The sequence below is a fragment of the Camelina sativa genome, chromosome 1 (assembly GCF_030686135.1).
Source record: "Camelina sativa cultivar CO46 ecotype springtype chromosome 1, ASM3068613v1".
Lineage (NCBI taxonomy): Eukaryota > Viridiplantae > Streptophyta > Magnoliopsida > Brassicales > Brassicaceae > Camelina > Camelina sativa.
In genome coordinates, this window is record NC_141880.1 from 8,113,820 (window position 1) to 8,352,478 (window position 238,659).

The 238,659-nt window shown below is 36.1% G+C and overlaps 41 protein-coding genes, 6 long non-coding RNA genes, 1 other non-coding gene and 5 pseudogenes across 87 annotated transcripts; 24 read left to right on the forward strand and 29 right to left on the reverse strand.

Annotated features, from left to right (window-relative positions):
* Window positions 1-581: 581 nt before the first annotated feature.
* Window positions 582-1,723, reverse strand: LOC104705496 (protein LATERAL BRANCHING OXIDOREDUCTASE 1 pseudogene; annotated as a pseudogene).
* A 4,821-nt stretch (window positions 1,724-6,544) lies between these two features.
* LOC104705507 (feruloyl CoA ortho-hydroxylase 1) lies at window positions 6,545-6,973 on the reverse strand. Its single transcript, XM_010421524.1, has one exon. It carries the CDS (start codon window positions 6,971-6,973, stop codon window positions 6,545-6,547), a length of 429 nt encoding a protein of 142 aa, XP_010419826.1.
* Window positions 6,974-14,444: 7,471 nt separating this feature from the next.
* LOC104783972 (protein LATERAL BRANCHING OXIDOREDUCTASE 1-like) lies at window positions 14,445-16,212 on the reverse strand. Its single transcript, XM_010509062.3, has 3 exons — window positions 15,562-16,212; window positions 15,014-15,341; window positions 14,445-14,911 (listed from the first exon to the last, which is right to left on the reverse strand). Exons 1-3 carry the CDS (start codon window positions 16,020-16,022, stop codon window positions 14,651-14,653), a joined length of 1,050 nt encoding a protein of 349 aa, XP_010507364.1. The 5' UTR covers window positions 16,023-16,212; the 3' UTR covers window positions 14,445-14,650.
* A 1,498-nt stretch (window positions 16,213-17,710) lies between these two features.
* LOC104705515 (uncharacterized) lies at window positions 17,711-19,920 on the forward strand. The gene is made up of 5 exons (XM_010421534.2): window positions 17,711-18,381; window positions 18,687-18,816; window positions 18,906-19,199; window positions 19,281-19,502; window positions 19,588-19,920. The coding sequence occupies exons 1-5, from the start codon at window positions 17,711-17,713 to the stop codon at window positions 19,918-19,920; spliced, it is 1,650 nt and encodes a 549-aa protein (XP_010419836.2).
* Window positions 19,921-21,724: 1,804 nt separating this feature from the next.
* On the forward strand, window positions 21,725-23,166 carry LOC104783977 (uncharacterized). Of its 2 annotated transcripts, none has more exons than XR_015559622.1 (3): window positions 21,725-21,909; window positions 22,355-22,649; window positions 22,760-23,166. It is a non-coding gene; the product is annotated as an uncharacterized LOC104783977 (long non-coding RNA). The 2 variants fall into 2 exon arrangements; XR_767241.3 differs by lacking the exon at window positions 21,725-21,909 and adding an exon at window positions 21,948-22,236.
* A 451-nt stretch (window positions 23,167-23,617) lies between these two features.
* LOC104783984 (protein LATERAL BRANCHING OXIDOREDUCTASE 1-like) lies at window positions 23,618-25,330 on the reverse strand. 2 transcript variants are annotated; one of them, XM_087454081.1, is made up of 3 exons: window positions 24,773-25,330; window positions 24,129-24,456; window positions 23,618-23,987 (listed from the first exon to the last, which is right to left on the reverse strand). In XM_087454081.1, the coding sequence occupies exons 1-3, from the start codon at window positions 25,231-25,233 to the stop codon at window positions 23,727-23,729; spliced, it is 1,050 nt and encodes a 349-aa protein (XP_087310207.1). In that variant the 5' UTR covers window positions 25,234-25,330; the 3' UTR covers window positions 23,618-23,726. The 2 variants fall into 2 exon arrangements, with proteins under 2 accessions (XP_087310207.1, XP_087310208.1); XM_087454082.1 differs by lacking the exons at window positions 23,618-23,987; window positions 24,129-24,456 and adding an exon at window positions 24,641-24,674 and having other exon boundaries at window positions 24,773-25,324.
* Window positions 25,331-26,150: 820 nt separating this feature from the next.
* On the forward strand, window positions 26,151-27,393 carry LOC147949663 (uncharacterized). The gene is made up of 2 exons (XR_015559628.1): window positions 26,151-26,571; window positions 27,163-27,393. It is a non-coding gene; the product is annotated as an uncharacterized LOC147949663 (long non-coding RNA).
* Window positions 27,394-27,597: 204 nt separating this feature from the next.
* LOC104783993 (uncharacterized) lies at window positions 27,598-30,899 on the reverse strand. Its single transcript, XM_010509078.2, has one exon. It carries the CDS (start codon window positions 30,554-30,556, stop codon window positions 27,833-27,835), a length of 2,724 nt encoding a protein of 907 aa, XP_010507380.1. The 5' UTR covers window positions 30,557-30,899; the 3' UTR covers window positions 27,598-27,832.
* Window positions 30,900-31,373: 474 nt separating this feature from the next.
* LOC147949664 (methyl jasmonate esterase 1-like) lies at window positions 31,374-32,388 on the forward strand (annotated as a pseudogene).
* An 822-nt stretch (window positions 32,389-33,210) lies between these two features.
* LOC109130839 (uncharacterized) lies at window positions 33,211-33,702 on the reverse strand. The gene has a single exon (XM_019240914.2). It carries the CDS (start codon window positions 33,570-33,572, stop codon window positions 33,390-33,392), a length of 183 nt encoding a protein of 60 aa, XP_019096459.1. The 5' UTR covers window positions 33,573-33,702; the 3' UTR covers window positions 33,211-33,389.
* A 2,789-nt stretch (window positions 33,703-36,491) lies between these two features.
* Window positions 36,492-45,811, reverse strand: LOC104705545 (transcription initiation factor TFIID subunit 1b-like). 2 transcript variants are annotated; one of them, XM_087454171.1, is made up of 19 exons: window positions 45,548-45,811; window positions 45,213-45,324; window positions 44,577-44,801; window positions 44,224-44,315; window positions 43,957-44,128; window positions 42,506-43,607; window positions 42,145-42,347; window positions 41,789-42,020; window positions 41,327-41,663; window positions 40,634-40,825; window positions 40,448-40,537; window positions 40,100-40,306; window positions 39,632-39,832; window positions 39,013-39,496; window positions 38,772-38,941; window positions 38,546-38,650; window positions 38,406-38,462; window positions 37,203-38,324; window positions 36,492-36,955 (listed from the first exon to the last, which is right to left on the reverse strand). In XM_087454171.1, exons 2-19 carry the CDS (start codon window positions 45,244-45,246, stop codon window positions 36,590-36,592), a joined length of 5,391 nt encoding a protein of 1,796 aa, XP_087310297.1. In that variant the 5' UTR covers window positions 45,247-45,324; window positions 45,548-45,811; the 3' UTR covers window positions 36,492-36,589. The 2 variants fall into 2 exon arrangements, with proteins under 2 accessions (XP_087310297.1, XP_087310298.1); XM_087454172.1 differs by having other exon boundaries at window positions 38,558-38,650; window positions 45,548-45,709.
* Window positions 45,812-46,210: 399 nt separating this feature from the next.
* LOC104784005 (kinesin-like protein KIN-12D) lies at window positions 46,211-58,725 on the forward strand. 2 transcript variants are annotated; one of them, XR_015559668.1, is made up of 37 exons: window positions 46,211-46,413; window positions 46,561-47,126; window positions 47,308-47,463; window positions 47,555-47,638; window positions 48,007-48,126; window positions 48,219-48,332; window positions 48,408-48,500; window positions 48,573-48,733; window positions 48,802-48,876; window positions 48,974-49,061; window positions 49,147-49,205; window positions 49,301-49,364; window positions 49,455-49,520; window positions 49,601-49,786; window positions 49,885-49,989; window positions 50,063-50,298; window positions 50,383-50,452; window positions 50,539-50,604; window positions 50,711-50,755; window positions 50,847-50,926; window positions 51,032-51,113; window positions 51,231-52,802; window positions 52,889-53,227; window positions 53,381-55,666; window positions 55,748-55,855; window positions 55,938-56,059; window positions 56,143-56,222; window positions 56,313-56,387; window positions 56,471-56,704; window positions 56,796-56,885; window positions 57,096-57,170; window positions 57,263-57,321; window positions 57,427-57,538; window positions 57,639-57,749; window positions 57,849-58,085; window positions 58,198-58,320; window positions 58,480-58,725. XR_015559668.1 is itself a non-coding variant. In XM_087454173.1 (37 exons), the coding sequence occupies exons 2-37, from the start codon at window positions 46,566-46,568 to the stop codon at window positions 58,609-58,611; spliced, it is 8,274 nt and encodes a 2,757-aa protein (XP_087310299.1). In that variant the 5' UTR covers window positions 46,211-46,413; window positions 46,561-46,565; the 3' UTR covers window positions 58,612-58,725. The 2 variants fall into 2 exon arrangements, 1 of the variants encoding a protein (XP_087310299.1); XM_087454173.1 differs by having other exon boundaries at window positions 56,135-56,222.
* Window positions 58,726-59,004: 279 nt separating this feature from the next.
* LOC104784015 (uncharacterized) lies at window positions 59,005-59,838 on the forward strand. Its single transcript, XM_010509099.2, has 4 exons — window positions 59,005-59,115; window positions 59,220-59,365; window positions 59,488-59,593; window positions 59,681-59,838. Exons 1-4 carry the CDS (start codon window positions 59,048-59,050, stop codon window positions 59,703-59,705), a joined length of 345 nt encoding a protein of 114 aa, XP_010507401.1. The 5' UTR covers window positions 59,005-59,047; the 3' UTR covers window positions 59,706-59,838.
* Window positions 59,839-69,157: 9,319 nt separating this feature from the next.
* LOC147949665 (uncharacterized) lies at window positions 69,158-70,206 on the reverse strand. Its single transcript, XR_015595365.1, has 3 exons — window positions 70,070-70,206; window positions 69,734-69,774; window positions 69,158-69,633 (listed from the first exon to the last, which is right to left on the reverse strand). It is a non-coding gene; the product is annotated as an uncharacterized LOC147949665 (long non-coding RNA).
* Window positions 70,207-70,282: 76 nt separating this feature from the next.
* Window positions 70,283-71,386, reverse strand: LOC147949666 (uncharacterized; annotated as a pseudogene). The gene is made up of 2 exons (XR_015595363.1): window positions 71,210-71,386; window positions 70,283-71,088 (listed from the first exon to the last, which is right to left on the reverse strand). The product of XR_015595363.1 is annotated as an uncharacterized LOC147949666 (transcript).
* A 2,440-nt stretch (window positions 71,387-73,826) lies between these two features.
* On the forward strand, window positions 73,827-74,463 carry LOC147949667 (uncharacterized). Its single transcript, XR_015595532.1, has 3 exons — window positions 73,827-73,961; window positions 74,055-74,173; window positions 74,268-74,463. It is a non-coding gene; the product is annotated as an uncharacterized LOC147949667 (long non-coding RNA).
* A 1,369-nt stretch (window positions 74,464-75,832) lies between these two features.
* Window positions 75,833-80,892, forward strand: LOC147949668 (putative pentatricopeptide repeat-containing protein At3g15200 pseudogene; annotated as a pseudogene).
* A 2,897-nt stretch (window positions 80,893-83,789) lies between these two features.
* On the forward strand, window positions 83,790-86,760 carry LOC104705555 (uncharacterized). The gene is given in 11 exon segments (XM_087454183.1): window positions 83,790-84,334; window positions 84,522-84,624; window positions 84,728-84,902; window positions 85,362-85,494; window positions 85,587-85,707; window positions 85,844-86,018; window positions 86,118-86,177; window positions 86,258-86,338; window positions 86,341-86,369; window positions 86,443-86,526; window positions 86,529-86,760. Coding segments are annotated over 11 exon segments (1,341 nt in total). The 5' UTR covers window positions 83,790-84,002; the 3' UTR covers window positions 86,577-86,760.
* Window positions 86,761-86,994: 234 nt separating this feature from the next.
* Window positions 86,995-88,203, forward strand: LOC109133351 (F-box/FBD/LRR-repeat protein At2g26030-like). The gene is made up of 3 exons (XM_087509899.1): window positions 86,995-87,087; window positions 87,551-87,646; window positions 87,694-88,203. Exons 1-3 carry the CDS (start codon window positions 86,995-86,997, stop codon window positions 88,201-88,203), a joined length of 699 nt encoding a protein of 232 aa, XP_087366025.1.
* Window positions 88,204-90,135: 1,932 nt separating this feature from the next.
* Window positions 90,136-92,190, reverse strand: LOC104784029 (uncharacterized). Of its 6 annotated transcripts, none has more exons than XM_087454192.1 (9): window positions 91,990-92,190; window positions 91,736-91,814; window positions 91,375-91,517; window positions 91,259-91,305; window positions 91,084-91,173; window positions 90,843-90,973; window positions 90,659-90,722; window positions 90,527-90,567; window positions 90,136-90,434 (listed from the first exon to the last, which is right to left on the reverse strand). In XM_087454192.1, exons 1-5 carry the CDS (start codon window positions 92,019-92,021, stop codon window positions 91,166-91,168), a joined length of 309 nt encoding a protein of 102 aa, XP_087310318.1. In that variant the 5' UTR covers window positions 92,022-92,190; the 3' UTR covers window positions 90,136-90,434; window positions 90,527-90,567; window positions 90,659-90,722; window positions 90,843-90,973; window positions 91,084-91,165. The 6 variants fall into 6 exon arrangements, with proteins under 6 accessions (XP_087310318.1, XP_087310320.1, XP_087310329.1 ...); XM_087454194.1 differs by having other exon boundaries at window positions 90,843-90,875; window positions 90,975-91,173; XM_087454203.1 differs by lacking the exon at window positions 90,659-90,722.
* Window positions 92,191-95,400: 3,210 nt separating this feature from the next.
* On the forward strand, window positions 95,401-99,189 carry LOC104784047 (la-related protein 6C). Its single transcript, XM_010509125.2, has 10 exons — window positions 95,401-96,057; window positions 97,238-97,319; window positions 97,415-97,509; window positions 97,599-97,670; window positions 97,764-97,843; window positions 97,927-98,005; window positions 98,093-98,140; window positions 98,230-98,298; window positions 98,383-98,508; window positions 98,593-99,189. The coding sequence occupies exons 1-10, from the start codon at window positions 95,608-95,610 to the stop codon at window positions 98,857-98,859; spliced, it is 1,368 nt and encodes a 455-aa protein (XP_010507427.1). The 5' UTR covers window positions 95,401-95,607; the 3' UTR covers window positions 98,860-99,189.
* A 1,687-nt stretch (window positions 99,190-100,876) lies between these two features.
* LOC104784057 (CDPK-related kinase 2) lies at window positions 100,877-104,773 on the forward strand. Its single transcript, XM_087454394.1, has 10 exons — window positions 100,877-101,786; window positions 102,405-102,535; window positions 102,668-102,709; window positions 102,820-102,928; window positions 103,031-103,406; window positions 103,495-103,607; window positions 103,738-103,845; window positions 103,937-103,999; window positions 104,092-104,259; window positions 104,342-104,773. The coding sequence occupies exons 1-10, from the start codon at window positions 101,235-101,237 to the stop codon at window positions 104,483-104,485; spliced, it is 1,806 nt and encodes a 601-aa protein (XP_087310520.1). The 5' UTR covers window positions 100,877-101,234; the 3' UTR covers window positions 104,486-104,773.
* Window positions 104,774-104,973: 200 nt separating this feature from the next.
* On the reverse strand, window positions 104,974-106,837 carry LOC104784065 (protein ALP1-like). Its single transcript, XM_010509140.3, has one exon. It carries the CDS (start codon window positions 106,603-106,605, stop codon window positions 105,265-105,267), a length of 1,341 nt encoding a protein of 446 aa, XP_010507442.1. The 5' UTR covers window positions 106,606-106,837; the 3' UTR covers window positions 104,974-105,264.
* A 16-nt stretch (window positions 106,838-106,853) lies between these two features.
* LOC104784072 (polyadenylate-binding protein RBP47B) lies at window positions 106,854-112,343 on the reverse strand. Of its 4 annotated transcripts, XM_087454429.1 has the most exons (10): window positions 112,192-112,316; window positions 111,833-111,950; window positions 111,238-111,292; window positions 111,001-111,164; window positions 109,166-110,468; window positions 108,226-108,709; window positions 108,025-108,107; window positions 107,814-107,944; window positions 107,606-107,699; window positions 106,854-107,174 (listed from the first exon to the last, which is right to left on the reverse strand). In XM_087454429.1, exons 5-10 carry the CDS (start codon window positions 109,583-109,585, stop codon window positions 107,055-107,057), a joined length of 1,332 nt encoding a protein of 443 aa, XP_087310555.1. In that variant the 5' UTR covers window positions 109,586-110,468; window positions 111,001-111,164; window positions 111,238-111,292; window positions 111,833-111,950; window positions 112,192-112,316; the 3' UTR covers window positions 106,854-107,054. The 4 variants fall into 4 exon arrangements, with proteins under 4 accessions (XP_087310555.1, XP_087310558.1, XP_087310561.1 ...); XM_087454432.1 differs by having other exon boundaries at window positions 111,001-111,292; window positions 112,192-112,343; XM_087454435.1 differs by lacking the exon at window positions 112,192-112,316 and having other exon boundaries at window positions 111,001-111,292; window positions 111,833-112,152.
* A 5,641-nt stretch (window positions 112,344-117,984) lies between these two features.
* Window positions 117,985-119,760, forward strand: LOC104784089 (uncharacterized). 2 transcript variants are annotated; one of them, XR_767249.3, is made up of 3 exons: window positions 117,985-118,269; window positions 118,874-118,980; window positions 119,467-119,760. It is a non-coding gene; the product is annotated as an uncharacterized LOC104784089 (long non-coding RNA). The 2 variants fall into 2 exon arrangements; XR_767250.3 differs by having other exon boundaries at window positions 118,092-118,273.
* A 1,366-nt stretch (window positions 119,761-121,126) lies between these two features.
* Window positions 121,127-122,949, reverse strand: LOC104784101 (cyclin-dependent kinase inhibitor 6). Of its 2 annotated transcripts, XM_010509170.3 has the most exons (4): window positions 122,157-122,949; window positions 121,966-122,036; window positions 121,684-121,866; window positions 121,127-121,411 (listed from the first exon to the last, which is right to left on the reverse strand). In XM_010509170.3, exons 1-4 carry the CDS (start codon window positions 122,481-122,483, stop codon window positions 121,345-121,347), a joined length of 648 nt encoding a protein of 215 aa, XP_010507472.2. In that variant the 5' UTR covers window positions 122,484-122,949; the 3' UTR covers window positions 121,127-121,344. The 2 variants fall into 2 exon arrangements, with proteins under 2 accessions (XP_010507472.2, XP_087310563.1); XM_087454437.1 differs by lacking the exon at window positions 121,127-121,411 and having other exon boundaries at window positions 121,680-121,866; window positions 122,157-122,634.
* A 3,571-nt stretch (window positions 122,950-126,520) lies between these two features.
* LOC104705566 (adenylate isopentenyltransferase 8, chloroplastic-like) lies at window positions 126,521-128,039 on the reverse strand. The gene is made up of 2 exons (XM_010421586.2): window positions 127,429-128,039; window positions 126,521-127,212 (listed from the first exon to the last, which is right to left on the reverse strand). Exons 1-2 carry the CDS (start codon window positions 127,938-127,940, stop codon window positions 126,726-126,728), a joined length of 999 nt encoding a protein of 332 aa, XP_010419888.1. The 5' UTR covers window positions 127,941-128,039; the 3' UTR covers window positions 126,521-126,725.
* A 1,307-nt stretch (window positions 128,040-129,346) lies between these two features.
* Window positions 129,347-136,727, reverse strand: LOC104784109 (presequence protease 1, chloroplastic/mitochondrial). Its single transcript, XM_087454440.1, has 19 exons — window positions 136,010-136,727; window positions 135,554-135,728; window positions 134,998-135,172; window positions 134,747-134,879; window positions 134,547-134,617; window positions 134,062-134,145; window positions 133,856-133,946; window positions 133,229-133,749; window positions 132,989-133,153; window positions 132,695-132,913; window positions 132,476-132,603; window positions 131,813-132,002; window positions 131,106-131,189; window positions 130,913-131,010; window positions 130,445-130,709; window positions 130,183-130,345; window positions 129,908-130,088; window positions 129,750-129,821; window positions 129,347-129,648 (listed from the first exon to the last, which is right to left on the reverse strand). The coding sequence occupies exons 1-19, from the start codon at window positions 136,293-136,295 to the stop codon at window positions 129,507-129,509; spliced, it is 3,243 nt and encodes a 1,080-aa protein (XP_087310566.1). The 5' UTR covers window positions 136,296-136,727; the 3' UTR covers window positions 129,347-129,506.
* Window positions 136,728-137,089: 362 nt separating this feature from the next.
* Window positions 137,090-141,953, forward strand: LOC104784117 (plastid division protein CDP1, chloroplastic). Of its 3 annotated transcripts, none has more exons than XM_010509183.3 (12): window positions 137,090-137,636; window positions 137,970-138,083; window positions 138,185-138,322; window positions 138,562-138,666; window positions 138,763-138,885; window positions 139,089-139,457; window positions 139,560-139,655; window positions 139,793-139,909; window positions 140,354-140,419; window positions 140,508-141,260; window positions 141,359-141,549; window positions 141,628-141,953. In XM_010509183.3, the coding sequence occupies exons 1-12, from the start codon at window positions 137,325-137,327 to the stop codon at window positions 141,710-141,712; spliced, it is 2,469 nt and encodes an 822-aa protein (XP_010507485.2). In that variant the 5' UTR covers window positions 137,090-137,324; the 3' UTR covers window positions 141,713-141,953. The 3 variants fall into 3 exon arrangements, 1 of the variants encoding a protein (XP_010507485.2); XR_015559772.1 differs by having other exon boundaries at window positions 137,099-137,636; window positions 139,736-139,909; XR_015559769.1 differs by having other exon boundaries at window positions 137,099-137,636; window positions 139,788-139,909.
* A 190-nt stretch (window positions 141,954-142,143) lies between these two features.
* LOC104784125 (B3 domain-containing protein At3g19184-like) lies at window positions 142,144-143,936 on the forward strand. The gene is made up of 7 exons (XM_010509193.3): window positions 142,144-142,407; window positions 142,487-142,576; window positions 142,807-142,838; window positions 142,943-143,105; window positions 143,209-143,415; window positions 143,510-143,651; window positions 143,737-143,936. The coding sequence occupies exons 1-7, from the start codon at window positions 142,273-142,275 to the stop codon at window positions 143,745-143,747; spliced, it is 780 nt and encodes a 259-aa protein (XP_010507495.1). The 5' UTR covers window positions 142,144-142,272; the 3' UTR covers window positions 143,748-143,936.
* Window positions 143,937-144,153: 217 nt separating this feature from the next.
* Window positions 144,154-153,285, forward strand: LOC104705573 (autophagy-related protein 2-like). Of its 4 annotated transcripts, none has more exons than XM_087454224.1 (15): window positions 144,154-144,609; window positions 144,996-145,993; window positions 146,175-146,323; window positions 146,591-146,739; window positions 146,822-149,854; window positions 149,947-150,059; window positions 150,605-150,794; window positions 151,083-151,196; window positions 151,275-151,382; window positions 151,478-151,610; window positions 152,073-152,269; window positions 152,344-152,540; window positions 152,635-152,734; window positions 152,860-152,903; window positions 153,036-153,285. In XM_087454224.1, the coding sequence occupies exons 1-13, from the start codon at window positions 144,403-144,405 to the stop codon at window positions 152,714-152,716; spliced, it is 5,670 nt and encodes a 1,889-aa protein (XP_087310350.1). In that variant the 5' UTR covers window positions 144,154-144,402; the 3' UTR covers window positions 152,717-152,734; window positions 152,860-152,903; window positions 153,036-153,285. The 4 variants fall into 4 exon arrangements, with proteins under 4 accessions (XP_087310350.1, XP_087310349.1, XP_087310345.1 ...); XM_087454223.1 differs by having other exon boundaries at window positions 153,053-153,285; XM_087454219.1 differs by having other exon boundaries at window positions 152,635-152,722.
* A 455-nt stretch (window positions 153,286-153,740) lies between these two features.
* On the reverse strand, window positions 153,741-154,651 carry LOC104746305 (uncharacterized). Its single transcript, XM_010467750.3, has 2 exons — window positions 154,104-154,651; window positions 153,741-153,973 (listed from the first exon to the last, which is right to left on the reverse strand). Exons 1-2 carry the CDS (start codon window positions 154,521-154,523, stop codon window positions 153,938-153,940), a joined length of 456 nt encoding a protein of 151 aa, XP_010466052.2. The 5' UTR covers window positions 154,524-154,651; the 3' UTR covers window positions 153,741-153,937.
* Window positions 154,652-157,470: 2,819 nt separating this feature from the next.
* Window positions 157,471-163,710, reverse strand: LOC104784145 (protein CHROMATIN REMODELING 25-like). Its single transcript, XM_010509210.3, has 21 exons — window positions 163,454-163,710; window positions 162,809-163,180; window positions 162,442-162,528; window positions 162,107-162,347; window positions 161,912-162,037; window positions 161,756-161,812; window positions 161,577-161,663; window positions 161,146-161,241; window positions 160,899-160,949; window positions 160,573-160,647; window positions 160,403-160,489; window positions 160,098-160,189; window positions 159,883-160,015; window positions 159,309-159,428; window positions 159,123-159,235; window positions 158,942-159,026; window positions 158,757-158,834; window positions 158,611-158,669; window positions 158,274-158,463; window positions 158,067-158,165; window positions 157,471-157,939 (listed from the first exon to the last, which is right to left on the reverse strand). Exons 1-21 carry the CDS (start codon window positions 163,633-163,635, stop codon window positions 157,631-157,633), a joined length of 2,739 nt encoding a protein of 912 aa, XP_010507512.1. The 5' UTR covers window positions 163,636-163,710; the 3' UTR covers window positions 157,471-157,630.
* A 224-nt stretch (window positions 163,711-163,934) lies between these two features.
* LOC104784154 (protein disulfide-isomerase SCO2) lies at window positions 163,935-165,601 on the forward strand. The gene is made up of 3 exons (XM_010509219.3): window positions 163,935-164,367; window positions 164,915-165,041; window positions 165,179-165,601. Exons 1-3 carry the CDS (start codon window positions 164,002-164,004, stop codon window positions 165,247-165,249), a joined length of 564 nt encoding a protein of 187 aa, XP_010507521.2. The 5' UTR covers window positions 163,935-164,001; the 3' UTR covers window positions 165,250-165,601.
* Window positions 165,554-168,610, reverse strand: LOC104705582 (putative LRR receptor-like protein kinase At1g51890). Its single transcript, XM_087454489.1, has 9 exons — window positions 168,184-168,610; window positions 167,466-168,009; window positions 166,906-167,372; window positions 166,696-166,831; window positions 166,523-166,594; window positions 166,368-166,436; window positions 166,208-166,279; window positions 165,984-166,055; window positions 165,554-165,901 (listed from the first exon to the last, which is right to left on the reverse strand). The coding sequence occupies exons 2-9, from the start codon at window positions 167,546-167,548 to the stop codon at window positions 165,838-165,840; spliced, it is 1,035 nt and encodes a 344-aa protein (XP_087310615.1). The 5' UTR covers window positions 167,549-168,009; window positions 168,184-168,610; the 3' UTR covers window positions 165,554-165,837.
* On the forward strand, window positions 168,440-168,512 carry TRNAR-CCU (transfer RNA arginine (anticodon CCU)). Its single transcript has one exon. It is a non-coding gene; the product is annotated as a tRNA-Arg (tRNA).
* LOC104705592 (protein CYPRO4-like) lies at window positions 168,577-171,140 on the forward strand. The gene is made up of 2 exons (XM_010421620.3): window positions 168,577-170,560; window positions 170,655-171,140. Exons 1-2 carry the CDS (start codon window positions 168,911-168,913, stop codon window positions 170,943-170,945), a joined length of 1,941 nt encoding a protein of 646 aa, XP_010419922.2. The 5' UTR covers window positions 168,577-168,910; the 3' UTR covers window positions 170,946-171,140.
* A 53-nt stretch (window positions 171,141-171,193) lies between these two features.
* Window positions 171,194-172,893, reverse strand: LOC104784172 (UPF0496 protein At3g19250). Of its 5 annotated transcripts, XM_010509257.3 has the most exons (4): window positions 172,558-172,893; window positions 171,980-172,462; window positions 171,539-171,838; window positions 171,194-171,456 (listed from the first exon to the last, which is right to left on the reverse strand). In XM_010509257.3, the coding sequence occupies exons 1-4, from the start codon at window positions 172,634-172,636 to the stop codon at window positions 171,377-171,379; spliced, it is 942 nt and encodes a 313-aa protein (XP_010507559.1). In that variant the 5' UTR covers window positions 172,637-172,893; the 3' UTR covers window positions 171,194-171,376. The 5 variants fall into 5 exon arrangements, with proteins under 5 accessions (XP_010507559.1, XP_087310602.1, XP_010507536.1 ...); XM_087454476.1 differs by having other exon boundaries at window positions 171,539-172,459; XM_010509234.3 differs by having other exon boundaries at window positions 171,539-172,462.
* Window positions 172,894-172,961: 68 nt separating this feature from the next.
* LOC104765789 (ceramide synthase LOH2) lies at window positions 172,962-175,587 on the reverse strand. Its single transcript, XM_010509228.3, has 6 exons — window positions 175,044-175,587; window positions 174,568-174,779; window positions 174,286-174,441; window positions 173,866-174,051; window positions 173,594-173,772; window positions 172,962-173,347 (listed from the first exon to the last, which is right to left on the reverse strand). The coding sequence occupies exons 1-6, from the start codon at window positions 175,191-175,193 to the stop codon at window positions 173,328-173,330; spliced, it is 903 nt and encodes a 300-aa protein (XP_010507530.2). The 5' UTR covers window positions 175,194-175,587; the 3' UTR covers window positions 172,962-173,327.
* Window positions 175,588-179,695: 4,108 nt separating this feature from the next.
* On the reverse strand, window positions 179,696-187,949 carry LOC104784217 (abscisic acid 8'-hydroxylase 4-like). 5 transcript variants are annotated; one of them, XR_015559706.1, is made up of 10 exons: window positions 187,631-187,949; window positions 187,228-187,549; window positions 186,968-187,117; window positions 186,622-186,870; window positions 186,443-186,532; window positions 186,268-186,346; window positions 186,021-186,127; window positions 185,789-185,907; window positions 184,855-185,320; window positions 179,696-179,971 (listed from the first exon to the last, which is right to left on the reverse strand). XR_015559706.1 is itself a non-coding variant. In XM_087454244.1 (10 exons), the coding sequence occupies exons 1-9, from the start codon at window positions 187,825-187,827 to the stop codon at window positions 184,902-184,904; spliced, it is 1,326 nt and encodes a 441-aa protein (XP_087310370.1). In that variant the 5' UTR covers window positions 187,828-187,949; the 3' UTR covers window positions 179,696-179,971; window positions 184,855-184,901. The 5 variants fall into 5 exon arrangements, 4 of the variants coding, with proteins under 4 accessions (XP_087310370.1, XP_010507578.1, XP_087310374.1 ...); XM_087454244.1 differs by having other exon boundaries at window positions 184,855-184,914; XM_087454248.1 differs by lacking the exon at window positions 179,696-179,971 and adding an exon at window positions 184,587-184,622 and having other exon boundaries at window positions 184,855-184,914.
* A 5,383-nt stretch (window positions 187,950-193,332) lies between these two features.
* LOC147949669 (uncharacterized) lies at window positions 193,333-194,322 on the reverse strand. Its single transcript, XM_087509902.1, has 2 exons — window positions 193,887-194,322; window positions 193,333-193,778 (listed from the first exon to the last, which is right to left on the reverse strand). Exons 1-2 carry the CDS (start codon window positions 194,320-194,322, stop codon window positions 193,333-193,335), a joined length of 882 nt encoding a protein of 293 aa, XP_087366028.1.
* Window positions 194,323-194,763: 441 nt separating this feature from the next.
* Window positions 194,764-195,943, reverse strand: LOC147949670 (uncharacterized). The gene is made up of 2 exons (XM_087509905.1): window positions 195,625-195,943; window positions 194,764-195,167 (listed from the first exon to the last, which is right to left on the reverse strand). The coding sequence occupies exons 1-2, from the start codon at window positions 195,941-195,943 to the stop codon at window positions 194,764-194,766; spliced, it is 723 nt and encodes a 240-aa protein (XP_087366031.1).
* A 3,034-nt stretch (window positions 195,944-198,977) lies between these two features.
* On the reverse strand, window positions 198,978-201,585 carry LOC104784225 (glycoprotein 3-alpha-L-fucosyltransferase FUT11-like; annotated as a pseudogene). The gene is made up of 7 exons (XR_015559711.1): window positions 201,126-201,585; window positions 200,639-200,799; window positions 200,296-200,537; window positions 200,115-200,219; window positions 199,781-199,937; window positions 199,466-199,693; window positions 198,978-199,371 (listed from the first exon to the last, which is right to left on the reverse strand). The product of XR_015559711.1 is annotated as a glycoprotein 3-alpha-L-fucosyltransferase FUT11-like (transcript).
* A 1,026-nt stretch (window positions 201,586-202,611) lies between these two features.
* LOC147949671 (uncharacterized) lies at window positions 202,612-205,073 on the reverse strand. Its single transcript, XM_087509908.1, has 3 exons — window positions 204,348-205,073; window positions 203,971-204,145; window positions 202,612-203,555 (listed from the first exon to the last, which is right to left on the reverse strand). The coding sequence occupies exons 1-3, from the start codon at window positions 205,071-205,073 to the stop codon at window positions 202,612-202,614; spliced, it is 1,845 nt and encodes a 614-aa protein (XP_087366034.1).
* Window positions 205,074-206,125: 1,052 nt separating this feature from the next.
* On the reverse strand, window positions 206,126-209,948 carry LOC147949672 (uncharacterized). Its single transcript, XM_087454256.1, has 5 exons — window positions 207,757-209,948; window positions 207,638-207,676; window positions 207,250-207,549; window positions 206,635-207,153; window positions 206,126-206,557 (listed from the first exon to the last, which is right to left on the reverse strand). The coding sequence occupies exons 1-5, from the start codon at window positions 207,895-207,897 to the stop codon at window positions 206,282-206,284; spliced, it is 1,275 nt and encodes a 424-aa protein (XP_087310382.1). The 5' UTR covers window positions 207,898-209,948; the 3' UTR covers window positions 206,126-206,281.
* Window positions 209,949-216,089: 6,141 nt separating this feature from the next.
* On the forward strand, window positions 216,090-219,242 carry LOC104765793 (ABSCISIC ACID-INSENSITIVE 5-like protein 7). Of its 6 annotated transcripts, none has more exons than XM_010509290.3 (5): window positions 216,090-216,334; window positions 217,092-218,311; window positions 218,431-218,502; window positions 218,605-218,634; window positions 218,826-219,242. In XM_010509290.3, exons 2-5 carry the CDS (start codon window positions 217,160-217,162, stop codon window positions 218,901-218,903), a joined length of 1,332 nt encoding a protein of 443 aa, XP_010507592.1. In that variant the 5' UTR covers window positions 216,090-216,334; window positions 217,092-217,159; the 3' UTR covers window positions 218,904-219,242. The 6 variants fall into 6 exon arrangements, with proteins under 6 accessions (XP_010507592.1, XP_087310459.1, XP_087310453.1 ...); XM_087454333.1 differs by having other exon boundaries at window positions 217,095-218,311; window positions 218,829-219,242; XM_087454327.1 differs by having other exon boundaries at window positions 217,098-218,311; window positions 218,829-219,242.
* On the reverse strand, window positions 219,186-222,494 carry LOC104784260 (putative receptor-like protein kinase At1g49730). Its single transcript, XM_010509315.3, has 9 exons — window positions 222,202-222,494; window positions 221,377-221,928; window positions 220,976-221,260; window positions 220,638-220,899; window positions 220,487-220,539; window positions 220,336-220,403; window positions 220,153-220,242; window positions 219,972-220,056; window positions 219,186-219,896 (listed from the first exon to the last, which is right to left on the reverse strand). The coding sequence occupies exons 1-9, from the start codon at window positions 222,290-222,292 to the stop codon at window positions 219,385-219,387; spliced, it is 1,998 nt and encodes a 665-aa protein (XP_010507617.1). The 5' UTR covers window positions 222,293-222,494; the 3' UTR covers window positions 219,186-219,384.
* Window positions 222,495-223,107: 613 nt separating this feature from the next.
* On the forward strand, window positions 223,108-226,547 carry LOC104784282 (PI-PLC X domain-containing protein At5g67130-like). Its single transcript, XM_087454342.1, has 8 exons — window positions 223,108-223,411; window positions 223,559-223,681; window positions 223,780-223,917; window positions 224,084-224,182; window positions 224,270-224,573; window positions 224,656-224,879; window positions 224,972-225,058; window positions 226,268-226,547. Exons 1-8 carry the CDS (start codon window positions 223,220-223,222, stop codon window positions 226,448-226,450), a joined length of 1,350 nt encoding a protein of 449 aa, XP_087310468.1. The 5' UTR covers window positions 223,108-223,219; the 3' UTR covers window positions 226,451-226,547.
* On the reverse strand, window positions 226,514-228,213 carry LOC104784271 (uncharacterized protein At4g06744-like). The gene is made up of 2 exons (XM_010509324.3): window positions 227,322-228,213; window positions 226,514-227,180 (listed from the first exon to the last, which is right to left on the reverse strand). Exons 1-2 carry the CDS (start codon window positions 228,128-228,130, stop codon window positions 226,613-226,615), a joined length of 1,377 nt encoding a protein of 458 aa, XP_010507626.1. The 5' UTR covers window positions 228,131-228,213; the 3' UTR covers window positions 226,514-226,612.
* Window positions 228,214-228,490: 277 nt separating this feature from the next.
* On the forward strand, window positions 228,491-230,344 carry LOC104784310 (polyadenylate-binding protein 8-like). Of its 3 annotated transcripts, XR_015559718.1 has the most exons (5): window positions 228,582-228,804; window positions 229,042-229,160; window positions 229,284-229,931; window positions 230,007-230,077; window positions 230,181-230,344. XR_015559718.1 is itself a non-coding variant. In XM_019226905.2 (4 exons), exons 1-3 carry the CDS (start codon window positions 228,579-228,581, stop codon window positions 229,908-229,910), a joined length of 972 nt encoding a protein of 323 aa, XP_019082450.1. In that variant the 5' UTR covers window positions 228,491-228,578; the 3' UTR covers window positions 229,911-229,931; window positions 230,007-230,344. The 3 variants fall into 3 exon arrangements, 2 of the variants coding, with proteins under 2 accessions (XP_019082450.1, XP_010507660.3); XM_019226905.2 differs by having other exon boundaries at window positions 228,491-228,804; window positions 230,007-230,344; XM_010509358.3 differs by having other exon boundaries at window positions 229,284-230,344.
* A 236-nt stretch (window positions 230,345-230,580) lies between these two features.
* On the forward strand, window positions 230,581-232,216 carry LOC104784300 (UPF0496 protein At3g19330). The gene is given in 3 exon segments (XM_087454294.1): window positions 230,581-231,037; window positions 231,158-231,819; window positions 231,821-232,216. Coding segments are annotated over 3 exon segments (1,137 nt in total). The 5' UTR covers window positions 230,581-230,958.
* A 578-nt stretch (window positions 232,217-232,794) lies between these two features.
* LOC104784291 (uncharacterized) lies at window positions 232,795-236,185 on the reverse strand. Of its 4 annotated transcripts, none has more exons than XM_087454283.1 (15): window positions 236,112-236,185; window positions 235,602-235,873; window positions 235,365-235,459; window positions 235,134-235,247; window positions 234,929-235,033; window positions 234,764-234,835; window positions 234,527-234,639; window positions 234,289-234,423; window positions 234,114-234,182; window positions 233,944-234,031; window positions 233,775-233,846; window positions 233,588-233,688; window positions 233,384-233,501; window positions 233,251-233,310; window positions 232,795-233,162 (listed from the first exon to the last, which is right to left on the reverse strand). In XM_087454283.1, exons 2-15 carry the CDS (start codon window positions 235,699-235,701, stop codon window positions 232,941-232,943), a joined length of 1,464 nt encoding a protein of 487 aa, XP_087310409.1. In that variant the 5' UTR covers window positions 235,702-235,873; window positions 236,112-236,185; the 3' UTR covers window positions 232,795-232,940. The 4 variants fall into 4 exon arrangements, with proteins under 4 accessions (XP_087310409.1, XP_087310392.1, XP_010507643.1 ...); XM_087454266.1 differs by lacking the exon at window positions 236,112-236,185 and adding an exon at window positions 236,012-236,057; XM_010509341.3 differs by lacking the exon at window positions 236,112-236,185 and having other exon boundaries at window positions 235,602-235,990.
* An 812-nt stretch (window positions 236,186-236,997) lies between these two features.
* On the forward strand, window positions 236,998-237,627 carry LOC147949673 (uncharacterized). The gene is made up of 2 exons (XR_015559720.1): window positions 236,998-237,138; window positions 237,245-237,627. It is a non-coding gene; the product is annotated as an uncharacterized LOC147949673 (long non-coding RNA).
* Window positions 237,628-238,659: the final 1,032 nt, after the last annotated feature.

Consider the following 238,659-nt stretch of genomic DNA (forward strand, 5'->3'; position numbering starts at 1 on the left):
AGCAAGAAATAGATATTGAAACTGAGTATGTATAACAATAACTATAATTAGAACACAGGGAATTACAATTTGCAGCGATAGTTAAGTGGTCAAGAGAGGAGGACCACAGGACATTTTAAATATGAATCTGGACGCAGTCTTATGAGTCGAAATTGGAAAACGTAAGTCAAATATAGATTTTTTTTTTTTTTTTTTTAACTGGCCTATCATGACTAGAAGGATGTGCTAATGAGACACTAAATTGTACACACTTGTAAACACTTTTTAATTGCGGTCAGCCATTACTCTTCAAAACAAACGCAATGGATTTGATTGATGATCTCTGAGACTCTGATGACCACGATCATTTTGGTTAGCTAGCGCAATCAATTAAAATAATTTGTTTTAGCGGTTTATTATTATGCACGAATAAATCATCTTTTTATTTTTCTTTCTTGCCAATACATGAGAAGGAAAACGAAACTCAATCACATACAAATCTTGGCACTTCCAATACACAGAAGTTATACACTTTATTGGTTCTGACACACATTATTTGATTAATATGATTGGTAACGATAAAACATTTGACACATTGTCTATTATGTCACAACTTTCAAATCATCGACTTGGATGGTTTTGATATCGAGTTTTTGAAAATTGCTTCTGTTTCTACTGGCGTAGAACTTACCCCATTTATAGCCTTTGTACCTTGGTGGGCTTTCAGGACTCACAAGCTCGTCTAATGGCTTCACTTCAACATCGTGTGAAGGCAACAAGAAGAATGGTATTGAGTATCTTTCTCTTGTTGTGTTCACCACCACTCTATGCTCTGCGCTCCAATAGTTATCATTCGTCCATATCTACATTATCATTTTTATTAATTATATAGTAGTAATACACTATATTCAATAATTAATTAATTATGATAGCTCTAGAATCTTTTAACGTGTTGTATAATATGACATAATTTCAAGGATATTAATTACCTCTATACAGTTTCCTAAATTGATGACAAGAGCATTAGGGACGGGTCTAACGGGAAACCAAACACCGTCTGATCTACGACTCACTTGTAATCGTCCAACTTCATCTTGAGCCAATACAGTTAGAACGACGACGTCTTTGTGTTGACCAACACCTAAAGCTAGGTCAGGTCTTGGACATGGTGGATAACGATTTATCCTTAAAAAACTCATTTGTTCTTTGAAGTAATCATGAAAACGCTCCTTTCGTAAGCCTAAGCTTAATGATATGAGTTCTATAAGCTTGAACGCTAACTTCTCAACGTTTCTTGCATATTCTTTACATGTTTCCTTAATAATAAAATAGAACAAATAAAATAAAGAAAATATTTAGCTTACATAGCAGACAACACAATAAATCATTTAAACCGGATCCGCTTCGTTGTTTCTCGTAAACACAAGTTAATGTACCTAATTAAAAAACATTACCTGAAATCAAAGATGGTAAGTGATTACCACTGTAAAGTCCAAATCCTGAAACCTAATTCTTTCGTTTCTCAAGTTTTTTTTCTGATCAGTTGATCTTGGTTTTTTCTCTTTCGTTTCTCTCTTGTTTGATCGGTTGATCATTGTTTTTTTTCTTTTCTTTTAAGTCTCGTGTGGAGATCTTTTTTTTTTTTCTTTTTTTTAGGTGTTTGGTGTCTCTGTTTTTTTTACTTCGAAGTTATGGCTACACAAGAGACACAATCTCTTACGCAAACCGGAGCTCTCGCCGCCATCGGTTCACCTGGCGGAAAAAAACGGTGATGGCTTCGTACTCTACGTCTTCAACGGACAACCCTGGTGCTATGATTTCAGCTGTTACCTTAACCGGTGACAACTACAATGAATGGGCTTCGGAGATGCTCAACGCTCTTCGTGCAAAGAAGAAGACTGGTTTTATTGACGGTTCCTTGAAGAGACCCGGAGCAGATAGCTCTGATTTAGAATCATGGACTTCAGTCAACTCCATGGTCGTTATTTGGTTACGTACGTCGATTATACCTCATGTACGTTCCACCGTTTCGTATCACACTAGTGCTCGTGATCTTTGGGAGAATTTGCGCAAACGCTTCTCGGTTGGGAATAAAGTTCGTGTTAATCATCTTCGTTCTCAAATAGCTCTTTGTCGCCAAGAGGGAAAATCCGTGATTGATTATTACGGGAAGCTTACCGCTTTGTGGGATGAGCTATACACATACAAACCTCTCCCGGTGTGTTCTTGTGATGGTTGTACTTGTGGCGTTTACAAAACGATTGCCACCGAAAGAGAAGAGGAGAAAGTGAATCAGTTTGTCATGGGTCTTGACGAAACCCGGTTTGCGAATGTGTATCATTCGATTATTAATGCTGATCCTTCTCCAGCTTTGGATCAAGCTTATTCGCGAGTCATCCGTGAAGAGCAGAGGATCTTGGCGGCTCGGTCTCGTGAACAACAGCAAGATGCTGTTGGTTTTATTGCTAGGCGTGATTCTCTTTCCTCTTCCCCGATCAGTGGAGATCAACGTGTGGAATCTTCAGGTCGGGAGCGTAGTTTGCTCTGTTCTCATTGTGGTCGTACTGGCCATGAAATGGCGTTTTGTTGGCAATTGGTTGTCTATCCGGAGTGGTACACCGACCGTAACGTTAGGAACAGCGGTCGTGGTTCTCCTGCAGGTCGAGGTCGTGGCAAAGGAGCTGGGCGTGGACGTGGTCAAGCCGTTGCTGCCTATACTACCAGTCCTAATGTCACTATTTCTGATTTTTCTCCTGAGCATTGGAAAGCTCTTTCCTTGGTTGCTCTTCAAAAGCTGAAAAGCAACCCGATAAGCTCTCTGGTAAGATTCCTGGTGATGTGATCATTGATACAGGAGCCTCTCATCACATGACTGGAAATATTTCCCTTCTTACTGATTTGGTTGACACACCATCTTGCTCGGTTGGGTTTGTTGATGGTAGTGTTACCTTTTCAAATCGTAAAGGCATTCTTCATCTCACGGATAGTGTTTCCTTGTTGGATGTTCTTTATGTTCCCAACTTAAATTGTTCTTTAATATCGGTTTCAAAGATTCTGAAGCAAATGAAGAATTGTTTTGCGTTATTTACCGATACTCTTTGTGTTTTACAGGACCGTTTCACGAGGACTCTGATTGGAGCCGGTGAAGAGCGTGATGGGGTCTACTATTTAACGGATGTGGCAACTACTAATGTGACTCGTGTGGCGGCTTCGGTTGATCCGACTTTATGGCATCAGCGGTTGGGCCATCCGACGTTTTCTGTTCTTTCTTCATTACCCGTTTTTTCTGGTGTTTCAAATTGTGCTAGTCCAAGTCCTTGTGACGTTTGTTATCGGGCTAAGCAAACTCGTGATGTTTTTTATGATAGTATCAATAAGACAACAGAGTGTTTTGAATTAATCCATGTTGATGTTTGGGGACCATACCGTGTTGCTTCTTCTTGTGGAGCCGTTTATTTTCTAACAATCGTTGATGATTTTCCCGCATCTTCTTATTGCCAAGTCTGAAGTACGACGGGTGATAGAAAATTGTTGTGCTTATTCCGAACGACAGTTTGATAAGAAAGTCAAGATGGTGCGTAGTGATAACGGTACATAGTTTATGTGCTTGGGAAAGTTTTTTGCGGATAAAGGGATTCTTCACCAGACCTCTTGCGTTGGTACGCCTCAATAGAATGGTCGTGTTGAGCGTAAACACCGTCACATTCTTAATGTTGCTCGCTCTCTGTTATTTCAAGCTGGTTTGCCGGTTTTATTCTGGGGAGAGGCTATTCTTACTGCTGCATACATTATTAATTGAACTCCTTCGAAAATACATGTGGGACGATCACCCTATGAAGTTTTAATTGGTATCAAACCGGACTATGGTCAGCTGCGAGTATTTGGTTCTTCCTGCTATACACATTTGCGCGCTCGAGATAAGGACAAATTTGGCTCACAGAGTAGTCATTGTATATTCGTTGGTTACCCCTTTGGCAAGAAAGGTTGGCGGGTTTATGACCTGACAACGAATGAATTTTTGGTTTCTCGAGATGTGGTGTTTCACGAGAACGTGTTCCCATATTTACAAAAGCCTGATGTGTCATCATTTATCCCGGAACCACCAACTCTAATCGACGGTGATTGGGATCTCGAACCCGCTTCCGTTGATAGGGGGAGTCGTGGTTCCGTGGCATCGGAATCTTTTCCTCCCGTGACGCAAGATCCTGAAGTAGTTCCTGTCGATGATGTTCATCGTGATACGGTTCCATCTTCTCTGCTTCCGCTACGTGATGACTCTCCTCCTATAACCTCACGGCCCGACTCAACACCGGTCCTTGTTCCTTCCGATGATATTGTTGATGTTGTTCCTGAATCTTCTACACCCGCTGTTGTTGATGCTACTCCGTCAACTGTTGTTGTTGCTGCTTCTACTGATGAGGATGATGACTTAGGCAAAGGGAAAAGAGCAAAATTCCCGTCGACCAGATTAACCGGTTATGTCACATATTCCGCTTGTGTTGGAGAGGATACCCATCACGCTCTCCCCTCTCCTCTCGTTCTCGAGTCCTCGTCTACGAGTTCAGGGAACACAAAGTATCCTCTCACGCACTATATTGCTGATGATTTATTCTCTCCTCCGCATCGTGCTTTTCTTGCAGCCGTGACTACGGGTACCGAACCCTCTTGTTTTAACGATGCTGTACAAGACGACCGGTGGAATAATGCCATGGTTAGTGAAGTCGATGCCCTTGAGCTTAACAATACAATGAGCATTGTCGATTTACCTCCAGGAAAGAAAGCTCTTGGAAATAAATGGGTGTATAAAATCAAGTATCATACGGATGGGTCTATTGAGCGATATAAAGCTCGTCTTGTGGTTCTTGGAAATCGCCAGGTTGCTGGACGTGACTTTGAGGAGACTTTTGCTCCCATTGCTAAAATGTCTACAGTTCGTGGTTTAATGCAAATCATTTCGTCTAAAGGATGGGATGTCCATCAGATGGATGTCCACAATGTGTTTTTTCACGGAGATCTTAAAGAAGAAGTTTATATGCAGGTGCCTATGGGTTTCCACCATACGCATCCAAATAAAGTTTGTCGTTTACATAAATCTTTGTATGGTCTTAAGCAAGCATTGCGGTGCTGGGTTGCTAAGTTAGCGAATGCCTTGTTGGAATATGGTTTTGAGGAATCTTATGCTGATTACTCTTTGTTCATCTTGACCCGCGGTGACGTAGACTTGCGTGTCCTTGTTTACGTCGATGACCTTATTATTGTGGTAATCACTTACCGTCTTTGACCTTGTTTAAGGAGTATTTGAGCAAGTGTTTTCACATGAAGGATCCAGGGAAGCTTAAGTATTTTCTTGGTATTGAAGTTGCTTGTAGTACGGAGGGTATTTTCTTATCTCAACGCAAGTATTTGCTTGATATCGTGGCTGAGTCCGGACTCCAAGCTGCCACGCCCTCTAGGCTTCCTATGGACCAGAATCATAAACTTGGTCTTGATTCAAGTCCTCTACTATCGGATCCCATGCGCTACCGCCGACTATTTGGTCGTCTAATTTATTAAAAGGTTACACGTCCGGAGCTTACTTATCCTATCCATATCTTGTCTCAGTTTATGAAAGCTCCCCGTGAGGCGCATTGGGATGCTGCGTTGCAGGTGGTTCGTTATCTTAAAGGATCGATTGGTCACAGCATTTATATTGCAAGCAGATACAAAGCTTATTCTTACGGCATATTGTGATGCTGATTGGGGTACATGTCCTTTAACCCGTCGCTCTCTTAGTGCGTACTTTATGTTTTTAGGAGGCTGTCCTATTTCGTGGAAAACTCAGAAGCAAAAGGCGGTTTCTCGGTCTCCGGCAGAAGCTGAGTATCGTTCCATGGCCGACGCTTTAAAAGAAATTATTTGGTTGCGTCAGCTTCTTGAAGATTTTGGGTTCCCACAACACGCTCCGACGAGGTTGTTTTGCGACAACAAAGCAGCTTTGCACATTGCGGCAAATCCCGTCAAGGGCGGATGTAGGTGTAATGGAGGTGGGGCAAGTGCCCCATACTCATTCTTAATAATTCTTCAATTTTATCTATTGTGTATAACATATCTTAGCACATTTGGTTAAAAGTGCCACATACTATGTCAAAAGAGGAGGGTTCAATGTCTTTCATCTACAATTTTTTATCACTTTTTATGTTTTGGCTTGTATTAATATTGCTAAAAAAAATTTTGTTAAGGTAAGTATTCATCTGTGCCCCATGTTAATTTTCCTCCTGGATCCGCCACTGAATCCCGTGTTCCACGAACGTACGAATCACATCGAGCGTGATTGTCATTTTGTTCGAGACGCTATTCAAGACGGTGTTATTTCTACATCAAATGTTCGCTCCGAAGATCAGCTGGCCGATATTTTGGCAAAAGCCCTTGGTTTTCAACAGTTTACTCTTCTAATGTCCAAGTTCATGTGTCATATGTGTTTTACCTTGCTCAGCAAGTATTGTGTAGGGATTCCTAGCTATTGAGTCGTGTATATAAACATTGTAACGCCGTTGATAAATAAACATACACACATATTCTCTTTATACTACACAAGCCTTAAACCTTCATCTTCAGGATCAGTGGAAGAATGAATAACCGTTGGATCTTTGATATTAATATCGAACACTTCTTTCCAGTCTTTAATGTTTATCGTGTGCTCTCCATCGTGATACCCTACTTGATTCACCTCGTCTCTCTTCACCTTCAGCTTCTCTTCCATTGGCAAATTGAAAAACATCCTTGCAGTCTTCTCCACACGGTGTCTTGTGTCGCAAGGCACACCATGATTGATCACCTGAAAGAATCCCCATTTCTCACAGGCGTCACCAATCTCTGAGATAACGTTTTGGACATCTTCGGGATCGTCGAGGCGCGAGAGATCGATCACGCGTATCTCTTCGGGTTGGTTAGGGATGAAATTCGAATCTTTTCTATGCTCTGGTGGTTGGATGTAAGTTGGATCAATATCCTCCATTATTACAACTTACGACTAAGAAACGTTTTGAGGCCAATTGAAAGAGCTTTGCATTTATACTGTGTTTGGATGTCTCTAGAACCATAATGTGGCTAACTATCTACCACTACATTTTTCAAGTAAAATAATAGTAATCAAGATATATTAATTTATTTTCCTTTGTTTTGTTGTCCTTTGGTTTTTTACAACGAGCCCATAACTATATCTTTTGGGTCGTTTCTTTACATGCATATGTGTAAATCTATGTCTAACGTAGCATGTAGGTAACTAATCAGGGATCTAGAAACATAATATATTTAACATAGAATTTTTTAATATAAATTAATATATGAACATTTACTAAAAGACATGTAAATGTAGATTTTTTTTATGTGTTAATCATGCATTAATTATAGTTTTTCACTTTTTGTATTAACGTCATTCCTTTACAGAATAACAAAATGGTTTTTTAAAAATGACAAATATGGTAATCACTTATTACTAAAATAGTCAAAAGAGAAAGTGTGTAACTAAAAAGAAGTTAGTAGAGAACATGGTGCACTCAACAAACCAATCTCCATCACAAATTAGTTACGTAAAAACCTTCAAAATTATCAAATCTTATATAGGGCACGTCTCGCAGTACTCAGCCACACATACGTCCCAGGTCCCCCCTATGTATAAGTATAGCTGTGCTTGTCATAGATTCAAACATGCAAGGCAAGGTTACGTACGATAAATAATTCAAAATAGCCAGAACAACCTTAACTAAGCCATTGGTTTCACTCTTATACGATTACTTTTATGAATTTAGCTAGAACATATTAAGGGTACGAATGGTTGTAGCAATTGGGACGCACAAATCCATCTGCAGACTGTACTGCTTTTTATTTATCATTCAGTATTCTGCAGTGGTGCGGTCCAAATAAAACAAAGACAAAATCGCAGCAGACCAACTGCGGACCGCTTTAACATACAAATAGAATTGATTTACAGTGGTCTATAGTCCGCCTTAAAATAGAGCGGCTGAGACGACAGATAAATTTGGCCGTCTAAATTGCAGTTATCATTAAAACTCTAACTATTTAAAAGTTAAAAAGAATATAAACAAAATAATGTGACCCTAAATAATATAAATTTATTTTTCTGGAAAAAAACAAAGAGATGGGGGTATCTAAAAGGGTCCAGAAACACCAAATTCGAGGGGCTGGAGTGAAGATAAGTAGAGTGATCGATGGGACGTATCACCAACCCAAAACACCAAAATTAGCTAATCATAATATGCCACGTGTGTTTATCATGGTTCTCGAAGTTTCTCCTATTTTTTTGGCAATATTATTTTATATTTAATAAAAATTATTATAAAAAGTAATTGATTTTGTGGTAAATAAAAATATAAATAATAACAAAATTTTATATCCGCAGAAAAATTGGTATACCGAATAAAAAAAAAATGGAGAGAAAATTCTAACTTCTTTATAATTCGATCATATATATAAAAATAAAAAATAAGTTATTATATCTGCATAGTGAGAGTGAACTCCACACAAAATAATAAACAAGGAATGATTTTACCTATGAATTTTTTGTGTTGTCTCTTTTATTGACTTTCACAACACTCCTTCTTGGAGACCAGTGTCACTATGTCCCCTTGCGTAATATTTTTTATTGCCTCGTTAAAAACCTTTTTAGGAAAATCCAATGGGAAAAACCTTAGTAAGGTAAAAATAGTACAATCTCGCAAGCTCCCCCTCGACTGATCAGGATCTTATCTTACAAGTCTTGTTGATGACGAATTCCAATGCTATGGACATGTTTCCTGAACATAGTCGTGGGTAATGATTGTGTGAAGAGATCTGTAGAATTCACGGATGATCGAATATATCTTACTTTAATGTCTTTATTCTTGAGTGTATGAAAAGAATTTTGGAGGGATATATTTGGTTTTATCACTTTTGATATACCCTTCCTTTGTTTGAGCAACACATGCAACATTGTTTTCATATAAGTTAGTTGGCTCTATATTATGAAATATTCTGCTACTTGATTTAATGTGTTGACTTGGTTCATGAAAAATTCTCACACTTCTTGGTGTTACTTCTCGAGCATTTCAGCTTCGGTAATTGGCTTACCACAATATTTTAATTGCAATACAATCCTCAGCATAACGGAATTATAATCCTCCACTTTCTCAAAGTCCTGGAATCTCAAGTTTTTTTAGTCTTCTAATGCATGAGGGAGGGTTATTTCTCTCTGGTTGTCAAATCTTGCTTTAAAGCTTGCCACAGCTCTGCTGGGTCTTTTATGTGTGCATAGTCATGCGTCACATTTTCATCGATATGTTTTCTCAAGAATATTATTGTCTTGGCCTTATCTTTGGAAGGCGACATATTTTCCAATTTTATAGTCTCCAAAAATTCTTGTGACTCTAAATAGAGTTCCACATCAGTCGTTTATGCTATGTAGTCTGCTCCAATAATTTTGAGAGCCGTAAACTTAAGCTTCTCAATGTTTGCCATTAGTTATCTAAACACAAAAGCAATAAATATTATTAGTAAGATAATTTTATTTATTTTAGAATGCACCATTTATATTAATAATACAGGCGATTACAAAGAACACAGATGCATAGAAAAGTAAACCAGTGTTAATGGTAAACTCTTAATGGACAAAGAACACAAATGCATACAAAAGTAAACCAATGTTAATGGATAAAATCTCTAACGAAGAGACCATAAATACAAGTAATAATTGCAATTAAACAAATAATTAAAAACAAGCTAATCATTTTTCAAAATGAAAATTTAAATAACTTTCTTTAGAAAATTTTATGAGAAGTGATGCGACTTAAGATGAATGAAATAGTGAAAATATGAGTGTATTGATAGATTGAAAATTACTGTTTATAGCCTTTGAAAAGTGTAATATTTTTTTTTTTAAAAATTTGTGTTAGTCACATTAGCGTCACAAATATGTCGCTAAAAGGTAGCAGAAGAGTGACATATTGACGTAGTCCTACCAGCGTGGCAAATCAGTCGCATATTGTGACGTTTTTAAGACTACCTAATATACATCACAAAATAAAAATCTTGAATTTTACACATTATGAACAAAACTTTTTATATAAATCACTCAGGAGCACTCATAGTAGTAGTATAAAGTACATGTAATAGTAAGATTTAATAAAACATTGTTTTCATCACTTAATTTTAAAATTTTTCTTCATTGCAACACATTCTCATAAAAGAACATGCACTTTAGATAGATTTGGAACTTATGGATGTTTAATTTATAATCATTGAAAATTAAGACTTTGAGAAAGTTATTATTGATAAGGTCGAGCAAAACAAAGCATAAACATAAAACTAAACATGTAAATAATCTCAAATGTGAAATTTCAAATTAAAAATATCTAGAGTGGGTAAACAGTCTTAAAGGAGTAGCTAAATCAGGTGTTAGTCGCAAATTCTTCAAATATTTGTCGCAATCTCGTAGCAAATAATGACCTCTTTGTTACTAAATCAGGGTAAAAATGAAGTTGCAAATAAGTCCTCAATATGCGACGTTTTTGCTACTATCATTACCGACTAATTAACTAGTCACATTGTAGTCACAATTTGTAGCCGTTGTGCGACCTATATATATTCGTCACGAATTAGTCATAATGTTGTCCTAATTTGATACTCTTTTGTGACTTATATCTTTCGTCGTTAATAAGCGACGTTTTTCTCTCCAATTATTATGTAGTCGTTGAATCGTCACAAAGTAGTCTCATAAGAGTCGCTCTATTTTGCGACCAAAAAAATAGTCACAAACTGGAGTCCCAAATTGCAGGTTTTCTTGTAGTGTGTTGGTGAAAAGTATTAAACATAAAATAAATTATAAATTGAACAATCAATTTAAATTTAGCAATTTCAAATATATGTTAATATACCGGTGGCTCAGCCTCCTTATATATTAACCATAATATAAATATAATATAACGGCAATATTATGGTGACAGAGTGATCCACATTATAAGAGTAAATATATTATGACGGAGTCATCTACATTATCGGCGGCTGAGCCGTCCATTGTTATGGTGCGTGAAGCAGCCATTAAAATAATTAATTATAGGAGCAGAATACCACCTATTATAAATAAATAATAGTATTTTGAACAATCACTGATTTTTTTTTTAACGAGGCTACATATCGCCCGGTAGAATAACATATAGAGTATTATATATATATATATATATTATAAATATATAATCATAACCCACCGTAAAGTGCTTGTGCTGATAACGTGTTATAAAAAAGTGTTTGATTTTGTGGTGAGAAAAAATATAAATAATAGTGAGAAATTGATACCCGCAGAAGGATCAGGATACTGAATAAAAGAGAGACGGAGAGAGGGAATTCTAACTTCTTTATAATTGAAGTTTTGTGAATTGTATTCGTGGTTTACAACGATCGAATTCAATCGCTTATATAGAAGTAAAAAAAGTAAGTTACTATGTGTGCATAGTGACGGTAGGCTCCACACAAAATAATAAATAACTAATGATTTTAACCATGAGTTTTTTGAGTTGCCTCTTTTATTGACTTTCACAACACAACATATATTGTTCCATGATATTACAATGTCTTCTTTATCCTAGCATCTTTTGCGAGACCATCAGCTACAACGTTTAAAGAACGTGGAATCTTTACAAAAGTTATAGTCTATTATGAAAGGGCAATGTTCTCAATGTCCTAGTGGGCTGCTAATAAAGACTGATCGCCTTGTTGAAGTTTATGTCCGCCATTGGAGATATGAGATACTTTTTTATATAAAGTTTCCGCATCTCTACAAAACATAACATTGTTATAACCTAGCTTGCTCGCATACAAAACATGCCTCGAAGTATAAATTGTGCGTTTCTGTTGTACATAACCTAACCAATGCCTGCACAATCATTTGGAGAACTCCATGACCCATCAACAAAGCAGCAATAATCTTTGGCTTTTTGTATAATTGGAACTGATGGATGTAATTGCTGCCAAAGACTGATGCTCTTTGTGTCTCAGAGATTGTTGCTTATGTGGAACTTCTTTGCTAGTTTCAGAGCTTTCTTTCCATTGCTGAAAAATAAAACACAGTCTCTCCTACTTTCTTAGTGTTAAGATCAAAGTTTATGTTTTGACTACGTAACAAAATACAAAATTTAAAGTAACCAATAGACAACATACATAATCTCATTACAAAATTCTAACATCTACCGGTCTAGATGGTTTTATCAAAACAAAGTGAAAATTACCTTTTGAAGCTTTCTTTTGTTTTCAAGTGGTCATATTAGTGGGATATATATATGATCGTCAAATTAGCTTTGTGTAAAATGTTTGTATGGTAATTTGGATGCGGAATACGTGTGTTACTATGCATGTAATTAAGATGCATATGATTTCATAATAACTTAGTAGAAACCAAAAACCAAAGAAAATTAAAAGATAAAATTCAAGATCATCTCCATCAGTTATCTTTGAGTAATGTCTACAGATTATTTTATAATTAATTTTAATAATATTTATTAATAAATGTCTTTAAAGTGTCCAAAATATTGTCTTAAATGTCTATTTGGAGACATTTTACTCCTTTTAAAACACTATTCATTAAATAACATCAAAATTAATTATAAAAAAAAACTTAGACCCTCAACAAAAAATGACCAATGAATACGGGGGTGTATTCAACTTGACATTTTAAGTGATTTGTATAAAATTTACAAATTCTATGTTATTCAATCATTAATTTTAAAAAGTCTATTCAAATCCACTGTTATTGAACTAATGATTTAAAAATCTACTTTAAAATTCAATGTTAATCAAAACAGTTTGTGGATTTGGATTTTAATAAGTTTTAGAGATTTGGGAGGATTTGTTTAGTTAAAAATACATAAATATAAATCTCATAGTTTTAGGTAAGATTTAAAAGAATTAACATAAATCATATCAACTTCTATAAAATATATCAAAATTCCAAATTTTCTAAATCCTACAATCCTCCAAAATCATATTTTGAATACACTCAGTAATGAAAGCGGTGAATCATTATTATTCTCTCCCTAGCTTAGATAAAAATATAATATAATTGTAATGGATATGATGATTAGTTGGTGATCTCCAACTACGACTATTTTGGTAGCTAGCAATCGATTAAAACAGTTTGTTTTAGTAGTCCATTATGGACGAATAAATAATTTTTGTTTTTTTTTTCTTTTTTTTCTTGCCATAAACTAAAGAATAAAATTTTTAAATGTTTCCATCTCATATATTTGTTAAATGTCTTAATATTTTCTAATAATTAATTTTATTTTTATTTTGTGATGAGTGTCTTTAGTTTAGATGAAAATTCTTCAAGTAGACATTTAAACATTTAAAAAGATACTTTTACCTCTTTTAAAGACATTTATCATAAAATAACTTTAAAAATAACATTTTTTTAAGACGCTTACAATAAAATGTGGAATTAATGGAGATGGTCTACCACCAAAAACAAACTCAATCACCTAAAAGTCTTGCCACATCCAGTACACAAAACTTAACAAATCTATTGGTTCTGACTTCTGACACAAATTTAGGACCACACACATTACTTGATTAATATGATTGGTAAAAGATAAGAACATCGACACATATAATACGTGTCTATTATGTTACAAAGTCATCGATTTGGAAGTTTTCGGTTTCTAATTTTCCAAAATCGCTTCTGTTCCTACTGACGTAGAACGTAGAAGAAAAAAAACCTTCTTTTAAAAATTAAAATAACCTTTTTAGCGGTTTATTATGCAGGAATAAAACATCCGTGGTCAGGATGGCAAGTTATGGGTGCCTCCGCCTAAGGACTGGTTAAAGTGTAATATAGGTACTTGGTCCAAAAGAAATGAACTGGCTGGTGGTGCTTGGGTCTTGCGAGATCACAATGGTGTTGTCCTACTCCATAGTAGAAGGGCTTTCTCCAAAGTAGCCGACCAAAAAGAAGCTCTGTTTATATCTCTTATTTGGGCTATAGAGAGCATGAGAAGTCACAAAGTTGATAAAGTGATATTTGCTCTTCAGGAAAAGTTCCTGGTTTATGCTATTTTTAGACCACAAGCTTGGCCATCTTTCAGATATCAAGCGATGGAGGCCAGGTTTTTGTTGCAAGTGTTCAAGTCTTGGAGAATTATTTTGGAAAGTTCAATCTCAAACAGAGGAGCCCTTTTAATAGCCCAGAGTGTTACAAGTGAGTGCAGGTTGCAGTCGTATGTTGCCTCAAACCATCCTATATGGCTTCATCAAGTGTTTATGGAGGAAAGACAAACACTCTCTGTTTGATTTTGAGCTTTTTTGGGTAAATTTTTTTGTATGGGTTCACCTGAATCGGGGTTAGGAGTAGCGGTAAGTAGGTTTACTTTATCAAAGGCATATCTGCTACCATATGTGGTTTGTAATCTTTGTAATTACGATCGATATCCAATATATAATTCCAGTTGATCAAAAAAAAAAAAACATCTCTCTTTTTTTTCTTTTTGCCAATACATGATAAGGAAAACGAAACTCAATCACATACAAATCTTGGCACTTCCAGTACACAGAAGTTATACAATTTATTGGTTCTCACACAAATCCACACTCACACACATTATTTGATTAATATGATTGGTAACGAATAAAACATTGACACATATATAGTCCATTATGTCACAACTTTCAAGTCATCGACTTGGAGAGTTTCGATATCCTGGTTTTGAAATTTGCTTCTGTTTCTACTGGCGTAGAACTTACCCCATTTATAGCCTTTGTACCTTGGAGGGTTTTTAGGACTCACAAGCTCTTCTAATGGCTTCACTTCCACATCATGTGAAGGCAACAAGAAGAATGGTATGGAATATCTCTCTCTTGTTGTGTTCACCACCACTCTATGCTCTGCGCTCCAATACTTATCATTCGTCCATAGCTATGTTATCATTTTTATTATATAGTAATACTCATTAGTTATGATAGCTAGAATCTCGTAATGTTGTGTATAATATGACATAATATCAAGGATATAAATTACCTCCATACAGTTGCCTAAATTGATGACAAGAGCATTAGGGACGGGTCTAATGGGAAACCAAACACCGTCCGATCTACGACGCACTTGTAATCCTCCAACCTCATCTTGAGCCAGTAAACCTAACACGTCTGGGTCTTTGTGGTGACCAACACCTAAAGCTAGGTCAGGTCTTGGACATGGTGGATAACGATTTATCCTGAAAAAGCTCATTTGTTCTTTGAAGTAATCATGAAAACGCTCTTTTGGTAAGCCTAAGCTTAATGAAATTAGTTCTAAGAGCTTGAAAGCTAATTTCTCAGCGTGTCTTGCATATTCTTCACATGCTTCCCTAATAATAAAATATAACAAAGATAGAGAAATAAATTAGTTTACATAATTGAATAATAATAATAATAAAAAATCATTTCATCGAACCTTGTGTGTGCTATATATGTGTAAGTAATAAGCTTGTCATACAAAGTGGTGGATGCACCGTTGGGAGGATAGGATTGGAATCCAATTGGTTTGGTAAACATGAGGTTGTGATTATATTTGTTAAAAGAAGTTACCTTAAATCAGAAGGAAACTGAGGCCACTTGTTGTAAACAAGCCTTATACCTTCGTCTTCAGGATCAGTGGAAGAAGGAATAACCACTGGATTTTTGAAATACATATCGAACACTTCTTTCCAATCTCTAACGTTTGTCGTGTGTTCACCATCGTGATACCCTACTTGATTCACCTCGTCTCTCTTCACCTTTATTTTTTCTTCCCTTGGCAAATCGAAAAACGTCTTCACAGTCTTCTCCACACGTTGTCTTGCGTCCAAAGGCACACCATGATTAATGACCTGAAAAAATCCCCATTTCTCACAGGCGTCACCGATCTCTGAGATAACGTTTTGAATATCTTTGGGGTCATCGAGGCGCGAGAGATCTATCACGCGTATTTCTTCGGGTTGGTTAGGGATGGAATTTGAATCTCTTCTATGCTCTGGTGCTTGGATGTAACTTGGATCAAGATCCTTCATTGTTACAAGCAAGAAAAGTTTTGAGCCTAAGTGAAAAAGAGCTTTATGCTGTGTTTGGATGTCTCTTACTTGCAAAACCGAGAGTTCTATTTATACAGATAGACCGTTTGACATATTATTTGCTACCATCGGAATATGCTTCGTTTTGTTGTCCTTTGGGTTTTACAAAGAGCTTCGGGCTTGTTTCTTTACATACGTGTAAATATATGCCTAACGTCGGGATATAGGTGTATATATATATATAAACGTGTATTTATCGTATATTATGCAAACAAAGGCTGTACGTCCGTAAAACTAGTAAGTTAGTAATAATATATAAATTGAAAATTTCAAAATATTATCTATGAACGATTTAGTAGGTAAATAAAAAAATCAATCTAATAATCGAAAGTTGAAATTCTTTTCCTAAAACGTTTTTGTTTGCGGTCTATAATTTGATATATTATTTTTAATATGCAAATCATATAAAGAAAATTGTAACGTATTCGTTTCTATATCTAACTCATGTGGATGTGGGTTAAGTTGAATGGATGCGGATGAACACTTTGATTGAATGGATGCGGATGCTTATTGTCATAGAAATATGTTTTAGGAAATGATCTATCGTGTAGCTATATATATCATATATACACGGTTTGGTTGAATGGATGCGGATGAAAACTTTGCACCAATACACGAAGACAATATGACAATTTGAAGTTGTTTTTTTTTTAATTGAACTAATTTACTAAATCTATTTTTATATTTTTATAACTTACGTGGATACATTACTTGTTAATTCATAAAAATATATATATATATATATATATATATATTTTTTCCAATTCACACACTAGTAATTTTTGATTATATAGTTATGATTTTTGCTACAAAAAAATAATAATAACAAATATTGACTACAATTAGTTATAAATTAGTGACAAATTTTTAATTAATAAAATTTGTAACTAATTAGTTACTAAACGTAGCTATATAATGACATATAGTAACATAGATAAATAGTAACAAAATTGCTATAAATTTAACGACAAAAAATAGCGTAGCACTAGTACACTCAACACAAAACGTCACAAATGGTGATAAAATCATAAAAATAATGTAAAATTTTAAAGAAAAAAAATTATTTTAGAAATTTTAACAAATTAAGTTATTAAAATATTCTCTCGTTCTCTCCTTCAACCCTAATCCCCATTTCCAAACTCAATCCTTCGTTTGGAGAATGAAAACCCAAATTATCTTCTCTCACTACAAGAAAACATGGAATTGGTTACTGTAATTTGTGACTAAAAACACAGTCGCTAAATTTAGCGACTGAATTGTGATTGTTTAGCTACTGAATGGCTACTAAAATAAATCAGTTGCCTAGTAGACGCTAATTGGAGACTGATGCATATTGTCGTAGTGTAGTCACCAATTTGCGACTAATATGGAGACCAGTTTGACAGTCGCTAAAAGATTGCGACTAAAGAGCTACTATTTAGCGAGTGCTTTAATAAATTTGGGCCTTAACAAAATTTGGGCTGTAACAAAATACGAAAACCCATTATTTTTCGTTTTCTTCCCCGAACAAAACCTAATCTAACATTTCTTTTCTCATTTCTTCTTCTTCTTCTTCTTCGAGACGAAACGGCGAAACCTCAAAATCCTAGATCTAAATTCCTCTCACTCGACGAAACCGTAAACCCTTGATGGCTGGAGTAAAGAAAAGAGGCGGAGGAAGAAGAAACCCCTCTAATCGAACCTCTGGAACCTCACAAACGGCGAATCACAGACCCACCAATCTTCCTCCCCAATATACCTTCACGTCGGCGAACCATCGAGTTCCAGAGACTGATTCTCAGGGAACTCCTGTCCCAAACCTCCAGCCTCCAGCGAGACCTACACCTTCTTACCGAGACTATCCACCTCCGACAAATCTGTTCCAGCACTCGAGGAGCTTTCCCGGAACATCCCCTTCCGGCGAAGATCCAACCAGGCGTCCTTTTCCTCAACCTCTCGCCTCCGCGATGAATCCACCAGAATTCTCGAGTCAACTTCGAGAGTCTCCTCAACCGTCAGTCACGAATCATCATCGACAGTCTCCTCATGTCTCAAATCTACCACGAGAGTCTCCTCTACCTCGACAGTCTCATCGACCACTCTCTTCTCAACCTGGTCAACCTCGAGCAGCTTCTGCATCGCTTCACAGTTCTCAAGCGCAAAACTCACATGAGGAAGAAGCTGATTCGGAGGATGACGGTGCAAGGGAATCAAATCTCCCAGCTGATGTGCTCGCTTCTTTACATGACATGCTTGTCCAACCAGGCCGTGAGAAGTATACCACTGTCCTCTCTCCCTCATTAGAGCGTGAAACCACTTGGTAAGAATTTGGATTAGAATTTTGTATTTTGGATTAGAATTTGATTGTGATTGTTTGTTTGGATTAGAATTTGATTGTGTTTGTTTGTTTGTGATTAGAATTTGGATTAGAATTTTGGATTTTGGATTGTTTGTGATTGTTTGTGATTAGAATTATTAGAATTTTGGATTGATTGTGTTTGTATGTGATTAGAATTTTTAGAATTTTGGATTGTTTGTGTTTGTTTGTGATTAGAATTTTACTTGGATTGATCGATTTGTTTGTGTTTGATTGGAATTTGACTACTGATTTGTTTGTGTTTGAAGGTTAGGTAAAGACAAGTCATCACTTACCCGAAAGATTTCAAAAGTGTTTACAAACAAGTTTGATGGTCCATATTACAGTTGGGGTTGTGTTCCGAATGCAAGAAGAGAAGTTTACTTCTTGGAATTCGCGGTAAACTTCTACTCCTTTCAATTTGATTTCTGTATTTATAGCTTTTTTTCTTGGTTTTTTTTATCACTAACACTAGTCTTCTTTTGTAGAAAACACACACCTGGGATCCCTCTCTAACCGGTGTGGTTCAAGCAAAGTTCTATAGCATTTGTCAAAACCGTATGAAAGACATGGTTTCCAAGGCAGCAGCTCAGCGAGAGGAAGTGAAACCGAGGTGGATTGAGAGAACTCTTTGGAAAGAAATGTGTGACTATTGGAACACAGAAGAAGCCATGGCAAAGAGTGCAACCACTCCAGCAGCTCGAATGTCTGACCGTAATGGTCTTGGCCCTCACAAGCATGTATCAGGGCCGAAGGCTTACTTACAAATCGAACAAGAGATGGTGAGTTACATCATAACCTTTTCATTGTTTAATTACTTGACATCAAATGGTTCCTAACCTTTTCATTGTCTAACATTCCAGGAAGTAGAATTGGGAAGACCGCCAACTATTCCTGAAGTTTTTCTCAGGACTCATACCAAAAAATATGGTACTTTTGTGGATAAGAAAGCGCAAGCAGTTCATGAGGCATATAAGAAAAGGAGGGAAGCTAAGTTGGCTGCTCAGGATAATGATGAGTCTTCAGATGGTACTTCACGTCGATCAGAGCTATCTCATGAGGAGGATGATGAGCTCTTTCTTCAGGTAATTTGCTTCTTTCTAATAAGCTATTAAGTTTTTCATTGTTAAGTAATTATAATAACTTTTTCTCTCTGTTTTATGTATGAAGTCTACTTACATAAATGATAGAGGAACATACTTTGGAGTTGGAAGCCTAGGAAGTTACATCATCGGGAAGCGGAAGTACCCTGGAAGCTCTTCTACTTTCACAACCCTGCAACAACAGCTTGAAGACGCTAATCGCAAGATAGAGGAACAAGCAGCTCTACAAGCAGAGCGTGACGCAGAGGCTTCACGGGTTGCAGCTGAGGCTTTGCGGGTTGCATCTGAGCAACAAGCAGAGATCTCACGCTTGGTGAGCTTCCTCAAGACTAACCCAAACAATGTCGCCTTCCTTGAGTCTCAAACCAATGACCTAAACCCTGCTGATTTTCAAAGTTAGGTTCCCTCATGTAATATTTGCAACACTCTTGGATATTTGGATGTTTTTTGGAACTTTTACAACTTTTGTAAAAACATGGTACTTATGTATTTGTTTAATTTCATGTTTGTTATGTTTTAGTACATGTTTTATTAATCAGTTTTGGTATTACAAAATCAAATAATGCATTTTTACCAGAATTTTTTTTTAAAACATGGTAATTAAACAGTCGCAAAACAGTCATCAAAACAGTACCCAAACAATCGCAAATGAGTAACCATATAAGTCGCTAAAGCGTTGCAATTCGGTCACAACTTTAGCGACTGTTTGGCGAGGGAAGAGCGACCCCAATTATCAGTCGCCAATTAGTAGCTCCATAGCGACTTTTTAGCGACGCACTGTTTAGCGACTACGTATGTCAGTCGTGACTAAGTAGTTAGCGACTGTATAGTGACTGTTTTTGCAGTCGGTAAATCCATGTTTTCTTGTAGTGTCTTTCGCCTGGTCCTGGATCCGCTGTTGGTTCAAAAATCACCACCATTAAACCTTAAATTTGTCGTTCCATTCCATCTATGAAAAAGTCTCAAACAGTTTTGAGAACTTAGGTTACTTTTTTTTGTAGTTCCAAATTCAGGCCTCTTTGTCTTCATACGCTGTGTTTCGAAGCCTTAATCTCAAATAAAGGTGAAGCCTTTCCTCTATTCCACTACAAGAAAACATCATGTTTTTCTACGAAATTTTCTACAAAAAATTTGGTACGAAAAAATTCTTACCCAAATCTTACCTTATTTTGACGAAAAGCAACTATCGTAGGAAAAAGGAAAATAATTTCATACGAAAATACTATGAGAATATGGTAGGAAATTTCTTACGAAAATCCTACAATTAATTTGGCCAAAGGAAAAAATTTGTAGGAAAACAGAAACCATATAGGAGGAAAAGACATTGAATGAATTTTGTAGGAATGTTTCTTTTAAATTTCTTTCAAAAAGTTTGTTGAACTAAAGCTCGTAGGAACCCCCAAGGAATATGAAAAGAGAAGACGTAGAATGAATTTGGTAGGAAAAATTTCTTCGAATTTCTTTCTGTAAAATATTAAAAATAAAAATAAAAAAGCTTTGTAGTGAAAATTTGGTAGTAAAATTGGTAAAAACCCTAGATATAGAAACTCTATGCTCCAGCTTCCATCTCATTCCTTTCTATACTTCTTATTCCTTTTTTTATGGGTCAAAAAAATTTCCTCCTCCTTTTTCCTCTTCTTTCTCTTTCTCCTTTGTTCTTCTTAGAAAACCCAACATTTTGTTCTGCTTTCTCTAATCGAAGCAACTGATCTCTTTCTCTACCTCTTCCATCTCTATTGTCTTCTTCATTGGAAAAGAAACCAAGTCATCACCAACAGTTGAATCAATCCATACATCACCAACAATTGATTTAACATACCCAACTTAGAAGCTTTAGACTCTGTCTAATCCGATCTACGCTGGCCGAAATAACCTGAGAATCTCCATCGTTGAAGGCAATGTAGTTCCAGATCTGAAGCTTTGGAGGAGCGTTAAGCATCTCAAGCTAAAACGACAAAACCTATTAATTTTTTATATTTAGTATTTAGTTTGTAAATATTTGTTTATTAGGTTTGTAATTTAGTTTAAAAAATGAATTGTATTTCTAATTAAATTAATAATTTGATTTTATATATTATTCGGATTAATAATTAATAACTTTTTATTAAATTTGAAATTAATAGAAAACAACATTAATTAGTTTTATTTTTTATTAAGTTTGTAGGAAAATTATAAGACCACTTTGGTAGGAAAATAGTAAGAATGAATTTTCTTCTAATATTTCGTAGGAAAATGGACGATGCCGCCCTTCACTTTTCTTTCGCTTTTCCTACGAGACTTCCTTCGAAAGTAGTTTTGAAAGAATTTTGAAAAAAAAATGCCTTCCAAATTCCCACTAATTTCGATTTTCTTCGGACTCTTTCCTCCTTCGTTTTTTCGTAGGAAAACGGTAAGAAACAACCATTTCCTACTAATTTCCTTTAATTTGTGTGGTAGGATATCAAACATTTTCTTGTAGTGTTCCTTGTCTTCGTTTCTACTCCTTTCTTTTTTTTTTTTTTTTTTTATTTGGTCAAAACTACTCGTTTCTTCTAATTAGCGATCTGGGTTGGTGTTTTTTTCGATGAATTTTGGTGGGTTTGTGTTAGATTATCGAGATGTTATGTAAATTTTGGGAATTTCGAATTTGAACTTAAGAGGGTTGCTAAGAGGGTTGAAATTTTGGATTTTGTGTAGCTACGACTTTTGGTTCTGCTCTCTCTCAGAATCTGACCTGGTAAATAAATAATCGTATTGTTGAGGCAAATCTCTTCAATTCCCACCTTATTTCTTTAATCAAGCAAACATGTTACTAATAATGACTATCGATTTCCGCTGAACATTTTGTTTTGCAGGATTTGCTCATCAGCTTAAAGAAGCTAGCCATTCAACGCGACACAATAAGTGGTCATGACCAAGAATTAGCTGACAATTTTGATCTTAAGCTGCTCCTAGCGCATAATATGTATATATGAAATTATAGACTTTTGAAGACCAAGTGTTTCGTTTGACAAAAAAAAAAAAAAAAAAGAAGACCAAGTGTTTCTTGTATAGTGGGGAATCATTGCAAGTCGGATCAACATGATTCTCGGTTTAACTTTGAAATTTACCAAGTCTTTTGCATCCCATTTTGGTAGCTAGGATTTGCAGGTACAAACCAGTTTACTGTATATGAAAGTAAAACAATATACTAGATAGTGATTGAACACAACATTAATATTACATTCTCTTTAACAAAACATTTTTATTTTTGTTTTGAGGTTTGGTCTTGATAACCCTCCACGGCGAGTCCAACTCAAGGTAACAACAGGGAGAACCGAGCTGCCAATCCTAAAGCTGTGACTGAACCTCCACAATGGCTGATGACATCAATCTCAATCATCCCACTAATGTGCCTGATGAGTCTCATGAGCAAGAAGTTTATCCCAATCTCAATCATCCCACTAATGTGCCTGAAGGCTTTGCAACATGTAAGAAATGCTTAACCTTGAAGGAGCTTCTTTAACTAAAGTTTATCACATAGTCGTGCATGTTGTTGTTATCCTTGTATGGTCCAAAATCTTAGGTTATGAACATTAGATATTTAATTGAATGTAATACATGTTATGTATGTTTTGTGTAATGGATATTTTTGATGATTTATGGAATAAAACAAGTTATATATAAATCTGTTTAAATAAATTTTGCAAAACAGGATTTAAATATGCAAAATTATATAAAATTACAATTATGAAGCTTTTTGTTGTAGCCCATAAGTTACAAGTTATTATGTGGGTTTGTATAACAATTTGTCACGACAATACTGAAACCAAATTGATGTAGATAACTGTATCAGTTAGTAGCAAATGGCGACAATTTAAATTGTCTCTAATCTGTAGCAAGTTGCTACGATTTACGATAGAGAAGTCAGTTTGTGACGAGTAAATAATTACTAATTTTTTTTGTAACAAAACTGTAACAATTTACTTTTGGCTATAGAAAACAAATTATTCCTACATATTTTTTTTTGTAACTATACAACAAATTTTTACTAATGACAGAGTAAGGCTGACTACGATCTTCGTTAATATATTGGTAGCTACCTATCAATCAAAATTGTTTGTTTTAGTGGTTCATTATGCACGAACAAATTATCTTTTATTTTTATTTTTGCCAATACATGAGAGAAATTAAAAGAAAAAAAAAAAAAAAAAAAAAAAAAAAAAAAAAAAAAAAAAAACTCAATAATCAACACAGAAAAGTTAAGTCATCAATTTGGATGTTTTTGGTTTCCTGTTTCCGGAAATCACTTCTGTTCCTACTTACGTAGAACTTACCCCATTTATAGCCTTTGTACCTTGGAGGGTTTTCAAGACTCACAAGCTCTTCTAATGGCTTCACTTCCACATCGTGTGAAGGCAACAAGAAGAATGGTATGGAGTATCTCTCTCTAGTTGTGTTCACCACCACTCTATGCTCTGCGCTCCAATACTTATCATTCGTCCATATCTACACATTATCATTATTTTTTATTATGTCATTACGCATTAACTATGAAAGAATACTGTAATGATATGTAGTATGACATAATTTCAAGGATATATATATATATAGATATATATTACCTCCATAAGGATATATATATATTACCTCCATACAGTTGCCTATATTGATGACAAGAGCATTAGGGACGGGTCTAATGGGAAACCAAACACCGTCCGATCTACGACTAACTTGTAATCCTCCAACTTCATCTTGAGACAATACACTTATTACGTCTGCGTCTTTGTGGTGACCAACACCTAAAGCTAGATCAGGTCTTGGACATGGTGGATAACGATTTATCCTTATAAAACTCATTTGTTCTTTGAAGTAATTGTGAAAACGCTCTTTCGGTAAGCCTAAGCTTAATGATATGAGTTCTAAGAGCTTCAACGCTAATTTTTCAGCGTGTCTTGCATATTCTTCGCATGCTTCCCTAATAATAAAATAGAACGAAAAAAAAAATAGCTCACATAATTGAATAATAAAAATAGAAAATCATTTCATCGAATCTTCCTGAATGCTATGTGTAAGTTGTAAGCTGTCATATTCAGTGGTGGATGCAGCGTTGGGACTTGGGAAGATAGGATTCACGTGACTCCACCAATAGATTTGGTAAACATGTGTTAAGGTCTTGCTTTAAGGTCCAATAATCTATAGAGATTTCAGTTTTTAGAGAACTGAAATATCAAACCGGATCCGGTTCGTTGTTTCTCATAAACAGCAATGAATCTACCTAATTAAAAGATTACCTGAAATCAGAAGGAAACTGAGGCCACTTGTTGTAAACAAGCCTTAAACCTTCATCTTCAGGATCAGTGGAAGAAGGTATAACCATTGGATCTTTGAAATAAATATCGAACACTTCTTTCCAATCTCTGACGTTCTTAGTGTGTTCTCCATCGTGATACCCTACTGGATTCACCTCGTCTCTCTTCACCTTTATCTTCTCTTCCATAGGCAAATCGAAAAACGTCTTCACAGTCTTCTCCACTCGTTGCCTTGTGTCACAAGGCACACCGTGATTGATCACCTGAAAAAAACCCCATTTCTCACAGGCGTCACCGATCTCTGAGATGACGTTTTGGACATCTTCGTGGTCGTCGAGGCGCGAGAGATCGATCACGGGTATTTCTTCGGGTTGGTTAGGGATGAAATTCGAATCTGATCTATGTTCTGGTGCTTGGATGTAAATTGGATCAAGATCCTCCATTGTTACAAGTACGAAAAGTTTTGATGCTAAGTCAAAAGAGCTTTATGATGTGTCTCTTTAACCAGAATGTTGTTAACTATATATATATACCACTACTTTCTCAAAAGTACAAAAGAAAAATTCAGGATATATAAATCAATTTTGTTTTGTTTTTATGCGTTTGTTTTTGTTAATGATATTAAGATACTAGCTACTACTACTAAAACTTCAACTTTTTCTCGTTGGATTTATTATTGGTCAGAGGATCTCTCATCGGATCAAGAATTGAAGTAATTAACTCTTTAATCGAAAATATAATAAAATCACTCTGTATTAGGATAATAGTAAATCAATCTTGAAAGTTGGACAAAATCAATAATGTATGGTTGAGTAGTTGAAGTGTTGAACACTATTCTTTATTATAAATTTGTCAGAGGCAGAGTGACAGTGTGTTTTAAATCTTAATCAATTTGATTATGATTGATCAGTAGTAACATTGAAAGTTGAAAATATGATAGTAGTATATAGTTGCCAATAAAGACCATAACTAAAAATAATTTGGTATGCTGAAGAAAAAACGAAAAATAAATCAACGACATAAAAGCCAACCTGAGTTGATATAAATAATCTAAAAGTCTTTTCATTTTTTAAAAAAATGTTTTTCTAAGCTGTCAAACTAAATTTCAAATGGAAAAATATGAATGGGATATAGGAAGGGGGTATTCAACTTGTTTTTTTTTAGGATTTTAAAGTATTGTTAAAATCCTTTATTATTCAATTGAGGTTTTTAAAAAATTTAATGAAATTCTATGTTATTCAACTAAGATTTATATAAAATCATTTAAAATAATCCAGAATCTCTTGTTATTCAATCAATAGTTTATAAAACCAACATAAAATTTTTTATTATTCAAAATATCACAATTTTTTTTAGAATGCTACTTTGAATGATTCTAGGAGACTTTTTTTTTCTTCTTTTTAGTTAAAAAAATACTTTTATCAAAATCATACCCCTTAACATAGAATTTTGAAAGATTTCATCTAACCCAAAACCAGAAAGCTCATTATCTTCTTCTTCTTCGTTCCCAATGTCGAGAGGATCATGTCGTTTAGTACAGGTTGTTTAGCACAATTCGTTGATGCTCAGTCCAATCAAGCTTCTCTTGTCTCCTTTCACTCTTGCCTTTGACATTGTTGGCTCTGCACCTTGTGGCTTTGGCATCCCTGAATTCGTCTCAAAACTTTCTTATCTCTCTGTTTTTGTGAGTTGTTTTCTCTGTTCTTAGCTATTGTAAAGAAACAAACCATCACCATCTCTATTCTCTCTCTTTTCAGCCATAGAAACCATCATCACAATCTGTAAGCTCTCTCTCTTTTCTCCCTCTAATATGAAAAATCTCTCATGTACTGCCATATGCAGTCTGTGCAAGATACTTTTATCTTGTCGCCGTAAAAGCATACCGGATCATAGTATACTTTAATGGGCTTTATCTTGTTTGCTTATTAGGGTTAAACTATTGGTGTATATATATATATGGTATACATCGATCAACAACTTTTTTCTCCCAGCACAATTTAGCTTTCTTCTCCTTGCACAAGGTTCATCTCCGTCAAGGGGAGTATTTAAAAAAACTGATTACTAATTTACTTATTAGAGAAACATGTTCATAATTAGTAGGTACCAACGAAACGTAGTTAGTATTATAAACAAACATGTGGAATGATGCTATGAATATGGGGTCATGATGCAGTACTATACTTTTTTAAAGATTATTTTCATTCACCACACTTTGATTCCTCTGTTTTGGGTTTTGTCACATTCAAGTTTGTTTCTCTTTGTTTCCATTTTTTTATCACATTCATATTTGCTTATCTCTCTCTCAAATTTGCCTCTCTCTATCATGTTTGCTTCTCTCTCTTTCTCCTTACTCTGTTTTTGTTCTTTTCTAGATAGACAGCCTTTGCAGTTAAGTGATTAATTAAGCTAAAAAAAAACATGCTGAAGCTGGAAGGTGGAAGCCATGATGAACGTAAAAGACTCCGGCAACGCAAAAAACAGTGGTCGTGCAGCTTTTTAGCTTAATTACTCTGTTTTTGTTTTTGTTTTTGTTCTGGTCTAGATCAACAGTTCTTCACAAATAAGCGATTAATAAAAATCTAGAGCAAAAGATTTTAAAATCACACAAAGTTTACTATAAAATCTCATAGATCACATTTCATTATCTAAAAGAAAAATAAAAATAAATTTAAAACACAATCAAATCTCCTAAACATCTCCTAAATCTTACAAAATTCTAAAATATTAAAATCTTCCAAAATCCTTAAAACAACAAGTTAAATATTTTGGAGTTTAGACATTAAACAAAAAAATAGCTTGGAGAGAAATTAACACAAAGAATGTGATGAATTTACACTATAAACATAGAATTACAGATATGTTAACTTAACGGTTCATTTTGTAAATAATATTCACTTTCTAAAAATTCATCTACTTACAGATTACAAATGGTCAAATTATAATAAATAAATGTAGATTTTTGCTTATATTTTTTCTTTTGTTACAAATTGGGTTAAACTGGAAAAATGTTGGACCAAAATGTAAATATTAAAAAAGTTTGGTTTAGTAGCCTGGGAACATCGGCGGTGGTGGCGATGCGTATTGGAATCCAATGTTTGGTGGGAGGATGAAATTATCATCGCCGCCGTCGTTGTCTTCCGATGGTGGTGCAGTTACATCTGGTGATGGATTTGAAGACGGTGGTGATGACGAAGGGGTGGCGACCGATTGTTCTGGTGCTTCAACTTCTGGTTGTGAAATTGGAGCCGGGGACTGATTTGGCTCGGAGATTGGCGCCGGAGCAGGACTTGACTTGAACACTGGTGAATAATCTGATTCTGACGGTGCTCCGATGTCCTCAGAGTCTGGAGTCGGAGCTTGAACCGGTGATGAGTCTTCTTCCGTTTCTGATGAAGGTGTTGGCGCGTTTTCTGTTGGCGATGATGCCGGCGGTAGAGGCGTCACTGGTTTTGGTGGTGGTGAGAAAACTGGGGGAGGAGGAGAGTAAATAGGTGATGGTGACGGTGGTGAGTGAACTGGAGGAGGCGGTGAGTGTACTGGTGGAGGCGGTGAGTGAACCGGAGGTGGCGGTGAGTGTACTGGTGGTGGCGGGGGAGAATAAACGGGCGGAGGCGGTGAGTGGACCGGTGGTGGCGGAGGAGGAGAGTATATTGGTGCAGGCGGTGGTGGAGAGAAAACTGGAGGTGGCGGCGGCGGAGAGTGGACCGGAGGAGGAGGTGAGTGTACTGGTGGTGGCGGAGAATGGACTGGGGGAGGGGGAGAGTGAACTGGGGGAGGAGGAGAGTGGACCGGTGGTGGCGGTGGTGAATGGACGGGCGGAGGCGGTGAGTGGACTGGTGGAGGTGGAGGAGGAGAGTATACTGGAGGTGGTGGTGGTGAGTAAACTGGTGGTGGAGGAGAATGCACTGGAGGAGGAGGTGAAAATACAGGTGGCGGTGGCGGAGAGTGTACTGGCGGAGATTGTGGCGAAGGCGTCTCTTCAGTAGACGGTGGTTGAGGACGACGTTTTTTAATAGGAGATGCATCGTAAGGATCATCTGTTACCGGTGGTTCCACTGGAGGTGATCCCATTTTTGGTGTCTCTGTCTTTGGTGGTTCAGGCTTAGGTGACTCCTCTGGTTTTGGCGTCTCCGATTTAGGAGGTTCCGGTTCAGGAGATTCTTCTGGTTTTGGTGGCTCTTGCTTAAGTGACTCTTGTTTTGGTGACTCAGGCTTGGGTTTTGGCTGCTCTGGTTTTGGTGATTCATGTTTTGGTGGTTCTGGTTTTGGAGATTCTTGTTTTGGTGTCTCTGGCTTAGGTTGCTTTGGTTTAGAAGGCTCATGTGATGGTGTCTCAGGCTTTGGACTAGGCTGTTGTGGTTTCGGAGATTCTTCTGGTTTTGGCTTAGTTGGCTCTTCTAATTTTGGTGGGTTAATTTCTTGTTTAGGCTCTGGTGTTTTTGGTGTTGGCTTTGGCTCTGGCTCTGGTGTTTTTGGTGTTGGTTTTGGCTCTGGCTCTGGTGTTTTTGGTGTTGGCTTTGGTGATGGGTTTGAGCCACCGCCACCGCCACCGCCACCTCCACCACCGCCACCGGCACACTTGTCCTTACTGCAATCCACAGGACGACTAACCACCGGCAAACATTCTTTAGCCGACTTTTGTTTTGGTCTGTTCTGTAAGCAATTGCTCGTGTCATCAAATTGTTTCTCTTGGCTCGACCCAGGCACACAACTTTGAGCCTCTCCATTGAAAAAATTGTAAGAAAATGTGAAGTTCGACAATTTGGGCAACTTGCAGATACTGTCTGTGACAATTCCGGTGAGCTTATTGTAAGAGAAATCCATTTGTTCCACGTTGGCTAAGCCCGACAAGGTCGATGGTAAACTTCCAACGAACCCATTGCTGCTAGCATCAAACACGGTCACATTGTTCAACGAACCTATTTCGTTAGGGAAACAACCACTCAAGTTGTTCCCAATAAACACAATCTCGTTGAGGTTCTTCATCTGGCCAATGGTTTTTGGGATGCAACCGCTGAATTTATTGTGTGCGAACGTCACGACGGAAGCTGTTGATTTACCAATTGTCTCTGGGATGGTCGACTCGAATCTATTGTTGTTCAAGAAGATAGCGTCGAGATCTTTATCAAAGATCTCTGCCGGCAATTTCCCTTCAAAATCATTGTATCTTATGTCAAGGAACTTCAAAGACGGCCAAGAAAGAGCAACCGTTGGAAACGAACCAACGAAACGGTTGTTGCTGACATCAAACTCGTACATCAACGTTAGTTTCGAAAAGCTTTTTGGAATAACTCCGCAAAACCTGTTGGAATTAACGTGAAACAAGGCGACATCGGTCAATAAACCTAGCTCAGGCGGCAAGTATCCAGCTATATCCGCATGGTTAAGGTCAATACCCGCCACAACCATTACGCTCGGGTCATCGAGCGCTGGTGCACAGAAAACTCCTTTGTAAGAACACACGTTTGGACCAACCCAATTACCCGCAGTGTTGAATGGATCGGAGTATATTGCCTTTTTCCAAGCTTGGAGGGCAATGTAAGCCCTTTTCAGCCGGTTATTATCGAACTTGAGGTCTAAATGGACTTCGTACTCCATGTCGTCGGGAAGATCTCCGTTTTCTGATAATGCCAAAAGTTGGCGTCTTGTGAGAAACGAAGCTTCCTCATCGGTGAGGGCCGCCGCGGAATAGAAGAAAACGGAAATGATGAAGAAGAAGAGGAGAAGGAAGCAGCCTAAAGGCTTCTCCATTGTTCTTCCGGTCATGGTGATGAAAAACCTTGGAAACGGTTCTATGGCTTGCTTAATAGATGAATGTTGTGGAGAGGAAGCCTATAATGAAACAAAGACAAACAGAAACCATTGGATTGTTTTGCTATTTTGGGGGAAACAAAATTTATATAGACTTAACAATTTAAGGATACGAAAATAGCAAACTATTGTAGCTAATATAGAATAAATGGTCGTTGACAACGTCTTTACAAGTTTTGTTTTTTGTTTTACCATAATTGAAATATGGACGACCGATGTTTTTTACAGTCTAGAAAAAGTAAAAAAGTCTTTGTTAATGTTGTGAACATGTATTTATTTGACGTGTGCGTTTTTGAACTCTTGGAAACATGAAAATAAATAAAAACTTTATTTCATAAAAATTGTTGATACAATTGGATATTTTTCTGTAGTCAGCATGATGGAAACTGTTGCAATTCAAAATAGGATAAAGTAAACTAACCAAATAAATTCTTTATTAGTACTGATAGTAATACAAGAAAATTTCCAAGGATTAAATGAAAAAATGATATGACCGAATAATACTTTGTACATTAACATAAGAATTGGTCATTATGTCAACACCTCATTGTTTAGTTCTACTAAATAATTGTCTTGTAAAGGCCACAAAGGCCACATTCGTTCATCACAATCTCGCAATAACGTGAAAATAAAAATGGTGAATAACAAAACAAACAAATACTTAACCTCAACTCTTGTTATATTGATGAACCTATACTACTACCGCCCTATATCCGCCACGTCACGGCCACCACAACATGGCCAACAGGCCAATCCCATTTTGTGTTGGTTCATGGGGCTTGGTGTTGATTTAAACTTAGCAACGTCCGGGATTGATCTACGACAAGCTGAGACTCTATGGTCGTTCGTGGAGTATATTGGTCCGTTGATGGGACTAATGGAGAGTCTAGGTGAGGATGAGAAGGTGATTCTCGTGGCACATAGTTCGAGCGGGCTTGCTGTTTCCAACTTTCCAAGGCCATGGAGATATCCATGATAAGGTTCATATGGCTTCTTTTGATTTTCTCTTCTTCCATAAAAATTCTAAAACCTTTTGTAAGTTGGTGAGATGGCAAGCTCCACAACTGGACTTGAAGTTTGTATTTGGAGATGGGCCTAGTAAACCTCCAACACTTTCCATTGGAGCCCACTTTTTTCTTTCATTAACCATGTATGATCTTAGTCCTAAAGAGGTAAAAACACTTTCAATTTCTTTTATTTAATTGAAAAATACATAAGTCTTGTGCTTAAGCCATATATTGAGTGTGAATGGTTGCAGTGGTTGGGGCGGACAAGTTCAGTCCAGACGGACTGGATCACTTTTTATTTACCATTCAGCAAATGTAGTCTACAATAGTGCGGTCCAAATAAAGCAGAGACAAAACCGCATCAGACCAACTGTGGACCGCTTTTGCATACAAATAAAGTTGGTCCGCAGCAATCTGTAGTCCACCTTAAAAATGGAGTGGTCCAGACCGCATATGGATTTGGCCGCCCTGACCGCAGTTACCATTCAAACCCATTGTATAATTTTGTAGGACGTGAAATTGGTTGTGTTATTGAGACGGCCACAAAGGTCATTCAACAACGTAGAGATAGACACAAGTCTTGTGCTCACTCCCTAGCGGTTTGGGTCGGTAAATCGGATATTTGACAAGTCACTGGTGAAAGACTTTCAGCTCTGGATGATCAAGAATAACCCTCCTAACTACGTGGAGTATATCCAAATATCTGATCATATGGTCATGATTTATATGCCATTAGATCTTGGTGCCTGTCTTTTGTCTTTGGCTCAGAAGTTTTCTTGAAAAAAAAAAATATATATTTAATATATATATTTCAACATTGTGTTATAAGCAAAACATGTTTTGCAAGTCCAAAGCTGATTTCCAAGTCGATCGATTGAAATGGAAAGAAAAGAAGAAGTTGATTTCCAAGTTATTTAAAATTAGATGGTTGATCAATTATATTCATATGTTTCACGAGCCACTTTGTATATTTTTTATTTTTGTATATACAACTACAACCCATTACTCTGCAGTAGGTTTGACTTTTTCAACTTTAGCTACTACTACTAAATTGCGTCACAAAACTAATCAAACTACAAAACCAAGTAGTTGACCACTATAATTAGCATGCGATTATGGACCCTGTGAAGTATAAAATCTCATAGATCCAAATTTAATTAATATGTAAAAAAATACTCCCTTTTCTATCCAACAGATAACTAAATGAAACCAAAGTTGTTGCGTTGATGTGGTTTTTTTTGTTTTAAGTGTCCATTGAAAGCGAATATACTTTTCCAATTTAGCTTTGGTGAACTTTGTACATGGTTACATATATTACTTGAGTTCGTTTCAAGAGCATCAAATCCAGTTTTAAGAGTTCAACACATGATTTGTTTATTAGAAACCAATTAACATAATTCACACCTCGCGATTCTCAGTATTGGTTAGTTTCGATCCACATAAAAAGTGATATCCTTCTTATTATGTAATAGATGATGATTTTTTTAACAAAAAGTAACGAATGTAGAGTTTTGCAGTTGCAAACTTTTTAAAGATGTGATTTAATTATCTTCAATGGATCTTGAAGAAAGTTAAAACTAGCAGTTAATTAACACACAAAAATTATAGAAACGTTGACGATTTGATTAATTTGTAAACTCTTCATGATCTTTTTTGGTTATACTTTATACACAAATCAACAGCATCCAAAAACGCCACAAGGCAAGAGAACTACTAACTTTTAACGAGGCCAAAACCAAAAACAAAAAGAAAAGAAAAGAACGTCCAAACAAAAAACCTCATTACATGAATCCAACAAGAGGAATGGGAACAGCGGCGTAATTATTCCGACGACCATCGTGAACTGCTGGAAGCGACGGTTGAGGCTTACGGAAAGCTTCTTCTACTGTTTCAGCCACGGTGGTGACGAAAACAACAGCAATTTTCACCAATTCGATGCAAATCTCTAGCTTTTGAGACACCATATTGTTGTTCTTGAATTTTCTTTTTCTTGTTGCCTCTGGGTTAGTGTTTTGCACTTTTGAGGTCTTCTTTTTGTTATCTGTTTGCCGCGTCTTGAGAACTGATCTTTGTCTTTGTGAGTCTTAACTTGCAAAAGCCAGAGTTATATTTATAGAGACAGACATCAAGGGACATCAATCCATATAAAATTGTATGTATTGGATTATGATAAATTTAATAATTGGTTGGTTGACAAGCCATGTGGCATTTCATTCGTTACCAATTATTTCTCGGAAGATGCTTCCTTTTGTTGTCCTTTGGTTTTTACAAAGAGCCAATATATTTTGGGGTCGTTTCTTTTAAATATATATGCGTAAATATATGTCTAACGTCGCATGTGTGTGTATCTGTATGTATAAACTGTGTTTATCGTAGATCCGAGCATGCAAAGAAAGGTTCTACGTACGACTAAACTAGGAGTAAGCTATTTAAATTGGATCAATATTCAAAATAGTAACTAAAAGTCTAAAACCAGGATATACATATCAAAGTTTAGCTAAACTACACCAAATAAAAAAAAAAACTAATAATCGAAAATTAAATATCTTTTTTAGAGATGTTTTTTTACTATTATTTAAATATGCGAATTATATAAAGAATTTATAAGGTATTCGTGTCTATAATCCACGTGGAAACGTATGTTGATTTGTTGTACATATAAATATGTTTTAGGAAATGATCTATCTTAGTTATATCATATACACGGTTTGGTTGAATGGATGAGGATGAAAAATTTGCACCAATAGGACACGAAAGACAATATGACAATTGATGTTGTTTTTTATTGAACTTTTAATAAAACTATTTTGATTAAATAACGTGGATATATTACTTGTTGATTCATATGTTTCCCCTTTGCAGTGTAAGGCTGACTAAGATCTGCGTTAATATATACATACATATACATCAGATGATGTAAGTTGATTACTTTAATTTATAATGAGGAGTCAAATGATTCTCATTTCTCAATATAAAAAAATCAAAAAGTGTTGATCATAAAGTGCATGAGATAATGATTATTAATTACCCTTTATTCTCGAATGATTGATAGTTGTTTATTGCATAAAGTCGAATCTAGATGTCACCATATTTTGCGATATTTGCAAATATGGCTTATTGCTAAACAATTTCTTTTGATCTTCCTTATAATTTATATTCAATCCAATCCAAAACCAAAATACATGAGACTGACCCCAAAAAAAAACTCAAATCAGATCATTTAAAATAATTATAACGATTAATTTCACCCTTATTCGATTTCTTTTTATGGATTTAGCTAGAACAACCTTAACTAAAACTTAAACCAATAAACAAAAAAAGGTGACCCATAATTAATAAGAAACTAATGGATTTTATAAAAAAATAAAAATAAAGGATGGGGGTAAATATCTAATTCTACTTGATTCATGGGATTGAAATAAAAATCAGTAGAGTGATCGGGACGTAGCACCAAACGCAGCAAAATGCACATAATTGAGAAGCACTGCATAGTTTTGTTGCGACTTGCAAGTAGCATGTCAACCATTCTTTCTTTAACCTTAAGCTTATCAAGGCTTAATTAAACAAAACACAAAAATTAGCTAACCATATGTTCTAAGAGCCCATGGAAATTATGCCACGTGCCTTCGTCGTGGTTGTTGAAGTCTCTCCTATATATATTTTTTTTTCGATCAAAGTTTATGTTCTGTCTAGTGGGTGTGATTTTTAAAAAATTTGAGTACAAAAGACAATATTGTAAAGTAACCAATAGACAATATACAGAATCTCATTACGAGATTCTAACATCTACTTGGCGTTATCAAGAAAGTGGGAATTACATATACGTGGAAGTTTTTTTTTTCTTTTTAAGTGGTCAGATTAGTGGGATATAATCGTCAATTAGCCGTGTGTAAGTAACAATGTTTGTTAAGTAACTTGGACAGGCGTCAGGCGTGTTATATTGCATGTAACATGATTTCATATTCCAATAACTTAACAGAAACCCAAAAGAAAAAAAAGAAAAAGAAAAAAAAAGTCTCTTAAAGTTAATAAGTTAGAAGATTACGAAAACGTAAGCAAATCTTATGATGCATGGCGACCTTTAACGACCACATCTTCTTTTATGATTCAGTCTTATCCACTTACTTCCCTAATCTCTCATATAGAGAACTTGTTTTATAAAAAGAGCTCGAAGAATTTAAACTAATTAATGACGACCAGAAATTAAAAGCTGATGACAATCATTTGTATTTTGTATGTTTTAACCTTTTGGTCTGTTCCATTTCAAACTAATTTTCATTGATATCTAATTATCTATATATATACAACAAATTTCAAAAGCAAGCATGCAATTTAAAAACATTATGTAGTGATCAAAACTCAGGACCACCAAAGTCTTTTTTTTTTCTTTCTTCTGAGACTCTATTTCATAAACAATTACAATACTGTATTTGAAAATAAGAAATTGTATGCAAACCATTGTAGATAAAACATTTGATCGAAGATCCAGTATCCAGGTAGCTCTTGCAAATTTAAGTATTTTTTGATCAGATAACCCTGATTAATCATAAGAATACATGACCTCAATTGAATCTTTAAGTATTATGATGAATCTACATTTCTACACTTGCTAGTATAGTATTTCTTACATACCCCAAAGAAAACATAGCCAAACGCAACTGGATAATAGTGATTTGCATTATTGCATACAAAACCTATTTAAATATGAATTATAAGAAACGAGCACGTTTGTAATAATACTATTTACAGAAAATCATGAGACCAATTTTGTTACAGTTTTTTTACATGAGAAAAAATACTTACCATTGATTTTTCTGTATAATGCTATGTTTAACACCGAAATTTTTTTGTTTAACCAAAACTACTTCAATATTCTCGTGTGCTTTCTTTTCTAATTTATGGTTCGCGATTTCTTCCATTAACAAAAATTACTCGTATTTACAAAGTGTCGAATGTTTAGGTAGGGACTTTGCAATGCTAATCAATACGAGTGACTAGAAGCTATACCTTCCTCTGCTTCTGTTAACTCATGTCTATATTCATCCAACAAACGATCGCATTTCGACAGCAACTCATCTGCCAACGGCGGTATTTCCAGGTTACGCCCATCGTTGTAAAGATGAGCATTGTACTTTATCTGCCAGACATCGCGTCTAAATTGCTTTCGGTCACTGTACTCCATCCTCCGTACCTTATCCCGGATTGTCGAGAGATCCATTGGGCGTTCCACAATGTCAAGATAGTTGGGAGCCTCCTTTTTTGAAACCGGTTTCAAAAAGAGGTATGACACGTTTACTTTGGCTCTCAGTGTGTCTACTATGCTTTCCAAGATGTTTGCTAGGCCAACCTGTTGATAAATGAATTAAGAAGAGAAAACAAAGATGAGTTTCACAGAGCTCACAGGATCATGTATCAGATGTTTTTCATTTTCTGGCAAGACACCGTACCAAAAACCTTTATGTGATGTGAATAATTAATTGGGTAAAACTGTGATTTCCAGTGTGATCTCTCAACAACGGTGCAGACAGACATGTAAACACATAAAAGCAAGCAAGTGAACAAAAGTAAAATATGTAAAGCAAAGAGGAATTTACCTCTCCTTTTTTTCTTCGTTTTGGTTGAGGTACATACTCTTCCCCGTTCCTTTCAATGTCAGAGACACACAGGCTACTGATGTTCTGACCTCTTTCTGACAATCTTCTACGAGGGTAATCTTCTATTATTTCACGTTGCAACATATTTTTTTTCGTGGCTTTTTGTCGTTTTCCTTCCTCGTTCTCACTCCATAATACCTCTTCGTATCTTCTGATCTCAGCTATCTCACTGCCTTCTTCTGATACAATGATATCATTGTAATCTATTCTCACATTTCCTTCCTTGTGCCTATCCATACTTATATCTTGTTCTTTCCGGAATATTCTTTCCTCTTTACGTCCCCAGTCTAGAAAGTTCTCTGACAATCTGAGTCTCTGCTGCCTCTGAAAATCTGCCATTCTTTTTGTTGTCCTGGACTCCAACTGTGGAGTGTCTCGAAGACTACCGATGTCATGATCAGTAATCTCTTTTGAACGTTGAATAACAAGTTTCTTCTGCTGATGTTCTCTTTCTGTTGGCGGCCATATAGCGCGATGATGTCTACAAGATTCAGCTTGATCTTTATCCATACTTAACGATAGCTGTGGAACTGAAATAGTGTGCCTACTTAATGTAGCCTGATTTGGCTCTGTACTAGGTAAGAGTTTTTCAGAAACAGAAGAATTGTGAGACTCGCTCTCCCTTCTCTTTCTGCTAAATGCAGGCCTCAATGATTGGGAAGGACTGTCAGATGCAACCTTTAAATCTTTAGGTTTTTCCTTGCTAGATATATTGAGTTTGCTGACTCTAGAAGTCAACTTAGTCCCAGTGTCTATATGAGACACAGCTGCTAGCTCAGAATTTCCTTGAGTTTCTGAACAGCGTTTATCTATCAACCCTCCAGCGGGGAGACCCCAGGTTTTGGAAGTTGAATCACCTATTTTCGCAGCTTCATTTACAGAAAGTTTTGTTGTACTTTTTGGAGCAGTCTTCTTGTTCTCAATAGGTTTCAGCCAGACCTCGCCTGATAGATGTGATGAACTTGGTTTTCCAGCAGACTTCTTCAAATCTATACTTTTCAGATGCGATTCTGTATTTTCTCTGTACTTTGGGCAGTGTCTATTGGTTTTCATGTGTCCATGCTGGCCATGAAGATAAAGGTCAAAAGTTTTTCTCTTTGAAACAAGTTAAGATTTATAATCTAGTATACCAAGCAATAATACCTGACCACATGCTCCACAGACGAAGCTCGCTCTTGCTGTTTTTTCCCCCTTGAATACCTGGTTTGGACCGAGAGAATAGACAACACCTTAGAGTACCCGTAAAAAATATAGTTTACACATGTTGACTTGATTTATCGTACCTTTTGGTTTACCTTCAGTATTTTGAGATTCTTCAGCTTGCCTATAGGGTTGCTGATCTCTTTTACCTGTTTACCTCTAGGGGTCTTCAAAATAGCTTTATCAACCTGCCAATTGAGGAGAATACATGATACAAATTTGTCAACACAATGCGAGAACTGATGAGTTGACGCAGTCATCGAAAAGAAAATAATAAAAGGTTTGTGAAATTCCCAAACTTATACTGACGTTTGTGGTGTCTTTAACGGCGCTCTCATTCACGACTAAGAAAGATGCATCAGGTTGGGTGGCAAGAGATTTCTTGTCAATGACAGGTTCAACAGTGGGCCGTGGAGGAGGAAAAATTCTCATTCCCTCTCCCACAGCTTTCATCTTCTTTTTCTTCTTATGGTTCTCATCTAAATAAGTACCACCAGTCAGTGATTCATTAAGAAGAAAGACTTTAGCTGATAGATTTAAAATCAAGTACCTTGCATCAGCAATCGGCATAACTCTGCATTTTCAGCAGATCCATCTTCAATTTCATCGTCTGTGTCAACTTGAGATAGCCACCGTCTCATCTTGAGGTCGTTCACTCCATCCACCTTTTCATTCTTAGACATATTAGATTCATCCCCCTCCCCACCAATCTCAGCATCAAGTAGAATTTCCAGATCTCCAACAAACGAGTCCAAGTCACTGTTCGCGTCATTTTCACTTTCATTCTCATCATCATCACAAGCTGAAAGGGACAGACGTTGCCTATCCCAAATCTCCTGACACTTTTGTCGGGTCTGCTGTTGAACTTGTGGGAAAGATATTCTCTGGCCACAGGCATACTTACCTATTGTTGTGGGGTCAAACTTACCACCAGATGCAACCTGCTCACTTGATAGCTTGCGTATCATAGCAATACGATGCCGTCGAGATTGCTTGACAATAATCTCATCAGGAATATTGAACTTGAGAAGAACCTATAAACATATCCACCCAAACCATGTTTCACATAGTCAAATATCAGATGGCCTTTACTATGGTATCTAGAAGAAATGGGAATAAAGAGAGTATGTCCTTTTAGGTTCCTAGACATCTAAAATGAAGAAGCGAACCTCTTGAGCTTCTTCCATGCTTAATCTGCGAAGATCAACTTCTGTGCCAGAGAGGACTCCGCAACGGGCTGCTGCCTTTTTCTTCATATGTCCGGCTGCAGCTGGTGCTTTTGATGCTGATCGGACGTAGCTGAATCCTAGACCCCGTCCAGAGGGATCGCCAACTCCAGTAATTTCCAATCGCTCTATATTTGCTCTGCCCTACTCAAACCCAGAGATGAAAACCAGATAAATGAGCATCAACCCGGCCAAGTAACAAATGCAGGATGTATGAGTCTATGACTAATCAGGACCGTCATATCCACTTCTACTGACAGGATTCAATATGACTCTTTACAAAACTAGAGAAGATAGAGATGAAATAGGTTATAGTCTTGCTTGAAGTCATAATATATAGCTCGAGCTAATCTATAAACGAGAACAGATAAGAACTCACTGCATCAAAATTCTCAAATAAGTGATGTTCACCTGAGTTGTACAAATAACAAAATTACGGCTCAGATTCCATGGAGTAGTCTGCAACTCCCTCTCAACACGTGATGCAGCAGCAAGAGTAGTAACTTCATCTGGGAGCTGAGCCAGTGCAGTTGATATGCTAGCAGGCAATGTAAACCGGGTGATCCCTAATTGTTTGAGCCGGTACAGCCCAGCTAGCATACTCTCATAGGAACACACCTAGGCCAGCAAAACATAGAATACCATCTTGAAATATATGTATTCAAAAATAGCCCTCAAAAGCTCACTAACTGCATCTAAATAGTATAAAACAGATGGCTTGTATTTTAAACATGAAACAAATTAGAAAGAGAGACTTACATCCTCTGGGGCCACCAGATTTTTCAACTCAGGTAGAATCTTGTCAAAATCACATTTCTTGGACCAGCAAGGCTTCCCATTTTTATCCCTCTACATTTTTAACGCATGATGATGAAAAACAAAGGGAGAAAGAGTACACATGCAACACTAGATGCCGCTTATGCCAAGTGAGAATTTGACGAGTACCTCCAAGTCTGCACAAACTTTCATGTTCTTCCTGATGACTGCGTCCGATAAGCTTGAAAATAAGAAAGACAGCTCCGATGCAGCAATACGGTTGCGAAGCTTAAACTCTCTATACACATAGACCATCATTCTGTTCACCAAATAAGTCTGTAGTTTCTTTGATGCAGGAGACATTATTTCCATTCGCGGTTCCTACAAAAGTATTTTATCAGCATGCCGGGAATATGACATTTAGGAACGAAAGAAAAAAAAAATGTAAATTGCCACTCATAACTTTGGAACGTGTTCACAAAAAAAAAAAACTTTGGAACGTATAGGTCGACTGAAAGTGTAACTCATAACCGACTCTTTTGACTTAGATATTACTAGCACTTCTCTCTGATTACTGGAGTACCTTTATTATCAACACACATTTATTCTAGATTCTTATGGCTCTTCCTTTACTATATACTCTTCCATTACTTCACCAAAATTTTTGCTAGCACACTGACGCCAAAGTACCAACAAAAGTAGTAATGGAAAATGTGGTAGCGTGAAAGGAAAAGGGAATTTAATTTGGTTAGGCCAGTAAGATCTATTGATACACACCTAAGTCACAAGCATGGAACGTATTGACTCACTCTTCAATATATATAAGCAGTAATAGTTTCCATGGACAGCAATTCTAAGAGAGAAATCTTGTAAAAGGCAAACCTGTTGTCCAACAGCGACTATCTTGTCAATACGCCTTATAGAGAGCTTTCCTTTAGCAGACCGGACCAACAAATAATCTGTTGATTGCAGCCTATGAGGAAAAATAGGTGCTTTGTACATGTTTGTTTCAACAGATGACTGACTGCAACCACTGTGTATTTTCCCAAGGAAAGGGGATTTGTCCCCAGGTTCTAGAATCATCACACTTCCTAAGGTGTCTCTTTGGTTGTGTAGCAAGTTCCCATGTTGATCCTCTGGGGATGACTTCTGATAATACGTGCACAAATTTGCACCCATTCCTACATTGCTGAGCATCAATGGCCTCTCTTCACAATACCTACACAGTTTAATGAAATCTAAAAGGGGAATAATAAACATAGATCAAGATAACCACAAGAGCCATAAAGTAGCAAAAGAAGTTGAAAAGTTGACACGCAAGTCTCGTATAGAAATTTATCTTACTCCATCAAGAAAACATGGCCATCTTGAGTAGATAGGTCAGATTTCTTCTTGAATGCCCCAGGAGGTCTTAAGGATTTATTTTCGCCAGGTAGCTTCCATGGCCACAGATGAACCTTAGTACGTAAAATATGGACCAAGGAATTTGGTTGAACATTTTGTTCAGCAAGAGACTTTTCATCCTTAAGTTCCTTTCCCATATAAAACATCTTCACTGCTTCTGTGTCCTTAAAATCTGCAAAACAATTGTACGAAATGAGCTCTAAGATTTGCCGGTGAAACTGATAGTGCAGCATGTTCTCCAAATAGAATCCATGCCATAAAAGCGGTAGACAAAAATTGAAAGGAATATAAACAACCTAGCTTTCTAGAAGCCTTGGATTTTAATGAAGAGACAGATTCCTCCCTACCAACGTGTAGTAGTGATCCTTTACCCCCCAGACTCTTAACTACTATTTTCATGGATCCTTGGGTGGGTAATTTTCCTTGCTGCTTGATGGCTAGTGCATTGTCATGTGGATACCACAGAGCTTTGGGCCGGTGAAAATTTGCTTTCTCTATACTGAAATGAGTAAATCAAAACTTTTTACCATAAATCACTAAAAGAAGGATGTATTTTCAAACGATATCCAGTGGCAACATTAAGAGCACATAAAACACACAATGTAACAATGAAGCGTACAAATACAAGAAATATAAAAATATGAGTGACTCACTTACTTGCTCAGTTTAATCTTCATCGTCTGCAATTTAATCGCTGGTGATGAATGAAAAACTCTCAAACTGTGTTCGCCATATTTCTTCGCATTTCCTTGCAGCTGAGAGCTTTTCCCATTTGTATAGAAATGGTCATTTGAAATATTGAATTGCCACCCAGAATTTGATTCACAGGATTCTTGAGAGGTTTCATCCTTGGATTTTGAAGATTGGGATACAATCATAGATCGGGAATGAAGTTGAAGATATTTTCTTTCCTCATTATCCGGAACTTCAAAGACCATTTGCTCATCTTGAAGATCAAATATTAGTTTAGACCGGCTTAAATCTGTATCTGATTCCCATATTATGCGATCTAACCATGCCTCATCCCCCATATCCCTATCTTGCAATGCAAATCCAATCAAGCCCCCAAGAACGTCACTATTAAGCCACTTTAGATTTTCCCCTCCAGTATTGTCATTTTCACTTCGATGATCCTCAACCCAGTGGGATTCTAACCTCAGAAGTTGTGGATGATGTCTACGTTTATTAGTGAACTCATATGTAGACAGGGAACCTCTTGAGCCAAAAGACTCCAAGGGATTTACAAGAAAAGGCATGACCGTATCACTGCCAGCTTGAGCTTTCCCTCCAGAGTTCATCACATTTACGCTTTCTTCTTGTTCAGTCTCTGAATTTGTTACCTGAACCAGCATACTTTCTGACTCAATTCCAGATTTGAAGCTCTCACCAGAATTACCACTAAATTCAGGAGAATTTTCCCAGAGTATACGATGTTCCCATTCTTGCTGGTCAAGGGGGAAAATTTCCATTTCTAACTGGGACTGGCAAAGAGATGAATTATCGTTTTTTGAGTCCTGCTTCAACAGTTCATCCATGATACATGAATCGCTTCCTAGCTTGGTAAATTCTCTTGATTCTGGTGTAGTACCCCTGACTGTACCAGCTTTTACCAGCTGTGAACCCTCTCTGATTGGAAAGGGAACATCCAGCTGAATTAGATCAGCTTCTTTCACATGAGTGTCAATCCTGCCATGGCTCTTCAGAAGTACTTCCTCATCGTCTTCGACAAGCTCAGAAATATCCATAGATAGGTACTTGTCTATATGAAAGAAGGCTATGATGTAAGAGTCCCATATGAAGAGATGAACAATAAACAGAAATGAGGAATGCGGAGACAAAAAGAAAGGTACAATTTTTTTTTTTTTTCAGAAAAAGAATGTGTCATTTTAGAAGCACCAAATATAACTATCTAATGTATTCTTGCCAGGAAGAGATTGAGCCACATAAAGAACATCTCATGCTTTCAACACCGAATGGCCTTTAGAATTGAACGGGAGATACTGAAAATTTTGAGAAAACTTATTGTCGTTTCAGAGTTTAGCAAACCAATGGACAACAAACAGTTTTTAGAATAAAAAAAATTAGTAAGACCGGTCCAGATCACATACCTCTATAAGTGATACATCTGAGTTTTCTCTTGTGTCGTTTCTGCCGCGGCTCGTGAATAGAAAATATCTCAGAGAATTGTAAGACGACCATACCATCTTCCAGATACAATGTAGGCAGTGGGGTGACGCTTTTCTCATCCAAAGTACCTTCTGATATGTCATCCACCTCCTCCTGAATGTTTCAATGAGATCACTAACAGAACAAAATCATCCCACAGCAAAAAAAAAATGTTTTCTGAGACACAGAAATCATTCTTGCTGACCGACCTCCTGGACATCTCCTGTGTCCATCTGATCCTCATTTCCCAAGATGCAAGCCTCTTTCTCATACTCCACGGCTTTTTCCTCGTTCAAGACAACTGCAAAACAATAATGTTTTCTGTCTCATGATCACTATCTCACAAGGAATATAAGAAAAATTCCAAGAGTGGTGATCTCAAGGATTTATGACGCACTTGAGTACAACTTTGCAAGAGATTATTTTACCGAGCTCAAAAAGTGTAAGTGTTGGGAGTATAACTAAACTAAGCCAATTGGAGAGTAATGAAATGACAAATTAAAAGTACAGAACACAATGCGCTAATCGTTTTGTTCAAGAAATGGCAATTTCAAAAGCAAACCTGGTTCACTCTCTTCAGAAACAAAAGATTTATCAACTGGCGCGTGTTCCTCCTCTTGTTCTTCTATCTCATCATAATCTTCGTCGTCAAACACAGAAGCTCTGGAATTTAAACTACCGAAAGCAAATGCAGCCGAAAAATACTCCCCTTTTGGCAGTAGATGATCTTCCTCAGTAACTACTTGAACTTCAGGCCCATCATACTCTTCGCCATTGCTCTCATAATCTACAAAACGTATCATCACAAGTCAGTGTCGCGAATGACAACGAGTTGGTAGTCTAAATCTATAGTGTCAGTTTTGTAACTGCTATGGGCAGGGCTTGTAGAGTATATGAACACCTCAGACACAAAAACGTTCTATACATAAATAAGTAGATTATAACTACAGCCAAACTAGGAGAAGACAAGGCACTGATGATAGAAACGTTCACTAGACACTAGTGGATAGAAATTTTCTAGCAGTAAAGTTGGAATAACGGACCCTCACTACAACTTAAAAACATGTCCAGGAACAATTAACGCCGCTCCGTTTCTACTTACTTCAACTAAGTGACAAACGCATAATACGAAAAAAAAAACAATCACTAGTTCTAGTTGGAAGGGAGCGAAATTAAGAAACTTTATATATAATATAACCTGAGGAAGTCTCGTCGTCGTTGGAATCAGACATGTGTAATGCAAGATTGGCGTGAAAACGAACTACTGAAAGAATCAGGAGCAAGAAGAGATCCACGACTCAACAAAAACCCTACAAAGGAACACATACAACCATCATCAAAAATTTCCCGCACACAGTTACAAGAAAGTTGGGAGAACATTACAACAGAAAAATCAAGAAAAGTTCATCAAAAAAGCGTCTCAAATTTTTGTTTTTAGGGGAAAAGAACAAAAACCCTATTTGATATCTACCCCGAGACGAAATTGGGATTGAAACCCTAATTGAGAGCATGTATGTGCAGAATAACACATACCCCTTTGCCCTAGGAAGTGAAGCGGAGCTCTCAATTGGGTGGAGATTGGAAGAGACGACGGAGAGAAGAAATCGTCGAGGGATCAAAGAAGCGGGCGGGGTTAATCATCGGAAGTGTGTTTTATATTGGGAAGTTTATTACCCGACCCGAATAAAATTAGTTGTTTCCGGGTCCTATTCTCAACCCGAATACAATTTACTCAGTTTCCTCCTCCGGTTAAGAAAAGGTTACTAAAGTAAACAAAGTCCATCATGTAGCGCGTTCAATCGGCCTAGTGTTCCAGGATAATAATATATTAAATCATTGCATTTAGTCCAATTCTATGGAAGAAAATGTTATGTATCTTGAATTTGGATATATTGTTTCGAAGCGTTGATGATGTTGAGAAAAAGAAAAAAAAAAAGTCCAAAAAGGCGCTGGGTAAGAGTGTATATAATAATATTTGTTGATTAAACAATGAAATATATTTGAATTATAAATGGGCCCTGGCGTCTTCCTCGTTTTTTTATTTTTCACTGTTTTTTTAGCCGTTGAATTGTTTTTGGGAAAAGAAAATAGGTTGGTTATTGACGAAAATAACCTCATGAAGCCTACTTAATTACGGTGAGAAAGCCCTTTTTCCAAATTCAAATTCAAACAGCGCCTGAAAGTGCAAACAATCTCAGCCGTCCGTTTTCCATCGTCCCTCTTCTTTTAACATTCCTTTCTCCGTCCGGCTTTACTGCTGAAATCATGCGAACCTAGAGATAGAGAGAGAGAGAGAGAGAGAGAGAGAGATAGAGAGACAGAGAGTGAGATTCAGAGAGAGAGAACTCTTCAGAAGCTCGCGAAATTTTGGATTTTGTGGCTCGATTTACATTACACAGGTGAGATATAAAACCCAACGAGCTCTTTAGCTTTTAGCTGTTGGATTCGAAAGTTTCTGACTTTCACATTTCTCCGTGTCAATTTCGTGAATTTTGAACTGGGTTTTTTTTTTCTTTTTCTTTGAAATCTGCTTTTTCTGATTTCAGATTTAATGTCAAGGGAGGTTAAGCACGATGACGAAATCGAGAATGTCCCTGAGAATCTCCGAGCTTCGCTTTTGTCTCAAACCACCAACGATTCATTGACGAACCCAACAAAGGAGTTGGGGAGTAAGATCGATCGAACTCCGTCTAAGCCTAGACCCAAGAACCCAGATCCAGCATTGCCTTTACGGACTCCTGATAAGTATAGATCCAGCATTGCTGCGTTTTCTAAGAATCGGTTTGGTTGGGGAGACAAGTGTGATTCCGTCACGAACGCAAACGTGGGGTTTTTGAATACGACTCCTAAAACTGGTAGAGTTGTCGGGAGAGCTAATTCGGAGACCAATTCGACTCAGAACACGCCTACTAAGAGCGTGTCTAAGCCTCCGGGGTCTTGTTACAGAGGGAAGCTTGATGGGACTGGAGCTGTTAGAGCTGGTGGTTATGCCTCCTTGTATAGAGGGTTGTCTAGTTCTTCTGGGCTAGTTTCAGCAGTTGTTAACACGGTTCAAGTCCCTCACTTTAGCCTTAAGGAGGATCCATCTTTCTGGATGGATCACAATGTACAGGTATCAATTTGTTTACTCTCTTTTCATTTTTGGGGTTTTTCTATTGTATTACTATTCTCAGTGTTCACTGTCCAGTACTCCAGTACACATCTAGGTTTAACAGAAGTGTCTATATTGTTTTCGACTTTTAGAAGTTTTGGTTAGGGGTGGCAGTCATTGATGGTTACTGAATGTATTGCAGATTCTTATACGTGTTCGACCGCTTAATAGCATGGAGAAGGGTACAAATGGGTACAGTAGGTGCTTAAAGCAAGAAAGTTCCCAATGCGTAGCATGGATTGGACCACCTGAAACACGGTTTCAGTTTGATCATGTGGCATGTGAGACAATTGACCAGGTAAGACTCATCATAACGAAAAATGAAAATTTGGTTTCCTTTTATTCGTATATATGAAGTTTTTTTTTTTTGTTGCATCCTAAATTTGTAGGAAACCCTTTTTCGGGTAGCCGGTCTGCCCATGGTGGAAAATTGCTTGTCTGGCTACAACAGCTGTATATTTGCATATGGCCAGGTATATTCTTCTGTCATTCTAGAGATGGATTATGATAGTGATCTACTACCTCTGGGTCAGGCTCAAGCTTTCAACACTAGCAAGTTTATTTCTGTTAAGCCTTATGTTTTCTAGTGACCATGGTTGAGCTGTTTTTGTGATAGAGCTGTAAAGACGTCCTATTTTAGGTATTTTGGTGACCCTATCCTTGTTTAGGGTACTTATGCTGTCCTCTTTAAGAAATCATTTGAAAATCCTTACAAGGTTGCAATGAGATGAGTTATTTAAGTTTTCAGAGTAGGATTGAGTGGGAATAGTTTCCTTCGTTGGAGTTATTTATTATTTTTCTTTGAGTTCCTAACTTGTAATAATTGGTTGGTATTGTGCAGACAGGAAGTGGGAAAACATATACAATGCTCGGGGATGTTGGTGATTTAGAAGTCAAACCAAGTCCCAACAGAGGAATGATGCCTCGGATATTTGAGTTTTTATTTGCAAGAATACAAGCTGTAATTCTCTTATGATATAGCTTTTTTCCATTTCTATTACAGAGATATCTTAACTTTGCTAATTGCATCTTGCTTCGCTGTTCTTGTTGCAGGAGGAAGAGAGCAGAAGAGACGAGAGACTTAAATACAATTGCAAATGCTCTTTCCTTGAGATTTACAATGAACAAATTACAGACCTTCTTGAACCATCTTCTACAAATTTGCAGGTAACTTTATATTTTGTTGGTGAAAGTGCCATACATGCGCAAGGCTTAGTTCACTAATGTGTTTTCACTTTTTAGCTTCGGGAGGACATTAAGAGCGGTGTCTATGTGGAAAATCTGACTGAATGTGAAGTACAAAGTGTTCAAGACATCTTAGGGCTTATCACACAGGTTAGTACTGCCGACTCCCAAACATTTTTGTTTTATGTTAATGTTCCTCAAATCTCATCTGTTGTACGATAGGGTTCTATGAATCGAAAAGTCGGAGCCACAAATATGAACAGAGAGAGTAGCCGATCACATAGTGTATTTACATGCGTGATCGAGAGCAGATGGGAAAAAGACTCAACAGCTAATATGCGTTTTGCAAGACTGAACCTGGTTGATCTCGCCGGATCAGAGAGGTAGCTATGGTGCGTTTTGCTTTGTATTGCCTTAGAAACCTCATCTAACATTGTGCATTCTGTAACAGGCAGAAGACTTCTGGCGCTGAGGGTGACCGCCTAAAAGAAGCTGCTAGTATCAATAAATCACTGTCCACACTAGGGTATAACCAAAGAAATTGTTTAATCCCTTGCATAAGTCGTTTTCTCAACTAGTTGTTATGTTAAATTTTACTATTTGTTGTTATTTATTGATTGCAGACATGTAATTATGGTTCTTGTGGATGTGGCAAATGGTAAACCAAGGCATATTCCATATCGTGATTCCAGGCTGACATTTCTTCTTCAGGTTAAATCTAAATTCATTGCCTTTCTTCACTTAAGTTGGAATCTATCGTTTCATGTCATTATAACGGTAGTTATTTCATCTAAAGGACTCACTGGGTGGAAATTCTAAAACAATGATAATTGCTAATGCCAGTCCTTCCGTCAGGTATTCTGTCAACGCTAGTTTGATATAGTATTACATTAACTCGTACAGTTAGTAAGGAACTTCATCTTATTGCTTCTATCCATTATCACCTGCAGTTGTGCAGCAGAGACGCTAAATACTCTTAAATTTGCTCAGAGAGCAAAGCTAATCCAGAACAATGTAAGTCTGCACTTTAATCCATATTGTAAGCTTTGAGAGAGATGAATCATGAATAACCTTTGGATAACTATTATGGTTCAAATTACTTAGGCTGTGGTCAACGAAGATTCTAACGAGGATGTCCTGGAATTACGCCGTCAAATCCGACTTTTAAAGGTGTAACATTTTAGACTGCCTAAGTGCTTTGTATGTGAAGCTGTAAAAAAGCTAAGACAAATTTTGTGTGTGCGGAATAGGAAGAGCTTTCCCTCCTCAAGCGCCAGAACATCTCCAGGGCGTTGTCATTTGGATCAGCAACAGCCAACTTTGCAGAACTACAAGTCGATTCTCCATCAAGTGAAATGCACGAGCTAGGACATAAGCAGGCTGGTAACTCGCTTGTGTATGAATCTGGAGGCTGTGTAAGGATGTCTAGAAAGCAGGTATACTAGCTTTGAGAAATTATGGTAAGATTTACTGGGACTCATATGCCTTTGCCTTGTGATTCCACTAAAAAATTATATATATTTATTAAAATCAGTTGAAATCTTTGGAGATAACACTTGCTGGCTCATTGAGAAGAGAAAATGTGGCTGATGCTTCAATTAAGAAGCTTGAAGCTGAGATAGAGCATCTAAATCGTCTGGTAATTTTTTCTAACCTACACTGTTCCCACTTATGTTTCAGAAATCGCCTGAATCCATTTATGATATCATTAGGTTCGACAAAGGGAGGAAGATACTAGGAGCACAAAAATGATGCTTAGGTTTCGAGAAGACAAGATACAGAGGCTGGAATCACTTCTTGGCAACCATATATCTGGAGATTCTTTTTTGCTGGAAGAGAATAGCATTTTGTCAGAAGAGATTCAACTGCTTCAAGCTAAAATTGATAAAAATCCAGAATTGACTCGCTTTGCCCTGGAAAACATAAGGCTTCTGGACCAACTTAGAAGGTGATAAATCTTCGGGAAACATCTAACGCTAAAGTTAAAGATAATGTGGGCTTTTTTATATAAAAGAGTTTTGTTATTATGCAGATTTCAAGAGTTTTATGAGGAAGGTGAGAGAGAAATTCTACTGGGCGAAGTCTCAAATCTGCGGAACCAGGTGCCTCTAGTTAGCACAATATCCTGGTAATGCACTCTTGTTTTCGATTGCGATGACATCCTTAACCTTAGCTATTGATTTTGCAGCTCTTCCAGTTTCTTAATGAAAACTCTGACCGGCAAAAACATGTTGATAATGAAATAGAGCCACAGGTTACATATATTCACCTATTTTTATACGTTAAATCTCTTAATATGCAGAATAATTATGCGTCATTGCTTGCTTGTCAATAATCTTGTTGTATCCGCTATGGTACAGGGTGCATTACTTAGGAGTAAAGAAAATTGTTCTTTACAGGAGGAGGTCGATTCACTTTCTTTTTCATAAGTCATTCTCCTATTTTCTTTCTAATCTATATTTTCAATTTCAGTTTCTTAACGTATTTCTATTGCAGTTAAAAACGACCTGTTACGAACTTGAGAAATGTAGAAGTAACCTTGGTTCTTGCTTGGAAGAGAATGCAAAGCTTAGTAGGTTAGCAAATCTGATTTGATAATTCTTTTTTGTTTCCTTTTATATGGCAACTGAGTTCTCATTTTCTCCATACCCCTGACAAGTCTTCTTGCCTTTCTTCTGCAGAGAAATCCAAGATCTACAGGTCATGGTCGACAATATCAGAGCTTGCACACCTGGTGAAAATAACATTGAGAACAAACAAAAGGTCTGCACAATAAGAACAGTGTGGTTTACTAATCTGCACAATCATCTGTGATATTGTCTCTGCAGGTTACCATTGAGCGTTTTCACTAAACAGTTGAATGTTACCTAAAAATTGCAGGTCTTGTTGGAAACTCAAAATGTTGAGCGGAACAAAACACTTGCTGGTCAGCAGGTCAATTATGTAGAAGAAATCATCAAATTGCAGCTTGATTTGGATGTACTAAAAATTATACTCGATGAGGAAAGAACACTACGTGGTGATTCAGAAGCACAGGCAGTTCGCTTGAAATTTGATATTGGAGAGTTGAAGGACCAACTACTTTTGATTAGCAAGCAGCAAGAAAATGTATATAGTGAGCTGGGGGAGACAAAGTCTGTAGTTGAAGCTCTTGAATCGCAAAACATTATATTGATCCAAGAAGCAGTGGAGTTGAGGAGAATAAAGGAGAACTATATTGAGCTTTTACAAAAACAAGAGCTTGACATCCCAGCAATGAAGTCCAAACAGTGCAATGAGTTCAAAGATATTCCTGCAGAGAACAATGCAATTGATACAAAGTTTAGAAAGATGCAAGCATCTCTTGAAAAAGCTAAGAGGTTGAACATGTTGTACAAGAGTGATATTGCTTCTAAGGCATGTGGAGATGAAGAAATGGAAAAAGTTTGCAAGCAAGCTGAAGCTGCAACTGCGGAGGTGATTGTCTGTTTGCAGAATGAGCTTGAAGTTCTTCAGAAGGAGGTCAGTGATTTCCAATCGAAAGAAAACGTCACTGAAAAGCAGGTACAGTTTTTAGAAGCTCAGATGGAGGAGCTGCAGGATAACTTACGAGACACGATTATAGATAACGAGCAGTTGCAAGAAAAGCTCCGAGGCAAAGACATGGAACTACAGATCATCTCAAATGAAATGGAACTTCTCACATCTGAGCTTGAAGAAATTCTGCTGAATGGGAATGAAGGCCTTACAGATGCGTGTTACCAGGCTGATCTTATTTCGGGTTCCCTACCAGATAGAAGGATATGGATATCTGAACAGGTTGGCGGATTAAGAAGAACACTTTCTGAGAGGGAATTAATGATTGAAGATCTTGAAAGTTGTTTGGAGGATGCCAATAAAAAGCAATGTGATATAGAATCCATGTTGACGTCTCTTAGAGGGGCAGCAATAGTAATGAATGAAGCGCACCAGAGAGAGTACGAGGAAAAGGAGACACTCTTGAAATCGCAGTTGTGCACAAAAACAGAGATCATATCAAAGCTTCAAGAGAAGCTCAAAATGGCTGAAAGGTTGATTTGTGAAGCATCACATTGTGCAACAGCTTCTCTAATAATTGTCAACCGCTATTCTGAGGTAACCGAATCCCATACTTTTGAGTTGAAGCAAAAGGATTTTCAGCTTGCGGAATCCGCTGGAACAATTCTTTCTCTGAAGCAACAAGTACAAGATTTGGAAACAACCTGTAAGGAATTTAGAAGCAAACTTGTACAGGAAGAAAAAATTGCTTCTGCTATAGCACAAAAGGTTGAAGAAATTGAGGAAACTGGCATTTCGGCAATGAAAGAGAAGCTTTCTGAGCTCAAGGGTGGCGTGTCTGGACTGAGATCATGCATAAACATGTGTCAAGAGCATGACAAATACACTGAGGCAGAGAATTCATTAGGTTCTCCACCCCACTGTAGTGAAGGACAGGTGAGCTGAAAACTTTCTTAATTAACGATCATGCCTTTATGTATAGTAGTGTGCTTAGTCCTTTACTTGAAATTTTTTTGAAACAGGAACTTGGAAAGAATGTAGTTGTCTCCTCTTGCATAGAGAATACTCCAAACAACAACCATACAGAGTCCATGAGGTTGACCAGCAAGGTGTCAAGTGAGAGGGGTAAAGTGATCATACTGCTAAAGCAAGAAATGGAATCTGCACTTGTAAGCTTGAAGGAGGTTCAAGTTGAGATGGCCAAACTCCAGGGTGAGAAGGAAGAACTAAAGGCATCTGAGAAAAGAAGCTTAAGCAACTTGAACGATCTTGCTGCACAGTTTTGTAACCTTGAAACTGTGATGAATAACATGCAAGAACAATATGAGCACAAGGTGGAAGTCACAGATAATAAACTTAAGGCAAGTAACTGTTTATTTTTGTCCCTTTCAAATTTAATTTTCTCATTCTGATTCATATGGGACTGTGCATTTATGGTTTCACCTATAATTGACATCTCTCAGATGCTATATATTTTCACTCTGTTTTTCTGAAATTCTTATGATATTTTACAGACTTTGGAGCATGAATTAGCTAAGATGAAGATAGATGATGGCCAAGAATATGTAAAAAACTTGTGTGTTCTTAAGAAATTTGAGGAGGCTCACGGGATTATTAAAGATGCAGATATCACAGTCAATGAACTCATAACAGCGAACGAAAAGATGAAATTTGACCTGGAGAAGCAGAAGAAAAGGGAAATCAGCTTGGTTGGAGAGAAAAACGCCTTAGATGACAAGCTGCAGGAGCTGGAATCCATAAGTGTCAAAGATAATGAGAAACTTGCGTACCTTGAGAAACTATTCGGGTCAAGTTTGATGGGAATAGGAAATCTGGTCGAAGAGCTGGAAACTATTGTCAGAAAATTACAAGATGAGTCGTCTGTGGCCTTGACTGGCATGGCCAATGATTTATCTGAGTTGAAGTCTTGGGTTTCAGATACAAACTCAGCTAGATTGTTCCTTGAGGATATCTGGTCAGAAATAATCATGAAGGATTGTGCTCTCTCAGTTCTACACCTATGCCATATGGGGGTTTTGTTAGAAACAGTTACAGGGATCAATACCGAAAATGGTCTGCTTCAACGTGGTCTGTGTGTATCAAACTCTTCCATAGCCGGATTAAGAAATAACAATCTAAGGTTGAGAAGGGAGCTTGAAATGTTTGCAAATCTGAAGGGCAAACTACTGACTGACATAAAGAACGGTTTTGAGAGAATTTCGAGAAATGAAGAAGCAACTAATCTGCTTACTACAAAATTAAGCAGTTTTGATCAGAAAATTTCAGGGCTCCAGTACCAGGAGGAGCTGATGTTGCAAAGATCTAACAGCATGGGGTCTCAGCTTGATATTTTGCTGAAAGAAATAGATTTGAGCAATGGGAACCTTGCAGAAACTCTGTTGGAGCAAGAGCTGCATCTGAATCAGAAAAATGATTTCTTTGACACCGAAGTTCAGCTTTATTTAATGGACCTTTGCTCAAAGGACGTTGAGTCAGTTGTTCTGACGCAAACAGTAAAAGAATATTCTTCTCGTCTAGCAGTTGTAGATAGAGAGCTTCTTGATCATCATGCCATCGTTGATGATCTTAAAGAGAAACTGTTTGTTTCTCAAGTGGAGAGTGAGCTCAAAGACCAATGTCTGGTTGATAACAAATTGGAGACCGTTTCAGTGAAACAAAAGGTGACTGAAGCACAAAGTAAAATCAAGGTTCTCTCATCGGATCTTGATCACAGTGTACAAAAAATCGCTGAAATGGACGAAGTAAACAAGGTGTTTGGAGAAAGAGTCTTATTCTTGGAGTCTCGCATCACTGGGATACAGCAAGAGTTGGCAATGAAAGCTTCTGAACTTTACAGTCTCCAACATTCCCAGTCAGTCGCTGCAGAAGAATTGGATATCAAAGAAAGGGATATACAAGATTATGCTGACGTTGTCAGTTCGTTGAAGAAGGAAAACATCTCCCTTAAGAACAAGGTCATACATTTTGGTGAAGATCAATTTAAAGCACTAGATGTCACGAGGTTAAGCATTGCCAAATGCACACATCTAGCTGAAGATAGCAGGATCCTGGAGAAACTAACCAGAGATGGTCTAGTTATTTCTGATAAAATGTTGCAACTGATATGTGAAAACATCAATAAGGCTTCAGAATTCGCAGATACTGTTCAATCTTTGCAGATTGATGTACAAGACTTGTTGTCTGAGAATCTGAAACTCCACGATGAGCTTTTGAGAAAGGATGATGTTCTAAAGGGGTTGTCTTTTGACCTCAGCCTACTACAAGAATCTGCTTCCAATTCCAGGGACAAGAAAGATGAAACAAAGGAAATCATGGTTCATGTTGAAGTTTTAGAAAAGACACTAGCATTGAAAACCTTTGAACTAGAAGATGCTGTTTCTCACGCCCAAATGCTTGAATTTCGACTGCAAGAGAGCAAGGAAATAATCTGCAACCTTGAAGTGGATACTGAAACGGTAAGGAAGTGTCAACAAAAGATGTCAGCGGAAAATAAAGACATTAGAGCGGAAGCTGAAGCTCTCATGACAGAAAAATGCTCTCTAGAGGAGGAGCTGATCCAGAAAAATATGGTATCGGAGAGCATGGAGATGGAGCTCTTTAATCTAAGAAATGCTCTCGGACAATTGAATGATACAGTTGAGTTTACCCAGAGAAAACTGAATGAGACCATCGATGACAGGGATAATCTCCAAGATGAGGTTTTGTATCTGAAAGAAGAATTCAGGAAGATAAAATATGAGGCTAAAGAAACGGAAGCTAGGTACATAGAAGCTCAACAGGTAGACAACAACACAATTCGACTTGACGCGACACGTCCATTTTCTTAGTCCTTTTTGCAATACTTACTTAACTTCTCACAGATTGCTGAATCAAGAAAGATATATGCCGATGAGAGAGAAGAAGAAGTGAAGCTATTAGAAGGATCAGTTGAGAAACTTGAGTATACTATTAATGTTCTTGAAAACAAGGTTAGAGCTAATCTTTCTTTACTATGTAACAGCTTATTTTAATCGATGTGTTTAATTTTCTGACGGAGACGTTTTTCAATAGGTTAATGCTGTCAAAGGTGAAGCTGAAAGACAGCGTCTGCAAAGGGAGGAGCTAGAAATGGAGCTTCATACCATACGCCAGCAGATGGAAAGTGCTAGAAATTCTGATGGGGAAATAAAAAGGTGAGAAAAGTTTAAGCAACTTAAATTATAGGTATATGTTTAAAGCAACTCATTTCCTATTTTGCATGGTTAAAGAATTTTAGATGAAAAGCATATGGATCTTGAGGAAGCTAAGAAGCATATAGAAGCGCTTGAGAGAAATATGACTGACCAAAAGACCGAGGTAACATAATTTGTTATTTTTAAACAGGGATGGATCGTTAATGATAGTGTCAGTGTTTTTGATGGTATATGTATGTTTACTCTGCAACAGATTTCTCAACTCAGTGCCCATATCTCAGAATTAAATTTGCATGCTGAGGCTCAGGCTAGAGAATACATGCATAAGGTAAAGATGGTTCCTAATTGATTGACTAACCTTAAAAGTTCACCAAAAGACTGGCATTACTACGACTGATCCATTGCAAACAGTTCAAGGATTTGGAAGCAATGGCTGAGCAAGTAAAGCCAGAAATCCATGTTTCTCAAGCTATAGATTCTTCATTGAGTAAAGGTTCAGGGAAACCTCGGGGTTCTGGTTCTCCTTTCAGATGCATAGGGTTGGGAATTGCACAACAAATGAGATCTGAGAAGGATGAGGAGCTTTCTGTTGCAAGGCTACGAATTGAGGAGCTTGAAACTGTAGTTGCAACCCGACAGAAAGAGGTAACTAGTCGAAAATGTTATATTTATGTTATATTGGAACGTTTGGCATCCACATGGTATATATTATCTAATCTCGTATTTCTGTTCCCAGATATTTTTATTGAACTCAAAACTCGCCAAGGTGGATAGCATGACCCATGATATTAATCGAGTTTTGCTGGGAGTCAAACAGAATTGTGCGGTAAGTGGTTATTTAACTTTTTTTTTTCCCCAGTGTTGTGTATAGCTTTAACATGTTTCTGCCTCTGTAATGAAAAAATAAAGAAAGATCTTTAATCTCTGTGGAACCTGGTTACATTAGTCATTGTCTTGTTGTTCCTCTATTGTAGAAACCGCTAAATGGTAACTGAAAGTCAATGACCTTTTTTTCCTTCTTCCGCCTTTTTTGCAGTCATTCTTGGATAGTCAACAAGTATTGAAGATAGCAGAGATGCTTCAACTTAATAGTTCAGATTCACGAGAAAGGGTAATTTTTCTTTGGATACAACTCCAGGAAGAAAGATTAATAAGTTTTTTATAATAATCAAACTTCTTGTGTCTGAAATTTTATGTAAATAGGATCTTGAAGTTTCTCATCTCAAGCAGCAACTCAATGAATACAATGACGAAAGACAAGGGTAAGCAAGTGATGCACTCTGCCAAATCTTCAGTAGCAGAAAACTATGGATTCTGGCCAGTTCCAGATGTTTTATCATAGTTTCTTTTACAATATCTGGATGCAGATGGATAGAGGAAATCGAAGGAAAGCAGACAGATTTAGTTACTGCGCAGATAAAACTCGAGGAACATCGACAGCATGAGCAGCTGCTTAAGAAAGAGAATGAATTACTTAAGGTTGGAAAATTAGGCACCATATTTTTATTTTGACTGTTACACATTATACAAAATAAGTTAGTCATCAGAGAACGTATCTTAATCTTTTTACTTTCAACAGAAGGAGAATGTTAGTCATAAAAGAAAAGTGATAGAACTTGAAGGGGAAATGAAGAAGCTATCTTCCCATCAAAACCCTGAGTGGAGAACTCGTGATGAAGCTCGAATCAAGGCAAGAAATCTCTAACTTGCAATACTTCTGTGTAGAGATATAGTTACTCTTCTTTATTCTGGTACTTATTATCCTTTCCTTTGGTGTCATATGCAATAGGAAGAAAACAGTGTGTTAAAACTTCAGCTTGATGAGCTCAATTTGAAGTTACGGCGAGCAGATGTGAGTGTTTCTCGTGCCAAAGAAGAGCTTGCTTGGTACCGAGCGTCGTCTGGAAAGAACCTACATTCAAACCTTGACAAGACGCATCAGTTAAGTACCAAACTGAAGGAAACTGAAGAGGATAGAATGCGGCTTGCTCAGAAGCTATTAGGTCTCTGCACCAGTATCCTCAAGGTAAGAGGAACAACAGTCATAGTTTCTCGCTGTAATAAGCTCTGCAATTCCAATGATCTAAAACTCCAAAACAGTATTTAAACATCTTTGTGTGGACTCAAAATTCCCTCAGGCAGCCGGTGTAACAGGAGAAGACATTACAGACATAAACCCTGAAGTTGCTGAAGAGGCTCTCGAACAGCTCAAGACAAAACTTGGTTTACTTGAACGTGAACTAGACCACTTTAGATTAAAGGTAAGATATATTTCCATTTTTATCGGATGTCCCCGAAGGGCATTCCTAAATGCCTCGTCTTTTTTTATTCAAAAAAAAAATATATATATATATATATATTTCCATTTGAAGCTTTCTATTCAGTTTTAAGAGAGGCTTGTGAAAAAAATCTTGATGCAGGCAAAAACAAAGAGCAGAAGAAGTAGGAATCCAGAGAGAAAGATGCCTTCAATGCCTTCGCCTCGAAGATCATGGAGCCAGAGTCCAAGAAGTATGTCTCAGGTTCCTTTTTTCTCTTCTTTAGACAGGTGAAAGAATGATATGTTTGTACGAGAACACAGTCATTGTACATTTATGAATGTTCTTATGTAACTGTTATACTTAGATTGGTAAATAATATTAATGTAACCTCCTCGTTCATCCTGATTTGTATTTTCTCTATTATGACGTCGTTTCCAGCAATTCAACGTATATAGTGTGGTGGCCATTTATTTCGTTTTTTTAAAACTTAGATTTTAAGAAAAAAAAACAATATAATATTGAGTGTTTAAGTTTGATATGGTTAGAAAAAGGGGTGGCGCTATAATATAGGATGGGGAGACTTTTCTAGTTGGCGAAAATATTGTTAAACAAATTTATCTACAAAAAAAAATATTAACCTTATAAATATAAAAACAAAAGTAGGGTTTTGGTTTTTTTGTTAACAATAAGAGTACACTCGAGAGACGACAGATCTCTCGTCTTCAAGATGGTGCATTCGTATAATTCATCTGAGATCCAGCAAGTCGATTCAAGAAATTACTCACCCTACTCGAGGTATTATATTTCTAGCTAGGGTTTTTAAATAAAAAAAATTATTTGCTGTTTTTTTTTTAAATATTTTCCTTGCAATCTTCTACAACACTTGCTTGTCCCCCAAGCTACCCTTCACATTCAGTCCCACCGATGAAAGATTGTCGTGAAGTTCTAGAAGAAATCTTCACACTGGAAACAGTTTCAGAACAAATATCCAGAGTTGATGATCGAATAAAGGAACTCGAAGAGCGGATGATGAGACTAGATGCCGGTATATATTTATCTATATATATATATATATATCAATAATATATGTATTAAATTCCTATTTTATGATCACTCTCTTGTTATGATCAATCTTTATAGTGTCTAAGGTTTTTTGTATTCTTGCAGCCAGGGCCAAACTCAAAGAAGAACTGATGGAGGATTTTAGGAAGATCGACGAGGAGGAGGAAAGGAGAAACACAGAGTTGCTTAGGAACATTGAAGCACTTAAAAAGTAAGTTTAACAACTGATTTATTTATAGCAAATAGATAAGATCATTGTTTTTAATACTTTTATTGATTATTCTAACCTACAATATAGGTTACTACTCCACAGCAAGCTTTGAGGATCAAACAAGGGTTTTAAAATAAACGAAATTCTAAGGTTTTTTTTTTTTCTTTTGTAAAAGTTTAGTGATTTACATAAATTATTTTGTCACCTGCAATTATCTTTTTAGTTATTAGAATATTTTACGATGGTATTTTAATTATCCCGATAATTGGAGGATTTTTAAAGTCATTTAACAGTTTAACCCTTGTAACTTATGTGGAAGGGTTATATTGAAAATTATTTAAAGTATTTAACAAATTACTAATTCGGATCTCTCGAATGGGTAAGTTTGCAATTACTTTCTTATCAGTTAGTAAATTACCGAACGTATAAAAGCAATTAAAAGTTCGCTCTCGATCTCTCTTTTTCTCTTGAATCACTCATCATCATCATGTCAGAGTTCGTTCTCAAAAAATCTCAGGTCGAGTTTATCAAAGAACTCGAGAAAACGCCTTCCATGGCAGAAAAAATAGTTAAACTGCAAAGAGAAGAGGTTCATATGAGGAAAGATTGGGAGGAGATCGATAAACGTGTTGACGAGCAGAAGAAAGCCGGTGGCCGATAAGTTGAAAGAATTCGATGAAAAGATTGCTGAACTTAAAACAGGTTTAGTAATGATTCTTCTCTTTCATTCATATCCTCTTAATTTCATTTTCTTGATTTCTTTAAAAAAATAAAACAGAGTATACTCTGTTTCGGAGCGTACGTGAGAAGTTATCTCCACCATCCTCCACACATTCTCTTGCCCCACCGGACTCTCTTGCATTGTCTTTAGGCTCAATGCCCCCGCCGAGACTCCCCCTTCCACCATCTTCATCATACTCTCAACCAGCAACGGCCTCGTCGATGTACTTCGATCCACCACCGCCGGGAACTTTCGTACCGCCGCAGGCATTCCATGTTCCACCACCACCAACGGCTCCGTTCTCCTATCAGACACGGCCTGAATCTTTTATGCCTCCACCGACTTACTCTCTCCCGCCGCCGGGGTTCCCTCCTTCATGTTATCCACCACCAACGGCCCCGTGGTCGTACTCCTCTGGCTTACCTTTCTCTTGGCCACAACCTACATGGAACCCTTTCTATGGCCCATTACCACCGGTTGAAGAAGAACCAGAAGCTGCAGAACCAAGATTCAGATTGCAATGGACAGAGGAGCTCATAAGGTCGTTCGATGAAGCAGTGCATTCACTCAGCGGATTATTTAGTAAATCTTCTTATCACTTTTCTAAAGAAATTGTGCTTTGATTTTCATATTTAGGACATTCTGCTTAGTTTTCTTGTTTTTCCTCTTTCGACAGCCGCTACTCCTAAAGGAGTCAAACAGGCGATGGGCATCGAAGGTATAACTGAACAACAAATCAGCAGAAGACTGCAGGAATCTCGAACCCGGGCCACGGACAAGCGCCCAAGAATTGACGACGACGACGCTGGACCATCATCGAGCAAAAGAAGACATTGAGTCTCGGGAATGAGTATTGTATTAGGGTTTTTTGTTGGGTTTAAAAGTTTAAAAAAAAAAAAAAAAAAAAAAATCATCTTTGGTCATTAGCTACGGGAGTAATGCATTGCATTGATTCTGAGACTGTTCTTGATTTGTTTGCCATGCGCACCCCTCTCTTTCTGCGTCTTTCAAGTGTTGCCCCTTTTTTTTTTAATATACAATCACTAGAATGATTCAGTTGTTTGTCCTTTTTTGCTTGTAAATAACTCTTCTTCACAGTTTATTCACAACATATACGTATACATCGAATCACAGAAGGAAATTTGTGTAGAAGTGAAACATTTTTGAAGCATACACATACAAACTGTGAAGAATACAAAAACTCTTTTAATTTGTCACTTTGTGGACTATATACTGTACATATGTTCGTCTTAATTAAGAATCCTATAATTAAAACAATTTCATCTTTAGCACAGTACGTACGTAGCATCTTAATATTCTTATTACTTCAAACAGCACGTGTAACAGGAGAAGAGCTGGTTACATACATAAACACTGAAGCTTTGAGGATCAAACAAGGGGTCTCAAAATAAATGAATTTTTGGGGTCTTTTTTGGTATCTATTGATGACATTACTTTTATCATCTGCAATTATCTTTTAGTTATTATTGTATTTTTAGTTTATAATCAATTACAAGATGGCGTTCTACGTACACACAAAAAAGGGAGATTTCACGCATGTTTCTGTCGCATCTTGGTGGATGCATTTTTTAAACAAAGAGCAGTGGAGAAATCTATATATAATAGCAAACCTATTTTTTAAGGGTCTGCTGACGTCATAGCAAAATCTAACGGTTTAGATAAAAATAAAGTTGATCTTACGGTTGAAAAAAGTTATTTCTTCTCACCCCTTCGCAGCCAAGGATTGCGTCCACATGTTCACACTGCTTCGTTCAAGCATCACACTCCTTGCTTTCTCATATATTGTGAATTGCTCATCACACTCTTTCCTTCTCTCATATATGGTTAACAAACCCTATTTATTCTTTTTAAAAACTTCATTTTGCATTTAACCGTCATTTGAATGTTTTATTATTTCTGCTATTGTAGTTGTGATTTCCCCTTTTTTGTTCTATCCGAAGTGTTCTTTAGTTTCCAGGTAATTTGTTCAATTTCACGGTTCTCCTCATTTTTAGTGTTGGTCGATAATTGAGTTTCAGAGTCGCAACGTTTAAGTCGTGATGTTTTGGTTTTTGTCGTTTCATGTAAGACTCGCAAGTACAAAGAGACACAACTCGTTATGATGTAGTGTATGTTTGTTTTCTATATACGTCAGTGTTGTTGTTGATGTAAATAACAAGTTTCAGTTAATTCTTGTCTTCTCTAGAAGATAAGAGACAAACGTCTCTTGTTCTGTTACAAAATTCAGGTGAATCATTGATCTAAAGACCTCTCGGTGTTCTTATTTTTCGATTTTGTGGGAAAAATTCTATGATTTAGATTAGAAATAAGTGTTGATCTTTTTCTCCTTGTGATGTTGTTTTTGTAACACTTTCTGGTAGTTTTTCTCACCCGGGATTGGATTTGATTTTAAATGTAATGTAAATTTTTACTTGTTTTGTTTGTCTCCCAATTTCCAGTGAATAAGCTTTTGACAGCAACATGCAAAGTCGTGGGAAAATCCTCTTTAGAGGGGTAACAAGCCATTCCCACGGCGACAACCTCTCGTGGAGGAACTGCAACATAGACTTGTGGTTACGTTGTATTCCACGGTAAAGGGATGTTGAGAAGAGATTATCTTTGGACGGTGAAACCGGAGATCCAGCAAACTCTAATCCGCATTACGCAAATACGTTGGCTTTGTCTTCTGAAGGAGAAAGTAGTAGGGAAGGGGATGGGATCTAAGTTTCATGTTGATCACGAGATTAACTCCAGAATATACCTTTGGAGAGGGGAACTATGGAACCTTGAAGTAGATGCTGTTGTGTATTCGACAAATGAGGGAACGTGTGTTCATGATATTAGCATATCAGAAAAAGATGACGGTATGGTAGTTGATGGTTTAGCTTAGTACTAATATACAATCTTATAATTTAAAGGCTGATTAGAGAGAAGAATTAGTGGAAGAAGTTGGTAGGAAGCCGAATCTGCGACCATCGAAGAAAAAAAAGAAAAGTTTGTCGATTATTGACGAAGATAAGTGAATTCTAGAGTTGATGGGCAACCAACTCTAAACTCGAGACATCACTAAAACATAAGTTACAAACGGAGTTGATAAGTAATAGAGAGAAAACATAGTCGATTCCAATTTTAAATGATCTCCCTTAAAAAAAAATACCACCAAAACGTAAAATAGAAAACGATCGTAGACAAACTTAATTCATCGTGCGTGTTATCTTGTTAGTTGTAAACTCTAAAATAGTTGTAACTTAGGACCCGACCGATGTGCGGATTTATAGTTTTATCAATTAAATTAAATTTAACAAAAATATATTAAAATTTGTTGTATGTTATTTATAAATTTTATTTTTGTTATAATATACTGACTTATATTCATTTACAAATCTCTTATGTAAGTTACTATTAAAAGTTATGTATGTTACTATTAAAAGTGTATCTTTTACATTTAAATATACTCTATGTTACAAATATATTATTTATCACCACCTAGAAAATGTCTATATGAACACATTAAGCCAACTATTTTACTTTCACTCCTGCATAGTTTTTAATTACTAAAATTGTTGGCTCAAAAAACATTTTGAAGAAAAATATATTACATAATATACTAATCAATGATGTATCATCACAATAATGTATGACCACCATGGAGAAAACTTCAACTCCGACCTCATCCCTTATGGAGAGAACCTTGCGTCCAACCTTCTCCACCATGGAGAGAACTTTGGTTTCGCCTTCCTCCCTTGGGGAGATAACCTTACGTCCAACCTCCTTCACCTCCCTTGGGAAGACAACCTTCTGTTCAACCTTCTCCACCATAGAGAGAACCTCGGCTCTGCCCTCTTCCTGTTTGGAGAGAAAATGTTTACATCTTTTTGCTATCTCAAGATGGCTTGCTCCAACAACCAATGAAAGTAAAAACCTTTTTCTAACCTCACAAAATCTTTTGATAGTAACTAATGTTAAATTTTCCAATGTATTTGTGGAAATGTCTCTCTAACACCTCAACCGCCACCTTGCTTAGTGAGCTCATGTCGACTCTCAGTCCATGGGCCCACCTTCCTAAGTGGTTCCTACATCTATCCCCGGCCTGTGGACCCACTCATATTCGATGGCCGGTTTGTTATATTTGGGAAGCTTTAAAAACTTGTTTACCGACCCTACAAATCAACAAATGATATTTCATGTCTTTTGTCCTCACTCGCATAGTTTCGAAAATCACTTCCAAGAAGATCACCCATTATGAAGTTCTCTCAGGACCTTTTACCAAAAAAAATAAGTGCATTTTGATGACATATGTGGCCAAATCAATCTTTGGAACATTACCATAAATCAGGATGTCATAGTCTTTAAGCTTTTATGGATCTATCAACAACGATTTATGTTTTTCCAATCTATCTATCTCTGTTTGTTGTAAGCTTGTGTTTAATTAGCCTAATTTATTCATCTATTAGGTTGATGAGCTTCTACTCGTTATCTCTCTTTGAGATTGAATGAATAATAGTAATAACTATGTTTGCAAAAAAAAAAAGGTTTATGACCAACCAATCAAGGTTGAGAAATTAGAAGAAAATTAATTTGTTATAATTAAAATAAAATAGAAAATTATAAACGCGGTAATATATGAATCCCAACTAATGCAAAGACAAAAATATAAATTAAATAAAACAATCTAAAAATACTATAATCAATTTTAAAAAATAATATTAGGAAAAAAAGACGCATATATTAATCTGTTTTTTGGGTCAACATATTAACATTACCTATTCCCAATTGAAAAAGGAGAAAGTATGAGAAAATTTTGGTTTAAAATAATAAGAAAATTTTATCTTCTCATTAAAAAAAATTCAGTTAAACAAAGTGAAAAGCAGTGTTTTTGAATAAATTATTTAAATATGAAAGGATGTTTACATAGAAGTGAATATTTACAAAATTTAGAATTAATAATTAACTGTATATACTCCTTAATCACTTTTTCTATATACTTTTTTTTGTAGAATTAATAACTTAATATTAAAAATAAATAAATAATATTATAATTTCGAATTTTATGAAATATATATATATAATATCCTTATAATTATATTAAAAATTTTATTTTTTAATAAATTCTGTTATTTTTGATAATTATCTTTTTACATTATTAATATTTTTAAAAACAATTTTTTTTATAATCAAATTTTTCCTATTAAATATTAATTTTTACACATGTCAAAATCTGAAATTGATAACTTGACACATGTCAAAATCTTGTTAATGACTAACTTTGAAAACCTAACTTTATATAATAAGATTTTGATTTTTTGTCTATATTTTAATCGTACTAATTTGGTTGATTTTATATATTCATATCTCATTGAATAATATAGAGCAGTTTGTTAAGTGGACATATGAATAATTTCCTATGTATTGGTACACGACATATTGAAATTTTTTTGACGCTTATATTAACAAAACTAAATTTTCCATGTTTTGATACACAAAATTTTTAACTATCATTGTAAACCTTTTGTTCCTTAAAAGTACTGATCTATTATGTTTTCTCTCCCAAACTTTAATTGAGGAAACTGTTACCATATCATGTTGCTTCCATCATTCATCGTGGGGTAGTATAAAAGATTAAGCATATATGTTGATAGTTTTGTTGTCCGTGTTATGTGTTGTGTTGCGGTCGACTAATAAGTAGGAGTATCTAGATTGTTCTCTGGAAGGGGCATTCGAACAGAGATGAGGGAAGTTGTAATAATCAGATTTTGCTGAATACATATGTGACGCAGAGTGAAAGCTGTGAGGAGAGGTTGGGGAACTGCTGACGAGTTATTCAATTGACTTATACTGTATAGTTAATTATATGGTGTATTAACATAGTAGAGTCTCCTTTAGCTCTTACTATCTTTATACACTTGTATAGAGTATAAATACTCCTTGTATGATACATTAGTTCATTAATGAGAAAATATCCTTTCATCAAAGTTAATATGGTGCAAGCCTCGATGATGGGAGAGTATTAAAGCCAAGGTTTAGCGGCAAAGGGATGTGAGAAAAAAAAGAATGTATCTATTGAAAAAGTGGAAGTAGGTATTATCTTAATCAGCAGATTATTTGAAATTTATACTGATATATTAGTCACGCAAGAGAAGAAAATTATATGGGCAAAAAATACATGTTTAGAGGTGATCTTAGGGATTTCATTTCTGTACCTTTTTCTTCGTTTGTGTTCCTTTAATTTTTTTTCATACACCCACGCCGTCGAGCTATGAGATGTTTACTCTTCAGTCTTCACATCTTACATTCTTCTCAATGTTCTCATAATTAGATAATTAAAACCTTTTGTTCTCACTAAAATGTCACTTTTTCGTTGAGGTGATAAATCCTCTTATAATTGGATATATATCATATGTTGTCCTCTCTTAAATCTTTCAATTTCCCGTTGTGATTATCATTTTTTTGCCACATCGTTAGCATTCAAAATTTGATATATCGGAAAAAACTAAAGCCAAAGAAAATTTTCGGTAATTTTTTTTTTAAAAAGAAAATCTTTAGAAGGTTATCAAGTTTATCTTCTAATATACAAATGGACAATTGAGTTCGGGGAAGATATTTTGGGTTCGAATTTTCTGTCCAGAAACGTAGCGCTCTGGTATATTTAGCTTTCCTGTCAGCTTCGGTTAAACACTCACCGAAATTGGATATTCTTGGATTGTATTCAAAACCTTGAAATATATTTTGGGTTTGCATCAGATTTGGTATACTTTTTTTAATCCGAAACAAAGTAAAAAAAAAAAATCTGAGATCAATCCGAATTCAATGAAGAAAATAAAATCAATTCAAATTATGAAGAACATACCAAACTGAATAAAGTGAATATAATCATTAATAAAAAGAATCAAATCAAACTGAAAACATAAAAAAAAAAAAACCATTGAAAACACTAAAACACTAAGTTCTTTTTTTTTTGAACAAGCACACACTAGGTTCAAGTAGAGTAGAGTTACTATTAGAGAATCAAGTGTTACAAAAGAAAAAAAAAGAGTTTTACAAGTTCAAGGAATCAATGTTAATTATTTAAAGTTTTTACTTTACCATGCGGGAAAACATGATTTATCAATGTTAATTATTTAAAGTTTTCACGCAACCCACGGGTTGACTTCCTAGTTTTAATATAAAAAGAAACTTCCTTTCTAATAGTGCGTGTGTTAACTTATAATTAAGTTTCTTTTGTTAAAGATAAGAAGTACAGTCGAGAGACGACAGATCTCTCGTCCTCAAGATGGTGCATTCGTATAATTCATCTGAGATCCAGCAAGTCGATTCTAGAATTTACTCGAGGTTTTGTATTTCTAGCTAGGATTTTTTTAATTCTTTTTTTTTTTTGCTGTTTATTTATTTTAATTATTTTCGTTGCAATCTTCTACAACACTTGCTTGCCACCCAAGCCACCCTTCACATTTAATCCCACAGATGAAAGAATTTCGTGAATTTCTAGAAGAAATCTTCAAACTCGAATCAGTTCCAGAACAAATATCCAGAAAGATGATCGAATAAAGGAACTCGAAGAGTGGAAGATGAGAGAAGATGCCGGTATATATATGTTTTAAATTTCTATTTTATCATATATTTCTATATATATTTCACTCTCTTGTTATGATTAATCTTTATAGCTAGTGTCTAAGGTTTTTTGTATTCTTGCAGTCAGGGCCAAACTCAAAGAAGAACTGAGGGAAATCACAGAGTTGCGTATGAAAGTCGCGGAAGAGCTTAGGAAGATGGACGAAGAGGAGGAAAGGAGAAACACCGAGTTCCTTAGGAACATTGAAGCGGTTAAAATGTAAGTTTAACAACTGATTCATTTACATCAATAGAAAATATCATCGTTTCTAATACTTTATAGGTAGATTAAAGATTATTTTTGCTACTATAGGTTACTACTCCACAACAAACTTTGAGGATCAAACAAAGGTTTGAAAATAAATGAAATTTTGAGGGTTTTTTTTCTTTTTCTTTGGCATCTAACTATCTATTGATAGTTATTTAAAAATTCAGTGATTTACATTATTTTTGTCATCTTTAGTTATTAGAATATTTTACAATGATTTCTTACTTTATGTTCGAGAAAAGATGTCGTTCTACTTCTACATGTGTATGTAGTAAGTACACAATACAATACATACACACAGAAAAAAGAGAGATTAGTTTCATCACTTCATGTGTACGTACTTCTCATTATAAGAAATATGAGCTTCGGTAGCACACGAATAATGCTACTAAAGAGTTTTTGTAGCGCATTTGAAAACGCTGTATAATGAGCAGTTACAGTAGACTCCCATTTACCATAGCAGTTTTTACGCGCTATGGTAGATTGACCTATTATAGCGCTAATAGTCTACTATTTTATATTATTAACTAGCGCTTAGTTTGTGCTATTATGTTTGTTTTCATAGCAAACATTTCATGCTGTGTAACTTGTAATGATAACACATTATATGTGCTGGTGGATGTTGTTTCCTGACATTATGGTTCTCGAATTTAACACTATAGTAGAACAAAATACTTGCTATGGGAAAGTGTTATATAGCGGTTTCCTTTTGTTATTGTGTAGTTTTTAATGGCTACTATACCTTGCGATACCATCATTTACAATAGCATTTATCAATTGCGGTATAATAATGTATTCCAGCATTTTTCTCGTGCTATAATATAAGATTTCTTGGCTTTTATTTTGTACTATGTAATATTTATCATGACACTGAGAAAATTCTGTTTATATTGCAATTTGGATCTATATTTAACCTATATTGCATATATATTGAGTTGCATAATAATTTGTTATTTGAAACATTGAATTGCACAAAATGCAATTAGCTTTAATTTATGAAACACAATGACTCATAAAATATCATATTACATAAAGTTAACTTAACAAAATGTAAACATCACATGAACTAAAAAAACATGAACTCGCTCTAAGAGTGGTTACCATGCCATTATTATTCAAAGAGTCTTGCGGTTTGAGGGCTCTCCTTTCTCTACTTTTGGGCGTTTCATACCAGTGTTGTTGCGTGTATCCTCCACAATGTTTCTCCAAACTTGCTTGTATAGTGGATCAATGTCTTCTTCCTCTAGTTTGATGTGTATTAAGTAGCCTAGGTGAGCACAAGACCTTCTAAACTCTAGCTTGTTATCTCCTTCAGTTCATCATCCGCATCAGTTTGTTGATCGTTGATTGCTTGTTGTTGTGTATGTTGTCTGAGTGTTGGTACAACATTCTTAGCGGGAAGGCCGCAAATGAGTCCCTTACCTTCCATTTAAGTAATATTTTCTGCAGTACCAGATATGATATTGTTTAGAGATGTTTATTTTTAATCAACAACCACAACAATCAAAAGAAAACAATATAATTCAATATAAAAGAGTACAACCTTTGATTGAATGACGAACCTGTGATATCTAGATCCGAAACCTGAAAATGAATAGATTTGTCAACAAGAATCTGCAAAACACCATAAACAATCTCAACAGTCAAAATATTAACAAGAACCTGTTTTTATATTTCTTAAATCTAATAATAATGACTATCAGTGTTGGATTCTATTGAATATCTGCAAAAAAATCTAATTCCAAATTGAAGCAGTAACTAATATAATGTCGTAATACTCAGATCTACTTCATCAAAAAATAAATGAAAATCCAGATTTCTTTTTGAAACAAAGAATCAGAAGATTCGAGAAACAAGCAATAGAAAGAGAGAATAAAACCTTTAGATTCGGCGATGGTGAAAGAGATGATATGAGTTCTTCTTTAGATTCAATCTGTGTTTTTTTTGGTGTTTGGCAATGGTGAAAGAAGCTTCCAGATTGAGAGTTTATTGGGTTTCCTTGGAGAAAAGTAGATATCGAGATGATGAAAAGTTAATAAAAAGGGCTGATTAATGACGCATTTTTCCATATGTGCTCTTATTACTGAAATGCCACTGTAAGTCTTCCGCTGTGTCCTCTGAACTGAACATCCTCTTGAGACGTGGAATTATCGGAAAGTACCTAAGTACTTTATGTGGAGTACCTTTCTTCACCTCACCAGTTCGCTTGTTAATCTTCCATCACGAAGAATTGCATTTAGGACAACTGTCGAGCTCTTCGTACTGATTTCTAAATAGACAACAGTCATTTACACAAGCGTGTATCTTCTCATAACCCATATCAAAAGATTTGAAGAATTTCTTCACCTCATACAAGGATGTGTGCAATACATTATCCTTGGGTAGCATCTGTTTTAAAGTCTCAAGTAGACTATCAAAACTTCTGTCAGACCAACCACTCTGAGTCTTTAACCTAAAGAGTGAAACAATCGCATATAGTTTGCTATAGTTTGTGCAACCTGGATACAGTGGTGTTTCTGCATCAGCTAGCTTGGCTAAGAACTCATCTTCTACCTTATCATCCCCATCAGCAGCATCAATTAAATCACCCTGACTAACCAGCTCTTCATCCATAAACTCAGCAGCTTTGAACAAATCTAAGATCTCTTCGTTCCACTGGCTTGTGTTCTTCTACATTCAGTCCCTGATTTCACTTCTCCATGATGAAACCAGTCCTCCCTCGACTTGTAACTCCAATCCATTCCCCTTGTTACAAGATGATCAACAACATCAGCGTCTGAGTGGCGATATACGTTGCGACAGTCAATACACGGGCAAATAATCATTGCATTGTCTCTTAAACCTGCAGCCACAAACCTCACAAAATCCCAAGCACCTTTCTCATAACCAGGATCGGTTCTGCAATGAAGTAAAATAAAAGCAAAAAACCAAAAGAAAAAAAACGAATTACAAACTTTAAAAAATCTTTAACATATCAATTAAACCAATAAACTCAACTATAAAAAACGTTTTCACATACCTGTTAAGATGAACCCATGTCTTTTCCATAACCATTTTATGTCCTTACCCATAAAGAAAACAAAACAAACACATAATAATAACACAACCACCAAACAAATACCAAACAAACACCAAACAAACATATTCACACATTCAGCAACAGTTTATTAAAACGAAATATCAAACAACCAATTCATTCAACTCGTAAACAAATGCATCAAATGTCAGTTTCATTGTGAGAACTAGCCTCTGTGTTCTGATGCAAACAGGCAGATGATGTAGGCAGAAGATCCGGCTGATGAGATGATTACCTGACAAAATTTAAATCGGTCGAAAATTAAATCAGAGTACATATAATGGTCAAAAAATAAATCAGAGTACATAGTAAAGAACTGAAATACATCAATTGAATGCCTTATACCATTCAGGTGGATGAGATCAGCTGGGTTCGAATCTACTGAGATCGGCTGAGCTATTGAGACAGAGACAGAGGCGGAGAGAGACTAAGGCGGAGAGAGACTGAGGCAGAGAGAAACTGAGACAGAGAGCGACGGAGACACAGAGAGCGACGGAGATAGAGAGCAACAGAGATAAAGCGATGGATACCGGAAAGAGAGACAGAGATAACAGAGATAGCTACACAGAGACTGTGGGAGATTTTGGTGCTGAGAATCAAGGTCTTGTCAATGAGAATCGAGATTTCATGGAATGGGTATTGAAATTTCAGGATAGGAATCAAAAACTTTGAGATTGAGATAAGAGATCTAAGAAAATTTTAGAGAATCTGAAAAGCTTTTTGTTTTCTGGGTTTTTTTGTTTTTTTGGCTAAGTGTAAAAGACAGTGTTTAATTTTTGGTCATAGTTAGAATCGAGACTTTTTTTTGTTTGGGGGAAAAAACCCAATTATTTTGCATCCAAAATACATCTTCCCGGCTATAATACTGATTTTTATGTTCCCGCTTAATGAAAATATATACTAGCGTTAATATAATGCTACGAAATATTTGGCATCCGATTTTGGTATTTTTAGTAGCAGTTCGTAAATTTGTGCTACAAAGGTCTGCTACCGAAACTCATATTTCTTATAGTGTCTGTATCTCTAGGTGGAAAAAACATTTTTAAATTTTAATACAATGAACAATGGAAACGTATAGGATAAATATAAGGGCTCTCTTCGAAATTTCAAACAATATTTCAGTCGTGGAAGAAAAATTACAAAATTATTTTCACTACATTTAATATGAGATAAAATTTGGGAAATATATTTAACAACAAAAGAAAGACTCGAATAGACTAATTCAGACGTGGGCGGGTTTGGTAATTAAATTATGAGAAATTTTGAAGTCCTTTAACAGTTTAACCCTTTTAACTCATGTGTAAGTTTGCAACTTCTTCTTATCCGTTAGTAATTAGGGACCTTTTTTACCCGAGAGAACGTATAAAAGCAATTGAAAGGATCTCACTTTTTCTCTTCAATCACTCACTCATCATCATCATCAACATGGCAGAGTTTGTTCTCAAGATATCTCAACTAGAAAAAAACACCGTCGATGCCAGAAAAGATAGTTTAACTGGATAAGTTCATCCGAAAATACGAAGAACTGTTTGTAATTCTTCTTTTTCATTCATATGCTCTTATCATCTATGTTTGGAAGATTCTTCTCAATTCATTTTCTTGAGTTTCTTTCAAAAAAAATAGAGATTACTTTGTTCTGCAGCGTCCGTGAGAACTTAACTAGGGTTTCCTGGCTTCCACCATCCTCCAAACATCCTCTCGTCCCGCCAATCGACTCTCTTGCATTATGTTTAGATAAATAGGAAATTAGTACATTTCTAAAACTTATTTGGAAAGTTAGCGAACAGGAGAATTAGTCGTGGGGACAATCTGTAAAATAGAAAAAAGAGTGAAAGAGAGAAGTGATTTGTGTGTGTTAAAGGAGAGAGAAAGCAAAAAAAAAATTATTCTTATTATTTTTTATATATGTCTTCTTATTTAGTTATTCAAATATTTTGTAATATATATTTTTTTCTAAATTTATGTCACATACAAAAAAATCTATATTTTTTCTTTATAATTTGATATACATTTTGTTTTTTTTATTTTAAATATATTTTATATTACAAACTGATATATATGATGGTTTGTACACAACTTATATCAAAAAGTATTAATGGCACAGAACCATGGACAAAAAAATGTAAAGCAATCAACTGATCAGAAAATAATACGTACGAAACCGGCAACCACATTATTATTATTATTATTTTGTCGTCAACATTGTTAATAGTTTCGTCGATCAATTAATTCTCGTTTTTCTATTGTTTCTAAGAATTATCAAAGGAAAGAGAGATCACTAATGGAATCTAAATCGTAATTTGTTTAGATTTTACCAAATATCTTTTTACAAACCAAAAAAACCGCAATAAAGAATATTCGAGATAGATATATAGTTAAATAACAACCTTGGTATTATTATCTTCTTATAAAATATAATATTTAAAAAACGGTATCTTGGCAACGTTGTAATATTATTTGTTAGAATCGGGCGAGTTTTTTTTTTTGGCAACACTAATATTATTTAATCTTTACCCTATATATAATTACAGCGACAAAAGTTGAGAGTTTGTTTGGCGAAAGAGAAGAAGAGACGACATATCTCGTTATGGAGAATGGTGCATGCACAGCCGCATTATTCATTTGAAATCCGACAAGTCCGTTCACGTTTATTCTTAATTCGTCATCCTCGTCCAAGACACTTGAAGAAGATGAGGTAAATTTCGAGGGTTTTTAATGTGTTTTTTTTTCCACTCTGATTCAAAAACCTTTCTTCTCTCCCAAGCTTCTCTTCACTTTCAATCCCCAGGAAGGATTTTGGTGAGTTCCTGGAAGAATTCTCAAAACTCAAATCAGTTCCGGAAATAATATCCAGAATTGACGACTATCTTAAACAATTGAAACAGGAGATCAGGGATCTAGATTTAGGTACTGATTTTGATTTCTCTGTTTGATCATTCTTTCTATTTTATTCTCTATTTTAAATAAACAAATAAACCTTAATGTGTTCATATTCGTGTAGCCAAGGCTATTATCGCCGAGAGGATGAGGATTCGCTCCATAGAAATCGCCGAGTTACGTGCCTTAAAGCAAACTCTACTCCGGAAGAAGAACTGAGGATCAAAAGATTCAAATTAATAAATTTCATTCTATAATGAACGCGGTTAAGGGGTTTTTTGTTTGTGTTTTTTTCTTTAACATATATCTTGTCATATGCATGCCCGTACCTTTTTTAATGTTCTTATAATATTTAGAATGTTTTCCTATATTATATTCGAGAATTTTTGTTTATTTTTTTACAAGAAGAAAAGTTGTAGCAATCGATTCATATATAGTGGAACCGTAACATCCAAGAAAAAAAGATTATGAAATTCAGATGGCGTGTGATTTTATTGTATTGGAAACATGTATTTCCAAAGAATTTTAATACGACGACTGTTTACCTATGTCTATGGGAAGGGTGCTGATCTCATCACCTCCAGAATCATACGAGTATATGACTTAGGACTTCTCTGGTCAGGGAGCATTTAATAACAAACCTTGACATAATGACATGCATGCATATTCTTCTTGAGAGATCGATGTTAATTATCAAACAGAGCGTTCTTGAGCGGTGCTTCCCAACAATTTACATGCATTACCGTATTAGTTGTTTTTTTTTTTTTTTTGTCTGCACGAATTGCCAGAACTATATCATGTACTAAAATTTGTTATTATCATTCAAATCTTAGTTTGGTCAGCAAATTTTTTTAATTGTATAAAGTAAATTCTATTTGTTATTTAGTGAAAATATACCAGTTTGTCACAAATTTGGCAATTAATTGCTAGATTAACACTTCATCCTATCCAATAACTAGAATGATACAATTTTTATGTAAAAAGACTAAAAACCCAGATTTTTTTTTAACTTCTATTTTGAAAAACGAAAAACCCAAAAATTATAGTGTTTAATATTTTGATTTAAAAATATGATTAATTAAAAATATAAAATGATTAAAAAATATGATGTTTATTTTTAATATAATATATATATAAAAAAATATGATTTAAAATGTAATGTATAAAAATAATATTCAAAAATTGTTTTATAAAAATATTATGTATAAAGATGATTTAAAAATATGAAGTTTAAGGTTATATAGTTTAAATAAGTTTTATAAAAAATATAATGTATGAAATTACAACTAAAAAATAATGTATATAAAAAATGTTAAAATAAGATTTATGAAAATATAATCTAATATATATAAATATGATTTTGAATATGATGTTAATTTTTTTAATATGATTTAGGAAAATGAAAATGTATAAAATATGCTTTAAATATATGAGTTTAAAAATATAATTCATAATATGATTTATAAAAAATATAATTAATAAAAATAGGACTGAAAAATATAAAAAATAAATCTGTTGTCACTATATTTACATTTTAAATCTAATAAATCTGTTATTAAATATTTTTGAAAACTGAAAAATTGTAATGTTTAATCATAAACTCGTTAGATTTAATTTAAGAGTTATTTCTTTTTACAATGTTAATTGCAACAATTTGTATATGTTAGTGAATAATGGTTAACTGAAGAGATGGTTCTTCTTCGATCTGATTGGAGACCAGCTTATGTACTTTCCCAATTGATCGTTAAACATTGGAGACCGGCCAGTTTATCTAATCTAGCTCTCCTTGGTGTATAGATTCTCCATGTTCTTGGGAAAATACGGCGCGCTTCGAAGAGTTCCACCAAGTGCTCGACGATATGTCTAAGAGCAATGAATGGATTTGTTAACGAGATCGATCGAAGACATATATGCGGTTTTGCTAAACCGATACGCTGCTGGGCACAAAGTAGATGAAACAGTAAAGAGTAAATATTTGAGAGGAGAAGAGAGTTTGGGATTAGAGGTCAGGATGATCTGGTTGCATTCCATGGGCTTTTGATGTGGTTGTGTAGGTATAAAAGCATGTTGAATTTGCGGAGACCACCTTCTTGTGCTCTCGTAGAAGAGAGTCAATTTGGTTAAAGCCATGCATGAATATTACCTAAGAAGCTAAGAAGATTTGGAAAGATATCATTGCTTCTAAATGTAGGCATGTTGTCAGTGAGAACAAGTGATAGAAGGGTTTTGAGATATTGAACTTTACTTTCCTTATTGATGTTTTGTTCATTACATCAAGGTTGTACTTATACAACAATAGGAACATTCTAGACTCTTACCAAAGCCTAAGGATCTTATGACACTTGTTTGTCATCTACTCACTCTCTAATGATGAGAGACTATCATAACGGCTAGATAGGACGATTGCACAGCTCTCTCCAGCTGGTGGTCCTCGTACCTTCGTCGTCACACTCTTCCTTTGTTTTGTACTTTTGTCATTTTGTTGCAGTGGAGGCAAAGTAGCTTGTTAGGCTAAACTTGCAACTGTTGTTGGGCTTGGACTCTTGTTTATTGGACTTGGACTCTCATCCCCTGCAAACTGATGGTGGGAGGACGCCCAACACTCAGTTTGTACCGAAGCTGTTGAAAAGCTTGACGGGGAAGTGATTTTGTGAGGATATCTGCAAGTTGCAGAGCTGCAAGAACATGTTGAACCTCCAAAAGACCAAGTGCGACCCTTTCTCGAACATAAGGGTAGTCCACCTTAATATGCTTGGATCGGTTATGAAATACTGGATTTGCAGAGAGATGAACTGCAGAGAGATTATCACATCGTAAAACTGCAGGCTTGGACTGAACAACACCCAAATCTCTCAGAACAAATGATATCCAGGTTAGTTCTGAAGCCGCCGTAGCTAGAGCCCTATACTCTGCCTCTGTGGAGGATCGTGACACCGTAGGTTGTCTTTTTGCGGACCAAGAGATCAAGTTCGAACCAAGAAGTGCACAAAAGCCTGTTGTAGAACGTCGAGTATCCTGACAACCAGCATAGTCACCGTCACTATAGGAGACCAAAGACAAGACTCCACTATCAACAACCAAGGATAGATCACTGTTCCGATACATGTGAAGACCCATTGTGGTTGTGCCTCTTAGATACCGTAGGATTCGTTTCAGAAGGTGAAAGTCGGACTCTGTTGGAGCATGCATACGCTGACAAATGAAGTTCACTGCAAATTGTATGTCTGGACGAGTGATTGTAAGATATTGTAGTTTGCCGGCTAAGCTTTGAAAGTAACTCGGTTCAGAGAATAACCGCTCGTCTTTGAAGACATTGTCCAAGCGAATAGGCAGAGGAGTATGAACAGGATTGCATGTTGACATGTTGGCATGATGTAAGATTTCCTCTGCATATTTAGCTTGATTAAGAAACAACCCATTAGGAAATGTTTGTGCTTGAATCCCCAAGAAGTAGTGTAAATTGCCCAAATCCTTCATTGCAAACCTTGTGTTGAGTTCTGCAAGCAATGACTTGAAAAGATCAGAATTAGAACCAGTTAGTAGTATATCATCCACATATAATAGTAGGACCATGGTGTTGCCATTGTGATGATATACAAAGAGAGATGGATCTGCTATACTGCACACAAAACCATACCCAATCAGAAACCTGCTGAACTTATCAAACCAGGCATGTGGGGCTTGTTTTAAGCCGTATAAGGCTTTCTTCAAGGAACAAACATGATTTGGCTTTGCAACATCCTCAAAATCTGGTGGTTGAATCATGAAAACTTGTTCTTGCAGATCCCCATGGAGAAAAGCATTCTTAACATCAAGTTGAGTAACACTCCAGCTCTTTGAAGTAGCTACTGCAAGAACAATCCTTATAGTTGGTGCCTCCACCGGACTTTTCTGATTCAAAGTAGCTGAGGGTAGAAGTTTACTGATAAAATTTGCAGAATAGAAAGCCTCAACCCAAAAACGCAAAGGAACTTTGCTCTGAAACAGCATTGAAAGACCAAGTTATGTTAGGTGCCGATGCTCCCTTTCTGCAATACCATTCTGTTGTGGTGTGAATGGACAAGATAAGAAATGTTTTATACCATGATCCTGCAAATGCTTTCTAAATCTTGTGCTCATAAATTCTCCACCTCCATCACTCTGAAAAATTCTGATCTTCTTACCAAATTGATTTTCAACTTGTTTTTGAAACACTATGAACACATCACAAAACTCAGCCTTCGTTTTCAAAGGAATCAACCAAGAATATCGAGAGAATGCATCAATGAAAACGGCATAGTATATAAATCATTGGACAGATACAACTGGAGATGGTCCCCAAAGATCACAATGGATTCGATCAATGGGTTCCTTGGCACTAAAATCAGAACTAAAAAACGGTAATTGACAACTCGTTCCCATCTGGCAAGGTCCACAAACGAGAGATGTGCTGCTCTTATTAGATGATATCGCCTTGCTGTTCTTGAGATGTTGGAGAATCTGAAGATTTGCGTGTCCTAGACGTTGATGCCAGATCATATCACTAGCAACAGACTGTCGATTTGAGAAGTAAGCCACAAACTCCTTATTCTCCAACATATAAAGGGTCTTACGATGAGGTCCTTTTATCACCACTTTCTGAGTTTGCAGGTCAATTACATACACAACATTAGCATCAAAAACACACCACAAGGATAATCATCACATAACTTCGATACTGATAGTAACGACTTCTGCACTGATGGACAAACAAGAACATCTAAGAGAGGAAGACTACCTGTAGGAGTGGTGAGTGTTGTAGAAACAACATGAGTAATAGGAAGATGGGCTCCATCATCTACCATCACTGTTTCAGAACCATTATATGGTGTAGTCGTTGTTAACTGAGTAGCAGAGGCAGTGATGTGAGCAGAGGAACCAGATTCTGTAACCCACTCCTGACCGCAAGTGTCTGAGACCTGAAGCGCAGCAAGAGCTTGTGGGACGTCATCACTCTGATAAGCATTATCAAATCTGTTCCAGCACTTAAGAGCAACATGACTAACCTTTCCACAGATTTGACCAACAGGACGACTGTTGTTGGATCCTCCAGACTGAGACTGATTCCAACCAGAGTTGTTGACCTGTTGAGAGAAACCACGACCACGAGTAGAGAAGTTTCCTCGACCTCCTCTACCACGAGAGTTGGATCCACGGCCTCGATAACCAGAGAAACCACCTCTTTGAGCTTGAAAGGCCAAGTTTGGCGAGACCTCCGAAGCAGTTTCATACGACTGTAACTTCGAATCAAATCCCGCGACCTCAAGAACCACATCGTTAAGTGTAGGAGAAGGCAAGAAAGACAGGGAGCTCTGGATAACCGTAGCAATGGGGTCATATTCCCTAGCTAATCCATTCAGAAACAGGACAACCTTCATAGATTCATTGACATGCTTGCCTATCGCACTAAGTTTGTCACAGACAGCACGAAACTCACGACAATACACAGAAAAACTCTTATCTTTCATGTTCAAAAGATTAAGGCGACGCAGCAACTCACACTCTCTAGACACAGAGCTTCGATTGAAACTAGAGGCAAGAGACATCCATACCTCTTGAGACCTTGATAGAGCATGAACGAGACCAAGAACCTCTTCAGAGAGGGTTCCAAAAAGCCATGACTTGATAAGCTCGTCAGTACAGATCCATGCTTCATAAGCTGGATTAGGATTGGTGACTTGTTGATTGTTGACCGTAGTAACTCGAGTAGCTGCCGGCTTTGGGATTTCACCATTAACGAAACCAAGCAGCCTCTAGGAACAGAGCAGAGATTCGAACTGAATTTTCCACAAGAGATAGTTGGTGTCGCTCAGCTTGATAGTAACAGAACTCGCAACATGAATATTAGAAGGAAAAGGATACGGATCGAGTCTTTCTGCCATGAGAACAACCTGTTAGGGTTTCAAGAAAGCTCTGATACCATGAGAACAAGCGATAGAAGGGTTTTGAGATATTCAACTTTACTTTCCTTATTGATGTTTTGTTCATTACATCAAGGTTGTATTTATACAACAATAGGAACATTCTAGACTCTTACCAAAGCCTAAGGATCTTATGACACTTGTTTGTCATCTACTCACTCTCTAATGATGAGAGAGCATCATAACGGCTAGATAGGACGATTGCACAGCTCTCTCCAGCTGGTGGTCCTTGTACCTTCGTCGTCACACTCTTCCTCTGTTTTGTACTTTTGTCATTTTGTTGCAGTGGAGGCAAAGTAGCTTGTTGGGCTAAACTTGCAACTGTTGTTGGGCTTGGACTCTTGTTTATTGGACTTGGACTCTCAGTCAGCTATGGGACAATGCATGATAAAAGCTTTGACAAAAATGGGGAAATTGGGAAAGACCATATATGGAACTATACAGAGAGCATGTGAGAAACCTAGATGTTAAAATCTGCAATAACGTCATTGATGCTTTGTGTTTCAAGAAGAGAAAATCCTAGAGGCTCTTCAGTATTCAAAGAGATGAGTGATAAGGGCTGCTTTCCTAATGTTGTGGGCCTATAACTCGCTTTTGAAGCATATCTCTGCAAGATTTGGAGCACAGATATAAGTTTGGGAGCTTCTCTGTAAACGATGCAACATATGTAGGTAGTAATTGTTCGTCCAACGACGTGACATTCGGTTATTTAATTTGCTTAAGTGTTCGCAGAAGCCTAAGGATGTTGTGGAGAGGATGAGAAAGAAAAGTTGCAAAATGACAAGCGACTTGTACAACTTGATGTTTTAGGATATATATATATATATGTTCAATGGGGCAATGAAGAAAAATTAGTGGGAGAGAATGGGGGAAAAGATGGAACGAAGTGGATTAGGACCTGATCGGAGAACATATGTTATTCTTGTAGTTGTCGAGGAAAAGGAGATGTTGTGTAGACTACCAAGACTTTTAAAATTCTCTCACTTTCTAATAGAAACATGAAACCATCTCTCAACATGCAGCTACCACTCGAGCTAGTTCAATTTTTGCGATAAACCGGTTGCAACAATGATAATTAATCCACCTACTTGCATATATTCCAGTGTTCAGTGTTGTTTACTGGTTACTACAAGAATTCCAAATGAGAAACGTTCCCTAATATTGTTTCCACCTAACTTATCACTAAAACTTCAGAGGCAGCAAGCATCTACAAGCTTATCAACAATCTTGTATCCTATCTTCAAACAGAAACAACACGAGAGGTTTAGTACATTACCTTCTTCATCTGTGTTCAGGCTTCAGATTTCTTAGATTTGTTTTGAATGCGCCTCTTCTCGGTTTGGTGAGCTCTCTTAGGAGCTGAATCAGGTTTCTCTGTCGGAGCTGAATCAGCTTTCTCTGTCGGAGCAGTCACCTCACACACCGAAACATGTATAATTCAATCCCAAACCCTTGGAAAATTACGCCACTTTCCAAAATACAACAACTCTTCAGTCTTGCAGGCATTAGAAGAGCTAGCTTTCGAACTAATTGACCCTAAAGACTTACGTCAACAACATTTTAAATGTGCAGGAAGCGAGGTGATTAGCATTTCTTGATTAAACTCAACCAAACAGAGCCATCCAGAATACTTTAAATCGTAAGTGAAATGAATATTGTTAAATATGTGGGGTTTTAGTAATTATGCATAACAAACAGTGAAAGGTTTACTTTGTAATTCTCCTAATTCTTTCTCCTATATATAACGCAGAGAGAGGATCAGTTTCTTCCGTCGCGAGCCATCTCCTAATTCTTTCTCCTATATAACGCAGAGAGAGGATCAGTTTCTTCCGTCGCAAGCCATCATGAGTTACGAGAATAAGAGTCTTGATGAATTTCTTGACCATCTTCATACCATTGATCCAATTCCCAGTAAACTTGCCAAAATAGATGAACGTTTGATGGAGTTAGAAGAGAAGATTAAAGAAGATGAAGATTTGCTCAAGAATATTCATGATCGGACTTACCGGAGAAACGAAGGTTAGTATATATCATCTTCTCATCAGCTTAACCCTCTTTATTCCTTCTTCCTCTCTCTAAGTCTCAAATCTTTTCACGCATGCAGAAATTGCTCAACTTCGAGGTATTCGTCAAACCGTGCTTCAATCACAGTCTTCGTCATCATCATCTGTTCAAGTACATCCAACAGGATTGAGGGAGTTGGAGTTATTCCCGTCGTCAGTCTCACACTTTGTTCGAAGACCCCCTCATTCCTCTGATCATCATCGTCGATCGCGTTTGGGTGATATGTTGTCAACGACTTCATCCTCCTCTCCGTCACCATTTCATCCTCCCGATTCATCTAATCGACCACTCTTCGGTAGCTTATCGGCATCACCATCGTCTACTCGTCCACGTTTGGGTAACATCTCGCCGGTGCCGTTATCCTCGTCTCCGTTGAACCCTTTTCTTTATCCTCATCCCCAAGGCCCAAACCCACGACTACAGATCTTACAAGACCCACTTCCTCTTCCACTGCCAAATCCAAACCAACACCCTCTTCCACGACCACGAGTACCAAGAATCAGGTGGGAAGGTCGGCTTCAACAGGTGTTTGATGAGTCAGTTGCTAGCCTATGGGGATTAACGGGTAATTAGTAACTTTATTTAATATTCCTTCCATTTTTTTGGTCTATTCTTTTTTAACTCTTACTCCATTTTTTTTCTAACTTTTTGATTTTTTTTGTTTTGTTTTGATTACAGAGGCAACAGCCAATGACATACACGAGTTAATGCAGGCAGAGGGACTGACTAATAAACAAATTCAGAATCGTTTACAAGTTATGAAGCGTGGTAGAGATCCCGCTGACGACTCGAACTGAAGATGAAGAATATATTGAAGAAATAGGTTTCTGAAGATATTACTTACTTACATAAAAAATAGTAATTGTAGAACATATTTTTTCTTCTTTCCCTTTGGTTTGTGCACCTGATATTATCCCTGTTCGTTTCAGTGTCGCGCGACTCTTTACGGCGACTGTTTCTAAAACGCTGAGTTTTGATTTTTTTTTTTGTTTTTTTAAGTTGGGTTGTGTCTTACAGAGAAGAAAAAATAAGAAAAGTACAGATGTGAATTTTTTGTCAATGGCAATTTGATTTGGTTTTGCCGATCTATAAAATGAAAAAAAATTAGCGACTGTCGCTGCTTTAACTGGCGATTACAAATTTTTAAAATTTTGATCGCTGCGACAGAAAGTAGAGGAAATGAAAAAGAGAAAAAAAATCTGAAAGTAATTTTATGAAGAACAGTCACTGTCGCAGCAACTAACCTTCCGAACAGGGCCATTGTATTGCAAACAATCATAAACGTACGTGTTAATGTTTCTCATCTTATTATTCTAACTGTATATGTTAGATTGTTAGTGTTAGTCATATCAAAATATTTTCAATTTTTGTGTAGGCAATTAAGTCTCAGCTCTCTCCCGATAAGGTCTAATTATCTTTGACTTTTGAATCAAAACTTTTACTTTTCTAAGATTAAAGTCGTAACCTTCATATGATTTATTTGCATCTTACGTGGTCCAGTCTTATATGGCTTCACGAGGGTTGCTTAAAACCACATTTTATAAAGAAATCTCTTTACTTGTACGGTACTTTACTTTTTTGGATTGGTTGATGGAAACTTCTAGAGAAGAAAAATATCCAAACTATTTTGTTTTTGTTTTTTCAATCAAATCATAACTAAAACAATACCACAAAAAAACGTGTTAATGTTTTGCCATGGTCATATTCTTCTAACCATCCATGGTCATGGTCGTATAGGACCCAAAACGACGACGTTTCCCTTTCTCTAAGTTCTCCTCCTCCACATCAAGAGAGAGAATCGGTTTTTGGCTTTTGCATCAGCCGCTTCGTGTTTTTTTCTTCAATAACGGAAAAGTATGGTTTCCGACTTGGACCTTGTGACCAGACTCCGTGAGATTCTCGGTAGCTCCGACCTAGAAAAGGCGACTCCGGCTAGCGTCCGTCGTCAACTCGAGACGGATTTCGGTGTCGACTTTACTGATAAGAAAGCCTTCATTAGGGATCAAATCGACGCTTTTCTCGAGACCAATGGTGCTGTAGAAGAAGAAGAAGAAGAAGAAGAGACCCCTAAGGCAGAACATGACAGTGATGCCGACGGAATCAAGTCGGAAATTGAAGTAGCTGATGGAGAAGGCGAAGACGGCGACGGAGATGGAGGAAGTGAAAGTGAAGAGGAGAAGGAGGAACGGTAATTTCTCTTTGTATTGATTCTGGTTTATCTCAAATTGGAATCTTTTGAATTCCAATACCAATGAATCAACGATCACACACACAAAAATTGAGTTTTTATAGGAATCGTTTCGATCGAACCAACTAATCAAAATGATTCATTAGTGTGGTGGTTTAAATATACATGTTCATTGTTTATGTGTTAGGCCAGTAAAGGCCAAGAAACGAGGAGGTGGCTTTACCAAAGTATCTCAGCTTTCTCCACAGCTTGAGAAGGTTGTTGGTACATCTCAGTTAGCTCGAACCGAGGTTATATACTTGTTCTGTCTTTGTTCTACAAGTGTAATGGCGATGCTTTGGAGTGGAATTTACTTCATTCTTTTTGTCCCCTGTGTGTATATATATTATTCAGGTTGTGAGGAAATTGTGGGATTATATCAAAGAGAAGGATTTGCAGGACCCAAAGGACAGGAGGAAGATTGTGTGTGACGAGTTGCTTCATTCCTTGTTCCGTGTCAAGACCATTAATATGTTTCAGATGAACAAGGCTCTAACCAAGCATATTTGGCCCTTAGGCGAGGGAGATGGTAACTTCCTTTTCATTTTACTGCTTTCACAGTTTTCTGTAGGGTGGTGTTTATAATAACTATAAAAAGCTCTAGTGTTTAGATTTCTGCTTAAATTCTTCATGGACTTGATGCGTCTGGTACAGTCACATTGGACTGCGTTGATGATCCTAAGTTGATTGATAGGCTAAGAAGTTGTCTAATGTGGTGCATTGATCCTAAGTTGCTTGATAGGCGAAGTTGTATCATGTGGAGTACTCCGCTGTAGAGACTGATCATGTGTAACTGTGTGGAAAGAATTTTCCCCTAGCGTTTGTGTTGTTAAGGTGCTTATATATTTGTGCAAGAGACCACTCCAATGAACATGAATTTGTTTTTTACGGTATTATATATTTTCTGAGTACCTTTTTAGGGTTGTAGACAGCAGTTTCTGAGTTTGTGTTATGCAAGTATAATGAAATGACTTTTTTTTTCCACAAGAATATGATGCTGAAGATGAGGCATCGGAGGGAACAGACAAGAAAGGGGAGCAAAACGAAGAAGTGGGAGAGAATAAGGTTGAAGAAAGTGAAGATGAGGAAGTTAGGAATTTGCGGAAACGCAAGAGAAAAACGTTAGTTCTCTCTTTCTCACGCAGATTTTGTATTGTCCAGCTAGTTATTGCCACTCTGATTCTCATAAACTAAGTTTTTCTCTATCAAATAGGCCTGCCAAGTCGGTAGAGAAGCCCAAGAGAAAAGGAGGAGGCGGCGGCTTTGCTAAAATTTGCAGCCTCTCACCGGAGCTTCAGGCATTTACTGGGGTGACAGAATTAGCCAGGACAGAGGTACATGTCTGACTCGAGGGAATTAGTTTCTCTTCGTTATATAACTCAAGATCTGAGCCTAAATTTCCAAGTTACTTATCTAATCTATCGTAACCAAATCCCTTGTTTTAACATTTTGTCTGTTGAATGGTTTTAGGTGGTGAAGTTGCTTTGGAAGTACATAAAGGAGAACAAATTGCAAGATCCGAATGATGGACGCACAATAATATGCGATGAGTCATTGCGATCTCTGTTCCCGTTCGAGTCAATCAATATGTTTCAGATGAATAAACTGCTAACAAAGCACATATGGCCTCTAGAGGATAATGCAGGTATTTGATGACTGGAAAGTTCTTACATTTTACGGGAGCCATCTTTTCCCGATTTTGGCATTTTAACCATATACTAATTGTTGTTTGTCTCTGGTCTAGGAGAATCAATTAGCTCTAACTCCCCAAAGAATGGAAAGCAAAAAATGGAATCAGTTGGAGGTAAGAAAGCTAGATGAATCTCAACTTGTCCCTTTTGTCATCATGGTATAAACAAAGCATATGCATTTGATCCGACACAGATAGTGAGGAACCAGACGAGGAAGATAAAAAGCAGAAGACGGAAGTTCTTGCTCCCCTTCCACTTTCAGATGCAGTAGTCAAGCTCGAGACATAAAACAGAATAATCTTCAGGTATGACGTTTGCTCTCTACACTATGGTTTTCCTCTTACTTGTTTGCTTCTTTACACCATTTTCATAACTTAGGATCCTTCTGGCAAGAGGAGAGTCATATGCGATGAGAAGCTGAAAGAACTTTTTGAAGTTGATTCACTGGAAGACACATCCATCGGTCTCAAAACATCTGTCTGACCAACCACTTCATCAAGACTGAACAATGACTCTTTTAGGAAGTTGCCAGTTTTTATAATATTTTCCACGTAGGCAAAACACAGTTCTCCACAAAGTCGGTTTGATTTCCTGGACAATTTTTTTGGATCAGTAGAGGTCAGTTCAGGAAACCCGACAAAGCCGTTGCATTGATTTAGTCTCCTTCACAGGTATAAGTTAAAAAGACTACAAATGTATCTCGAATGTGTAAGCATATTGCGTTTTCTGAATTTGCTTGCAAGTGCAGCCTTTTTGGAGTTTGTTTCTAATATTAACCCTTTTGGTATATAGACTGACAAAAATCATTTCCTATTTCAGAATGAAAGTTTGGCTCATGTTTCAAAATTGTCCTGTCGTGAAGTGACCATTAGCGGAATATAATTAACGAAAGACGTATCTTTAAACATGATCCTACCAAACCAAATAACAATGGTTCACTCTTCAATGACAATAACTATAAACCTTATGGTTCTTTATGGTAGAAATAGCCAAAGGCAGAGAGAGCTACATACATGGGCTATTGTTCAAAAAATTTAAGCTAACGTCAAAACAGAGTCCTGCTGATTCACTCCTCAATCACAACGATTTGGATTCAAAACTTTCGAAACCGACTATTTTTTATTTATTAATTTTTGAATTAAAAACCCGTAACCAAAATAAGTAACAATATCAAATTAAGATACGGTTTCTACATTTCAAAATTTGGTATTTTCAAAATTGAGTGTACTGAGGATTTCCGGAATTTTAGAGATAAAGATTCGTTTTGGAAGTAAATATATTTACCCACTATTCCATTAGTGCTCACCATCAGTTATCATTTTGCTCCTCCGTAACCGTAAACCAAAACAAAAAAATCTCCGGCCAGAAAATTAAACAAGTTAAAGCAACGGTGAGTTCTTTATTTTTACGTTCATGTAATCGTCTTTTAACCCTAGCTCGATTCATTCTACACTTTTGATGTCATTGTTTTTTAATGAAAAATTAGGTTTTTCGTTTTATCGTCATGAGTAGCGATAGAATCAGCAACCTGCCAGATTCTTTGCTGACGCATATCCTCTCGTTCCTTGCGACTAACGATTCAGTAAGAGCAAGCGTTTTATCGAAGAGATTTGAATTACTCTGGCTAAGTGTCCCAGGCTCGAACTGTTTCCCGATGACTACCCTTCCTATGGCGAATCCCCTCCGGGAGCTAAGTGCTACATCGACACTTACCTGGACTTCAACCACAACAACGGCTCACGAGTTCAAAAGTTCAAGGTACAGTACGACGAAACCAGTGACTACAGAGAGGATTTTGTGAATTGGATCGAAGCAGTGGTTGAGCGCGGAGTCCAACATCTAGAAGTTGAGTCTCTTATGGAACGTTCTAGCCGAGATTACTTGACTGACAAGATTTACAACAGCGACACGTTGGTGTCATTGAAGCTAGCGAACGTAGGGTTGTCGGATTTGAATCCGGCTGTTGGTGTTTCTCTGCCTTGTCTCAAGATCTTGAATCTAGCAGACGTTTCGTACGATGATGAAGATCCTCTGTTCATGGAGAAGCTCATCTCAGGTTGTCCTGTTCTTGAAGAGTTTGCCTTGGCTTTGCCTTACGATCATCATGAGCGCCAAAAATCTGTCGTAACTTATTTTTAGGTAGAATAAGTTAAACGAACATGTTATACAAAAAAAAAGAAAAAAATTGAGGTTCTAAGAGTAAGTTTATTGGGAGCTCTAAGTCTCGCTTCTTAACTTTAATATGAATAAAAATAAATTAAAAATGGCAAAAACTAGATCGATCCAAATTAAGAGGTTAATTACTAAACTAACTCATAAAATGTAAGGGTTAGATGAGTTATTTTTTTTGCCTAAAATTCTCTTTTGTGCTTTGTTAAGAAAAAAAGAAAGTCAAGTTTACTCTCCCAGCATTTAAAAATAAAAATCAAAATATTTTCAAAAGTCTGTCGACTAGTTTTGATAGATTTGTTAGTATACGACCGATTTGTTTTTGCACAACAGATTTATTTTAAAATGACAGATTTATTATGACAGACTTTTTTTGGACGCCAGATTTTTTTAATAATAGTTACGACAGATTTATAATTAGTGGCAGATTTATTTTTCACGACAGATCTATTTATATAGACATAACGGATTTTGATAATATATGGTAAGTTTTATATAATGTCTGGCAGATTTATTTTTACAGTTATTTCAGATTTATTGTTAACCATATGGGGCAATTGCATGGAGGAATATTACCGCAACAAAGCATACAAAGCATACCGCAACTACAATATGGGCAACAAATGTTACCGCAACTACAAAATGGGCAACAAATGTTACCGCAGCCACAATTTGGGCAACAAATCTTACCTCAACAAGGATTAGGGAAACGAAGTTTAAGGCAACGAGAATGAGCAAAACATCCGTCCTAGTTTGGTTTTATCTTTTTAGATGGCTTTTGAAGATTTCTTTAATTATTCTCATGGGATGATACTCGCGCGTTTGTGCCTGAGATTCATCATTCCGAACACAAAAAAAGGTTTAGAGAGAGATGCTTGGTTTTGTTGATGGTGGAAATGCTTTTAATTTGCTTCGATTTTTTTTTTGCTTCGATTATTATTGACTTATACGGCTATATGATCTAATATCTATGTTATCTGATATTTTGTTTCAGTTCAGTTTTATTCCAACAAAAAAAAAAAAAATGCTCTTGGCTTTTGTCTTGTTAAATTGTGATTCGAAACTCAGCAACTTACGTACAATCCGGATCAACAGAAAATTAATACTCCATTTTAGCCTAAAACTTTTGGTCGAAGAAATAGAAAAATGCATGAGGGGGATGTTAATTAACATTAAACGATAGTTAGAAATTAATGGAATAGATATAACTAAAGTTGTGCAAATAAATATAGGTTCATAACAAAAGAAAGATATTGAATCTTTTATACTAGTTTGGACAGTTTGTCAAAAACTGGGACCATATATCGAAAAAAAGCAATAGAGTTTGTTATGAAGTTTTACGACTAGAATTTTAGACTTTTATCGAGCGGATGATATAGCCCGGGCCAAAAGTCGCAATAATACGTTTTTCACGCTATAAGATTATGTCACCTCTAATTGGATGGTTTATATCGACACTTCGACATTATAATGCTTTGTACCTACACTAGTAAAAATGTTCTGCATTGTTACGAAAATAATTGTAGTTATGTGGTATTTTTCCTAGCTAAAATTTGTTTGTTACAGAATTGTGATAAAAAAATTTAGTAATTATTTGGTCGTAGCAAATTTTTTTTTTCATAGCAAATTGTCACAATTTGCTACAATTTAGATACTAATGTAAATGTAGCTATTTGCTACAAAATGTTACATTTATCTACCACCATTTGTTATAATTTGGGGCAAAAACATTAGTAGCAACTATATACAAAAAGTTACAAAATTTTGGTGACTAATAGACTCACAACAAGCTACACGGTTACTTGTCATAAACTTGTTACAAAAAAAGAAAAATATATGTTCACAGTAGCTTTTATTAGATCAAAATTATTGAAAGGTTTTATATCTAGCAACAAAAACAAATTATGTGAAAATATGTTAAAAATTAAATTGCAAAACATACACAATTACAATTAATGTTAAACTTAGTTTAATATCATACACTCAAACAAGATAGAGTTTTAAACTCTCAAACAGAGAGTTAAAAACCACTTACAAATAGAAGATATATAAATACATTCAAAAAGATAGTTTCCCAAACCAGAAGAGTCTGTCACGTGGTTTGACTTGAACCCCATTAGTTGTGCATGTCTGCGCTCCTTAACCTCGAGAGCAAGCTTCGAGACAACGTGCTCTAGTTTGGTTCCAACCAAGATGACAAGCTTAAACAACAAACAAATACAAACACAATCTCTTAGTGTTAGTGTCTTATGAATTTCAAGCTTTTTACTTATTCTTGCTTTTGTTTACTTACAATGGCAGGGATGAATGATAACCAAAAGTATATATTCAGGCCTGCAATGAAATCATATAATTAGTAAAGACAAGGCTTAAATATGGAGATACAAATGGAATGCACTTTGTCTTTATGTAACCGATGAGTTACCATGAACATTTATGCAGATGCATACTATAGCATAAATATTACAACTTCACGATTAGTAGAGTGCCTGATTTAACCAAAAAATAAAGTATTAAAGAAAGAACGTAACTAACAAAGCATAAACTATCAAGAACTAACCAAAAAAGAAAGTCATGTATATAACGAGCCATAAACACGCAATATATACCTTCCAATATAGAGATTCTTCATAATGAAAGCACTGAGCAATCCAGCCAGAGAAAGAAAATGAGTAAGAACTATTCTGGTTAACTCCAAATTCTAGTGCTGAAGTTTGAGGAGAAGAGCGAAAGAAGCATACTGCAACACCAAGTGATGTGCTTAATTAAGATGAAGAGATAAAATAAGTTTCCAGCAAACTCCAAAGCTATGGTTGAATTGATGTTTGTGAGATCAAATCTCTGTATTACGTTGAAGAGCACAACAGACATTGCATCGTTCACTACACCTTCTCCAAAGACCAGACTGGACAAGAGAGGTGTGTCGTCTTGATTAAGCATCTAGATTTAACAAAAGAGTGTTTGTTAATTCTTGATTAGCAAACGTAGTAGAATAATATTTTCCCACTGTTAAGAAAATTCTTACTTGCAAGGTGCAAACAGAGTCTGTAGCAGAGAATATTGCTCCAAAGGCTATGTGACAAAATAGATTAAGCCGATGTGACAATGAAAGAAATAAATTAAGGTCACAGAGCATCTCACAGTGACTTGGCAAATAAAACTGAACATGATCCTATAGCACCCGAGACCACAGCATATGAGAAAGGAAGCAGCATTGGAGCTTCTTGTCCCTGATACCAAACAATGAGTTCGTGTGCCAAGTAGCTACATTGAGATGGATGAACCTGAAAAAAACAAAGCATACACAAATATTTAAAGTTCAGAAGTCGTGATTTAAGAGAGAACAAAATCAAACATGAAAGAGAGCAATATGTATATGTATCAGATAAAGAGCAAAATCAAGTAGCAGTGAAAGTAATATACCCATTTACAGAAAACTTTTTCTTTCTAAGCTTTTTACACAATATTATACCAAAGGAGAAATGTATAACACAAAACAAACCTCCTCGTTGAGAACAGAAGTGGGTGAATCAGCAGAGGCATCTTTCTCCGTTTCAACGTCGATGACCATTTCCGAAGCCCTAAGAATCCAAAAAATCCAAAATTGAGATATATAAAATCAACAGCGAGACCAACAAACTAAGGATATAATCCAATGAATAACAAGCAAAATTTCGCAGAGCAAAAAAAATAACCCAAGAACAGTGAGCGATTTCGAGGGCGTTAAGGACCCAGAAAATCGTCGGAGAGACTTACGAAGTGAATTTTGCGGAGCGTAGGCTAACCATCGAAGAAGGCCCCGAATGGTAGTCCGTTTCGCGTGCAATTACGATTCAAGTGCGGGTGCGATGTGATTTGGGAGCGATGCGATTAGGTAAAATTGTGAATGGAAGTCCGATTCGGGTGCGATGCGGTTATATCATATTTGGTAGAGTGATTGGGATACAACTTGAATGTGATTAGAAAACAAAATTACTAAATTAACTTTTAATTATATTATCTTCTATTTTCAGTTTCCTTTGACATTAATTTAATTTATAATATATGAATATTATTAATATATAAACATTTTTTGAATTAGATTTATACATTAATAATATATGTGACTAACTTTCATTCTAAAATAAAATTATAAGTAGATAAAGTGATAAACTAATATAATTCTGAACAAACTGTCTTTACAACAAAAAGAAATTTTAAAATTCAAAAAAATTGTAGAAGGAATGAAACACAGTTCTCAAAAGAGCTTGTCCACAGCTATTGCCTTGAAGACATTAACTGCAGATCATGACTATATTTTTAATCAGACATAATCAAACCCAACAGAGCCATAAAATGGTTCACACTACTGTACAGATAAAAACTAAGAACATCTAATTCAGCTCGTTCATTCACAATCATAAGAGAACAATCTCTAGATAAAAATAGTTAGGATACTCACATCCGACTCTCTCAGCATCAACCATACGGAGATCAACAGGAATCTCAAAAGTGAACTATGTAGAAGCATGAATCTCTTTATTGTTGTCACTCATCTATAAACAGGGTAAACATACAAAAGTAGATTGCTAGCGAATAGGTTCTAAGGTTAATGGCTCATTATATTTTCTACAAAAATGTATAAGGTTAAACTTAATCTTACCTCGAAACGAGTTTTTTTTGACCGTCATTCTCTCTAGGTATTCTATCTTCTTTATCTCGTCCGGAAGTGTCATGAAGATTTGTCGTCTCTGTTCATTTTTTTCAAGAAACACAAGGGCAGCCCAATACAACTCACCTTGTTTGTTAAGAAATATCATCTGTTCAAGCACCTTAACACATGCAGCAGAATTGTACGTATAAAAGCTCTCTCTACCTCCCATAAAAAATCTTCCTTGGTCCTCAATAAGATCTAAGACTCGATCCCACTGATTTTCTTTGGACTGCTTTCTAGATGATTTAGGTTGTTTGGATCTTACCCTCTTACCATTGTTATGAGGTTGTTCAGAATTTTGAGCTTCGGGAGAGTTGTTAAGCTCAATATCTTCTACAGAATTTGCTTCAAAAGGCAAATGACTTGCTCTATCATGGTGTTGCCAACCATCATCACCAACTGAAATTGTCTCCTCAGAAAAAAGTTGTTCAATAAGTGGAATATCTCTTATGGGATAGTTACGAAGAGTTTTCGCTTCAGGTTTTTCCTACAATGGAGAGAGACAAACAGAAACATTAGTCTAAAATAGATTATACAAATGAGTTTACTTTAGTTAATAGAATGTACCTTGATTAAATTTTCCCACCAAGAAAAAGGCATTTCGATTGCTCCAGTTTGTTCACAGAATCTCAGTTCAGATGAATCAGGTATAATCCGCTTGTATGATTCATGTTGTCTTTTAACGGTGTCTAGACGATTCATGAACTTGTCATATTTCCGGTTTAACCCAAACCTTTTAAAAAACTCAGCCCTAAGGTTCATCCTACCAATTTCTGTTAAGCATTTACTTTGCCAATTCCCTTTCCTTTTCTCTTCTACACAGATTTCCAAGTGCCCACGAGCCAAATTAGGCGGCCACTTAAATCTTTTGCTATCAATAGTTGGATCATCTGTAGATTGTTCCGATCTATGTTGCTTTGTCATTCTCTTAGCTTCTACAACTTATGAAAACAACATTATTAGAATCAAAAGACACAAATTTTGAAGCTTTAGACATAATTAGAATCAAGAGAAACAAATTTTGAATCATGATACTGTAGAACAGGTCCACAATATAATGTTAAAACCAATACCCAACATTAAAAAGAAGTAAAGAATTTATTTAGACATTTAGTCAAACACATGGTATGCAATATATATCAAATTTAACCTACTCAATCAAAACCTTATAAATCCATTACCACTGAAAGTTGTTAATGAATGTCAATGTCAGTTACTACAATTTTATGATCAAAGACCCTTAAAACTCAAATTTTTGAATTGGTGAGAAAAGTAAACATACCGATTAGAGCATGAACGCATCAAAAACACGACAACAATGATGAAGAGGCGCTGATGATGGAGAAGATGATGGTGACAGAAGATGGTGGTGGCTAAATCGCCGGCGATGATGGTGGTGGCTGAAAATCACCGGCGATGATGGTGTTGAAGATCCGACAACGATGATTTAGAAAAAAATATTTCGTCAAATATGTATTAGAGTCTTTGTAAATCTTCCCTTGAATAAGGGTAAAATTGTAAATCATATATTAAATGAGACCTTGCCGCACCACAATCGCAGCTCGAGAGTGTGATTCGACGTCTTTTATATTTTTACTAAACTCATCACGGTCTTCACACATCTGAATCATGTCACAGTTGAGTCGGAAGATCATTTGTTGGTGACCCTGTGATTAGGGTCGTCACACCGGAGCCGTACCGGACTTCCATTCAACCTCGAAGAAGGAAAGAAACTCTGGTAATGTCGAAATGCTCCTAGCTGACGAACGTTTCTCCGATCTGAAAGATTGCGAGTCTCTCTCTCATCTTCCTCCTCAGGTCAGGACCACAGAGATCTCATCTCCCACTCTCTCGAAACAGATTGCCTTAATTTTAATTTGGGGAAAAAAAAAATTTAGGTCATTTAGGAAGGGAAAGAAAAATTTTATAAGTGTTTAAGGGTGAGGAAAATGTTAGAATTTGCTACATTTAAAGTTGTGTGTCATAGTGTTACAAAATTTTATGTCACTAAATATGTAACATTTTTCTATAAATTATGTATGTTACTATTTGTCACTATATAGCTACACTTAGTAACTAATTAGCTACAATAACTATTAACTTAATTTTTGTCACTAATTTGTAACAATTTATAGATATTATTTGTTATTATTTTTTTTGTAACAAAAAATGTAACTATATGATACAAATTTACTAGTGCTAGTTTTCAAATAAACAAAGTTTAGTCGATGAAAATATGATTTATCAAATTTTGATTGAGCGAAGTATCCCTTACGCATTAATTACTTTATCTTTATACCTCCCCACCCAAGAAAAAAAAAAGAGATTTGCTATAAAATAAAAATTAAAAATTTGAGAGGAAAAAAAAAAAGTGAAATACACAGTCAAACATGGAAGCTTATTTTTCTCGTTAAAAACCCATAATTTGCGCGAAAAAACTAAGGCTTCACAAGTTTTTTCCATGTTTTGAAAATAATTAGGTGAGTGAGAAAATTTCGAGAAGAAGAAATCAAATCAAATTAATAGAAAAAGGTAGAAACAACATCACTATTCATATTTTCTTTAGATTGAAAAAAAAAAACAAAAACTTCACTCAAAAAAAAATATACCAAACAACAACAAAAAACCAAAAAAAATATATATTTTAGTTAAGAGATTTTTTGTAGAGTAGTGAGAGTAATATGGCGCAGATGCAGCGAGAAGAGGTAGCGTCCGTCGCGAAGGAGACAACGGAGAAGAAACTATTAGACGGAGGTGGTGGATCTTCCGGCGCTCAGGCGACGTCGTTCAAATTCAACGCTCAAGCACCTGAATTCGTACCGCGATCACATACCACCGCACCAGCACCGCAGGTCTCTCCGATCTCCGGTTACTTTTACCCTTGTTTCCATTACAACGGCGGTTGCATTGGAGGATGCGGCGGTGGAGGGGGGACAGGCGTTGGTGCTCAGTCGTCGGATTGGATCTACGTGGGAGGAGGAGATCCTACTGCTCAGCATCAACATGTTCATGATCCGGCTGCTGCGTTTTACATTCCCAATCCGGCTGTTCAGTTTCCGGTTAATCAGAACTCGTCTTCTTCGTCCAAGAATCTGCTTTCCGATGATCTCCGACTTAAGATCGTCAAACAGGTTTTTTTCACCTTTTTATTTTATTTCCTCTGTTTACGTTTTACGTACGTCATGAGAGCATTTATCATATGATCTTAATTCTGTTAGTTAGTTGGTGTAATTGCACATAAAATGAATCTAATAAGATGGATTTTTCCGGTATACCAACAAACCAAATTTGGTTTAGCTTTTTCAGTTCTAATACAATAAAAAAAGAGATATTTGGCAAAATGATACATTTTTCAAATATAATTAGTAAAAAAATATATTCACTATTTATAATTAGAAAAAACCACATTTATCACTGTTTGGCTATTTTCTCAGCCTTTTTTGTCATTAACCAATCTTTCTTGATTTTTCAAATAAGTGTTCATGTAATTTTTTTTAAGAAAAATTTTTAAATACAAAAGAATCTATATTTTTTTCTTTACAATTTGATATAAATTTTGTTTAATAATTTTTAAATATATTATATATATTTTGTATCCGTACACATTTTTAAGTGTACACATACTTATACACCTTATTAAGTGTACATATGTCTCAACATTTTATTAAGTGTATAGATGTCGGTATATATTATTAAGTATACAGATATAATTTTTACAAAATCATTGTAGTACAAACAACTGTACAGATATCTAGAGCCCAAAAAATTAAACAAATTATATATGTACACTTATTAATGTGTACAGAAAAATTTGTACTATTAATAATGTGTACAGATATTTATACTCTTAATAATGTATACAGACATTTGTACAATTAATAAGATGTACATAATACAAAATTTGTTAAAAATATTTAACATTATCAAATAAAATCATCAAACAAAATGCATATCAAATTCCAAATAAAAAGAACATAAATTTTTATCCATCTTTAAAATTTAAAAAAACAAATTTTAATTAGCTAGCATTTTTGTTTTACATTGTTGGGAGCATATAATAAAGAAGAAAATAGAATTTTAAAAAAAAATAAAAATAAAATCAAACCTTGACCAGGACATTTTAGTAATGTTCGTCCCTCCACTGAGTCCCACTCAGAATTCTATCTCTACCACCCTCTATTTCACAACACCCTCTTTTTCTATTATAAATAGTGTATGTATGTTTTTGACAATTAAGTTTTAAAAATGTACTAAAATGCTAACAAACCCATAAAAAAACCTATCTTGAATCACGAGAAACCATTTTTATAGGTTGAGTACCAGTTTACGGACATGAGTCTCCTAGCCAACGAGTCCATTTCAAAGCACATAAGCAAAGACATTGAAGGTTATGGTAAGCATATATTGTTTTCTTTTAAACTATCTATATACATATGATCTTTTATGTGAAGATCTGTTTTGCATTAATTCATATGGTTTAAAACGTAGTGCCTATATCATATATCGCTTCGACCAAGAAGATCAAGGCATTAACGAGTAACCACCACCTAGTTTCTCTTGCTCTACGCTCCTCCTCAAAGCTTGTAAGCTTCTTCTTTCTTTATATATCCTCTAACTATCAACCAACCAATGTAAGATCCAAAAGTAAGAGATCTTTGTGAATAAAATTAAGGTTGTGAGCGAAGACGGCAAGAAAGTTAAGCGTACAAGTCCATTTACTGAAAGAGACAGAGAGGAATTGCAGGTACGTACGTAAATGTTCCTTTGAATATCATGAAAGAGCTTCATCGTATTTGTAATCAACTATATACCAAGTTCTTGTATTGTTGTTCTGCAGGGTCGGACTGTCGTTGCAGAGAATTTGCCAGACGATCATTCTTACCAGAACCTTGAGAAGATCTTTGGAGTTATTGGAAAGTAAGAAGGCTTTTTTTACTTTCACTTTAAACTTTGCTTTTCTAAATTAATAAACAACAACTTTTTGATTTAAATTGTTTTAGCGTCAAAGCGATTCGTATCTGTCATCCTCCAGAATCCAACTCCTCTCGTCCAAAAGGCGATTTCTTGATGAGCAACAAAGTAAGTACCACGATCTGTTTCTAGTTTATTAACACTTTACTTAATTAAAGAGCTTAACATATATATTCTTCTTGTTTTACTCCAAAGATTCACGCCCTTATCGAGTATGACAACACTGTTATCGCAGATAAAGCTGTGAGTAAATCTTTACTTACAATTCTATCCTTTTATCCAAATCTCTGTATACTAGTTTCTGAGATATATAGCAAATGTGATCATACTAGGTGGAGAAGCTGAACGATGAAAGAAACTGGAGGAAAGGGCTTCGCGTGAGGCTGCTTCTCAGATGCTCGGTATGTAAATTTATATATTCTCTTCTTCTTAAGTCACACATTTCTCTTGAAACGCTCTGAGAATAATTTGTGTGGTATGTACAGCCCAAATCGGTGCTCAAGAGCCGAAGAAACTTCGATGGGATCCTCATCGATGATGAACTCCCTTCTTATGAATCAGGAGAAGACTCTCCGCGTCACCATTTAACCGAATCACAGCTTGATAACGACGTAAGTACTGTTTCTTAATCCCCACGAAATGTTTATTGTTTTCTTAGATAAGTACAAACTAAATTTTCTTGCTGTGCACGTTAGGGTGATGACAACAATCTTGGTGGACTGTGGGGTAAAGGGAGAGGAAAAGGACGAGGACGTTCCCCAAGAAGCTATGCAGTAGGAGGAGGAGGACGTAGCTTCGGGATTGGGCTCGGAGTCAGCCTCGGGACACCGAGCCTAAGTTCACACGAATCTTCGTCTCCTAAAACAGCAACAAAAGGACCAAGAATGCCTGATGGAACCAGAGGCTTCACCATGGGACGTGGCAAACCTTCCTCCATCTCACTCTCACCTAACAATCTCTAAATTATTCCCCACCACAACGACTACAGTTTATTATTCATTTACTATAATAGAGGTAAAAGTTTTAGAGAGTTAATTAACCAAATAATACATATATGGGTTGGTTTTTCTAAGACACAGAAGCAAGGCATATGACTTTGGGAGAAGATAGTGAATGAACTATATGATGAAGGCATGGTGACATTTTTTTGAGTGTTCGTTTTATATACCTTCTTTCATTCTTTTCAATTCTCTAACTTGGGCAATTTCATTTTTATTTTTTTGTATGTTTAATATATTTTATTTTTGTGAGATTACAATTCTGAATAATATAGCACAAGAATTGCGACCCTACTGTGTATCTCTCAACTCTTTGTTTTGATTTAGATGAATGGACTGGATAAGTTGACTGCCAGATTGGTTGAAAACTAATCATTTTTGTTTTTTCTCTAAAATAACTGAAAAGATAAATAAGAGTATTGGGATAGCACCTAAAAAGCTCAATGATTTCTTACGCCAAGGTTGTCTAGTAATTTGAATTTCATAACATATACTGTAGTTGTCACACAAACTAATAAAGTATCATACTATTAATTATCATTAATTCTGTAATCTTTAATTGAAACAGAACCTAATTTTACTGCCAAATTAATACAGCCCATGTATTGATGGCCATGCCCACATGTATATTAATATTTTCATGAAACCAAAACATGCTATATTGCTATACTAGTAACCAACTTCATAATTATTGTCTATACGTATACGTACTATACTGATGGGTAGATGGAAGCAATAATATAATTAAACTAATTTCTACGGATCTTGTAAAATATTCCAGAGAGATTATCAAATCAAGAGTTAGTGAGATAAAAATGTGGATCAAGTATACTGAAAACGATGAAATCTATTAAAATAATTGAAATTGATATGCGCACTGTCCGAATACAACGAAAGTGGGTAGGTTACAACATAAGCGATGCATTATTCAAGAACAAGCAGGTACATCGTCCAATCAAAATTGATGGAGTGTGTAACGTAATCCTGATTTTCAGAGCGAAATAATTTGTATTCTACTGTAAAATTTTAATAAATTAATATTGTTAGGACCATGAAAATCTATTTAACTTATAAAGTTTTAATTTATTTATAAATTACTTATTTACAAAAAGACTTTCCTAATTTGGTAAAAAAAAAAATAAAACAAAATAAATTGTTATAACTAATATTTTTATAGAATTAATTACAAAGAAAATAACAATTATCATGTTTTGAAGAGAACACTCAATATTTTTGATATAGTAAAAATATTAGAAATATTTTTTTTAAAATTAATGTGTATATAGACATATATTTTTATAAGTCTATATAATTATGAATTTATATTATTGATGAAACCATATTTACAAATGATATTTTTTAAAAAGTTATTATCTTATTATATTATTGAATTATGTCCAAAATTGCATTGACCAAATTTAAAACTGAAAAAGAAAATATTGATTTATAAAAATTATTAATTTACTAAATATTAATTTATAGAAATTCGACTGTATCTATATATAGTTTACTAACAATTAGTAATAATTTTTAATTTAGCGTCCTCTATGACATTTGCTTCCACTAGAGAAAATATAGTTACATGTACCTAATACATGGACTAATAGTTTGTAGTATCTAGCTTATCACAAGATTGAGAAGTAAAAAAAAGTTTTTCTTTAATTCTCCCTTTTTGAAATGATAACGTCCATATATACATTTTAAAACGTTTTTTTATTTCTTAACAATTTATATAAGATTTTTATTTATTTTTCACCTAAACGAGATCTTCACCGTTCACCAATTAAATTTTTTTTTTTTTTTTGTCAAACAAAATAATTTTGTTGTTGTTTGATATTCTCTTATCAAAACAGAAAAAGACAATATCAGCAACAAAAAGACAAGAAAAAAAAAAAGACAAAAAAAACAAGAAATGATGAGACATGAAAAAAAAAAAAAAACAAAATAATGTAATAGTATATTGCTTAGAGAAAGAACAAACATATGTGTAAACATAAATAGAAAGACGTGGCAAAAGGCAAAACTAATTTCAACCAATCCACATCTAATTTTTTTTTTTAAAACCTTTCTCTTCTCTTCATATCAGATGGAAGCAAAGCAACTTCATCATACCCCCGCAGATTCTGCCATGTGGCTTCTCTCTCTCTCTCTCTCTCTCTCTCTCTCTAACTTATTGAAACCAAACCAGACAAGAGCGTTTCAATGTCATTGCTGTGATTCTCTTTAAGTCCGTCCAGACACAACTCCCAATTCTTCTTCTTCTCTTCCTGTTGTCTTTTTTTTTAAAAAAAATTTTAATCTTTGAAACCGGAAAAAAAAAAAGAAGAAGAAGGAAGAGTATGGGAGGCTGTACTTCTAAGCCCTCCTCCTCCGTCAAACCTAATCCTTACGCACCCAAAGACCTTGTTCTTCAAAATGACGATTCTACCCCTGCCCGTCCCGGCAAATCCCCTGTTCGTTCCTCTCCCGCCGTAAAGGTCTCTCCTTTTTTCCCTTTCTACACGCCTAGTCCCGCCCGGCACCGCCGTAACAAGAGCCGAGACGACGGAGGAGGTGGTGGAGAGAGTAAGAGTGTTACCAGCACTCCACTCCGTCAGCTCGCGCGTGCTTTTCACCCTCCTTCGCCGGCGAAACATATACGGGATGTTCTGCGGCGGAGGAAGGAGAAGAAGGAGGCTACTCTGCCTGCGGCGAGGCATCAGCTGGAGGAGGAGGAGAGGGAAGAAGTTGGGCTGGACAAAAGATTTGGTTTTTCCAAGGAGTTACAGAGTAGGATTGAGTTAGGAGAAGAGATTGGGCGAGGGCATTTTGGTTACACTTGCTCTGCTAAGTTCAAGAAAGGAGAGCTCAAGGATCAGGAAGTTGCTGTTAAAGTCATCCCAAAATCTAAGGTCACTTTTTTCTGAATTTCTCAAGTTTCCATCTTTAAGTTTTGTTGTGCTTCAATTGGCTTTGAGTGATAGCTAAATTTGTCACAATTGAAGATTTTGTGTGTTTCTTGTCTAATTTGGTTAGTAGAGATATTGGACTGTTTCCAAGTAGAAGAGCAAACCATAAGAGTCTCCTTTTTTGCTTCATGATGAACCCTGTAATTTGATCATTACTTTTCGCTTGTTTAAGCCATCTTTTTGAAAAATTAATAGCGTATGTGGACTTTCACGTTTAGAAATTAATAGAAAAACTCGGATGATGTTGAAGTTTTTAATGAGACTCAATGTTTTTCAATAGCCAAATTTTCAATGGTTGTAGATATTAGCTTTGCTGACTTTTCTGTGAAAATTTTTCAAAACGTTTTAAATTTGTCAATAAATTGGAAGCATGGACACTTTTGCTTATCGTCAATCAAGCAAATGAAGTATCTATGGTCCGTATCTGATGACTAAGCATGTTAGCTATGCAATCGAGTTAGTTGGAATCTGGATTCGCGTACACATCTATGTAATATACAGATGGTTTTAGTGTTAGCTTAATACATAATAGACTGTTGCTCATCAGTTTTGGTTTGGCAGATGACATCTGCAATATCTATAGAGGATGTGAGAAGAGAAGTTAAAATACTGCGGGCTTTATCTGGACATCAAAATTTGGTACAATTCTATGATGCATTCGAGGACCATGCCAACGTCTACATCGTTATGGAGTAAGACAACTTGTTTCCACGCCACATATCATGTGCTTATATATCCCTGTGTGATGTTGAATCTTATCTTACTAGGGGAGCTATCAGATTCCTATTTGGCTGAATAAACAATTATTTTCTTCCAACTTTCAGGTTATGTGGAGGTGGTGAACTTCTTGACAGGATACTAGCAAGGTCTGCTATTAAAGATTGCTGTAAAATTTGTTAACTTTATGGTCAGAGATTCTTCTTGAAGATGGTTCTATTGCCTTGTCTAACTATTTCATATTCATCTTCTCTTATAGGGGAGGTAAATACTCTGAAGATGATGCAAAAGCAGTGCTTATACAGATCCTTAACGTTGTAGCTTCCTGTCATCTCCAAGGAGTTGTTCATCGAGATCTAAAGCCAGAGGTGAACCACTCTTTCGTATTTGTTTTTCCCTTCACGACCTAGATGAAAGATCTTATCTTAGTTTAATACCAATCTCAAATTTGAAACACTTTCATGTGTCAGAACTTCTTGTACACTTCCAAGGAAGAGAACTCTCAGTTGAAAGTCATAGATTTTGGATTATCAGACTTTGTCAGACCAGACGAAAGACTAAATGATATAGTGGGAAGTGCATATTACGTAGCCCCTGAAGTTCTACATAGATCTTACACCACGGAAGCTGATGTATGGAGCATAGGAGTAATAGCATACATTCTCCTATGTGGAAGCCGTCCTTTTTGGGCAAGAACTGAATCAGGAATTTTCAGGGCAGTTCTAAAAGCTGATCCTAGTTTTGATGAACCTCCTTGGCCTTCATTATCCTTTGAGGCTAAAGATTTTGTTAAGAGATTATTGTACAAGGACCCTCGGAAAAGAATGACAGCCTCTCAAGCTTTGAGTCAGTAAACTCTAACATCTTCACATCTGTTTCTAACTGTCATGAATCACCACTTGAAGTTACTCTATGTTTTTGTCGGTTTCTACAGTACATCCTTGGATCGCGGGTTATAAGAAAATAGAGATCCCGTTTGATATTCTGATCTTCAAGCAGATCAAAGCATACTTGAAATCTTCTTCTTTGCGCAAAGCTGCTTTGATGGTACGTTTTTTGTGTAACCTTTTATACTGTTTCCTATGAACAATACAGGATGTGTTTAATCTTTGATGCCTTTGAATCTAGTTAGCTCTCTGCATTTTATTGTTGATCCGAACTCTTTTACCCTCTCCAGGCTCTGTCCAAGACATTAATTACCGATGAACTTCTTTATCTGAAAGCGCAGTTTGCACTCTTAGCACCCAACAAAAATAGCCTCATTACTTTGGATAGTATCAGATTGGTATGCGCCTTCTCTCCCCTCTCTGTCTCTGTCTCTCTCTCTCTGGTAGGGAACAAACAGCTCAAAGCTAGATTCATTTTCTGCTGGACAGGCATTTGCTACAAATGCAACAGATGCAATGAAGGAATCACGGATCCCGGACTTTCTTGCGTTGGTATTATTCCGTTTCTGTTCTTCTTGCCCTTTTGCTTAATAAGAGACAATACAAGGTTGGTAACAAAACATTTGGTTTTTGGGAAATGACAGTTAAATGGACTTCAATACAAAGGGATGGATTTCGAAGAGTTTTGTGCAGCTTCTATTAGCGTTCATCAGCATGAGTCTCTTGATTGTTGGGAGCAGAGCATTCGTCATGCTTATGAGCTCTTTGAGATGAATGGAAACCGAGTTATCGTCATCGAAGAACTAGCTTCTGTAAGTTTTTCTTCTTCACTTAAGACTTTTCTTTCACAATATTTTCAGCTAAATTACTAAAGGGAACACAAATGCATTGTAGGAACTTGGTGTTGGATCATCGATGCCGGTCCATACCATTCTACATGACTGGATAAGACACACTGATGGGAAGCTGAGCTTCTTGGGTTTTGTCAAACTGTTGCACGGTATCTCGACTCGCCAAGCATTAGCAAAACCACGGTGAAAAAGGTAAACTTGGTGTTATAACGGATTCAAGAGAGGAAGAACAAACAACTGCGGATGGATATCAAGAACTTAACTGATTTCTTGGAGTGGAATCGGAAATTGGAATTGTTTTCAAGACCCATTCCTATGTCTATAGTGTTAAAAAAAAGAATGCAAATTTTCAACAGAGAAAAGAGTATCAAAAAAATCCAACAGGCCTGGAAAGTTGTAATAAGACGATAATCCAATAGTGATGTACTTCCAAATCACGGAAGACAGAGGTTAAGAACATTCCATTCTCTTTTCATTTGACTTGTCTCCATATTTTCAAACCAGAAAACGGTTTCACAGTTTCAGATTCCATTCCACTAAAGTTACATTCCATTCTCAATCTGTTACAGACCAAATCATATAAACCTTTTTCTAAGCCACAAAAGTGACAGTTGGGTTTTCTAAACTTTCTAAATCCCAAAAAAAAACTTACTTCTCAAGATTCCATAATCCATATCAATAAAGAGTCATACATTTAATTCTCAATGTGTCACAGAAGAAACCATAAACCCATTCCTAAGTCAGAAAACAGACTCTTGGGATGGATGGCTCAGCAACAGAATCAGCTTTTTAACATTTATAAATCCTCATACTTGAACCTAAAACAACTCTATTCTCAAGAGGATTTGAATCTACAATGCTATCTAAACACTTGAAAGCACTTGCTTCATACATAATATAACAAGGTCGAAAGTTCCAATTGTTGTTGACCAAGATGATCTTGGTAAGATCTGTCATGTCTTTTTATTACCTTGAGGAGAGCCTCTGATGCAAATCATCAGCCAATGCTTGCCTCAAGCTCTCCCCGTAATAGTAAAACTGTCTCTCACTCTCCAAAACCCTTGCAGGCGTTCCAGTTTCATCTGGATCTTTCCAAACCTCCGGCTCAGGTTCTCTAGCAATCTGACATAAGTTATGCAACACACAACAAGCCACAATAGTCTGAGGAGCATGGTTCACTCCAACATTCAAACTCTGAAGAATCTTCCATCTAGCCTTGAGCAATCCAATGGCGTCCACCACCACTGACCTCCCTTTCATCAGCATTCCGTCGAATAGATTCTCCGGCGGAGAACCAGAGCCATTGGGTGAAAAAGGAGTCATCAGGAACGAGAGAAGAGGGTAACACCAATCTCCAACAATGTATGGTCTCACATGGTGACCTCTGATATTAATCACTTTCTCCCAGACAATGTCTCCTGAAGTAAGCCTCTTGTAGAGAAGACTATCTCTGAAATGCGAAGAGTCGTCTTCCCCACCTGGGGCTTTCACACAGACGTCCCAAAAGATCTTCTTGTGATCAGCAACGACCTGAAGCAAAACGGCGTCGTATCCGTACTTGCAACCGTAAATGTTTTTAGGGTTTAGTTTCGTGCGGCGTCTTAGCTTCACGGGAGTGCTATCAATGGCGCCGCAGATGTTGGGGAGAGACGTGAGTTCTTCGAATCCCTGAGTCGTTTCGATCAATCTGCGTTTCCCGACTGGGATCTTGATGAATTCCGGGTAAAGCTTGGTGGCTAAGAGACGCGTGACCATGTTTGTGATCTTGGAGATGAGGTATGGATCCAGAGCGTAGCGAGAAGCTAGGGTTTTCGCTGAGCAGCCATGAGCGAGACGAGAGAGAACCATCGCGACGGCGTAATCGGCTGGGAGAGAGAGATTCGAAGCTGTGATGAAGGGCTTGAGCTTGTCGACGACGGTGGTGAAGACTGGGTAGGAGAGACCGTACAAAGAGCGCCAGCGAGCGTCACGGAGAGGCGCATCGATGGACCAGATGTGGTCGGTGGATAGGGAACGGAAGGCAGCGACGGAGTAATCGCCGTCGGGGAGAGGCGGAGGAGGGGAAGGGGAAGGAGAAGCGGAGGAAGATGAGGAATCTGTTGAAGATCTATTGACGGCGAGGAAAGAGAGGAGAGATGCGAGAGTGAAGAAGAGTAACGGCGCGGCGGAGGAAGATGAGAGGAGTGATGAAGGTGTGGTTGAAGACGGCGAAGATGTGGAGGCGGAAGAGAAGATAGTGCTTGTAGGGTCTAATGAGTTTTGGAGATGGAGAAGCTGTGAGAGCATCGCCATGAAAGCTTCTTCCATCTTTCACTCTCCTCTTTTTTTCTTTTTTCTTTTTTTTCTTTTTTCTTTCCTCTCCGGAGAGTTTGATGAGAGTAGGACTCGAGGAAGAAGAAGAGATAGAGAGAGAGAGAGGGGCTTATAGTTTTAACTTTTTTAAATTAATAGGGGTTTAAAAGATATTTTAAACTTTTTGGGGTCTATTTTTAATTTATATAGGTTTTGTGGAGCTCCACAATTTGTAAAGATAAAAGGATTTAAAGAGGGAACTCTGATCCAAGAAGGCACACACCCATTATATTAGTTTGAGACAAACCAGTAACCAAAATTTTTTGAATCCTCCCCAAACAACAAGTCTATCAAAATCAAATCCATCTAACAAAATTCTTCTTTCGACTACAAGTTTAGTAGCTTTGATATCTGAATCAGAGCTTTAAACCACTGAGAAGCCACCATTGGTGATGATCACTCTCTCAAGTCTCACCATGATAGGTGTTGGATTCGTGGTGGTTAGCATATCCTCCTCCATTGTTGTAACCTTGTCCTCGTGAGTATCCTCCATTCCACTGCTGTCCTGAGTCTCCTCCTCTCCACTGCTACAAGTTGAAAACACATTAACAAAATTATAGAGAAATATTTAGTTGGTCATGGTTTAGATAAGATTCTAGTTTTGTTTTAGTTCAAGACAATTTGGAAAAAAAAACAAAGAGCACTTGATGGGAGAACCATTTTTTTTTATGTCCTAGACAAAAATTGGGGACAAACAAAACCATGTCGACATATGGCCATGTTCAGGGTTGGTGACACAAGTTGGACATGGAGACATGTATTAGATATTCTCCCACTTGCCTAAAGTCACAAGAGAAAAATGTAGGGAAGGTGCTTTAGGTTCCACCAGTTATTGTCAGCTACTGACATTACTTTTTATAAAAACATGCCTATAACGCTATTCACAAAGTCTGACCCTAGCAAAAATAAGAGTATTCTACTGATAGAATGCATCAACTCCAAAGTTAAATTTTACCTGTTTGTTTGGAGTTCGTCCCCAAGAGAGTCTGACCGTGTTCTTGCCGATGACTGTCCCGTTCAAACTCTCGATGGCATCTTCAGCACTCTTCCTGTCAAAACCAAGGCAGAGTCGCTTTATTTCACTACTAGATATTTAAGCACCTAACTGGTTGCTCAAGCATGTTGCTGAAAAGCCAGCACTACAAACTAGATGAGGACCGCACCTGTCAGCAAATTGGACAAATCCACATCCTCTGCCTACAGGGATCTTCACTGAAACAACTTCCCCAAACTGGGAAAAAGGTTGTCTGAGGTCTTCATCAGTAACATCAGGGTCAATGCCCCCAACGAATATCTACAGTTAGAATAAACTTTATAAAATGAGCAGCAAAAACATATATAGAGCTTGAATAATGCTGACATATGACAACTCACTGTTGAGTTAGTTGATTCGCCATCAGACTGCGAGCCATGAGCCATGTAACCATTTGCTCCATGTCCACCAGCCAGTATCAGAGCTATTTCAATGAAAACATAAAAACTTTCTAACTCAAGTGCAACTAGACTCATTAAGTTGTTAACTTTAAAGTCCTATGAAAAGAAACAAAAGAGGAAATGAAATCTCAGTATCCCTACCTTGTGATGAATGATGTTGCTGATTAGCAACAGCCCTTTTAGGGGTCGCAACGCCAACGCGCATTTGCCTGTTAGAACAGAAAGCTCCGTTCATTTCTGTCAAAGCTCTTGATCTCTCATTTTCATCACCAAACCTAACAAAACCGTAACCTTTGGACCGTCCGGAGTTGGAATCAATCACAACTTTTGCGCCTTTGACAGAAGGGTATCTAGTAGAAAAGGTCTCGTGCAATAAATCGTCAGTCACATCAGGAGATAAATCTCCAACAAATACAGATAGATCCGGACCACTTTCTACTGCTCTTTTTTCACCAGTACTGAAAGATGCCCAGTTCAAACGAAAGGGCTGCTCCGAGTTTGGCATCAACGAACCAGTATAGTTCTGAAGAACTTCTTCAGCTACAGCACGTGAAAGAAACTCAACAAAACCATACCCTTCTGACTGAGAAGTGACCTTGTTACGTATAACTTTCACAGAAGAAACCTGTCCAAACAAGAAACATCAGAGAAGAGAAAGAACAAAACAGAGCAACATGTATGTATAATAGTACATGTACATAAGTCAGTCAGTTCATGTTAAGTGAAAAAAATCTTATTCTCTTTCTTTACGTACTTTACGTATAAGGTGCTTTTATTTTTGTCTTACCAGAAAAGTTTTAACTAAACGTGGCAATGTACAAGAGTACTTTTTTTTTTTGCCTAACGAAAACAGAACTTGTCCTGTCCTTTTCAGGTCAATGCTGTTCTCCATTACCCTATTTGTTTCTACGCATATTCAATAATCCATTGGATCTAATCTAATCCAATTAATCCAATTAACTACTTATAAAAATTACGAGTTGGCTTGACAAATGAATCAAGACACAAGAGCATGTCAAAGATTTGCAAATCGAAAACAGAGTACGAATAGAAGGGATAAGCTGAGAAACAAGAAAACTACCTCGCCAGTGTGGGAGAAGCAAGAATGAAGATAAGTCTCGTCCATCCAATGAAGAAGGTCACCGATCCAAAGAGTCTTGACATCGTCACCAGATCCACGGTCAAGAGGCTTGTGTTGATGATGCTGTTGATAAGAACCGTATTGGTGAAGGTGAGGATGGTGGTGATGCTGCTGCTGATAAGGACCTTGGTTATAAGGAACGTATTGGTGAGGATACATCATCATCTGTTGTTGCTGCATCATCATCATAGCAGCCGCGGGATACTGCATGGCCGCCGCAGCCGCCATCCACTGTTGCTGTTGCTGTTGCTGCTGCTGCTGCGGTTGTTGTTGCCACTGATGTGGTGGTGGAGGAGTCGTTGTTTGTTGCGTGGATCCGGAAGTTGCCAACGTTGAATCTGAGCCGTTGGTCGTCTGCATCTTGATTAAAAATGTTCTTGAAAAAAAAGAAACCCGATCCGATCTGATCTTTTGAGTTGTTGGATTCAAAAACTTCAAGATTCTTTATTCTTCTTCTTCTTCTTCTTCTCTCTCTCTCTCTCTCTCAATAGAATGAATACCTTCTTTCGTTCCAAGAAGTGCGTGGAGAAAGTGAGCTCGTTGAGCTCTATGCAAATGGTGGAGAGAGAGAAAGATTTGGTCTTAAAGGGAGGCGGAGAGAGAGAGAGAGAGTAGTGAAATCAAATGGGTTTAAAGAAGAAAAGGCTGAAGGGAAACTACGGGTCATTCTTGCGGGAAGTGGCCGAAACGTGGGGCCCGTTTTCGTGCTTAAGCCGTGTTGTTTTTTTAGATCGGACGACTCTGATTTCACCGCATATTTTTGCCACTTACTACGTTTTTTAATCGTCTTATTCCTATGGTTTTTAAAATCTAAAATCTTATTGATTAATCAAAGTTATTACGAGGGTAAGGATTGGGTTAAAAATAAAATAAAATTTCCATATTTACTTTATTTAACCCTTTTGTACTTGTACGTAAGGGCATCCACGATGCGGGTTATATTTTTGGGCTTTTATGTACTGTTTTAATTTTTAATGAATATATATTATATACTGTTTTAAAAATAAGAACTCCTCATCTCTTAATTAAAATTATCCCTTCCAATGATGGGATATAATTTCGAGTCTTTTATTTTTGAAAATATAGTTTTTTGAAATTAAAATTTTTCCATCATAAAAATGTGTAAAACAAATAAATGTGAAACAAAAATGAAAACATGCCAAAGTTGTCCAAAAACAAACAATGTCAGATCAATTTTCAGGATAACCATTAGAAGCAGCTTAGCCTATCTGGGTTTGTATATCTGCACAATTCAAAAGCCACACCATTGAATCAAAAAAGAGAATTTCCTCATGAACTCTTTATTTAAACAGATGAACATAAAAAAAAAAAAAAAAAAAACAGCAGCAATTCACCTATAATCCATACTAAAAGCAGCAGCAATTCAGATCTAATCCATATTGAAAGCAGCTAATCTCTGTCAACTCTACCGTAAACCAAACCAAGCAAATGCTATTAGACATGACTCATGTGGGCACTCGTTTTCATCTAGAATATGAACTTCCGCAATCGATTGCCTCCTAAATGCTTCTAGACATGACTCATGCAAGCTCAGAAGAAAAAGAACCAACACATGACCATATTAACCACTAAAAACTCAATTAGAACAACAACTGTTAAATTCCCCATCTAGACTACAAACTTCTGCGATCGATAGCTTCCTAAATGCTTAGAGCTTACGCAGTAGCAACATATACAAGTACATGACCATATCAACAGATACAAACTCATAGGAGCTCAGAACAACAAAGAGACTCTCGAGGATGATAAAATACCTTTCTTCATGGTCGAATATGTGGTAGCAGACTCCATTTCAGTCCATCATTGCAAGTTTGTTCATTTAAGGAACCCGCTTGGTCGCATTTCAGCCCTCACAAAGCTTTAAGAAGGTGGTCCAGTGGGGCCACCAGTTGCAGAAGTAAAGAGACCTCTCACAAACCTGAAGGCAGTGAGTGAAGACAACTTGAAGTAGTATTAAAACAGAAAGAAAAAAAACAGATCCAAGAACTCACCACATAGCTTCCATCACACTCAGAGTATCCACACATCAACAATCACGGAGCCAAGCTGAGGGACATAACAAGCAGACAAGAAAAGCGTAACTAAGCCAAGCTGAGGGACATAACAAGTAGACAATAAATGTAAAGAGGAGAACGCATTCAAAGACAATTTGATTAGATGTCACTTAATTGAATCTAGATTTTTATCAACTGTATATGTGTCAAAGCGTAAACAAAACTTGAGAGATTTATAAGACATGGATCTGCACTAAAATCCGAAACATAATGATCACTACTAAGATCCAGAAAAAAGAACTACCCAAAGATTACTAACTTACTAAGCAGTGAGAAAAATAACATTTAACGTCTTCATATACTCAAATACAAACAAAAAGTAATAATCTTTCTGGTTTTATTCAAGAAATAAGAAGAAGAAGATAAATTTAATTCACCTGCGGTTGTGAAACCAAACTTATAGTCATTTTTAAAAAATCAAGATTATATATTTATTCTGATCACAAACACAAGCCATAGAAGAATGAAACAAAACCACACATATACATTCGTGGTTTCTAAACTCACGAGACCGCATGTGAGATCCTCTCACCTTGAGACAAAAGCTTAGTTACTTGAGATATGTGATTAGTAAAAGAGTGCTCTGTTTCTTTGGATTCCAGGTGACAGAGTCGTCTCTGCTGTTCGTTTAGACATAGCTTCAATAAACACTGCAATGTGCACACAACACAATTTGAGAAAGAAAGGAAAAAAACAAAACTTGATAAAGCTATCATACACGAACACCACATTTAACATGAATCATTGAATAAATTATCAAACCATGACGCACACAATAACTATGAATCTATAAAACTATGATTACACAAGTTTCAATCCAAAACTTCAACAAAATTATGAAATTGAGAGTGCGAAATCGAATTGCAAATCAAAATTGAGAAAATAGCGAACCCGATTTGTTGAAGGAGATTCTCGATTTCAAAGAACAAATCGATTTCAAAGAAAGGGAAAAAAAATCAATGGACCATCAAAAAATATTTTTATCTCTATTAATCGGTTTGTCCAACCAATTGATGACACGTACAGTCACTTATAATAAGATTGAGTCTACTAAATAAATAATAGGACCTCTTATTGTTTCTTCCTTTTTCTGATTTATTTTTTTCTTCTTTTCGCTTAAAACTCCTCTTAAAACCTTCCCTTCAGGAAGCTCTAACGTATCAGCAAAATAAATACAGTCAATACAGTTGTGTATTCCGCAAATTATTTATTTTATATGTTGTATTTACTATTTACAAACGAGAATTACATACGAGCTTTGTGACAAAATTAATTGAAATTTGTGCTGCTATCATTTATTGTAGTTTATTTTACCAACATTTAAAAGTCCAGAGAATGAGTATCCACATTTAAATCAACACTAAATTAGTATTTTAGTGTTCTTTCGAATATATAGTTGGCTTTCATAATTTTTTTTGTAAACAAAATGAAAATGTATACGCAAAGGCTTGCATAACGCAATTACTCATCATCTTCTCAATTAAATTGTCTTGTATTAGTTTTTTTAGTTATCATTCTAGAGTAAAAAAATTGTTTTCAGTAGTTGTCCTTTTAGGTTTCCAATGTATATGTTTGGTAAAAATATCAATTTTATTCCAATTATTTTAATACTTTGACCAATAAAAAAATTAGAAAATATATTAAAGAAAGGGTATAATAAAACATTGATCTATTTTCTTAATTTGTGTGCAAAGCTCTAGAACGACAAGTAAAAAAAAACCAGAGGAAGTAGTATAGCTTACGGATAAAAAGAAATGAAAATTTTAAGTACTTTGTTTTATTTTATTGCTTTTGGAAAATAGCATAAACTTTTTCTTACATAGACGGTAATTAAGACTCCTGACATTATTAATTTAAAACAGAAGCCTCAATTACTCTGGATTCTCTTACCATATCAAGTTCAGCGGGCACGTCTATCATAACATCAGTCATATCTTCCACATACATCTCTTTGAAAGCAGCGTTTGTATTTAGAGGAGGTTCATTATTTTGGATTTCTTCAATGTTATTTCTGCAAACCGGACAAGTAGAGTTCAACTGAAACCATGCGTCTATACAATCAGCATGAAAACAATGATTACATCTAGGCAAAACCCTGGTTTCATCTCCATCTATGAATTCAGAAAGACAAACGACGCATTCGAGGTTATCTTGAAAGTTACAAGAATTAAACTTGAAAAGTACAATGGGCATTGATCGGAAAACGGAAGAATTTATTCTCGAAGTTTCTGTGCCATGTAAAGTAGTACCAGGATGAGTATGATGATCATTATCACTGTTTTCACAAAATGCAATATAAAAACGGAATACACAAGAAGTCACAATCAGAATAACGAGGATGAAGAGATATTGTAGAATTTCATTAGCCATTTTGTTCATTTTCAAAAGAAAAGAAAAAAAAAGGTTGGTATGAATTTAATTTCTCAAATCTCCAATAATATTTATAAAACTATTTGCTTTTTGTCAACAACTTAGTATTAAATAGTCGGGTCAAACCATTTAAATATCATTTACATACATAACATGTTATGGTTTTATTCAAATGATGAGTGAAAGCTGCTTTTTTTATGGAAAATGTAAGGGTGCAAATGGTTGCACGGTTGAAGAGATTGAACAGGTTGAAAAAAATTATTCAACCAATTTTCACCATTTGCATTGAAAAGGTTGAAGAGGTTGGAAAAAACTATTCAACCCGTTCAATTTAAAAAGTTGAAAAAATAAACTAATCCTACTGCAAAAATGTTCAACTTGTTCAACCACTATTTTGGAGATGAATGAGTTGAATATTATTCAACCCAATTTTGTCCAATCCATTTTTTCAATTTAAAGCAACCATTCGTAGCCTAAGTTTAACCAAAACCCAATCTTTTATCATATAAAGCACAAATCACCTGTCCAATCAAATTCCGCCACCTAAGATTTCCAATTTATATTTTAAATTATAAAAAACAATTATAAAGTAATGTTGAGATCGTGTGAAAAATAAGAGAAAAAAAAACTGATTATAAAGATAATAACACTAGACTTCGTAATTTATAAGGCACATATTTTATTTTCTTCTCTTTTACTCTTTTTTTTTATCTTTGTCCCACCTATTATAGCAACGACGGCAAAGATGATTCGGCAGGTCATGCGAATCCGAAACCAACGTGGATGGCAACGTTGTTCTGCCGCCGCAATCAAAAATATTGCGATAAGATCATAATGGAAAATTAGGTATACTTTTTAAAATCTATATTTTCTAAAAACTGCAAAAACAATAAATTCTTAGATTTGCTCACACCACTTACCACCATGTTCAAGATGAAACATGTAATGATTTTAAATCATTTTGTCTCCTATATAACTCCCAATCAACTCAGCTTCTTCTTTGTTTTCATCTCTTCTTCGCCGTTTTATTTTCGTGTTTTTCATATTTGCCAAAGTTAGCAAATAAGTCGATCTAGGTTTATGAGTACTCTTTATTCAAATTCATTTTCTCTCTTTATGGCATATTGATTCTCTCTCTGGTTGTACATATGACATGGTTATCTATTGATAATAATTTATGGTTTGTGAATCTTTGAAATATGGTACTAAAAAATTGATATTTGTGTGTTTACATACTTGTGTAGTTTAGAAGCACATTATTTTTTCTTCGGTTTAGATCTTATTTCAAGTAGAAAAATCTAAGCATTGCGTGATTTTTTTGTGACAGGAAGATATAATTCAAGCTAACAAATTATGTGTATTGGATATTTGTTTCCTAAACTACTAAGATGCATCACGGGAACATGAATGAAAACCAACAAGGATTGGTGAACATGATGAAAGTAAGAGTACTACTTCCAATCTCAACCTTTTGTTTGTTATTCAGATGCTTACTTGAATATTTGATCATTTTTTGTCATAACGAGATTTTATTAGAAACTAGAGCGGAGTGTTGGATAATTCCAACTTGTGTTTGAAGTTATCTCATTAAGAAGGTGCTTAAGGAGATAAGAGATAAGGATGCACAAACAAGATTTAGATAAAGAGAAGCTTATTTAAATAAGGCTTTATGTCCTAATCCTATTAGAATTAGGATTTGTCTAATTCACTATATATATAGAGGTCAATAGAGAGGTGTTTTATATGAATTGAGAGAGATTTAGTTTTGACAAGTTTCTAAATCAATAAGAAAAGGTGTTCTTACTTTCAAGCTTTCAATCTTATACGGAGTAGCGTTTACAAACACCTCGAGGCTATTCTTAGCAATAGAGTCAGCATTACTTGAATATTTAATCATATAGAAGATTTGCTGATTGAATGATATATATATATATACTATATATATATATAATATTAATGAATGTAATTTTTCTATTTGGAAACTGATTTGTTTTCGTAAGACAACTATGTGACTTATGACGATTTAAAATCTGGATTTTGAAGGATCAATAGAGTCCACCTGATAACTTATATTTATACTTTTATAATTAAATTAGTAAATTACATGATTGAGATTTGCATTACATTGTTTTTATTTATATTAACATTTTTTGTTATGCCTTTTTAGTTTTTTAAAGTTAAAAAGTTATTTACAACATTAACCCCTAATTTTTTTTCCAAAATTAACATTACTCCAGATTTTATTTCCTAAATATTTTACATTTCATTTCAGTTAAAAAATAACAGCAATCAATATAGAAATATAAACTATCATATATTTAGCCATATATTATGTTTTGTTTTGAAGATATTCTATATCTGAATCCTTCGTAAACAAAGAAAAAAACAATTTGATACCCATTTTGTTTTCCAAAATCTGTGACATTTGATTCTTAATGTAAGAAAAACTTTGATTGACAATTATTTAAATATTATAAGTAACATATATAAACTTAATAAATTTTTTAATTATTACGAATATGTAAAATTAAAAAATTATAAAATACTATATAATGTGGTTATATAGTAGATGAGTTATAAAGAGAACATGTTAAAATTAATAAAATATTATAAAACTTGTGTTACACGGGTTAAATCTTTATTTAATTATTTATCAACACTACTAATATTAGAATATTTGACATAAAATCAAGTTGATTTAACTAAGATTGTATAAAATAATTAAATCATTAGGAAAAATGTGATTATTAATCACAGCGTATAATTACTGATTATATATTTGAATCCCTTATTTTTGTTATAATAATTAAAAATCAAAATAGAATCTCAAACACTAAACAAAACAAATTAAATATAACAAACAAATAATCATGAAATGTATTGCGGGTTAAAAAATAATATAAATATTTAGCGCACAACAACTAAAAAATTTGGTTATTCATCTATTTTACAAAATATTCAATATTTAACAAATAGATACAACATAAAATATAAATTGTAATAGAAATTATATGTCTGCGGTGTAGCGCGGATTAAAATCTAGTATATTCAGTATTTTTGTAACAACTAAAAGGTATGTATAGCTTTGGCTTTCATATACTCTCTTTGTCATTTTCAGCTATAAAATATCTCTCATCTCACCCATCCAACTTTTTTTACCTGTTAGTCACAAGTTTTAGTGGGATTGGCTTTATAACAAAGATGATAGTAAAACAACAAGAAATATTTTTGAAGAAATTGATACATGTATCAGTTAGAATCGAAGGAAGGACCGAGACAAATATTTCATTTTTATATATAATAAAATAGCTTTCTTTTTAAAATTGTATTTAAGTATTTTTCCTTTTTATTTTAATCTTTCATTGTTACATATATACTTTACTTAAATCACAGAATTTTAGAAGTATATGTCAAGAAAACGACAATATAATAAACTGAGAAGTGAGAAAGAAAAGAAAATAACATTAACTATCTATGTCTATTTCATGTTTGATGTTTTACATTTTGATCTTAAAACTACTTTGTTCCCGAAGTACAGGTCTAATACTAGTTTCATTATAATTAATAAAATTATAAATTCTACAATTGATATTTGGGTAATCAAAGTATTAGGCTTTCAAAAACGAATTGTTTTACTCACTCTTCCAGATTGCTTGATTTATAAATTATTTTTGTAAACTCTTTTTATTTTATTTGGGTAATCAAATTATGAAATAACATTTTAGTTAACATTGTGATTTATAAATATTTTTAGAAAATGTTGGGCCTGTAACAAATATGAAAGCCCAAATCTCTGAATTGTTCTGTATAAGTTTGTGTGATAATTACGTACTTGCCCCAAGATCCATGAGCGGCTGAATCATTTTGTTGAAAGTTTTGAGGTCACACTACAAATGTAGACCAATTTGCGATTGGTTAAACAGTAAAATTATAGAGAGAAAGGTTCTAATTGATCAAACTGTTTACAACAACAATATATAATTTCAGTCACGCAGGACTCGAGCGTGTACTTCGTGATTTGACTAATATACCAGTTATTTACTTCTATTTTTGTTTTTACTTTAAAACGTGGTTCAAATTAGGAGTCTAGGAGAAGAGCAACAAACTAAAATTATTTTCACAATCCCAAGACTGATTCCTCTTTTACGGTTTTACCCATGCTTCCACTAGCCACCTATTTTGTCTTTACCCACACAGAGGAAAAAATTATGTCCTTTATATGTTACTTCCTTGCTCTCTAGTCTTTACACCCAATTCGTTCTGACACAAATACAAATGTATAGAGTATATTGTTCAAGAAGGAACCCTTAAGACACGCTACCAGTTAATTTCTAAGTGGCTTTTGATAAAATATAAAAGAGATATTTTTTTGTCCTCTATCTTCTTCTTCTCTTTTCCCTAAACCTCTCTCTCTTTCCTCTGTCGACAAAACGCGAAATGGTGAATTCGATCTCTTGATCCAGCTTCAAAAACATAACGAAATTATCAATCACAGATCCACAAGAAGGTATAAGGAGAGTCACCAGACTTGCTAGGCGCACAATCTCATCCTCTGTCACAATCCATCCTCCGTCACAAGGGAAATTATATATTTTGATGGTTTGTGAGTTCTGTCGAATCTTCAATCCTCTTTGTCAATTCAAATTTATGAGAGTATGGCTGATGATTAGTGATTACATTGCGAATCATAGATATATTAGGAAGGCACAAAAAGACTTGAAACCTTGCTTTAGTATCTATAACTAACTAAAGAATCACTGTATTTTGTTGGCTATTGAATGATTAGATTTAATGCAAGCGATTTTCTGGAGAGTATGAATGGGAAGATAGTGAGAAAGGATCCATTTTATCACACAGCTATAACCCATTTTATCACACACCTAAAGGCAATGAGAAAGGACCCATTTTATCATTTGGAGGAATTGATAACCCCGTGATGATATATAAGTCAATACTCATAATGATTTTGGTTCCTAGTTTGTAGTCTCATACTGATGATTCTGATATGATTGTTTATTAATAAATCTAAAGTATGTTAGGTTGGTTTAATTGTAGGAAAGTTTGTTAGGTTGGTTTGATGAGCGTTTTGTGATATGGTCTCAGTGTCTGGCTTTTGTAGTGTGTTAAAGAACCTATTTGTCCTGTTTGTTGTGGTTTTTGTATATTGTTGGTTACGGTGATTGTGTCTTTGGGTTGTGTGCAGCTACGGTGATCGCAAACAGAGAGATAGGGAGGTCGAGGTGTTTTGGATTTGTCAGCTTCAGCAGTGAAGATTCTGCAAACACTACTGTATCAGAAATGGATGGAAAGGTTAGAGAGGATTGCTATTTGCTAATGCATAGTGTTGATTGTTCTGTCTAAAATGCCTTGTCTCTTACATATGTTATATAATCTTTTTTTTTTTGGTCAAAACATATGTTATATAATCAGGAGCTGAATACAAAGTGTTGATTGTTCTGTTTAAAAAGTCTTGTCTCTCATATGGATTTTGGTAGCTTAATACAGTGTTGATTGTGTGTTTCTATACGTTTGTTTTGTTATCTTATGAACACATTAGTAGTTTGGTCCTGATTGTCCCTAAACGCTGGAACAGTATAACTTGACTTCGTCATGACATTATAAGTTTTGGCCCATTTCTTTGTTGTTTGTCCCTTTGCATCATATCCTCTCATTATTCACCTTGATACAGATTTGGCGTAATATTGATTATATGATCGAGCCATGGCTGGGTTGTTTTTAAGCTTGATATAGATCTTAACTGTAAAAATGTTGTGACTTGGCTATATACAATCTTAGGTCTATGGTTGGGGAAGAGGAGAACATGGAAGACTCGAGTTAGGTGATAATAGCAGAGATGACAGTAGCCAACCTTGTAGGCCAATTTGACTGGTCCAAATGGGGATGGATCTGATCTTGCTAAAACCATTGGTATCGATGTTTGCTGCAAGTTCCCTGTCATTGAGTTTCCATCTTCTGTTATGTAAAATGTTTTCTCTTTCACTTTGTTTTGTAACACTACTAAGAAAATTTGTAAGAATTGACAACCTTTCATTTTGGAATATAATTAAGCAATTGTTGAAAAAAATTGAATTCTAATGATTAAGCAACCTTAATAAAGTTTCTCCATTGGAAGGATGATTTTGTTTAAAATTTTAGTAGGTTGCTTTCATTAGATTAATATTAATTATAGTATTAGTTTAATTTTGAGTAACTCTAAAGCGGTTCTGGAGTGACCATCGTCTAAGCACTACTATTAAATTAGAAGATGTGGGTTCACATGTTCATATGTTTACACGTGTGATATTTCAATTCACTTATATATAATTTGTGTAATTTTTAAAAGAGAGTAGTAGTGTACATGATTATCTGGTTACGTCACAAAGGAGACATGTGGACGTAGAAATTGGCAGTTGCATTTGCATGATCCCGTCTCTGTATGTTCACGTCCATGTGGACTCTGATTTGTAAGGAGGATACGATTTGTTATGTTTTTAACCTTTAACGATCGATCGTTTCCGGCTTTTTTTTTTTTAACCCATATGATGTTGTCTCTCTTTTAAGTTTTTATGTTTTTAGCATCGATTTGTTTCTCTTAGAAAGTTGGAAATCGAGATTAATTGTACAATTTAATTAAATTAGTTAAGTAAAAAGAAAAAAAACATGTTAAGAACAGAGGCACGTGCATGTGTCTGTCTGCTCGCTCGGTAAAATAAAGAAGCCTCAAATGATTTCCTAATCCCCTCTCATAGTATTTATTTACTACCAAAAAGCTTAATACACAAAAAAAAATTAATTTCCTATGCAACTCATTTTTAATTATACAATTTTTGGAAATCAATCATAGATGATAATTTTGTTACTGTAAAACTCCACATAAAGGCACTGTTTTTTTTTGGAATTTTTTTTAGTGGTCGACCAAGTGTTTTAGAGCTGGTGAAAGGATCCAAAACAACAACAAAAAACAGAGGAATATTCCGATATAAATAAAAGAATATTATAAACGGGGGAAAAAAATGTTAATATACATTTGTATTTTGTAGGATTGGCAGTTTATAGAGAAGTACACAGACCAAACTGTGTACCGTCATGTCATGGTACCTCCCTTTCCTCTTTTCTCCAGTTTTTTCCCTTTTTTTATTAAAGGAATCAATTTTTTTGGTTTCAGATATTATTGTAAAATTTGGGTACTATGATACGTGAAACCCCTATGAAACATTTTAAAAACATATACACAAAATTGCAAAATGTAATAAGAACAAGAATGACAAGAGACAAGAAAACAATACTAACAATTTGGGTAAGATCAAAATAATTGTAGTAATAAGCATCCAATGTTTGTTTTATAGAATCCAAACAAGAAGCACCTTTCCATATTCATGCACTTAAAACCTGATTCTCTCATCAAACTCTGCCTAAAACCATTTGATTTATAAAAAAAAAAAAAACAGAAACATAATTACTACAAATCAAGATCCGATATTTCATTATAAAGGTTGTATCTTTTTTTTGTTTTTTTTTGTACGAACGACTAATTAACATAGGTTTTAAAAGATAGATCAGAGCTGTACACAAGTGGCATATGAACGAAGAAACAAAAAAAAAACCAATTTTTTTTTCTTTTTCCAGCTTCATCTTCTTCCTTTGGATTGGATATATATGTTTAATGATGATGGGTTAACGTAGCCGATCCCACTTGTAGCGACCTTGAAGCGGTTCATCATTGACAATATCGAAGTTGTACCTGTGCCCAAAAAAGTGTCTCTGTTCGTTACGATTCTGATTCTTTCTCTCTCTCTCTCTCTCTCTCTCTCTCACAACACATCACAACACACAGGATATATGCTAAACTACGCGTCGGTTAATCTTTTTTTAATATCATGCGCACACGCAGACATTATACACATTCTCTCCTCTCCTCCATGTACGGACTCTCATAAAAAAAAAAAAAGCAAACACACGTGAAGAAGAAGAAGAAGATGAAGAAGAAGAAGAGAGTGAATAAAATGGGCTCACTTTTCTATGAATCGCTTCTTCTTATCCTCTGCTTCATTCTCTAGCTCCGAGAAAAAACCCTCAATCTCCGCCGCCGTTGGAGTTTTGCTCACCTCCGGTTGTTTTCTCCGTTCATCTTTCACCTCCGATTCCATCTCTGTTGTTGTTTCTCCCAAACCCTCGCTCACTGGACTTTTCTCTTTTCTGCTCCCCCAAACAAACACACAAAAATCAAAACAGAGAAGGAACAAAAACAAAAAAAAAGTCTACACCTTTTTTAAATTTGGGGAAAAACAAAGAAACCTGAAATTACGACTAGTAGTGATTAATGTTGAGCTTTTGGTTTCCTTTTCGGAGATTTGATCAGCTTGAAACTGAAACACATTAATGGAGATCATTCGTTAAAACAAAAACAGAGGAAATAAAAAAAAAAATGAAATCAAAATCCAAGTCATCGAAATCGATCGATTAAAGTAGAGACGAGTTTTTTTCACCTCCAGATCTGTACCAAAAGTGGAACCGTTCTTCGAGATTTCTTTGCTGAAACAACAACCGGAGCTGATGATGATACTCGCTGATGAGCTCTGACTCTGATCATTATCTTCTCCGGTGGATATAGCAGAGCATTCATCTGAAGCTAGAGCTTCCGAAGAAGCAACGGAATGAGAAGAAGACGAATCAGCGGCGATGACGGCGACGACGACCTCATGAGAGTCTGATGATGAATCAGAATCGTCATCGAGCTTTGTTTTCTTGTGAGGTGATACGCTTGTGCTTGAAGCTTCTTCTTCTTCATCAAGCTCTCGCTTTCTCTCGCTCATCTCTCTCTCTCTCTCTCTCTCTCTCTCTCTCTGGTTGTTGTTTCTATTTCTGGTTTCGCTTGTTAACAAAGCAGAGGAGATTTTGGTGGGGGCGAAGAAGAAGAAGCAGAAGAGAGAGGAGAGAGGAGAGAGTAGAGATGAATCATCATCCTGAGCCGTTGATTTTTTTCAACGGTTGAGATTTTATATTCCTTTACCGAGCGGACGGAGGTTATTGTTATATAACGGCGCCGTTACGGAGTTTCGTTTCTTTCTTTTTTACATAAACGCCGTTGGGATTTCCAAACGCGTTTTTTTTTTTTTTTGGTTGTTGTTGCCGTTTTTGTTTGGGTTTCCTTTCAAAGCAATTCAAAACGCAATCATTTACGTTAGTTACGACGTAGTGCAAACGTAATGTTTAATCAATTTATTCCCTTTACTTTTCGACTTTCCGATATTGGAGGGTAAAACTACAATTTTAGTCTTCTATTTAAATTATTTTTAGGGGATTATAAATGAGAACCATCGAACAAGTTTAGTAGTATTAATTATCCTCGTAATTGGATTTTATATATTCCATAATCAGTCACTTGTTACACCATTTAATGATGTGACATGTCGAGGTTATATATATGAATGGTTGAGGTGTGGATGGGATAAAAATTAGTGTGATCCCTTTCATCTTACGCGTTTTTTCTATCATGCATGGTTTTGTGGGATGACTGATGGATGGATATATGTTACCAGCCAGAACATAGGGTTGAAATAGTTTCATGTTAAACTGTACGTGTACATCGATCAGTTCGTAATCTTACACAAAAACATATATATGTCGTCTGTCGAATACAATATACAAAGTTTATTACGATAGAAAAAAAATCGATTAACTGATTTTACAATATACAAAGAAAACATATATATGTTTTTGTTTTAAGTTGTAAATGTAGTAAGTTTATTACAATATTCCAAAAGTAAAATACTGTAAACAAAAGTAAAATATTATAAAATGACATATATCATATATGGTTTTGGGAACAATAAAGATACTATAACAAAAGATGCATCGATTTAACTGATTATTATAAAAGACAGACAATATATAATGTATGTTGGTTGCCGGAACATTTCTATCGCCACCTTCATTAATGTGCTAAATCTAAATATTAGTAAGAGAGTAATATTTAAGAGACTAAATTCATCAACAAGTAATATTCGTAATCTTCATAACCATGGAATCCGTGAGAACAAAATACAGCATGAATCTTAAAAAATGTACTACTAAATAAAAATCTGGGGTTTGCTTAGTAGAAACATCATTTATGTGTTATGCCGCCATATATATATATATATAGGTTATTAACTCATCTAATTTAAAGCCTTTTAATTACTCTTGTCTCTCTTTTTTTTTTCTTTTTTTTTTTTCCGAAGTTTAGATTTTGTAAGTTTCCATGCATGTGTTCATTCGAATAGACATCAACAACATATTTTGTCCTATACGTCATTTTTGGGACAATGTCCTATGAAATCATGTACGTGTGTAAACCATATTATAATATGACACCATAGAGACTGATTGCATTTAAGCTCAACTATAAAATGTCCGTACATTTAAAACCAATTGCATGTAAACCACTAAATTAAGGTAATTAAGCACATATACAATACAAATGGCCAGAACCGTTTACAAATTAAGCATATTACATAACTACTTTATTCTTCCATGGGACCATTTTCAATAAAGAATCATCGAGTAAATAAGTGACTGATGCAACAACGAATTCGCTGACCAAGGCATTTATTTAGATATATATATATATATATATATATATTAGGATAAATTAGGAGGGAAATGGTTATATATACACTATAATTCGGTGCCAAGTAGTTTTTTTTATTTTTTTTATTTTTGTGAATATGAAACCCTATAGTTCAGTAAACCAGTAGTTTAAAACATTGTTAATTAGCTAGTCAGGAAAATTCAAAGAACAATAAGGGTAAGTAATTTCATATATTTTAATTTTTTTTTCCATATGTTATCTTTTTTATTATGTATAGCAAAACTTTATATCAAAATGTAAATACTTTTGATTGCAAAAAAAAAAAGAAAAAAAAAATAATCTGATTTCTAAATTAGATGAAAAAGAAAAAAAAAAGTCTTTGTAAGTAAAGACTCTACTATTAATTAACCTCTAGAATATGATATACAAACATGGCTGTACTTACGAATCTTGGTTCTTGAGAATTCTCTTCTGATCACACACCTGATTGCCATAAAAGAAGAAGTCAATCGAGGACCTCGAGTTTTCTTAAGGATCACATATAGAAAAAGTCAAACAATGTAAAAGTTACACTTTTAGGAATTCCACTTTTTTTTTTTTTTTTTTTTTAACAGAAGGAAGACTGTTAGTTGGTGAGCTTTATTTTCAGTTGGGGTCGGGATCTGTGTAACTGTCTCTCATATTCTTACACTTACCTTTAATTTTATGTTTCTTCCTGTTTCATGCCTTTGGTAAGTCTTACAGATTACAAAGATAAAAGGAGTAAAGGACTACTGAAGAGACTGATCAGCAACTCATCTTATGGCTATGTTCATAAATTCACAGTTCTGGTTCATCTGAATCTTCAAGTAAATGAATCTGCATCATGTCTGTCTGTCACCACTTAATCATATCATGATAATGATATGACCAAGTTCGAACTGGTCGATCTTTCTACTGTTTGGTATTTATTAGGTGATCATAATTTATTTGAAGGGTGCATGGCTGAGCCTTTCGATGCGTGTGTTTTAAAAAATGACCATAGTGTTTATACAACAATAATCGGAATTAATCTTGCAATTGGCCGTACGTAACTACAACTACTTAATATCACATCAAATTATGCAAGAGAAAACACGCTTTTACCAATCATATCGTGTTTCGGCGCAAGACAACTTGGTAATAAACTAATACCTGAGAAGACGAACAAGGGAGTCTCAGTCTTTCATCCATATATAAGTATATAACCGTAGACTGATTTAACTTATATTTGATCAAAGTACGATTATTACACACTAATTAATATTAGCATCATACCTACCTTCGAGATAAAAATGAAAAGTGATTTCTTTAAAATTTGTATAGGATTTAGTTTAGAATAGAGTACTATATATAACACTATACAAATACAATCTTAAATATATTTTCTCATATGACATTAGTTTTATTTGTGTTGTCGATAAAGAACTGTTTGTGGTTGATGACATATTTTAACAATAATTTTAAAATATTTGCAAAAGTGTGGAAGAGTATTTCGTCATGTGGGAAATCTACTTACCCTTATATTTAAATTTGCAACTCACAAATGCTCAAAACCGCGGGAAAAACTTTTTCATTAGAAATTATAAATTTCATATTCTTCGTTCGATAAATTTTATAAGATTTTATTTCATATTGGATTTAATAAATTTGGAACTCTTAAAAGTAGAAATACAAATGCTAAAAACCGTGGGAAAAAAATCTTCTCATTAGAAAAATTGAAATTTAATATTCTTTGTTCAATAAATTTTTATTAGATTTTATTTCATATTGGATTTAACAAATTTGATACTGTTTAAAGTAAAAATGCAAACGCTAAAATCTGCAAGACAATTTTTTATTATTTTAAAATCTGCTAGTTTCATGTTAAAATTTTATACGGAAGATTCCAAATCCCACAAAAACCTTTTGGTCATAGATCTCAAATCCTACATATATAGACCAATAACACTTCAAAAACTTTTTTTCTTTAATCTTCCCGCGGCTTTGAGCATTTGTATTCCTGCTCTAAAGAGTTTCAAATTTATTAAATCAAATGTGAAATAAAATCTAATAAAATTTATCGAACAAAAAATATTAAATTTAAAATTTCCAATAACAAAGTTTTCCCGCGGTTTTGAGCATTTGTATTTCTACTTTAAAGAGTTCCAAATTTATTCAATTCAATGTGAAATAAAATCTTATAAAAATTTATCGAACAAAGAATATTAAATTTCAAAATTTCCAATAATAAAAATTTTCTCGCGGTTTTTAGCATTTGTATTTCTATTTTAAAGAGTTCCAAATTTATTAAATCAAATGTGAAATAAAATTTTATGGAACCAAGAATATTAAACTTCAAAATTTCCACTAGTATTTGAATTCAGTAAACAAATAACAAGGGATTTTAACGAGAAATATAAAAACAACAATCCACTGTAGAATAGAATAATATATATAATGAATTTTTGTTAGTTTTTCAAATCAACTAACCAATAACCATAGCTTTCTCTTTCACCAAGAAACGTTTCATAATCTTAACGCTTTCATCCAAAACAGTCTTGTCCCAAATCTCTCTTGACGAGCTTCCAATCGACGGCGTCGCGTCCAACCTTTGAATCTCCCATCCGTTGCTTTTAAGCATCTTGATCCTCTCAATCTGCTTCTTTGCAAGCAGCCAAGTGTTCTCTCTGATTTCTTGAACAGCTTCCTCATATGCCGCTTTTCTCGCTTGGTCCCATTCGGACACCTTGTGGTTTCTCTCCGGTAGGTATAAACTGAAGTACCTGTCGAACTCGGGTATTCCTATGCTCTTGTGAACCCCGGTTCGGTTCTTGGAACCCGCATATATCGGGTTGTAGAAACTAGCGAGCTCCTCGAACATCCCTGACTCCATCATCTGGTCGACACGTTTTGAGAGGTGCTCGAACAGGACAGGGACTGAGACATCCACCCAGAGGAAGCAACACTCGAACCTTTACATCAGTGCAAACGCAAATTAAATGGTTAGTGGAAACAGAAAGGTTCTCCTTCCAGTTACGTTTACAATTTGCAAGTATACACTTACAAAAGTCAAAGGTACTCTAGTTAAGATTTTAAATTCATTTCTGGTCAGTATATATATACTAAACGAGAACGTACACGTTAACATAATACAAACAAGACGAACTGTACATATAGAGATGTCATACCTCAAGTCAGAAGAGATGAAGGTATTAGAAGAGAATGGATGCGTTAGGGGGTTGAAACGGTTGACAAGGAGGGCATGAATGTAGGAGTTTGATCCGCCAGCTATAATAGGGAGCTTACCACGAGCGGTTATCTCAGAGATGGAACGCGACGCCAAAGAGCGGTATTCAGAGGGAGTTAGTTCGCCATCATCCGGAGGGAGGACACCGAGAAGATGGTGAGGGACTCCACATCTCTCAGAGATGCTCATTTGATTTGTGGTGATCTCCAATCCTTTGTAGAACTGGATCTTGTCGGAATTGATGATCTCGCCAGAGAAACGGGTTGCGAGATCGATTGAGAGGCGTGACTTGCCTGATCCGGTGGCTCCCATGATCACAACCACTTTCTCCTTGCGTGATTTGTCCATGCAAACCACAGTCATGGGAACTGCTGATCGTGGACGCAGTCGTAGACTCGGAGAAGTGGTCGGGACGAGGGAACGAGAGAGGAATGTGGACGTAAGTCCTTGCATAATTAAGTATACAAAGAGAGAAATGTGCGGGTTATAATCTATCTTAGATCTGCTGATGGGTCCAATGGTATAAACCCTAAACAAGACAGAACAAAAGAATGTTTTGAAAAGTTAAAGGACATTAAAAGGTATTTATATGTATTAAACTGGGTTGCTTGTGTTCTCTTATGACAACATATGTCTCTTTATAATTACATATATATATAAATACTAGTGGATTTTTTTGCTTTTTATTGGTATTGAAGACTAAAAGATTATAACTGAGTTTGCAATATCTCTTGCATGGATATATTGATTTGTTACCTCTTATGAAATATTATCAGCAAAAATAAATTACACAATCAAGCGTTTATGTTATTAATATAATATTTATGAATAATATTACTTTAATTACCAAAAAAACATATTCTTTTTTAATACCAGTATTACAATAAATTAATCTATCAGTATCAACCCACTTTATTCAAAAAAGAAAAAAAAAAGAAAAATTAGTATCAACACTCAAAAATCTGAATAATTGAGAAAACTAATTACATTACATATACTCTCTCTTTCACAAAGAGTGTCATTTTGATACATTGCACACAAATTAAAAAAACTTGAATTATACATATATGCCTTTATTTAATAATGAGTAATTTATTATTGAAATTTAATAAAAAGAGCTTTGAGTTAAAGGTAAATTAAAAAAATTGATGTAGAAAATCACATTGGAAATATAAAGTGACAGTTTTTGTGAAACAGATAAAAAACTCCAGGAGTATGTAATAACACAACTTTCAATTTATTTTAGTGACATCAATATCACCCTTCAAACATCAAAGTTCCATGCGTGGTAAAACACAATTGAAGAAGTACGTGCCTCTAATTAATCTTCTTATTATGGACTCTGAATCGATCTGGATCTTTAGGAAGTAAGATATCCAAAGTTCGATGCTTCCTTGTAAGCGACTATTTCTGTATAGGATTACAAATCTGAAAACAATGTTTCCCTGTATACTTTCATTCTTTAGTGGTAACATTAACATATATAGCACATGAAAGTTTGTAGACAAGTGTTTTTCTTTTCTTCCTTTCCATTATCTTCTTTTTTTTTCACCAAATCAGTGTTATACGTTACCATTAAATATTATATCATATACCAATTAGTACGCAATATTTGTTGTGTGCGATGAAAATGTAAACTTGATGATGTATACAACATATCTCAAGGAGAAGCTTAATCTAAATGGAATAAATTTGAAAGATGGGGAAAGACGAATTTGGGAAAAAATCTAGTCGTATCTGACTTACTGTAGCATTGTCGTAATGCAATAAATCATAACTCATAATTAAATTTTCAAATTTAAGATTTTTCATAGAGGCAATTCGGATAGGGAAGACAAACGAGTAAAATTATCTTTAGGTTGACGGTGAAAATGCTTCATTTACTGTGAAAATTCATAATGCATTGGACATTTAATATTAGCTTTGAGATCAAAGACATTGACTCCAGTAGAGAAACCAAAGAGAAATATAACGAGATTCTCAATCGCAAGTATTATTTTAAAACTTGTCCGGATCCATTTAGAGAGCTTTCTTCACCTCGAAAAAGTTAGATCGTGCATTGTTGGCTGCATCAATGTCTTCTGCAGATGCCACAGCCACCGCGACACCTTTATCTCTAACCGCATCAATTGCCTCTGCGAAATTCTTGAAGTCCTTCAAACTGTGGCGCAAACAAGAAGATTAATAGCCAGTTAACACTGTTAATTAGTATGCTGTCTGCAAAACAATAATTAATCGATAGAATGTCGTTAATTATCCAACCTTGTTGTTAATATCTCCTCACGCTTTCTTTGTCGTTCTTCGTCAGTTACCCCAAGTAAATGCCTCAACAAACTGGGTAAATGACAAATTTTGATTCAGGATCCGTTATTGTTAGTTTAAATTGTCAGACAAAATGAAAGTATAAAAAAATCATTTACCTGCTATAACCTTTGGCATCAGGTAATTGGTATGAATCAACATCACCGATGGTTCCAATAATAGCTTTAGTGAGTGTTTCTTGATCAACATCAAGGCCACGTAAGAAATCTCCAGTTCCATCATATATATCAAGTGTCTTCAACAAGTTTGGATCCCGGTACGATAAGTAAGAAAATACCCCTGAAACAAAAAGGAGATCAGGTTAATATTAGAATACAGTATGTTAGGACAACAAATATATGCACATTCAAGAACGTAAGAAGCAGTTTTTTACCTGAATGCGAATCGAAATCACAGAAACCTCCATATGCACCACCGCTTACACGAACACGGTCCCATAACCATGTATTGCTAATATGCTTTGATATAACATATGCACTGCCGTCAAGTTCATACCCGGTGCTGTATATGTTACCTGCTTTCCCAACATAGTTAACCTGAAAAGAGAGTAAGAATGCCAGTTTACTATATCGAAAACACAAAACCCAACCAAATTCTAATATGCTATATAAACCGTCTTCCTTTTTTTTGTTTACCTGTGTTGGTATGACAATAGCTTCATTTCTCAGAGGAAGTCGACCATCCCAAGTGACAAGCCCACCAGACGGGTTCTCAGGGAGTAAATCTAGAAATTTTGCAACAGATTTTTCAACGTTGGTGAGAGACTTCCCATCAGCAGTCATATTAACTATGCAACCATTCCTGGCAAGGAGAGATCTTCTAATCTCCTCAAGTGAAGATGAAATCCCTTCCCAATCTTCATCCACTTTCTTTTCAAGGGTATGTAAAAATTCAAGATAACTACAAAACAGAGATGTTCAACTTTGTCAGGTTCTTCCGACCAAAAAAAAAAAATTTGTCAGGTTCTTATAGTCTTAAATTATAACTCTACAATGTGAATAAAATTCATTCTCAATAACGATCCACACTAAAAAAAAGAATAGAATTTTAACAAGGGGTAAATTAAAAGTCAAATAAAGAATTCTGAAATCTTAAGTTCCAACCTGAGACCACCCATCTGTTCGGACATCCATCCAGCAATGTTCAACATTGCATCCATCCTCGCCGCAGCAATTCCATGGCCACTTCCCCTCAATCGGTTCTGCATTGAACGCAAAAGTGATGTTTATACTACTACTTTCAAGTTCCACTTATCATGCAAAAGGCAGAATGACAAAACTCTACTACAGTGCATACCTCCATCCGTGCTCTGCTTTGAGAGACAAATTGTTTAAACCGCTGCTGATCTGTAAATTGAACCTCTTGCAATAAGCAATTCATCTGCAGCAAGACAAAAGCAACAAAATAAAAGTCAACCAATAAGTTCAATAGAACTTAAATAATATATGGGACTGAAGAAATGTTTAGTTGGACCATGATTGTATTTCATGAAAGGCATTGAATAAATTTTTCTAAGGTTACATTATATATATTAACAGACAAAACCAGTTTCCTAGACAGAGTCGCTGTGTACGATAATTCAGTACTCATAGGAAAGACAGAGAAAATATCAAATACTTATTAGAGAAAACAGAGACACGGGTAAAGAGATGAGAGAGGCAGCACTTTTGTATTTTGTAAAAAAGGAAAAAAAAAAAAAGATATACACATTAACAGTTGCACTACATCTCTTGGAGACCCAAGAAAAAAAAATTCATCAGGTGGACATCTCTACACATCCCATAACCAACATACACTGAACATGGAGACAAGGAAGTTGGTATAACACATTAAGCAAACTATATATAGGATGCAGCAGAAATTAACACTGCAGTACATCTCTTGGCGACCCAAGAAAACATGATCTATCAGGTAGTCAGCTCTACATATCCCATATCCCAACATACATATATCTAGAGAACAATGCCATAATCTAAAGCAAGGAATGTCAAATGACAAAGTACCAGGTTAAAAAGGTCTTCAGCACGTCCAGCCATGGATTTTCCACGTACGATAATTTTGCTGCATGGTTCATCCTTACCCATCACTGATGATGTAAGGGGATAAACTGATATCCCTCCCGTTTTCCTTCCAATCAACTGATTAAGTTGCACAAAAGTCAAATCTTTTGTGCCCATCTCCAGTAATGATTGACTGTCAAAAAAACAATTTTTATCAGAGTTAAAAAAAAATTCAATATAATATCAAACAAAACATTCACTACGACAGCTGCCAAAGTAATCACTACTTTCTAAAATACGAAAATTTCCTATGCTTTCTAAAATCAAGCACCATGAATTTCCTATGCTTTCTATGATAAGAAGAAATCACACCAGAAACAGTCAACATTGTTTTAAGTGAACAAAAACAATAGAACTACAATATGCAAGTTTCTGGCACAAAACAGAAGGCCAATCAAACGAATCACAGAAATTACAAGGAAGCTATGACGAATAGTTAGCATTGGAATCTTAAATATAAGTTAACAGGAAATTCAGGAGTAAACCGAAAATGCATGGGAGAATCTAGCAAAATTCTTCATTAGTATTTCCAATTCCACCACACACCTTTGTGGAAAAACTTAGAAAAAAACTCAAAAGAAAATCATAAGAAAGTTTAAATCATACCAGAAAAGTGGTACTAGCGGAAGAAGCTCATGTTTCAGCGAACCCATATCAAAGACTACTTCAGCGTAGATAATATCATTTGTGAAAAGATCATGCCGCAAAACCTTCACACCGTTGATATTTCCAACCTATTGTTTATAACTTTCATATCAGTAAAATTCGCAAGCTTGGAAAATGTAAGGAAATACAACAGGAGCAAAGGCTAGCAAAAATGATTACCTCAGTGGGAACATAAGTAGGTTCTTTTGGAATGTCACTTAAGTTCAAACTTGGGACACATCTCAGTGCTTCAGGAGGGTCAGGAGTTTCTTGTTTCAATTTCAGCTCCTCTGTAGCACGCGCTAGCTCTGCAAGATCTTCTTCTGTCATACTTGCTTTAACTTTTTCCAAGATATTTTTCTCTTCCACTTCCTCTTGAGTAGCTTTTTCGGGATCAGGCTGACACAAACTAGTTTTTAGCACGAAAACTAAGAAACAGTAAATTGCAATGGGAACCTTGTAAAAGAAGAATACCTGCATCTCTATGGTAACACGATGCGAGTTGTTTAAAATAAACTGCTCTATCAGTGGGGAAAAGACAGCCTTGGATCCCTCCTTAGCTATTCTGGTTTTCAAGGCCTTCAATGGTTCCGTATACTTTAATGGCTCAAAAGGATCCATATCGTATATCCATTTTGCCTACACAGCCAATAATCAAATAAGGAGTGCTACCTGAATAGACAGAAACGTACGCATAAATGCATATAAACTTACAATAGATTGGAGCATAAGTGATAAACCACGAGGGAAAGATCCTGTGTTGTTTTCCCTCAGAGAAAACTCAATTGTATTCATGGATGCCTCCAAAGCATCATTGTCAAACCCATCTTCTGCCAACTTTTTCAGAGTATTCATGATTAACTCTTCAACCTTTTGCACATTATCTTCGGAAACACCTTTCAAACCAATACTGAACTGGGGTTGCAAGAGTTCGTCTGACATCCCACTACTGACAAGAGCTTCTCCTAAACCGCTTTCCAATAAGATTTTTCTTAGTGGTGAAGCAGGAGTCCCCAGCATAAGATGATCCAAGAACCCAAGTGCGAGTTGAGTTTGCAAGTCCAAGGGCTTCTCAGACAATAGCCAGTTAACGCACAACATGTGCTTCTTTTTAAGGTCACCATCTCGACCAACAGGATATTTCTCAACTAGTCTGATAGGCTGAGAGAATAACTTTTGAGGTTCAATTTTCGAACTATCGCGAGATGGACTTGCTTCAAACATGTCCAAGTATTCTGCACATATAAGATATAAGATGAATTTCAAAATCAACATAGACAACAAAATCAAAATAATAAAAAAATCATTTCTAGTAAGACAAAAGGAGATATTACTCCTTACCACTCAAGACACGAAGGCGATGAACAGGATCATCATCTCCATAGAACCAGATTCTGGCATTGCTTGGGTGATAATACTGACGGTGGAAATCCTAAAATTTTCCCATAACAAAAAAATATATATACTATGCATCAGAGGATACACATACCATTACGCTCCGGCTCCTATACCAGTATACTAGCATAATAATTTGACTTTAAACAAACCTTAAATTCCTCGAATGTCAGCTTAGGGATATCTTTCGGATCACCTCCACTGTCAACACCATATGTATTTTCTGGGGATAAGGCCTAATAAAAGAGAAAACAGTTGTAAGTCATTTGATCAGGACCATAATTTCGAGAAAACATGATATCAGATTACCTAACAATGTTTTTGGTACCAAGTGTCCAAGCAGCATGTTCAAGAAAGATAGGTTTATAATTCAAATGGTTACATCATTTAGTTGATTAATAAGGTTAAAACATTTTGGTGAACTTCAGCTTCAGAATCTCTGGCAATTCAAAGCTAATACAAATGCACAATGCTAATATGGTATGTAATGCACATATAATCAGGTGTATTAGTAAACATCAGAAATGATCAACTGCACATACAATTCAATATCAACTAGAACCCACTACAAAAATGAACTCCTAAAAGAGATTTCTCGAGAAACTGGCAGTTATTGTAAACAAAACCCAAAACTTGCCTGTTGAGCAATTCGCCCCAAAATGTTATCAGGCTGTGAATAGACACCTTTCATCTCATTAAAAACAACACCTGAAATCAAGCATGAACGATGAGATAGGGTGAGTGAGTATATATGAAGTAGCAGATAAACGAAAAGATAATACCAATACTAAGTAGATGAAAATAGCTCTATAAAAAGGCATCTTTGGTAAATAAAACCTTTGTAAGATATGTCTTCTGAGGGATCATTAAGCTCATAGTGCCAGCCCTCTTGCTGAAAAGTGTGCACGTCATCCACACACTTGGGGAAGAAGACAGCATCCAAATATACATCGACAAGATTGTAAAAATCCTATATAGGTAGCAATGAAATGTGATCAGAAAAACACTAATTTAGATAACAATATCAGAAAGAAAGAGGTTAGCTCCTCGACAACAAATGGAGGACTTTTATATTTGGCTCATTTTACCTTTGTATTTGTGGAAGCAACAGGGTAGCAGGTCCTATCAGGATATGTGAATGCATTTAGAAAAGTATGCAAACTTCCCTTGAGGAGTTCAACAAATGGCTCTTTAAGCGGGTACTTTCTTGACCCACATAGAACGCTATGTTCCAGTATGTGCGGAATGCCAGTGGAATTCTTCCTGCAGTAAAGACAAAACGGTGATCTATAAATCACATCCAATCAAAGTTTCGCAACCCTTAACTTAAGATCCCTTTGACAAGGAGGTTGCCCTTGTCAATATCAACTGAATGTACAGTCACTCATATCGTCTTTGTAACAAGGCGTGGAGCAATCTAATAGGTTATTGACTTCCAAAGCTTAGACCACTTTACAAGTACCAAAAACGAAATGGCTTAACCAAATTTTTATAGGACTAAAATTGATAAGTAGAAATAAACTTGACCAATTCGATTAGTTAAAATTCCAGAAGTGAAGCCCTAGGTACCAATTCAAATAGACTACTTAATAAACACTCAAGTCGCCTTTATACAAAGAGAAAATTGTGATGAGCTAAACTTACGGAGGAGTCCTGAAAACAACGCCGAACACCTTGTTCTCATCCTCATTACACACAGACATCACCTCGCAACCAGTTTTCTTGTGTTTGAAGAGAATCGCCTTTGATTTACACTCAGAGATGAATTCTTCCGACACTTTTTCAAATCCAAGCTTCTCAGCCTCATCTCGACCTACATCTGAATCCCAAAAACCAATAAAAAAAAAAAAAACATTTGTTTAAGTTACAAAGCATGAGAAGAAAAGGCTCCACACCTGTCTACAATTCAAAACCTAATTTCACACAAGACATATCCGAAGGATAGGTGTGAAATTGGTAATACAACATCACCACCTAACCACGTCTAATCTATCAAAGAGATAAAATCTGACATCTACAGTAAGAGAACAAACAAATCATTCAACAATCAAACTTCAAACAGAAGAAACAAAAGAGAGTATATGTGAAAAAAATCCCAACCAGGATAAAGTGGTGCGGGTTGTGTGGCGACGGCGCGAACAGAGAGGCGAGAGAACTGCCCACTGACACTACGAACAGCGGTGGATGGAATCCTCAAACCTCGTCGGAGGAATAAACGTCTTCCGGCGACTGAAGGAGAGGAAATCCGGCGAAGGCTGCGACTGGGGACACGGAGAGCGGCCGTGGATGATGTGAGAGACATGTAAGAGCGAGGGAACTGACGGAAGAAGCGAAAGAATAGAGAGGACGAGCTACGCGAAGCTAAACAAGAGACGGTTCGGAGCATAGCTACCGGAAAAAAAAATAATTCCCGGCGAAGACTGCTAGAGGCAAAAATATAAGGATGGATTTGCAATAAGCTAAGTAAAAATAAAAACCCAACGGCAGAGAGAGATGAGGTTTTTTTTATTTATCTTTGTGTGCTTTGTTTTTGCTTGTAGAAAGGAAAAGAAAAAAGTAAATTAAAAAATGAATACTTCATTTCTTGTACAACACACAAAATTATTGTAAAATAAATATTCTCTATTTCATTAAAATGGTATTTTTATTTTTTTCTGAATACTTTGGTTAGTCCTGAGTGTAATTACATTTTGATTTTCTTAAGTTGGGACAAAAAAATAAAAAAAAAAGAGGTGCTGATTTGCAAGAAACGAAACGTGGTTCTCGTATAGCCAAATGTGTTTTTGAGTGTTGTGTATCTCCTACTTTGCTATCCTCCAAGTCTTATTATGACCAGAAAATATCTTAAATCTTGTTCTCTTCTTTTGTTGATTTTTTTTTATTTTCAGTTCTGTGAAATTAATATAAATATGATCAATTTACAAATTTTTACACCGGTCATAAAATTTTTAGGTCTTTTTATCTAAGGTAAATAATACTGATTGAATTTAAACCAAACTCAAAATTTAATCTGAATTACACAAATAATAAATTTTACTTGGTTTTCTCAGTGAAACAAACCAAACAAATTGATAAAGGCCCAATGTTAGGTCTGGGAAAAGTGTGAAAGGCCCAGCGTGAGAGAGAAAAAATAATCTCCAGAAGCTTCTCTATTATCCACGTGACGTGACACGTGACCACGTCTCGTTCACGTCTTGGGTTTGCTAGAGCCTCTCTTCTCGTCAGCGGGTTACTTTATCGTCAGAAGACGAGACGCTAACATTCAGAATAAGGCAAAATCGCTGTTAAAAGGCTTCTTCAAAGACCAATTTCCCGAATTTTTTCTCCTCTCTTAAAAATCCACATATATAAAGCATGATTATAGCTTCACTCTACTTCTTCTAGGGTTCGTTCGTCTTCTCAAGCTGTTTCAGCAATGCCACTGGCTTACACATTTCCGGTTCTCCCTTCTTCTTCTTGTCTGCTTTGCGGAATCTCTAATCGCGGCACCAGCTTCGTCGTAGATCGCCCGGAGCTTCAGATCTCAGGCTGCCTCGTCGTGCGTTCTGAATCCGGTGAATTCTTTGGGGGTTCTGGTTCATCTTTGCGGCAGTTCCACCGGGAAGGGCGGAGGAGGTTGAATGCTGGTGGTGGTGGTGGTGTCCATGTCGTGGACAATGCGCCGTCTCGTACTTCTTCCCTCGCTGCTTCTACTTCCACAATCGAAATCCCGGTTACTTGTTACCAGGTATTTAATGTTTTTCACTGGCTTAGTCTTCAGAATCCCTGTACATTCGATTTCTCGCGATTTGGTACTTTACTCCTCGTTGAAGTGCGAGTGGAACTTTTTTTTCCTTCTAAAATTGGTTGTGAATGATACGTTTTGTGGGAATTAAGTCTCTAGTGTATAGAATCAGTGGGATGTTTTGATTTGGCGAGTTTCAGAATAAGATAGCAATTTTATATTGTATAATAGTTCATTTCGGCAACAAGAGTGTATGTAAGAAACGTAGCGTTTTGTTTGATAGATGATATTTCAGGATCATATATGTTACTGTTGTTAATGGTATTGAATTTGCAGCTTATTGGAGTTTCTGATCAAGCTGAGAAAGACGAGGTTGTGAAGTCGGTTATAAATCTGAAAAAAGCTGATGCTGAAGAGGGTTATACTATGGAGGCTGCTGTAGCTCGCCAGGTTAGCTTGATTCTGTTTTTTAGTGCTCCATAGAATCTGACAATTTATCAGTAGTGGCGTCACTTTCTTGATGTGTTTGTCTTAATGATCCTAATGTGCAGGATCTTCTCATGGATATTAGGGACAAACTTCTTTTTGAACCAGAATATGCTGGTAACCTAAAAGAAAAGATTGCTCCTCGGTCTCCTCTCAGAATTCCGTGGACATGGTTGCCTGGTGCTCTATGCCTTCTTCAGGAGGTAACCACTGAGCTGGAATTGGGTTTTGTCCCTGCAAATGTTTTGTACTGATCTCTTTCTTCATTAGTTTATCATTTCTACAAACACCCTTCGTCTTCTTAATGCAATTTTGTCTCTTCTTCTATGAAACTTAAGGGGAAATTTGTTTTTTCTTAATGTTGTGATATTAGCTTTTTATGTTAAGGGAAAATAATTTTTGGATAGAAAATAAAGCGTTGATGTGAGCTACTATGTTTCAGGTTGGACAAGAAAAACTCGTGCTGGATATTGGCCGGGCTGCTCTCAGGAACCTTGATTCGAAGCCATATATTCATGATATATTTTTATCTATGGCACTTGCTGAGGTAAAATCAAATGAACTAGGAATGGGAACTACTTACCACCTTTCACTAATCTCTGCTTCTTCTATCTCTAACTCTAATATGTTTTTTTCCATGAAGTGTGCAATTGCCAAGGCTGCTTTCGAGGCTAACAAGGTCTCTCAAGGATTTGAAGCTCTTGCTCGTGCTCAATCTTTTCTGAAGAGTGAAGTCACTCTTGGGAAACTTGCATTGTTAACTCAGGTAATAGGTTCGACTGTCTTGCATCAGTATAGATAAAGCTACTGTGTGTTTTCTTTTTGTTCTGTTCTGGCTTGAATGTGATTATGTGAAAAGTGCAAAATCATGCCTTACTGTAGATTTAATCATGTTAGGGAGCTTCATATTGTCCAGAGGCATCATTTACCAGCATATTGAGTTTTAAGGGATTTAAATGAAATTTTCAGATTGAGGAGTCACTAGAGGAGCTTGCACCACCATGCACATTGGATCTACTGGGCCTGCCTCGCACGCCAGAAAATGCAGAGAGGAGACGAGGTGCAATTTCAGCGCTACGCGAACTGCTCAGACAGGGTCTTAGTGTTGAAGCTTCATGTCAAATTCAAGACTGGCCATGCTTTCTGAGTCAGGCAATTGGCAGGTTATTGGCCACAGAGATTGTTGGTCTTCTTCCATGGGATGACTTAGCCATAACACGGAAAAATAAAAAATCACTCGAATCCCACAATCAAAGAGGGGTAATTGATTTTAGTTGTTTCTACATGGTGTTGCTTGCTCATATCGCTGTTGGATTTTCAGGCAAGCAAAATGATACGGTATATCTCGTTTTCTTTCCATTTGTTAAATTTAAACCAAGTGGTCCATTTCTTTTCTGTTCCATCTACGTATAAAGCATAACATTCAGTATGCTTGTGTAGATTAATAAAGCAAAAAATATATGCGAATGTCTCATAACATCAGAAGGTGTTGATCTGAAATTTGAAGAAGCTTTTTGCTCATTTCTTTTAAAACAGGTTTTTCCTCTTGCTTTCTTTTTTTCCCTTTTAACTATGCTATTGCATCTTATTTACTTCAAGTTCATTTGCTTCGAAAGATCCATGCGTTGTTCATTTAGTTAAGTGCTACTGGACCTACATGTTGGATAGCACAGGGTTCCGAGGCAGAGGCCCTTGAAAAACTTAAGCAGCTGGAATCAAATTCAGATTCTGCCGTCCGTAATTCAATCCTGGGAAAAGAGTCGAGAAGTACTTCTGCTACTACATCATTGGTAAACCTTATGATTTTTACCAAATATTTGTGTCATATGTTTCTAGGACTAGAGCAAACGTAATCATTCCTCTACGGGTGAATCACCCTCCTATGCTTGATGTAAATGTAAATGGCATAATCAACTTTAGTGGAATATGAGTAAGGCTGAGCTATGTTTCAGCACTAATTGAAAAAATTAAAATAAATAGTTGAGTAGATGGTAGTCAAAGTCATAGATTATGCTTTTAGTGCTTTTACAGCATTGTTTATGCCTGCCGTTAACCTCTTTTTCTGGTTAGTTGTGCATATGCTTAATCCTTGATATTGCTGAGTAAGCCCTTGGGTTCATGCACTAAATTTAATTTGAAAATTATGCAAGTATGTTCATCTCTTCTCCAGCGCTGAATTTTTTCAAAAAGATTGATATCGACCTTCATACACACTACCTAATAAAATTGACCAGGAAGCGTGGCTAACGGAGTCTGTTCTTGCTAACTTTCCAGACACAAGGGGTTGTTCACCATCTTTGGTAAGAGTCAGATCACTGGAACTTGGAACTTCTGTGTAGCAGTTTTATAATTAAGCAGAAAGATATTCATATTTACAACTTTCTGCAGGCGAATTTTTTTCGGGCTGAAAAGAAATATCCAGAGAACAAGAAAATGGGATCACCTTCGATCATTAATCACAAGACAAACCAAAGACCACTTTCGACTACGCAGTTCATGAACTCGTCACAACATCTATATACAGCTGTCGAGCAGTTGACACCATCAGATTTGCAGAGCCCAGTGGTATCAGCGAAGAATATTGATGAAAGCGGTGCCAGTATGCCATCAGTGCAACTGAAGAGGAGCCTTGGTGTAAAACAAAAAAAAATATGGGGTAATTGGCTCTCTCAAAGCAGTTTGATCGGAAGGGTATCTGTTGTTGCTTTATTGGGTTGCACTGTGTTCTTCTCTCTAAAACTAATAGGAATTAGGTCTGGTAGACTACAGAGTCTGCCTATATGGGTTTCTGCAAGGCCGCATTCAGAATCAGATTCTTTTCTGTGTAAAAGAGAGTCTGGGAACTTCAGAAGAAACCTTGGTTCTGTGAATAGAAATGGTATCGCGGGCAACATCAAAGTGCTCTTGGACATGTTAAAGACGAATCATGGCGAACATTCAGATGCCTTGTATCTGAAAAGCTCTGGTCTATCAGCTACATCATTGTCTCATTCCGCGTCAGAAGTGCTTAAGAGACCTATGGTTACAGAAGACGCCGAAGAACTTGTGAGACAGTGGGAAAATACTAAGGCTGAAGCTCTTGGACCAACACACCAGATTTATAGCCTTTCCGAAGTCCTTGATGAATCTATGCTTGTCCAGGTTACTGTTTCTGTACATCTACTCTATTTCTTTCCTTATTTAAGTTAGTTTACAAAAATTGAACGTCAATGTTTTTTTGGGGGTAACGTGGATTGCAGTGGCAAACGTTGGCAGAAACAGCAAAAGCTAAATCCTGTTATTGGAGATTCGTTTTGCTTCATCTGGAGATTTTGCAAGCACACATGTTCGAAGATGGTAGCGTTGGTGAGACTGCAGAAATCGAGGCCCTTCTAGAGGAAGCAGCAGAATTAGTTGATGAATCTCAGCCTAAAAACGCAAAATATTACAGGTAAATTTTTTTTTGCTTTCGGTTACTTTTGGACTGAGCTCTTCTTCACTGATACTGCGTTTTGTAAATTACCTGTAGCACTTACAAGATCCGCTATAAGCTGAAGAAGCAAGAAGATGGATCTTGGAAATTCTGCGAAAGCGATATTAAAATACAGAAATGACACTATCCAATTAGAAAGAAAAAAAAAACTCATTATCTAACTAGAGTTATATAGCATCAACTGTGGAACATGGGATCATTTTAGCCTTTGTTCTGGTTTAAGCTAGCTGTGTAGGGAAAGTCTCAGGTTTGTTTCTTTATTCCTTAGTAACCCAAATGATTTGTCTTCGTAGATTCATTTGATTTGAATGTGGATAGAGACACCTTTTTCAGTTTTCTAGTGTAAAGCGTTACCGCTCAAATCATATGGTTTTCTTTTAAACATATGAAAAGAAAAATATTAATCCGAAAATAAAAGCCCATACCCTTCACGTATCACGATGGAGTGCTCACTCAGAACTGCCACTGTTGATAATTTGAAATTTCAATTTGTTTGATTAGACGCAATGATTAAGACTATTATTAGATAAAAGAAAATGAAAATGGAGAAGTAAAAATATACTACTAGCGGTGAAATAAGAAACCCAACGGTCACTCTCTAGCGCATTCAAGAGTCAAAACACTTCGATCTCTCTTTCTCTCCTTCGTTTATCTCTATCTCTGATTCGGAACCCTAAGAAAATGGTGGAATCGGAGCTAAGCTATGAGCAGATTCGTTTGAATAGGGTGGAAGAGAACAAGAAGAGAATGGGGGAGCTTAATCTCAACAAGCTTGCTCAATCTCTTCGCGTCTCTTCTTCTCCTAAGCCCTCTCCAGTAACTTTTCAGTTCTCTTCTCTTCTCATTTCTTCATTTTTTTTTAATGGAATTAAACCCATTTTGTTTGGAAATGTAGTCAAAGACAAGGACGATGCGTACCCCCGTGGATTTCTCGGAGATCAGGAGATCTAGCCGTGCTAAGGGTCCACCTCCAAGTTACAAAGAGGTCTTTTTCTCTACCATTTATCTTTACTTGACGAATTTGTGGGTTTGATGCTTTATCTTTTGTGGAAGATAGTCTTATATGTACCGAGATAGATAGTGAGTCTGTTTTTGGAATGGTCTGTTGTTATATTTTTTTTAGAGAATAAGAAAATCTTGAATGAAAATCCTAGTTTTCGTGAGTTGTTTCTCTCATTACTCATTTATCAGAGTTATCTTGATCCTTATTCGCAGTTTGGGCTAGAACCACTGGAGAGGCCAAGAAGGTTTACCAATCCACCACACTCTATATACTATTAACATAACTTCTCTAAAACCAATTGATGTTAGTTCACTTTTCAGTATAAGTTGTATGTATTTTGCTTTGCAGGAGCTGTCAAAGAAGAAATCTGCTGAACCGGGTATATGCTTCGGACGAGGCAAGAATGTATGCAATCGACAGGGCAGAGACGCTTCAGTCAAGCTTAGATCCAGAATTCCCTAGCTTTGTCAAACCAATGCTTCAATCACACGTCACCGGAGGATTTTGGATGGTAGGTGAAGAAACTTGAATGTTAAATGACTCAAGGAGTGTCTGATACTTAGCCCTAGTAGGTGTAAACTCCAAAAAAAAATTCATATGTTTTCTTAAACCAGGGCTTGCCGCTTCATTTTTGCAAGACATATCTGCCAAAACGTGATGAAATGATGACTTTAGTTGACGAGGAAGATGAGGAGTTTGTGGCGAAATACCTTGCGGCGAAGACCGGTCTTAGCGGAGGCTGGAGAGGTTTCTCCATTGATCATCAGTTAGTCGATGGAGATGCTGTCGTCTTTCACCTTATCGCCCCAACAACGTTCAAGGTAAAGTGGTAAATTTGAAAGATCTCTGTTTTTGTTGAAACATAGGCTAGTTAGATACTTTTAGCATTAATGTTGAAACATATTGCTTGTTCAGGTGTATATCATTAGGGTAAATGATGATGAAAACAATGATTCAGATGGGGATGAAGAGAATGATATTGAATCAAACGAGAAACAAGAAGAGAATGTTTCAGAAGCTAAATCGTTGCGAAGCAGTGGTAAAAGAAAAAGAGGAGGTAAACAATGTCTCAACTAATCTCTTTGCTAAACTTGATAATTTTGATTAGATGAAAAGCTAAAGTTGTGAATTGATGTGTGCAGGAAGAAAGTAGAGTTTGAACTTGAAAGGTTGAATTGTGATTTCGAAGAAAAGGAAGAAACTAACAAGTTGTTGTAATGGAGACAAACATTTGGATTGGGGTTTATTTTTGTCTTGTAATGGAGACAAACATGGAAACGTTACTTACGGCTAATATTTTTGGTAGCTACGTTGATTTTATATGATTTGATAGTTTATAATATACGATTTGGATAAGGGAAAGATAAAAAACAAAACTTGAAGAAAGAGAATTGAGAGTGAAGTCGCACCGAACCGAAAACAAATGGACCTAACCAAATTGAAATTAGGAGTGAGAACCGGGTTTTTGTTACCAATAGTACCACCGCCACAAATTGGTACACAACATACCCGGTACGGTACGGTACGGTTAATAAAACACGAGAAAGAGATAGGAAGAAGAGACGAAACTGATTCCTCCACACGGAAAAGCAAAAACCGTAGAGAGAGAGAGAGAGAGACGACGACGACGGCCAAAGTCTCTTTTACTCTTAAAAACTTTTTGCTTCCTTCTCTCTAATTCTCTCCTCCGCAATCAATCACGAGACGAAAACTTGATGTCACCATCCCCAGAGAAACCCTAAAAAGTTTTCATCAAAATCCCAAAACAAAAATTAAAAAGGTCTTGTTGGACTAAAACCAAAACAAAGATGGTGTTTCCGTGGAACATTGCTAAATCCGCGGAGGAAGCTTTCTCGAGGTGGGCGGTGAAGAGGGTTGTCAAATTCTTGTTGAAGAAGAAATTGGGTAAACTCATACTTGGTGACATCGACCTTGATCAACTCGATATCCAGCTTCGTGATGGTTCTATTCAGCTTTGCGATCTTGCTATCAACGTTGACTATTTGAATGACAAGGTTTGTTTTTTCTCTCCTCTCCTCCGTTTTGTTTTTTCGCTTTTTAGATTATGGAATTCTGGAATTTTGGGTAACTGTGTTAGTGTTTGGCTCTGGAGTAGAAGTCTGTTTTATGTTGAGGATGGTGTAGTTGTAGTTCAATCCAGGGAGATTTAGTCCATTGGTAGTGGTTTTAGTTCCTGATGATCAAAAGACCGTTCTCAGTTGATGAATGCAAGACTAATTATAGAGTTGTAGCTCCATTATTGTATATTGAGAAATGTTTATGGGGTTTGTGATTATATTGTTTTGGAATTCATACTTTGATTTTCTTATCAATTTGCTGAAAAGATGTGAAAGGAACCAATTCTGACTGTCCCATCCCCATATCTTATCTTTGAATCCAGTTTGATGCTCCGCTGCTCATAAAGGAAGGCTCAATTGGATCTTTGTTAGTCAAAATGCCTTGGAAGACCAATGGTTGTCAAGTTGAGGTTGATGAGCTTGAACTCGTTCTCGCACCACGTTTGGAAAGTAATGCATCATCTTCTAATGAAGCCACCACCTCTGCCTCTACCAGAGAAGATTCACAGAATGTTCGTCTTGAACTAGGAAAGCATGACAATGAGATGTTTGTGAACGCTGCGAAATCTGCCTCTATTGATGTCCATGAAGGCGTTAAGACGGTTGCCAAGATAGTGAAATGGTTTCTTACAAGTTTTCATGTCAAAATTAAGAATTTGATCATAGCGTTTGATTCTGACTTTGGCAAAGATCAGAGTGAAGCTGGCCCTCGGCCAACATTGGTACTTAGAATGACAGAAATAGAGTGTGGAATTTCAGAGGACCATGTTTCGGCTAATGAAGTTTCTCCTGATAACATCCTCGGTATTAATCGACTTGCAAACTGTGTGAAGTTTCAAGGAGCTGTTGTAGAGCTTTTAAATATGGATGGTGATGATGATGACAAAACTTGTGGTAAAAAAACATCTAGTGGTGTGACTTTGATCATGACAGGCGAAGGAGGTGGCTTTTCAGGGTGTTTGAATTTTAGTATACCCTGGAAGAACGGTTCTTTAGATATTCGCAAGGTGGATGCTGATATTTGTATTGATCCTTTTGAACTACGATTTCAACCGTCTACAATTAGATGGTTCTTACAAATGTGGAAGGCTTTCACAAGTTTCGGATCGGATGGTTTCCCCTCAGTTTCTCGTTCTAATCCATCTACGGATTCACCTACAATACCTACTAATGTAATAGTAACGCCTCCAGCTACATTATCCTCGTCAGGTGGCCAAGAATTAGAGCCTGATACTACACCTGACTTACAGTTTATACCGGATTGGTTTCCATCTTCTTTCAGCAAGAAAGAAGTGGATGGTGAAGTAGATATTGGGGCAAGGTATAAAGCATGTCTCTACCATAATATTTCTTATTTTTCTCAAGTCTTTTAGAGATATTGTATTTTTTCTTACTTGACTGTTTTTTTTCAAAATCTTTCATCACAATCTGGATATGAATTTACCTTTATGTTTATTTAACTGAATTGACGTATTTGTGTTATCTCTTCTTGTTTCCTACAGTGTGGACCAGTTTTTTGAATGTTTTGATGCCATGAGGAGTTACCAATCAGCTTTTGGAAGCCAAGGGATGTGGAATTGGACATCTTCTGTCTTCACAGCAATCAATGCTGCATCGAGCCTTGCTTCTGGGTCTTTGCTTCTTCCTTCTGGTAAGAATATTTTCTTGAATTTGTTTAAAATTGTGCATTGAACATATTGGTATGTGTTATCACCAAATATATGTAAGCTTCCTATGCCGGTGTTAATCTTGTTTTGTGATCTTAGGTTATTTCTTGTTTTTTCTAGATTTTATTACTGCTAGTCTGCTACCCTATATACCATCAAGCTTTATGCTTAAATCAATCCATTAGCTAGTGATGCCAAACAGTGTAAGTCGTTATAGTAACAAGCTATATGCTATTCTCATGAATGTGCAGAACAACAACATGTGGAAACAAGTTGTAAAGTATTCTTTGCTGGAGTTTCGGTAGTTTTGTTTTTCCAAGATGAAGACAATTGGAAGGATGTTTCCACGCAGATACACTACTTGGGTGCAGAACTCAGAGATATTTCTGTCTCTTTTCAGGTAATTACCTTGATGAATTGTATTTAATCTCCTCACTAGTATATGCCCCCGAGTTACTTAAAACATTCAATAAGGTCAACAGGTTTGCCCTCATGATATGAGGCTAGAAGGTGAAGTGAACAGCATAGAGATCGCCGATTATTTTCAAGCTGGAAATGTTGTTGACACTGCTAATGCTAAATATCAGACTCGTTTGATTAAGGATTTACAAGCCAAGGTTCAGACTAGTCTTCCTCCCTTTGCCTCGTCGCATATGCATGCTGACTCCGAAAGCTTAAGCGAGATAGTTTCTGATGGATTCCTCTTTCGTAACAAAGGTTTCGCAGTCAAGACATTGTTGGTTATAGCTGCTGGAGGCAGTGGATTTCAGTTTATTGTCAGGTTCCAATCATCCAAATCCAGCCATAGAGTATCAAACACATTCTCGTTGAGTTTACCTCCTACCACATTCTGGTTGAACCTTAATTCAGTAGAAATGTTGGTAAAGCTTTTCAACGATGTATCAGAATCTATCCCCATAATTAGTCATGAAAGGAATCAGGTGGCATCCTCTTCTATATCTGAAAGTTTGGGAGGTAGTGTGTCAATTTGGAATGCTCGAGTGATTCTGTGGTTCCCTTTTGAGAGCATTTCAGAAAGGTTATGTAACTCGCTTGGTGAGCAATTTATTGTCATCGACTTATCTTCATCTCCGCCATCTGACAAGGAAAGGCGTAAAGAAGAAAGTCCAGGAGATATGTACTTTACATCGGCTACTCGCTCTATATGCGTCAGTGTTGGTGATGCTAGCATCTATTTGGTCACTTCTGACCGTAAAGATTCTGAAACAAATTCATACCTGAGGCAGGGTGAATTCTCTGCATATAATATTTTGCATACCAACAATAGAACTAGGCACCAACTTTCAACCATTGGTATGTTTTGGCAAGATAGACATATTGGTGGCCCTTGGTTAGTAGAGAGAGCTAAGATGTTGGCTACGCAGGAAGAATCTATTCAGACAGGTAAGTCTTGCGGGAACGGCCTCGAGTTTGCTGCTGTTGCTACGGCCAAAGATCTAGAAGACATCTACTCTCGAACCAGGAAAGAGATAATTATGGCTTCTTCATTCTGCCTTTATGTTCATTTGCTTCCACTTGCTATCTGTTTAGATAGCTGGCAATACAGTAAATTCTGTAATCTCATAGAAGAGGCAAAAAATTGGCTATCACGTATGGCAACCAATACAGCTGACAAAACAGAGGAATCTGTTGTGTGTCAAACGTCTCTCGTTGTTGAATGTGATTCTATTGACATCTTGGTTAGGCCAGAACCACAAATGGACATTAAAAATCAGCTTCAGATTGAGCTTCCTGGATCATGGATTCAGCTCAACCTAAGGGTTCAGAAAGTAAATCTTATGTCCGTCTCAAATCTCGGCAGTATCTCTGGTGCTGATTTCTTTTGGTTAACCCATCGGGAAGGTACATTATGGGGTTCTGTCACAAGTCTACCTGATCAGGAGTTGCTCTTACTCTCATGTAACAACTCTGCAATCAAGCGCGGTAACGGAGGAGGTTCAAATGCATTGTCGTCAAGGTTTGCTGGCTTAGATATTCTGCATTTGCATGAACCAGGAATTTGTGAAGATTATTTAGCAGTATCTGTCAGGGGCTGTACGGTCTCTGCCATAGGAGGACGCATGGATTGGATAGAAGTGGCTACTTCTTTTTTCACTTTTGAAGTTGAAACAAATTCTCAAGAGAGAAACTCCAGCCCGTCTAGTGGCTCCTCGTTTATTCTGAATTTGGTTGATGTTGGTCTAAGCTATGAACCCCACCATGAGAATACAGATCATTTACATCAAGTAAGTGATCCATGGGTTGCCTGTCTGGTAGCAGCATCTTCTTTTAGCCTCTCGAAGAAAAGTCTGGTTGATTCCATAAGCAATGATTATACAATCAGGATTCAAGATCTTGGGCTTCTTCTGTCTGTAGATTTGGACCGTAGCAAACTTGATGGAATGTACAGTTCAGAGCATCTTCATGAGACGGGCTATGTTAAAGTTGCTAATGTGGCGCTAATTGAAGCAACTCTAAGGACTAACTCTGAAAATGGCCTTTGGGAGTTAGAGTGTTCAAAATCTCACTTAATAATTGAAACTTGCAGTGACACGACTTCTGGTTTGATTCGCTTGGCCACCCAGCTCCAACAGTTACTTGCTCCTGATTTGGAAGAATCAGCTGTGCACCTGCAGACTCGATGGGACAGCATTCAGCAGGCAAATACTAGGAATGATTTTGATATCAACGATAGATTCAGTAGCTCCGATTCAAGTGGAGAAATGAGAAACTTGAGATTAGAGTCAGGAAATGAAACTGGGGTCATTGGTTTGATGGAAGAAATAAATGAAGATACATTCCAGTTTGATATCAATCCTACATGTCAGTCTGACTCTATGGAAGATCAGAATAATTATATGTCACCTCATGGGCAGCCATTTAATTGGGTACCTGCTGCTCTTGAGAAACTACCTTCTACTGACAGTTTTTGTGGGTCATCATCTAGAATAGATTCAGAAAGCAGTCAAATATTCCTAGAAAGAGAGAGCCTGCCTGAAATAATTGAAAACTATTGTTTGTCTGAGTTCCGTCCATTGTCAGAGGTAGAGGTACCTCAAGAAGGGGATTCATCAGGGAGAGAATTCTTTCCTGGGACTGATTTGAGGAGAGGAAATTCTGGGTGGTATGATGACACGTCCTTAAGAATTTTAGAAGACCATGTGTCAGAAGCAACTGAGGAAGATCATGAGGAACATATTCTTGATGGAGAATTTTCATCTTTGGGCCTGACATCTTATTCTGCTGTTGCAGCTACTGGACGTATACTTCTTAAAAACATTGACCTCAAATGGAGAATATACTCTGGCTCCGATTGGCATGATTCTAGAACAAAAGGTGAAAATTTAAAACATACAAAGGGCCGGGATACAACTTTGAGCCTTGAGCTGGAATTATCTGAGGTGCAGTTCCTGTATGAAATCTTTCCAATTGGCGGAATATGTACCTCTAAATTATCTCTCAAGGTCCAAGATTTTTATCTTTATGATAGAAGCAACACTGCACCTTGGACATTGGTAATTGAGATTTTTTTACTCTTATCATCATAAGATTGAATATACTAGAAATAACTTAGGTAGATAGATTAACTTGTTCCCTTGAATTATAGGTCCTTGGATATTACAACTCAAGAGATCACCCAAGATATTCCTCTTCATATGCATTCAAGTTGGAATTAAAAGCTGTCAGACCTGACCCTGAGACGCCACTTGAGGAAAACAGGTATGCTATCTTGTATATTGTTTACAGTGTTATACTTACTTTTTTTCTAATATCTAAGAATGAAGACCACAATTATTATTTCAATAGACACTGGTCTACGTGTATGCACAATAAAATTTCAACAATTTTTTTTTTACTAACTATAATCATTTTGTTCCCAACAACTCTATCAATTATTAAACATTTGCCTAGTTATGTTCGTTATCTTTATAGATTAGCTGCACTGTCAAACTTAATGCTTATGAAAGAAAAAGGCAATTGCTTTTATACTAAATAATTTAGGTCAATGTTCCATGGAGGTAGTAATATTCATACAGTATAGTTACCACAAGAGTTCCTTATTTGGCAAATTGTAAGGCTAAACTAAATTACAGATGCATTCTTAGTAAACTTGAATTATGTTCTCTCTACTACTTTTTTTTCCTTTGATTGATATTGGTGTTTCGTTATAACTTAAATGGACCTTATGCTAGTGGCTTAATTAATAATTACTGCATTATATGTATACCCTTTCTTTCTTTTCCTCATGAACCGCTTCCTCTCAGGTTACGGATCGCTTTACTCCCTATACTGTTACATCTTCATCAAAGTCAACTGGATTTTCTCATCAGCTTTTTCGGAGCTAACAGCCTAGAAAAGCCTGCTGTCTCTATTGGAGACTCAGGTGGTTCAACGTTGTCAGCTTCTATTAAAGGACATAATATCATAGAAGAAGCGCTTCTTCCATATTTTCAGGTTAATAAAGATTCTTTCTACCTATAATGATGGCGGAGGAGAAACATTCACGTGTATAATTATGTTAATGATAGGGCGAATTTTCATGATCTGATGAATGTGATGCTAATCATGTTGATTGGCATGATGTTTCGATATATTTACACACACAGGCACACACACACACACATATATATGTGATGTCACTCAGCTGAAGTTAAACCTTGGTGCTCTTGTAATTAGAAGTTTTAAGGAAATATGCTATGAATTATTTGTAAAAGTATCTGACTCATGAAATTCATTTCGCAGAAATTTGACATATGGCCTGTTAGTGTTCGAGTTGATTACAGTCCCCATCATGTTGATATAGCAGCACTAACAGGAGGAAAATATGCAGAGCTTGTGAACCTTGTTCCATGGAAGGTAAGAAACAAAAATTTCCAACCTGCGTCTTCAAGATTTTTTCAGCATCATTTGCTCATCGCAGAGGAACAAATGCAGAGGATTGAATTACAGCTCAAACATGTGCATGCTGCTGGAATCTATGGCTGGGGAAATGTATGTGAGACCATACTGGGAGAATGGTTGGAAGATGTATCTCAGAATCAGGTTTGTTTCACATAGCCTGCTGTCGTGCACATTAGTAATCATCCATTTTATAGGTTTACTGACAAGCTTTTTAATGTTCTATAATTGCATTTCAGATTCATCAACTGTTAAAGGGGATCCCAACAGTAAGATCACTTGCTGCTCTTTATGCTGCTGCTGCCAAGCTAGTCTCATCACCTGTTGAAAGTTACAGGAAAGATCGAAGGCTAGTGAAGGGAGTTCAAAGAGGTAAGACTTGAAAACCCAAGATGCTGAATTCTCAAATTTCACTATTATTTTCCGTTTCTTTCTGTTATCAGAAACTAAGCTACTTATAGTGCACTATTAAGGCATTGTTCGAATCATATATGATATTACAACGGTTGAAGCCACTTACAAAACTGAAGTTCATTAAAGTTTCTTTTGGTGTTAATATATTTTCTAGACCCTCATTCCTCTAGAACAAGGGTTAATGACAGTAGCTGGTAGCCCTCTGACCATGATTAGGAAACCTGAAAACTTCTTATATAGTTGATACTAGAATTGCCTCTCATAAGCAAGATGCATGGCATCTGCTGCTGTGGCCAAATTATTACACATCAACGCTGTCAGGTCATGATCATGTTTCTGATACTATCCATTTTTGGTTGCCAGGAGTTTATATTATGTTTTATTCTATAATATGCATTATGGAGCTGTAACTGTTTTCAGGTACTATAGCATTTCTCAGAAGCATCTCACTGGAAGCTGTTGGACTTGGTGTTCACTTGGCAGCTGGGGCTCATGATATTTTATTGAGAGCAGAATATATATTTGCAAGTGCACCATCATTGCCACAACCCCAAGGCAAAACGAAGACAAATGTTAGACAAAATCAGCCTAGAAATGCTAAGCAAGGCATGCTTAAGGTGAGTGTGAAGGCTATACATGTCCTGCATTTCTGCTCCTGTATCATATATTTTACATTGCCGAGGTTTTGTAGGCATGTGAGAGCATTGGTGATGGAATAGGAAAGACAGCTTCTGCATTAGTCCGCACACCTCTGAAGAAGTATCAACGTGGAGACGGAGCTGGATCAGCTTTTGCAACAGTTGTTCAGGGAGTTCCAACAGCTGCTATAGCACCTGCTTCAGCTTGTGCTAGAGCTGTACATAGTGCTCTTGTTGGCATCAGAAATAGGTCGGTTCATATTAGAAATTTGGAAATACGGCTGGAAAAATCTGTTATTTGCAAAGTAATAAAGACTCATGTGGATTCTTTTTTTTTTTTTCAGTCTTGATCCTGAACATAAAAAGGAATCCATGGAAAAGTACTTAGGCCCCGATAAACAAAGGAAGCAGGACCAACACCGATAAACCCAGGTAAAATTCCTGGTCAGTCTAATACTCTTACAACTTATCAGATTAGTTATTGCAATTGCGGATATTCATCTAGCAGTTTGAGAAACAAACCTGGCTTTAATCACTTGATACGCTGTGTTGTTATATGTTTGCTACAGATTCTCCATGTTGGTGTGAGGTCCATTTTACATATATATAGCATGTAAGTCATCGAAACTTATTGAGGATTAAGTTTACCTGTTAGGGTGGTTTCTCAATTCTTAGAAAAGAGTTTGCTCATTATATGGAGTTTTTGGTGCCCGATCTGTTTCTCCTGCTGATAATATCAACATAGTTTCATTTTTCTTGCAGGTATATAGGTTTGAAATAGAGTAAAAGCTCAGAACCATTCTTTTGCCCATCGATAAGCAGCCATAGAGATGGGATAAATTTTGGTATAGAATAAAAAAAGAAAGCCTTTGAAACATTATAAAATCATTCAGTTTGTCTCTGTACATAAACAATTTCGCCGATCTTGCTCCATTGTAAATATACTTCGCAAAGTTTGCCAAATGAGTGGAAGTGTACAGTTTTTTTTCTGTTTATTCAAAGTTTGTTCAAAGGAAACTATATATAAACAGCCTTGTCAGTCTTCTTTTTTCGTATATGTATTTCTCATTTGAATCATGAAAAATATTATAAAATCGAGTGTGACTTGACTAATCAGGCGTCTGGAGGATGATTTATGTTAGAAACGTGGCCACACGATTTGTGACTGTGGTTTAAATTTCCACGGATAAAATATTTGCTATATTTTTTGTTTTTCTTTCTGGCGTCAAATTAGTTAAGATTTTAATTTGCAGAGTGGCATAGATTTTTGTTGGAACTATATAATTGTTTTTTTTTCTTTTTCTTTTTTTAAGTCGATTAATAATAAAAAAGTTTATAGAATTCTTCATTTTTAAGGACTAAATTGGTTAATAAATCTAATTTATCCAAAATTAGGACATAGTGATAGTAGTGCCACAGCTTATCAGGTGGGTGTTAACCAGAGAGTTAATTTAGATACTGCATGCAATGGAGATATAATATAGCTAACGATGATCATAGGGAAAAAAAACTACATAAAAGATTTGAGAGAACTCCAAGAAAAACAAGAAAAAGAAAACAATAAAAAATAGGAGATTATATATTTTTTTATCAGTACTATTACACATCTAGTTCGCCATAGTTGTTAGCTGACCTTTGCCCGATCTTTCAGTCATCAGATTCCAATATACTTGCAAGACAATTCTGCAAAACAAAACATATACATAGAAAAGATTACATACAATATTAGAATAAAACATCTTTTCTTAATATCAAATGTTACAACTTAGAAAACAAGAAGTGTTCAATTAATCAATAATTAAATGTGCTATACCTGAGATTTGTGTGGGAGATGGAAGTTAACGTTATTGGAATGGACTTTCTTGGACTTGTTAAGACCTAACTTCCACCAATTACGAGATCCCTTTGAGATGGTACGGTCAGAGTCTTGAGCACTTAGTTCCTCCCTAAGTGTGGTCACTTTCCTCTGAGTAGTTTTCTCTAGTGGCAACAGAACTCCACCGAAGAAGATCTCATCAGCCGCAGAAGTGAAACCCAAGTTTTCGACATTGAATTTGAAATCAGACGAAACAGGAGCTTCTTTGTATTTCATCTGATCATGTGCTCTTGATATTGTCTCTTGAAGCTGGCTTCTACTATGATTAGTACCGTCTGCAAAATCATTGGAAAATGAGATTCTTGCGTCTACAAAGGATGAAGAATACAATGAGGATTGTTCTACAGCATTAGCCATCTCTCTCTCTCTCTCTCTCTCTCTCTCTCTCTCTCTCTCTCTCTCTCTCTCTCTCTCTCTCTCTTTCTACACTTATTACTCTTTATCTCAGTAAGTGTGTGTTTCTTCCTTTGTGCTAGTCTTTGGGAGCTTCATGCAGCCACATGTTTTGCATTTTATAGATATGAGATTGGTGGGCATCCATGTGGATTTCATATTTTTCTTTAAACTATTTTTTTTCTTCTTTATTTTCTTAATACAGATTCATATTGTAATATACAGATTAATACTGGCTAATTAATACCGATTCACTGAATTTGAGTTTATTTAAATTATAGTTTTGACTTCTCTTTCGTGGATAAAAAAAAAAGACGAGTCAATTAGCTTCGACAATCAAGACATTTTGTTTATAAGCATATACATTTATGTATTGGTTGAAGCATTAATGCGCCGTAAATATGGTATCTTTCTCTATGGCTTGAATGAAGGAAATTAGTACACGAAACCAATATTTATATGTTAGGATAGAATTCAGTTTTCTAAAATGGTTTGAGTATAAAATGGATGTGGAAGACCTTCGTTAGTGTTTAAGTTTAACTTAATCCTTTTTAACAGCAAGTGGAAACATAGCCAAAATCTGTGAAAAACTTCGACATAGTGAGAAAGACAGAGAGTAGTAGTAGCATTCAACGTTCAAACCAGTCTTTTATCGTTTCAAACTTTCAATCTCTAATTACTGTTTGTTTTTTTTTTTTGACAAACAATCTCTCTAGTTACTGTATAAAGCTGATTTCGACAGTTTTGACCAGATAATAAATTTATTTTATTCACTAAACCGAACGTCATTTAGCAATTTAGTTATAGTTAGTACTTCGTTATAATTTATTTATATTTCTTTTCAGACCATTTATTTTCAGTATATTATATTTATATATTTAAAGATTTAAATATCATACTGTATATTATTATAGCTATATATATAAGAGAAAGTGTTAAGAATATATAGTTTGCAGTTGCACTGATATCAAGATTACGGGTGAAAAAAAAAGATAAAATAAAAGAAATTACGTAAGATGGCATCAATTATAAGAAAACAAAGTGGCATCATTATGGAGTATTATTTTTATTTCTAAAAAGGTTTACGAATTCAATGAGGTATTGAAATCATAATTAACATTTATAAATCTGTCGTTCGTTCATAATATAGATGATTAGATTCATTGCATTGCATTTTTATGAACTCTTCTGTTGTCTCTCTAGATTTAGTTCGATATAAAGTGTGGAACTCTATTAACCGACATAGTCCACCTTGTCCGCATCGTTTCCCTATAATTTCTTATCTTATAAATTGCATTAACTTTGATATACTGCTAATGCGCAAGTAACTGTTGAGACATTTGTTTATTCTTGCATTTGGTCATTCATAAATAAATACTATCATAACTCATACGATTAAATTTCGCCTAACTATCCGCTGCTACTTCACGTACTCGATCGGCACTATTATGCACTCGCAAGTGTTCTCTAATTCCTCTCCCACTCATTCTCTCAAGAATAATTCTATCAAATCTGCAGACCTTTCATGCATCTGGAAATTAAATTGGAAAGACGGTTCATGAACATGAATTACAGAAGTAAGAAATAACAGAAAATCTTCTAATTAGAAAGATATGGAGATAGTGAAAGAGAATGCAAAATAATCGAAGAAAATATAGTAATTCTATTTCTCTCAAATAATCCAGACTGAAGCATAGGTTTTGGTCATTTCTTTAACTATAGAATTGTTATAGACAAACAGAAGAAGCAAAGGAGCAGACAAAACACTGTAGAACCAAAAGAGCCATGTGAGGCTGAGCTGTAAATGTTCAACTCATCCAAAAGCCCCAAAACAGAAAACAATATTTAAAAAAATAAATAACATATAATTGTGAAATGAAATCTATCTTTCTGGATTCAGATTTTAGGGTTTGACTAAAACTCTGGTAACGTTTGTCTTGTTGTGACCCTCACGTGCTTCACTTCCAGTCCTAATGGGAATTTCCCCACGTTTCTCCAACTAGGGCTTTGACGCGTGGCCCTTTTATACCGTATACTCGACGACATATAATAGTTGTGTACGAAAAGTTATCTACGGAAATTGCAAAAACCATGTCCCTTGAGAGTGCAATTGCATGCGCATTTAGATTTTAGATTCAAGATCCTACAAGTTTTTGTCAGATCGAGTTTCTTAAGTGAAAAATGTATTTTAACTTCCCCATATTATCGACAATTAGAGATGAATTAATTAATTACCAATCAACTAGCTAGAGTAGGATTTATATTTTGAAAAACTTATTTATAAAAAGCATGACAAGGGAATCTAGACATATAGATAGTATCAGAGGACTTTTGTGGTGGATAAGTAAGCTGTATCTAAAGTTTATTTTTGCTGTCTTCTTGTCCCCAATTTTCTCTACATCTTCTGTCTTCTTCCTCTAAAACTTATTACCTCTTTACATTTTTGTTATTACTTAAACAAATAAACTAGCTTTTCACCTCACTAATCTCTGATTTCTTAACACTTAAGTCCTTGATCACCAACAAAAAGACAAACAAACACGTCGAATTATTATTATGTCTTTACTTTCTGTTTTAATATCCGAATTCTACACTAATTTCCGGATCCTTGAGAAAAAAACAATAGAAAAATGACTAACCCACCCTAAAGTAATACTATCATTTAGTTTTTCTACATATGAGGACGAAAGGGTGAAAGGCCAATATTTATGATGGATCTAAACTATCCGGTTCGGTCATGACTTTTCAAAATTTGGGCTTCGACTGGTCTAATCATATGTTCATGGATCGATATTGGCAGTTACCTTTCATAAATAAAATATGCATGCTTTTTATCTTCTAAACATCCCTAACTATAGTACACCATATCACGTCGAGTACTATATATAAGTCTAATGAACCTCACGAGGGAAAATACAAATGCCCACATAAATCCATCAAAATCTGTCCCCTCAACTTATAACCTCAAGGGAACACTCCAGCTAGCATTCCCACATCATAAATCCATTATAGTCATTTATGGAGTAAACTTCAAGCCCAATGATGGATCTCGAGGTTCAAAAACTTTAATCTCATACAAAATCATCATCATGATTTACAGAAACTTGATTAGGTCTTTGTAGAGACATTTGAATCTGAGCATCAACAATGTTGCTAGTGCCATGTAAACGCTTATAAGTAGACAACTTGACTCTTTTTGTGGTATCGTTGAGAGATAAAGGTTGCAGCGGTTCCCGAGGTCTTTGTTGTGGTTTGTTAAACGCACGTTTATTTACAGTTTGGTTCCGATTGTGCTCTTCGGATTCCACTAGTTTCGGACTAACATTTGATTCGATGGGAATGAGCTTCCCATCTACCTGGTTTGTGAAAACAAATGTAACCTGCAATGTTTTTAATAGACCATGAAATTAGTTATCACAAAGCCTGTAAAACTATTGGCTTTTCGATAAATCAGACATTGGGAGAGTTTATGATGGATTAGATTAAAAAAAATCGGAGACAACTCACCTCGTCACCTGCTGAAGCTTGCAGTATAGCATCTGGAACGGATTTTGCGGTAAAATGATGACCCCAGCTAGCTAGATCTTCTTCCAATGGAGTGCCCACCTGAGAATATTCACAGGAAAAATAAGCTTTTTAGATTAATCGGAAGGCAAGAGACATGAGCACTTGAGCAGAGTTTGTAGCTGACGGTAGAACTGATGAAGAAGGGACCTGTCTCTCGGAGTTTTTTAACAAGTTCAAGCATCCTGCATCTTTTGCAAATCCACCAATGTCTTCTTGGTCAATGTCAATCTGGCAAGCATTGCCATCACCGTTGTTCTCATTTCTTTCTTCGATGTTTTCAGTACCAGAGGCATCATTTTGGCACCGGATGCAGCTCATCTTTTCATGGATTTCAGACCTAGTCACATTACCAGGAAAAAGGCTTTGAGTAAACCATTGGAATGCATATAATCTTGAGGTGCAAAATCTGTCTCCAGAAAGGGGATAGAAGAAACCATGTCTGAGTTGGCACAACATATTTCCTGAATTCAGAAGAAACACATACCTAACATCCCCATGGAAGGAAAATAAATCTCGTAGATCCTCTGTGGAAAGTAAGTTCCCCTGTAAAATCAAAGATTCTGTGGTTGATATTCAAGCATTAGACACAAAATAACTAATAGATGAAGCATATAACATTCCATCAAGGACCTGTCTCGTGCTGTTATCCGCCTGTTCATGCTGAATAACTTTTTGAAGCCCTTCTTTTGACATCTGGCGCTGGTAAACCTACCAATGTACCACATAAAAAACCAATATGAATCTGAGTAAACAATTACTCCCCCGAGGAAAATTGAGTAAAAGATTAGGCTAGTTATGTTGGTGTTATGCAGTACCTTTTCTTCAATAGTTCCGGTACTAAGAAACCTGTAGACATATACTCTTTTCTTTTGCCCATCTCTCCAAACTCTAGCCGCAGCTGTTTAGACATCAAAATAATGCATGTAAAGCACAATCCACCATCTCTTCAAGATTGATTTCAAACATATCTAAGGGGAAGTTAGGATGGTAATTACTTGTTTATCATTGGCAGGATTCCAATCGGGATCGAACAAAACAAGTCGGTTAGCACCTATTAAATTTAATCCACAGCCACCCGCCTTGCTGCTTAAGAGAAATGCAAACTCATCCTACAAAAGCCAAAAGTCAAATCAGGTTACACTCAGGTTTGAAACAAGAGCACAAATAGATAAGCTCATGTACCTTTGCTTGGTCGTTCAACTGGTTAACAAGCTTCTGCCTCTTGCTGATTGTTGTTGATCCATCCAGCCTCAGAAACGGATACCTTCTTTCACGACAGAGTTGAGCGAAAAGATCCAATGTCTGGTGAAAAAGGTGCAGGCTATGATTATTGTATACTTAGACAGGATTTCAATTGCTATATATATGCAACACACCATCATGTTCATTTTATACAATCAAACAACAAACATAATTCACTTCTTGATGTTTGTAATAAAGAGTTGCTTTTTGGTTACAAATAGACAAATCAGGGTAAGGAGTTCTTTAGCTTATCCAGTATCACATGCAAAAATTCCACAAAGTATGATGGTTCATAGAAATCAGGATAACATAACACATAGCTTATGTAAAGACTAATTCAAAAAAATTTGCAACATCCATAATGAAATTTAGGCCAGTAATAACATCACTAGTGACAACCAGCAGCTGAATCTGTTCAAAATCCATGTGGGGGCATTTCACACTTCATTCTCTATGACCAAAATTATGCACTGTCCCTTTTATATCTAACCCAAATTAAGAATTTTCAGCATACCTGTGTGTAGTTTGATACAAGGACAATGCGGTCATCAGTTTTCCGACGTAGGTTGGCCAAAAGTCTGGAGAGAACATGCATTTTCCCAGAGAGCTCGACCCAGGCACCATCACCTCCAGTCCATGCTCCAGATCTGAAAGGATAGTTCCCTTTAGATCCCTAGTAGTGACACACATGCAAACATGCAATGAATTGAACTACAGATAGAAGCCTACCTCCCAGAGAACATTTCTGCAGGGAAAAACTCTAAGCAATTCTCAAACCCAACAGTTCCAGGACTGCCGCTTTTTATTGTATCGTAGATTAGCTACATAGAAAAAGAATAGGGCTATCATTAAACATAAATGGGAAAAAATGATGAAAAAGATTTTGTTGATCAAATAGATCATAGACCACTGAAATTTATAAAACTAGAGTCTTAATAGGAGAACATGATAATGGCGCTGTAAGATGTTACAAAGATGACTCAGAAAAATATTGGAGAAACTTAAGCGCAAATGGATGATGCTAAGACTTTTACCTTGGGATGATTGCAGAGCTTCTTAAGAGCTGTTATATAAGCCAAAACTTTGGTTTGCTTTGCATTCTCAGCAAGTGCTCTTTTAAGCTGCAGTCAGAGGTACGCATTGTATATAAATCTAACTTAAATATATTACGCTACGTAATAAGAATGACTGAATCAATTCTTACATTTTTTGAGCTAATAAAATGGTTGTACAAAGTGGACTGGAGAGTAGTCATCTTGCAGCAAACTACTTCAATTATCTGTGAAACATCCAGCATCAAGATTTTGATGTATTTCTGGCTTCAAAATAAAGAAAGCAGCAAAGGGAAAAATTTGTAGCTACGAAAAGAGATGACACATTCATAAATATGATTATATCACTGCTTAACCTACAGGTATATTACTCGATATGACGAAACAGTTCGACATATCAAGAAGTAGTAAAGGCTCGAATTCTAAAGCATCGTAATAAACTATATTCAGACTGCGTCAAATGCAGAAGGAAAATCACCTTAGGTGGTAAGTGATTTGAGAGCAATGCATTGGTTCTCCTCAAAATAAACTGTAAACAAAATGAAGCTTCATAAGATATAGCAGTAAAAATTGAACAACATTACAACAAATCTAAATGGTTAGTTGAAGTAATGCCTTCAATGATCATCATACCAACATCATCTAAGCATATTGCATTTATTTTAAGAGACATATCTTGATGATGATGAAATTTTATTTAAATATAAAACGCTAAGAAGAATCACCTGATTGACTTTTGAACTCAGTTCTGCGGAGCGGTCAGCAGCTAAGTTTTTTTCTTCCTCAGTGGCTGTAGGTTCTCTTCCACATATAATAGGTGTCTTATGTTTCATATATTTAAAAAAGGATGCATCAAAAGAAGGTAGTGCAAGAAACATAATCAATTTAACTGAAATTTTATGACACAGATAAACAGTGCAAACAAATTCTCTCATCCAAAAACTAGTTCTAAAAGAACACAATTTCCAAAGCCATGAAGCAGCAAAACCGGAAACGAAACAATATAAATTATAGCAGCAAACTATACACTACAAAGTAATTTAGTCTAATCCTACACTTTCAGGCCAAGAATAGCATAGGAAAATTGATCTTAACATAGTTAGAGATGACAGAAAACAAAATTATCAAATCGGCATCAAAATACAAAGTCTGTCACCTCATAATAATGGCGAAAATGCGCAGCATCACCTAAACTCCCTGGATTTGTAAAGTTTACCATGGCAAAAAACTCTTCCAAGTCATTCTGGAACATTCAGATGCATAAATAAAAGTGAAAGCTTAGTCTTAAATGTCAGGAGATATTTATTAGAGATAATCAGTGAAACTTTCCATTACCTGCATGGGAGTTCCAGACAACAAAACACGACGTTTGCATGTCAATGAAGCCAACGCCTGTATTCAAATATGATGATAACCAATATTAGAATATAAATTGGAAATAAAGTATATCAAGCTGGAAGGATACGAAATAAGAATGTATTTGCATGTTACCCTGTTAGTTAGTGTCTGGTCATTTTTCAACCTATGGGCCTCATCACATATTAGAAGATCACAGGATTCACTCTGCAAGAACTTGGATGAGTGCATTCGGAATGTTTCGTAAGAAATGATAAGTACCTGTTGACATTAATTAGGTGATAAGTGCATTTCTCAGAGAGTCAGCTAAAAAAGTATGCACAGCTATACCTGCAAAGCACTTCGTGGTCGAGTGAAACTATCTATTCCAGATATAACATCATCTCTAGTGCTCTCACAGAGGGCTATAAGACGAATCCTGTCACCAACCCATTTCTTAATTTCAGCTTCCCAGTTACTGACAAGACTCGTTGGTGTAACAATAATGGCCTTTTTAACCATAGGCGTCCCATCAAATCCTTGACAAAGAAGCGTGTATAGTAAAGTAATGGACTGCAGTGTCTTCCCCAAACTGTCAAATCAATTTAGAAGGAAATAAGAACTTTACCTAGAAAATTATGCAGTTTCAAGATCCAATTTTTAAAAACAGAGAAGATAGATTTTACCCCATATCATCAGCCAGAATGCACCCATTTATATTTGCGGACTCATGTAGTCCCGACACACAATCGAACATGAACTGGACACCTTCTCTGCAGTCTCAGAAAAACCACCTCACCATGTAAGTAAAGTTGTATACACATCTTCGATGTCAACAACAGATAACTTTATACTCATTGCTTTGTTCTATTCGCCAGCCGCTCACTGAGGGTAATATCATTTTAAACGAAGAGCACATTTTGACGTGGTTCAACACGAAAAATATTGAATGCTTTGGAATTTTTAAGACGACAGCACAGATTGAATATCAATTTTACGATCTTTAAAAGATCACACTGTACACGATGTCAATCCTTTGATAGAAATGAATACCTTTGATGAGGGCGAAGAAATTTGACAAGCAATGAGTGCACCATGATTGTTGTTACATTGCTCATTCCATCTTCTTCAGATTGCCACAATATCAAGGGTTCAACATCAGGTGGCAAACAAACAACTTCCTCTTCTTCATCTTTCTCGATATTGGGCGATTCTTCTAGCTTAGTAGGTAAAACAACCACAACTGGAGTTGTTGAACCCCATGGGACAAACCGTTTTCGAGCCGAAAGACGACGAGAGAGTTGCCCCGTGGAAGTATAACCATGAGAACACGGAGGCTTGAAGGGCTTCCTACAAACTGCCGCTCCTTCTGAAACTGAAAGCACCCGAGGAAGGAGTGGCTGCCGTTGTACGACCAGATTGCCCCTGTCAACCAATTCCCATTTTCATAAAACAATCACCCTAAAGGATTTCTTAATATACTACAACAGTCGAATACCCAATTGATACAGCTTCAGATACCCAATCATAATCATCATTACGAAACTAGAAAATATCGATTTCAACGGAGTTAATCGAACACGAGACGCGAAGAAACCCCCAAAATTTCGAACTCCAAATGATATATATAGACGTAACGGAACGAAGCATCTATCAGATTCAAGTTAAAATTGAGATCGAGGAGATTCTATTACGCACCTCAAAAGATCATTGACGTTCTTAGATTTCCGATCGGCGTCGGATGAAGGAGAAACCGCCGGACGTTCTTCGCACTCTGGGTTTTCGATTTCCCCTTCCGATTCCTGAGACTCTTCTTCATAGCTATCTCCGGAATCTTCGCTATCGGAAGATGAAAGGATCTCTATATCTTCTTCCTCCATTGTCGACACACACACCCCCTACGAGTCCAGAGAGCTCCGCTTTTACACCCCACTCCTAAATTTTCTTTTGGCGGCAAGAAATAAACCAAAAACAAAAAGGAAAATAAAAAAACAAATAATTTTGAAAAAAAAAAAAAAACAACCCTACGAAAATGACTAAAATACCCTTCAGCGTATATGGTACGCTTTAACATCTCCTCTCAGTTAAGTTAATAAATTTCATGAATGTTGTAATTTCCCCCAATTTTTTTTTTTTTTTTTTTAAAGTATTTACGATTTTAAAAAATAAAAATATCTAATTCGTCGAGGAAGGTTGATTACTTGACCCAATTTCATGGCCGCACCTGCAAAAAACTTGTCGACTCAATGTTCCGATTATACCCTTATCGCTCTCTGCCCTCTCACAGACCTCTCGTTTACCTTCCTCGTCTTCCTTCTCGCTCCTTCCGTTGCCGCGCCACCGCAGATATCCCTCTTGGAGACGGAATCCGATTACCTCGGGAACCGGATTCAACCTCTGACACGGCGAGGTCTCGGGATGTTTCCGTTTCCGCCGGTGGGAATGGTGAAGGAGCTACGTGGAGGAAGAGGAGGTTGCTCTGGTCGAAAAGTGGACAGAGTTATTTGGTAGATGACGGCGACGCGCTTCCTCTTCCTATGACTTATCCTGATACAGCCCCTGTGTCGCCGGATGTGATTGACCGGAGGTTGCAATGTGATCCTGTAGTCGAGGTTTTGTTTTTTTTCAACCTTTCGTTTATGGAATTTGATGATTGGATAAGAGCCTCAAGGATACTTGCACTTCTTCATTTAGATGAATATTTGAATTGCTTTAGCTAGCTCAACTATTAGCTCTATCATGTGCCTTCGAACCAATCACTATGCACATATACATGAGTAGCTTCTGTAGCTTATAGATTGGGTTTTGATTGTTCTTTCATATATGTAGCCATATTCTTGAAGGCAAATGATGTTTCTGAATGTGATGTGAAACATTTTCATTGGATTTGTATGGTAGAATCATTGGTATCAATTGTAATGTCAAAGTATACATGCAAATTCTTAGTGATATGGGATAGGGTTAGATGAAGAATGGTAAAAATGGTGCTTAATTTTGGCATGAACTATCCTTTTCTGAAAAGATATGCTGCACTTGCTCTTCTGGATAGGCAGTGGTAACATTACGCTTAGAATATATCCTGAATGAGGCAGTTTTTGCTTTTTGCATGCTTTGTGATTGTTTTTTTTTCTAGTCTTGATATACCCGACCAATTCTCAGGATTGCAAGGAAGTGGTTTATGAATGGACTGGCAAGTGTAGAAGTTGCCAAGGGTCTGGAACTGTCAGCTATTACAAGAAAAGGGGTAAAGAGGTTATATGCAAATGCATACCCTGCCAAGGGATTGGTAAGTTTCTGACTATGGTTCTTTTTCTCTGGTTTATTTTTTTTTCCTTCCAGTGACTTTTCTGCCACACTATTTGAGTTTTGCACTTTGATTTCTACCTAGTGTATATTGACTTTAGAAGTTTCACCTGATTGCAGGATATGTGCAGAAAATAACATCTAGAACGGACATTGATGTGATGGAAGACTTAGATAAGGAAATATCTTGACCTTGAATGTGCTAAAAGAGTCCCATTTATGCATGCATGTGAGCTTGGATTTGTTGTTGAAGTTTATTCGTTGCACGTAAAAAACCACAACACAGAAGAGAGAGATAGGCGCTTCTTTGGGATGTTTGGCCCAAACAAGTAAATTGGAGGTATAGACAGAAACTACTGATTCTTGCTCAGATAATGGCGTCTTCTTTCACCAATACACCCAAATAGGCAATTACTGTTTTATATGTATCAAAAATCGAGACGCGATGTGTGTTTTAGGCTGTTTCAATTTTACTTTTGTATATCCCAGAGAAAAGATAGTTGTAACACGATCCACTTCAATAATCTTAATGTGCTTTTGCCAGTTTGCCTCTTGGTCTAAGTTAAGTTACTCTAGTGTTCAAAGGTGGTTCAATAACATGAACAGATGATATACATATTTTCCATGAATTGAAAGGAATAAATACAGTCATCTAGAATTGCAAAAGTAGAACTGTTGGCCAGATCCTTGATCGACCCCTTTCATGTTATGATGTGTTCTTCAATTTTCGAGGCTAAGAAACATGAACCTGTAGTTTCTGAATTATCACTAGAATCTGATCAGCTGTTAGCAACCCGAATTTGGCCCGTGTTATTTGTGCTTGGCATGTTCTCAGGAGACGCCCTACAACAAGTAAAATTTGTTTTAAAATGCTTATCAAAAATTCAGGTTCTTTTTAAGATACCAACTTGGTAATGATTCTTACTGAATAGTTAGGCCCTTTCTCTGGAGGATTACACTAGGAATTGTACCTTTAAGCTTGTTGTTCTTGATGGACCTGCAGATTATCTTATTAATCTGATACACATTTTGATACAGGTCATACTTTAGTTTGTTTTATAACCAAAGTGCACATTTTTGTTCATGTCATCAGATTCGTATATCGGTATATGTTGCTGTTAAAAGCAGAGAGTGGGGAAGTTAGTTTACAGTGTGCGGAGACTGGGAAGCTTTGCAAGTGATTCAGGAATCGCTCCAGTGAACTGGTTGTCCTCTAAATGTCTGCCCCATCCCACAAAAGAAAACGGTTAGTCCAAATAATCTAAATCTTTTGCACAACACCTAGAAGTTTGGTTACAAGAAAGCATACAGAGTTTCTAATCTCGTCATTGGACTCAAATCTGGGATCGGTCCTGTGAGTTTGTTCTTCCCCAACCATCTGCAGACTCGGACGTTGCAGCTGAGACTTATTTTACAAAAAGAAAATCCCAGACATAAACAACTTTTAGAATGTGAAATCCTTACAGATCTTTCAGGGCAGTCATCTTGTTTATGCTTGGTGATAGAGAACCAGATAGTCCAAGATTTGTCAGATTTCTAGCAAAAGAAACAAAATCCTAGATTATGATTCTTTGAGATCTAGACTTAGTGCCTGACAGCTAAATAAAAAGCTTCACTAGATTATTGAGTTGACTTACAGAGAAATCACTCTGGTGATTTTGTCTTTGGAACAAGTTAGGCCAGTCCACGAGTTAGCACGAGGGAGGCATGGGTCGCCTGACCAATCTACTGGAGGCTGCTTGATGCTTTCTAACAGATCTTCCATTGCAATTGCTGCATTGTTTGTTCCAGTGGCTTCATTTATTGCAAAATAGACGAAAACATGAATAAGAGAACATTGACATTACCATCTTTAATATTAGTGGTTCCACCAAGAGGAAGAACTTGAAACACTTCTCCGGCGTTAATTACAGGTCCAGCGGGAGCATCCTTGGCCGGAGTCAATGTGATTTGAGTCTGACCCGACAATGGCCACTGGCCAGAGTAAACCATAACCCCATTAGTGCTCACATTGAGCTTCCTCAAAAAGGAAAGTCCATTGACTGAGACATCAAAAGATCTCCAGCTCATGGGGCCTGGACTCCGATTGTCCTGAAAATACAGAGCTACATAATACTTTGTGGCCGGAAGAGGAAATGGCGGCCATTGAAGCTCTAGAGGCTTCCCTATACTTGCTGTGAATCCTTCCACAAAGGCTTCAGGCGGTGGAACATTCCAGAAGTTTGACGGGTTGATTCTGCTTCGAGAAGTCACTGTCGGATGCTTCTGCTCTGAAAACGGTAGCCATATACGGTTGTATCGATCATCTGGATAGCTAGGGTTTCAACATGTAACATACCATCAGAAATCAAGGATAAGAAAATGAAAATTTCAGATGATCAAACTAAGGAATGAAAAAGATCAGCACCTGATAATCTCTCCGTCTCCTCCAAAGCTGTTCCTGGCTACGAGGCTGAGCTTGTAAGACCCGAGGTCCGTGGAATTGTACATTGTATCTTCAAGAGATTGGACATCTAAAGCTGATATAAAAGGCGATGACGAAAGGGTATGCGCATTCTTGGCTAGACAAACACTTAGTCTATTCCCAGGAACACCGACGATGATCTCGTAATAAGAACTCTGACCCTTGGCGTAATCCTCTGATGTATTCACAACGCTCCATTTAGTACCTCCGACGATCTGATCAAACACAGGTGGGTTATCTTTACCGTCGAAGTTACCATAGTAATAAGTGGTTCTAATCAGGTACTTGGAGGCCTTGGCGACAGGGAAGTTATAACAGTGTTTACGCGATGACTTGTCAGGGAAGTAACGTAGTGTGGAAAGGATCGGAATGAGATCTTTTTGCTTTATAGTCGTCGTGTTTCCAAAGGAGATGAATCCTTCGTCAGGTGCGTAATCTATCTAGTTCTGATTCGTTGAAGAAGATGATCCACAATTTAAGAAGAAACCTTCCACATGAATTGAAACAGCACGACGTATTAGTGTAGTATATAACAATTCTAAGGCACGGATTCAAAAACATTTTGGAAATTATAGTATTAATGATTATCGAGATTCGATCGTAAATGTAATGTTACCAGAAAAATAATAAATTAGAATCACAACAAATAAAGAATTGATACCTCGAGGAGGAGGGAGAGCCGTAGAGATGGAGAAGCATGATAAGAGGAAGAAGAATAATAGAAACATTATTTGTTGAAGAAACAGAAAACAAAAAAAAGAACAAGAAGATCAGATTCTTTCCATTGTCGTTGATGGAGGAGATAAGAGAGATTGAACGTAGAGAAAAACGCTGTTGAAGAAGATGTCTGGTTACCTTATTTTTGCAATCAAGTGTAAATTGTTTAATTAAAGAAACCTTATGTTAAGAACAAGAAGGCGCCTGTAGCTCAGTGGATAGAGCGTCTGTTTCCTAAGCAGAAGGTCGCAGGTTCGACCCCTACCTGGCGCGTCTATTTTTTACTTTTTAATGATTTTTAATTTGATTTTAAATGAAAGAGCCAATAGGAACAAGTGAGTCAGCAGAGTGACCGACGCGTCCTAAAAAAGCGTAGCGTCAAGTTGAAGCAAAAGACCCCCAACGTTATACCAACGCTAACCGAATCTCCCAAACAGATTCTCCTATAAACACATGAACCAAAAATCCCCAATTCCTCCTTTCTAAATCAAAATCCCTAACTTCTTCTCCTACAATCTCTCTCTCTCTCTCAATTTCTCTGAAAAAGTTTCCAATTTCGTCTCGATTCCACCCAGAAATTTCGGTGACCATCACACAAAAGACTCGATTCCAACTCCGATAATCACTTTTTTTGCTACCTCTCTCTCGATTTCGTTCGTTTGATCGTATCCATGGGTACTTCTCAGAGTCGGGAAGATCGGATCACCGAATCGGATACTGAATCCGATTCAGATTACTATGACGAAGAAGAAAACGAGGATCAGTACGATGAGGCCAGGAAAAAGCAAGAATCATCACCTTCTTCTTCTTCTTCTACAGGACCATCTGATTCATCGTCTCTCGATATCGAGCAGAAGCTAAAAGCCTTAAAGCTGAAATACCCTTCTTCTTCTTCCGTGACGCCGAAGATGAAGAACGCTGTTAAGCTTTACCGCCATATCGGTGGGAACACACCCAAAGCGAAATGGATCGTTAGTGATAAAATGACTTCTTACAAGTTCGTCAAGACTTCGACGCCCGACGGAGAAGATATTGGCGATTACGATGATTGTGAAGAATCAGGTGAAGGAGGTGAGTCCTTTTGGTTTCTAGGTGTTGGTGATGGTTCTAAGGTTAAAGCTAGGGTTTCGACTGATATGCAGTTGAAGATGTTTGGGGATCAACGTAGGGTTGATTTCGTGAGTAGTGGTGTTTGGGCTTTGAAGTTCTTGACGGATGAGGATTATAGGAAGTTTGTTACTAGGTTCCAGGACTATCTGTTTGAGAATGTGTATAAGATCAAGGCGAGTGAGGAGAGCAGGATTAAAGTGTATGGGAAAGATTTCATTGGTTGGGCTAATCCTGAGGCTGCTGATGATTCTATGTGGGAGGATGCTGAAGCTCCACCTGATGAAGAAGAGGAGACTCAGGCTAAACAAAATAGGGATTTGACTGAAGAGTTCGAAGAGGTTGCTAATGGTGGAGTGCAGAGTTTGACTCTGGGAGCGTTGGATAATTCCTTCTTGGTGAATGATTATGGTGTTCAGGTTTATAGGAATATGGAGCGTGGGATTCATGGGAAAGGTGTGTGCGTGAGATTTGATACTGGAAATTCCAAGTTTGGATCGGGTTCTAGCCAGACGACACCAAACAAGGCTCTTTTGATGAGGGCAGAGACTAATATGATGCTGATGAGTCCAGCTAAACTAGGGAAACCAAACTCTACTGGTGTTAAGCAGCTTGACATAGAGTCTGGGAAGATTGTGTCAGAATGGAAGTTTGAGAAAGACGGGACTGAAATTACGATGAGAGACATAACAAATGATACCAAAGGGTCGCAGCTAGATCCATCAGAGTCTACCTTTTTGGGATTGGATGACAATAGGCTGTGTCAATGGGACATGAGGGACAGGAGAGGTATAGTGCAGAACATCGAATCTCCCATCTTGGAATGGACACAAGGGCATCAGTTTTCTAGAGGAACAAATTTCCAGTGCTTCGCTACTACTGGAGATGGGTCAATCGTTGTGGGATCGCTTGATGGAAAGATAAGGCTCTACTCAAAGACCTCAATGAGAATGGCGAAAACGGCTTTTCCAGGACTCGGTTCACCAATTACACATGTGGACGTTTCTTATGATGGGAAATGGATACTGGGCACAACAGATACATACTTGGTTCTTATATGCACCCTTTTCACAGACAAAGATGGTCGGACAAAAACAGGTTTCAGCCGAAGAATGGGAAACAAAATACCAGCGCCAAGGCTGCTAAAGCTAACACCACTAGATTCACACTTGGCAGGAAAAGATAACAAGTTTCATGGCGGTCACTTCTCATGGGTAAGTTTCACTTCATACATCGCTAGGTATCTTCCTTGGATTCTTGATTGTTAGAAAACCAAATCTCATAATCTTTGTTGTTTATTGTTTGCAGGTAACGGAGAGTGGGAGGCAAGAGAGGCACATAGTAGCAACAGTGGGGAAATTCAGTGTGATATGGGACTTGGAGCGGGTGAAGAACAGCGCACACGAATGCTATAGGAACCAACAAGGACTCAAGAGCTGTTACTGCTACAAGATCTTGTTGAAGGATGAGTCAATTGTTGAGAGCCGATTCATGCATGATAACTTCTCCTTCTCCGGTAACAAATCGCCAGAAGCACCGCTTGTGGTTGCCACTCCTCAGAAAGTCAGCTCCATCAGCCTTTCTGGAAAACGACTTTAAAAAAACAGTTTGTATCTAAAAGTTTTCCTTTGATTTTGTAATGAAATTTGGAATTTGGTTGTAGTGTTTGGTTTTTTTTTTTTTTTTGTCGTGTGAAGGTTTGTATTGAGTGACACAATTTGGCTTTTTTTTTTTCTCAAAGATGACACTACCTGTTCTCGATCGAGTAAAATTGGGTATGACTTGGTTTCATAATTTTTCATGACTTGATTTCAGTTTTCAAACATATACACTTTGTGAAACAGCTATTTGAAGTGAAAACTTATGAATTTACCAAAAGAATTATTCAATATGATGATATGAACCAATACAACATCTAATATCGAACCTATTGATCAAGTCTATGAACAATTTTATTGAAGGACCCAAAAAGTCTCTATTCCCAGCTACAGATAGCTCAACATCTACATACACTCAAAAACCAACTGACGCTAAAAAAACCACTGACCTTGGTGATCTTGATTTGATTGACTCAGAGATGGCAGTAATTTGTTCTCTAAATGAGAAAATCCTGATACAAAGAGCCTTAGGAGCTTAGGTTCTGGGAGTAAGGATTTCGTTGAGGAGCAAAGATCTGAATTTGTTAACATTACCGAACCAGCGGCACATATGAGCCACAAGAACCTCGAGTTGATGGGTCTGGTTAACGTGGCTCTTGCGAAGCTGTTTCACAAACTCCTGAATTGAATACATGTCCCTCCCCCTCTCCAATCCAAGCCGAATGAGAAGCTTGTCGTTTCTAATCCCCATGTGCAAACGAGAGACAAGACAGTCAATGGTGTCAAGATCTATGCTGAGCACAAAAGCACCCTTGGCAGCAGCATTGAGCTGAGAGATGTTAGTTAACTCCTTCTTCTTAAAACTGTGAGGCAGGTAGGGACTGCACAAGGGACCTGCAACAACAACAAGGGTGGGAAATGCATGATAGGCGATAACAACCGCAGAAGCAGCAACCGCTACAACAGCAGTAACAAAACATAAGGCAGAACCAGCTGTGGCATAGTGGAGGTGGCGGACCCGTGACTTAGACTTACGGAGACGGGTGTCCAGCTTGTCCTTCAGCTGGTTAATGCATAATTTGGTGTCTTGAAAGCTGAGAGATTCAGGAGATGAGAAAGGGTTTTCAAACGTGTCGAGCTTAAGAAAAACATCGAATGCTAAGTTACAGAAGGACTCGTCAATGGCAGGGTTACCCCGGAAGAGTTCTAAGAGAGGTGTGTAGAGGTGGAAGCGGGCACTGTGGACGTTCTGGTAAAGATTCAAGCAAAGGCGGGTAGCATCTTCGCTGTGTGGGAAGTAAGTAGAGACGAGTTGGGTGAGTGTAGTCTGCTTGGCGTCTCTAAGAGCTTCTTGAACTCTTTCTTTGTTTGGTTTGAGCTCTTGAGAGAGAAACAACTCAAGATTTTCTGGTGTTGGGTCAATCTCTAGAAGCCGTGAATGTCTGTCGTTGTTGGAAGGAGTTCGAAAAGCGTGAGCCAACTCGCGGCTGAGGTTAAAAGTGGAGGAGGCCACACCTTCTGTACAACAAAGAGTCAAAGACGAACTCACTATTCACTCAGGCATTTCAACAAACACCTGGTGGGCAGTTTCTGGAATTAAAAAAATTATATACCTGTGGAAGGATGTGGATGAGGGTCGTCGCCGAGAGAGGCCTCCGGAGAAGCGGGCTTAAAGCAAGGACAGTGCGGCATTGAGAGGGAAGATGAACTTGATTCATCAATGGAAAGCTACTCAACCATCATAACAGCTTGTAACGTTGACTTTTCACTTGTACTCAATTCAATGCCATTAATAATTTATTTTTTTAGATTATCATATTTGTTCTCGGCCAAAGAGCATCTCCAGACTCCAAGAGATACTGGGCACAAAACATACATGATTGGTTCTCCAATATGCTCTTATAACAGCTCCTTTGGTTTTTATGGTTTCATAATCTATTGTATCAAATTGGGTTGGACTTGGTTTCATAACTCATCATGAGTTGATAAAGTCAAGTAACCAGTAAAAAACAGATAATATCAGCAATGAGCTTTATAACAAAGGCTATGGTGTGTAGAAAACCATACAATGAGGAATTGCATTTACAAAGACTTCCCATTTAGTTTTTATACAGCATAGAACAACACAAGAACCTCAATTTTTCTGTTTTTTTCTTTTCTTTTTCTTTTCTTATATGTCAAAGAGAATATGCAGTCTAATGTCGAAATGGACTCAGACCAATACAAAATTGAAAAAAAAAGTAAACTATAACCTTTCTCCTTTTCTTTTACCTCCAACTCTAATTAGTAAAGTAATGAAGCTGAGAACAAATTCTTCAGCAGCTAAAATGGTTTGGTTGGAGAAGTGGAAACATGTTCCGTATCTGTCATGCTTGCAACAAGCCTAATCATCATCCTCTGAATCTGCCATTAACAAACGAACAAAACAATGGTTACTCATAATCCTTAATAAATCCACACTTACACAGCCGACAGGACATACAACAATGAAGAATATAATTAGTTTGGGGCTTTGCAAGTCATTAAGGAAGTCATTTGCTCATAAAGTTAGCCGGTTTAACGATATAGAAAAATGGCCCAGACTCGAATGAAAGATAGACAAACAGTTTTACTCAAAACAGAGCTAAAACAAAGGTACATAAGTCTTACCGGATCTAATGTCTTCTCCCACTTTTCCTCTGTTTTTAAGCAGTCTTACGATCATGGCACAAATGAGATACCACCAATATATGTGGAACACAAGAAGCATCAGTAACATTGTGTTGAAAGAATAGTACATGAATGTGCCTTCAGTTGATGTCATATCCAAATAATCCAGGAGTTCAATGCTTTAACAAAAAAACAAAAAAAGTGTGTAAGGTCAGATCAAGCATAGACAACGACCATTGTAGGTAAAAAGAGTTAAAATAAAGTGTATCTACCTAGTGGCCCAGATGATCCAAAATGGGAAGTATATCAACCGTAGCAACAGCCAGGAGATAGCAAACAGTGCAAAGAAGACACTTGCTCCAAATTCTTTTTCAGAGTACTTGAAAATTTTAGCAGTTTGCATAAACACGTCACTTGCATCATGAAGGGCTAGGATGATTGCTCCAATCCGGAAAAAACTGCAGAAGAAAACAAAAAAAAATCCCCAAATAATCTTTTAAGGTTGCTCTATAGCTCACTAAACAACAAAACATGAGTCAACTGTCGAATCTTTTTAACAAGAAAACAAATGCAAATTTTTCTTTTTTGAGTTTTAACAATCCAATCAAAATCTACCACAGATAAATAAGAACTCTATTATACAGATTTTCACAACAAATCATGGACTGATGATGCAAATAGATCAAAATTACCTGGTTAAGTAGGAGTAGCTAATCAAGATGATTGTAATAATATGGTGAGACATCATAACAGCAAAATCTTTTCTTCTGGTCTCCCATGCAAGCAAAGCGGCAATACCATACACATAGAAACCGCACTGGCACATATAGTAAAGCATTACTGAAAGCCTACAAACAAAAACAAACATTAGATAACTCATTTTTTGTTCCATTATAATGTCCAGGGAACTACGCCATGTCAATATATGTCTAAACAAGAAGCAAAAGCAAGATATGAAGAAGAAGAATACTAACTTCAAATCTTGATTAGGCCAACCGTGGAAGTAGAGTTTGATATCTGTAGCCCAAGGCTCGTGATAAAGGATTTTGAGAACGAAAAGGTCACAACCAGCATAATACAAAAATATCCACAATGACTCCTTGCATTTAACGATCTTAGCCCGTGTAGCAGCATCATTCAGTTTGATCGGAGCAGAACCAGTACTCACAAGCCACACAGCTATCCTCTGATATAACAATCCAATATATACAAGAATCAACCAACAAGCTCATTTGTTTATAATATCCAAATTATCTATATATATATATATATATATATATATATAAATACAAGAAAAAACATGTTATGTTGTTCTCGATTAAATTCAACTGTCAACGCAACCATCATGATGATGATGATGATGATGATGATGATGATGATGATTAATTTAAGGCGAATTTAATAATATGTCTCTGCTAACGTAATCAATTTTCCAAAGATTCTTACTTACTTGAAAGACGAATCTATCGAGGAAGAGCCTTAAGAAGAAGAATCCGAAAGCGAAATAGACAGCAATCTGGAAATGCCAGACCTCTATCGACGGCGGCGGTTTAAGATTCTTTACGACGGCGTCTACGCTGCGTGACGATACGGAGTCCATGTCCGGCGCCGGGAAGGAGAGAGAGAGAGAGAGAGAGACCTCTTTTTTTATTACTGAAGAATCATCCAACGGAAAGAATAAAATGTTTTTTTTTTCGTCGGGGGAACAAAAAAATCGCCGGGAAAAAAACAACCGCCGAGAATTTAGTGATCGGAAGGGAGAAATCGATCGGAAGGAATCTTTTGCGTGACCTTATCGGGGGGGAAGAGAAGAGAATCGGAGCACGTTTTGATCCCTCCGGTGAGGAGACAGATGGAAATTGCAATTAAAAAGCTTTTAGCGAAATTGAAATTGATGTTTGGGATCTCATCACGACGGCCTTCCTTTTTTTTTTTTTAATATTTATATATTACTTTATTGTGTATTTTTTTTTATTTATTTATCGTATCAACATAACAACTCATCATACTAATAACTAGTATTTATTAATTATTATTGTTTTGGTAGGGATAACTACTAGTAGTATAAATTATTATGCTCATCTTGTGTATTTTAAAAAATAAAATTTATGAAGAATTGGATTAATAAGGGCAATATTTATAACCAAAATTATATATTTTCTAGTAAGATAACCTTTTGAACCTGTTGTACAAAAAATAATAATAATAATAAGTAATAACCTCGAACCAATTAAAAACTAAAAATAATAAGATAACTATTCAGCCAAACGAGAATAATTATAAGAACACACTTAGGCTCTACGATAAGGATTGCATTAACTTTAAACCAAAGCAGGAGCATACGCATGATGCTCAAGTGTAAGCAATGATCATGTCCCCTTAATTAGCTTCCAGCCTTTTCATATTTTCGTATTTAACATCGTTAAGTCATCTATATTTAATTGTTTATGTTTGTATTTTGTATGTTAATAATCTTTATGTACAAAAACTTAGCTTTACTTAATATTAACAATGCAAGTGGTATTGGCTAGTTTCGTTGTTTCAAACTTTTAATTTTCTCTTCCTAATTTGAAGTCATTGACAACGAGTGTTTTGTCCCCATTGCTATAGTATTCTTCTAGCTGGGACTACTTTTCTACGTCAATGTATGTGTTCTTGATATTTTCCTAAAAAGTGTTTTTTTTTTTTTTGTTCATATATAACATCTTTAAATTTATAACTATTCATCTACGTGACAGATCAATCATAATAATATGTATGTTCTGTATGATATAATATTCCTACCAAATATTAGTCGGTGTAGCTATTGTAATCTTTTTCTTTCCGGTAATCACTTGTCAATATGATTCCATCCACGGCGTTTATAGAACTCATGCTTTCAGCACTGGTCTTCTTATTTGTCACGCTTGGACTCATTTATTTCTAAGTTCTAACCAAAGACTCTTTTTTTACTGCCACTTCGTAGTTCGTATATATATTAATTTATCTTTTTTTTCCACAAAATATATATTAAAATTTATCTAAGTCACTTACTTCTGTCTACATATTTGATTAATCTAGCTAGACTCTCTAGTCTTCTCTAATTACGTTGTCAAATTTGTCATCTATAAACCAGTTAACCACAATCCTTCATAGTTCATACACTCCTATATAAATTCGAGAACCAGTTAAAAATGGGCTTCTTCAATTATGTTTAAGCCCGATGGATAGTTTTAATCTGCCAATTTATTAAGTGACAATTCTAGGATATGTGAGTATGTAATGTAATAGCCTTGGGCGCAAGCCCAAAACACCATATGATATGAGAACGTAATCAATGTTTGGTCAGCACCAAATATTTGAATCACCAAGTGGAAGTTCTCGTAGCCTTACTTTTGAATTATATAATCATTAAACCAAGTTTAAGGACCAAATAATCTGAATGGTTTATGTTTGACGAATATAGCTTTTTGGTTGTTAGTAGGTTTAGCATTTGGATATTCGGGTTTGGTCGAAGCACCCAACTAATTCCGAAGATGAGTAGGCACTAGGCACGCATGTTAATAGAGTTTGCTAAACAAAGTCCACCATCCATATATAAAGCATTAATTCAAGACAAAGCCTAAATGAACAAGTGGCCCATGCGCTAACAGTTTGTAGTTTATACGCAGTGAAATCGAACACTGTAATAAGCTTACGCTCTTGGTACTAGACACATACCATTGTTCCATCACACGTGGGTTATGTTTACATATAATCTATATTTGCATGTAGCTAACTTGAATCTTCGAAAGCAAAGAAGATCATGATTAACACTTCATCAAATTCAAATCATCAAATTTAATACCTACAATTCTACGTTACATTAGTTAAGAAAAAAACAATTCTTTTTGTGTCACTTAACACCGATATTAGAAATCAGTTCCTTCATAATTTACTTTATATGAATGTCTCTTCAAAACACTCTGGTCTCTGGCTATCAAAATAATTACTTGTACATGCATATAATATCTTATTATGAATTAAAATTTCACCTACCACACACTCAACGGGACAACAACTATTAAATTTTCGACACAAAAATAAAAGATTGAAACAGATAAACTACAACACGTAGATACATAAAGATTAAGTTCTTTTTCATTTTTTTTGTTTGTTTCGTTTTGTTTTACAATTGGAAAATAAAATGGAATATATAGTTGAAAAATGGCGATGTTTGGTTGCACGAGTAGGAGCACCAAACAAAAATGGTATATTAAATAGACTAAAAACTGAAAAGGAAACCAGTTCGTAAATTAGGTCCCCCTTAGCTAACTTTACATTTTCATTGGTACAACACTTAACACTCCCATGTTAAATTTACACCCCAAATATTATCAATAATAAATAATGATATATAAATAAAGGAATCCTCCTTTTTATATGATCAATGTTGATACTTCTTCTTTTTCCCCATTTTTTGTGTGGTTCTCATGTTAGTGTGATGATTATCTCCTCATTTTTTAGACTTGCGTTTGCATATTTCAAAATATTCTGTGATACAAGAAAAACCCTAAAAAAAGTTACGTAATTTTTTGTCTAGATTTTTTATTTAACAATATGAGATAAACGCAAATTTCAAATAAATTGGATCCTAAAACTTATTACTAATTATTTGGTAAAGAAATATCGTTCAAATATGTGTATAGCTTAAATCTATTAGAATGGGCTACTCAGATCGTACCGGAGACAAATCCAAGCATCATATATATGAATAAGGCATGCACATGCCATTGTAGTTAATCACTTCTAACACTAGGTATGAAAACGCTTTGAATTATTTTTTAAGGGTGTATTTAGAGATAAATAACCAAAATATATCTAATAACGATCAGTTCACTTATCCGATCAGAGTTTGTAAGCAAGCAGTCTCTTGTTAGCATATGTATCACTTTCCTAATTTTACGTCTGGTTTGTATTTGGTGTGATTTAACTACCCTATGCTATGCATCCCTAATTGTTCTTCTAGCTAGTATAGCTACTGAATTCATCACATATCCAAATGTATAGGTTGTGTTGCCATTACCCTATATTGTAATATATATGAGTTAAATTAAATGGTGTAATATGTGAGATGTACCTCCTGCTGATATGTTTAGATACACATGCATGTTTACAATAACATAGAGACTATGTTCAGGGTCGGTCCACCCATAAAGCAGCCAAAGCATTTGCTTTAGGCCACACAATATAACAAATATTTTAGGAGATGATTCTAAATAATTTGGATAGGTCAGCTGGTTATGTATTAAGTTCATTATTTGATTATTTTTGGGTTAATTCATTTTTTAACAATAAAATCTCAAAATATTTGATTTAGTTTGGCTACTAAATATTATAATATTTAATAAAGTATTTGATTTAACTTTGGTTATTAGATTGTTTTACATTGTTAAAGTATTCAATAACTTTTTAAATGTTTTCCACTATATTTTAGTAAAAGAAAATTATTAGTTTTCATATGGAAAATCAAATTAGTGAAATATGCTTTTAGGCCACCAAAATTCAAGGACAGTCCCCTATATTTTGTCCAATTAGTAAATTTAGTGTCAGTTACATAGGTACAAAAAAAAGTCACAGCCTAACGGTACATAAGTTAATTCTTATATATGTATAGAACGCAATTTCAATTTAAGTTTTCTAATTAGACCTAGATTTGAAAAGATCTAAAATTTCTACAGTTTATTAAAAGAAAAATAATAAAGGGAGGCAAAGGTCATTGTCATGTTAGGGAGGACCATTCCTCGAAGTCGAAGATATGATGAAACGGACCCCAAATTTTTTTTTAAAGATTTTATTAAAGACGAATAACTTTTTTTTCTAGGTGGCCAATTAGTTTAACGACACGTGGCATAGTCTATGGAGGTGAGAAGATGCTCGTAGCCACGTCATTTTCGCAGTCCACTCACACATAGACACACACACCTCTAATTTTCTTCTCTTCTTTCTTTTTCACATTCACGCTTTGTGCGGTCGTGGCTGCTCCCTTCACGTGGGTCTCTCAATCTTTGATTTTGTTTACGTTTACCACCAAACATAGGATTATAGAATGACCATGTTCGAACTTCGAATGGTAATTTTAGATTTACCGGAATCGACATTTTTTACTCCATCATAGTTGTTACATGTTACTTAAAACACCCCCAAGGAATACAATAATGATTTTTAAAAACTTGGAAGGGATTTTAAATCATCGAAATTAAGCTAATCAAGACAAAGATTAATTAGTAATAGAATACAATGAAGGTTTTTAACAACAACTAAAGAGGATGTCCACGATGAAATGTAGCGAGAAGACCGTTTTGAGGGATTGGAAATGGACTGTATTGTATTCCTTTCTCTCCTCCCTTCACTTCCCATCTGCATACACAAATCAAATACCATCATCATAATTAGTACATCACATGTGAAAAGCTTATGTTTTTTGAGTCATGTACTTTAGGAATAGTGATGTGTTTAATCATGTTTAGACAAGTTACTATTACAAAAGTCTTAATTGTGTTTTGCGTACGATCATAAATTTCAAAATCATGTTTCTTTTGACACGTTTTTAAGATGGTAACAGACACTACAACAAATATGCACATTGTTAACCAGAGAAAAACGCTATCATAGGTCTTTGATAGCGTTTTCATGAGCGCTGTTTTAGGGCACTGTTATTATATGTACCCCATATACAATAGCACTTATTACGTATGCTATGTTATAAAAATATAACATAGCTTTAAGAAATTGCTATATTATCAAGATCATAATTTTGAAAAAATTTATACAACATTTGTTTTTTCGTGCTATGTTATAGTTTTATAGCATAGCTCTAATAAACTGCTGTATTATCAAGATTATAATTTTGCAAAAATTTATACAATATTTAATTTTTCGTGCTATGTTATACATATCTAATATAGCTGTTGCGAAATGCTGTTTTATCTTGTTTACTGTGCTATGGTATATTCTTTTATCATAACGTTTACCTGTACTTTTATAGCATTTTCTGATATGTGATTATAGCACACATAACCTGTTTTATAAAATCTCATAAAATCTGATTAATAAACGTCTCAGATCCAAAATACATAACAAAAGTCTCAAGAACATCAGTTTACCATCAAAGTCTCAAGAACATCCAAAATAAACAAGCAATCTCAAGTACTTAACATTACACAATAAAACCATCAGTTTAAGACATAATGACCTTGTTCTCTGGCCAAGCAATGCAGGAGCTAAGTGCATCTTCAATAATCTCTATTTCATCGGATGGCCTCCAAACTTTTACATTTTTCACCTTCACAACATCTATCCACACTTTAACTGCATTAGAACCCAAGCGAGTAAAGTGAACCTTATGTTCTGGATCATTTGTTCCCCATCGTCCTTCAGCCACAACCCTATTCTTTTCAGTTAAATCCATCAACTTGCACTTCTTATTCTCCTTGGAAATAACTTTATTAATGCGCTGCCATGTTTACAATATAAACCATCAGTCATCATATAATTAACAAAAACAACTTCATAACATATGAAAACACTTACTGGAGACTTCCTGAGAGGAGACTGTGATGGTAAAGTATTCTTTATTGGTGATATTGGACCCGTTGCATCATCAACAGGAGACTCAGAACCAGATGCAGACTTAGAAGACATAGATGCAGATTTGGCCTGCGATGCAGCCTTTGAAGCTGTTGCTGAAGTTTTGGACTCTGTAGCAGACTTAGAAGCTGTGGCTGCAGACTTGGCCTTTGATGCAGACAAAGAAGCATGTGATGTAGCATTCTGACCAGTTGGAGTTGAGGGATTTTCAAAATCAACCTTACTCAGGGGCCAAGATACGTAAGCCATCAAACAGTCCTCAAGAAATGACATTTCAGCTGTAGGTCTCCATAGTGATGTATCAGGCTGCTTTACTGAATCCACAAATACTTTAACTGCTTTTGGTCCAAGAGGAATTCCGTTAACCAACGCACTTGGTTCTTGTGTCTCCCAACGCCCCTCAGCAACAATGACGTCACCCTTAGACAAATCCAATAGTTTACATTTGTTTCCTTGTATACCCTGTTAAACACAATCAGTAAACAAATCCAATATAATTAATTAGCATTATAGACAGGGGTAATACATTGCTAACACATTGCTAGAAATTATAAATACCATAGGGGCAATGTCTTCCATTTGGATGTTGTTGTCTACCAGTCTACACTTATCAGTTGGCCATGCGATTATATGTCCAACAGCTTCTTTCATATGAAAGATCTTTTGTGCAGGTCTCCATAGAAATGCATCTGGTTTATATGCAGCTTCAACTAACACTTTGAGATCATAAGGGCCAAGACGACAGTCATTCACTATGTCATCCGGATCAGAAGAAAGAATCCGACCCTCACCAACATTTTCATCAATGTCAGACCAATCAACAAACACACACTTAGGATGTGCTCTTTTGTTTACACTCTGCAACAATTTCATGAGCAACTAAGAATCATAAACGACACTAAGAAGAATCACTTAGCTGATATGAAAAGAAGTAAGAATATGTTACTCTTGCAGCTGAGTTTTCATCCATTTCAGCTTCTGGTCTCTGTAACATAAACAAAAATAACATCAATTTATATTACTCTAACTGGCTGATGAATAGTAGAGAACTCTTAAGTATCTAACCTGATTCTTGATTCTGCCAAGTTCACTTTCCAAGGCATTGACCTGTTTTACTAATTTTACTTGCCGCTCTTCCATTTCAGCCATACACTTGCTCTGCATTTGTAAACAAGCTAATTTGGTCTTACTCATGCCTCTACCCATTGCCCTCAGCCTACCAGAATTGTCAGGTCCTAAAAGCTTGGCGAGGTGATCTTCATCTGGATTTGTTAAAAATGCTGGAGCATCACTAAAAGCTGGTCCTAAAAGCTTGGCGAGGTGATCTTCATCTGGATCTTCATCTGAAATAGTCGTTTGCAAAAAATCTTCTTCTCATTCTTGGACAAAGACCAAGGTGCTGCTGGAAGATATGTTCTCTTTCCTTTTGTGGTAGGATGCAACTCTTTTCTTAGACCAAGATGTTGAAGATCCTTACGAGCATTAAGACCATCCTTAGATTTTCCACAATGCAACAATGTGGATACAATGCTGTGAGTCACATTCTTTTCTATGTGCATTACATCCAAATTATGCCGTACTGGTAGATCCTCCCAATAAGGCAGAGTAAATAAAATGGATCTTTTCTTCCACCTTGATAACTCATCTTCATCTACTTCTACTTCCTCATCTTCATCGGATTCACTTTCATCATCATCACTGTCAAACACTGGTTCTTTATAGACAGTTCTCTTTCTCTTCATCCCAGCCTTTTTCACATTTCCGAAATCATTTTGGAAGTTTTTCAGATTCTGATGAACTTCATGACCAGTTAAAATTCTTGACTTTCTCCTATGCTCAACTTTTCCATCAAACCAAGTCTTCTTTTCCCTATATCTGTGTGTTGGAGCCAAATCTTTTCTATGACACATGTAGACATGTTTCCTGCTAAACTTCAACCACATACTATCAGTATTTTTCCCACACATAGGACATCCCATTTTACCTTTTACTTTACAACCAGCAAGATTTCCATACGCAGGAAAATCACTAATGGTCCAGAGAAGCATTGCCTTTAGAGTAAATGTACTTTTACTAAAAGCATCATACGTTAGCTCTCCATTCTTCCACAGATGATTCAAATCCTCAATAAGAGGTTCTAGGTAGACATCAATATTATTACCTGGTTGTTGTGGACCAGGAATCAATAATGTCAACATTATATTCTCCTTCTTCATACAAAGGTGAGGAGGCAAATTGTAGTTTACCAATAGCACAGGCCAGCTACTATAATTACTATTCTTCATGTTGAATGGATTAAATCCATCTGTGGACAGCCCAAGCCGTATGTTCCTTTCTTCAGCTGCAAATGAAGGATACTTCTCATTCATCTGAGCCCATGTAACAGAATCTACTGGATGTCGAAGTTTTCCATCAGTGCTCTTGTTAGTGTAATGCCACCGTAAGTCCTTAGCCATGTCCTCTGATCTGAACATTCTCTTCAGCCTTGGTATAATTGGAAAATATCTTAATACTTTCTGTGGGACACCTTTCTTTACCTCATTAGTCCGCTTATTAGTCTTCCACCGTGAAGCATTACATTTGGGACATTTATCAAGCTTCTTTAACTTCTTTCTGAAGAGGCAGCAATCATTAACACATGCGTCGATCTTTTCATATCCCATATGAAAGCTCTTTAAAAATTTCTTGACATCATACAATGATGTGTGAAAGACATTACCATCTGGCAACATGCTTGGCAATGTCTGAAGCAGTTCATTGAAGCTCTTATCCGACCAGCCATTATGTGTCTTAATCCTAAACAAAGTCACAATAGCCGATAACTTGCTGTGGTTTGAACAGCTAGGGTATAGTGGGGTTTCAGCATCCCGGATCTTTGCAAGGAACTCATCCTCTTGTTGGTCCTCACCCTCTGCAATCTCACTTAAGTCGCCCACAGGTTGGTCAGCTAAGTCACCTCTAAAAGCCAACTCTTGATCAAAAAATTCAGCAGCTTTATATAACTCAAAAACTTCCTCATTCCACTGAGTTGGTTTACTTTGAAATTCATCTACTGACTTCACATCTCCATGATGATACCAATCACTATGCACCTTGTATGCCTCATCCATCCCTCTTATTACAAGATGCTCAACCACAACACTGTTTAACTGTCGTACTACATTACGACAGTCTTTACAAGGACATATTATCATTTCTATGTCACCTAAAGCCGCAGACACATCCCTTACAAATTTCCAAGCTCCACTTTTATAACCAGGATCAGCTCTTCAATGGATAATTAAAGAAAAAAATCATAACTAAAAGAACATCTTAAAGTATCCAAACCCAAAATAAAACCTAATTATGAAATATAATTCCTTACCTGCATAGATGCACCCATGCCTTGTCCAACATTATATGTTATAATATAAATTTTAACCTTTATAGATAAAATAGAGATACATATTATACAAAGCTCACATTAAGCAACAATTCAGACAATACTGCACTACTTCAGACACATACAGATGCTCTTAAACCAATATCTAACTGTGTAAAATCTCACTAATCTAATCACTATTTATACGAATCAGACTCAAAGGACAAAACATAGCAATCACCAATATTCGTGTGTAATAATAATGTTTAACTATTGGTTGAGTGATACTAACCTGTTGTGTGAGTACAGAGAAATGAGAAGCTTCAGTTCCCCAACATTTCAATCACCAACACTTGGGAAAAAAAAAAAATCGTTCAGTTTATGAAGGCGCAAATACTCAAATCCAAAAGCTATTTTTGAGTCAAATCTGTAAATAATCGAACCCTAACAAAACAGATGGATTCGAAACTCCACATTCTCAAAATCTGTAAATAATCGAACCCTAAAAAACAGATAACGAAATAAATCTAGATAAATCGAACCCTAACAAAACAGATAACTAAATCTGACCCTTATCGAAATCAAAAGCTGTTTGAAATCACAAATAATCGAAACAAATAACGAAATTAGGAGGAAGAAGAAAGACATGCCTCAAAAATGGATTCGAGCTATCAATTGCGATGGATATGGAGATTTAGGGCGAAATTGGGGCTTTTCACAAACGGCGAAATTGGGGCTTTTCACAAACGGCGATAAAACTGAAGAATTGATAAGAAATTTAGAAGAATTTGAGCACACACAGAGAATTTAGAAGAAGAAATCTTCTTAGGTTGAGCTTAGGTTGTAACGAGAGAGAGAGAGAGAGTGTGTCGAGTTTTTGGGTTTTTTTTTTATTTGGCGATTAAGTGAATAATTTCACTAAGTATTGGCGGACAAAAGTCACTTTTGTTTCCCGCTACATAATTTTCCTATCATAGCGTTAATAAGATGCTATTAAAAAGTAAGCGAAAAAAAATCTCATCTTTCATAGCAGTGACGGAAAATGAGCTATATCCGTCTGCTATCAATGTACATATTTGTTGTAGTGAGAATTATATTGTTAATGATACTATTAAATTTTGACAACTAAGCTAATTATGCATAGAGAGAACGACTTAACTGATTAGAATTAAGTTTACTGTTATTATATAGTAGTGAGGAAGAGAAGAACATAAAAAAAAACATACTGGAAACTGGAAGTTAAATGGTGGAGAAATATAAGAATTTGTAACTTGGCGAGTTCGTTCCCGGGACAAGCATGAACTCCACTTCCGAAGGGCATGAACGTATTCGGCTTCGGATTTACCTTCAATTATAAATTTTCCACCAATTATAACACGTTAGATTATCTATATCATTATCAAAAGTAAACCTATCTTAGTGTTGTATGTAATTTTCTTAAATATTAGTAATATTTACCTCGAATCTAGATGGATCGAAAACCTCAGGGTTTGAAAAATATTTCGGATTGTGATGAATATTCCGAAATAGTGGCATCACTTTCCATCCCTTGGGTATCAAATATCCTGTATACATGCATGTTACAAAAAAAAATATTAGTGATTTATATGCATTTGGACCACCACGTTTTTTATCAAAATAAAAAAGCTTTATATAGATAGAATGTTCTAGTAGTGTGCTGGTGACATGATTTTAATTATAGTACCCTTATATTCAACATCAACCACTGCTTCTCTGAATGTGAAGGATATGATGCTTGCCATCCTCAAGCTCTCAACTACAACCTATTTCATTTAACATTAAAACATGAGCTCTATATTAATATATATGGTGGTTCAATATACAAAACCTAAATATTAATAATATGATTTATCAATTACCTTATATGTTAGTGGCATATTCCTCGTTTGTCCCCATGTTAAAGGTTTCTTCCCTCTACTGTTTTCTTCATATATAGCACTTTGCTCAGCCTGCAATCATCATGAACATGCATAGATTAATTTAAGTATATATGTATACAAAAGAGAGGAAAATATCATATGCATGTGATATATCAAACCTTAACATCTTGTAGAAGGTTCTGATCATCATGTAAGTACTTAAGAATCCAAGTTAAGCAACTAGCTGTCGTGTCTTGTGCGGCGAAAAGGACTCCGATGATGTTATCTGCAATCTGTTCTTGGGTTAGCACACGACCTTTTTCATCCTTGAAGTTGAGTAGATGACCGAGCAAGTCCGTTTGCAAGACCCTTTTCTCTCTTCTTTCGCATATAATCTCGCTTACTATTGTCTCTAGCCGCTTTCTCGCCTATTTATAAAAGTTTTAGTCAGGTTATTGGAGTTCATTACTTTTAATATCTCGAGATAGATAAGTTCATTTCATTTCTTTCGAGAGATGAGATTACCATGAGAGCTTTGTGATAAGATGTTCCGGGGAGACTCATGGGGAAAGAGTTGTAGCCTTTCTCCACAATATTGTAGTTATGTTTCAAGATCTCTTTGTAAGAACACTCCAAATGCCCAAATATGGCTAGAATACCCACATCAAAGGCAAACTGCAAGAGACAAGGTTATGTTGTGTATTAGGATATCTCATAAAGAAAGTGAATCAGGGAATTGCATTTTGTGAGTTTGGTTGCTGTATAACGTATGAACATATAAATACCTTCTTCATCTCTTGGTAGGTGGAGACAATACCCATATTGGACCAAGATTGTAAGGAAGAAAGGGCAATGTGCTCGATATCAGGGATGAGTTTACGGATGGGTTCAGGGTATAAAGAGGATTGAACAAGTTTCCTTATATGGGAATGATAATCTCCTTGGTGGAAGAAGAGCGCAGAGGGTCCTATAAGCTTCTCTTTGCTTCTTGGATAAGTTGGTCTGAACATATGGGCATGAGTCACAAGGACAAACCTTGCGGCCTCAGGGCTAGCCAACATCACACAAGGATAGCCGAGGATTCGGGTTTTGAATATCTCTCCATATCTATACATCAAAAGATAAAACATAAATCTAAGAGCATATATAAACAAAAAAGTAACTTGAGAGACAAGCTTTCGAAGTTACCTCTTTTGCTTGAAAGTGAAGAAAACACTGGGGTCTTGTGAATAGAGTTGTAGAGTCTCTCCTAAGTATGGCCATCCCATGGAACCAGGAGGAAGCTTACATCTACTGTTCTTATTCTTCTTTAAAAAAATCACTCTTACCAAAAGCAAGCATGCCAAGATGAAGCTTGGTATAACAAAGACCTTAAGTTCAACCATATTCAATTTAATTTGTAAATGTTCCGTTGATGATTGAATGTTTTGAAGGATGAAAAAAATTTGAAATCTGAAAGAGGAGGAGGAAGTAGAAGAAGTAATATGGAACAAAACACACACACAACTACATAAGAGAGAGGTGGGGTATATATACAGACAGAAAATTGTGGAGTAATTAAATAAAGACAATTTTTTTGGATTACATATATTTTATATATTATTTATTTTTGTTTTGTTTTATTTCATCCAAACGTAAAAAAGATGACGATTGCTATCTATTCACAGTTTTGGCTTCTCAGGCGAAAAAGCTGAATAAATCTAAATTTAGATCTTGTCTATTCTTATTTATTGTAGAAGAATATAGACAACTTTATTATTTCAATTTATTTTGGTTTTTACAAGAATAATTAATTAATAGGGTGCTAGAAATCGCGATTTTAGTTTATTACTGTTGTATACTGCCTTTGCTTTCAAGGTAATGAGCAGTGTAATTTAGCTATAACTAAAACGTTCAAGTTCTGTAGTATTATTAATGCAAATATATTTTAAATATAAAAGCATTCTCTATATTATATAGAGAAAAATATTCATGAGTTAGTAGAATATATAAGTGCTGTTAAAAATTACGAATAAATGTGGTAAGTTCTTAAATATTTTTGTTTTGTTTTTGTTTTTGCTTTTTTGGTGTTACTTCATTTTGAAAGAAAAATAAAAATGAACAATTATAGACTACTAGTTAAATACGGTCAATATATCACACCATAATTCTAAATCTGACAGTATACAATTCAAAATTTAAACAAAAAAAATGATAGAATATCTTGCCCCCCAAAAAAAAAAACGAAAATTAGGAAAAAGACATGTTTTGGGTTTCGCATGAATTTGTTCTGCATCAGTGCTAATTTCCAACGAAAAAAAAGTCAGAAGGTGGTAAATTTGAGATCCAGAAAAATCGAGTCGGATCTATAAGTCCTTCACTCCTTTCAATAGCTAAAACATAAGTCTCTCTATCTCGGTTAACCCAAGAAAAATATCTCTCTCTAGTCTCTATATCTCACTTACTACATACAATAGACGATAAATCTTATAGTAGTAGTATTTAAATGTTACTACCTTTTTGATATAAAAAAATGTTACTGTATTACCTTTTCACCTCTTCTTCCTACTTCTAACATATTGTTCATTAATTATCCATTATATGCTATCTCTATCTTGTTGCTTTGTAATTTTCACGTCATGCACGTATCAGTAAAATATGAAACAAATCTAGGTGAGCCTAAAGAAGGTCGAATGTGGATATCTTGGTGCATTCGCCGAACTGAAGTGCTTTGTCATAGATATAGTGGAATGGTCCAGTGTTTAATGTTCATCTATGGTTATCTCTATATACATGGATTTAGTCATTAATGCTGCATGAGAATATTCAAATCATTTGCAAGATAGTTGGGAATTTTGTGACCCTTGTCTAATAGAAATTGTATGATTGGGTGAAAGATTGGTGATTTGGACGACTTAGTACATTGTGAATCAGATATTTTGGAAGATTCACGACCGAGTCCATCTGATATAAGGTGAACTCTTTTAAGGTGGCAATTGTAGACTTTTTTTAATTATTAATGTTAAAAATTGTATATATCAATTAAATGGCTTCATAATTTGTTACTAGTTATCTGGTAGTCCATTTCCATTGGGTAATGTAATAAGGCTATGCATAGCATGTTTTTGAATTTTGAGTGTGTTTAAATATGTTGAGGTCAACCTGGAATATCGCATATATACGTTCATGATTAATTAGCTAGTAGTGGGGACACAATATTATTGGACCATTTCACTCCAAGAATAAATGGATGGCACTGGCTTATTATACCCAATGAACGTTTTGCATACAATTTGATCAACGGCATGTCGGCATTATATATCAAAATGGTAACTGGTTTGATGAATTCAAAAGAAATACGCGTCTTCTATAGCTTCTATAGCGAGGATATTGGAAAAATGACATTAAATTTTACTTTTAATTACTTAACAAAAAAAAATGATTTCTTGAATTGATGCGTTTAACGTTTCTAGTTTCTTCTACATAATATCTATAACATTTACAGGATTCTTATATTTAGTAGAATACAAATTGAATAATGGATGTCATCATGTCAAGTTAGCCATCAATATACTTTTGAAGTTTACAAATCGAGATCTAAGAAAAGAACAGGCCATTGCTCGTGCCAAAGTATTTCCTTCCAAGGCATAATCCAATTCGAGAAGGGTTTTGCCATTTTGAGTAACATAACCTAAGATCGATGTTGCCCAAATTGCGTATCATATATGCTTTAGAGATTGATCTAGTAGTTTCTTCTTTGTTCGAGTTTTAAATATTTTAAACGGACGAATCTTCATTTAAATCATCTTAGTCAATATGAGTTACATTAGTCATGTCGAATTTGAACTTAATACTTGTGACACATCAAAAACCAACAAATTACAAATCAATGTCAAAAATCAAATTTTTGCATCCTGTTAATTATACCAATTTTTTTTTTTTTGAACAGAAATTATACCAATGACTAATATTGCAATATATGTATCTTTAATTATGCCCAAGAAATAGTAATCTGAATGTAATTCTTAGGTCTTCCGACTTCCGAAAGGTTTGGAACTTTTAGTATGAAAAAATAGTTATGATATTTATAAGACTAGTAGATATATTCTTTTAGATGAATAAATGTATGATCATGATCAAATGAGAGGTGACGCATTTGTCCGAATCATATAAAGTTTTAAATACGAAAATATTACGAGGGTGAATGAAATGGACTTATGAGGACAAAGTCGGTGGCGGTGCCTTACACTTACCTATTGTCTCCGTCTGATATGAACCTATAGGCTAACGTTTATCACAAGTTAACAAAAAATAAAATTTCATAATATATTGTTTCATGTACATTTCGTAAATTGCTCAACGTAACAGGTTGTATTAATTGATGTATCCTTACAAGAATAATAGTATGAGGAGATCAACTGATTTTTTTTTAGATGAATTATTTAAAAGTCAAAATATATTCAATTCATATTTTTCAAAATAGTTTTACCGATATGATGCTTAAACATCGTTTATATGATAAAGAGTGTTTCCAATATGAAATTGCTCTTTGATTGGTAACATGGCAACAATCCCCCAATCGGATCATTCAAGATTATAAAAAATTCACTTTTGTCTACTCATTTTTTGACTTACGTATGTTATATAGACTATTGCCATGCATAATTTTAAAAAAGTTGTATCATACTTATACACTTTGGAAATCTTGGATGATAAGATTTTTTTTTTGTAATTTTGGAAATTAAAAAAAAAATGAAACTATGGCAGCCAGAAAAATAAAATAGTGGTGAAGGGTAGTTGCCGTCAATTGGGTGATCTAAAAAAAGAAAGAGAAAATCAACGAAAAAGGAAATAATATTTTTTGTGTTTGTGGGAGGGGAGAGGAGAGGAGCAATCCAGTGGAGTCGGTGCATTTGTGTTCACGTGATGACGTGACAGAAAGTGGGACTCACTCATCCCCTTCGTTACAATACAGCTCAGTTGTGACTTGTGACTTTGGTCATTTTACCATAAGCTGGCGGGAACCTCAGTCCGTCGTTTCCGGTGAACTAATGGGTCCGACCAGCTCCTACAACCGTACGGAGCATAACAAACACGTGGAAGCTGGTCGAGGTGCGTGAGACACACTCTCGGGATGACATCAGGTGATTCGTCGTTAGCCAAAAATATAAAACTAAATAAAGAGTGTTACTGTTTTAGGGATCATCTAATTCTCAAGGGTCGTGTGTAATGGAATGGACACAACAACAAAACAAAGGACAAAGTGGAAGACATTTTAACTTGTTGTTATTTTTTAGTTGGTCGGATCTGGAGTCTTCCATAACGCAACGGCAACCATTTTTTTTTTCTTTTCTAAATACAATATGTGTAGGTTATATCTTCTATATATAGACGACTATATAGTAGACAATATCATATGTGCTAGACGAAATATGATTAACAAATAACAATGCAATATGTAAATGTTATTAATATGATATTTTCTTTATTATTTCAAGTTATTGAGTAATGTCATCTATATAATTTAAACCGTTTATGTTATCCGGTCGAAGGAGGTTATCGGCTTCGACCCCAAACTCATTTGGTATTAATATGTATATGAGATTTTGAGTTGGATGTGCATTAGATGTATCGACCCAAAACTCTTTGGCTATAGATGTGCTCTAGATTTAGTAAGCTCGATAACCTTTCAAAATCTGCGTGGAATAAAAAAAGTGGTTTAAGACTCATTTCTATAATCTTTTACAGTTATGCACTCTTTAATTCTTAATAAGTTTGTACATGAAAACTTTCAAAAAAATCGTACTAATTCAACATTCTTCATAATCGGGTTGAAGCGGTACCAAAAATCTATACTACAAGATAATATTTGAGAGTTGAGACCAACCATTACACTAAAACAATTTAACTAATTGAGAATTGTTAACTTATTAGTGGGGAAAAGGTTATATATATATAATTGTGTTTTGTGGGTAAACTGACTCTTTTGAAAGTTATAATCAATATGCCATTAACAATAAATTTTTGTAATTAATAAAATTGCAGTTCTTTGACCTTGGCTCCACATGTATATATAAGTGCGCTCTTTCTCTTTCCCCAAGTCCTTTTAGATTTTTGTAATTATTAAATCAACGACATATAATCGTTAATGATTAAAATTGTTAGAGCATCATAGTACTTGACATGCAAGGTAGTGACACGAGTAAACCCTTTTTTCTTTTCTATTTTCTGTTTTCTATTAAGGGTTTTCATAATATTATATTACCCAGTTCTAAAGTAGGAAAAATCCACTGCTCCGAATTTCACTTTACATAAAATATACCCTCTTTGTCATCCTGCTCTCTTTCTTGTGTTAAATATTGAAATGTATCGTGTGGGATAAATGTAGATTTTTTTTTTTTTTTTCAAACTGATTTTATTATTATAATAATTGAGAAGTCATGACAATAAGTATCACATATATAAATATACTTTACTAGCTTAGAGTATTTAAAATAAATACAGTTGTATTGTATAGTATATAAGGGGCAGCTTGTAAAAGCTGCCCCTTATATACTATACAATACAGTTTTATTTATTTTAAATACTCTAAGCTAGTAAAATATATTTACATGATAATAAGTCATACAGTTTAACACAATTGTATTAACAAAGAAGACGTAGATATTTCTTGAGATCACGCATGGAAAGAAAACAAAACTTTACATTGCTTCTTATACACCATATTTTTTTTTTTTTTTCAACTTAACGTTAAACTAGAAAATAACTCCAAGATTGGTTGCCCAAACCGGAAGATAAGAGTTTATAAAAGAAGTCTCATAAGATAAAGATCTCGAAGAACGAGCCAGACAATCTGCCCGTATGTTTGACGTCCGTGGGATCCATGACAGCTGGATAGATGGGAAAAATGATCAGAGAACGTTGAAATCGTCCAAGAGGTTGGAGAAAGCGGGCCATTCATCAGGAGACTGCACCATCACCACTAATTCTGCGCTATCTGTCTCGAAGTTCTGACAGTCAACCCCCGCCGACAATAAAGAGTCCATCGCCCAAATCAAAGCCTGAATCTCCGAATGTAGAGGGGAAGGACTGCGACGTTGACTCCGTGCTCCCAGAAATTGCGTGATATCCTCACTATTACAAAACCACCAGCCCAAACCTGCAAGAGGATCTGACACCTTCCAAGAACCATCAACCTGACAACGGGGAAGAGGATCCAGAGACTCCGCAGGTAGAGGATCTTGGGCAATCGAATAGAAGGACTTAGCCTCTTCCCATAACAATTTATCATTGTCCGCCTGATTAATAACCTCGCTTGGTTCTGCCTCACAGCCCTGAAAAACTTTTTTATTCCTATCTTTCCAAATTGACCAGACAATCCATGGTAGACGAAGACGTATACTTGGAGCGCCCGCCTATGAAGACACCCGCCAAAATATATAATCTAGATTCGTGTATATGGAACCAGAAGGAAAATCCCCGGAAGTAAAGTCAACAGAAGATAAATCCCAGATCCGACGAGAATGAGAACACTCAAATAGTGCGTGATTGATAGTCTCCACCTCCGAATCACATTGTTTACATAGGGTATCACACCGAACACCCCGATGAGCAAGTCGTTCCATCACTGGAAGGGAACCAGAGGCAATCTGCCAGAAAAAATGTTGAACCTTCGAGGGAACCTCCAGTTTCCAAGCATGTGCCCTAAGGGCCGTACAAGACGGCCCAAATTCAACCTCTGTGATTAATTCACGTGCTAGCCGATAACCCGACTTTACCGAATATTTTCCCGATTTATTATAGTGCCAAATCAATTTATCCGGTTTGTAAACTTTACTGATCTCCAAAGCTTGAATAATCTGAATGTCTGTCGGGTCCATAAACTCCTCAAGAATTGGCATATGCCACTCCTTAGTAATAGGATTAATTAAATGATTAACCCTTAAATTGGGATGTAACAAGCGACCTCTGCCATTAGCCGGTCTTGGCTGATTATCCGGTATCTATGGATCCCGCCATACCGAAACATGACATCTTGAGCCTGTCGCCCACCTTGCAACAAATTTCACCAAGCCTTGAGTAGAATAAATACTCCTCCAAGCAAACGAGGGGGAATACGGCTTCTTAGCGTGTAAAGGGTGTTTATTCCGAAAGTATCTACCTCGCATGACCCGAGCCATTAGGGATTCCGGGTAATGAATTAACCGCCAATATTGTTTAGCCAACATTGCATCATTAAATTGTTCTAATGTACGAAAGCCCAACCCGCCGTCGCCCTTGTCCTTACACACCTTATCCCAGGCTACCCAGTGCAATCCTCTTGCTTTATCGTTAGATTTCCACTAGAACCGTGAAATTGCGCTCGTAAGCTTAGACGTCAACTCCTGCAGTAGTTTATAACAAGACATGACATGGGTTGGAAGAGCCAACGCGACCGACTTAATCATAACTTCTCTTCCACCTTTCGATAAGTACTTTGCAGACCAACCATTCACGCGATCATCCAAACGATCATTGACATAACTAAAAACCTTAGTTCTCGAACCCTGAAGATTCTCAGGAATACCCAAATACGAGCCCATACCCCCTTCTTTGGAAATACCCATTACAGATTTTAGTTGAGTCCTGCTTTCAGGTGAAACTTTTTTCCCAAACATAATGGAGGATTTCTCCAGATTCACCTCATGACCCGAAGCTTCCCCGTAATTCCTTATAATTTCCATAACCGTAGTACATTCTGCCGCCTCTGCTTTACAGAAAAACAAACTATCATCAGCAAACAATAAATGTGAAATTGTGGGGCAGTCCCGGGCTAACTTGATGCCCGTAATTCTACTCTCTCTTTCAGCCTTTTTAATATTGGCAATTAAAACCTCCGTACATATTATGAACAAATAAGGAGATAAAGGATCCCCTGACGTAAACCCTTATGGGGCTTAATTAAGCCCCGAGGCTGTCCATTAAGAAGGACTTGATAGGAGACCGAAGATACACACCACATGATCCAAGAGATCCATTTCCTATCAAATCCCATCTTGACCATAACCGCTTCTAAGAAATCTCATTCGACGCGGTCATAAGCCTTGCTCATATCCGTCTTAAATGCCAGAAAGTTGGATTTACTCCGAGAATTTGTATTTAAACCATGAAACATCTCCTGAGCAACAAGGATATTATCTGTAATTAGCCGACCTGAAACGAACGCCGATTGGGTTTCCGAAACCAGTAAAGGAGGACCTTCGAGATAATCTTATTACTCACATTACAAAGGCTAATCGGTCTAAATTCCGTCATCCGTTGAGGTCTTTCGTTTTTAGGAATTAGACAAATGTTCGTTTCATTTAAACGGGGATCAAAACGATCCGTTCGAAAGAAATTCTTGACCAAAGCAACCAAATCTCCTTTTAGAGCGGACCAGAAACGTTGAAAGAACAAAGCTGTCATCCCATCGGGACCCGGAGATTTCTCGGGGTGCATAGCAAACAAAGCTTTGCGAACCTCTGATTCCGTAATCTCCCTCATTAAGGTCCTGTTCATATAATTTGTAATCAGGGTAGGGACTTCTTGGAGCATTTCTGAGACTCCCCTCACATTAGATCTTTTAAAAAGATCCGTAAAATATGTTGATGCAATATTCTCCATACCCGAAATCAACTCAGTCCAGACATCATTTGGATCAAATAAGCCAACAATCCTATTTTTTGTCCGTCGCTGTTTCGTGGAAGCATGGAAAAACTTTGTATTTTTATCCCCAACTTGTAACCAGAACTTTCTGCTTTTTTGCTGCCAATATAACTCTTCAACCCTGTAGGCCTCCTTCAGCCATACCTTTAATGATCAATAATGCCTCCTTTCCTTTTTCTTACGATACACATCCTCCTTATGTACAGTGTTTATGATGTTGTATTTAAATAGAGAGTATACTCACATATATAGAGATAAAGTTAGTGTGGGTAATGATTGGGAGGTTTACAATGGAGCACAAGAGAGGGATGACTCATAGACACTCCAAATCGTTTATAGACTTTGCACAGCATGATATTGAAACTTCTCCTTTTAATTATTCTCTCTTTTTCACTCATCTTTCTTGATCCATTTCTGTACGGCTCTTCCTCTATTATCTTAATTTTACTTTCTTTAATATTCATACTTTGTAAAATATATGAATCTATGCAATGCTTACAAATTCGATAGATAGATATACAAACATCGAATCGTTGTAAAAGATGTAGTTGTTAAAAAAAAGTTATAAGCACATGCTTGATAGATAACGTGATTAGGTTAACACTAATATTCCCACTGATCGATTCAACACACCAAAACTATTGTATATAGTTTGAAGACATGTGTTTGGTTCATAATAATCGAACAATTAAAAGTGAATACAATGCACAATAAGTCTATAAGTGAATATATAACCATATCACTTCTGATAAAGATACTACAAGCTTTGGTTGAAACATGATCACAGGAGCATGTTTCAAGTAAGTCACTGGTCTTATATTTTAATTATTTTTGGATTCTTATCTAATTTTCAGAAAAATTGGGACAGTAATTAGGTTGAGATTTAACGGTTTTTAGCCACTTTTGGTATAAGCAAGAACTGGAATATCTTTAAAGAGCTTGGAATAAAATATAAAAAAATTAAGAAAAAGTTATCATTGCCAAATTTGTAACTCTTTTCGCTCTACTCCACGGGATATTTACAGAAAAGAGGTTTTGTTCCAACAAAAATTTGAGTTTAGGGACGATTGTCCGGACTCTCGAGATGAAGCCTTTTTTTTTTTTTTTTTTACAATTTTATCTTTCTGCTCTGTATCTCTTTCTTGCTTCTTCTCTCGACTAACACCATCACCAAACACACCAACATCATCTCAAAAATATGACAAATTCAATGAATTTAATAAATTGTGTTTTGTATGAAGAAAACTAAACCCTAAGGGGATGATGTATAGAGAACCCAAGGGCTTCAATTATAAACACAAATTGAACTAAAACTTTCAATTCATCTAAACATCTAATCCAAATCTGAAAATTACAAGTTTTATGATTAACAAATCATGAATAAAATTAGTAGGTAACTGGTTCATCTTCTTAATCTTTTGGAAGCCAAAGAGGATGAATCGTTGTGGGAAAACACGAGATCTCTTTCGCCGGATGAAGTTTTTCATCACCGGAGTTCAGATCTGCGACGGGATCTAACAGCCTGAGATTCTAAAGCTTTATAGCCGACAAAGCTTCAGAAGGAAGTTTTTTTTTTGTTTAACCATGGCCGGCGGGAAGATGCAGCTGTCGAAGAGTAGAGTTGAGAGTCTGAACAAAAAAAACTGGTTCACGGCGTCGAGAAGCAGAAAGAAGAGAGGAAAAGAGAAAGAGAGATTTTAGGTTATGTGAAATAGGGACAATTTCGTCGTTTCAATTGAATTAAAATATGTCCACTTCCGTAAGTCCGGACAGAATGACCTGATTCAATAAAATTTCTAGAATAAAGTCTCTATTCTGTAATTAATCCCTCTACTCCACTCATGTCTAGTTCATTATCTCTTTCAAACTTGTGTTTCATTTTTTCACATAGATTCACTACAAGTAAAATCGAATACGAAAAAAATATATCACTATAGTAAAATGGAATATAAGATGCTACAATTCTGTATATATTATCCGTAAAGAAATATACCGACATCTTTTTTACGTGCTTGATAATTTATAAGAGAAGTTTTAAAATCTTTTAAGAAGTCGTAAAACTATATTAGGAATCCAATGTAAAATATTTGTTGTCGTATTTATAAATAAAAAAGCTAGTCATAAGACTCATAGTTATGTGTTAGTTAAATTAGTTGAAACATTTAAGGTCATTTGCTTAGTGATTAATAATTACATTTTAAAATTTATCCTAAAAATCAATAAAAGAATCGTCGTCGAGTTTAAAAAAAAATCGAATGTGTAGTTGCCTGTCATTCTCGTAGACTAGTTTATTAACAAACTACTTCTGCAAAATTTGTTACATATATCAAGTCATTTACATTAAGTTTACGTTGTAATTATTCGATATCCATCACTAAGTAGTGTGTAAAAACTAAAAATACCTAAACAAACTAGTAGTGCTTACAATTCACCCCCTACTTAAATTCTCGACACAAGTCGATTGATATGTAAGATAAGACACATTTACATAAGTTAGTGTAAATGACTCAATAATATGAGACAAAAAAAGAAAGATGATGGAGCAGCATCCTAAAAAGATTTTAGTCAATGATCATGCTCGAGGCAAATCAGACAGTGGATTCTCTGTCAATGTAAGAGAAACAAATCTGATTTATATATTTTCCCACTTCCCTTCCATATCATCATGACTTGTAACCGATTTTGAAAGATTTCTTTGCTTTCAAATAAAATGTTGTAAGATCAGAAAAAGAAAGAAAACAAAACAAAACATGTCAATCAAATACAAGATCCATGCAATATCTGTAAATCAGTTAAAGCTGACCTGGAAATGTTTGTGTCACTTTGTGGTTCATCAGACGACTACTCTTGAACATTTATGTAATGTACCCAATAAGACAAGCAAAAAATGTTTTATTTATATATGTACACATTCCCTAATCCTCCGTGTGACAAACTACAATCAAAGCTGGTATCATAAAACATGAAAATAAACTTTGGTTTTATTCTAAACTGGGGGTTTGAATATAATTTAAACGAAGACAACTTCAAATTTAGCACAAGGGTTACTCTGTATGTGAGTATTGAGACTTGAGTTTCCTTCGAATTTGAAGTTGTAAAGGGCTTGTCTTTGAGTCAAACCAAGCGGGTATATCCCGTGTACTCTAAGCTCACCGTCTCCTCTTAAGCTCCCGGGTCTCTCCTTTTTCCATATTGGCTCATGTCTCTGAGACTTGAACTTTTCGAGAACCGAAGATTTCAGGGCTTCCAAAGTCAGATTCCCATCCCTGTCACATCACAAGTATTGTACCAAACAATTTCCATAAAGTGATTTTAATGGTTTCGTTTAAGATATGATCAAGCGGATTAATACTGGCTTACTTTAAGAAGATGGATTCCATATCAAACCGGCCTCTTTCTCTAACATACAAATGGTAAACTGTCTGTGAGCCTCTAGTGCATTTGCAAGGTCGTTTCTTAAACTCAAGGCCCTTCTCTTCTTGCTCCCGGATCTTTGTAGCCACGAATATGCAGAGACGACAAGAAGAGTGTACAGCAGCCATATCAACAAGTGCCTTAAAAGAATCTGAAGGGCCTTCGTGTTTCCATCTGATTACAAAAACAGAGCTTTTCAATATGTCTTAACATGTTCATCTTTCGTTTTCATTCCGGAAAATGCTTTACATATTACCACACCTTAGCGTCTGATTATAGGCGTCTGGGTTATCCGCAAGATACTTCATTTTCTTTGCAACTGACATGACATCATCCATCTGCTTTATGTGAAGGAATGAGTCCGAAGAAGGTGCAAATTCTTCTATATTTGGAGCTCCAACCACCACAGGGACAGATCCTAATAAGAAGAATTGATCATTTATTGCTAACCAGAAATAGAAAGGTAGCTTCAATGCTCACATATATGATGAACTACGTATATAAATTTCCATATATCCGTTCATTAATTGACATGATAATAAGCTGAGTACTAAAATTGCAAGATCAGCAGAGAGAGAAAGAGATCTATCTATACCAGCCACTAGGGATTGGAAGAACTTCTCTGTGACATAATCCTCCTCGTTGGTGTTCTCAAAAGCTAAACTGAATTTGTAATGCTTAAGAGCTTCAACCTTCTCCACTGTAATGAATTAGTGGTTCAAAGACTTGATATGGTTTAGACACAGAACATATCACTAGCAATCCACAATACAAACCTCTCCCATCTCGGTTCCGGTGAGAACCACCATAAGAATCAATCTTAACATTCGCCGCCATTAAGGCTTCAAGAGCTTGAATCCTGAAATTGCGAGCCGCACAGTTGGAAATAAAAGCTGCTGCAAGAGCTTTCTCGGTCTTTGTTTGCACTGGAGCGATAATATCATATTCCGCCCATGAAAAGTACCCAACAGGAACATCTTATGACAGACTAGTTGTCATCACAATATCATAACCCTTCCTGATGAACAACAAAATAGATACAAAGTCACTTTTTTACGGAGTTTTTGTACATGTCCTGCAAAAAGTATAACATCTTGTTTAAACATTGTGCTTACCCACCGTCGTGCATGAGCAAGATCGTTCTCTCGGTAGTACTGAGCTGATTCCATGGAACGGATTATACTGAGTGTTCCATGTTGATGACCTAATCCAAAAGCCGCATCGGGTTTCCTATCTGAACTAAATCCCATAGCACAATGAACAGAACACGATTGGTAGTCCTACAATTAACGAGGAATGAAGTCAATAACCACTCACGAAAAGCTCATCCTCCAGTATTTGGACCACAATACTTGTTCTCTGCTATCTCATTCAGAAGAAAGAATCATTGTATCAACATCAATGCGTATAACTGGCAAAACCACACATGAGAAGAACAAAAATTTTGCTCATTCCATGACTCACACACTATGACCATCTAACAGCTAGTTAGCAAGCAAAGTCTAAATTTTTATCACAATCACAGCATTGTAATCCTCTTGAGCTACTAAGAAAGTTGAGACATTCATAATTTAATCATAAGAGAAGAAATGATTCTGTGGCAAACCTTATCACTACCAGATATAAAGATGGGATCTTTACTGAAATCTCTAGAGTAAGTCACTGAATCCACTCTCTCCAACCACTCCGCGCATTGCTCAGTTCCCGACTCAACCTTCGTATCGGACGACGACTTGGTGAAAAAACCGGTCTAGGTATCGACCAAAGTAGCGTTATCGAGGCGAGACAGAAACCCGATCTCGATGATAACAACGAGAGCCACACAGATTGGCAAAAAGCTCGAAACTTTACGCCTGAAAGAGGAAGAAGAAGAAGAAGAAGAAGAAGAGCCATTAGCTACAACAACAGGCAATTCTTCTTCATGGGTCGATCCAATCTTAGGTCCTCGGAGATTGGAGAAAATACCCATTTAATAAAGCTACGATCTTTGTCAGCAATGGGGGGATTTGGTTTTTTTCTGTTTGATACTTTGATGTGAAAATAGTACACACTTTGGCTTTCAAAGTTAATTGTTTTTGTATTTTTTAACATAAATTTGTTTTAGTGGAATGTGTTCGTAAGCATGTTTTTAGTATCAGGTTAAAAATAATTTGGACGAGATTAGTAATTTGGAAGAAGATGGAGAATGATATACTGAATCGATTAAAAATCAAATCAAGAATAGGTTAAAAAGATTCGTCCTTTAGTGCCCAAGGCGGCTACATTCCTTAAAATCATGTGAAGAAGTAGGTGATGATCCATCTTACTTTGTTTAAATGATACAGCTTTTACACAATTGCTAAAGAGGGGAGATCACATGACGAAGTGGTGGATCATATCTGTCTTTGCGTCCTTACAATTTGAAATATATATATATACACCAAAATAATATGAAAACTCATTGAAATATGAACACTTCGTTCATGCTTGGAAGCTCGAATAAATCACCTCGTATAAGAGAATTCATATGTTTATCCTACCAATAAAAAAGAAAACTAATATATTTATGTATTTGTAAGAGAATTCATACTGTATGTTAGAGCAAACAATAAATAAATATATTAGAGCATCTCTCCCTATAGTTTTTCATTTAAAAAATAATAAATATTATTGTTTAACAATATGAGTCTCTCAAAAAAAATAGAGAAAGTCCCTCATATGAAAGACAGAAATACTATGAGAGATTTTTTTTTTGATCAAAAGGGTACTATCATATAAAAAAACGCAAACATTCATACGAGGGAGAGAGATATAGCCTTTTTGGCCAGTTCGTCGGCTTGACGATTCAAGTTCTGGGAGATAAAAGAGAAAGTACAAGACGAAAAGAAACTAGATAGAGATAGAATATCGTGTTGAATCCCATGAAGGTCTTTCGATTGGAGTTTTAAATTGAGAGCTTTGACTAGTAGTTGAGATTCAAAGATGAAAAGGAGGTGCATAAAGCCCAATTCGATTGCAACTTCCATGGCCATGAGAGTTGCTAACACTTCGGCCATCAGCGGAGATCGGACATGCAGAGCGAGATCTGAACCTTGCTCGATGATTTGGTGGTTTCAATTGTGGAAAGTCCAGCCAAGACCTGTCTTTGCTTCTGTGATCCAGGACGCATCTGTATAGCAGGTAACTAAATTTGAAGTTTGGGTCTCTGAGAGTCGATGAATCAGGGGAAGAGGGGCAGGGACGATTGGGGGTTTCCGGATCTGGGATTGTTGCCACTCCTTAGCTCGTTGGATGGCTAGCAGACTGATCTCTTCCGATGAGATCTGTTTTTTGCTAAAGATGAGATTGTTGCGGGATGTCCAGATGAGCCACAAGATCCAAGGATAGAGGGGTCCCTCGCTGATGCCAAAAAGGGGAAGGCAAGTTAGCTTCAACAGTGTCGTGAGTCCCGATTGGGTCGAGGATATTCTTGCTGGGTCGAAGTTTAATTTGAAAGGAGCTTGAGACCAGATCTTTTTTGCAAACGGACAGTGGAAGAAAAGATGTAACTCTGTCTCTGCTGCTTTACAATGTGGGCAAGATACTGACTTTGTGATCCTCTTGTGGGATAGATTCTCTCCAACAGGTAAAGCCTTCTGAGCTATCTTCCATAGTAGGAGCTTTGTTTTGGGAAATGATTTCACTGTCCAGATAAGCGGTTTCCATCTAAATTGGTTGTCTTGGTCTAACTGGTTTTGGTTGTTGTTAACAGGAGGTGGTGGAGCAGGTGCCTGTGCTTCATAGTAACCTGATTTGGTTGAGTAAACCCCATTTTGGGAGGGTAGCCAAGCCCATCTATCAGTTGCTCCCTGTTTACTGGGTTTTAGTTTCAGGATGTCAAGTTCATACTCCGGTAAGATTTCTCGAATAAGGGATTTGTTCCAAGTGAGAGATACAGGGTCGAGGAGGTCTGCAACTGACAGGTGATGGGACTCTAATGTGGGCGGGCCCATTGGTGAACTGGGAGAATCTGTTGAGAGCCAAGGGGCACGCCAGAGAGGAATAGAGGTCCTTGCACCTATCAATAAACCAACTCGTTGTTTGAGTAGATCCATGCCTATGCAGATGCTACGCCATCCATGGGAGGCAGAGTTAGGGGTCCGACACTCGAGAAAGTTGGATTGCCGATAATACTTACCAAGGAGGACTTTGGCTAGGAGACAAGTGGGATGCAACAGAATTTTCTAGCTGATCTTTGCCAGCAGAGCATCATTAAAGGTTTGTAAGTCGCGGAAACCCAGTCCACCCTCTTTAAAGGATTTAAACATTTTTTCCAGGAAATCCAACACATCTTTTTTTTTCTGTCTTTGAATCCCACCAAAAGCGTGTCAATGCTGATTGTATTCTCTTATACAGGTTATTTCGAAGCTTAAAACAGGACATGGTGTAAGTGGGCATAGCAGACAATACCGACTTTAACATGGTTAGTTTACCAGCCATTGAGAGGAACCTATATGACCAAGATAGTGCCCACTGCTTTATTTTGTCCACAATCTCACTGAAGAGGTCTTTCTTCTTGCGACCAAAGAGCTCAGGTAGTCCTAGATACTTGCCTTGACCCCCTTCCCTTCGTATACCGAGAATGTTTTTAGCAGTGTCCTTGACCTCCTGTAGAGATTTTGCAGAGAAAGTAATAGATGACTTAGCCTTGTTGATCTGTTGTCCTGAAGCTTGCTCATATTGTTTCAGGATTTGAAGGAGCTTAAGGCAGCTTTTTTTATCAGAACGACATAAAACATAGTATCGTCAGAAAAAAGGAGGTGATTAACCCTCGGGCTGCCTTTGGAAACTTTGATACCTATGTGACTACCCTGAAATTGAGCCTTGGAATATAGCCCAGAGAGCACTTCACTGCAGATGATGAACAAATACGGTGAAAGTGGGTCACCCTGCCTAATGCCCCTACCCGGTGTGACAGATATTGAGGCTTCACCGTTGAGGAGATAAGAATAGGAGACTGTACTAACACACTGCATGATCCAGTGGATCCAGCGGGGTGGAAGCCCATTCTTTCGAGAGCTGCTTGGATAAAGTCCCATTCTAACCTATCGTCGGCCTTGCTTATGTCGGTTTTGACTGCCATGAAACATCTCTTCTTTGCATCATAAGTTTTAAGGTAGTGTAGAGTCTCATGAGTTATCAAAACATTATCAGAAATAGCTCTTTGTGGAACGAAAGCTGATTGGGTTTCTAATATGCAGGTGTGCCGGACTGGTTGGAGTCGCATGGACGGGATCTTTGAGATAATCTTGTAATACACCGAACATAAGGCAATAGGTCTGTTATCTGAAATTTTCTGTGGAGTTGGGATCTTTGGGATAAGCCTCACATGTGTGTGATTGATTTTTTGTGGCAGGTCTCCGGAGATAAAGAAAGCCTGAACTTCATATATAATCTGTAGACCTATTAACTCCCAGTTAGATTGAAAAAAGCTTGCTGAGAATCCATCCGGTCTCGGGGCCTTATCAGCGTGAACCACAAAACACGCATTCTTGATTTCAACAGTGGAGGGCATCCAGATAAGTTTTTCATTCATCTCTTGTGTGATACAAGGGGAAAGACCAGCCTCCACTACTGATCTCCGTTCGGCTGAGTGGGAGGTAAAGATTTGGTTAAAATAATCAGACACTACTAGAATGATTTCCTTTTCTTCAAAAACTGGTCTACCCTCTTCGGACTCAATAACAGAGATAGTATTGATAGCACGTGTTTCTTTTATGGCAACATGAAAGAAACCGGTATTCTTATCTCCTAAAGCTAGCCAGATGTTACGGCTCCTTTGTTTTCAAAAGATTTCCTCTTTCTGGTAAGCCTTTATACCACTTTTTTTTGGAATCTCTCTTAATTAAATATTTATATTTAATATTTTATTATTATTTTTTTTTTAATAGATGAGAAAGATTATGGTGATAGACTACTATTGGACTTGTTCTTAGTTTTTTTTTTTAGTAGAATAAAAATATACTACAATAACATATACTATTAAATAGGATGAATATATAGTGTAAATACCGAAACTTTTTTTGTTTGTTTGTCAAGGAATCAACACCAAAACTTAAAGATAAAACAACAACAATAAAAAAAATAATTAAACAAGAATTGATGCTTAAACGATTAGATTTTTTACAAGCACTACAACAAATATGCACATTGTTAACCAGAGAAAAACGCTATCATAGGTCTTTGATAGCGTTTTCATGAGCGCTGTTTTAGGGCACTGTTATTATATGTACCCCATATACAATAGCACTTATTACGTATGCTATGTTATAAAAATATAACATAGCTTTAAGAAATTGCTATATTATCAAGATCATAATTTTGAAAAAATTTATACAACATTTGTTTTTTCGTGCTATGTTATAGTTTTATAGCATAGCTCTAATAAACTGCTGTATTATCAAGATTATAATTTTGCAAAAATTTATACAATATTTAATTTTTCGTGCTATGTTATACATATCTAATATAGCTGTTGCGAAATGCTGTTTTATCTTGTTTACTGTGCTATGGTATATTCTTTTATCATAACGTTTACCTGTACTTTTATAGCATTTTCTGATATGTGATTATAGCACACATAACCTGTTTTATAAAATCTCATAAAATCTGATTAATAAACGTCTCAGATCCAAAATACATAACAAAAGTCTCAAGAACATCAGTTTACCATCAAAGTCTCAAGAACATCCAAAATAAACAAGCAATCTCAAGTACTTAACATTACACAATAAAACCATCAGTTTAAGACATAATGACCTTGTTCTCTGGCCAAGCAATGCAGGAGCTAAGTGCATCTTCAATAATCTCTATTTCATCGGATGGCCTCCAAACTTTTACATTTTTCACCTTCACAACATCTATCCACACTTTAACTGCATTAGAACCCAAGCGAGTAAAGTGAACCTTATGTTCTGGATCATTTGTTCCCCATCGTCCTTCAGCCACAACCCTATTCTTTTCAGTTAAATCCATCAACTTGCACTTCTTATTCTCCTTGGAAATAACTTTATTAATGCGCTGCCATGTTTACAATATAAACCATCAGTCATCATATAATTAACAAAAACAACTTCATAACATATGAAAACACTTACTGGAGACTTCCTGAGAGGAGACTGTGATGGTAAAGTATTCTTTATTGGTGATATTGGACCCGTTGCATCATCAACAGGAGACTCAGAACCAGATGCAGACTTAGAAGACATAGATGCAGATTTGGCCTGCGATGCAGCCTTTGAAGCTGTTGCTGAAGTTTTGGACTCTGTAGCAGACTTAGAAGCTGTGGCTGCAGACTTGGCCTTTGATGCAGACAAAGAAGCATGTGATGTAGCATTCTGACCAGTTGGAGTTGAGGGATTTTCAAAATCAACCTTACTCAGGGGCCAAGATACGTAAGCCATCAAACAGTCCTCAAGAAATGACATTTCAGCTGTAGGTCTCCATAGTGATGTATCAGGCTGCTTTACTGAATCCACAAATACTTTAACTGCTTTTGGTCCAAGAGGAATTCCGTTAACCAACGCACTTGGTTCTTGTGTCTCCCAACGCCCCTCAGCAACAATGACGTCACCCTTAGACAAATCCAATAGTTTACATTTGTTTCCTTGTATACCCTGTTAAACACAATCAGTAAACAAATCCAATATAATTAATTAGCATTATAGACAGGGGTAATACATTGCTAACACATTGCTAGAAATTATAAATACCATAGGGGCAATGTCTTCCATTTGGATGTTGTTGTCTACCAGTCTACACTTATCAGTTGGCCATGCGATTATATGTCCAACAGCTTCTTTCATATGAAAGATCTTTTGTGCAGGTCTCCATAGAAATGCATCTGGTTTATATGCAGCTTCAACTAACACTTTGAGATCATAAGGGCCAAGACGACAGTCATTCACTATGTCATCCGGATCAGAAGAAAGAATCCGACCCTCACCAACATTTTCATCAATGTCAGACCAATCAACAAACACACACTTAGGATGTGCTCTTTTGTTTACACTCTGCAACAATTTCATGAGCAACTAAGAATCATAAACGACACTAAGAAGAATCACTTAGCTGATATGAAAAGAAGTAAGAATATGTTACTCTTGCAGCTGAGTTTTCATCCATTTCAGCTTCTGGTCTCTGTAACATAAACAAAAATAACATCAATTTATATTACTCTAACTGGCTGATGAATAGTAGAGAACTCTTAAGTATCTAACCTGATTCTTGATTCTGCCAAGTTCACTTTCCAAGGCATTGACCTGTTTTACTAATTTTACTTGCCGCTCTTCCATTTCAGCCATACACTTGCTCTGCATTTGTAAACAAGCTAATTTGGTCTTACTCATGCCTCTACCCATTGCCCTCAGCCTACCAGAATTGTCAGGTCCTAAAAGCTTGGCGAGGTGATCTTCATCTGGATTTGTTAAAAATGCTGGAGCATCACTAAAAGCTGGTCCTAAAAGCTTGGCGAGGTGATCTTCATCTGGATCTTCATCTGAAATAGTCGTTTGCAAAAAATCTTCTTCTCATTCTTGGACAAAGACCAAGGTGCTGCTGGAAGATATGTTCTCTTTCCTTTTGTGGTAGGATGCAACTCTTTTCTTAGACCAAGATGTTGAAGATCCTTACGAGCATTAAGACCATCCTTAGATTTTCCACAATGCAACAATGTGGATACAATGCTGTGAGTCACATTCTTTTCTATGTGCATTACATCCAAATTATGCCGTACTGGTAGATCCTCCCAATAAGGCAGAGTAAATAAAATGGATCTTTTCTTCCACCTTGATAACTCATCTTCATCTACTTCTACTTCCTCATCTTCATCGGATTCACTTTCATCATCATCACTGTCAAACACTGGTTCTTTATAGACAGTTCTCTTTCTCTTCATCCCAGCCTTTTTCACATTTCCGAAATCATTTTGGAAGTTTTTCAGATTCTGATGAACTTCATGACCAGTTAAAATTCTTGACTTTCTCCTATGCTCAACTTTTCCATCAAACCAAGTCTTCTTTTCCCTATATCTGTGTGTTGGAGCCAAACCTTTTCTATGACACATGTAGACATGTTTCCTGCTAAACTTCAACCACATACTATCAGTATTTTTCCCACACATAGGACATCCCATTTTACCTTTTACTTTACAACCAGCAAGATTTCCATACGCAGGAAAATCACTAATGGTCCAGAGAAGCATTGCCTTTAGAGTAAATGTACTTTTACTAAAAGCATCATACGTTAGCTCTCCATTCTTCCACAGATGATTCAAATCCTCAATAAGAGGTTCTAGGTAGACATCAATATTATTACCTGGTTGTTGTGGACCAGGAATCAATAATGTCAACATTATATTCTCCTTCTTCATACAAAGGTGAGGAGGCAAATTGTAGTTTACCAATAGCACAGGCCAGCTACTATAATTACTATTCTTCATGTTGAATGGATTAAATCCATCTGTGGACAGCCCAAGCCGTATGTTCCTTTCTTCAGCTGCAAATGAAGGATACTTCTCATTCATCTGAGCCCATGTAACAGAATCTACTGGATGTCGAAGTTTTCCATCAGTGCTCTTGTTAGTGTAATGCCACCGTAAGTCCTTAGCCATGTCCTCTGATCTGAACATTCTCTTCAGCCTTGGTATAATTGGAAAATATCTTAATACTTTCTGTGGGACACCTTTCTTTACCTCATTAGTCCGCTTATTAGTCTTCCACCGTGAAGCATTACATTTGGGACATTTATCAAGCTTCTTTAACTTCTTTCTGAAGAGGCAGCAATCATTAACACATGCGTCGATCTTTTCATATCCCATATGAAAGCTCTTTAAAAATTTCTTGACATCATACAATGATGTGTGAAAGACATTACCATCTGGCAACATGCTTGGCAATGTCTGAAGCAGTTCATTGAAGCTCTTATCCGACCAGCCATTATGTGTCTTAATCCTAAACAAAGTCACAATAGCCGATAACTTGCTGTGGTTTGAACAGCTAGGGTATAGTGGGGTTTCAGCATCCCGGATCTTTGCAAGGAACTCATCCTCTTGTTGGTCCTCACCCTCTGCAATCTCACTTAAGTCGCCCACAGGTTGGTCAGCTAAGTCACCTCTAAAAGCCAACTCTTGATCAAAAAATTCAGCAGCTTTATATAACTCAAAAACTTCCTCATTCCACTGAGTTGGTTTACTTTGAAATTCATCTACTGACTTCACATCTCCATGATGATACCAATCACTATGCACCTTGTATGCCTCATCCATCCCTCTTATTACAAGATGCTCAACCACAACACTGTTTAACTGTCGTACTACATTACGACAGTCTTTACAAGGACATATTATCATTTCTATGTCACCTAAAGCCGCAGACACATCCCTTACAAATTTCCAAGCTCCACTTTTATAACCAGGATCAGCTCTTCAATGGATAATTAAAGAAAAAAATCATAACTAAAAGAACATCTTAAAGTATCCAAACCCAAAATAAAACCTAATTATGAAATATAATTCCTTACCTGCATAGATGCACCCATGCCTTGTCCAACATTATATGTTATAATATAAATTTTAACCTTTATAGATAAAATAGAGATACATATTATACAAAGCTCACATTAAGCAACAATTCAGACAATACTGCACTACTTCAGACACATACAGATGCTCTTAAACCAATATCTAACTGTGTAAAATCTCACTAATCTAATCACTATTTATACGAATCAGACTCAAAGGACAAAACATAGCAATCACCAATATTCGTGTGTAATAATAATGTTTAACTATTGGTTGAGTGATACTAACCTGTTGTGTGAGTACAGAGAAATGAGAAGCTTCAGTTCCCCAACATTTCAATCACCAACACTTGGGAAAAAAAAAAAATCGTTCAGTTTATGAAGGCGCAAATACTCAAATCCAAAAGCTATTTTTGAGTCAAATCTGTAAATAATCGAACCCTAACAAAACAGATGGATTCGAAACTCCACATTCTCAAAATCTGTAAATAATCGAACCCTAAAAAACAGATAACAAAATAAATCTAGATAAATCGAACCCTAACAAAACAGATAACTAAATCTGACCCTTATCGAAATCAAAAGCTGTTTGAAATCACAAATAATCGAAACAAATAACGAAATTAGGAGGAAGAAGAAAGACATGCCTCAAAAATGGATTCGAGCTATCAATTGCGATGGATATGGAGATTTAGGGCGAAATTGGGGCTTTTCACAAACGGCGAAATTGGGGCTTTTCACAAACGGCGATAAAACTGAAGAATTGATAAGAAATTTAGAAGAATTTGAGCACACACAGAGAATTTAGAAGAAGAAATCTTCTTAGGTTGAGCTTAGGTTGTAACGAGAGAGAGAGAGAGAGTGTGTCGAGTTTTTGGGTTTTTTTTTTATTTGGCGATTAAGTGAATAATTTCACTAAGTATTGGCGGACAAAAGTCACTTTTGTTTCCCGCTACATAATTTTCCTATCATAGCGTTAATAAGATGCTATTAAAAAGTAAGCGAAAAAAAATCTCATCTTTCATAGCAGTGACGGAAAATGAGCTATATCCGTCTGCTATCAATGTACATATTTGTTGTAGTGAAGGCAAACAATTTCTTGAACATATTTTGTGGCAGGTCCTCGTCACAAATGCCCTCACCAACCTTTCAATCATTGATTGTCTGTAAGCCAGACACATGCGATCGTTTGGGGATCTGAAATATTTATATATAGTAAGATCTTTATCATAAAAATAAAAGGAATACAAATAAAAGGTTTACAGTTTTACTAGCTAATTAGGACATTTTTGAAAAACTCTATATTATCTATTTTATGGCTGAATCTTGTTTCTTTTTTCTTTTACGACTCTAGTTTTGATTAATTCTAAGAAGCTCGAAGTAAGAAGAGTTAGCATGAAAACACGTGCATGTTTTTATTTTACTCTCTAATAGTAATTATTGTATATAGTTGTATATAATTTGCCATTTTTGAATAATCAGTCTTGGTGAATTTGTAAAATGAGGTCAACCATTGGTGGAGATGAACTCTACTCCTTATCTCACGAGCCTTTTTACATTATTTTTAAGATTAAAAAGTAAACAAAACCTGAGAAGAAAAACAGCGTAATAATAATTGTACAAGTTTATACAGATTGTGAAGAAGCAACCATATTGAGTCTTGGGAAGCATCAAGATCGAATAACTAAATGATAAACGATGGTTACATAAACTCCTAGATTGGGCTCTATTATTGTTTTTTCTCACTCTATACGTCGGCCTAACGTGGCAAAAGTGGATGTTTCTTTGAATAAAGTAGAAAACTAAAAGCAAATAAGCAAACATTGTAATAATACCAAAAGAGGAATGAAAACAAAATTTCTGTATTTGGAAGTGATGATCTTAGACTCCACGCAACAGTGTTCTTTATTGTTTTGTTTTGAATAGTGGTGTGACATTCTTATTGACTTGTAACCAAAATGGGCTCCCGAAAAGAAAGCACCAGCACTTCTATCTAATGAGGAACACTTTAACATGCGAGTTAAGAACCCCTTTATGTTTATGAATTATGAATTATGAATAATGATGCAGATAAAGTCACACAAAATAATATACTGACATGATAACATCCCCTATATATTGAGGTTAATTTATAGGTGACATATTGCGGTAACATAGTATTTTTTTTTAAAAACAGTGCTAAAAAATAACGGTATAATAATATTTTTGATATTACTAACTTTATTGATTAGTTTAACCGTTTTACGATATTATATCCTTTTTCGTTCTTAAACTACATAATTTAATCATAATTTATAATAAAAATAAATTATGAGAAAACATGATAAAGTTACACCAAGTCTTCATATTACAATGTTTTCGAACCAACATTGATGAAAACTGCAATCAACAAAGCAAAACGACAGCGGTAGATGCAAAACGACGATGACGGACCAGTCGCTAGAGTGAGAGAAAAGTGTCGTGGGTTAAAGTAGAATCGCTGGATTATCAAACGATTCACAACAGTAACGGCGACTCCTTTCCCAGTTGCAGCGACTGTTTAATTAATTACGATCTCATTTTTGTCTATTTCTTTGGTCGCTATCGCTCGATGACATAAAAAAGAACAGGCCCGAAAGGAGAAATCGATAACAATAGTTTAAACTCATGGTAGATAGCAAAATTATATATTTTAGCTATATATTATATTTTTTAGTATTCATATTATATGATATGAATCAAGCTGGTGATATTCGATATTTGGTAACGGTGCCAAATAAAATAAAACTTGCATGTTTTTTATCAGAGCATGACACCTCAGCATTTTCCCGAGACCACAACCTATACCAAAATTAAAAAAGAATCTATGTAAAAAAGACAAAAACCAATACAATAAAACTTGCATGTTTTTTACCAGAGTATGACACCTCAGCTTTTTTATTGAAGCAGAAACTAACACATAATTTAAAATGAATATCCAATCAAATTAAACCAATTAATACAACTAAGCACAATATTAGCCAATTAAATTTATGGACGAAGGAACAAAAGTAATTCTTCTATTTGAGATGATGATAAACTCTGATTTGCCACCTATGCTTCTCGATCAACATCTGTTTAACTTCAATCTTCCTCTGATCTCTTCACCGCGGTGTTCCATAACCACATCTCATAAGTTGGTGACTCCCCAAGATTCCAATCTTAAAAGGAAATCCTCAAGGTCTGATTCATCTCTTAATTTAAACCTAGAGGTACATTAACTAGACCGTAAAGCTATTTAATTCCCTTTTAAATAGTGTTTGAGTTCCATTTATATTTTCTAATCTTACTTACCTAGAAGAATTACCCAAGTAAAGTGCGACATAAGAGTTCTAATCCACACGGTGGTGCTCTTCAATAAGGTGTTTGGATCACCAAAACAGAAAATCAACAAGTTTGTTATCTCCTTCTACTTAAGTTCATCAGCCTCAAACGGGTATTTGTAATTCCTGGAACTATATTTTGTGTAAACGGTATAATGCCATTTACATGTTTGATCTTTGGTTCACAAAAAAATTGTTAACACAATAGCATTTTATCGTCAAAGCAGCCTTTTAGCATTATTAGATGAATTTCATTGCTCATATACATGTGGTTATGTTCAGTAACAACCTCAATGTGACTGTATGATCTTAGGATTATTTAATTTCATATATGTATTGAAACTCAGAGCGAGATAGGTAGAAATAGAGAAAGAAATTGTTCATTAAAAACTGAACGATGATTACGATCTTGTAGCTTACTACTCCGGCTGCAGCTTCTCTCTACCTTTGGCAAGCTTCATGATTATTTTATCAAAATCTTAGATTTAATGGCATATCAACTACTTCCAGGTTTGACTCCACATAATTTTCCATGTTTGTGAACTCTTTTAATATTTTTTTTATTTGGTGAGTTTCAGGTATTAGTTGTATCATCAAAGAAATTGCATCGTTTTGGGTTAGTTGGTTTTATGATTTTTTTCTCTTTTGATCATCTAAGTTTCTTATTTTTTAAATAGGTGTAGTCATTTTTTAGTTAAGAAAGGTTGACGTGAACATCTAATAAACACCAACTTCTGTAAGCTAGGCAGCTAAGTTTTGCAATTTTTTTTGTTGAGAAAGCATCGAAGTAGGTGAAACTGCTACTAATAAAGAGTTTAAATTCCAGAGCCAATAGAGGAACATGTTGCAACAAAACCAAAAAAAGAGTACTAATGGTCCATGACTTCTGTTTTGGCATTTATTCTGTTGGGAAAGATTTGGTTTGCTTGGATTCCCTTCATGGCGTCTAGAATTTCTCTCATGGCATTTCTTATGGTAATGCTTTGTGTCTTGTGACACTCAAACTTAGTTTCTTATTTTAGAAGTTTTTAGTTGCTTGCTAAAGTGGCAACTACCACCCTCCAAACAAACTAAAATACAACATGGAGGGAAGGATCCAACATTTGTTGCATGGGATTGATTCTTAGAAAACATATGGATGCGGTTAAGTAGTATGGAGCTAAGGCTTTTCCAAAGCTAAGATTTATTTTGGATATGCATATATTGACAACCTAAGTTCAAAGTGGCATGTTTGAAAGTGATTCAAGATGTATGGTTCAAGTCGTTGGTTCTCCTAAGCATGGCCAATACTTCAAAGCTTTATAAAAGATATCTTGTGGAGAAGGAGACAATGATTTAAACTAAACACTTTATTCCAAGGTTGTCAAGCTAGCTAATCAACGTACTCGAATAATTTTTACAAAGGCAAATCTTATCCCGGTTTATCATGTTGTATTGGAAAATTAAACTAAATTGGATGGCTTCAAATATTGAGTTTGATTGGCAAAAATATTGTACTTGGTAGTGATATATAATGAGTAAGTTGAATTATAATAAAAAAATCATATTTTTATACAATATCATCCAATTTATATATCATTAAAGCCATTTTTAATGTTTATTTACTCTTTTTTTTTTAAAATCATTTATGCGGACTCACCTACCAATGGGTAACAAAAATTACAGTAACCATAATTTGTTTAAGTCTAATTTTTTTTCTTCATTTTTTACTTTGAAAACTATAACAAATAATAAAAATACGAAAAACAAAAAAAATTACCATTGACCACTACTAAAAGAACTTTATTAATTATGATATTTGATTATAAACAACATAAAACAAATATTATTTCAAAATATACAAAATAAAAAATAATCTAAAAACAACCCGCGACATAATGCGGGTACCAACCTAGTAAAACTAAAACTCTTATGAAAGCCCCTCAAAATTTAGGTTGATTTAGGGTTCAAAATTATTGGGACAAGCATGCATACACAAGTGCAAAAACTTTAGCTATAAAAGTAAACTATAAATAGCTTTCTACGAAACCGAAAAATGATAAAGATAGCAGTACAAAAATAATAATGAATGTGATTAGTATATAGATACAAGATACAAATGAGGAAACGATATCATAATCTATTTATTTATTCATATATTTTTATTTTAACAATTTTGCTAGTGCTAATTTTTACTGCTTATAATTAATAAAAATAAATGAAACAATCCAACATAGATATACTATGGATAATATCTTGTCTAATATAGACATTTTTTATATTTAGTCTTATCGTGTTTCAAAAACAAAAAAAAAATATTTAATCTTATCTAATGTATGAATTAGTATGGCTGAAAAGTACCATCCTTATCGTCAACCATTTTGGAAAAAGACAAATCAATATTTTGAAAATTGTTTTTTATTACTTTACAATTCAACAACTATCCATATATTTACATTTTTGTTTTTTAAGATTACAGTTGTGCCACATATCAATTTGAATATGAACAATTTCTTTGAATATATGGTATAAATTCAAATTAACCTAAAAAAAACAATGAATATTTATAATTATGATTTAACTCCAAAAAAAAAAAAATTCCCAAGCACGATCGCCAACCACTCGAATCCATCTGCCAGAAACGAACGGCCAATATTTTACCACGTCGCGTTCTATAATTGGATATAAATCTTTTACAAAGCACTCAAAATCTTAATCTCTTTTTCTCATTCGTCCACGTTTGATTTATTAATTTGTAAATTATTTATTGTTTAATAAAATTTTTTTAGAGAGAGAGAAAAAAAAAAAAAAAGAGAAAGCTTTGGAGCCTTAAAATGGCAGCTCGTGTCGAGGCGGCAGCAACACACTTGTCGTCTCTCCCCGTAGCAGTTTCTCTGGAGTTTTCGCAGTCGCGAATCTTATTTTCAAGAAATTAAAAATTTTTGTTTTTTTTTTGGAGGTAAGACATATTTAACCTCCTTTCTCTTTTATTATCTGTTATGGATCTGTCTCTGTCTCTGTCGGATCATCATCCAAATTTGTGTTGTCTGCTTCAAAATCTGCTCAGTGTTTATGGATCATGTAGTATAAGTAGTAAAGGAAGTAACTTTTGGTAGTATAAATTGGGGTCTGTTAATGAGAGAGTCTCTTTTTGTATCGATCTGTTTTAGGTTTTTTTTTTTCAAAGGAAGGGTTTTGATTCGATCGGTTTGCTTTTTCTCATATGGAATCTGGAATAGTAGATCCTTCTCATGCTTGTTGGGTTTTAGCGATTTATACTTTGGATTCATTTTTGAATTCCCTGATTTTGGGTTTTATATTTTTTGGCATTTCGTGTATACTTTTATGAGTTTTGACAATATGTGATAGGATAAGTGATCTAATCAAATTATCTGGATAGTTTTTGGCTGTGATGCTCATGTATGGTTATGAGTAAATACTTTATCTGGGTCTGAATTCATTTTTTTCGCAAAAAAAAGTCTTCAAGTTGCGTTTTTTCTTCATAAGCGTTACCCAAAGATCTAACCTTTATTGATACGACTTTACTGTGCTTTTACATTTGTACGCATACATTGATGTGGTTTGTCCAGTATCACTTTGGTCTTCTTAAATGAATGTGAATATGACACACAGCTCACTTTTCTTTTTTAAGTTTGTTGGATCTTTCATGGATTCGCATTGTGTGATCCACTCTAATTGCTTAACTTTACTTTTAGAAGCAGGGTTTTAGGGCGTGGTTGCTTTGTTTTCACTGAAGAAAAAGAAGAAGGTGAATACAAGGATTATGGGAACTCATATCAATTTCAACAACATTGGAGGTGGTGGTACTCCTGGAGGGGAAGGGAGTAACCAGATGAAGCCAACGACGGGTAATGTCATGCCCCTGGCGAGGCAGTCCTCCCTCTACTCCCTCACATTTGATGAGCTACAGAGCACATTAGGTGGACCGGGAAAAGATTTCGGGTCAATGAACATGGATGATCTCCTGAAGAGCATATGGACTGCTGAGGAAGCTCAGGCCATAGCCATGACTTCTTCTTCAGCTGCTACAGCAGTAGCGCAACCTGGTGCTGGACCTGCTGGTATTCCCGGTGGTAATCTCCAGAGGCAAGGCTCTTTGACATTGCCTAGAACGCTCAGTCAGAAGACTGTTGATGAGGTGTGGAAATTTTTGGTCACCAAGGACAGTAATGGTAATATGGGAAGTAGCAGCGGAGGCGGTGGTGACTCGAATGCGCCTCCTGGGAGGCAGCAGACTTTAGGGGAAATGACACTTGAAGAGTTTCTGTTCCGTGCTGGGGTTGTAAGAGAAGATAACTGTGTTCAACCGATGGGTCAGGCCAATGGAAACAATAACGATGGGTTTTATGCTAACAACACTGCTGCTGGCGGCTTAGGTTTTGGATTTGGTCAGCCAAATCAAAACAGCATATCCTTCAATGGTAATAATGATTCTATGATCTTGAATCAGCCACCTGGTTTAGGGCTCAAAGTTGGTGGACCAATTCAGCAGCAGCAACAACAGCAACACCAGGTCCAACAACAGCAGTTGCTGCAGCAGCAGCAGCAACAACAGCAGTTGCAGCAGCTGAATCATCCTCATCCACAGCAGCGGCTGCCTCAAACCATTTTCCCTAAACAAGCAAACGTAGCATTTTCTGCGCCTGTGAGTATAGTGAACAAGGGTTTTGCTGGGGCTGCAAATAATTCCGTCAGCAATAATAATGGATTAGCTAGTTATGGAGGAAACGGGGTTACTGTTGCAGTAACTTCTCCAGGGACAAGCAGCGCAGAAAATAATTCTTTATCACCCGTTCCATATGTGCTTAATCGAGGACGAAGAAGCAATACGGGTATGGACAAAGTTGTTGAAAGGAGGCAAAGGAGAATGATCAAGAACCGGGAATCAGCTGCTAGATCAAGAGCTCGAAAGCAGGTGAGTATTGATCCAACCAAACTATTTTTTTGGTTTGACTATTTTGATCCAAGCAATCTATTTTGGTAGTATGAAAGATGCTTTATCTTCTATGTTTTTTCGCTATCCACTAATTGCAGGCTTATACATTGGAACTGGAAGCCGAAATTGAAAAGCTCAAGAAAACGAATCAAGAATTGCAGCGAAAACAGGTTTCATTATGTTACCGACATTTACAACCTCTGTGTGTATTCTGTTTTTCTCTCTCAGACTTTCGGACTTGGGTCTGAAACTTAGATTTACCTTTATTGCAGGCTGAAATGATGGAAATGCAGAAGAATGAGGTAACTGTTCAAGAACTTTATTTTTTTTCATAAGTTCATTCTGAAACCCTTAACCATACTTGATTAGGACCAATATCACTAGCAAAAGACCAAACTTAAACTCCAGATAGTTTTCAACATTTTTGGCCCCTCGCTTTGTTTCGAATAACCTTTTTGATTGTGTTGTTCACTGGTACACCTTTTGAAATTAGCAGCTGAAGGAATCGACGAAGCGACCGTGGGGCGCCAAAGGGCAGTGCTTGAGAAGGACATTAACTGGTCCATGGTGAGGGAAGAATGAAGCAACAAGAATGGATCAAACCAGACTGCGTAGCTTGGGACTTATTTAATAGGAGATAGTGCTACCTGTACAGGAGATTAAGGGAAAATATGGAGTGATAAATCTAGGTTACAGAGTAGGAGAGAGTTTTCATTATGAATAAATGACATTTTGTGCCCTGACCTGTATTAGTCTAGGTTTAGATCATCCTCTGTTTTTTTCTTTTTTTTTTTTTATGTTTTCTGATCGTTGGGGTTTCTAAAAGACAGCTGTTCATATATGTTTGTTTGACTTTTGTTTAAGGTATTTGGTTCTCTTATATCAATAACTTGGGTTTAGCCATTACAAATTCACTCTTGTCTCTGGTTAGAAAACATATTTATCTTTCAAAATTGCAATTAGAAAACAGTTCGGATCACCCCAAACGACAATTTTTTCCAGAAAAGAATGTGACTTATGAGGAGAGATCATATGTCTCTCTCTCTCTTCACTCAAAAAGAAAGACCATTTGGTGGAGAGTGAGGAGAGCCAGTCTCGAGCAGAAAACTCCGGCTACAATGCGACCTTGAAGTGGTACTAGAAGAAGAAGCCAAGCCACGGATGTCTCCACTTTGAAACCCTGAATCACCTCTCAGCGACCGTCCTTTGTTCTCCTCAACCGCCATTGCAAGACCGAGATGTAAAGGATCACAGCTTTCGTACAACAGCCTCAGGACTTGCTTGATCGATGGCCTAGCTACACCTTCTTTCTCTGTGCACCATCTTACAACTGCCACTACTGTTTCAAGCTGTTCTCCATCTATGCAGTCTTTGATTCTTGGATCCACCAAATCTATGCGTCTTGATTCCGATAATAGTAAAGGCTGAGACATTTCTACCAGGTTCCTACCTTCATCGACTGCTCTTTTCCCAGTTATAATCTCTAGCAACACCACTCCGTAGCTATACACGTCACTCTTCTCTGTCAGTTCTTGTGTTACAACGTACTCTGGATCTACGTAGCCTGAAATTGAGATTTCATGGTTTTAGAATTTGCTCAATAATATTTCAAGAATAGTTGTTTCCTTTGTATCCTGACCTGGAGTTCCACGAATATCAGTATTAAGAGGTTCAAAACAAATGGAGCCATCTCTAGAAGCATGAGCCAGACCAAAATCTGCAAGCTGCATCACAAAAACCCACAAATTAGTTGTTCTCAAGAGGTGAACGTATTGAAAATTCAATGTATCGGTTGATGATGTGATGGGATGCAAACTCACCTTAGCAACAAAGTTTTCATCAAGTAATATGTTGCTTGACTTAATGTCTCTGTGACAGAGAGGAGGGTCACAGTAGAAATGAAGGTATTCCTGGAGGAAAAGGAAAAACTAAGAACAGTAGTAATACAAAACCATAGAGTATTAGTTCTGTGAAAAACGTAAATTAAGGCTTTGGAAATTTACCAGAGCATTAGCCACATCTATTGCGATTTTCATCCTAGTTTCCCAACTAAGTGGAGGTTTATCTGTGGCTGCACAGAGACAAAGAACAACGTTCAGTATCCTCAAGTCAAGTCTTATACATAGCAAGGAACTTTGGAAACCATGAGCATACAGTGTATATGATCCTTGAGGCTCCCATTTGCCATATACTCGTAGACAAGGAACCTGGAATTATCAGGTTAGATAAGCAGAGGGCAATCCAATTTATTTTCTACACATGAGGAGTGGGGGAAACGAAATGAAGCTAAACTGTAAGCATTCACCTCTCGTTCTTCTTGTTACAAAAACCTTTCAAAGCAACTAGATGGCGGTGATGCAGCCTGGCGAGAAGCTCGATCTCTCTGCAAAAATCATCTTCAGCTTGTTCAGAGCTCTTGTTCATCCTTTTTAAAGCTGCAACCAACCCATTACTGAACTCAGCTTTGTGAACAGTCCCAAAGCCCCCACGGCCAATCACCATATTGAACTCTTCAGTTGCTTTCCTTATCTCCCTGTAGCTGAATTTTCGAAAAGCAGAAGAGTTACCTGCAAAAATTAACCAAACGTTTATTTCACATGGTCTAACATATCTTGTATGTGTACCATTAGAAGAACTTTGCACCTTCATGAATGATCGACCTTGGCCGGGGAGAAGGAGATGTCTTTAGATTACATTCCATGCCCTTGGAGTCATCAAGTTCCCGTTTTTTTCTTCGGATAAGAACTATTAGAACTACGAGCATCACAAGAGCAAAACCTGTAACAGCGATCCCAATAGCTGGAACCACTGTCAAGTGATATGGATGGTGACTTTTAATTGGAGACAGAACAAGATTGTCACTGCTTGGACTATCAGCAAACACCGGACTTGGAGAAGCGTCTGGGCTCAGTGACGATGGAGATGAGTCTGAATAGAAATCAAGAAAGTCAGAAAGGAGCTGTCAAGGATCTTTCCTAATATAGAAACAATGATAAGGTTCTACAATCCATAAATGCCAATTTGAATCACAAAATTGTGTATACCTGGAGAGGGGGTAAGCTCAGGCACATTAAAGAAGCAGCTAGCAAGTTCAAGAGCCGATGAATTGTCAACCCGGCTAGCTAATACAGCATAAGTAGCATCTCGACAAGTACTCAGTTTGATGCTATTATCTGGACCAAAAAGACTACGAAGGTAGGTGACACCAGAATCCAAGCAATTCATACAATGTTTCCCCGGTGGAAGCGGGAGTCTGCAGTTTCTAGAAACATCTCCAAACGTGATGGACTGAAGCATCTGCGTTACAGTGGTGAGACCTTCACAATCGTAGTTAACAAGAATCTTGGTCCCTAAACCACAGAAGATAGTTGCATTTGTTGGGATTCCATAAAGCTCCATGGTTCTAGAGATGGTAGTAACGCAGACTTCAGTCAAATCTGATGGAACTCCAAGATCTGTTGTGTAGTTTGCGTAACGGGAGACAGATACTGCGACGAAAGCGTTCATGTAGCGGCAGCATTTGGCTCTGTCGGCATTGTTGGAGCACATAGAAGCCACGAGAGTGAAGTTGGATGAAGTCAAGTCCAATGGACAACCTGTAAGTGACATAAATCAAATAACTTTGCATCAATTTCACTACAAAAAATCAGAAGAACAGAAACCAAATACACTTTTTAAGACGAATACACATTGAAATTTGAAAAAAAAAACCAAAAGCCTAAAACTATCAAAGTTTCAAGATTTACATTAGAGTTTGTAGTGTCGAACCATTTAATGCTAATTTAAACGAATCAAACTAAGGAAGAAGACTTTTAAAGAAAGATTTAGTACTATTAAAGAATGTGGAGAGAGAGAGAGAGAGAGAATACCTGCTTGGGCGAGTAAAGGCAAGTACTGGAATCCAAGAAATGCAAAGAATGCGAGTTGCAAGAGAGCTTGCTTATAAACAACCACCACCATGGCCAAAGAACAGAGGAGGAAGAAAGAGAGAGAGAGAGAGAGAGACGTTAAGAAAGGTCAATGGGAAGTCGCCTGAGAGAATGACAGTGGAAGGTAAAGGTCAGTGACAATGAGATGGAGAGAAGAAAAGAGTCGTCCAGATTTCCCTATTTCTCCATTAAACCCCCTGTAAAAAAATATAGTCCTTTAATTTGTCATTCTCTTAGGTTTTTTACCCGCTAGTTCGTTAAATGTTGTCTTAAGCACCCAATACAATTTTAAAATTAGTAATTTTACGTTTCAGATAGTAAAACTTTTCATGTGTATAGCCCCATCCCTAATACTATAATAATTGCAATGGTCGGCTTCTAAGTTTTTTGTTTACTCTTCTAAGAAAGTGGTCTAATCTTATCTCTTCACATGATTTGGTCATTTTCTTTATGTTTTTACTTTCTATCATAGGTACATCTAAATGTCAAACTAGATAATGATCATATTATATACGTATGAAAGTAACTACTAGAACTTATTCGAATAGGGTAAACTTATATGATTGGATTAGCACAAACGCAACTTTCATACTATCAGATTAAGCACTTAGCTTTGATGATGTATGTAGCTGGCATGCTATTAGTAATTTGTTGTTTTATTACTATATAAATATAATGATGACGGTCTCTCATTCAAGTTCTTCATTTTTTTGGTTAATTATATATTCTTAAAATAATTTGTTAAGAAAAGCAAGAAACAAAGAATTCACTTCTGTAATCATTGTTTCCGAGATGTTCGCAATTCCCCTTGTTTTTTTTTCTTTTCTTTCGATGACAATTTTTTTTTTTTTTTTTTTTTTTTTTTTTTTTTTCTTTCGATGACAAATTTAGACTTAAAGTTTTTATTTTCTGTTGGTTGGTCAAAAGCCAATAATGCAAATCACCCATTCCAAGTCTTATGGAGTTTTACGAAGTTGTTGCTTCTTCCCAAAGCCAAAAATCTTTGGGTTTTATTCTTTTAAAAACTTTTTTTTTTCTTATATGGGATTTTGTTGCAAGAAAGAAGACAATGTCTCAGAGATTCACCTTCTTTCTAACAGCTCTTCTCATTCCATGTTTTCTTCTCCTTAGCCCTTCATATTCCCTCAAGGTAACTTAAATCTGAACAAACCTTTCTCAAGATCATCAAGAATTGATCATAAATGGGTCTATCTAACCTAAAAACCCTAATGAATTGTGGGTTTCGGGGAAATTTACAAAAAAAAAAAAAAATGTTGATCTTTGTGTTGATTGGTAGGAAGGAGAAACATGCATCGTGAACAAGAACTGTGATCGGGGATTGCACTGTGAATCGTGTCTCGCCAGCGATAGTTTCCGACCTAGATGCTCCCGAATGCAACCCATTAACCCCACTTCCAAGGTTCCTTTTTTTTTTTTTATCATGGTTAATCATTATATATTCTTAAGATTTTTGTTGAATCGACTGATCATTTTGATCATCTTTTTATGTGTCAAAAGGTAAAAGGATTACCGTACAACAAGTACTCGTGGTTAACAACCCACAATTCATTTGCTCGAATAGGTGCAAAATCCGGCACTGGCTCTATGATTCTTGCTCCTTCAAACCAACAAGATTCGATAACTAGCCAGCTCATTGTAAATATTCTTCTTTCATCATAGTAAACCCATTCCAAAAGTTTTTTTTTTTTTCTCTTTCAATAAACCCCTTTTCAGAAGTTTTTATACTTTTGATAAAGCCCTTTTTTAAAGTTTCATTATTTAATACGATTCTTATCTTTACCTTTTTTTTGGGTAATTACAGAATGGTGTTAGAGGGTTTATGCTTGACATGTACGACTTCCAAAATGATATATGGCTTTGCCATTCTTACGGTGGGAATTGCTTCAATTACACCGCATTTGTAAGTTCCATATACACAGATCTTTATAAATCGATAGGTCCAAAGTCCAAATTAAAATATCTCTAATTATTTTTTGTATATATGTAGCAACCCGCGGTTAACATTTTAAAGGAGTTTCAAGTGTATCTAGAAAAGAATAAGGATGTTGTTGTGACGCTTATCATCGAGGACTACGTGAAATCTCCTCATGGTTTAACCAAAGTATTTGATGCATCTGGATTACGAAATTTCATGTTTCCGGTAACAAGAATGCCTAAAAACGGAGAAGATTGGCCTACTCTTGATGATATGATCAGTCAGAACCAAAGATTGCTTGTTTTCACGTCCAATCCTAATAAAGAAGCGTCTGAGGGTATTGCATTTACATGGAGATACATGATAGAGAATCGATGTGAGTTCGTCTCCAAATAGAATAATACATCACAATATGATTATAGCATATATGAAATCGATACAATGTTATGATTTTGTAGATGGAGATGGAGGGATGAAGGTTGGAGGGTGTACCAATAGACCAGAATCAGTTGCAATGGGAGATAGATCGAGATCACTTATTCTAGTCAATTATTTTCCGGATACTGCAGATGTGATCGGATCTTGTAAGCAGAACTCTGCTCCTCTTCTTGACACTATAAAAAGTTGTCAAGAAGCCGCAGGACAACGCTGGCCTAACTTCATTGCAGTCGATTTTTACAAGGTACGTGTAGAAGGATGTGGTTCGGTTTTGGTTAGATTTGGATCCGGTTAAATATAACGTGTAAGTAATGTTAACGTATGTGTGTATTTTAGAGAAGCGATGGTGGAGGAGCTCCAAAAGCAGTGGATGTTGCAAATGGTCACTCTCTGTGCGGCTGTGAAGATATAGCCGCTTGTAAAGTAAGTATTCTATATATGGACTATATGTAGTCACTATGTGAATTATGTTATTATATGTTATAAAAGATGAAGCTTAGAGCTGTCAAATGGTCCGTCCATGGACCATTTGGGCGAATCTGAACATTCTTTTGCATGGCCAAAGTTGGACAGTCCCAAATGGACAGTGGTCCAAAAAGTATTCATACCCACTAAGACAATTTCCAAATGGTCATGACCAAAGACAGCCCAATTTTTTTTCTATTGTTATTCATTTATAAAATATAAGTTTTATTTTTGTTATTTTTTCTTATAAAATCTGAATTATATTTTGTTATTATTTACTTATAAAATCTGAGTTTTATTTTTGTTATTTTCTTTTATAAAATCTAAATTTTATTTTGTTGTTTCTTTTATAAAATCTGATTTTTTTGTTATATCTCTTATAAAATTATGAGTTTGGTGGGAAAATTACTTCATTACATTTTCTCCTCAAAACCAAAATTAGAGAATTCACATTTTTTGCCTAAACCGTAAAATTGTGTTTTCCCGCCTAAACATAAAATTGTGTTTTCCCGCCAAAACCATAAAATTATGTTTTCCCACCAAACCCGTAAAATTGCGTTTTCTCGCTAAAACCGTAAAATTACGTTTTCCCACCAAAGCCGTAAAATTATGTTTTCCTGCCAAAACCGTAAAATTACGTTTTTTCGCCAAAACCGTAAAATTACATTTTTCTGCCAAACCCGTAAAATTACGTTTTCCCACCAAAACTGTAAAATTGCGTTTTCCCGCCAAAACCGTAAAACTGTTTTTTCTGCCAAAACCATAAAACTGCTTTTTTCGCCAAAACCGTAAAACTGCATTTTCCCGCCAAAATCGTAAAATCATACAATATTTTATCTGTTTTATGAAAAAAAAAAATTATAAATGTATTGCATGAAAATAAAAGTTTATAAGTGTAAAATATAATAATTTAAACTAATTTAGTTGTAAATGGAATTTCTTATAAAAATATATTTAAAATAAAAATATGTTAGTTTTGATAAGTGGACAAGCCCATTGTCCATATGGTTATGCCCATATGATCTATGGACAAAAATGATCAAATACGTAAATAAACTATTTATTTTTTGGTCCCACTATAGTCCGCCCATATGTATATGAACATGGGCATATCCATGGGCGGCCCGCCAACTGACAGCTATAATGAAACTAAACGTGTCTGTACAGGAGAACATGCCGTATGGGACGTGTGAGAAGCAAGAAGAGAAGAAACCGGAATCTAACCTAATGATGATCGCGAAGCTAACGGCTGAAGCGACCAGAGGCTATGGTCATCCATCTACCAAACCGACCCAACTTGGGCTTTCTGTGTTTGTTGTAACCTTTATCTCACTTCTCACAACTTTTTGACTCTAATGGTTACATTTATAGTTATGACAAAATTCTAATCTATTTTACTTGTAGTCACCTAAATACATACAAAAAAAAATTATTTCATTTATTTAAATAAGTCACACTTACAAATATCAAACGATGAATACCATTATTAAAATAAAAACAAGTTGGTTTTGGCTAGAGATTCCGAATCCGGTCCGGGTTAAGAGCACCGTAAGATACCGACTGCGAAGCCTGACCGTCGAATTCTTCTTGATCCGGTTTAATTCGGTGCAGATCTTTGCCACAAGGGATATAAAAGAAAGACTTAGAGTTAGGACAATTCTGTCTCCGCATGAAAAACCTGGCGCATTCCCACCATGTTCTTTGATTAGCAAGATCTTGAATACAATTCCTACCCACGTCTAGAATCTTTCTCTTGATGAGTGTTCGACATTTTGGACCGACTTGTGTAAAGTAATTGGAAGAGAGTGAAAGGTTCTTGAGGCTTGAGAGCTCGCAGAGGATCTCAGGTATGGTACCGTAGAACTTGTTTCTAGCCAAAATGAGCTGTTCCATCTTGTTTAGGCATCCAAAAGAGTAAGGAATAGGACCGGTTAGCTCGTTAGACTCAACATCAAAAACTGTAGCTCGGTTAAGGTTCCCAATTTGGTATGGTAAGCAACCGGTTAACTTGTTATTCAAGAAAAGCACTTCTTGTAGGGACTTGATGCCACCGATGCTTCCCGGAATCGGACCCGAGAATCTGCATCACATGACATGAAATTTCCAAAAAAAAAACACCTTTAGAACCTCAAAAGTACAAGACCCACTAAACCTACTTGATATGAAAAACAGAGTAAATAACTACAATGGGGAGTTTTGGATTCAAGTGTTGTAACGAGACCTGTTGTTAGCGAATGTGAGGTAAAGAGCGGTGATGGATCCGAGATTCTCAGGGAGTCTCTGAGCAAGATTGTTGTCGTTGATGAACAATACGTCAAGATCGAGATAGAACACCTGAGGAGGCACTGATCCGGAGAAAGAATTGAACCTGAGATCAAGAAACGTGAGGTTCGTTGCTTTTAACACAGAGCTCGGGAACTCTCCAGAAAGCTTATTGTTGCTGAGATCAAGCTCGAAAAGGTACTTCAAGTTGCTCACTTTTGGAACAGAGCCCAAGAAATTGTTACTGTTTGCGTGGAAGATGGTGACTTCTTCTAACTTGTCGAGGAAGTTATCTAGCCGGAGTTTCTTGCCACGGAAGTTAAAGTTGTTGAACTGAATACTCCCAAGTGCGTCGTCGTTTGTTCCCGGGAACTTGGCGCACTCGAGTCCTATGTATTTGTCCTGAGCGCAAATGTCGGTGCCTACCCATGTTTTGAGTATCTTCTTTGGATCGTCTTCGATTAGCTTCTGAAAATTCTTGATGACTGGAAACACTTTCTTTATTAGTGGGCTCGAGAATATTAGCGGCGGCGGTGATGGAGGAGGAAGAGGCAGTGGTGGCGGCGCTGATGGTGTTTCAGAAGGAGGAGAAGGTGGAGAAAAGTCTTCTTGCTCCGGAGATGGCGCCGGGGAATCGTCACTGCCACCGCCAATGATGATTTCTAGAGATTTTCTGTCGGTGATGTGGTTGTTTCTGGTGGCTAGAATTGAAAGAAAATGAAGAGACAGAATCAAGAAAATGAAAAGAATATTATAATTTGGGGCCATCGGGCATCGGTGACAAATTGATGCAAACCTTGAGGATTGGCTTAGGGAGAGTTATATAGAGAAACAATGTGAAAATGATGAGAAGTCAATGCACATGTCTTTTTATGTGGGCTGGTTTAGGTTACAATACATATAGTTAAATCCAAATATGAATTATTTGTTAGAATGAGAAAACATTAATATAAAATTCTTTATCCCTATTATATAATGCCAAAGGGTGGTTGGATACATGTGTAGGCTTCGTTGGTGTATATCATTTTTTTTTCTCACGTCAACGGTTTTGGCCGCTAAAATTCTCAGTAACTTAAGAAAAAGGATAACAAAGTTTCTTTAGTGTGTGATTGGCTTTAGTTTATACATATAACTCTAATGCGTTTTCCTTTAAGAGCAACAAAAAAGTATATACTATATTATTGGACTTGTTGAACTAAACTAAAGAGAGGAGAGAATGGATTGTTGGACTTGGTTTCGGGAGGAACAGAGTATTTACGAAATGGGTGAAGAAGGGAAGACTTCGCTGTACGTTGGCGATCTGGAACCGAGCGTGACAGATTCTGAGTTGTTCGATGCGTTTAGCCATGCGAGTCATGTGAGCTCTGTTCGTGTTTGCAGAGATTTGACCACAGGGGGATCTCTTGGCTATGGCTACGTTACCTTTGACTATCCTCAAGAAGGTTAACTTTTTCACCAAGTTTCCCTCGTATTGATAATACTATTTAAATCCGATTAGGGCTGTAGTCAGAGTAGTCATTTCTCGAGTTGAGTTGACAATTTGAGATGATCTTGTTACCACAACGTTGACATTTTTCTAAACGAATGCACAATGCAGGTTTTGGATTTCAAAACTGGTCTTACCATTTCTATGTTTTTACTTCTCATTTGTTCTTTTTTTTTGGTTGATCGGTGAGAAGCTAAAAGAGCAATGGAAATGCTGAACTTTACTGCTCTTAAAGGAAGAAGCATTATAGTTATGTACTATGTCCATTATCCAAGTCTTCTAAAGCGGGGAGTTGGTAATATATTCATAATGGTAACAATCACATCACTTCTTCTTTCTAGCTAGTATTGTAGCAAGACTAAGGGCTGTGTGGCTTTCTTTTGTCTTTTGGTCTTCAGTTTGACATTTCTTATTAAGATCCGTAACTTGTCTCAGAATCTTGACAAATCCATCGATCAAAAAGGACTCTACGATACATTTTCATGCTTTGGATCCATTCTTAGATTCAAATTAGCGACTGATGCATCTGGTAAGTCAAGAGGATTTGGTTTTGTACAGTACAACACGGAAGAATCAGCTCATAAGGCCATAGAACATATGAATGGAATGCTTCTTAACGATACAGAAGTATACGTTGGACCGTTTCTTCAAAGAGATTCTCCAAGCGAAAAGGCAACGTTCACTGATATTTATGTCAAGAACCTCTCCAAGTCCTTGACCGATGAAGAGCTGAACACAATTTTTCAAGATTTTGGACCTACGACGAGTTGCGTGATCATTAGGGATGGTGAGGTTCCTCAAGGAAAGTCTAAAGGTTTTGGCTTTGTTAATTTTAAGAATCCAGAGGATGCTGAGAAATTTGTTGAGGCTCTAAACGGAAAGAAGTTTGATGACAAGGAGTGGTTTGTTACTAAATCTAAGAAGAAGTATCAGAGGGAATCTGAAGTGAAGCGAGGTTTAAAACATGCTGTCAACATGTCACAGGGTTCGAGTAACGTGTGCGTTACGAAGTTGGATAAAAGAGTAACAGATGAAATCCTCAAAGACTTCTTTTCTTCCTAAGGAACTATAACATCATGCAAGGTTTGAAAACACTAAGGTCGTTTCTTTCCAATTTCAGTGTAGGATTCAAGATTTTACATATATGAACGTGGACAGGTCATGAGAGACTCTAGTGGAGTAAGTAAAGGATCAGGCTTTGTTACGTTTTTGAAGTCAGAAGAAGCGCTGTAAGTATCTAGATATACACTAATACACAAAGACAATGCAGCTCATTACTTATAATAAACTAATCAACGGTTAAAAGTCCTTTAATTTATTTGATGTGTTCAGATGGAGGAGATTAATGAGTGGAAATTAAACTCGGAAAACTAGAATAAAAAGCTTAATTTTCGAGTTTTGTAACAAATAAAAAAAAAGGATTATTGTTTAAGTTGTCATTTTGCCACCCCAAATCTTTTGGTTTGCAATTTGCTTAATGGCTTCGTAGATTTACCATTTTTGGCCACTTACAAAACTAAAAACTATATGTTTGTGTGTTTTTTTTATAAGAAAATACTTAATAACAAAAAAGTGAAACCAAGAAATCCAAATAATACAATGTGTAATCTTGTCTTTTTTTTTATCTTTAAAAATTGCAAATCTAAAAAATTTAAACCAAAATAACAAAATCCAAAAACTGCCATGAAAAATGGAATTTTTCCTAATTGAATCCAAAAAAAAAAAATCTATGATATTGTTACTTTTTCTTTTGCAGTTTTTATTGTCACAATATACATCATACTGTTAAAGACTCACTAAAAATAATAAAGGAACATTCATATGTTCTTTTCACAAATAAAATAAAGTTGCTTGTGTTTTTATCGGTGACAAATTTAAACGAAAATTTTTAATTTTATTATATTCATGATGGAGATTTTTTAATTTTACAAAACAAATATATTTAATTAACATTTTTATCGTAAAATTCATAAACAAAAATAAACATATCTATGTTCGGTTCGGTAGTATGCCTTAAACTAAAAAGAAGACAATTAACAATTGAGTAGGAAAAGTCATCAGCTCTTATAATCCAGTAGCTCTCCATTGATGAATCAAGTTCATCTTCTGGATGCCGCACTGTCTCTCCTTCAACCAAGCCTCGCCGGAGGCCTCTCTCGGCGAAGACCCTCTTCCCCATCCTTCCTTAGGTATGCGTCTTTTCACTCCCCGAACCACGTGTTTGTTGAAATGCCTCACTAAATTGCCCACCACGTGTTTGTTGAAATGCGTAACTGAGTTTTATCTTTGGGCTCTGTTCCGTTAAACAGAGAGTGGTGTGGCCTCCACTTCCAGAAACGAAGCTTCTATCCCGTCGCCCACGTTTAACCTCAGCCGTGAGTTGGCTCACGCTTTTCAAACCCCTTCCTACCACGACATACGTTCACGGGTTCACGTGATTGATCCCACGCAGCATCTTCATCAGCATCAGCACGTCCAATCGGACATTGAGCTGCTTCTCTCTCAAGTACTCCAACCAAACAAAGAATGTGTTCAAGAATCTCTTAGACACGCTAAGCAAACTACACTCACCAATCTTGTCTCCACTTACTTCGAACACAGCGAAAACGCTACCCGCCTTTGCTTGAATCTTTACCAAAACGTCCACAGCGCTCGCCACCACCTTTACACACCTCTTTTAGAACTCTTCAACATCTTTCCTTGTGATTCACACGCCACCATTGACGAGTCCCTCTGTAACTTGGCGTTCGACGTTTTCCTTAAGCTCGACACGTTTGAGAACCCTTTCTCATCTCCTGAATCTTACACCTTTCAAGAGACCCAGTTATGCTTCTCCCAGCTGAAGCATAAGCTGGACAGCCGTCTCCGCAAGTCTAGGTCACGGGTCCGCCTCCTCCACCGTGCCACAGCTGGTTCTGCCTTATCTCTTGTTGCTCCTGTAATTGCCGTTGCTGCTTCTGCGGCTGGTATTCGCATCTCATGTAATTCACACCCTTGTTGTTGCTGCAGGTCCCTTGTGCAGTCCCTACCTCCCTCACAGTTTCAAGAAGAAGGAGTTAACTAACATATCTCAGCTCAATGCTGCAGCCAAGGGTACTTTTGTGCTCAATAAAGATCTTGACACCATTGACCGTCTTGTCTCCCGTTTGCATACAGGGATTGAATACGACAAGCTTTTCATTCGGCTTGGATTGGAGAGGGGGAGGGACTTGCATTCGATTCAGGAGATTGCGAAACAGCTTCGCAAGAGCCACCTTAACTTAACTCATCAACTCAAGGATCTTGAGGATCATATTTGCCTTTGGTTCACTAACGTTAACAAAGCTAGATCTTTGCTCCTTAAAGAGATCCATCTTCCCCGAACGTAAGCTCCTCAACCTTTTTGTATCAGATTTTCCTAATGCTTGCTAGTTTGGTCCTTACCTAACTTTTTACTCTGGCCAGCCATGGTAATCTGTAGAGAGAAGAAATTACAGCCATCTCAAGTCAAAGATCAATCAAGATCACAAAGGTCAGTGGTTTTTGCATAATATCATATATATGGATAATATGGCTTTGTGCCTTGTTAATTGTTATCATGTCCTGTGTTTGCTTGTCGACCTGATATTGCTGAAGTCCAAGTACATATGGCTTTGTTTCGATCTGACGATGTTGATGCTTATTGTCTTAATACAGTGTATCTATTTGCTTTTGGTTATTTGGGATGATATCTGACTTCATTTGTCTATCCTTTTGCTTTTGGCTGTTACAGTATCCTGAGCTAATGAGAGAGGATAACAGGACCGAGGTGGTATACATATACATTGTTGAGCTATCTGTAGGTGGGAATAGAGACTTTTTATTGTCCTTAAAAATTGTTCATAGAATTGCCTGCCTTTTAAGCACTAGCAGTAGTAGTTCGATATTGTATGTTGTATTGGTTCATATCAATCATATCGAACAATTCTTTTGGTAAATAATTTTGTTGCTCTTGGATTTAGTAACAATCAGACAATACCTGTTGCACTTGAATTTAGTAACAACCAGACAGTACCTTAAAATCACATTGAAATGAGAAGAAGAAAACAATTGTCGAAATAAGAGAAGGTGAAATCAAGAAGGGGTGACGCCCTGTTTGGCCTTCAGAACAAGCTCCTCCGTGGTTGTCCCTATAATCTCGTTGCTTCGCTTCAACCCCATGCAGTAGTACCTTCCAATGGTGTCCCGGGCAACGATGCCCAATTTCTCTAGCTTCTGGACTGCATCTTCAACATCAAAGTTACACGTCGCACCAAACTCTTCCTTTATCAGTTCCTCGCACCTCAGATCCAGATCCTATTTCCCAAACATTCCAACCAACTCAAGTCACCACTCATTGATAGTATAACAGACAACAAAAATGAGTAAACTTAGGTGTATGTACCTCCAAGGTGGCTTTACCCTGCTCCATTAGTATGTAGAAGCAAATCATCACCTCTTTTACCTACGCATTGCAATCCAAATGAGCTTTTTGTTTCTATTGTATGTATAGACTAAAAATTCATGCAGGAACTTACTTCTTGCTGAATCACATCATCACACAAGTGTAGTAACGTTCCCCTCCCGCTGTCTAGTTGTTTATCATACATTGACTGTGTTATCAAGTTCTGGTACGTCGCCATGTTCTGCTGAAACCTGAAGGAACACAACATAAGATAAGCAACTAGTTGCTTAACAAGCAAGAAAGAAGGCTTAGAAAGGATATAAAGAAAGCACTTAACGTGAAGTATGTTTTCGCACAATAACCAAGCACTGTGGAGAGAATGGCAATAATTACCCATGGATCTGATTTAGGCATTTCAACCGAAGTAAGCACGGCTACCTGTCGATAAAATCATGTGAAAACCAAGAAAGACATGTAAACATGAACTGCAACAAAGAAAAAAAGAATCTGCCTAGAAGACTAACCAGACCAACTACTGCAGATATCATAAATTTGACCCAATCCATTGGAGTCAGTCCAGGGTTTCTTTTCTCAGGCTGCACAAGACATAAATGTTATTTCAGTTAGTTTGCAATTTGTTTAGCTACAAAATCCACTATGCAATGGGAAAAAAGGACAAGAACAGAAGCTTACAAGAACAATCTCCATGTCGGCCATAGGAATGTTTTTGAAATGCTTGACGTAAATTCCTCTTTCTAAATTTGTTGTAGAGCTAGCTCGTCTGCAACATCAGACACCACATGCTTGAACTCCAAGTTCACAAAGTTCCAAATAAGCAGAAACAAGACATACATAAACCTTACCTGTAAACAACAATGATTCTATCGAATGTAGGCTCCTGTATTGTGAGCTTGCTCAAGAAACTCTTAACGCTGAATTCATCAATAAAAAGGCCATTATCACATATATATATACATACAGAATGGTCAAAGTTGGCTTGAAAGCAAATCACAACATGTGAGGGATACTGAGTATAACCTCAATTTTGAATTCTCAAGGCGAATACGCTCAACATATAAGTCTTCGTTATCTGTGTCAGGGTTTGTCTCATCATCTTTTTTGGGATCTTTCTTGTTAAGACTGCTTGACCTATTGCCGCGTAATTTCTCTAACCTGTGATCTCAAGGTGTTAAGACCCACAATTTAATCAAATGCCTAATTGTTTTCTACAATTACTGAACCTTAAGCGAGAGCAGACAGGTAAACGCGTCCTAACCTGGTGATTCTCATGAGATAGGACCAAAAACGTGAAATGATAACATCCAATTTCTCCATGAAAAAGTAATCTGTGGTTTTATCCAGTCCAATACCACGCCTGAAGATGACATACTATAAAAAAAAAATGGGTAAATACAATCAGCCTTGTCAACACATCTAGATTCACGAACCATCAAGAAACTCTTTAGGAAACTGTATAGTCTTGAAATGCTTTATCTACAAACTCAAACTCTACCTTATCAGAAAAGTCTGGAATATTTTCATGGGGATGATCCTCAAAATACTTCTTGAGCAGCTTCTTGTCAAGCTTCATCCAGCAAAAGAAAGAAAACTGTTTTAAGAAAAAGAACCCAAAAACGCAGAAGCATTAGTTACGAAGATGGTGTTTGGTTTAATAAACCTTAGACTCATCAACTTTGATGGGAAGATTGAGAAGATACTGGCCAGAGTGTGCAACTTCCATCTCTTCATTACTAGTTATTTTAAAGTTGCTCTTCTCCATAACCTTTATAAAAAGAGCACAATTCAAGAACACTGAGCATACATTATTAAAACATAAGAAGGAGGAAATAAAATAATAACCTCTATGAATCAAAGAGACAAACCTGAAACAAGTAAGCTAGGAAATTTTGTTCAAGGACATCAAGTTCCTTAGAGGTTAAGTTCTGCTGTTGGATTTTCTGAGCACCGTGTACAGGATCAAAGAGAGAGTAGAGTTGCTGAAGACAGATACCAAAACAAACATGATAAAATGAGAAAGAAAGAAAAAAAAAGCATAGCAAAGCAAGACAAGTGTTTGTAAGAGAGGATGAGGAATAAGGTAAAAAAAAAAAGACCATGAGATCTTCAAACTGAAGAAGATACCAAGCCCGAACAGTGTACTCAATTCTCTTACAGAGCTTGAGGAACTCTTGTCTGTCATTACTATGTTCTGTTAAAAAAAAAAAAAAAAAAAACACACACACAAGCCAATTTTTTATCCGACCACAATTTGCAACCAAACAAACAAAGGAAAATAAAAATTTGGGTCTTGGATACAAAATCGGAGTACAAGGGAGGAAGAAGAAACTGACCAATGAGATTAGCCAAGGTCATGATGAGTTTAGGTTTGAGGATAGGGATGACAGATTCGGGTTCAAGACGAATCATTTCCTTGTTGTGTTGTTCCGCCATTACAAAAAGGTTCGATTTTGGGAAATCAGAAGCAAAGAAGGAAGAAGAAGAAGGAGGAGGAAGCGTAACGGACCCTGAGGAGGAACAAAACCGAAGCTTTCCAGCGAATAAATGTCGTTGAACTCCACCAACGGATCTGCCTATGTGCTGCTTCCTTTCTATTTTTCCTTTCCTAATTATAATTAAAAATAATTATATTCCTTAAGTCTAGTCTTCTTCGTGTATAATCAAACATTTGGGTCGATTAATAACTCAATTATACAAATTTATAGAAAAAAAAAACAAAAAAAAAAAAGCAGATAAAGGATACATAAATCATTTCGTTGCCGACGATTCAATCAATTTCAGACCAATTTACAAAGGTTGTAATGTTAATGTTTACAAGATTAAAGAAGAATGTGGGTCCTCACTTTATCCCAATCTCCACCACATCTCAAACCCTAATTAAACCCAACAATTGCTTCTCTTTTCTGCTCTGTCTCTCATTCTTTCTTTTGTCTTATGGGTTATATAAATTAGGCCCATAAAGTTATTGTTATGGGCTTTTCACATCCAACGAAAATTGGAGAGATACAGAGAACGTTGACTAGGAGTAGATGGACAACACGTGTCAAATCTCCTTTTGAAAGAGCTTATTTGTCAACTTTTTTATTGAAAATAATGCCTACTCTAGTTGACTCCTTTGTGTAAAATCCATGTGCAATAAAATTGTAGCAATATATGCATTGTGGACTACTTATAAATTGTACCACATTTTAGATTGTTGTCTTTTGTAAAATTGTGTTTTTTTTTTCTACTGTTTTTTAAATAAAAACCAACCTAAAACTCATGCATCACGCTAATTTATCCTAGGAATATTGTATGAGTTAGGTAATTGTATTATTTATAGATATCTATATAACAAATGTTTATAAATACATTAAGTAAATTGCATTACTTAGGCTATGTGCTATATATGACAATTGTCTTTCAACAAATCTAAAACCATATTTTTTATACTATTTACCTTGAATATATCTTGAATATGATATATATTTTTATATTATTTCTGTCTTATCTATATTATAGCGCATAGTTCACACTTACGGTGTTTAAGTCTATATATCATTTGTCTTATCAACATTATAGTGTGTGGTTCACACGTACGGTCTTAAATATATGAATAATCTCTTCAATTATCAAAATCTTATCTTCATTTATCTTAATAGATTTTTTTTTTCCTTCTATATATATAGCAACGAAATCTTGTTCAGGAACCCTACATTTTGTTTCCTCTCACAAATATATCGCCGCCGCCTTCGTCGCTTAAGCCATGCGTCGTGGATCCTCTTCTCAAGTTGTACCAGTAATCCTTGGTTGTGATTTACCTCTATTCGTCCAGCTTGTGATTTACCTCTTTATCGTCCAACTCCTATAACTCCCGAACAAGAACGACAAGTAAAATTGATTGTATTTTTTTAGGTTGTGGTTACTTTTGGGATATAATTTGTGTTATTTTTCTATGACTTACGTTTCTCTTTTTTTTGCTTTTTTATTTTTGTAGATCATGAGTCAATTCTTGTACCTTTTGGTGGGAGATCTTGAACCAATGTTGGCACCAAAAATCACAGGAATGATTCTTGAAATGGACGAAGACGATATCCTTGATTTGATAGGATCACCTGAAGCCCTCAAAGAAGTTGTCAAAAAGGCAACTAAGATTTTAGCTGACTGGATTCCTCAACAGCTAAAACTGGTAAAGAAGGAAGCTGCTGACAAGTTCTTGGCTTCCATCATCCCTCAACCTAAACTCTGAAATGAAAAACAAACTCTCCCTTAAAGTTTGAGTTTTAAATCTTTGTTTTCATTTGAATAAAAAATTTAAAATATTAATGTTATTGACAATAATGTGTATGAATAAAAAATGTTTTGCTTTTTCCAAATAAATCGTGTGGTGCATGGTTAGAGCCTCAAGTGATAGGAACAAGTAATATAACAAAGGGGGTTCAAGTCATCTTGATGACTCCTATTAATTTGATTTGATTATGAATATCAACTCCGACAATTTTTCATTTATCTATAGTCACAATAAAAATGGAATAAAGTTTGAATCCACGATTTAATGGTCACACTTATGATTATGAATAATGGAAGATCTGTAAATCGGAGACATGGGATTGTAAAAATATAATATACGATGGTATCTAACAAGACTGTAACTGTAGTGTGGTGCTGAAACGACAACTAAATTGGATTTATGTTGGCAACGAGATAAGCGAGAACGTATCAGTTTTATCGATTTTGGGTTTCATATGTTCAAAAGGTTTTAGTCCAAAGTCATATACAGTAAAACCTCTATAAATTAATAATATTGAGACAAAAAAAATCTATTAATTTATAAAGATTTTAATTTCTCGATAAATTAATAATTATTAATTTATAGAGAGACTTTCTTAATTTGGTAAAAAAATATTAAAAATGTGATTTAATGGTTATAACTAATATTTTTATAAAATCAATTACAATGAAAATAACAATTATCATGTTTTGGCGATAACACTCAAAGATTCTTATACAGTAAAAATATTAAAAATGAATTCTAATAAAAATGAATGTGTAGATATATACATATATTTAGATAATTTTATATAATTATTAATTTATAATATTGATGGGACCATATATTTACAAAGAATTTTCAAAAAAAATATTATTTTATTATATTATCGAATAGTGTCCCAAATTACATTAGTCCCGAGAAATTTATTAATTTATAGAGGTTATTAATTTAGCGAGTATCAATTTATAGAGATTCTACTGTACATCAATTTTATCGATTTGTCTTGCTTCAAATCTTTCAATACATGAACCAAACCATGGACTCATATGTAGATCATATGTACTTAACTTTGTAAAGAGTAGAAAGGCATACAGAACTGGTTTTCTTTTTCTTAAGGAATATAACTATATAAGTTTTTT

Excerpts from the sequence above, each read along its gene's own strand:
- LOC147949670 (XM_087509905.1), bottom strand. The coding sequence starts at position 195,943 with ATGAGGGAGATTACGGAATCAGAGGTTCGCAAAGCTTTGTTTGCTATG. Across the intron at positions 195,168-195,624 it reads GTTTCGGAAACCCAATCGGC|AGGCGGCAGAATGTACTACG; the intron begins GTTCGTTTCAGG and ends TCTGTAAAGCAG.
- LOC104784291 (XM_087454266.1), bottom strand. Across the intron at positions 235,460-235,601 it reads GACCTTGGCTAATCTCATTG|AACATAGTAATGACAGACAA; the intron begins GTCAGTTTCTTC and ends TTTTTTTAACAG. Across the intron at positions 233,163-233,250 it reads AGGGTAAAGCCACCTTGGAG|GATCTGGATCTGAGGTGCGA; the intron begins GTACATACACCT and ends TTTGGGAAATAG.
- LOC104784072 (XM_010509144.3), bottom strand. The coding sequence starts at position 109,585 with ATGCAGACGACCAACGGCTCAGATTCAACGTTGGCAACTTCCGGATCC. Across the intron at positions 108,710-109,165 it reads GCTTCTCCCACACTGGCGAG|GTTTCTTCTGTGAAAGTTAT; the intron begins GTAGTTTTCTTG and ends TTGTTTGGACAG. Across the intron at positions 107,178-107,605 it reads GACGAACTCCAAACAAACAG|CAGTGGAGAGGAGGAGACTC; the intron begins GTAAAATTTAAC and ends TTCAACTTGTAG.
- LOC104784005 (XM_087454173.1), top strand. The coding sequence starts at position 46,566 with ATGTCAAGGGAGGTTAAGCACGATGACGAAATCGAGAATGTCCCTGAG. Across the intron at positions 49,062-49,146 it reads GGCTGACATTTCTTCTTCAG|GACTCACTGGGTGGAAATTC; the intron begins GTTAAATCTAAA and ends TTTCATCTAAAG. Across the intron at positions 50,927-51,031 it reads GAGAATGCAAAGCTTAGTAG|AGAAATCCAAGATCTACAGG; the intron begins GTTAGCAAATCT and ends TTTCTTCTGCAG.
- LOC104705515 (XM_010421534.2), top strand. The coding sequence starts at position 17,711 with ATGGCTGGAGTAAAGAAAAGAGGCGGAGGAAGAAGAAACCCCTCTAAT. Across the intron at positions 18,817-18,905 it reads TTTACTTCTTGGAATTCGCG|AAAACACACACCTGGGATCC; the intron begins GTAAACTTCTAC and ends CTTCTTTTGTAG. Across the intron at positions 19,200-19,280 it reads TACAAATCGAACAAGAGATG|GAAGTAGAATTGGGAAGACC; the intron begins GTGAGTTACATC and ends CTAACATTCCAG.
- LOC104784015 (XM_010509099.2), top strand. The coding sequence starts at position 59,048 with ATGGTGCATTCGTATAATTCATCTGAGATCCAGCAAGTCGATTCAAGA. Across the intron at positions 59,366-59,487 it reads GATGATGAGACTAGATGCCG|CCAGGGCCAAACTCAAAGAA; the intron begins GTATATATTTAT and ends GTATTCTTGCAG. Across the intron at positions 59,594-59,680 it reads AACATTGAAGCACTTAAAAA|GTTACTACTCCACAGCAAGC; the intron begins GTAAGTTTAACA and ends CCTACAATATAG.
- LOC104783972 (XM_010509062.3), bottom strand. The coding sequence starts at position 16,022 with ATGAAGGATCTTGATCCAAGTTACATCCAAGCACCAGAGCATAGAAGA. Across the intron at positions 15,342-15,561 it reads CAGTTTCCTTCTGATTTAAG|GGAAGCATGTGAAGAATATG; the intron begins GTAACTTCTTTT and ends TTTTATTATTAG. Across the intron at positions 14,912-15,013 it reads ATTTAGGCAACTGTATGGAG|CTATGGACGAATGATAAGTA; the intron begins GTAATTTATATC and ends ATGATAACATAG.
- LOC104784260 (XM_010509315.3), bottom strand. The coding sequence starts at position 222,292 with ATGGTGGTGGTTGTTTATAAGCAAGCTCTCTTGCAACTCGCATTCTTT. Across the intron at positions 220,900-220,975 it reads AAGGTCGATCATTCATGAAG|GTAACTCTTCTGCTTTTCGA; the intron begins GTGCAAAGTTCT and ends TAATTTTTGCAG. Across the intron at positions 220,540-220,637 it reads TGTAACAAGAAGAACGAGAG|GTTCCTTGTCTACGAGTATA; the intron begins GTGAATGCTTAC and ends TGATAATTCCAG.
- LOC104784109 (XM_087454440.1), bottom strand. The coding sequence starts at position 136,295 with ATGCTCCGAACCGTCTCTTGTTTAGCTTCGCGTAGCTCGTCCTCTCTA. Across the intron at positions 133,750-133,855 it reads TCGCCTTCGTGTCTTGAGTG|AATACTTGGACATGTTTGAA; the intron begins GTAAGGAGTAAT and ends TTATATGTGCAG. Across the intron at positions 132,914-132,988 it reads GTGTTACCATAGAGATGCAG|CCTGATCCCGAAAAAGCTAC; the intron begins GTATTCTTCTTT and ends AGTTTGTGTCAG.
- LOC104783984 (XM_087454081.1), bottom strand. The coding sequence starts at position 25,233 with ATGGAGGATCTTGATCCAATTTACATCCAAGCACCAGAACATAGATCA. Across the intron at positions 24,457-24,772 it reads CAGTTTCCTTCTGATTTCAG|GGAAGCATGCGAAGAATATG; the intron begins GTAATCTTTTAA and ends TTTTATTATTAG. Across the intron at positions 23,988-24,128 it reads ATATAGGCAACTGTATGGAG|ATATGGACGAATGATAAGTA; the intron begins GTAATATATATA and ends GATAATGTGTAG.
- LOC104705545 (XM_087454171.1), bottom strand. The coding sequence starts at position 45,246 with ATGTCTGATTCCAACGACGACGAGACTTCCTCAG. Across the intron at positions 43,608-43,956 it reads CAGATGTATCACTTATAGAG|ACAAGTACCTATCTATGGAT; the intron begins GTATGTGATCTG and ends TCTTTCATATAG. Across the intron at positions 38,463-38,545 it reads TACTGAAGGTAAACCAAAAG|GTATTCAAGGGGGAAAAAAC; the intron begins GTACGATAAATC and ends GGTCCAAACCAG.
- LOC104765789 (XM_010509228.3), bottom strand. The coding sequence starts at position 175,193 with ATGGACTCCGTATCGTCACGCAGCGTAGACGCCGTCGTAAAGAATCTT. Across the intron at positions 174,442-174,567 it reads TGGCCTAATCAAGATTTGAA|GCTTTCAGTAATGCTTTACT; the intron begins GTTAGTATTCTT and ends TTTTGTTTGTAG. Across the intron at positions 174,052-174,285 it reads AGCTACTCCTACTTAACCAG|TTTTTTCCGGATTGGAGCAA; the intron begins GTAATTTTGATC and ends TTTCTTCTGCAG.
- LOC104784282 (XM_087454342.1), top strand. The coding sequence starts at position 223,220 with ATGGAGTTTTACGAAGTTGTTGCTTCTTCCCAAAGCCAAAAATCTTTG. Across the intron at positions 223,918-224,083 it reads CGATAACTAGCCAGCTCATT|AATGGTGTTAGAGGGTTTAT; the intron begins GTAAATATTCTT and ends GGGTAATTACAG. Across the intron at positions 225,059-226,267 it reads AAGATATAGCCGCTTGTAAA|GAGAACATGCCGTATGGGAC; the intron begins GTAAGTATTCTA and ends GTGTCTGTACAG.
- LOC104784057 (XM_087454394.1), top strand. The coding sequence starts at position 101,235 with ATGGGAGGCTGTACTTCTAAGCCCTCCTCCTCCGTCAAACCTAATCCT. Across the intron at positions 102,929-103,030 it reads ATCGAGATCTAAAGCCAGAG|AACTTCTTGTACACTTCCAA; the intron begins GTGAACCACTCT and ends TTCATGTGTCAG. Across the intron at positions 104,260-104,341 it reads TCATCGAAGAACTAGCTTCT|GAACTTGGTGTTGGATCATC; the intron begins GTAAGTTTTTCT and ends AATGCATTGTAG.
- LOC104784117 (XM_010509183.3), top strand. The coding sequence starts at position 137,325 with ATGCCACTGGCTTACACATTTCCGGTTCTCCCTTCTTCTTCTTGTCTG. Across the intron at positions 138,323-138,561 it reads CTCTATGCCTTCTTCAGGAG|GTTGGACAAGAAAAACTCGT; the intron begins GTAACCACTGAG and ends ACTATGTTTCAG. Across the intron at positions 141,261-141,358 it reads ATGAATCTATGCTTGTCCAG|TGGCAAACGTTGGCAGAAAC; the intron begins GTTACTGTTTCT and ends CGTGGATTGCAG.
- LOC104784047 (XM_010509125.2), top strand. The coding sequence starts at position 95,608 with ATGGCGCAGATGCAGCGAGAAGAGGTAGCGTCCGTCGCGAAGGAGACA. Across the intron at positions 97,844-97,926 it reads ATCTTTGGAGTTATTGGAAA|CGTCAAAGCGATTCGTATCT; the intron begins GTAAGAAGGCTT and ends AAATTGTTTTAG. Across the intron at positions 98,509-98,592 it reads AATCACAGCTTGATAACGAC|GGTGATGACAACAATCTTGG; the intron begins GTAAGTACTGTT and ends TGTGCACGTTAG.
- LOC147949669 (XM_087509902.1), bottom strand. The coding sequence starts at position 194,322 with ATGCCAATTCTTGAGGAGTTTATGGACCCGACAGACATTCAGATTATT. Across the intron at positions 193,779-193,886 it reads TTCCGGGGATTTTCCTTCTG|ATAGGAATAAAAAAGTTTTT; the intron begins GTTCCATATACA and ends CAATTTGGAAAG.
- LOC104784217 (XM_010509276.3), bottom strand. The coding sequence starts at position 187,827 with ATGGTTGAACTTAAGGTCTTTGTTATACCAAGCTTCATCTTGGCATGC. Across the intron at positions 185,908-186,020 it reads TCGATCCATCTAGATTCGAG|GTAAATCCGAAGCCGAATAC; the intron begins GTAAATATTACT and ends TTATAATTGAAG. Across the intron at positions 179,972-185,788 it reads CATTTAACTTCCAGTTTCCA|ATGGGAAGTGAAGGGAGGAG; the intron begins GTATGTTTTTTT and ends TTGTGTATGCAG.
- LOC104784029 (XM_087454203.1), bottom strand. The coding sequence starts at position 92,021 with ATGGTTAGCCTACGCTCCGCAAAATTCACTTC. Across the intron at positions 91,815-91,989 it reads CGCTCCGCAAAATTCACTTC|GGCTTCGGAAATGGTCATCG; the intron begins GTAAGTCTCTCC and ends TTGGATTCTTAG. Across the intron at positions 91,306-91,374 it reads GTTTTATTTGCCAAGTCACT|CCTTTGGAGCAATATTCTCT; the intron begins GTGAGATGCTCT and ends TTTGTCACATAG.
- LOC104783993 (XM_010509078.2), bottom strand. The coding sequence starts at position 30,556 with ATGACCGGAAGAACAATGGAGAAGCCTTTAGGCTGCTTCCTTCTCCTC.
- LOC104705573 (XM_087454224.1), top strand. The coding sequence starts at position 144,403 with ATGGTGTTTCCGTGGAACATTGCTAAATCCGCGGAGGAAGCTTTCTCG. Across the intron at positions 146,324-146,590 it reads GTCTTTGCTTCTTCCTTCTG|AACAACAACATGTGGAAACA; the intron begins GTAAGAATATTT and ends ATGAATGTGCAG. Across the intron at positions 152,541-152,634 it reads CTTGTTGGCATCAGAAATAG|TCTTGATCCTGAACATAAAA; the intron begins GTCGGTTCATAT and ends TTTTTTTTTCAG.
- LOC104705592 (XM_010421620.3), top strand. The coding sequence starts at position 168,911 with ATGGGTACTTCTCAGAGTCGGGAAGATCGGATCACCGAATCGGATACT. Across the intron at positions 170,561-170,654 it reads ATGGCGGTCACTTCTCATGG|GTAACGGAGAGTGGGAGGCA; the intron begins GTAAGTTTCACT and ends TATTGTTTGCAG.
- LOC104705507 (XM_010421524.1), bottom strand. The coding sequence starts at position 6,973 with ATGGAGGATATTGATCCAACTTACATCCAACCACCAGAGCATAGAAAA.
- LOC109130839 (XM_019240914.2), bottom strand. The coding sequence starts at position 33,572 with ATGGTGTCTCAAAAGCTAGAGATTTGCATCGAATTGGTGAAAATTGCT.
- LOC104746305 (XM_010467750.3), bottom strand. The coding sequence starts at position 154,523 with ATGGCTAATGCTGTAGAACAATCCTCATTGTATTCTTCATCCTTTGTA. Across the intron at positions 153,974-154,103 it reads ATCTCCCACACAAATCTCAG|AATTGTCTTGCAAGTATATT; the intron begins GTATAGCACATT and ends TTTGTTTTGCAG.
- LOC104784145 (XM_010509210.3), bottom strand. The coding sequence starts at position 163,635 with ATGGAGGAAGAAGATATAGAGATCCTTTCATCTTCCGATAGCGAAGAT. Across the intron at positions 160,190-160,402 it reads AGCTCTGCAATCATCCCAAG|CTAATCTACGATACAATAAA; the intron begins GTAAAAGTCTTA and ends TTTTCTATGTAG. Across the intron at positions 159,429-159,882 it reads TTGTATCAAACTACACACAG|ACATTGGATCTTTTCGCTCA; the intron begins GTATGCTGAAAA and ends CTTTTTCACCAG.
- LOC147949671 (XM_087509908.1), bottom strand. The coding sequence starts at position 205,073 with ATGAATGAAAAACTTATCTGGATGCCCTCCACTGTTGAAATCAAGAAT. Across the intron at positions 204,146-204,347 it reads TTCCAAGGCTCAATTTCAGG|GAGGTCAAGGACACTGCTAA; the intron begins GTAGTCACATAG and ends AAATCTCTACAG. Across the intron at positions 203,556-203,970 it reads TAGGTTCCTCTCAATGGCTG|GTGCAAGGACCTCTATTCCT; the intron begins GTAAACTAACCA and ends GTTTATTGATAG.
- LOC104784271 (XM_010509324.3), bottom strand. The coding sequence starts at position 228,130 with ATGGCCCCAAATTATAATATTCTTTTCATTTTCTTGATTCTGTCTCTT. Across the intron at positions 227,181-227,321 it reads CTCACATTCGCTAACAACAG|ATTCTCGGGTCCGATTCCGG; the intron begins GTCTCGTTACAA and ends CATGTGATGCAG.
- LOC104784101 (XM_010509170.3), bottom strand. The coding sequence starts at position 122,483 with ATGAGCGAGAGAAAGCGAGAGCTTGATGAAGAAGAAGAAGCTTCAAGC. Across the intron at positions 121,867-121,965 it reads ACTACTAGTCGTAATTTCAG|AAAAGAGAAAAGTCCAGTGA; the intron begins GTTTCTTTGTTT and ends TTGGGGGAGCAG. Across the intron at positions 121,412-121,683 it reads AAGAAGCGATTCATAGAAAA|GTACAACTTCGATATTGTCA; the intron begins GTGAGCCCATTT and ends TTTTGGGCACAG.
- LOC147949672 (XM_087454256.1), bottom strand. The coding sequence starts at position 207,897 with ATGGGTAGAGGCATGAGTAAGACCAAATTAGCTTGTTTACAAATGCAG. Across the intron at positions 207,677-207,756 it reads TTGGCAGAATCAAGAATCAG|AGACCAGAAGCTGAAATGGA; the intron begins GTTAGATACTTA and ends TTTATGTTACAG. Across the intron at positions 207,154-207,249 it reads TGGAAGACATTGCCCCTATG|GGTATACAAGGAAACAAATG; the intron begins GTATTTATAATT and ends TGTGTTTAACAG.
- LOC104705566 (XM_010421586.2), bottom strand. The coding sequence starts at position 127,940 with ATGCAAGGACTTACGTCCACATTCCTCTCTCGTTCCCTCGTCCCGACC. Across the intron at positions 127,213-127,428 it reads TTCATCTCTTCTGACTTGAG|GTTCGAGTGTTGCTTCCTCT; the intron begins GTATGACATCTC and ends ACTGATGTAAAG.
- LOC109133351 (XM_087509899.1), top strand. The coding sequence starts at position 86,995 with ATGGTTCACTCTTCAATGACAATAACTATAAACCTTATGGTTCTTTAT. Across the intron at positions 87,088-87,550 it reads AGCTACATACATGGGCTATT|GTTTTTCGTTTTATCGTCAT; the intron begins GTTCAAAAAATT and ends ATGAAAAATTAG. Across the intron at positions 87,647-87,693 it reads TCCTTGCGACTAACGATTCA|TGTCCCAGGCTCGAACTGTT; the intron begins GTAAGAGCAAGC and ends ACTCTGGCTAAG.
- LOC104705582 (XM_087454489.1), bottom strand. The coding sequence starts at position 167,548 with ATGTACAATTCCACGGACCTCGGGTCTTACAAGCTCAGCCTCGTAGCC. Across the intron at positions 167,373-167,465 it reads GGAGACGGAGAGATTATCAG|CTATCCAGATGATCGATACA; the intron begins GTGCTGATCTTT and ends TTGAAACCCTAG. Across the intron at positions 166,832-166,905 it reads AACCACTAATATTAAAGATG|CAATTGCAATGGAAGATCTG; the intron begins GTAATGTCAATG and ends CAAACAATGCAG.
- LOC104784310 (XM_019226905.2), top strand. The coding sequence starts at position 228,579 with ATGGATTGTTGGACTTGGTTTCGGGAGGAACAGAGTATTTACGAAATG. Across the intron at positions 228,805-229,041 it reads CTTTGACTATCCTCAAGAAG|CTAAAAGAGCAATGGAAATG; the intron begins GTTAACTTTTTC and ends ATCGGTGAGAAG. Across the intron at positions 229,161-229,283 it reads TTGGTAATATATTCATAATG|AATCTTGACAAATCCATCGA; the intron begins GTAACAATCACA and ends AACTTGTCTCAG.
- LOC104784172 (XM_010509234.3), bottom strand. The coding sequence starts at position 172,636 with ATGCCGCACTGTCCTTGCTTTAAGCCCGCTTCTCCGGAGGCCTCTCTC. Across the intron at positions 172,463-172,557 it reads TCATCCACATCCTTCCACAG|AAGGTGTGGCCTCCTCCACT; the intron begins GTATATAATTTT and ends TTTGTTGTACAG. Across the intron at positions 171,457-171,538 it reads TCATATGTGCCGCTGGTTCG|GATTTTCTCATTTAGAGAAC; the intron begins GTAATGTTAACA and ends TCTTTGTATCAG.
- LOC104765793 (XM_010509290.3), top strand. The coding sequence starts at position 217,160 with ATGGGAACTCATATCAATTTCAACAACATTGGAGGTGGTGGTACTCCT. Across the intron at positions 218,312-218,430 it reads GATCAAGAGCTCGAAAGCAG|GCTTATACATTGGAACTGGA; the intron begins GTGAGTATTGAT and ends CACTAATTGCAG. Across the intron at positions 218,635-218,825 it reads TGGAAATGCAGAAGAATGAG|CAGCTGAAGGAATCGACGAA; the intron begins GTAACTGTTCAA and ends TTTTGAAATTAG.
- LOC104784065 (XM_010509140.3), bottom strand. The coding sequence starts at position 106,605 with ATGGAAGAAGCTTTCATGGCGATGCTCTCACAGCTTCTCCATCTCCAA.
- LOC104784125 (XM_010509193.3), top strand. The coding sequence starts at position 142,273 with ATGGTGGAATCGGAGCTAAGCTATGAGCAGATTCGTTTGAATAGGGTG. Across the intron at positions 142,577-142,806 it reads CACCTCCAAGTTACAAAGAG|TTTGGGCTAGAACCACTGGA; the intron begins GTCTTTTTCTCT and ends CCTTATTCGCAG. Across the intron at positions 143,106-143,208 it reads TCACCGGAGGATTTTGGATG|GGCTTGCCGCTTCATTTTTG; the intron begins GTAGGTGAAGAA and ends TTCTTAAACCAG.
- LOC104784154 (XM_010509219.3), top strand. The coding sequence starts at position 164,002 with ATGTTCCGATTATACCCTTATCGCTCTCTGCCCTCTCACAGACCTCTC. Across the intron at positions 164,368-164,914 it reads AATGTGATCCTGTAGTCGAG|GATTGCAAGGAAGTGGTTTA; the intron begins GTTTTGTTTTTT and ends ACCAATTCTCAG. Across the intron at positions 165,042-165,178 it reads CATACCCTGCCAAGGGATTG|GATATGTGCAGAAAATAACA; the intron begins GTAAGTTTCTGA and ends ACCTGATTGCAG.